We start from the raw sequence: 243,974 nt of genomic DNA, 5'->3' as shown, positions 1-243,974 counted from the left end.
GACATTTTTAAAGAGAAAACTGTTTACCGCTTGCAAGCGGCATTTCTATTTAGAATGTCACTGAATGAATCCACAGTCTGTAGACGATAATCAGTCTCCGTGTGATTTGTTCTCTATAACCTAAGACACGACAGTTGAAACCACCATAACAACATTCTGATTTGTTATAGCCAGAGACGAGTTCGGGTGTCCGAGTAATAAATTGTTTTAGACACGGGGAACTATCACACTTGCCAATGGTGAACTCCTTTATTTGGATGTTACGTTCAGACAGAAATATGCTTGTCCCATGGTGAGACTTGAAAACCCGGTCTTACCCTCCGTGTAAAGCCTCTATGACTTGGCTACTGGGCTTCTGTCTCCTTTTTCGTGGAATTTTCTATCACTGATTTAAAGTTATTATCCATGCAGCGAAACTCGTCTGCTACCAGTACAAATCTGCAATAAAAGGGCAGAAAAAAAGAAAACTGAATCGAAATATTTGTGTCCGTTTCATTTATTTTGCTATGACTTCTCAGTGAAGGTATTTCTCTCTTTCCACAAACCATTAGTCACAAAGGTCTCCCTTCTAAGTCTCTTCTACACAATAGTGCTTTAAGCAGTGGCGTAGGGGGGGGGGGGCAAACTCCCTGCTGACAGTGAACGGCGTTCGCACTCGCACATTACTTAAAAAAGGATGGGGGGGGGGGTACTGCACGCACGCACGTACACAGTGGTAGCATCACAACACGCTGCTTTATTGTTAAAAGGCAAAGCAGCATTAAATAAGAAAAAACAAAACTACCAATATAGGGACTCAGAGTCTTTGCCTTACTTAGGTGAAGTCAAAGCCGTCAATTCGCACTAAACCGTTGGTGTCTAGTAAGATGGAAGTCCTCGTGCTTCGCTAGCTTTTCACAAAGTGTAAGGGTTCCTGTCTGATTGGCAAGACTCACTGGGGTATTGGTATGCAACTAATTCGTTACTGGCTTTCTGTGTTCCCGATGGCCAGTGCGGCCCCTGTGGTTGTAAGCGATAGCAGATAATTTTAGGGTGACAGCGAGTGGGTGGGGGATGTTTTATGTTGTCAAACGAAAACCGCCAAAGAAAAGGCGTCGCATTATGGGGGAGGGGGGAGGGAGACGACACTCGATGTACCGATGTACTGTCCGGCTGCTTTCTTCGCTCAGGCTTCAACACAGCCTGCAATTAGCATGGCAAACAAGACCAACGGACTGTCCCCGATCTGATCGTCAGAGGTGTTACAGCCTCCACTTGCCTCAGGGCCCGCTTTTGTGACGGTGATGACCGTCTCCTCTCTACGTTCCCCTACCTTTCTTCAGTTCTTTGCTCTTTGTGAGGAATTACGTCTCAAATATTGGGGGGGGGGGGCAAAAGGATATTCCTGCCCCCCCCCCCGTATTTTCCTTGGGGAGGGGGGCTGCCCCCGCTGCCCCCCTGGTTCCTACGCCACTGTTAAGCTAATGTTAACCAAACAATGAAATTGCAAGTTTTTTAAACTCTCAGCACATGATGGATAGCACGAAAATAAAGCTGAATTAAAAATTTAAACACAGGTTATTTTTAAATAGAATCGCATTGTCCTCTGTGCAACGGAATGGTTCGGCGAATAGCAATACATCATGTGGGCGACACTGTGTATGGAATCGATGGAGCTTGAATATTAACCGTCGATGTCGTTGACACGGTCAGTGGGAGCACTTAAGTCTGTGTGCATGTGGGTGAGCGAGAGCGTGTGTGTAGGTGTGTGTGTGTAGGTGTGTGTGTGTGATAGAAAAGGGTGCATGCAGTGCGTGCTGTCGTCTGTGTGTGTGTGTGATAGAAAAGGGTGCGTGCAGTGCGTGCTCTCGTCTGTGTGTGTGTGAGGGAATAAGGAGGAGGAAAGATTAAAAAATAAAACACGAAACAGTGAGGTCTGTACAGAGTCACCAGCAGTTTTAAGAGGGGAGGCCACTCGCATGAAGTAACGAGAAACGTTCCACTGCATTAACTCCCTTTAACGAAGCCTGTACTTGTCCACACAAAGCGTTTGTGGGCGACACACTGCAAGCGAACCGAAGCACAAGGCTGGTGAGGAGTGATTCATGGGTGCAGATGTACAGACACAGACTATGTTATCAACAGTCGACAGTTAAATATAATGAGTTCAGCTGTTGGCTTTTTCACCGCCGAGCTAGACCCGAGCAAGCAGCTATGCCTCTCCCCAGTGCGCATGTGCGTATTCAGGTGATGAAGCATACAGGTTGTCTGGAAATCAACGTTTGAGAACCTTTCTTATTCGATATTAATAAAGACCACTTACACAATAAAAAGTGTACTAGACAATTATCTTTGGATTATTTGGACAAAACAAACAAACAAAACAAAAACAGAAGTTTGCATGATGTTTTAATCAATTGCTTTTCCATGTGTCCAACAAAAATAGAAATTCAAGAAACGTATATCAGGACATTTTATTTGTACACAAACAAACAATAGATGGGCCACACATTGTGACCGTAGGATAGGCTACAATCGCCATCGTATCCAATTTTATCCTCCTCACTTTTGCAGTTTTAACCATGTCCTCAGAAATATGTTGGAGCATTGTTATCATGTGAAAGCAGCTTCGCATGTTGTAAATTTGTATTTTTACCGCCCACTCCGCGGGAACCGTCGTTAAAGTGTTCGATTGTTTCTTCTTCCTCTTGCGGACAAATAGGAAGTTTCGTCCCAGGCAGTCCTATTAATATTTTTATTGAACGGGTAGAAATCAATAATGTTGGGAAGATAATGAGCTGATAAATATCTGTGTTACTAGTGTTTCACGAGTGCTATTAAGGTTAAGGTCTGCTTTGGCACTGATCTTGGCGACTGTCCTTCCCTACATGGGTGCAAATAGCAAATCGTGGTTTTCTGCCCAATCATTGTCAAAAAATATGTAGCCATCAGACGCTGACGTGTTGGTTACAAAAGAAAAAGAAGACAAAGCGAAGGTGGTGGCTAAGACCATGACTTAAAAGAAGAGCCAAGCAAGGCGCCTACAATTCTCTAATGCGGGAACTGAGTGCTGAGGATTCAGACTCTTACAGCAACTTTGTGAGAATGGACCCGCAGCACTTTCAGATGCTACTCGCACGTAGAGAGCCGTACATCGCAAAGCAGACAACAAATATGCGCGAGTGCATCTCACCTGGCGAAAGGCTTGCTGTGACGCTGAGATTTCTAGCCACAGGTGAGATTTTTTTTAATCAGTCAGTTTAAAAAAGTGTCTGTATAAGGACTACAAACACTATTACTTTTGGTTAAAATTAAGTCTTCTATTACAAAGAAACCAAGATGCTGTTACAATAATGTTTTAGCTGTATGCAGTACGTGCAAGTCACCCTGCGGAGCCTTTTCAATGTTTCTCACATTTGTGAATAACGACTTGTTTGTGCAGAATGCTTTGTCCTTGATATTTGAATTTAAAGGGTCAGTGTCCTGTGTTGTAATTAGGTGTGTGGCTGAATGCTAGATGAATGCAGGAATGTAAAATTATCCATTGCGCGCAGAGCCCACATTCTGTCCATTACACTCTATGAAAAAAAATCAGACTGGAAGGCATCGAAGCATTGAGCAGACGGATGATAATCCCACACTACATCAGTTCAGACACCAGGAGATTAACATTCGACTCCAGAGTACCTTGGCACTGACAAGTCAACCACGTGCTAATCAACAAAATGAAAATTTACAGCCAACAATTACAGTAAGTCCTTAAAAAAAAAAACAGAGAAGAAATTGAGCAGATGTCAAAATAACTTATTATTTCACAAGTTGTGTGTCTTAACAGCTCTGTTAACAATTTTTACAATTCAAGTTTTCTTTGTTTATCACAGTATCTTTTGTAAAGAACGTAAGGAGTTGTGGATGCCATATTGTGCAGGAGGACTACTCGAAGAGTATGCACCAGTCTCCTAATCGTACATGCATGGCACAACAAATGCATTATAACATCCAACATTTTGACTAAGCGTTCACTTGCCGCCACGCTTACTTCTTTCCCTTATTTCAAAGAATGTTGACTAGTCAGCTACTAAGGTGGAAAAAAAAAGTTCACTGGTGGATTTATGATCTTGAAAAGCTGACTGACCCCTTCGCAGTGAGACAAGGTTGTATGCTGTCGCTGACAATCTTCCTGATCGTCATAGACTGGATCATGAGAAGAACAACCTCTAACAGCAACACGGGCGTTCAGTGGACCTTCGCCAGGCAACTTGAGGATCTCGACTTTGCGGATGACATCAGCCTGTTGTCCCACAAGCAGCAACACGCACAGACAAAGCTCACTCGGCTCGCAGAAGAAGCAGCAATGACTGGCCTGACCATCAACATTGAGAAGACGGAGGTAATTCAGGTCAACAACAAGCAAGAAGCCACACTCCAACTAGGGAATGTATTGCAGAGTCTGACAGCTTTACCTGCCTTGGCAGCATAGTCAGCAAAGATGGAGGTACAGATGAAGATGTAAGAAGCCGAATAAACAAAGCAAGGCTTGCATTTCACACCCTACGACCTATCTGGAACTCCAAGGCATTATTTCTATACACTAAGATGCGCATCTTCAAGGCAAACGTAAAGTAACGTCGACGTGAAGAACGAATAAAGATTATTAAACAACAAAAATTAATTAAAATGTTTAGAATGGGAATTTGTTAGAAACAACATGTCAACACTAAAATGTTTGAGGATGGAGGTGCTGCCTGTGGTTGTTGTAATGTCACAGCTGTAGATGTGTCTGAGTACAGTTGATTGAACCAACACTACACCATCACGTGCCGTAACCTGTTTCTACAAGTTTCTGAGGTTTTTCTTATCACATTTTTCTCCTTCGGACACAGTCTAGTCGACAAGTTGTTTTCCCGTACAACCTAGTCCACAGATTTGTTTTACAGAACAACTCAGTTTAGTTCACATATATTCTTGACGGAATGTCCAGTTCACAATTATATTCTTATAGTACAGTCAGTACACAAATCTTCTGAAATACCTGTAACAAAACAACTTTGTGAGGATGATAGCTCCAAGTACCCGAACAGTCGAAGTAAAATTAAACAGCAAGTTTCAATGTTCTCAAGAAACGTCTGCAGCCGCTCAGTAAAGTGAGATTTTCACAGCATTCTGTGGGTTTAACTTTCAAGCTACAACTACCTTGTCACTGTCCTTTGTCCAGTCCTGTTAAACTGATAGGATTCCCTTTTAAGTGGGATACATTTACCGCTGCCCTTCTCCAACAAGCTACCCAACTTCAGTCCTTGCAATCTTTCTCGCCACTCTTTCTCATCTTACAGACAACTGTCAAGCAACATATTTTGTACAACATTCTAATTTCAGCAAGCTTCCTATCATAGTTTAATTGCATACAGTCTTTTAGGTTATTTGTAAGCCAAAGGCCGAGAATTTTAAATTTTTCTGGATTCCACTGCATCTGTTAATGTGATAAGAACTTAATCAGTGTTTGTTTCACTCCCCAGTCATACTGCACTTGATTTTTTCAGTGTTTAGTATCAATGCGGATATCTTTCCAAATATATCTAAAGTGTTCATAGTTTCTTCAAAAGAGAGTCTATCATCTTCTAAGTTTAGTTCTGTATCATCTGCATGTTGTGTTATTTTACTTTCAGAGTTGTGGAGTTTTATACCTTTTATATATGTGTTTTTCCTGATCATAATAGCTAGAATTTCTGCGCACAAAATGAATGAGAAAAGGTGAGATGGGGTGTCGCTGCCTGCAGGGTCTCTGAGGAGTACTAAATACACTTTCTTCAAAACTTGATTCTTGTTTCCTCTTGTCTTTTTTTCGGAGCCATTGTTTACTATTCTACAGAAGAGGAAAGAAAGAGCACAGCACCAAAAGCACAGTCAAGCCGCGCGGTCGTCCAGCACCAGCTTAATAGGTCTTAATACGTATTATCTCTCATCAACCAACTTCAAATATTCTGTCAACAGAGCATAACAACAAGCTATCCACTCACACTGTATGCAAACAGACGCTCTTTTAGATAATAAAAACTACATCAAAATAAACAAACATTACTATTTGAAAAATAAATTAAGCGTGATACACACACTGAACCGAAAATTTTAAAAAATAAAATAAATTGAAAAATTAATTCAGAAAGTGAAACATTCACGACCATGAGTCACAACAGTACAAAACTACCGGTGTTCAAATCTTAGTCCCCAGTAGTGTCACCGCTGTACACAGCCCTAAGATCAGTGGTTGTCCCTGAACTCAGGTGCAGTGTTTCCTATGAGTAAGTAAGGAACTTCTGGCATGTCCTATCCATCCTTGGGACCCACCCCGACCAGTAAATTCCCCATCCACCACAGACGCCTCTCCACAGCACCTGTTGCCCCTCATTCGACCCATCCTCCCTCTCTACTTGCCGTTTGATGAGCTGATGACTGCTAGTGCGCCCTCAGATGATGAGGTTTTCCTGCAACACATATACTGAGAAACTAGCGTGGTGGTCAACCTACAAGCAGGGAAAAGATGTCCTCCAAATGTCATTCTATAAAACAATTTTCTTAGCATTATTTATTAAAAACCAAAATAAAATAACAGGCCATTTTGCCCCCTCTCCGTGACTGTGCCCTACGTGACTGGCTGTCAATAAAGTATAGGCAGGTGGTTCTCTTGGGTGACTGTGTATGGATATGAATGCAGCCCAGTGTAAACAGATCTCTGTGACTCAACAGGACAACTTGACCATTACTATTAGACGACGAACAATGTAACTACTCATGAAATGTTGAAAGTCTTTGCAAAATGTCACGGTTCACTTTCATCATAGTCTCAAACACTTAGCAACAGAGAGACAACAGGTTTGATTATGATGGTAAGTGTTGACGGCAACACACACATCCATTGTAAATAATAATAATGATGATTGATGATGATTGATTGATGATTGATGATGATTGGTGGTTGATGATGATTGATGATGATGATGATGATGATGATGATGATGATGATGATGATGATGATTTATGTTGGTTGCCACTAGCACAACAAACTACCAGTCACAACTCAGAAGAAGCGCACACCGTCCATGAGGCAGTCATAGTGGAAACAAATGTCTGAGGTGAACTAAATGCGACACCATCACGTCTGCCAAAGTGTGTTTGTCGTCATGTTTATTAGATCTGTGTGAGAACAACATGGCGCAGTGATCTGACATAGTGCAGCGTTCACATCCGCTTGGGTCATCAAGGCCTAGAATGAATTGAAATACAGTAGTTTTGTACCTGACTCAACTCTAATTAGCTTACATTTCTACTGTAACCGTGAAGTGGTCCTCTCTTTTAGCTTATGATTTTGTAGGAATGAATACGTGGACTTATTTGCTGCACTACCAACGGTCACTGCACTTCCGCCGTGCTAACGCTCAGGTCGGCCATTACAGCTGTGGAGCGAGTCTGAACTGTCCTGGCCAACATTCCATCGGCATTGGTCTCAGCCTGTGACAGCCAGTGTCCAACTGATGGCCTGTGTACTCTCCTCAAGCCTTTTCACGCGTGTGTTGGTGATCATCTGCATAGTCAGTGGCGTCATGGCTTCCGAATATGTCATCAAAGACTGTAAACCGATTTTACCTTCTCTTGTGTTTGTATACGTGTACACAATCTGTACAACCTGCTACTCACTCTAACATTTCTTTACCCTCACTGTGCTTTGACTTATAACTTACAACACTGTCTCAGCTTCTTTTTAATAATAATAATGATGATGTTGACTGATCATGAGGTGTTAATCTAACGGTTTAGATCTCATACACGGTCAGACTTTCCGTAGTTAGATTTGGTTACTGAAGTCAATTATTTAGTTGTAACGACTGTAGAAATGATATATTGTTTAGTTTCCTGTATCACTAGATAGCATTGTGTAGCCTGGCCAGGAATATTCACGCACCTAAACTCGGCTATCAACTGACAAGCGGTAGTTGCCTTCTCTTACTAACTGTCAGCACACAGCAAAACTCAAAACACAATAGAAACATCTAGATGTGAGCTCTGTAGTGGTGGGCATGCACCTGTCTGATGTCTGGTGTTTGTGTTTACACTGTCTTCACAACATCAACACATAACCGTCGTAACTGGCGTGTGCAAGGGTCAGGGGAGTGAGAGATATGCGGGTCCTTGAGTATGAGTGTGTGCGTGCATGTGTGTGCATGCGTGCATGTCTTTGTGTGTGTGTGTGTGCGTGCATGTGTGTGCGTACATGTGTGTGTGTGTTATTCTGCGCGCGCGCCATCAACATTGTCGTGAATTATTTGTGGACAGTCGGCATAAAGATGTGACATGCAGGCTGTGGCAAAGTAGTGTAATGGCGGTGTGGGTCTGTGTGACTATGTTCCCCTACTGAGTAAAGTTTTTGCCATATATTCAAGGATGCAACACAGACATGTGTGAATCCTAAAGTCTAAGTCATCCTAGAAGTGGCTTAGCCACAGATATGTCACTACCTTTTATTGTGATTGTTACAGTACGTTTGGTAACCTCCCAGTCATCCGACACGTCACGGGATAGTTAATAAATTAGTCGCGAGCTCTTTGGTTTAGTGTTAGCTTACTAGTCCGGTGGATCTGTGGAAAAAGCACTAAAGACCCAGAACTAACTACAAGCTTTGTACCTCGGCCTTTTCTATAAGTTGGCTGGAATAGATTACGGAAATGAGTTTGCTCCACGTATGCAAAAGAACAATCTTTCCCAGAATTTTGGACAGAAAAAACAAGTTTCATACTAGTCTGTAATTTCATCTAAAGATGGTTTCTGTATAAACAGACCTGAGCTCAAGAAGGACATGCCCAGACGTGAGTCTCATTACATCGAGGCAACCAACAGAGAGGAGGGAATAGGATCAAGCTCACATGATTTGGGGTCCTACTCAGACAAATAAAGACAAAACTAACTCAGTGTAACAGTTGTATTGTATTATAAAATAACTTTGTAAACGCAGTGTAAAGTTTAGGTTAAATGGCAGCCAAGACAGTTTCAACTTAACTTCTGAAAACCATTTTTTTAAATTTCAAGTAATTTAGAAACACTCACCCACACACACACTCACCCACCAACACACACACCACCACACCCCAACCTACAGACACTAACACACACACACCAACACCCACACATACATCCCCACCCCCACCCCCCACACACACAAACACACACACACACCAACACACCCCAGCACCCACACACACACCCCCACCAACACTTACACACAAACACACACCAACACCCCCACACACACTAAAACTCACACACACACACTACACACCCACACACACACACACAGTTTGTTGTTCAGTTTGCCTATTCTTCTCTCACCGTTGGTTGGTTGCTTTTTTTAGTAGGAAAGTGCTTCTAACTTGCGGCGATTTCGCACTATGGTTGGAGAAAACCCCCGACGCCCAACCCTGGGAACAACGTGTCAAATAGAGTGAACCGAGACGAGATCTGAACCCTGAGCCACTGACTGCAGTGGTACCAAGCGAGTGTTCTAACTACCGGGCGCCCCTTGTCTCACCGCTGTCTGTTATCTATTCTATTATCTGTTATCATGACTGGTCTGCGCAGAGAGTGCGGTTTATCTTGGTGTTGATGCTGCGCCTTATAAATTAGCCTTTATTACAATAATATCTGCTATCTTGCCAGGACGGTTACCGCCATAGTGTTTGTAGTGTCTACGAACTTCTAACTAATGACAGTAAGCCCTTACTAATGTAAGAACTGCTAGAGACACCTTTTGTAAGGCTCCTTGCTGCTAGAGTGGTCCACCTGTCATCGCCAGCTTGACAACAATGATGTAAGGACCATGCACACTTACTAAACACTTACACAGTGGACAGGACAGCTCGGTGACTCGATGAAACAACAGGCATCATAACAATAACATTGGGTAGGACAAACTTATGATGGCTTGATAATGTCACTTCAGGAAGTGGCGCCCTCACACCAACTCACATGTACAGCCTTTTTGTCTGCTTTTGTGCCAGTTACTTTTGGGTTCAACCACAGATCCACCCGACTATCGACTGATTGAGATCTCGATATCGATGAAAATATTGCTTGCCCGGGTATTTCTTGCCGTCCGGTGGGAACTTGCACGTCACGTGCCCCGAAAGTTTGAAATTTTAAAAGCATGGTCAGATTCGAACAGAGAAAATTGATTTCTTTCAAAAATTTTGGCCTCCTTTGTCAGATGTAGCCTAAATATCCAATAGAATGCTACGTTTACTGAAACCCTCAATATGTTGCAAGTGAATAAAGTCAGTTAACTACCATTTCTACGATAGCAACATGAAAATGAAAAACGTTGCAGACGATATTGTGATTTAAACTCACGTGACTCCTATAACGTGCGAACGAATAAACCTCCTCCAAAAACTAGAGCAAGTAAACAGCAAATAAAGAGTCGGCCACCTCAATACACACATACAGTGTTGACAAGACTTGTGTGTTTGATATTAGGCCAAGTGTTAGAAATTGTGTTAGTACCTACTAACAAGTAATTACGTAGTACATTATGTTTGCACATCTTATTCCTTTCTTGTCAATTTTGAAATCCACAAGAGAAACTGTTGATGATGATTATTGTTTATCTTATTTTTTTCAGATTTTTATCCCGAGAACTTTACATTTGACTGTGATAACTATTACGTAAGCGAGACACTTCAAAAACGGTCGTGTACTATAGACTTCAGGTTATTTCAACACTATAAATGCATCAACCACAGGTTTTTCCGATTTATTAAAAATAGAGATAAAGATGATCAGGTTTGCCTTCTCTTTCCTAGAGAAGACATAGCTCAATGTGAGAAGGTACAGCCAAGTAAACATGGCGACATTCAATGTAAATCCAGTAATCAAATAGTAACATATACTTGCTATTTCAACACAAGTGAAGAATACAGAGGGCAACAAATCGATTGTATAGCATCATGCAGAGTGAACATTAGCGACACGGGTTATAGATATTTCAGTACCAACGCAACATGTCCATTATACGGTAAGTTGCTATACTATTTTGCAGAGAAGACTCTCTCACACACTAACTCACTCACTCACCTCACTCTTCCCCTTTGTGTGCGAGATCACTGCATTCCTTGTCTGTCGTCAGTAAATGTTGGAGACCAGACACAGACACGACTGTCAGCGACTGTCAGACACTGTACATCGTATGTCATGGCAGCACCTGTCGACACTGCGTTGTCTCTGATTATCACAGTTCAGCTAATATTCTGGAGAATTGAGATGATTGATATTATAGACACGGGACTAGGTCTATGACTGATATTATAGACACGTGACTAGGTCTATGATTGATATTATATATAGACACGTGACTAGGTCTATGATTGATATTATATAGACACGTGACTAGGTCTATGATTGATATTATATAAACAAGGGACGTGGTATAAGATTGGTACTCAGTATTAAGTTGTCTTGAACTTTCACAGTTTTGATGGATGAAGAGCTAGAGGTAAAGTTACATACACAGCTTTAGTACGATGAAAAGCTACTAATCGAGATTAGACATGTAGAAATAAGGTAGAGACATGTAGAAATAAGGTAGAGGCATGTAGAACTAAGGAAGAGACCTGTAGAAATAAGGTAGAGACATGTAGAAATAAGGTAGAGGCATGTAGAACTAAGGAAGAGACCTGTAGAAATAAGGTAGAGACATGTAGAAATAAGGTAGAGGCATGTAGAAATGAGGTAGATACATGTAGAAATAAGGTAGAGGCATGTAGCAATAAGGTAGAGACATGTAGAAATAAGGTAGAGGCATGTAGAAATAAGGTAGTGACATGTACAAATAAGGTAGAGACATGTAGAAATAAGGTAGAGGCATGTAGAAATGAGGTAGATACATGCAGAAATAAGGTATGTAGCAATAAGGTAGAGACATGTAGAAATAAGGTAGAGGCATGTAGAAATAAGGTAGTGACATGTAGAAATGAGGTAGAGGCATGGTGAACTAAGGAAGAGGCCTGTAGAAATAATGTAGAGTCATTCAGGTTTACTACGTTGAAATGCTAGAGGGAAGGTTGCGCACTGTCTTTTGCGAGAGTGAGAAGCGAAAAGCAAGACTGACATACAGTTGAAAGGTCATGTAATGACTGACTACAATCAGACAATTAGCACACGCTCGTTGACTGGCTACATGGTGAAAAGGCTCAAGTCTTAGCTGCTGTTTGGCGACAAAAAACAGACGACAAGTACAGTCGGTTGTGTTACCTTAGAATTGGTAGATACTATTGTGTTTTTACTAAGGTGTAGGCCAGAGGTATAAAAGTGTTGTTTGTAATCAATTGAAACATTCTTTTGAGATTAAGATTTTGTAAATGGAAAAGAGAGAATAATACACGTTAATATGCAGAAAGTAAAAGTGTAACAAATGTTTAATGCTGTTGACTATTAGATATCACTATTGCTAGAATGAACATCTGTCAGAAATCATTTTCTCGATCAAAATGTAAGTGTCCGGAATATCAGCTAATGAAGTTTATTATTAATCTCAATCTTCAAAGCTGGAGTACCTACCTTAGAACCACCTACCACCGCTGCACCAACAACTACCGCAGCACCACCAGAGAAAGAATTCCCCATATGGGCGGCGGTCGTCATTGCACTTGGCATTGGCGGTTTGATTGGTGAGTAATACCATGTCTCTGTTAAATAATGCGTCAACATCACAGGGCACGTGCTGGTTCTGCAATATGTGTGTGTCTTCTTTTCATAATTGAAGGAAGTAATTAAGATGAGACCCTGAGGAAAGAGTATCCACCGCCAGTCAGTTGCTTCTTGTCTCAGTTTTTAAAATGGAGATGGATGCCATTGAATGTTAGCTCCAACGAACGAACGCTCGTACGCACGCACTCCTCGGAGACAACAGAAGGATGAGTGTACGGGCTTACAATGCTCACCACGTGCCTGTCTTAAGTAAGGGTGAGCAGGTCCTACATGGAATGACCAGTCCTGCTAGTTGCTCCTCTGTTCACATCAGGGTCGACCTCTCCATACGCAACCTATGGATCTGATCGCAGGAAGCAGCAGCGAACTGTAAGACCTTACAAGCGGACTGACAGACACGTGTAGAAAACATCAGACCAGCACTGGCAAGACAATGCCGTGGTCAACGGCAAAGACAAAGTAGAAAGTGATCTGTAAAACGACTACATTAAAACAGCAGAAGAAATGTGAATATTAATGATAAATAAAGTTAGACAGAAACCGAATAACTAAAATAATATAGAAAAGGTAGAATAATCTACCATTGTCTCAAGAGTGGCAAACATCGAAACTTGAACTGAATGTTTTACAATGTCTGTATGTCAAATGATATAGATGTATCGCTCACAGGCTGAGCCAATAGTGTAGACACGGATCTACATCAAGAGTTTGTAAGTCCTTGTCTTTAGGTAAGCATCAGTAAAAGAGAGGTAAACAAAATCCACACAACAGCCAATCGGACCCTCAAGTCACACAAAAGTGTAGAACACTTAGAGTGTCCCTCCCCCCACGCTAATGAAGGTTAACAGGACATGTTGTTGCTGCTGCTCATGATGATAATGATGAAGGTGTGAATATTCAAGCTAGCTTGATGATAAAACTTAACAAGAAACTGTGAATCTGAGAACAAAAGTGCCTCAATCTATCAATCATATTTTAAACTTTGGTATCTTGCAGCATTGTTGCTGTTCCTAGTGTGGAGAAAACGTCGGCAGGCCCAACGGTAAATATTTTTGTGATAACTTATCAGTCAGAAAAAAGAGAGAGTGATTTAGATATGTGTAAATAAATTATTACTTTTGTTGAAACATCTGATTATTCTTGAGGAGAACGATGTTCTGAGATGAAGAAAGAAAGATAATTAAATTTGATGAATTTACAAACATTGGGGACATGGGTCAAGACACTCGAGCTCGCCATTTCTCGCAAACACGTCCTCAGGTGTTTCGCATGCTTTCTTCCACACAAACACAAACTAAGCCTGGTTCCGCTCCCAAGCTAAACTGTAGGAATTACTTTTACAGCTTTTAGCAGTTATTACATAAATATCTCCCTTACATAAATATCATTGTCTAAACTTGGCTTACCTTTTCCTACTGCAGTCTCGCACAAGATGCAGAAGGGTAAGTAAATGCTTTCTGAATATCTTAAACAGTTTATGACCACAGACAGACATGCCAACACACTTGATAGTACAGAAGAATTGTAGGACTAATATACCGGACTGACAAAGTGGCAGAGCCAGTGTTACAGAAATGATTTCCCTGGCGACTTAATGTCTTCAGACACTTTTGTCCCATTCCTGAGAGAGTTGTAAAACTTCTAAAATGATTTTCCAACAATAAGACACACTTTTTAATCATATTCATTAACGTTCTGTGACAATGCTTTTACTTTATAACACTACAGAGTATTTAAAGAAATCTTGTCTTACTCCTGGTAAAATGCTTGTAAAGTGACCTGAATATACAAGGCAGATATTATTGTCTAAACCTGACATTAATTTTCCTACTGCAGAGGAAATGCCGAAAATCCAGAGGGGTAAGTAAATATTTACTGTATACATTGAACAGTTTATCTTCTGATATCAGACAAACATGCTTACAAACATGACAGTAGAGAAGTGTTGGAGGACTAATCCACTAAGGTAACAAAGCAACAGAAAGAATACTCCTTGTGTAGGAGAACTGATAATCACTGGCGATTTGATATTTATATGTAAAGATATTATTTTCACACTTCTCAGTTTCTGTGACAGTGCTTTACCTTAAAATGAAATAAATTATCTGCGTATGTTAATCGAGTATCATTTCTTGTAAAATGCTTCGGAAATTACCTTAAGTTAGAATATTGACAATATTGTCTTAACTTGGGATTCCTTTCTTACTGCAGAGAAGAAGCTGAAGGAGGGTAAGTAAATATTGTATACCTTCAACAGTGTACTACATTTTCTGACGACAGATTGAAGTGCTAACAAACTTGAAAGTAGAGAAGAATTGTAGGACTAATACTGTAATACACCTTCCTAACAAAACGACAGTGTAGGAGAAATATAGTTTACCGGTGACTTGATATTTGTGACCCTCCACGACGAAATGAGTCTTAATTAACTCAATCGCTACGGGTTGGGGGGGGTGGTGGGTTTCAACCGTGTGCGGACGTTTTGCCGACCGGCGTTTCGCCGCATTATGTCACACACACACACAGAGAGAGAGACAGAGAGAGACAGAGACAGAGAGAGAGAGAGAGCTTCTCAAAGAATGAAAGTAACTACTAGATTACACAATAATTCTTTATTTCAAACAAATTTTACACACAGACTTCACAGACAGTTCACTTTGATTGTCACAGATTATGCGCAACAGCTTTGAGAAAAAACATTGATACAATGGCGAGAGAAATGTGTGAGCTAACGGTTCACATGAGGAGGGATAGTGAGAGAGAGTTCACTGATACATTGATACAATGGCGAGAGAAATGTGTGAGCTAAGGGGCGTCCCACACTTGACTTCGGCTAAAGGTCCCGTGTGAAATGCCGAAATGAAGTGCCCCGCGCCGAAACGTCCGGCGGCGAAACGTCCGTCGGTGAAACGTCCGTGTACCGGTTCAACGAGGTCAAATTCCCCTCGTCCGCACGGAAATTCACCAATTTCAAAAAATCATAAAAAAATAACTGTAAGAGTTAAAAAAAAATTAAAATAATAATAATAAGAGGTCAAACTGCGTGAAACAAAAATGTTGACATCTGAATCCTGCATGAACAGTCACTTATTAGGTATTCCAAAGAAAATTAGGTAGGTGTAATAGAATTTTTTACAAAAGACAAACATATGAGAAAATTCTAAGAAAATTATATCTTTCGTTAGTCGGGTGCGTCGTCTAATCCTTTACCTCGCGTTGTGATCTTTCTTACCTATCCTTATCCACTACGCACCCGAACTCAGCCGACCTTGGAGTCCACAAAAGACCCAGTGCTTTACTTTCTCTCAGACTAAAGTGTCTTTTCTTCGGTGCATCAACTCCGCCGGACCTTCACGTGTGTTCTTTCTCTGCTGCTGTGTCACGACTACTACATGGACAATACACAGAACTCACTCACGCAAGTGATACGCAGTCACACAACGGAGACCTACGTACGACACACTAGCACTCTTTCGCACTGACACGCTCACACAGGTATTTCAGATTTTGTTACATTATTTACACATACGACCACTGTATCTATCTTAACCTACCTACCAAGCCTGTCAAACCTAGCACCTAACTTCCTGGGGTGGGGAAAAGAGAGACTGAGTGGCACCAGCTGCTATTTGCAGCGGACCAGAGCGCCTTGCGGTACTAAGGTACTTCTCGCGAACTCAGTCTCAAAGCTTTACTTACTGCTATACCAGCAGGACCAGTTTCTGTGCCGAGAAAAAGGTGCGAGCGCTTCTTCTCGCCCGCTGTTTGTACAGGACACATTGGGCACTACGTCACCCGCTGTTGCTGTCCGTCTCGCGCGACCACGCGTGGGGTGGGAGGGGATGCGGCGTGGAGGGACTATTTTCTTCAGAAAGGTTGTTTTGTGACAGTTTTGTGCTCGAGGCCCCCAAAGGCGATAGGCGTCAATTTTGTGCAGTTTGACTTTTCTTTAAAAATGGATTCCTTGGTTATTAAACTATCAGGAAAATACACTGCTATGGTAAAATAAAAGTTAAAAATCGACTTAAAATACGTTTTAATCGAGGTACCCTACTGCAGTCAGTACCGATTTCAGACGAAATTCAAACGCTGTTTCGAGACTGTTTCCCTGTTATTAACCCCATCGTGTTACACCTTGCCAGAAAGACCGGAGTCTTTCTGTTGAACTTATTTAAAGAACGATTCAAATATTAACCGGTCAAAAGATTGGTCTGCACAAGTTTAAGAGTAAACAAACCCGGTCGGCGTCACGACCAACATTCGGACCTGCGCATTCTTTCCAATAACAAAATACGAGATCACTTCAGGATGAGACGTCCACGTAGTTATTATACACGAAAACTTCAAAAATACATAGCAATACATGAAACTTGCAAATAAAGCAGTTTAAACCATACACTTCCCCTCGTACACAACGATATCAGCGTGACAATAGCATACACCAAATATTATTAGACGCAGATACTAAGACCGCACGCAGGCTGGTCTACGGCAGTTTCCACAACTACAGACTTAAATCCACAAAGACTACCTACACACGTCGATTTGAAGGCATTCGTAATGATAAGTCTTATAGAGCACTTTTGTAAGCCACAAGAAAAGTCCACGTGCTCATGAATATTCAGCAACACACTCACACAAAAGTCCTACAAATCCGTGTCAACCATCTTACTGTACCTCTATCGATGACGGTGAAGAGTTACAATGGGGGTACGAAACCTTCCCCCCTACCCCTTCTCTACTGGTGGAACTTAAAAAAAGAAAAGTCTGACTTTGCGTTATGCCGACACCAGCAGAAAATCGTCGGTGTCCTCGACACTCCACTCGCTGGACGGATGAGAAGATAGCGGCGGCCCTCCCCGTAGTCGGTGGGTTGTCGTCACTGACAGGTACGAGGGTTGCTCAACACTCTCCGAGGCTTGGATGGGATGCTTTCCGCCTTATCGCCGGCTCTGGTTGCTCTTTCCCACGAACCTCTCGTCAGCTCGGCGATATCCACCGCTCGCAGTAGCAGAATCGGCGTGGAACCTTCAGCAAACCTACGTCAGCTGCTAACCACAGCAGCAGCAGCAGTTCTACTGAGGTAGCAGTCCCAAACACAGCAGCAGCAGCGGCTCCGCAGCAAAAGCAGCAACAGCGAGTCAGTGACATAAATTCACTGAAATCCACAAAATCCACAAATAACAGCCGACGCTTGATCGATAGCCCCTCGGTAGCTCGATAGATCGATCCTCGTTGGCCGCTACGGTCACCCCAGTCACACTAGACCAGGTGTGAGCACTGCCCGAGCCGCACGTGAAATACACGTGGTGTCCAGAATTCACAATGTTTACACGATGTTTACATGGCAGAGGCTACGCCATCCCCGCCCCCTCCACCCCCTTACCGTCACAGTCGGCCATCTTGACCCTAACCTTTGAACCCGCTTTTCTCAAAATGGCCGCCACACTTCAAACCTTCATGACTCACTCAGTTTTAGGGCTAGAGGAACAACGTTGGTATGAAAAGAAAGTTCAGAACCTGTACTTTTTAAAATATGCAATAGTCTAATCTCAAATTTCCGACTTAAGACTCATTTCGTCGTGGAGGGTCACATTTACTGTATACTTATATGGCATTTATATTTCAAGACATCTGTTCACACTTCTTAGTTTACGTGACAATGCTTTTACATTAAAGTGGAATACATTATCTGCGTATGGAAAGCTAATATCATTTCTTGTAAAATGCTTCTGAAATTACTTTCATTTACCATATTGATAACATTGTCTTAACTTGCGATTTCTTTTCCTACTGCAGAGACAATGACGCAGAAGAGGAGGAAGCCACAAATGCCGAAAGCGCCGAAAAGTAAGTAATTAGTGTAAATCTTGAATAGTTTATGACATCGTCTGACGACAGATCCAACTGCTAACAAAGTTAAAGGTAGAGAAGAATGGTAGGACTAATACAACTTCCTAAGAAAAGACAGAAAGACAGTGTGAGAGAAATGTAGTTCACTGGCGACTTTATTGCTAGTACGTGTAAGACAGGACACACCTGTCAAGGGAAGCTGCTGAAGACAAAGCACATTATTTAGTTGGAAAGTAGCGACATTAACGCTCCCTGTGACAATGGAGCACAGTTTTGATGATCTCAAGAAAATTTATTCAAAGTAAAGTTTGCTTTTAAAAATGTCAGGTGCCCGCAAAACTGAGGTACGAGTATAGATAAGGAAACAAATAAAGCTTCCCATGTCACAGACCATCATAACCCGTCGTCACCATTTCCTAATCCTACCCTCTGGTTGCCAATAGAAACAACTAGTCTCCAAGAAGAAATCTTTCCCCAAGTCTTTTAATCAGTTGCGATGCCACTGAGTGGTTGAGTGTGAGTGTGAGTGTCGTTGTGTGGCTGACTGTTTGACTTTTTTATTTTATCTTTTTAATATATTATTTATGAGAGCTTCCAAGAAAGAGAAATGTCCGTCTTTGTTAAGGAGAGAAACAAAAAATAGAGATGCGTTGTGCTGTTCTTACAGTTTTATCGGAGCTGTCGTAAATTTAAATACCTATTAAAATGTACATCAACTGTGCTGTTCTCTTCTCTTCATGAGAAGCTAAGGCATTTTACTTCATATTTCAACGTTTATGTTTTTGAAGAAAGCGCGAATGTTTATATCTGCTGTTGCAGGTCAGAAGACGCAGAGGGGTAAGTGGACATTACTAGTCAGAAAATATGACTTTCAAACCGACATGTATTTGAAAACAGAGAGATGGAGGGACTGACAGAAGGGTAAAGAGATGGAGGGTCAAACGTCTACATGACCATTTCATGATGTCCATTGGACTGACAGACGGAAAGGCGCACCAAAGACTCGATATCATGTATTTGGGCTTAGCAAACAGATGTGTATACAGAGACAGGGGATATGTCTGGTAGATGTGTATGGAGACACAGAGACACTATCTTACAGAACTGTCTTGTTTTAAATGCAGACTTTTTTAAAAACCTCATCGCAAACGTCTAAAAGTTGGGTAGCTGCTTAAAAGTTTGTGAGTTACAAACCAACGAAGTAGGTTCCCGTGTAGAAGACAACAAAATCCAGGAAAACAAGACACGTTGTCAATTGAAGGCAACATTTGATGTTTTCACTTTCGACTTTACCTGTGCTGCACTGTTTTTACCTTTCTTGTCCTTCTAAGAAATAATTACAATTTAGGTATAATTTATACCTTAGAGCAGTGGTTCTCAAAGTGTGGTCCGCGGACATAGGTCAGGTGGTCCGCGACTGACAGTCGTCATATGTCAGCAAAGTGATGTTTAAAGTGATGCATTCCTCGCAGTAACATTTTAATTACAAATAACGAGGTCTTTTTGTGTCAACTTATTACTATACTACTGTCACAGAAGGACATTTAGCTTTGAATTGTAATGAAACAAATGCGGAAATTTAAATTTGAAATTCATAGTACAGACTGATTTTTAGGCCTTGGTGGTCCGCCATATTTTTTACTTAAGTAAAGTGGTCCGCGGTCCGAAATACTTTGAGAACCACTGCCTTAGAGAACTACTTGAAACCCTGAATTTATTCTTTCCTGCAGTGGAGAAGAAGCGCCAGAGGAGCAGTAAAGAACCGGATTTATAACAAAACATCGCAAAAAAACGCTGTGACCAGAAGTGAGGGAGCAACTCCATCAGCAAACGAACAGAACTTTCATAATTACTGATTTGTTTACACGTACACTTGATTACGAGTTACCAGCATGTCGTAAGAGGATGATAGCACAGGCAACAACAAAATCTAGTATTTAAACATCAAAGGGTATGTCAGCGATGTCTTTATTGTTTATCTTGGTCTCAGTGAAAACATCTGTATTGTTTAGCTAATGCTCCATGATAACATCTGTATTGTTTAGCTAATGCTCCATGATAACATCTGTATTGTTTAGCTAATGCTCCATGATAACATCTGCATTGTTTAACTACATCTCAATGCTAAAGTCTGTATAGTTTAACTCGATCTTAGTGGTGGAGAGCGTAGTCTGTTATTGTAATACATCAATGCCGCAATTAGTGTCAAAGCATCACTAAACTTTAAAAAATGTGACAAGTAAACCTGGATGCGGATGAAAGAAAGTTTTTTTACATAGGGTTGTAAGCAAAACAAAGTAATCCGCAAAAGAATGCCTTTTTTTTAAATTGTGATATGCGTCAAAAATCTACAACCGTACCGCTCTGGCTGTAATCATAGGGAGGGAAACATAACTCCTCTAGAAAGGTGAGACAATATTCTCACTACTGTACCTGTGTATCAGTTGTTCTGTTATACTAATACACTCCTATTTCAGAGATACTTGTATAACTTAAGGTTATACTAACATATTTATTAACTAAAGGTACACTGTATACACATTCCTGGCTTATATAGTCATACACTATATTGTTGATCAACTCCTGTTATGCAATTTACAAATGACTTCTGTATACCACATGGCGCAGGCCAGTGTCAGAGAGCTCAAGAGTCTTTGATATTAAAGTATACAGAAAGTCCACAAATATTCTCAGTGTCATTGATGACTTTCCACAAACGTGTTGCCAGCAGGTGTAGTAGTGTTCAACCAGTAGCACCACGTGACCACCAAGACAAACGTTCTCAAACAGAACACACGTGTGCACTCAGAACACATTATCTTCATAACACGCTTCTCGTATAAGATTCAGGTGTTAAAGGCCAACACCACACTGAGCGACAATCGCTTGAAATAAAGCACAGATATTACAAAACACAGTCCGGGGGATGAGGCTCGTGAACTCCCAGGGTTCAGATCCCGTCTCGCGACACGCTCTGTATGTGTCACCTGTCCGCGGGACTGGCGTCGGGAGATAGCTCCGGGTCTTCTGATTTCCTCATCCCTTCCTGTCCCTCTCTCTAGTTTGAAATTGCCTCAAGGTGGAAGCACTTTCCTGTTGAATGGGGTACTCAAGGCTTGTGAAACGGTCAAACGTTTCAAGAATTTATTTAGTTACATTTACAGAGCACGAGAGCAATACAAGAGAATACAAGAGAGGATTCGTTTCTCACTTAATTACCCCTTACTTCTCACTTAATTACGATGAGTGTAGCAAGGACTATTACAAGCGATGACATAAACATATTGTAAGATCTTGAAGTGAAATAATACCATAGTCTTACCGACAGGACCCTTCAGATAGTTGTTTTGCGTCTTTCCTGTCTGACTACAGTTTCAGCAGAGTGGTTAGCACTTTAGTCGGGAGAAAGCGAACACACTTAACACTTATGCGCTCCTAAACTAATTCTCTCTCAAATATCTGTTTAATATATTTGACATTAATATTTCAATTCTTTAAAATTTCTCGCTTTTGCTCTTGTGTGTATGTGCGTGTGTGTGTGTGTGAGAGAGAGAGAGAGAAGGGGAGAGGGAGAGATAAAGAGGGAGTAGGAAGCAGAAGAGAATAGAACTAAAACTGAACTGTACTCAGTTACAGTACCTATATTCAGAAAAAAATACTTTTTGTTTTAAGAAATTTAAAGTTAAATACTTTTACTTTGAATAACTTGAAAACATTATGAAGACATATTCTCATTCTATTCCTGAGGACAGTTAAAAGTATATACTACATAGGATACAGGTGTCAAGACTGGTTCAAGTTAGTTCAGTAGTATAATTAAACTTCAATCTGAAGCTAGGTTTTTGTTTAGGGTTACGTTTAGAAAGAGACTACGGCATGGCATCGTGAGCTTTACACTCACCACCGGCCTAAACACATGGCTCATCAAGCAGACATAACAAACACACACATGGAACAGTAATCGCTGAATAACTAACGAACTTTGCGATCAGCAATAGGATTGATAAATTTGATTTTATTTCATCCAGCTGTACATGAAGGTGGGAAGGAGGTATCGGCCCTATTTCTAATGCTGTTGGTGCATTAAGGTGGTCATCAATCACCTGTCAATCACTCAAGATCAAACGCTCTTCATTGAAGTCAATCTACTTCGTCTCTATGATGTCAAAGAAATGTCATTGATTGATTAACCAGAGACTTAACGGATCATTCCACTTGTTTTACAAGCTTACATTGTATCCTCATGTCACTTAAACGATCTGTTTCTACATTACCAGTAGGTAAAGCCATGATAAATAAAAGGTAGTTGACAGAGCAGGTACCACACTCACAGCACACACAAGTGATGAATGCTGGGGGTCTCCATGTTCTTTCAAGTCTTTACTGAGCACATTAAAAGTGTTTTACCTACAAAGTTGAGCTTCCTTGGAAAAAGGTTTGCTGCTAAACAGACTGAAGAAACTGCAAGAAATCCTCGGTTGCCTCGGGTGACACACCCAGCAGTGTGAGGACTGGTGTACTGCTGGCTTCGTGTCGCCAACAAACTGTAAGTGAAGCAGTCAACGATTACAAATGAGATGATAGAATTGCAACTTTGTGTTGACTAACAGAACTGTGAGAGGCGTGTGTTTTTCATACATAGATGATAAGAGTTGAGATGAAGAGTTATTTGACTAAGTGTGATTGATGTAGGAAGTGCCCCGGAGAGAAACATTGTATACATCGTTAGCTGTGTGTCGCCGATAGAGTATTGTGTACAGGTGAGCTATTATTTATGCATGTGTTTTGTAATCGGTAAATCCTGAGCCATCCCAGCAACTTATTAACATCTTGTGGACAGCCTCAGGCAATCGTTGTTTTGTGTGTTGAAAGAGCGCGTACGGACCTCGTGTGTGTGTTACTCGTGTGTGTGTGTGTCGGCGTCCGTGACATATGGTATCAAGAATGTGTAAGGGGAGGGTGAAAAAAAAATCTTGAATCTTGTTTGGTTTTTTGTTTTGCTTGTTATATCGTTATCTGCATCAGAAAACTCAACACAGAAAAAAAAATCCTAGTGGAATACATAAGGGCCTTCAAATATTATGCACTTTTAACCTCCAGATTTCTTATCCCCCACACGTGTATACAGGTTATCAGTTTTTGCTTGTTAAACGAATAGTTAAGCTGTTTAATAAATATGATCACATTTTGTATGTTGATTATAAGTTGGTAATGTCTTTTTGCTATATAAAGGCTATAGTCGTTTTAAACATTTTAAAGATTATTGTGTATGTTTATGTCATGAAATGCTATTGTGTGTCCTCAGTAGATTATCCACGTGATATGTCACACATGTCTCCAGGCTGCTACATCGTTCAGTCTCTAAGTTCCCATCCACCAGCTTTATTTGAATCCCGGCTGTTCCGACACAAACCTTATAAACATTGACAATGACACATCACTTACTGGAGTGTTAATAAAATCCACGACAAAATGGGAACAGAAAGGTCCCTCCTGTAGGTGTAGCTTCTGTGAGAAATCGAGCTTACAACGCAAACGCACGGGAGGTAACTGCATCGTCAAGTCACAAGCATTAATCTCCCTTGATTTATCTTTCAGTAATAGTTTAATTTACAGAGATAAAATAAACCTATTCACTCTATCGTTTTCGCTAAACGCTCATTTTCGTGAGGTAAAACTACTCAGTTCTTCACAATCATTTTCTTTGTAAGGGAAGGTTCTCCATTCGTTACTGTTCCTAGAAAACTGTACTTGACCTTGTATGCTGATCGAGTTTATCAAAGTCCAAGAAAGTGATGACTGTGGTTTCCATGTTGAAATATTGCAACAATAAAAATTAGGGCAATTTCACTTGGGACAACCAAGAATTTGTGCTGTACTGGTGCTTTCTCATTGTTTAGTAAACAGCATTGGTCATGTCCCCCTCCTCCCCCCGGTATCCAAACATTGCAAATTGTTTCGACTTTAAAGTTATTCAAACGCATGTGCAACGTTATAATACAGATATATTCTAACAAACAAACTCGTCAATCTCACATCTTATCAATGGCATTTTTAAAATACACGCAAGAACACAAAGAATTACACAGTAAGCGCACGCACACACACACACACACACACACACACACACACACACACACACACACACACAAACACGCGCGCGCGCAAACACACAAACAGGCTAGAACACTTGCAACTCAAACGTATCTTCATGCTCAGAAAGTAGTAACAAGAAAAAAGAATTTAATCATATGCAGAAATTTTAATCGGATAGAAGAGACGAAATGCAAACGTTAAAGTAACAGCTGTAATCACAAAATTTAAGAAAAGAACTTGTAGAATTTAATACAAAAGGTTTAAAAAGCAATTTGTTTATCATTTTTTTTGAAGAATTTGCATATGCAGTATAAGGCTTGAGGATTATAGGTGTTGGTCAATTTTTTTTTCAAGAAGAACTTTAACTTTCACCAAATGCCATAAGCGCTGGTTTATTCCGTGTGCATGAAAGAGAGAAGGAGAGAACGAAGAACAGAAAGGGAGGGAGAAAAGCAGAAGAGAAATGTGCGTGGTACAGAAGGCTATTAAAAATAACTTTTATTAGATTAGGATGACTATGAAGGGCTGAGAGGAGTTTTTAGGGTGGGGCTTTGGAGGGCTGAGGGACTATGAAGGGCTGTGAGTTGTTTTTTTTTTTTTTTTAGGGTGGGTCTTTGAAGGGCTGAGGGACTATAAAGGGCTGAGAGATGTTTTTAGTGTGGGGCTTTGAAGGGCGGAGAGAATTAGTTCTCCCAAAACCCACAAGGGGACGACGCACATTACGCTTACATCCCCCGCCGGGCTGGGAGTGTAACTTCCCTTAACGGCCCCATTTCTCATCCCTTTCGGGGCCGATGAACTCTTGCAGGCTGGGTTCAATGCTCCTAAGGTTATTTATCATGTGTGTAAATGCCATACTTCATAATGCTATGACTAATACACTGGCGATAACACATATTCAATGCATTTACACTAGTTCTTAGTGGGTGTAGGAGGGGGTGCAGGTGCTAGGTAACACTTCTTACAATATGGATTAATTTGATAAAACAGCTGCATCTACTTACCAAACTGAACAGGTACCAGCTAGAATGTCGTACAGTGACTACAGTCTCTATGATTATATTTCCGCGCCACGAATCTGCCAATGGACTGTGAAGTAGTTAGTTCCCCTGAAGTGGCGGGATGAGGGATGGTTAATTGTTTGTTTTTAACTGAAGTTGAAGGGTCGAGTTGAGATCAATTCAACGTCGGAGTTTAATTTGACTACACCAAATTTGGACGTTATTAACTTCATGTTTAATTGTTGTTAATTGCAAACGACAGAGTGTATGCGTGTGTACAGATCTATGCGTGAGCGAGAGGGAGAATAGAGAACGAGTTAAGAGAAAGAGAGCGAGAGAATACCTTAACTTTTTTGTTGTTGTTGTACACGTAGTATAAAATTAAAGTGATAGATTTTCAAGAAATATACTTAAATGCACATAGCTCAGTAAATTGGACCACAAACCACAAAAAATTATGGAGGTAATTTCTGTTATTTGCTTAATACTGCACGTCATTCTTTATCTCTTTATTTTAATCTTATTTATTTCTATTTGTGTGTGTGTGCTTGCATATTCAAGAGAAAGTGGGGTAGTATATGTGTGTACATGCGCATGCAAGAGAGAGAGAGAGAACGTATAATGTGCCCATTCGAAAAAGAGAGTGTGCGTGCACGCGCGAGAGCGAGAGAGAGAGAGGAGAACGAGTGGAGAAAGCGCGCGAGCCATCGAGTGTGTGTGTGTGCGATTGCGTGTGTACGAGCGAGAGGGAGTGTGTGGTGCAAGCACGCGAGAGAGAGAGGAACGAGTCAAGAGTTAAATCCCTTGTTATTGTAGAACTTTGCATATTGAGTATGCGGGGAACAGACTAGTGGAACGTCAGCACATGTTCTGTCGCATGCTGAGTACGGCTTTTAAACACTATCTCTGTATACTCAGTATGGTGCGAACCGGGTGCATTAACAGCTAAAGCAGGATCAAACTTAAAAGCTTAAACGAAAAGGCTACGAATAAGAAATCACGTATAACCTGTAAAGTAAATCGACGAAAAGGTAGACTTGACAAGGTGTATAATAACTGCTTAATAAAACCAGATACCGAGACGTACAAGAAAACACGTGGTTAGAGTTAACAAGTAAAATAGTGAAAGTAAAAAAGTTATAGTAAATCCGCGAAGAAAAGAAAAAAAAATGGCTCTGCAGTTAAAGCAACGATAATGAAACGAGAGACGAAGTGATGACGAAACGAGTCTCAAAAGGCTGTCGTCTGCAAAATTTCAACCAAAAAACCTGCGGACGACAAGTCACGTGCTCATGGAGATCAAGCGCAGTACGCGATGGCAGTGACAAGAACGACCAAAGCCGGACAGTCCTTTTATATAGCGTGGTGACCATCATAAAATGGACAACAAGACGTTTGAGCATACAGGAACTGACCTTTCCAGGCGGAAGTGAAGTTTCCCTTCATGCGCATACGCAGACTATACCCAGAGGTTTAGAACTGCCCGGAGGTTTCGATCCACTACAACGGCTGTGGGATTTAGCAATCTCGTGCCTATTTAAATGAACTTAATCTCAAGCAGCAAGGCAAAAACAAGCTCATCTGTCATGTGTACACGGACATAAGTGCATTTCAAGCTAAGTTGAGACTGTTCGTACAAAAAACTGAAAGAGAAGAGTTGGTGCATTTTCCAACATGCACTGCACTACGACAGGAACAGATTAGTGTTCGTTTCCAGAAAGGAAAAATGGTTCAACCTCTCAAGCTTCTGAGTAAAACTTTTGGAGAACGATTTTCATATTTCCACCACACAAAAGATGCTTGTTTGCTTGAAAATCCGTTTTCAGTAGACGTTATCAGCATTCACAAAATCATAGTAAAGAGAACGTTTCCTCAAAGTGTCAACTAAACAGGCTAGAAGTTTAAGAGTGGCAAGGGGATTCAACAATGCTGAGAAGTCATGTATACAGATTGTATTGTCATAATGCAACATTTGTAGCGAAAGTGTTGGTAAAATGTGATTTGGAGAAATTAAGAACTATTAAAGGCATAACATTCAAAGAGACTAAACCACTAGACTATCCATCTTTTTGTAAAACAAAACTGACCGAACTGCTGACATTGGCCACACAACCCAGCGAACTAACGCGGCAAATAGCAGGAACTTGGGGCGCACGGCACCAAGTGTTTTGAAACATCCGACATTTGATACTAGGCTCAAGGGACGGCGCTATCTGCCCGCCGTGTGGCACTCCGATTAAAGCCTTGCAAAGCCGCCTTCCCTTTGGTAATGTTGACTGAACGCCACCCAAAATGTCCGCCAGCAATCACCGCCACATGCTCGCGCTACTGGCTCGATGACATCGTTACCTGCACACACTTACAGATGGTAGATGACTGTGGTTGCGTGTGTTTGAGTGTCTCGTAGTAGGAAAGACGTCTGTGATTCAGTCTGTAACGGCTTGCTCGACGTCTGGCCAGCTACACCGCCAGGTGGTCAAGATGGGCTGGTCGTTTGTGAGTGGAGTACACCTGATGGTGTGTCTTCTGTTTACAGCAGGCTCTGAACCTCCAGGTACGTTCAAAAGAGATTTCATCCGTAAATAAAATGCTGAGTGAAAGGGGATTTTTTCCATTTGGTAGTTTATCTTCTTGTCCATCGCACTCACGATAACCAAAAGCATGTACTGGACTGATAGGTAATAGATGCACCATGCTAACAGACCACTACTCAATTTAATATTGTCAAGTCAAGTAGGAAAGGAGAAATAAAGTTAAAGCCACTTTTCATGTAAAGATCTCCGCCCTTATTTATCTCCCGGGTATGTGTTTCTGGGCTGGGAAACACAAGCATAGCTATCACCTTCGCAAACACAAAATGTTCATAAAAATAACATACCTAAGTTGTACGAGAATGATGCTATGCATACAGAAGGAGGCTTCCTTCCCTGACTAAAATAGTTTTCCCAAGCTGCTAGTCCTCTATCAACAGATAACATTGAAATGCTATTCTACACACAGTTACTGTGAAAACGCCGTAAAAGTTGGATGTCAGGGGCTTTATTTCTTTCTTTTTTGAGGGCCTCGCTATCTTGAGTTCTTTTTTAATTCTGCCACTTTGTTTAGTAAGCCACCTTCAGTGCACATGCCTAAAACATTGATGTAGCGTCTAAAGTCTGTAAGTCTTGCAATCTGATATTATATATATTATATATTATAATTGTTTAAAGCATTAATTGCTGCAGATGGCGCAATCTTCGCGGAGCGTTTTTTCGAAAATTTTCAAGTCAGGTTTCGTGTTAAAATTCTTACGATAAGCAAGTAACAGACGGACGGACGGAAGGAATAAGAAAATGAACAATTTTAACCACTGTACTTGCAGGTTTGACTCAGGACACCTTGAACTACATGGCAAAATACTTGCAGGTTAAGTACGACATTATTGATAATCTTCAGAGCAAGCGGGCACAGCTTACGTTTTTCAACAGCGGGGCACACACCGTGCCCGGGCAGGGCTGGTCTCTCTACTTCTGCAGCCTTCGCCGACCTGGTTTACTTCAGGATCAAGGGATGCGAATCACACGAATCCAAGTACGTCATAAATAGTCTATCCAGGGCTTCTGCTTACGCAAAAAATTGCGTACAGTACGCATTAAAAGTTCGGAGGACCCCTTCAATTTTCGTCAATGGGGTCCCCTTCAAATTTGGGCGAAGAACAGGGACCCCTTAAAAATCTGAAGAAGGGATCCCTGGGACCCCAAATAATTTAGCCTTAGCAGAAGCCCTGAGTCATAGTACGTAACAGGCAAGTCCTGGGGTCGACATGTTATATAGGTGTGTAACTGGCAAGTCGTGTGACGCAAGCTTAATCCAGATACGTCTTATATACTATGGCAGATCGTAGAGATAAAATATAATTCAGGCATACATATAATAATATAATGATATGTAACAGACAAGTCATATATATATATTAGAATGTCACAGCTAAACACACACACACACACACACACACACACACACACACACACACACACACACACACACACACACACACACACACACACACACACACACACACACACACACACACACACACACACAGAGTATCGTGACACCCTCTGGATGTGATATCTGTTCGCAAGGCTGGCCGTCGGGGAGTTTCTCAGGATGCTCCGATTTCTCCCTCCCTCTCTCCCCCCTCCTCATAATAGGTTTTGTTAAGTAAGCCCGTTGCCGTGCTTGTTTTCCTTCAGAGTTGTTTCCATCGACTGGCTCCAGAAGTCAACTTCAAGGATATCGCTAGTGGTGAGAGCCGTTCTCTCCAGTTTGTGAATGGTGCTTTCTCTGTGGCGAGGACTGACTCCTTCCCGAACTGGTACCTGGCGGCAGATGGACTGGAACCACGGGTGCTGGTTTCCACAGCGGGAGAGGAACTCAGCTTTGTTGGTCCCTTTGACACCCCTAACAAGTGGAAACGATACGACAGACAGACCGAGGACAGGGATTACCGTGACCGCTACAATTCTCTCACGCCAGAGGAAAGGTTCGATCGTTGTAGAAATATTTACTTTATTTAATTCAAATATTTATTACATTTTTTATAGTTCCGACTCGTTATCTTGCCAACATCCATCCAATGTTGGGCTAGATGTGAGGAGACAGAAGTAAAGAGGGCAATTACAAAAGCACACGATCTGCTGTTATTGTCAGTTATATACGTATAACAATAACAATAACAATAACAACCGACTTTATTAATCCCAACGGGCAATTTAGATGGGAGATGTGCCCTGTTTCCAAAATATATGTACATGGGGGAAAAAAAAAACCACACACACACACACACACAACCACACACATGCACACCTACTTATCACACACACACACCGCTGACAGTTCATCTGTGATTGAGTAGCTGGACTGCGGATGGCACAAAAGATTTTAGATACCTATTGCTTTTGCATACTGGCGTGGCATAGCGTTTACCGGAGCTTAATAAAACAAATTCTCCCGCTAGCACATGTTCAGGTATGGACAGAATGCGGGAAGCTTTCCTAATTAGTTGTTGATTACAGAAGGAAGTCAAGTCCCTCTGTTTAATACCAATTATCTTGGAACAGATGTGGACAAAGCTATGCAAACTGTTCCTATCATGGACAGATAGATTACGAAACCAGCATACAAATGAGAAGGATAAAAGACTCTCAATAAAAGACTGGTAGAAACGGCTAAATTTGCTGTGCTAATGGAGAAGCTATTTAACTTCCGCAAAAGGTACATATCGCTTCCTTTCCCATGGTCCTTTCTCTTCTTTCGTTCTTGCTACCTACTCTGGCATTGAAATCTCGCTGTAAATAATTACATCATGGGTAGGGATGTTTTCCTTTGCTACTTGTAAGCAATTGAAGAAATCTTCTTTGTCCTCTTCCTCTGCCTCATCTGTGGATGCATAGCAGGTCGGGATGGAAAGCTTTATGAATCTGGAGTTCTTCCTGCTATACGCCAAGCGTTTAATGGTTGACTTTCATTCTAATAGGGAGTTCTTGTGTTGTTTTGAAATAATCATTTCAGATTCTTACTTGTGTTGGTCGCCGTTCCTTCCAGACCACAAGACAGTGTCTCCATTTGTAATAGTTCTCTTTTATTGGCCTGTCCAACGTGCTTCTGTAATTCCAAAAACATTAAATCGGTATAGATCATTTATTGTAAGGTCTGTGTTCAGTGTTGTCACATTCAAGCAACCAATAATAATGAGTCTTTCCCTTGAAGGTTTGAAGCGAATGCGATGGAGGATTTGGGAGAGGCCGGAAAACGCGTGCTTCCGACGCCAGTGAGTATACATATCAACGAGGAGCAGTACGTGCATCTGAACACAAAGGACTGGGTCGTCGTCTCACCTGCTAAATTCTCGCCACAAGCTGCTTTCTTGGGTGGTAAGCGTGTAATTTTGCTGAGTAAATAACTGTTGCTGGTCGGGTTGTCTTAAGCCGGAGGGAAGGGAAAGGGTTGAATTTTGCAAGAACACGAGCACCTGAACATAAAGAATGTTTCCGCTTCAGTATTTCCCAAATACACTAAGGCTGCATTGTCTTCACCGGCTGGTATGCAGAGACCTGATTTTACAAAACGACTTAAACACTTGACGGGACTAAAATAAGCACTCGCTGATGGCAAGGGTATTTTGTATTATTTTAATTTGGGGTTGTTGTGATTGTTTCCTTTATTTCTGTTATTATTTATTTCTGTAGTTCATTTTATTATTTTTTGAGAATTTTTAAATTTCCCATCATGGAGGCGCAGTATCAAATCTGTTACTTTCAATATGATATGTAGAATAACCGAAAATATGTGTGCATATTATTTTCCATGTGTGTGTGTTTCGTCCTTTCGTGTCTATCTCCTTTCCCCTACTACTTCTTCCATGTCTTCGAGGACAGCAAGTTATTGATTTCATTAAAAATAATGGGTTCCTCCGCAATCATCTTGAACGTGGATTCAATCTGCAGACCGCCTGTCTGTTAGTGTCACACACGTTAAGCCACACAGTCGCTTCATTGTCTTCACGGACGCTGCAGTCACGGCCTCCGTGAGGGGGAGAGAACTCTCAGGGTCTGAAGCTTATGCTCTGAACGTTGACCCGGAAGAGGAAGTAGTGGAGATCAAGGCAAGTTCACCAGCTGGTGCATTCTATGGTGCAGTCACGCTGCTCAGCATCAAAAATGAAAACGACACGGTAAGAAATAAATAATGTTTCAAACAGTTTCATACTTAAGAAGACATTAAGGGTTCAATGAAAATTACACACGTGACCTGTTACTTTAATGAGAATTTACTTTAGTAGTTTAACAAGTTTCTCGTTACTGAGTTAGTGTTTCCTGAAACCCATGCCTGCTTATTTATCTTTATACACATCAGGCATCTAAAGACTGAAAGATTACACGACTTTGTGAGTATGGAAATAAATAAACCAAACAAGACTAAGCACGCCCTGAGAGCTGAGACAGACTGTACTTTTGACCTTATTCATGGGTTACGTCCTTGACCTAGGTTCCTAAGGTCAGCGTTGTGGATTGTCCTCGGTACGCGTACCGCGGTCTCATGCTGGACGTGGCCCGGAACTTCTTCTCGGTGCGCGACGTCATGGCGTTGCTGGAGGTGATGAGTCTGTACAAGCTGAACACGCTTCACCTCCACCTCAGTGACGACGAGGGGTGGCGACTGCAGATACCTGAAATAATGGAACTGACAGAGGTACACATGACCTTTAAACTCTTTGAAAGGGAATGCTGGTGTTGATAAGATGGGTCCAAATGTGCATTTGTCTGTCGCAAATGTGTCCGTCAGGGAAATAAAAGGTGCTTTGTCTTTTAAAAAAAATGTCATTTGATAATTTTTTGTATATTTATATTAGGTAGGAGGCAGACGCTGTCATGACTTACAAGAGAACCAGTGCATTCTGCCTTTCCTGGGGTCAGGGCCGACCCCTGCTCCTCGAGGATCAGGCTTTTACACCGTGGAAGACTATCGCAACATGTTACGCTACGCCGCAGATCGCCACATCCGGGTTATTCCGGAGTTCGACATGCCGGGTCATGGACACGCAGCCATACGGGCCATGGAGGCGAGGAGAAACTTGCAAGCTGCCAACCTGTCCTCTGACACCAGCAGTCGGTCCGTGAATTTCAATCGAATATTGTATATGAGTTATATTCTGTCTAAATCCGCCATGCAGACTCTTGATAACTTACTTCCCCTTGACCGTCACCTTCTCACTAAGTCTGCGATGAAAGACAACAGTAAGGTTTAGCCAAGGCAGTGGTCAGTTATCTGCATGTCAGCTTCATATTATTAATGTTAACTGAGATGAATCAGACAGTAGGTAATTTCATAACTGAAACTCCACTAACCTTTACCTCAGATACAGTTTGGTCGACCATACTGACCCATCATGGGACAAACTGGATGAGTCCAACATGTATACTGACAACGCTGTCAACCCTTGTATCCCATCCACGTACAACTTCGTCAGCACCGTTGTCCAAGCGCTCGTCGACATGCATCGTGACGTCATGCCCCTTACCGCCTACCATTTCGGGGGAGACGAGGTGCCAGCGGGAGCGTGGCGTAACTCCACGGCGTGCGCAGCGCTGCTTCCTGGCCTCGACCTCTCTTCTAACGCCGATCTCAAGAAATACTTTGCTAAGCAGGTCCGAGCAGACACATATAATCCATTCTTGTTATTTTTCGCGAATGTCTTTCAAGTATTCTTTCTACTTTTTGGGCTGTCGTGTGTCGTCTTTCTAGAACCTTCATGACTTCCTGTGCCTTCACTCTTTGCGAGCTGTATGTTTGTAAGGACTTTGAAGAGGTTGGTTGTGGACACGGATAGTCCTTGCTCAGTGCTGTTAAATGTTAGCAAGAGGAAACCAGAGGAAATCTCATTTAACCTGTTTGTGTCTGCAGGTCTCCAACATAACAGCACACTTTGGTCTTGACCTCGCGGTGTGGGAGGACGGTCTGATGGAAGGAAACTTGGTCTTCGAACGAAGCCTGTTGCCGAATGGCCAGGTGTATGCCTACGCCTGGGACAACATTTGGGAATGGGGGAGGGCTGGCAGGGCATACCAGCTGGCTAACGCTGGTTACAAAGTGCGTCTTCGAGCTTTGACATAAAAGAAACCGCCACTTGTATCAAGCCTAGTTTGCTTAGTTTTCGACTCATGCTTCATTCCTGTACATCCAGAATCTGCCAAATTTGCCATTCTTTGTGGTAGTCACAGGAGGAGAAGCAGAAATAAATATTAAATTGTGCTGGTTGAACAGTTAGAAAGGACAATGATAATGGCGTCAGTGGTGGGTGTTAAAGAGTATAAGGGTTTGGTTTGTGGCATAACATTTCAGCCGATCACTGAATAACACGAACCAGCAAATGAACGTAGTAAACCATTTAAGTATACGTATCACTGACTGTGTTTGCTACAGGTGGTAATGGCCCAAGCCACACATTTGTACTTCGACCAACCCTACGAGCCGGACCCTGAAGAGAGAGGGATATATTGGGCTTCGCGGGTGACTAGCACCAAAAAGACTTTCTCTTTTATGCCCTCTGACCTTTATGCCAATGCAGACTTCGCGGTGACGGGCGCGCCTCTAAAGCCGCAGGACCTGTGTGGATTAGATGGCAGTCAGTGCGTTGTATTGAAGAGACCGGAGAACATAATAGGTTAGTTCGTCTGTCTCATCGTACTGAGCTTGAAACACGGGCAAACATTACTAACTTCGAGTAATCGCGGACTAGCCACTTACCCTCGTGGCCCTGTGTACTTATCCCATATGACCCTTGGTGAGTATCTGACCCTATACTTGCTGGGGAAATAATAAAAGGCAGTTAGAGAAAGGAAATGGGCACAGCTTCACCGAAAATTAGGAAAAGTTCACCTTGTTTTATCTAAATCAGGTCACGTGATCCATTAAAGATCCCTACCAAGCACTAACGCGAGAGACTAACCACATTCATTTTCATTAGTGCATGATCTAGGGCTGATTTGCGCAGGGTTAACCGAATTCACCTTGTAAATTGTTTTCGAAAATTTGTTGTCGAAAACGTGTCTTTAAAATTAGTTCCATTTTGGGCAGATTCGCCATTGCACAGGAGCACACTTTAAACAGACTGTAGTCAAAATCGGTGTGTTTAGGTTTTCACCCATGTGTATATGTGTGTGTGTGTGTGAGAGAGAGAGAGAGAGAGAAAGAATTACTAGTTATTAAGAACTTACTAGTTGTGTTGATGTGCAGGTATGCAAGGCGAGCTGTGGAGCGAAGCGGTACGCACGCGACAGCAGGCAGACTTCATGCTGTTCCCCCGGGTCCTGGCGCTGGCTGAGCGTGCGTGGCATGAGGCGGAGTGGGAGGGCACAAGGGATGTGGACAACAACAACACGCGCGCGGTTGAGGAGGAGTTGCAGCAGGACTGGGTCCAATTCGCCAACACCCTGGGATACCGGGAGCTGGACAGGCTGGACAGGCTGGGCATCGAATACAGGGTCCCGCCTCCCGGGGTCAAGTGAGTGGGCGTGGATTACATTTCTTCGCGTCGCCAAAAGAATCAGTCCTCGTGCTTGTCGTCAGCTCCTCTTGTTGTGATATTCTTTCTCCTGCGTCTGCTTCCTTCTGTTTCTTCTCTGCCACTGTGATACAAAAGTGACATAAATTACCCCTACCGACAATTCACCTAGAATGTAATTTCATTATCTCAAAACCTTTAAGTTAACATTTTTATCACATCTTAGATAAATCTATTCACAACTTACTTGTATGTTTCTTGTTTAGTGTGCTTTTCCAGTTTTCCGTGCATTCCCCCCCCAAAAAAAAAGTCTCCGTATTTATAACGCCTCTGTCATGACACTTATTTTATGACATTTTTCATAACACGTCTGCCCTGATCACTATTGCCAGCTTACATTTTATTCTGCTCCTTGCTGGCATGCCTGACCTAGTGGTATGCGCCTGTGACTTGAGTTTTGTCTTTTTCCACAACTTTGTAGAATCTCAAACGGTCGCCTCCTGACAAACGTGGAGTTTCCGGGCCTTCAAGTTCAATACAGTCCAGACAATGGCGCCACCTGGTGTGATGCCAGCAACGTAACCAAGCCATCTTCTCCTAAAATGATCTTTCGAACACGGTCAGTGTGTGCTTTTTCACTTTCTTCTTCTCTTCTCTCAGCTCTTACTTCTCGTCAACTATCGTTGCTAGCAGCCAAAAAGACACATTTTATTCATTTTGTTTTTATTTCCATACAGATCAGCATCGGGAAGCCGATACAGCCGCCACATCATCCTGCTGGTCCAAGAAGATGTCACTTCCGGCTGTGTCATAATTGGAGGACAACTGGCCACGATGCTGCTCGTTCTCGCTGGAGTTATGATTGGCTCAGCAGGAGTAGGTGGTCATCTACATCTCCTCTAGATGGAGAAGACCTAAGCTGGACGATAAAGCGAGTAGTCCTTCTTCGTTCTGAATGACCTGCATTTTTATTTGATCCATATGGAGGATTCTAGAGAAAGTTCCAAGAGTCTGCTAAACGTGTCTTGCTCTTCTGTTGTAGTACTGAAATAAGAGATTTGTGAGAACTGAGAGAAGACTGGGAGCAGACAATTTATTGATGTTCAGAAAGGCAGCAATCGAATACTTGAATAACATGAGAATTTTGATGAAAAGAGTATACTGCTAGTATTTTTTGGTTTCAGTAAAATGTTTTTACTAATTAATCAAAAAGCACAACTCCATTTTCAGAAATATTGATGTTTTGGTAGAATAGTCTGACACATTTTTAAGCAGTAGTTCGCGTGCGTGTGTAAGTGGGAAGGAGGAATGGGAAACAACCACACACACACATATTCACGCCCACAGTGATCGACAGACCTGAACATACAAAAAATGGCATGTAGGTAAAATGTATTAATTTTCTAATATTTGTCACAATTATCAATTATTTGAAATATATGTATATCATCCACATTTGCGCGCACGCACAATCACAGACACAGGTATATGGAAGAAATGGCGTGCGTGTGTGTGTGTGTGCGCATATTCTATGAAGTGGTAAGGAAGTCCTGCAACTTTTCTGAGCCGTATTAAGTAATGCGTACATGTAATACGGAGAATTAAGCTTATTTTAGGAAATATTCTGACAGCATTTCGTATAAACACTTCCACACGCTCCGGATTCTAAACTGGTTATAAAGAAAATTAAATATTCTTTTGCTCAAGCGCGGCAGTGTAATAGTTTTTGTGTTAGAAACAAGTAGTCACAGTCTTCCATAAATACCCAGCGGTCATTCATACAACGACGACGAACATCATGGTATCAAACATATGGTTTGACATCAGATGGAATACGTTATAACTGATCCAGAGGTTAGTCCCTTGTTTTGGTCACCGAACATCGTGGTAACGACTCTTGTTGGGAAGATGGGGAGACGTTCACTTTGCACGTGCACGCGCGAAACTACAGTGAACGGTGTGGTGAACTTTGGATGCAAACATAATGCACACCAACACTGTGGGAGAGATCAATAGACTAACTACATGGGGGGAGCTAAATGGAAGCAAAGAACTAAAACCTGACGTCAATACCTGCCTGATTCTTCAACTCGGTGAATTCAGTTACAGAAATAATCCTGACACTTTGATTTCCGAGCAAATAAAGGAGCTCGTTGAAAGGCTCAAGACTTTTCTTCTTCCTATTCTCTTTTTGACGAGCGCACCGGCTAATTGCGTCAGTATGCTTATATTCTTCAAACAGGGTTTCAGCGATAGAATAAATGTGTGTCTGTTCAGCCTCTCTTTAATCGATCTGACCTATCTCCTGTTTCTAATTACGCTTTACGCCGAGAACATTTACCTGCAGTTCACTACCATGCTTCCGGAAAGGTATGGTCCTATATACAGGTACATGGTAGAAACAATGTCATCGGTCTTTACGGTCTTAGCTACGCTTCAATGTTTTTATCGATGACGATCTCCGCGGACAGGTGTCTGTGCGTTATGATGCCACTACGATCACGTCAGTTGTTGACAGCGAAAACAACGACAGCCATCGTCGGTCCTTGCCTAGTCGTCATCACCAGTCTCCGATTCGTTGTCACTCTTAAGTACAAAATGTTCTGCGTGCTGGACACGGCGCGAAACGTGACTTTCTTCGAAATCTTCGTCAACGACTTCTACGTGAAGCACAAAAATTTCGTCGATGCTTTAGACGGAACGTTTTACGGGCTGGTGATCACCATTGGCACGCCAGCGGTGGTGCTCGTGACGTCATCGATCACGGCCAATCAGCTCCGCCGCTCAGCGGCATGGCGGAACGTGTCTTCTTCGTTCGATTCCAACAGAGATGTTGGTCTAATAAAGATGCTGCTCTTGCTTTCAGTGGAGTTCATGATCTTCTCAGTACCCAATGTGTGCGTCAGAGTTCTTCCTCTTGTCGTCTCGGAACTCAAGCTCGGCGGGCGGAATCTAAATATTTTCGTCGCCATGGTGGGCATTGCTGAAATCTGTTCTTTCGCCGCTTCGTCTGTCAATTTTCTGGTGTATTACACCAGGGGGTCCAAGTACAGGGCGACGTTCCACAACCTGTGCAGCGTAAAGAAAGCGCACTTAAAGTGAACTGGTGGTTTGGGCTGAACTAACAGAATTTTTATATAACTCCCTTCATTATATATAGTCTCCCTCATCCCCTCCTACCTTCATTTTTCTTCCGCCGGCTGGTTGAAATAGTCTGAACGTACGGTGAGTTGTTATCTGACAACCTTGGCAAAAATCGAGTCTCGCTTTACCTTCACTAAAGTCATGATATTAGCCGTGGAAATTGCTGCAGAACAGAATGGATGAAACAGGTAAGGCTGAAAAGAAAGAATGAATAACAGGGTTAATCTGTTTAACTTTGATCTCTTGACGGGTACGACCTAAAATTATACTAGCCACAGAACATTTTAATGAACTTTTTCTTAATTTCAAACAGTTTTTTTTTAACGAGCATTTCTTTAATGAGTGTTTTTGGTTGATTATAGTGTCCAGCTTATACACGACGAAAAGTAAGCGCTTGGTGTTGGTTGTTTAGGAGCGTGAGACTTCTGGTCTTGACATTTGCGGGATTTTTCAAAACATTAACAGTAGTTACCTGGAAATATATATGACTTCTCGGGGTTTTATAATAGTCATGTGCCTCATAATAAGAACAGTCATCATTGACTCACATAAGCCTTGGTTTTTTTCACATTATTCATATTTGTCAGAAGAAAAATAGTAATTAATTTTTCATGAAGTCAGTTCTTATAGTCCGCTGTCATTCACTTAAAATTTGACGCCGGAAGTTCATGGCACAACTTATGGTTTCTGCAGAATTTTCTGTGCAGTAATCAGCTGAAACAAGTCAAAAGTAAGTACTTATTAAATAGATTCCCACGCCAGTTAAACGAAACCTTTGGGAATCATAACGCAATAATAATTCCAGAAACGGCTAATTTATACGTTACATATATTATAAAACAGTGTTTTATGAAAGAGCTCATTCAAGCACGTGATCTCAGAAAGGATATCAAAGAGTTGACAGATTCACCGCTGTAAGTACTACTTCATTAATTAATTACGAATTTCGCCCACGGTGATCAGAAGCTTATGTCTTCGGGTTCTTTATTGTCGTTGCTGTTATTGATTATCACTGACTAATTAAGAATAAGCACAGCCGCAAGTTTACTTCGTTTTCAGGAATAATTATTGTTGAGATGTTTGTTCCACTCGTCGGTTGACAGTGTGTGTTGTATTTACCTTTTGTAAAAATGTGTTGTCCTTACTCCACAGTCAAAAATGTTGTCTTTCACCAAGACTCAGTATTTATTTCTAAACACCTAGGCTATTTAAACGAAAGCTTGTCTTGATTCCTCTACCTCAGTTCTAATAAGGCAAATATAAATGTTCGGCATTCCCTGAATAAATCATGAAAAGATACCGAGAAGACGGACAAGGTATACAGTACAGCAAACGGAAAGTTAGCGTCGCCTTATCTCGACACGACTTTGTAGCAAATGGTTGCCATTCTGTTTTGCTGTTCATTCTTATTGTTTTGGGGACAAGAGTTTCAGCACATTTTCACTACCTTCAGCTGTGAGTAGAGACCATCCTTGCTGCACATCTCGGATGACTTCGTTGTAAGGGAAAAAGAACGGGGTTAGTCTTCATGTCCCACACAAGTCTTGCCGCAAGTTGTAAATAATAATAATGACGACGACGACGATGACGACGACGACGACGACGACGACGATGACGATGCTCCAGGTTTTGACTAGAAGCTATACTCAACACACGCACATAACACCACGCGCGCGCGCCCGCAGACACACACACACACCTGTGGAGTGTTGCTTCTGTTGTAGTTAGGGTGCTTGTTACTCCGTTTTCTCGCCTTCCTACGATTTCACTGCCCATTGTATGTTCTTGAGCAATAAAACCGGTGCGATTTTGGGTCTGCTTTGCCAAAAAGGCTTTGGTCATGGGGCTTATTGAAACACAAAAGGACCAGTCAGATACTGCCTCAACTTCAACCAGGAGATACCGATCTGACCAGTCACAATAATCATCAGAGAAAGTTGAAGAATCTGACATTTATTTAAAGTATATGACTGGCAAGATGATCGTCCAGTCGTGTTCTACTGTAAAATTATGAAGATCCTCTGCTGACTGCTGTTTTAAAAATTCATCTAGCCAGTTTTCAGCAGAAATGGTAAATACTGTTATGCGATTCAACTGCCAACAATAATTTTATTTGAACGCGCGAATCTCAAGATGTATTATGTCATGGAGAATTTAATCAAAGACAGTAAATACTACAAGATCGATCATTCGGGAGTTTGCGGAGCGTCACCAAACGGACACAATGATGGCGGCTAGAGCCAAGCTTCGAACTGATGGCGCCTCATGTAGTGCCATTAATTGCACAAACTCTAGATACAAATCTTCTGGAAAATCCTTCTTCAGATTTCGACTGGATGAAGCAAGGTTAGCACCTGATTATTTTCACAGTACTTTCTTTATAGACACAATTATTGCTTTCTGAATAATATGGATTTTGAAAAATGTTGTCTGAGTTGTCAGAAAGTGGTCATAGCTTTGACCATTTTAGTCGACTGATCCATTTTCTGGTAGGTGAATACTCATGCTCGTAAGGTGCGTGATCTTAGCGCTTGAGACAAGTACGAGACATGAACAACTACTCATGATTCACTGGGTTTGCCAGAATTAAAAATAATAATAATAAGTAATTCAAACAAATAATAATTATATAAAAAGATGAAGATCAATGTAAACATTCTCTTAACACTTACTGGTGTAGTAAGCCTGTTATCTGTTGTCTGTTGTTTGCTAGTGTTTGTGAAGAAAATAAAACAATTAGCATTTACAAGAAAGACTTCAAAGATAATATGTACACACTGAAAAATATCATGATGGTGTGCACATTACTGGACTGTGATTTGCTAGACGACAATAAACGAAATTTCTTCATCGCTTGTACGTAATCGTCTCCTTTGAGGTCGCTGTGCCCAAAGTGGTCATTGCTGTTTACATAGAAGACTTGGAGTGTTACTAATATTTCAAGTTTTCAACAGTCCCGGTTCCTTAATGACGGGAAAATGCTGGACACCAGTTACGCCGGTCTACAAAAACCTACCTGCAGATTTTTCGAGGTCACATGATGCACAGTAAGCAAAGTGTGCAGCCTGTGAAGAACTGCTTCAATAAAATGGATGTTCCATTTTGCCCACACAGTTAAAGGTTATATCAATTTTATTTCACAGATGCCAATTTAACGTGTGCTTGTATTTGGAGATGATATGGCCTGGTTAAACACAGCTGTTAAGGAAAGATTGAAAGAATGGATATTACGGAGTGACAATGCGCAATAAAGTCAGGTCTTGCCGAGGCGAGAGAGAGAGAAATTTTATTCAGAGTAGGCTCGCGCCCATGATGCAAGGTGCATTGGTCCCGCTTGATAGCGACTCACATCACTCAACCCCTCCCCTCCGTGTAGTTGCTTGTAATTAGTGACCACCGGTTGTCTGGGTGCTGCAAAGTGCTGGAAGCGTGTAAACTGAATTATAGGTGCTATATGTATTAGGACAAAATAGAGTTGATATCTATGTGTAAATAACGTAAATAAATTGTTTTTAAATTTACTTACCCTAGTGAGTGTCAGTCTGTACGAATGCTTGCGTGTCCGTCTTCGTCGTATGAAAGAAACTAATAACATTTATCCATTGAGTGAATGAGCGCTGTGTCACCTCGTGCACGGTTAAGTCGCCAACCATGATGATATTGAGAAGCCATCCGATCAGTATTACATGCTTGAACGACGCATGGAAGAAAAGACACTTTTGAAAAAAAAATAGCAAGGTCTTTTGTGGATTCCAAGTTCGGCTAAGTGCGGGAGTGCCGACGTATAGATGGGAGTTGGAGGAAAGAAACGTGAGGTATTCGACTAGAGCAGACCTGGGCAAACGCCGGCCCGCGGGCCGGATCCGGCCCGCCTCCTGTCTCTGACCGGCCCGCCCGCTGGCCGCCCACCAGTAAATATACTATATATACAGTATTGGGTAAAACTGAGTTAATATATTAGTCCGGCCCTCTAGAACCATCCCAGTTTCTCATCCGGCCCTCTAGAACCATTCCAGTTTCTCATCCGGCCCCTTGGGAAAATTAATTGCCCACCTCTGGACTAGATAGTACATCCAACGAGTAAGAGCTAGAATTACTGTGAAGAAAAAAAATCACAACGGGAACTTCCGTCCTCTACGTTGGTTCGCGTCACTCAAACCACCTCTCTAAGTACAGCTTTAGTTCTGTCCACCCTGAGTAAGTGAGAAGTTCTGTCCACCTTGAGTACGAGAGAAGTACCATTCTGCCGCAATTAAGATGCTTTGGTCCCAGTGGAAAGCGGCTCACGTGAGTCACGTCACTCAATTCCCTCTTTCCCCACCCCAGGGAGTTGGGTGCTAGGTTTTAATAGACTAGGTAGGTTACGTAGGTAGGTTAGAATAGATATAATAGTTGTATGTGTAAGTTATGTAAATAAATATATGTCCTTGAACTTATTTACCTGTGTGAGCGTGTTGTACGTATATATATATATCCTCATCGTGTAAATGAGGTGAACGTGTATCACAAGCGCGTGAGAGATATATGTATTGTCCGTGTAGTTGTGACGCAGCAGCAGAGAGAACACACATGAAGATCGGTGGAGTTGACGCACCGAAGAAAAGACAGCCTGGGAAAGAAAAGCAGTCTTTTGAGGATTCCAAGGTCTGCTGAGTGCGGGTGTGTAATGGGTAGGAAAACACATACAACGCCAGGTATAGAGATTAGACAACGCACCCGACGAACGAGAGCTAGAATTAATTTTTAGTGGAAAATTCTCCTTGGAAACTTCGATCCGTTCTCTTCCCTGGAACACCAAAGAGGAAACTTATTGTCCTGGTGGTCTCTCTACTAGCAGGGTGGAAAGACCGCCAAAGTACCCCAGTGACCACAGGGCACTGTATACCCACTATACGTCTAATGTCTGCCACGCTAGGATTCTATCCAATGTGGCGACTAATTGTTTACGAATGAGTCGATCCTACATAGACGTTGCCATTTTTGTTTTGCAAAGTCGTATTCATGTTTTATTGTAATTTTGTATAGGTGGAGACACAAACACAAATTTTGTAAATAAAAATTCATCGATACTAATGCGCTGAAGTCAAACTTCCGGTTTCAAGTGTTCATTCAATCGTTCACGTTCACGATATCGGGATTGTTTATATTTCCCTTTTCTGGTTCTTATATCGGTAAGAAAATTGGTTTCTAATGTCATATCTTTTCGTAGGCATCCACTGTCAAATTATCATTGCAATGTTGCTGTTTCTGTTGTATTTTTAAAATTATACTTTAATTGTTTGGTTAATCATGTGTAGGTACAAAATGCCCATGCGACGTTACAAAAAAGTTCCTCCCGTGAAGAAAGTAAGGGTGATTAACCCCTTGACAGGGCGATTTATTACCCTTAAAGAGAATAAGCGACAGACACAAGACACAGTTTCTGCTGCTCCTGCCATGCAGCCACCGATACCGACGCCACAGGTATCCGACACAGTTCGTGCTTCTTGCTCTCAGCAGTCGATGCCGTCGACATCACGCATGGATGCATCTGAGTTTATGGCCGTAGGTATGCATGGATTTGCCATTAACGAAGTGTCTTTAGTAAACCGGTTACAGTTTGTTTTTTTGTTCGTTTCTTGCATTAGGAGGTCCGCCTACTATACATTTATGTGATGGCTGTTAATCCAAACTCTATTGTAAATCTGTACCAAATAAAAAAAAATGCATACACATGATTGTTTAAAATAAATGTTATTTTTCCACATTCCTAGATTCAGAAAATGGAGCTAGCAATGGAACAAGCTCATACTGGAAGAAAAAAGTAAATGGTTCTGACAAATGGGAAAAGATACGCAAGGAACTGCTGGTTGTCCACACTGAACTGTGTGCTATTGCAGATCAAAGCCAGTGTATCTGTTGTGATTTCAATTTGCCAACAATCCGCTGCTTGGATTGTGGCAGCCATGCACTTTTTTGTGAGAAGGACTTTCTTGAGCGTCACAAGAATGCTGTATTTCATAGCCCAGAAATCTGGAATGTAGGTAACATTTAGTATTTGGGGGTTATGGGGCAACAAAATATTTATGTACATTTCAACTGCTTTGTTGACAACTTCATTTGAACATTGTCTGCTTTTTTCCCCCTAGGGACATTGTTTTGTGCCATATGCAGCCAAATTGCCTGTTCTTGTGCATTGCAACCACAAGATACCAAATTGTGCAAAACGTACAAGGGAAATCTTTGTAATTGGAATGAGAGGTAAAATACAAACTTGTTTACAGTTGGAAAAAAACCAAATAACAGTAAAAATTATGTTCTAGGTATGGTATGGTTTGCTACATCATCAATGAAAATATGCTTGTGTATGTGTAGGTGGTCCACAGCTGTTTACTTTTGAATTCTGCTCATGTGAGAGTGACACCATTACACTACTACGCCATCGCCTTTGGGGTTCTTCCGCAGAAATACCATCTGTGGCATTTAAACTGGATGTTATGGAATGGTTGCGTGCATTAGTGCTTGAATGCCAGGTGTCAGTAGACGGGTTTATCAATGCTTTGGCAACTCGACTTAGCAAGATAGAGAACATGAGCAGCAAGAAGGTTTGTTGTAGCCATTTTTCAACTTTGTTTTCAGTTTTCATCGTTGTTACATATAGTAATTGAGCACTGTTACTGTACTGAGAAATTTGAATCACATAACGTAACATCAGTCGTGGGTCCTTGTTCATATTGACTTAGAATGCCAGTAATAGAAGTTTTTAAGTCTGTAAGTGGACAGCCAATATTGATAGAAATTATTTTTAATTATTAGCTTTGGAGTTTGGTTAAAATATAGCATTATTGTGGGTCTGCCCTTGAATTGCAGCCTCATTTTCATGATGCCATATATATATATAGTTATGTTGTTACCTGTTTCACTTTAGTCGTTTTCATGAGGAGCAGACAGAAACAAAATGAATCATAATGGCTGGTCAAAAATACTAAAGGTGCATGGAATTGTGTTTGAATTTGGTTTTGGGTGATCCTTTGTTTGAGGTTCACTTGCTGAAGTAAAAATATTCATTGGCATGTGCCATCTGATTCACATGTTGGTTGTTCTTTGATAGTACTCCATTTTCCTCCTGGACTGTGTAGTGATTCATGATGCAGCCCACAAAATTGTTCCAAATTTTCTTATTTACACTTTGTAAATTAGCAGCAGCAGGTCCTCTGCATGAATGATTGCATGTGCGATGCTATATGTGTTAGCCTGCTGCACCTACGAGTTCATATAGATGATTCATTTGCTAGTACAGAAATTTGCTTTTGGCATCCTGCTTCATCATTATTTTATATTTTTATTAGTTTGGCCTAACTTCATGTATGCATTGCAGGTTAATGGAGTATATCAGGCCCTAGTAACTGATGCATTTACAATGTACATGCATCATAGTACCAGTTGCAGCACCAGCAGCACATAGATCCAGATCTTGATGATGGAACTGGTTGTCCTGCCTGCCATGTAAGTTTTTATATAAATCAGTAAATGGGGTTAAATTGTTGCAGGGTAGCAGAGGTTGTGAAAGCCAGTTTTGTTTTTATTTTATGCAGCTGGTTGTAATAACAGCAATAATAGAAATGTATAAAGGATGTAATTACCATACAAAAGAAATTTTTATGTCAAATATAGGTGATCAAAGAAGGCATCAAAGTTGATGCAAAAGACTTTGCAGAGGAACGGACTGACTTGGTGCCAAGGGCCACGCGGTGTTGGCCTTAGCGAGTGACATTGTCAGTTTGGCTACACTTTATTTACGAGGATAACAGAATAAACAAAAGTTATGCTTTGTTACAACAAGCACTTGGTCTAATGAAAGGGGGGTGTGGAAAACTACTACAAAAAAATTAAGGTATTGATCTGAAAAGACGCAAGGGCTTTTTGACACGCACACTTCCAAACCTTAAAAGTGATTAATATGAACCATTTTAAAATAAATTTTGTTTCTTGATAATTGTTGCTTTGTCCTTTAAACTGAACAAAAAGTTGCATGTGTTGTGATGCTATCACGGTGTACGCGCGTGTGAGAGCCTGGCTGCACTTACTCTTATTTTTCGTGATGTGGGAGCACGGAGATCGTTCTGTCAGTATGGTGTTTGCTCCCTCCTCCTCCCCCTCCTCCATACCCGACTGTTATAAGGCTAATTATCTTAAGTTTTACGAGATACCCTAAGATGCGATCGCCACTAGCGATGGTAAACGTAGAGCTGCAAGTCAAAATATGTGGTCAACTCTAAAACAATACACACGCGCACAGAGAAAGCGAAGCTAAAAACTTAGCAGCAGGGCCACCAAGAGCTATCATGGGCTCCGGGGCATTCTATTGTGAATTGTGACCGTAAATAAGATTTTGCCAAAACATAGTAAAATAAGTATAATTCGCAAACGCCGTGACTTTCAAATTATACCAATCTTCAAATGGACTACATTCTCATAATATTTGTTAGTCTACAGCTCGTGTAAACAGAACTGTTATAGCTTCTTCTAGGACAGTGTTCTGCTCGCTCTGATCACGAACTTGTATTGCTCTGATTAAAATGAATCAGAAGCGGACCACTAGAGTAAAACTTGCATAGGTACTATTTATTTTCTTTAACTAAGTTGCTGCTTCTCAATACAATTTATTTCCCCGATGTTGTGACCCTATTTCTTTATTCTTAATAATTTGAGCTAATGTTTACCCTATATCTATGCCATGTCCCAGTTGACAAGAAAGACGTTAACCACATCTGTTATTGGTATTAATTACTCAGATTTGCTCGAGACTCCTGCCAGGAGAAAAATTGCCCTTTCATTGCAGCTGTGGGTGTAACATAACCATTAATCGATTGGCCAGTGGTGTTGCGTGTTTATTTTATACTTAATTGATTGAAGTCTGTGCAAGTTTCACCTGGTAATCATTGAAAGAGAACTCAATGATAGTAAACATCTATACGTGTGAAAATCAGTGCTGAGTGATCCATCACAGCTGTTGCCCGAGACGGGCATTGTGCCCGCCTCATATAAACAATAAGCTTTTTATAAGGTGAAACCCAGCAGGTGTGGTATGTACTCATCTGAGTTCTGTGACAAGATGAAAAATGTGATTAGGCTCTTATTCTACCACTACTTTATTGTTTAGCTTGTGTCTCCATTAAATTGTTGCCCTTTTGAACCCAAAGTGTTCACAGAATTATAATGAGCAAATGGGCATGAAAACTTTATGTCATGTTAGTATTTTAAAGTTTTACTTATACTTTTTGATAAACTATGTTTGCATTTTTCTCCTTCCACACTAAAAAAAAATCCCTGTTTTACAGATAAAGTAAAATACATTCCCAACAGAATGAATTTCACAATAAATGACATTAGTGAAGGATTGGAGCACAGGCCTATTCCTTGTGAAGATACATCTGTCAGTGGTACGTTTCCTTTTCAGTTCAGGGTAAGTGATTTTCAACTTTTATTTATTCTGCATGGTGAGAACAGTGTTTACTGAGGTTACGAAATCACACTGATTCTGTCTTTGCTGTCTCAGTTTAGTCCATTTGTATCATGCAATATCTCAGTCAACAGACAAGCATACAGTCCTGTACACATCACTGTGGTTCACAAGACAATCACCATAAATGATGCAAAACAAAGAACAATGCAAAGTACTTGATTTCATTCTTCATTAGTACTGTTGTTTATTCTTTTTTAGTTCATATATTGTTTGTTTTCCTGTCCATCGTATTCTGTCCATGTTTCGTTCTTGTTCTTAGGCGCTAAAGCTTGCTCTTTAGAGTGTGAGTATGTGCTTTAAAAATGTTGCATTTATTAATATTAACAAGGTGAATGTCAAACATTTGACTAAGTGTAGCAAGTTGCATATAAAGATAAGAGATAAATGGTTTTGGGGTGAACTTTGGTCAACATTCTTTAACCCAGACTTATTTGCCAAATAAATGGGATTTTAGGGCCTGATTAAAAACAGCCTTAAGTTTGGGAAGATGAAATAGGAGAAATATTTAATTGACTATAACTTGATAGAACTGAACTTAGATAGCCAGCATTTCTGTCATGCTACATCGAATTCGTGCAGTTACTGGTTATGAGATTTAAAAAAAACCAATAATCTAGCTTTAAAAGTAATCAATGTAATTCTAGGCAATTGCCTATTTCTACAAACATTTTAATTGTGGTTCAATTTTTACCTTTCAGTATGTGACAAGAAGTATTCCTGGTCCAGGGAGTTCACTGAAAGATTTCAAGGAACAGTTTCTGGGATGCAGTTGTCAAAATAAGTGTGATAAAACAAGCTGTGAATGTCTTCTTCAATTTCATGAAAGCTACAACAAAGAGACCAAGCAGCTTTTGCCAGAAGTGATCATGGGTACCCGTCTGAAACCAATAGTTGAGTGCAACAGTAACTGCAGGTGTGACAGTGGTTGTGCCAACAGGTTGGTGCAGCATGGCCCTTTTATTAAACTCAAAGTTTGTAAAGTGGATGAGAAAGGGTATGGCCTTTTCACATCAGAAATCATACCTCAACTAAGTTTTGTTTGTGAATATGCTGGGGAAATCATTGGAATTAAAGAAGCTCAGAAACGACTGAAAGAAGCTGCAAATGATATGAATTATCTCATAGTCCTAAGAGAACATTGTGCATCAGGAATGAGGCTGACTTGTGTTGACCCACGCCATTTTGGCAATGTGGGCCGTTTTTTGAATCACTCGTGTGACCCAAACCTGGTCATGATTCCTGTGAGGGTGGAAAACTCTGTGCCGAGGCTGGCTTTGTTTGCCCGAAAGAATATCCTGGCAGGTGAGGAACTCACCTTTGATTACAGTGGTGAGGCACTTTTCAACAGCACAAGTTCAACTTTTCAAAGCATAAACAGTGCTGCACACACAGAAAACAAAGATGTTCCCCAAGAACTTCAATGTGAAGAGTCTAACCATTTTAATATCACACAAAACAATGTTTATAAATCTTTGAAAGAAAAACCAGTGAACAGTAGAAAGAGGAAAAGGTTGGGCTCTGCAAGAGGTGATGACATTCACTGTTCAGGTCGCAGTAGAATCATTGGTGACTTGGATAAAAGTCAGGTTACTGAAACAGTAGCCTAGACATACCTTTCCAGAGAAAACTTTGTTTGTGTGGCAGCCCAGTGTGTAAAGGATATCTTCCATATTCCGTGAAAATGTTTAGTCAGTAATTCAGTATTTTCAAAATTTATTTTCCGCATATTTTTAATTGACAAAGTCCTAGCTACACGTAAATTCCAAACACGCATATACACATGATATAATGCCTCATTAAATTTTCAATAAGCACACTGCTAAGGCAGAACATGAGCAATACTGAAACAAAAATAACAACACCAGTAACAAAATAAATATAAGGCACTTGTACTGCATATGTTTTGCTATTTTGTTTAAAGAGTTCACAGCTGTTATAAAAGTAACATAAAAAATATGATTACTTCATTTTTATGAGACATTTTTTGTCACAGAATGGATCACAAAATTTAGTGCAGGTTTGTATTATGCTGAACAGATACCCCAATCTATAACTTTATCATGAATAGTCATAATAATCAGAGAACTTGTATAGCACATTTCCTCAACCTCACAGTGCTTTATTAAAGGGACTTCATGCTTCCAAAACTATTTTAACTGGATCTTTCAAGAAATATAAGCGTAGCTCACGACCACAAAAAAAGGAACTATTGTAACAGCTTCGTGAATAAACAATACAGGTAAGAGGCAGCACATTGGATCTTATGCAGCTGCTGCAAAATCTTCAGTTTTTTGTTTATCGAGCCATGACATTTCCCAAGCTCTTAGTTGTTGTGACCCTGGTGACTAAAGTGATCTTGAAAAGTGAAGGTTATGAGATCTATTACCATCTTACCATAGACTATTACCATCTGCTGCGGTGCAGATGGCTTACACTTTACAATTTTTTGTCAACAAAAAATAGGGAGTTGGAGAACATGAGCAAATATGTAAATCAACATGTGAAATCTTTGAGAAGGAATGAGAATCCTCCACATTCTTCTAGGATAAAGCTGTTTAATATTACACTTGTTACTTTTCCCCTTATGTGCTGTTTCCTTCTTTGTTATACCTATATACAGAAAATCTTATTAATATCATCTGCTTATTGTCATTTGGAACAGACCTTTACTGTGACAACAAATGGGCTTGAGTGTATTTTTTTTTCCTAATCCTGCCACTTTGCCAGTATTGGTACATAGCAGATTTGTAGTACCATATAGCCTTGCCAAGAAAGAGAATTTCTATGTAACAAAAGACAGCTATGTAAATAAAATTGCAGGACAAAACTGTTTTATGTACATAACCTGGAAGACATGATTTCCACAACTCACTGGTCTCCAATGCAAAGAAACAACTTTACCCAACCATAACCTCTTGTCAAACTAATTAATCCCATCACCAGAACTTCGGAAATTTAAGCACAATTGCTAAAAGTAAGCTATTCCAGAAGGGGTTTACTGCCCACAAAAATAAAGTCACATTCTCTATCAATCTAAACATATCCTGTAAGACAAAAACAACTACCTGCAAACTTTTCACAGAACTATTAACAGTTTGTAAGAAAGTGTTTTGAAGGAGCAAATGCTTTTTTTGTGAGAACTATGTTTCATGTTAGTAATACCAGGATAGCAGTTTGTGCCAGTTTATGTATTAAAAAATCAACAATAAGGCCTCTTTCTTGGAATGAATTTAAGTTGGACAAATGGAAAGAATACAGCTTAAGAAGTCCAAGAGGATTTGCAATTGAAGTGAAAAAATTGCAAATCACATAGAAGTCTGCAAACATTATTATCAGTTAAAGTTCATCTTTTGTATCTGTTTGAAGATATTTGGGGAGCTCTGATGATGCACACCGAAATCCTAGATTGGAAGAGGAACTGTCTGGTGTATTCTGGCTTCTAGCTCCACACCGATACCTGTAGCAATACAGCTGGAAAAACACGCGCACACACACAATTTTAGCAATAATGTATGGTCCCTCATGAGTTTAAAATATCCAGTAAGAGACCTAAAATTTTGCATCGTTTGGAAAAAAATTGCACAATTTAAACTGTTTTATGTAAATATCAATCACAAGGCTTGTTTCAAACAGATGCTCAGATGTTCAGCTAATGTCAGATCACACACACAGTTTTCTCCCACTTTACTACCCATCCTGACCACCGCTTATGTCTTGAAGACATGTATAACAGCTACTTCTTAATGTTAATACCTTTGTGCACTGGTAAGATCCCCCCTTCTTCACTTTATCTGTGCCACTCGCTGGTCCCTTCTGCAAAAGAAAATTGTGAATATATCACTCTTTAGTCCTTTATATTGATAACCCCATCATAAGCTTTGTCACCCAAGATTTACTGTACCTTAATATATGACAGAATCAAACTTCTATGGTCAGCATAACACTAAAGTACATACTTAAGTGCCTGGTCCACTTCCTTAGCAGAAAAACTAAAATTTTTTTTCAAATCTTCACTTTTCTTCCTTTATTTCTGCTCTACTCCAAGCTTGAGTTTCCTATTTCAATACAATCAGACCATATGAACTCCTTGCAAAGAAAGAGCATAATCCTAACTACATACCCTTGTGCATTATGTTATAATTAAGTGTGTATATTTAGATTACTGTCTTATCGAAAAGTTGTAGCAAATGTGTATACATTGGTGAGAATTCAAGGGTTTATTAACTAAGTAATAACAGCTGCAATAAAAAGGATATTAGTTTTCATCTTGTGGATGTAAACCCTCTTGATCTCCAGCATTTTTGAAGACATCAAGCTAGACTTTAAAATGTTGATGCGCACAATGAATTTCAGTTCAAGCTGATATATTTTTCTTTTAAAGCAGCTGACTTACAGGGTTATCCTTGAAGTCTTTAGTGTGTTTAACCTCCCACCAATCTTGTGTCCATTCCCACACATTGCCAATTATGTTCTTTAGTCCAAATTTGTTCTGTTCAGGAAATGATGTCACCTAAAATTAGAAAGAACAAAAACAGAGTAACGATAAGACCTCTAGAGAATTCCCACAGCATCATCTCACTAAAAGAAAAATGCCAAAAATTCAGGCTGGATCCAACAACGTCTAGGCTGGAAGAATCCAAACAGCAATATCCTTAAAACAAAGAAATGAAATATTTGAATAAAGAATTTATAAAAAAAAAACACTCATTGGGGCTAGTAGATGAGATCACTTGTGAATGTGCTAGAATGTGTGCACAATTAATTTTTTTAAAAAAGCATTGATCGCATTAGGGAGGGTGACATAAGCAGATTGTTATTTAAATTAAAAACTCAATTTCACTAGGAAAAGTGAAAAAAAAAATCACTCTGAAAGTGTTATTGTAATGGTTGTACTTGTGCAAAAAGTGTATAAGTTCTCAGTGTAGACTTGAAGAACATTTAAATAAACATTACCAATATGTGGTGTTAGAAGAAATCTTTCTATTGCACACATTTTCCTGACAATCTTACAAAAGGTACTGCTAGACGAAAAGCTTTCATACTGGGGCTGTTCCCTCGTATCCATCTTCTCCTGTATTCTTTTCTGGAAATGCTCCTTGCCAAATATTCATCCAGTGTTCTCCCCTTGGCATCATATTATTTCCCCATGGAAAAAGTCTGCAAGCAAATGTGCACACATAAAAACACACACACCGCTTTTCAGATTTTTAACCACTAAATACATCACATAACAACACAATACAACTTTATCAATCATCAATGGCGGTAACTGAGTTGCTGGGATAGATGGAAGTCTGAAGCTAGACTGCTAAAACATAAGGTTGCAGGGTGTTAAAGGCAGAAGAGAAATCAGCAAAGAGAAGTCTGGCATTAACTTTAGGCTACCCCAGATGTTTGTACACAATGTTTAGCATTAGTGACTTAGTGTCATTTACACCTCTTCCAGTCCTACAGACAAATTGCAGTGCCTCTAAATAGTTATCAACAGCAGTTACAGCCTCACTCTTAACAATTTTGTTTAAGTGTTTGATGTAAGAGCAACCAGTCTGAAGTCATTGGATTGACTGGGCTTTGTGACTTTTGGGATAGAAACAATGTTTCCTAATTGTTTCCAAATATCAGGAATATGGCCAGAAATCTACAGAGAACTGGAGTAGATGTTGTAAGAATCCACTAAATTTTTTGGCAAAGTAATGTAGCATGCCCCACAAAGCCCATCTGGAACGATGGCATTGTTAATATATATGTGTGTCAGCAGATCTCTGACAAAGGATTAGGACATGATTATCAACATATGCTCAGGAACAAAAGACTGTTTCACTGTGGTAACATTATGAGAGCCATCATAATAACATTGACTGAACAGTACATTTATTTCCCTAGGATAGTTAATGTATAATTTTTAAAGAACCCTTAGTCAACCATTATAGTTAAAAATAACTCCCTCCTATTTTCCTTGTACCATGGGCAAAGCTTCAGGAAGGGATTGCATACTGAATACATTGGAAAACTAATATCATTGTTAATGAAGTGATAATGACAGTCATCAACTTCCCATTAACAAATGCTTGGCCTTTTACCTGTTTTCCAGCCCTCCCCGACATGCATACTCAAATTCTGCCTCTGTAGGAAGTCGTTTTCCTGCCCATTCACAATACTTGACAGCATCATTCCAAGAACAGTGCAAAACTGGATGATCCATTCTGAGAAGTAAAATGCCAAATTTTAGCACCGCTGATTCATTTTAAAGTTATTGATCTACAAAACTGTTTCTAGCCAAAAAAGAAAACTTAAGTCACATTAATGAGAAATTATTGTTTTCTACAGGATAATAATATTATAAACATTCATTTTGAGTATCTTAAACTCCCACATACATGGGGTAAAGAGGTCTGCCATACCTGTCTTTTATACCTGAATCCTTTCCAAATGGGTGCCTCCAGTCTGCTCCCTCAACAGGTAGCCACCAAGGGGCTGCAGCAGCCTGGATAAAGCATTGTGTAAAATTATTTGGATACAAACTCCACCACAAAACCTAGAGCTATTTGATGTCATTTCTTATTTGGTTAGCCAGTTTCTCCCTTTGATTGTTTTGTTCTCTTCATGATCATTTTATTGTACTGCCTAAATTTTGTAAACCGGAGGTCCCATTCGTATGATTACATGTGTTCTCGACTCAGCTCAAACACCTATTCTCCATCTTGATAACCTGCTTAAACTAATGACAATGAGGGTATGATTTATATAGAGCATGATCATGTTCATGAAGGAAAACACTCTCAGTCACACATTACATGGGACAGCTTATTGTTCACACACACACCATGAGAAAAACTGATCAACAAAACAAATATAGTGATAAAAGGCTATGGCCAGAAATCCCAGTAACTCAAACTAGCATCACCAGTTTCCCACATGACAATGCGATAAATATTTCTCTACTAATCTTATCATGCCAATTACTTGCAGGTCAACAGCTCTACAAGATAACAACCCAGGGGGTCTTTAATATCTTGCTTCTGTAACAAAAGAGGACAGATAATCTTCCATCTCAATAACTCCTAACCCTGAAGTTACATAGTGCTAGGAGTTAGTCCCTTGTCTTATTTGGTCGAAGGAAGGACACAACAGATCAGTCATTTGTAGTAGTCTGTTGTTCAGCAGATGACTAGGGTATCTCTATGGGTCCACCGTTCGGTACTTCAGACTAACTTTTGTATCATTTGCCTCCCTTTCTGCCATTTTGCCTCACAAGATAGTTTTGAGAAAAAGATCTCAGTCACAAATGATTATATCAATTCACATGCACTCTTAATGTACTGCAACTGCTGTAGGAGGAAAGTCCTCAATATAGGGGTTTAACATCAATGAGAACAGCACTGCTGGAATCTTTGTAGCATGCTTTGGTGTGTAGCATTCTAAAGACTAAGTTATGTCTTTGTAGAGGGTAGGGATCGAACAGCTCCCAGGACTGTCCCTTGCATATGGAGTTATGTTTTTGTTTGTAGAGGGTAGGGGTCAAACAGCTCCCAGGACTGACCCTTTCTCACACCAGCTGCGTGGGTAATAGCCAGCCTTGAACTGTCCACCTGTGGCTACTGGCTGCTAAGCCTATTGTTACATCGGAAGTTACGAAGCTGCCTGAGCCACTTGGGGAGACAATGACCAGATGGGTCGGGTCGGTGTGTCCACTGGCGCCATGAGAAAAGGGGGGTGGATGGTTCTGGAACGTTCGACGGGGATAGGATAAGTAGCATAGCTTGAGAGTTGTGGGAGGCTTTTTGATTTTGGAAGTGAGAGTGGTGAGATGGCAGGCTAGCCACCGAGTGAAACTGAATAAAATCTATGGTTATGTGGCAGTTACTACCTTTGTTGTGTTCTTGTAAAACTAGCCCACCCCTTCTTAGCCATCAGGGACTGACATGTTGGTTATAGATGATTTGAACGAAGCCCTCCTCTATTAATGATTCCTTCAAATGAGGAGTCTTCATGCAACACTATCAAAGGCCTTTTGAAGTCAGTGAAGTTTTGCAGTAGATCTTTCATGATAAGTATGCTTTTCTGTGATGATTCTACAGTCAAGAATCTGTCCAACTATACTGTATCTGGGTCTCAATTCAGCCTATTCTTTAGTCATCTGTTCTTTGTTTTGAAGGGTCCAGTCCATTTGAAATAACTTTTATGATGATATTACTAGAAAGGTTGATAATACCCACTGTTGTGCAGTTCTGGCATTTTCAGAGAGGCTAAGAGGTGAAAAGATGATATAATAAGGCTCCCAGAGCAAAGGACCCCATTGACGAAAATTGAGGGATGCTACTGTATATATTATCTACTACTTTAAGAGAAACATATACAATATCATATTGCAGCTCATCATTTTTTTTAAATGTTGTGCTATAATGTTTGAAAGCAACAAGTTCTCCAAATGATGCTCTGTTCACAAACAGCATATAAGGCTAAACGGCAGAGAACGATATGGATGTTAGATCTTCAGTTAAACAAATAGTTTGTAATAATCCAACCACATACTAGCATCACATAAGCAAGAATATTTATTTCAAGTATATGCATCCATTGCACTGGTTCCCTTATGACAGCTGGTAACCAAAATAAACTAACACATGGTGATGCTATATTAGCTATTAATAAAACTTGCATCCTGCAACCTGGTCCTATTGTACTTCAAGTGTGTATGTAAATGTACAAAATCTCATAAATCTGGATGTAAGAGAACAATCAATAGCTGACAGCTATGCTAGGCAGCCAATAAATTTGTTTTTTGTAATCCAGTGGACAAATGATTTCTCTTTCTGATAATCTACCTTGTCCTTTCCAGATCAGTGCTCTTCATTTTTTATAGCATGCAACATATTCTGCCAATCAGATCATACCACGAGACTTTCTGCAGCAGCTGCTGCCTCTACCCCAAATACAAGAAATCTACATTTGAAATGACAGTCTACTTGTGGGTAATGAATAAGTACATGCATAAATAAATGAGTTTTTATAATGTTTTTCATGGCGATAATGTAAACTTTGAAAAGATAGCAAAGATCTACATATATATCATAAAAGTTATTAATACAGCTGTGAGGTTAGTATCATGATCAATGTAATGCACGTGTTCAATTAAGTTTTCTTCCTCCTACTGTGAAAAATATATCTTAAAAGAAATATTACTTGTTAGAAAACTTGTACGGTGCAGACTTTAAATAACTAATTCCATGCCTTTACCATCAGGGATAAAAACAAAAAGTGAGATAAAGGTAAAATTACCAAAATCAAATCAGCTGGTTTTACTATGATCCAGTGTTTCCAAATAAATATAATAATGATCAGATATCTCCAGGCTACTTGAACCCTATCATCGGTAATAAAAAATAAGCTAGATAAACAATTAAGTGAAACAGTAAGTGCAAATAATAACAGCTGCATTGAGTAAAATTGAAGGAAAGTATCTTTGTGGCAAGAAAGATCCAGACATCTCATTCATGTAGGCATTAGCAAACAGGCTAAACTTTAGAGTTCAGAGCTATTTAAAGGCACTTGACAAGAGTAAAAGGAAAGATAACTATGTCCACACAACACATTAAAAATATTCACATGTAAATGGTTTTTAGCTAAATGATTAATCTGTGCATTCAAAAAAAAAAATCCATATACTTGCCATAACAGTAACACATTTTAAACAGTTCCTAGTAGGCTCTGTAAAATATCATCTATAAAGATACGGTTACCATATCACCTTCATGAACAGCATTTGATAAAACACCACAGATATTAAGATACTAAAATTCTTAATAAAAAAAAAACTGTTAACATAATTCATCATGAAAGAATAAAAAGGAAAGGAAAGAATAAAGTGGCTTTGATTGAATAAATTTTATCATTTCATGGTTAATGATTCATTTGTCATTTTCAGATGTTGACTTAAATAATTATGTGTACAGTCTAATTCAGATGGATATCAATCTTTTTTACCTTACTCTTTTTTCAGACCAAAAAATAAGTTCAAGTGGGAGCATACTACTTACCATTTGAGTTATTTCCTTTTTAACCTCCTCACTGAGATAGTTTTCCATCACAAAAGAGTTTCCAAAACTTTCTGCCTAAAAAAGAAAACAAACGTACAACTGGCATGAGTCTGAATAATTATATAAAATATCAACTAAGTGATTAATAAATTGGTGTTTTTATTTTTGAAAATAATTTGACTGTAGGTAAACATTATTTACATATTTCATTGTTTTCTGAAGTTTTATGTACACTTGTAAATTAGTCCTGAATGCTCACATGTATGAATTTATAAGGTGAGACTGCTTTTTTTTTAAATGCCGTAATGTTCTGTCGAGTACATGTAAATATTCAATAGCTTTAAAGGATCTCCAGTGTGTCCAAGACTGCGGTCATGGAACAAACTCACCAACACATAATTATATCCTCATTTCTTCAGGTAAGAGCACTATATTCATCTCTAAAATATTATTCCGAACTTTATCTATCTGGAAAAAAAAAAAGAACTTTCACTTACTTCAGTCTTATAACCTGTCTGGTTGACAAAAAGCTCGAACTCGGCATTAGAAACTTCATATTTATCCATATAAAATGAATCCACTTTTACTTGTCGTCCAGGCCCTTCTCCATCTAACACGAAGACTGGTTCATCAGTTCCCATTGTAAATGTTCCACCTGGTATGTAAACCATCTGGTTAGTTCTTGGATAAAGGGTATCGCCAGTTTTCGGCTGATAAAACCTCGTATGAGAGCTGTCGTCTGCTTCACTTTCTGTGACATCGTTTTTCTCTTTGTCTTCTTTGTTGCGACTCTGTTTGCAGCCACATTCTTCTTTATTATCACTACTACCTGAGTCCTGATGTGACTCAGACTCTGATGCTAAAGTGCTATAAAGAATGACCAGACAAAACAGACTGAGAAACACTGCTGTACGCCTACGATCCGTCATCGTCTTGCCCGATGTCCCGAACTGAAGGACTTCTCACAACTTCAGATTCTTATATAGTCTGATCCGAGGCGCGAGCGTGACACGCGAAGCGTTAGGGAGCAACGCGTTCAGCAGTATTATTAACTAATACACTATCTTTAATTTTGTAAGCACGTCTTTAATCTTTTAAAACTAAAAAATTATTGAAAATAAACTTTGTATTTTTCAAGTAGGCCACGAAAAGTTAATGACCAAAAATATTGGCATCACGAATAACAGAAAGATCCCGCGAAATACGACTGAGTCTTCTTCTTCATGGCATTCGCAAGAGCTATTTGCACAATCGTTAGAACCCGTAGAAGAAATGCAAGACGGGTGGCCTGTCGTGATTTTATTATTCTTTCGCTTATTGTTATTGTGGTTCGTTATCACATTTGTTCTAAGAAGAATGAAAAAAAAGCAGACTGGGGACGCCTTAGTAAATTTGAAAAGTTCGGAAGACTTGGAGATGATGAGTTCCTTTGTGTACCGATTGATTTTGACTATGACTTAATTGAATCACAAGATAATCAGTATAAAGAGCACACACATGCGGCACATGGAATGTTGTTTGCAAGAAACGAGATGAGCTGGAAATTTAGGGGTGCTGTTTTGGTAAGAAGAAACCGGCAGTTAACTGTTTCCCAATTTGTTTTTTTAAATGAACAGAACACTCTTGACGGGAATTAATAAAATATAGCACCATCATTTCTTGTCTTTTGCGTAGATGCAAATCCGTTGTGATGGTGTTTATGGATTCCCTGGCGGCTTGGCTGAAAAGGAAGAGAACCCCGTTGATGCTCTGAATCGAAAAATTGTCGAGGAAACAGGTCTTAATGTACGTTTCGCAGATATGTTCTTTTAATTTGCCCATACTGTGGTTTTGAGAAATTTCAAAAACAATCCTTATAATTGTGAAAAAAAATGTCATTGCGTATTCTTGTTTGAAATTGAAATTAGTCCTTTACCACATCAGACTTATTAGGTTGAAGAGCAATATAATGTAGTCACACACTAAAACATCATGCTGTATCTTGACATCATTACTTTGCACCACCTCCACACGCCTCCAACGCAGGTGATAATGCACCTGGTATTCTCAGGTGTATGCATCCTCCCAAAGAAATGTTTTCTCAAGTCTCAAAACTCTTATGCAGAAAAATGTTGTTTTATCATTTAACCCTATGAGCACAGCATAAAATTATAAGTATTACAAAGACTGGCTAGTAACTGAATTTGATGACGACAGTGCATGAAGTTTGTTTTTTATTATTGCTTCTCTCAGGTAAACATTAGACCAAGAAACATACATTTTTGTGTGTGCAAGTAGTTATGATTGTTTTTTTATACCACATACCTAAATAGCATAGCCGGCATATATTTTCTTGGGATCATCACATTCAATCTTATCTACATGCCAAGAAACAACTTGTGCTGCACTTCTTTGTGATGGAAATCACCATGGATGACTTAATGGAAGTAGCGATGAAGAGCTTAGGTGCCAAGGAATTTGGTACAGAGGTGCTGTGTTCTTTTTGTTGCTTTTATAATTTATTACATATGCCAGGGCTTCTGCTAAGGCTACATTTTTTGGGGTCCCAGATTTTTAAGGGGTCCCTGTTCTTCACCCAAATTTGAAGGGGACCCCATTGACAAAAATTGAAGGGGTCCTCCGAACTTTTAATGCGTACTGTACGCAATTTGTTGCGTAAGCAGAAGCCCTGTATGCTTTATTTTACTACACTACGCTTATTGCTTTTTATGTGCTACATCTTAGGTTTGTTAATTTTTCCCTTTATTCCTTTCTTATCGCCTCATCTTTTCCTTAACAAATATTTTTAAAACATCAAGAAATATCACAAGTATCATGAAAGGAATTACAACAAAAAAATTATTGAATCCTTCACCTGTGTGTATCCTTCAGCCTATCTTTCATATTTGTTTTATGGTATAGGTGTTTGGCATTGTACAAGTGCCTTTGTTCACCATGGGAGATGGATTTCCAGGATTGTCAACCTTTCTTTCTAGTCAGTTTTCAGGCAATGCTGCTCAAGAGCTTATTCGGGGGATCAGGCATTCTACACTCCTCTCAGAAGATGAAATGAAAATTGTAATAAACAACTCTAATTAATTCCTGGCTCAATTAGTATTATGCAGTTGGTAGGTTGTAAATTCCCACTAATGTGCCTTTAGTGTAAAATTAATTTATTATACTTCCAAATGTTTATTAAGAGGGAAGAGCCTTTAGCAGACTACACTGTTACTGAGAGAACTAAAGAAAAAAAATTTTTTTTAGTTTTTTTTCACTTAAGCTGTATCAGTTTTTGTTCTCATTCTCTCCAAGAATATCTGTGCTATTCTCCTTTCCACTCATTCTAATTGCTTTTTATGTTAGCACAAGTTTTGGCAATCATTTGGTGCTGCATTCAATGCCTTCTCAGGATGTGTGAATGTGAGACACAGGCTTTCGAGTCCATGACAAATAAGCATAGGCAGCATGCTTATTACCATTGAGGTATATTTAGACTCCACTTCATGACGTGGTAGTGCATGTGAGATGGGGGAGAGGCTTATTAGCTTATTCAGAATCTCACGATTGTTTATTTCCATTGCATGTTTCATTGTGGTAAGTAGACAATTTGTCAACATCAGTCAACAGGACCTTCATTAAGAACATGCTTGGTTATAAGACTGTACAAAATAGAATAAGTCTACTCAAATCCATTTAACGATATTCATTTCCATATGTTTGTTTATTTATGTGTGCAAAAGCTCTGTATGCTCTTCATATAAAAGAACGTACCTTCCCAATGGTTAAAGAGTATGTTAGCACATTTCCATCACTTAAATAAATTAAGTCCCTTGAAAAAAAAATTCTGCCAATAGTGCTCTTAAGAAATTTTGTTTTATTTTCCTAAAACCCATAAGCTGCATTTAACTTCTGGAAGTGTCTTCATTACTTGGCTGTTTGTGAAAAAAATATTTTGTTTTAACATCCACATAGAACTAAAATATTTTATTTTCACCCGCTGAAAGTATTTTTAGTATGCCATTTAAGAAATAAGTCCTGGTTGTAAAAGATTCCTATATGTGAATGATGACGATGGATCCCTTAAATGTCAATAATTTATGGTTATAAAAATAGGATATATGTTAACAGTTCTGAAATTTTATTAAACTTGTGTTGAAGTGTTTAAGTTACAAATTTGTTAATACCATAGCGACAAATAAATATTTTGGATATATAATATGCCACAGTAATCTGTTTGAATTTAATGAGATGAATGATATTGGTACAAGTGAGACATTCATGAACAAAAGAAATTTTTTTTTCTGATGCCCTTTCACTGTCTTAACAAACAATCTCTAAAATTATTTATTGGTTTTAGTCACACTAAGTCTCAACTCATACAACAAATTAGTAGTGTTAGTAAATACAGCTCCTCCTTATGCTGGACACTTTCAACATTAAGCATCAAATACCAAAGATTCCAGCATTCATTCCTTGATTTCAATTACTGATCCACTAACCGGCAAGTTATAATGCCATCACCAACTTACAGTAACACACGGGAAGCACACTATTTTAGTGTTAATTTCACCTGTTTTATTAATTTTTCTACAGTTTGATACTAAATATTGTACGCTTTCCTAAACTAGAACATGTCTTGACAAGAGGGAGGGATGGTGTACCCAAGCGGCTGTGGATGGGGCCTGGCCTTGGAAAGTAAATTTTTTTTGCGAAAAGAAAAAAGTATCAAACAAGGGGAAAAAAATTCTAAAGCTTGACTTCAAAGAACACTATGAAGTTTACGCTTCACCACTACTAGAGTTATTGCCACCTCCAATAATTATACCAAAAACTGACATGCATTAGGTGGACATGCAGTTTGCCAACCTCAAAATTCTAAGCTATGCGGTGGGCCGGTAAAATATCCCAAACGCGCCAGGTGACTACACAACAAGCCTAGTGATAATGTAAGGGCCAACTGAATACATATAAAGGCGTTGATCGCTTTCCGAATCACTGTGTGCAGTACAGCTGTTTAATTTGCTCACAATAAAACCAGCCTTTCTTTTGAAGGCAGCCGCCCCCCATGTTCTCCAACGACTATATCACCCGTGTTATTTATCTTTGTACTTTCCTTGTTAGACTGTTACGGACTGCCGATTTCTAACGTTGTAGTACTTGATATATTTAATCTCAATCCAATTAATGACAAGTGCACGTACTTCACATTGTGGCAGAAGGGCCGGTCCAGTGATGTCCACGGGCCGTAGTTTGCCCACACCTGGTGAAGGAGAACTTGGCAAGAGGCTAAGCGTTGGTCTCGGTAGACAGACAGCAGTCCACCTGTACACCTCCATGGTCGACCTATACACACCTATACCACAGAGGCACAGACGTGTATATTAGTTCGTGACCTATGCACCTCGATCGTGGTTTCTAGGGTAACTGGCGGCTTGTTTTTTTAAACCTAAGGGAAGTCACTCTCATGTGATGACGTTGATCTTGCCAAGCCGATGGCTAGAGTTGTTGCTGCGGTCTTTACAAGGAGGAGTTTTCTTGTTTTTGTTTCATTGTTCCTTGTTATTTTGCTGATTTCTTTCCGTTCACAGATTTGTTTCAACATTCAGGAATTCATTTTCTTTCATAAAATGGAAAATTCAAACTGGGGACAGCTTAGTAAATTTGAAAAATTCGGAAGACCTGGAGACGATGAAATGAGTTTTGTACCAATTGATTATGACTACCTGTCAGCATTGGTAGGCGATCGGTATAAACAGTACACACATGCCGCACACGGAATGTTTATGCAAGGGACGACACAGTTCTTTGGAACTTGTATAAAGCTAGGGGTGCAGTGTTGGTAAGAGTAACCACTGCTGTTGTTTGTTTTTAGTTCTTATTGTATTTACAAAGAAGCCACAGTACATTCCGGATACAAATAACCCAAAGCAAGTCGATCCTAAACATTTTTTTCTATCATTTATTTAGATGCAAGTACGCTTTGATGGCCTTTTTGGATTCCCGGGCGGCTTAGTTGAACCAGAAGAGAATCCCGTTGACGGACTGAATCGAGAAATGGCTGAGGAGATTGGTCTCGATGTAGGAATTGCCGTTTTATTTACGATGTTTATTTGACTGCAGTTATATGAGACTGCCGCTGTAGCAGATCTCGTTTAATATACGTTTCCTGTTGGCCTTGTGTGATATCATTGAATGAGAGATTAAGGAAGGTATAACTCTCTAATCAGATATTTTAAAAGTTTTTATAGCTAATTATTGTCTCTTTTGCATTCTTTTCAATCTTCCCTTATTATAGACATGTACTTATGTGTCTACATACAAAATTTATGCATGTAATCACACATCTTTTGTCATGATCTTATTTTTTATAACTTTCCTAATTAGCTCAGCAGTCACAAGTTCACTTGGGATCATCATGTGCAATCTTTTTTCCATGCCGATAAACAACTTGTACTGCACTTCTTTGTAATGGAGATCACCATGGATCAATTTCATACTATAGAAATGAAGAGTTATTGCCTGAATATGGTGTAGAGGTGCTGTTTTTTTCATTGCCTTTGTAAATTTAGACCACATTTTACACAAAAAAGTGCATCCCTTTAATCATGATTTAACTCTTTGTTTTATTCAACACTTTAAATTTTCTTATAGGAATATGTAAATGAATGCAAGAAATTTTAAAGAATTATGCGTTTTCCTTCTATGTTAATCCTTTCAGCTAATCCATCTTGTTTGATGGTGCAGGTATTTGGCATTGTACGTGTGCCTCTGTTCACCATGGGAGATGGAGTTCGTGGATTTCCAGCCTTTCTATCAGGTCATTTTGCAGGCAGCGCTCGACAGGAACTCATTCTGGGGCTTAGGCATGTTAAGCTTCTGTCAGAAGATGAACTGAATGCTGCAATAGTCAGTTCTAATAAATTTCTGTCCCAGATGATAGTTAAAAAGTAGTTGGTAGTTCAGATAGCATATGGTTGACACATTGTTTCCTATTTTCAGAATATTTTGTTCTACGATGCTGAGAAAACCTGCCTATATTTCAAGCTAATGCTTGGTAGTTATGATCTGTTTTCAACCTGCTCAGTTATTGCTAAATGCTTGTTAAACACGGGGCGTTCTTTTGGTGTCAGATTCACTGCCTGTTCATAGCTTAGTAATTCTTGTTGTGTGAATGTGGGATGAGCATGTAAATTAAGGATGCATGGCATGCTTGCCAGTAACATATGTTGTGGCCCCAACTCTTCATAGCTTTGATGTCATGTATGAAATTGTCCTGCATGCAAATGGTGAAGAGAACAATGGCTTATAGATTGAAGAGTAACTGATCGGTTTCTTTCCATCATATGTACATTGTTTTCTTTTTGATAGGTAGACAATCTGGGAGCAATTTGTTTATATGAGGGATTCAAAGATGGCAAGACTGAAAGATATCTTTCTGGTAATATTTTTTACCATCATTTGTTTATTTGTGGTCTGTACAGTAGTGATCTCATTAAACAGTATTTGAGAGGGACAAGTAAGCCAGAGGTTCAAAGGTTTTTAATACTACATTTTTAATTGTAATAAACTTGTACATGTTCATCATAGTTCTTGAAAATATTTCATGACCTATTAAAAAGCCAAAAACATGATCGATACATTTTATCCCTGAACCATACAGATAATTTTATCACAGCATCAAAGTAATAAGGATTCTAGTTATTTGTGAATGTGATAAAGGCTACCTTAAAAGCAAAGATACATAGTTCATTACATCAAATTAAAAAAAAAAATACCTTTCAAGTTTTTTAAAATTTACTTTTCACTGTTGACAATTGCAAAAACAAAAAACTCTAAATAAATCTGGGGAAAAATGTTGGTAGGCCTGTTTCTTTTTTCATGGATGAATGATGAGTACATAGGTGAGAGAGGTGCAACACTCTCATGAAGAGAAATGCATGGTGGACTCCTATCATGACTGTCTAAATTTTTGTTTCATTGGTAGTCATATAGAAACTTAAAAATGTTTGAATGCATCACTTTTCACTGAATATGATGATACCATTCGCGAGCATTCTTAGCACCATTTCACACTTAAGTCCCAGGCCATGCAAGTACTTTATGATATTGTTTAAGGATCTTATGTATCATAGCACTGTTTCAATTAATGACTAATTAGTAATTTGATAGTTTATTAAGTACCATGCTTGACTAGCTATGCTGACACAGTTGGAGGTCATGTGTTATCCTTCAAGACAAGTTTGCTGACATGTTTGTACTATTGTGGTCTGCATAAATTTCTCCACTAAGTTGATGAGTTTAAAATAAACAAGCCATCTAAAAATGGTCTACTTCAAGTGCCCTGTGCAGTAAAGTCATGTCCACCACTGGGTTTGGCAGAGTCACCTTAAGACTGCTTTCTGCCTCCATTGTGCGGCATATTGTTTCCTTTGCTTTTATGTTGCCAGCCCAGCAGCGACGTGCAACCTAAGCACATCAAAGGTTGCAGCATAAGACATTTTAGAAAAGATTGCAGATAGTGCCTCGGACATGTAATCATGCATTCTTTTTTCATGCAGAATGGGAAATTCAAAGGACACCAGAACAATGAATGTGCCACAAATCTGGCCCTAAATTAAGTCATTATCTTGCAATGTATTGAGAATATGTTTAAGATTTAGAATGGTAGTGTGTAAATCATGAATACCATGCAGAGTGTTTGTTAATCATTCACATTACAGCCCAGAATTTAGACACCTTCACCAGCAAGCATGCAATCATGTGTGAGGCTTGGTCTGAGCTGACAAATTCCTCATAATATTGTCATTAACTTTATCAAGCCATTCAAGAAAAAAACTAGTACATGTATGCATAATACATGCAAGCAATCACATGGCCCATGGTTAATACTCACCCCATTGCTCACATCCCAGATAAGCATTACTTTGGCTCTTTCAGCTGCCTCCTGTTAATCATTAGCACTTTTAAAATTAGACTTTAGATCTTCATCTCTTCTACTTAACTAATATTGCTCAAAGAAGAAAGTGTTTGCTGATATTTTATCATGTTGAATTTCAAAACAATAATTTGCTCAATAGACCACTTTTCTTTGGCAGTATCCTCCCCTCTGCACCCTAACCCCTATTACAGGTTTACACAAAGCATTCTTAGAGACAATAGTCGAGCAATCTTTCAAAAGTTAGTACCATCACAGTATGACTGCACTTTGCAACTGTCAAAACACTTTTTTAAAAAAATCGCCCACCTGAGTTCCATCTAATACAAGACCAAATCCTCCGTTAATAACCTCACCCCTGTAACAGAAGTAAGAAAGAAACGTTATGCTACAATACAACATTTTGCAGGGTTTGACTTAAAAGAGCTCCAGAAGAAGGATGTATGTTTATTATCTAGGCCTGATGTTCCTGTACTTTACCAGACCTGGCAGTGGGACGGGATGGGGTGGGGATGAGGTAGTTTTGATCATTTGACTGCAGTTTTTCTTCTTCAAAGACTTCTGCTGCTACTCATCCATCTCTCTCTGATTTTAACATGTTTTAGTTGCTCGTTTCTTTTCTTTCTCCCTGTAGTCCAAGTATGTTCTTTCAGTTTTTTGGAGTTTTTGAGCATCGGGCTTAGCTGCCGGGAAAAAGTTACCTAACCAACATGCACAGTAGCAAAATACCGAGATGAATGACCTGGGATAAGGGTACCTCTGTAACATATCTGTGTTCATTGAGACCAGCTGTCCTGTACAGAAATTCTTCCCGTTGTGTTGGAACACTTGATAGCAATCTTCATGCATGTGAGAAAAAGGTACATACCAACCGACTCCTCCGCCGTTGTGAATAGCCACCCATGTAGCACCGCGAAAACTGTCGCCGATTACGTTCTGTACTGCCATATCTGAGAAACAAAGGAGTACTGCTGGAGTTCACAGCTGTTGGGCAGTATTCATTAAGCAATGTTAATTCGTCCTGTAAATCAAGCCTAAAATTAATGTCCTGCGTCCAGGGTCTGCGGAGATTGTTTTACTCATGGGACCGCTGTTTACAAAACGGTGACAAAAATGCCTCGGGGTAAACAAAGCAGCATCCTCGGGGCCTGGACAGTGTGTCGTGACACTGGAAATAGATGCTTTTCTTTGATGTTGCACTTTTGCCTTTTTTATTTATTTATTTTTTTTTTAATAAATACGGCCTTAAATACCTATTATGCCCACTCAAAACTACTTTCGCTCTATATCACGAGTGGAAACGTCCGGCCCGCCGGCCGTATACTGACACAACTGACCTGCGCACACAGCCGTCCCGTCGTAAATGTTGGCGGTTTCACGGAAAGGACTGTCCGTTCCACTGACGTCATGGTGGTCACGGCTGATCACCACTGGACCCTTCAGCAAAGATTCAAAGTTGACAGTTGTCAGATGATAATATGCCCAAATAAAGATGTTACTTTGTCTACAGCCCTATCTCCAAACATAAACAGCATAACAGTGTTGCTGAAAAATCACTCTAAGGTGTGACTCATGTCTCCCACTACAAACACCTTTCTATCAATAATTGCGACTTTTGCCAGCCAGTGTTGTTTGATTCCCAGCATATATCAACCGTTGATTTTCCGAGCAACACTATACCAGCTGAAATTCCCCGTTAAACATCGGCAGCCTTAATTGCGGTTAGTGTCCTGCCGCACGCACATGCTGACGCCATTTGACGCCAGTGCAGTATTCTGACGCGATGTGCGTTACCTGCAGCTGCCCGTCAGCGATGGCTTTGTTGAAGGCGGCGGCAATGGCACATCGCCCAACCTGGTCCGAATAGAGGATGCGGGCCTGAGATCCCACCACCTATAGGTATGCAGAATTCAGGTGCATAAAAAATGCTTGTATATAAAAATTAATGTAGTGATTTAGATTGTATTCCTCATTATCACCACCGCCGCTACCACCACCAATTTACAATACTAGGTTGTTATACTAGCATCAGAACACTTGTGGTTTGCAGAGTATGTACCATTTGTCGGTTCTTTTGAAATAACTGACAATTCCCACACCAACCCCGCCTTGCCAGCGACCTCGCATTTTTGAAATGAGGTGTGGAGAAATTGTAACTATACACAATCAACAGTTCACCCATACAAAGTTTGAATACATATACACAGATAAAAAATAAATACAAAACTGTCTTATTTTAGAAAGGAAAGAACAACAACGATACTAATAACAGATAAGATGTTAATAACTTTTGTACTGCATGAGTTAACTAATAACATCATTTAGCAAAGCTATCACAAATACTATTAATAAATTCGATTCGTTTTTTAAGTACTTGCTTTTTTAGTGGTGCAGAACAGATTATTCAATGTCCCCACAACCCTTTTCCCTACTGTCTACACTTTAAATCTTTCCGTCACTCCTCCCTCCCTCACCATATTGTGGGCTCCAGCTTCTTTGATCCATCTTACGTTGTCACTGTACTGCTGCCTGGTGGAATCGGGAACTGCAAACATTAAGCAGCATTACAGGCTATTCGACTATGGGTAGACTGTATCAGCTTATGAAAGACTTTACTCGTGCACGCGCGTCCTTACATGCGCGGATGCACACCTATTCACCGGACTCGCATATCTGCACACACATTTACCAACGCGTTTGCGTATTTTCCCTTGTCGGTGATGTTCCACTCTGATTATCGCACCAGAAGACAGATAACTTATGTCTAGTAGACTAACGAGGTGAGAAAGTATTTAAAAGTTATGACTCTGGATCTTCAGCTAAGAAAACCAGAGGCAAATTTTCAGGCATCATCATGAGACCAGAGACAAATTATACAGACGCCATCATCAGGAAGTCTCGAGAGTCCAACTATTAAGGACTCACAAACCATAAAAAACAAAATCAGAAGCTCTGAGGTTACCATACATCAAGCCTAACTAAGGCAAACTGTCTGGCACCCACCTTCTCCCTTCATGATGTCTTCGAGTACTGCAGCGGCTATTTCGTCGGTTTTCTCCAAGTCCTGCTGCTGACCAGAAGTGCAAACCCACCTACACAAAACATACATCTGCTGTAGTGTGGAGTGCAGTCTAAAGCTGTAACACAAGCCGTTATTTCCTGCCAAACATTACATTACCTCGTAATGTTCATACAAAAATAAGCCATATAACTACAGACAGACCCAGGATACCGAAAACAACGAAAAATCTCTCTGCTGTCTCATTGCATGTCTTTAAAATGGAATAGTTCCATCAATTTAGTAACATTTCGTCCAATACTGAGCTAGAAACAGCAGTTTATAAAAGCATTCTTCAAATTTCTTGCCTGAAAGGTCCGAACCCCAGAGAGAAGATGTCCCCCATGATGTCCTGCACATAGGATGGGTAGCGAAAGCGGGTGCCATGCAGACCATCCACCCGCCCGACCTCTGCACCTGTATTAATATCGCAGCAATGTAAGGTGAGATTGAAGAAATGTCCCCCCCAATTCTTGTCGACCGAAATCTATAGATTTAAACTATTAAACACATTTCCGCCAGCCCCCTCATCTGCAATAAATAAAATAAAAAAATAAACAGGTAAATAAATGCTATAAACGAGTTTATGAAAAATTGTGAAAGGGTTTCTCTTACATTCCGGGTCTGGGGCTAGTGGCAAGGTTTGAGGCTAGGCATGAGCTGTGTAACCTAGCCCTAATCTTAGCTCCAAGTAATCAGCTAACACGTTAATTAATTGAATAATAGTCCTTTATCTGATTGCTTGGTTGGACCCGGATAAACGCTCATATTTTATGAACAGCTTAGCTGAGTGATTTTCCTTTAGCCACACAGCAAGTAATTAGTTGAAAGACAAGCTCCAGACGTGTATCACATGATCCTGACAGTATATGGATTCGCATGAACACACAGACAAACATGAATACACGCGTCCAAGCACACGTACTCACTTACCAGCTCTGCTAGCTTCCAGCAGGAAGGCGTTGCCATAGTCCCAGAAAAACATACCGCGGTCAGCCAGGCGGTTAATGGCGGCCACATGACGCCGAAGACTGTCAACATTTCATCATCATCAGGCATGAATGTTCAAAAGTAACAGCGATCAGGCAAAATTTGTCACAAGCCACATGACCAGATACTTAGGGTCCTGCTACCACAGCTGCTATGTCACACTGGAGCCTCAAGATGAGATTCATAATAGCTAGCAAAAACAAATTGTTTTAAACTTGGATGGTAATCTCCGATTAAAAACAAAAAACTTGCAAATGTGGTAGATAATCGCTTATTACGAGAAGATTGCATTATGTTTAATAAATGCAGAAGCAAACGAAAAAGAAAAGAAATGATTGTCTTCTGTGAACAAAGATTATCCATAAAAGATTATTTTTCTGAGGTATTTCAACTGTGTATCGCTCAGAGTAAGGGTAATCTATCTTTGAACAGATTTGCTTAAGGTTTTTCTTACCTTTCCTGTACAAGATTCTTGAAGCGAACAGGGTCCTCGTGCATCTCACAGCGAGATTCCTCGTAGGTCAGCTGACAAATGTGAATTTAGCGAAAGTAAACACTCAGCTCGATGCTAGAAAGTTCTAGAAATTTCTGTATTAATGTAATGTAACTAAGTATAAGAATTTTAAAGTATGACAGTCAAGTCAAACTTGCTATTTGGCAGTATGCTGCAGTGGTGTAGGAGGTGGGTGGGATCAACCTCCATACTGACAGTGAACCACTTTCACATTCTTGTCCACTTAGTATCTTTTTTTGAGATGGTGATAAAGGTCACGCGGAACAGACTTCCACTTACATCCTACGCTCACGCACCTCATCCTTCATGTCTACGAACATTCGCATGCACGAACTCGCACAAATCTGACCTGAACGGGATAGTAGCCGCCCATAAACGGATTGTGGCAAGAGGTCTGGTCAGAACCCATGTCGACCAGCAGGTCGCCGGTGCGGTCATACTCCTCCACCAACCGTTCCCTACAACAGATGGTTAGGACTATGGTCATTTACCAAAGGGCAGCTTCTCTGCTGGGAATTGAAAAAAAAAAAAAAAACAGAAAGAAAAGAAAAACCAGATCACGCATTACTTGAAAACTTTGTAATGCCCGACACGAGATGTAATGCTGCTTGGTTTACAATGAAGCCTTAACCCTTTTGCTACTGGCATCATTACACTGTAATAAAATCTTGAGGAGTGGGGTGTAACAATAATGTAGGTGTATGAATTTATAAACTTAAAGTAGTTACATCTTGAAATCTTAGTTAAATCTTGTTCAAAGGTGGACGAAACAAACGCACGCCCACACACATGTCCTTTGGTTCTGCAAGTCTGTGGTGCGAGATAGATGAGAAAAAGAGAGAGATAAGGATGAGTTGCTTCCGTAAAAAGGCAGTACCATAGATCCACTACATTTCCGTGGTAACCGATACTCGTAGCATTATTCTCCTTCCTTGCCTGCCGTATTCTGGCCATCAGCGTGTCCAGGTTATTTGTCACTTCGAGCAGCCAACCCTGACTGTGGCGCTTTTCTAGCGCTTCGCCGCTGACCTACAACACGACAAACTGAAGCTCAAGCTTGACCAGTCCATCTAAAAAAATAAAGACTGTGTGTGTTTTCGAGACTTCGACAGTGAACACAAATTTGTCTCCTTGTAGTCGTGTCTGTAAAAGTAATTAATTACAATATGAAGTTTTTATATCGCATAATGACATTTTCTATGTAAAAAGAAAGTGTTCCTACTTAAAATTTATTGTTGACACTTCTAAACTAAAGGATTTTTGAATTTTGCAGAATTATTTTCGTTAGTGCTGTCAGCCCACAGAACTTATTTTTAGTGCGTAGAATCTGTATGCTCTTATACAGAAGTTCTGCCACATCCCTTGTAACCGTAGCAACACTTGCTTCAGCTACGACGCCAACACATCCACAGATAACAGCGGCCTTCGCCTGAGCACCACTCATACCGCCAAGACCTGATGTCACAAAGACCTGTTGGAACAGTAACCAGCCACAGAACTCGCACAATAGTGATTGTAAGGTATATGTATGGGTAAACTAGTACACATAGGCAAACACACACACACACACACGAGCGAGCGCTCACATACGCACAATAACAACTTCTTCGCATGATTTTTTTAAAAAGAAAGTTTTCATTTTTCGTGTGTATGCGTGTATGTATACTTTAGCTACAAGATATAATTTTCGTTGATAATATGATAAGCTGAAGCAACAAAAACTTTGTCAGCACGAAAACCGCAAAAGTCTGCGCTCCACTAGACGAGAGTTCCACTGCTTAGCAGCACAGAGGGAGGACGTCCGTTGTCCGTATGTGTCTGTCTGTGGGAGGATAGAATGCGCAAGTCTGATGAGGAGCCAAGGTTTAGGGCAGGAGTGTGGACAGACAAGATTTCAGTAAAGTAGTGGGGGGAGGACCTTCAAAGAATTCATAACATAGAGTTCAGAGCTTGTTGTCAAGATTTAGCTGGTAGCCAATGAAGAGAGTGAAGAAGTGGTGTGACATGTTCAGAGCAGTCGAGTTATGGACTTTCTTGTGAATGAAGTCCTGTGGACAGCCAGTTACAGATCCGTCAAGCCCACTAGAGAACTGTTCCGTCTGTTGCAAGTTGCGACTTACCTTCCCAGCCAGGTTATCCGTATGAAGGTGTTTGCGGGCAGCATTTAGTATAGTCAGCTGAAACAATATACATATTTTTTTCATTAGCGTTTAGTGATTACTCTGACTTTTTTTCTTGATAAGAGCTTCAGTACCTGATGTCTTGCCATGCGCTATAGAATTTTCTTTTGAGATTTGTTCCTTTAAAGGTTTAGAAGGGTGAAAGATACTATTTCCCCAAACACACGTAAATAACCCTCCTTCCCTTCCCCCTTCTTCTATTCTCGAGACACACGCTTGCGAACATCACTGCATAAAGAGGTGCACAACACGAACATCAAGAACATTGGCAGGTTTACATTGTGATGGATACAGCCAGTGGAAAAGCTGGGTCCGTATGTTAATTAGGCGTACTTTCATTATAATTTAATTTTTGTGTATAATGATGTTTGCAGACGTGCATCGTGAGAATAGAAGGGAGATACTGTTTCACATTTGGACTGAGATTATCCATTACAAAAATATACACACCACTAAGCCTTTAATGTAACCTATGCATGTACCTGCCGTTAGTAGTGTACATTTTATGAATGGCTTTCATGCATACATTGTTCATGATGGCGCATAATGTAGCCCCGGTATTTACAGATCAGTCTGAGCACGTACCGTGGTACCGTGAACAATGCCTTGAGGTCCGATGTAGCAGAAACTTCCAGCAGTCATTTGCCCATACCTGACACAGCACCGCAATCAAATATTCAAATATATATAAAGCATCACACTGACTCACAAAGACACAGAACTGAAACATCCTTAAACATCAACTTTAATGTGAACACAAATACAAACCTGACAATCGCGTATAGATAATATCTACCTGCCGGACTTCGTTTATGAAATGAGATATTTTCTCCATAGTTTATTTAATCCCCAAGAGTTTCTCTTCCAGTGTAGTTCCCTAAGGCTGCACCACAACCAACACTGCAGGCCGACGGAAGAATCATTTTTTCTTTAATCATTCTAACTCTTAAGCAGCTCAGCATGTGATAAAATCCGTTAACTCGACCAGTTCTTTACCTCGAGGGTAGAGTGCATGAAAAGAAGTTACTCACATAGTGGCACCAAGTGCAAATAGCTTTTCGTACATTTCACGAGATGAATAGTTCGGAACCATCTGTAAAATATATTTGTGTCTGTATGTTGATATGTATAACACGTATGCTATACTATTAAATATGCTGTGCGTTGCTGAGTGGTCATAAATTTAACAGATTAAAAAAAATAGAATGCATGAAAAGACATAATCACAAAACTTATCTATGCCTTTTCATGGCAGTGCAAATATAATATTCTCTCTCTCTCTCACACACACACACACGGACGAACAGATATATAAATATGCTATGACACGTGCTGTACATGTCACTGCAGCTAGTCAGAATAAATGCGAATAATTTCTCATTAAATGTGGACGAAATTAAAGAAGAGGCGGCTAACAAATTACACGTGTGCTGCAGTGCCCCCCTAACGTGCCAAAGGTGATAGGACTTCTTACCATGCCGTTGGTGATGACGACACGAGGCGCCCGGGGGGAGCTGGGAAAGAGGCCCAGGGGGTGGCCCGAGTACAGTGCCAGTGTCTGTTCCTCCGTCATTTCACTCAGGTAGTGCATGGTCAAGAGAAACTGCAGGTAAAACGACATTGTCAACAGAATTCTGAAAGATCAATGGTGGCGTTACTTTTGTGAAAGGCCTTGTGCTTTATTTTTATTGTCTTTTCTTTTCTTTTACCTCGCGTACTTTCTCTCTTTTCTTTTTCCTTTCTTATCTCTCTCTCTCTCTCTTTACCTTTCATGCTTGTGGCAAACATGTGTCAAAAATACTTTTCAATGTTACGTCAAAGTTCGCTTGAGATGACTTTGCAATAGCAGAGACAAATATCTTCCCATTTGAGCCAAGTTTATGTCTTTGTACAGCAAACTTCAAAGACAAGGCGAGGAATGTCTCTCCTTGATTTATTTTGGGTTAAAATTTACAAAAAGAGGATGGCTTTCGTAAGGGTACAATAGAAAGACAATGTTTATTAATTGAAAAAATACATAAAAGATACGCACTCCCCACCCACCCCTAGACACACGAACAAGTTTTACCCATAACGCCCTCATCCTCCCTGAAAGGGAGGGTTGCAGCACCACTGACCTGCGCCCAGTTGCTGAAGACCTGTCCGTTTCCCCCATACGTCACAAGTTCATGAGGAAACTGGGCTACATGGGGGTCAAGATTGTTCATGATCATGTGCATGATGGCTGCAGCTTGCCGGCTGCGGGCAGGATAGTAGTCGATAGGGTATGCCCTGGGGAAAAAAATGAAATGTAGTATCATCGAGTCTCTGCCCAACATGCTCTCTCCTGACGTTTAATGCCTGTGGTAACGGAGCACAGCTTTCTGTCGCAAAATCAGAGGCTAGGCAGACACTATACTATTGTAAGACCCCAGATGCCATCGACTTGCTTGTCTGACGATCCTTGCGTCAGTAAACTATAAGTACTTATCCATTCCCATCCCTCCTCTCCCGTTGTCTGTCACATGGGACACACGGCCCCGTTTTAGACATCACCCTCTCCAACAAGTAAAATGTACCCACTACATCAATCGCACAATGACTTTGCACTGACCTCATCTCAACTTCAGGCCGAAACCGATACATGTAGACGTGTCCATACAATCGTAGTTCTTTAGCAAACTCGGGTGCCAAGATGGAATGGAGGTGAGGGGGGAAATATCTCAAGGAATTCTCCAGGGCGAGCTGTAGAGTAAACAAGTGTGACAACAATGCTAGAATGTCTGACTAAAAGTCTAAAAGATCAAATGTGGATAACATATATTATTCTGCTGGCAAATGTTTCAACTGGCTGAGATGTGCTGACAGATTTCTGGATTTTGTGTCCAAGATAGGCTGCAGCAGAGCCTTTATCAGCCCGTTAATTAACTCACCTGCTCTTCCTCAGGAGTCAGCGCTGGGGTCCTAATAGGTGCATGAGCGACACCTTCATCTCGAACAGCGGGTGGGGGCAAGGGGTCCAGTGGCAGGCCCGAACACAGCTCCTTCAAACTCCTCATAGTCCTAGAGCCTCGCGATGTGGTGTTAAAGGACTGGTATTCAGAAACACTTGCCTAACAGAATGAATGATTGAATGCGAAAGTTGTGAATGCAAGAAAATAAATTGCTTGTGTGTAATTTGCGTATTTAATTTTGCTGGAAATTTGTCTTCATTTATGCCATGCTTAAGCAATAATTGTTATTTTTATTAACTGCCGCAATGGAGATACAGATAGAGGAAGGGTGGCATAGAGAAACAAAAATCAAATATCCATCAGTGATCATTCATTACATACCGTACATGTATTACTTTCATTTACCTACAAAAGCAGCGTACCTGCACAGACACCAACTGCAGCTGGTTTACCTGATTTTAATCACTAGAATTTAAAATTGTTTAGCCTTGACAGGACGTCCGTGGACGGTAAACAATCACAGGTGCTCGGAGCTCACTGGAAATAAGGTTAGACTAGGAGATAAACCAGCGTGTAACAAACAGGTGGACTGAGGCAGGTGTTAGAGTCCTCGCGTGTCACTGACAGTCACTTCCCACGCTTATCTGAAACCTCGACTGCAAAACCAGTGACCGTCGGACTTCCTTTGGGATGCACTTGAAAACGATGCATACACGAAAAGACCAACTTGTAAAGTACTTTAGAAAAAAAAATTTCAAAGGAAACTGAAATAATCTATAGTCTCCGGTATCAGATTAATTTATTCTATTGTTAAATTAAAAACAAAATCAAAACAAGGGACTATTAAGTGTATCATTCAATACATGTGTAAGAGAGAGAGCTGCACACGAAATAAAGAAAAATGAATGTCACGCCATTCACCTACCTTAATGAGAAATCACGATTATAAAAAGATTCACAGTGAAGGCATGACTGTTAATGATAAATAATCTTTGTCTTCTTTGTGTGGGGCGCTGCAGACAATGTTTCCCCGAGCTGAGGTGATTTCTAATTCTACTGACCGAAGGATCTCGATTTAATTTTAGGTCACGACGTAGGGTCACGCCAGTAGCTGACTGAATGTCAAGGACCTACCCCTGTCCGTTGGTGATGTAAGAGGGTTATTTGCTGTTGATCGCAGCAAATTGTTGAAACTGAGCGTTTTGGCATGTGTAAGCACAGTGAATATGTGAACATAATTATAAAATACAATACACCAACCGTCCAATCTCACCAGGCAGGAAGTCTATCAAAAGATTATTTTCTGATAACATTTTATTATTAAAGTCTTGCACACCTGTACGAAATTATTATGGCTTTTGTCCATTCCTAAAATCTAAAGCCATACATACACTCTTACTAGATACAATGACCACTCCATTAATAAACAACTTAACAATTTACCTCAAACGATCCAAATCATCTACTGCCATTTCCAAGCAAGGATAGTATTTTTTTTCACAAACCCAAGCTATCACTCAAACACCCACATAGGCTGAATGGAACTGAAGTACACTCAAATCTGAATAGCCAGTAACACCTTCCATCCTACCACAAAATGCAGATATCAGAATACTTGTTAATATTATTATATTGGTGCTAACTTTAAAACCACGTACACACCAAAATACTTTTTTTTTTGCCGAAATACATACACATTCATCAACCAACCTCTACACTGAAAGAAAAATAATGACAACCATGAAATTATTCATGCCTTGGTAACATGATTGTTCCATTTGCAAAAAGCAAAAGAAGTGCACAGTCAAGAAAACAAAAACCAAACTTGTGGTTACAAAATTATTACCATTCTATGACTTTAGGAAAACAGTCAATTAAGCAATGATCCTACATACAGATCTGCCAGAGAGCAGAAAGGATGCAGCTCTAAATTATGGTCATTATTTTAACATTTTCTGCTTCTGAAAGCTGTATCACCATTTTTCAGGAGAATTTAATAAACATTAGGTTCAACCCACTGCTTGTTGTGCCAAACTGAAATGGATCACAAACTGGAAAGATGCTAAAATAGCATAAAAACAATTCTACAATGACTAGGCTAGAAAACTACTTGGTTGAAGATAACATAAGCTGTATGTGCAACCTATAGCTGTTTGTTCTGTCAGGGTGCGAATTAAGGCAGTTGCTAAAAGCACAAGAACTGATGGGGATGCAAAGATGAGAAAAATGTACAAATTTAACTGTAAAGAGGGATACTGCCAAAGCTGTTGTTGATCAGAAGAAATAAAGTTTTTTCTTAATGGGCAATCATTATTTTAGGAGCCACCCAACCCTGATTTCCTACATTGAGTTTTCATTTCCAGCACCATCCTTATCTTTTATCAATGACTTACTCTGATGCCTGGTGTAAAGACAGTCTGTTGTCAGATCTACTTTCCACTTAAGTACCTCCCATTTTGAGACATCACTGGACTGAAAAACACTGACATGCCAGTAAAGCTGAGCAGTAGAACTATTTATCAGACAACAAATGCCAGTTTTAGTGATATACATTCATTCATGATATTAAAAAGACCACTCTGGAAAAATCCATAAAATATAATTAAAAAAAAAAAAAACCCTCACCCACTCTCACAGAATTGCCACTAACTCCACTCATAACATTGCTTTGAAATGTTCCATACTTGTACTGTTTGGCTTACAAACGAGCATACAAGCTCTATTACAAAAGTGCAAAAACTTTTCTACAAAAGCAGCACGATGTTATAACTGCTATATCTATCAATCTTTAAAATAGGTATGTACTCTTAATGGTTATGACCATTGCTCCATTTACAATCTTACACATTAACTCAAAATGATCGTCTGAAAAAACTTTGAAGAACAGAAAACAACTATCTATGTTAATTATTCACTTCTGTCTTATATTCATTAAAATGCAACAATATATTTACTTCCCTCCAGTTGTAGCTTTTCTTACTCTTTAAATCATCATCGTTTCTGGTCAAAAAAAAAAAAAAAAAAAAAAAAGACAGTTCTTGCTGCTATCACTTTTATGCTGACCTTTTTTCCTGATCTTTTCATGTTTACGAGTTCAACTGACTACCCACACAATTCACCAAGCTTCCTCAAACATTATCAACAAGCTATGCAAGCTTCCATTTCCTTCCACTGAATGAGCAGTGATCGTTTGCTTTACTGTTCACATGTCGGGGTTTTTATAACTATGGCTGCTTTCTAATCAGTTTTCACATAAATGTATCTTTTTGTCATTCAGAGGTTGGTAGGTTTGAATATTCTGTTTAGGGGATGAAGGAACATATAAACTAGCTTCTTTCCCAAAATTTCCTTAAAGCTTTCCAATTACAGGAGAAATACTATACTTTCTACTTTCTTTAAAAAGAGGTGAAACCTCATTACAACATGCACAAAGACTTGCTCAAGCAGCAAACTGCAAGTAAGACAATGCCTAAGACATCAGTTTGTCATGATGCTGAAGAAACATCCTTTATTTTGTGACTTTCATCGTCTTCAGCATTAGTAGAGTCTGTCTGGACTTCATCCACTTCTGCACTACCTATGTTGCTAAATTCTTTGCCCTCTTCTTCATCCTCTTTCCCAGGGTATAGTTCAGGATAGCCCGCCATACAGTCTTGCATTTTCCGGAAATGTTCATAGCAGTCTGAGCCTTTTGGTTCTGCTTCACTGTAGTGAAAGCAGGAAAACGCCTCCCGAAACTGCACACCACAAGGTCCGCTAGCCATCCCACCAAGACAGGGACAGTTCCAGTTTATTTCCCCTGATGGTAAGATCAGTCCTGTATAACAACAACAACGCATACAACTTTTAATTTCTGTGTAGGCATTTAAGAATTATGCAATGTGGCAAGCTTTTTATTGACCTAATCATCACAAAACATTGATACATGAACAACTGTTTAATCCAAGTCAACAAGGAAATTAAATTTGAAAAGTTATGAAAACTTTATTTTATAATAAAATGCATGCATCTTATAAGTGAAAAAAAAAAATAGTGAAAATAAATGAAGTGGGTTTATAAGAGAAAAAACCTCAAAGAAACAGTGTTAAAACTGCCAGTGAAACAAAGGTTCTTGTGGGTGTAGAAAGATGCTCCTTCCACCAAAAAACAAAAAAGTTTACCTGGCTCCTCTTGCTCCTCTGCTTCAACATCAACTTTAATAATGGCAGTACTTGGCACTGCGAGGTCTTCTTTTGTAGCAAAGATGATTTCATCTTTACCTAAAGACAGTAAGGTATATGTGAGTAGTTGAAAATTGGATGTTAGCCAAGGTTCATCATATAGTTTAACAGTCAGCTGTTTATGCTTAGTATATGTAACAAATACATATATAAACATAGATTTTCTTGAACTTTCTTTGGCCAGGCCTTCTAAACTAACATAACAGTTTCTTCATCTGTCTTCACTTCAATGACCTCACATCATCGCTTAACAGGCTTGTGCTTTCACATTTCAATGCAGATTCTCTGTGGTGAGATGTTATCATGTGGATACCAGCAACCTGATCATTTAAGCAATGATTATTGATCAATTTATTCTTTGCTTGACAACTGATTGTACAGTCTATAGACCTGAATTGTGACCCAATGAAGGGGGCGGGTGTATGTGTTGGTGGGGAATTGGTGTTTTACGCCGTGCTAGCAACTGAGGCTATATAACGGCAAGGCAGCCAGCCCTGTAAACAGATGCAACGTGCAGAGAAAGAACAGCATGCCCGAGATGAGAAATGAACTCTGGGCAGCTAGCCTTCACTGTATTGGTGACAGGCGCTAACTGTTGAGCCACCGGACCGCTGTGACCCAATGAAATATTGATCTAAGAATAGGATGTCATCTTCCAAACAACGGCTCTGTCATTCCATCAACTTACATGTGTTCTTTGTAAAGTGCCATGAGCTTATGGGATGTGGTGCTATATAGGTTCATTTTTATTATTATTATTATATAAAAACACATTTACTAAATGTTTACATAAGAATGCTGGAATGATGACACATTTGTGAGGAGATAAAACACTATATATTTCAGTGTACATTCATTCTGTTTGTAAATAATGTAGATAACAGTGTTTCAAAAACAAACACCTCAGCACAAGACTCTGAATTCATTTTGTGAAGTCATTATAAGCTATTTTAGACTGCTCTCAGAATCAAGGCTAAAATAAGTCCTTACTGACAGACAATACTTTCTATCCAAATGTAATTTTTGTTTAATAACAAGCTTACACTGATGAATGACATTTTATTACAGTTTTTTTTAAAAATCCAGTGTCATTCATCACACATTATTACGTTACGTTTAACACAAATTTACAAAGCTATCAAGATTTTAGTCGATAATTTGCAAGTTGCCCACTAACTGTGATTTCTCATAACTACTCGAACCCTCTGTATGATGCTTCTGAGCACACACTTTCTAGGCTTTGCATCATTTAATCTCAAGATGAACCTAAGGTGGTAGAGGGGAAATAATGCTTTCGTCGGTACTGAGAATACGAATGTCAGAAGTAAATTTTCAAACTCTCCTTCATAAGGTAAAGTGCTTTCCAAATGCATGACTTTTTTATATATATTATTCATAGTAGGGTATCTCAACAATACCTTCTTTCCTGCAGTATGACATGTCCTTGGCTAATTCTCTTCTTTCAAGACCGTCTATCCAAGCTCACATGGCAAACACTTCGACTGCGCATGCGTACGCCGCCGGATCAGGAAATTCAGTACGTGGCTGATGATTTTATTAAAGTGTGGGTAAACTCATTTTAGCTCTTATTATGAAATCAGATATTTTGACAAGAAGATTATTGTAAGTACATTAGTTAGGCAAATTTATTAGTTTTTAGCCAGCGTTTGAAAAGGGTAATCTGTTCTTGAGTTACTAGCTGTGGTCTTTTTTTTTAATAGATACGTTGAAAAACACGGAATGTCTGGCGCTGTGTATCCAGCTGGCGAGAAATTGCGAGACCTTGGTACTGTCGTCGTCGACAAGCCTTCGGAAATGGGAAACGCCAAAGGCAACGGAAATGTACAAGGTAATATAATAATAAGCTATTTGTGCCTTAATTGGAAACATTTGATTACTAAGAGAGTCTTTTTAAATTTGTTACTTGCTGTAGTGTATGCATGTCGTCTAATGTGGCTCGATCGTACCTGCATGCAGACGACGAAAGTAGCCGCTAACTTTCTCACTTGAGTTAACTTGAGAAATATCTTTTTAGGCTTAGTTTACAGTGATCGAGTGTAGCAATAGAATATTATGGATGGCATTTCACGTGACAGTGGATATTTAAATTTGCTTTAGATTTGGCACAATGTGTTATTATTTAATGATGCTTAGCGTGGACAAGCCCACACTTCGTCACATGCACTTTTACTTCAGAGTGGGTATAAGTGACCTTTCGGCCTTCCTAAAAGATCGATATCCTCGAACGTGGCATAGAATTTTAGTCTCTCTTTTGTGTTTTCTATTTGCTGTTTGTTTGCTGACATATATTCAGCTATGTCCATATGTGTGTTATGTACATTTTTGTCACTCTTACTTTATGTATTATCCTTCCTCTAGGCGCTATATAAATTTCCTTTTTTAATATTATTATACAAACTGTGATGAAAAAAAATTGACAGGCGCTTTCCTTTGTATTGTTATGGAAGAACGATGGCATTGATGGCACTAATTTTATACAACACATCAAAAGACAAGAAATTGCTGCTGCTAATGTATAAATCTTTAAAGCTCATTATAAATGTATCAGTGTTTTTATGTTTGTCTTTAAATCTGTTTTAGTTTTGAAGACCCCCGAATTTCTCAAGTATGTAAGCTTGGTTTTGCTGACACTACAGAATGCCCTGCTTATTCTGATAATGAGATATGTACGAACACGAAAGGGAGACATGTTTTTTGCAACCTCAGCAGTAGTGTGGTCAGAGCTGATTAAGGCAGTCACATCTCTTTTCATTATCCTGTATGAGGTGAGATTTTCATATTTTATTTTTTTCTCTTGAAGATAAGAACAGAATATTTATATGAGACAATAAAATTTTAATATAAATTGCAAGGTCTAACTTACAACATTGTTTTATTGGAAGTGAAAAATTGGATTGATGCTTTAGGCTGAAAGATCTAGAAGAAGGAATTGGTAGAATGACATAAACAGCTTACGCTTTATTAAATGGGCTGTATTAGTATAAAATAATTTTTAGATCAAAATGTAAATGTGTATTTCTATGGAACTTCGACTAGCAAGTAACTAATTGACGAAATATTCTGCACTTACAGATGCTGCTGTAGGTTATGTATTATATTCAATGTCAGGTAGAAAAATCTGTTATTCAATAAGTAATAGACGTCTTCATGTTAGAGGAGGGGGAAGAAAGGGAGATTGGTGTTTTACGTCGAGCCAGCATCTAAGGCTATATCACGGCAAGGCAGCCAGCCTGTAAACAGACGCCACATGCAGAGAAAGTTCAGCATGCCCGAGACGAGAGCTGAACCCAGGACAGCCAACCCTCACTGTATTAATGACAGGCACTAACCATTACGCCACCGGGCGGGCCATCGTGTTAGAGGAGGCCTAGAGAAAAACAAACAGGAAACAGCAAGATATGAGTGGGGTAGGGTCACAAATACATTGATGGCTGCTGTTTTATTCTAGTGGTCAGATAAGCTGCATGATTAAATTATTGAAATGATTTTATATCATATAATTGTCTTCTTGCTCTTTCAGGAAAGGAGTGTTTGGAAGTGGCTGAGACATCTTTATGAAAACATAATTCTGCAGCCAGTTGACTGCCTGAAAGTATCAGTTCCTTCATTTATATATGTGCTGCAGAATAATCTCCTCTACATAGCAGTTTCAAACTTAGAAGCAGCAACTTTTCAGGTAATGAGTCTCTTATGTCTAGATGCTGTTGAGTAATAGCTGTACTACTTCAGAATAAACCAGTAGAGAGAATTTTTTTCCATTTTTTCTTGTCCACCCCTTTCCTTTTTTCCACACACATAAAATCTTCATTTTGGATTCTGCTTACATTGATTCAGAAGAAAACATTTATATGGGAAGGTGCAAAAGTTTGGGGAATTTTAGTGTGGGTTTGTGATTCTGTGAAGCTCTATGTTTCAACAACAGTAATGATAATAAAGTGTCAGATTGTTCTTAAAATATTTAGATCACTTATATTTGATTAAAAGGCACTGGGAAAGAGGATGGGCTCGATATAACTTTTGATTAAACAATATTTGTGTCAAACCAGTGATGTATATTCATTTTGGAGCCACCTTTTTTGCAGGTGACATACCAGTTGAAGATCTTGACCACAGCTGTTTTCTCTGTCATAATGCTTCGTAAGCAGTTGGCCAGTCTGCAGTGGGTTTCTTTGGTTATACTTTTTGTTGGCGTGTCTGTTGTTCAGCTACAAGCCTCTGGTGATGATGACAAGAAACACACAGATGAGGCAAAGGCTACAATACAGAAGGAAGGAGCTGTTGAACAGAATCCAGTCAAGGGCTTTATTGCTGTGTGTGTGTCCTGTGTGCTTTCTGGCTTTGCTGGTGTCTACTTTGAGAAGATTCTTAAAGGAACAAGTCAGTCAGTTTGGCTGCGTAACGTGCAGCTAGGTGTGCTGGGTGTGTTAATTGGTGTGATCACAATGTTTATCAAGAATGGTCAAGAGGTTCAAGAGAAAGGAATGCTGTATGGCTTTGACTATGCCGTTTGGATTGTTGTGTTTCTTCAGTCCTTCGGAGGCCTGGTGGTTGCTGTTGTTGTGAAATATGCTGATAACATTTTAAAAGGCTTTGCCACATCTGCAGCAATAATTTTGTCATGCATAGCTTCAATGTACTTTTTTGATTTTCACCTCACCATTTTGTTTTCTGTTGGCGCCTCTCTTGTCATCCTAGCTGTGTATATGTACAGCAAATTTGTACCACAACCTGTAATAACATTGAAGATACCTGCCCCAACAACTCGTCAGGTTTGATCATATATTCCATCACTAATGCCTTTGTGTTTCATCCAGTTTGGTGATTTTTGTGTATACATGTTATGTGTTTATTATATATATATTTGTGTATATTTTACGTGTACAAATCTAGTGTTCTTCTCCTTAAACTGAAAAATAACTAGGACTAGGAAAACAAATGGTTCTTTTTTAGTGACAGGCAGGGTCAAGAAAAGGGTCAGGTGAAAGAAAAGAAAGGTCTTGCTTTTAGTTTATTTTTAAATTTACATTTTTAGTGCATAAATTTGGGGTTTACTTTTTTTTAAAATGAAGATTATATTGAGTAACAGTTATTGTATTTGTGTAACTCAGAGTCTGAAAATGGACACAACTTTGATTTCAGTATCTTAGAAAAAAAATAAGGTAAAATAACTTTCAGTGTGGATATTGTTAAGGGTATAAAGAGTGGAATTTTGTTTTGCTGAGTTTAGTTCATTCAAAGATACAAATGTTCCTTATGCTGAATCACAGTAGATTATTATGTCTGTCTCTGAAGTGTTTGTCTCAGTACTTTAGGAATATATTTTTGTTTTCTGTTTAAAATTTTTTGCTAATGACATTCTGCATGAGTAGAATTTCAGATTGAAAATTTGCTGTGAAATTTATTGTATGGATATTTCATGACTTAAGAATTATCCCTCAATATTATTCTTAGTACTTGCACTTTGATCATATATTTGACATATGTGAAAGTGTTATGTTTTTACATTATCAGTTAAATTATGCACCAGAACTGCCATGAAAAGCAAAACCAGTCCAGAGTTTATCTTAATTCTGGAGAAGTCTTTGCATGCATTATATTAGTAATTTCCTTCTCAACCTTGCATCTGTAGCTTTTGGCCATTTTTTCATATATTCATTTGCTTGTAGTCAATACCTTTGTTTTTACGTTTAGGCAGCCTACTAGAAGGCAGACAGCTGTATCATATTTAGATAGAATTTAGTATAACATTCCTATATTTCTTTTATGATTTTAGAAAGAAAGGACATAAGAGTAAGGTTCATGTTCAAGTATTTGTACATGCATGCACAACAGCTCTGAAAAGGAAAACATTCTCAGGGGAATGCATGTACATATATTTAGAATTAGCCATTCTTATGGTACAGTGTCACTTGCTGAAAGTGTTTAAGTTGGGGAAAAATTCTTTTTTTTTTCCAGTTTTGATGCACGAGAATAACAATTTCAAGGAGTTAGTGAACCTTTAATGATATGAATGTGCCTGCTATTTTCTAGATACTTTTTCCTATTAAACAGTTTGGAGCTGTGTATCTTTCAGATAATAGAATTCATCTTTAAACAAGCAACTGTTCGTTTCTTAAAATTTTTGAAAGGGCACACTCTCAATACCCTGTCAAAACTAATAACTAACGTGCCCATAGACGTGTATCATGATCTGTTTTTGTATATATTAAACTGAGGTGACTGAATCACCACCCTTACTAAACACCTTTTATAAGTGTTCTCACCTTTTAAAATGTTACAGAGAAAGTAGGAAACAGGCAACTTTTTTTTTTTAACATTTACAAAAAGGGTTAAAACATAAACCTTTTAAGACATAGGTTATAAAAGATGTGTACATGTCCATGTTGCAGCCCTATACTCCTCGAGGATTGTTAGTTTATTTCTTGTTACTCCTTGAGGAGCATAGGGCCACAACAACACTTTGCCAGTCGACCCAGTTTTGGGCAGTCCCCCTCAGTTGGGCCCATGTGGTTCTGACATCCTTTGCCTCGCTCTACTGTTCTTTTCCAAGTCTGCTTTGGTCTCCCAACTCTCGTCTTCCCCTGAGGGTTCCAGTCATGTGCATGCCTGGAAATGGTGCCTGCTGGTTTGCACAGGGTGTCTTATCCAGCCCCATTTTTGCTTTGTGATGTCTTGGCTAGTGGCATTCTGGTTGGTTCTTTTCCAAAAGCTGCTGTTGGAGATCTTTTCAGGCCATCTTATTCCCAGAATATGGCGTATCTGTCGGTTGGTAAAGGTCTGGAGCTTGTTGTTGAGGATGTTTGTCACTCTCCAGGTTTTAGAACCATACAGTAGAACTGCCTTCACATTGGTGTTGAAGATGCAGGTCTTACTGCGGAAGGATAATGCTTGGGAGTTCCAGATGGGGTGTAGGCTGTTGAAAGCATGCCTGATGTTGTTGATGCGGCTTTTGATATCATCATCTGCTCCATCTTGTTGACAGTGCTTCCCAGATACATGAAACAGTCTGTTTCCTGGATGTTATCTCCCAGAAGTTGGATTGGGAGTTTCTGCTTGTTTTTGATTCACTTCTGTCTTCTTTCTGTTGATCTTAAGGCCAGACTTCGTCACTTCCTCTGTTAGCTTACTCAGTTTGGTTTGTGCATGCTTCTGAAGAGATAGGAACCTCAAGGAGTAACAAGGAATAAACAAAACTAACGTGTCCATGATTATGAGATAAGCTGATAAATCCTGTTTCAGTTATCCAGGTGTACTTATGCATAAATGCCAGTTATTGACACCAAAGTACTTACAATATGATGGTTCTAAAAGAAGTGCTTTCAAAAACCAGAATACTTCTTTCAAAAGTAATTGTGTGAGTGTTCATTTATGTTAAATGAAGGATGCAAAATTGTGAGAGCATATTCCCTAATGAATCTCATAAGTATTTATTCACCAACCATTTTTAAAAATCTTTTTGTAATTGCAAGTTTTAAAAAAATAATTAGTTATTTCAGGTATATTTCAGTTCTTTCATTTTTAACAAACAGAGCTAATGAACTTTCTGTAAACATTCATGAATAACATCAAAAATTAATATTATATTTACAAGTATGTGAGATGAGATTCATTTTCTCTCTTACTAGTTTTAGCAAAAGAAGGTGGACCATTGCTGTATTAATGGGCTCCCTCTCTGCTCTTAGCGGTCCGGTGGCGCAACAGTTAGCGCCTGTCACTACTACAGTGAAGGTTGGCTGCCCTGAGTTCATTTCTCGTCTCGGGCACGCTGTTCTTTCTCTGCACGTGGCATCTGTTTACAGGGCTGGCTGCTTGCCGTAATATAGCCTTAGTTGCTGACACGGCGTAAAACACCAGTTCCCCCCCCCCCTCTTCTCTTTCATTCTGTTGATATGCATATAAGTCTTTCAATAACATCTATTTTTAATAACAATAAATTTTTAAGGTTGTAGATTATCAAGAACACCCTTAAACATCTGTTATCTTTTTAGTTAGTTGTTTTTGTAATCAATCATTGATCCAATTAAAGTCATACCTTTTTTTTTTTTGACTACACCACACATTAATTCACTTCCAGATATAGTTCCAAAGGCTACAGCACTTCAGTGGTCTATTTTTTTTAATTTTTGTAATCAGGTATTTGATTTCATCAAAACGTAGAAACATATAATTATGATATGTGTAATTTATTTATTATTTATAATTATGTGCTGTGAAGAATAAAGTATGCAAAATATGTAACATTCAGGAAAGAAAAATGTCAACACTGTTTAAGAAGTCAGTGCCAATGTTCTCTTCATGGATTCTGTTTTAAATAAAAATATACAGATGTTTACATATAATATACAGGGTTCCTTCTGATTTTAGATAGAACTCAATGCACTTTGTTTTAGACATGATTTTGTTTCAGTGCTGCATCAACAAACAAAACTTGGCATTGGATAATTTGCCTTTGTATTTGATAGAGTAGTGTGAGACTGTGGCTTTTTTTTTATTATCTCCTCAGCCTGCTACACTGGCATTTATTGAACTTCTTTATCAATAAAAAGATGGTGCTTGTATGTTAGATCCTGCAAAATTTTGTAGAATCTCAGACACATGCAGCTGTCAAGCTGATCTGCTTTTGCCACGTGTGTATATTCCACATTCATTAAACCAGAAATATTAAAAATACTGAAGGTTTAAGTTTTACTAGTATTTCATTTTGGCACTGAATATTTAGAACAACATTATTTTACTAGTTCTAGGTATTACATAAAGCAGTGACTATCCACTATTGTTTGAGTGGCCTATCTTCATTCTGTAAAAGTGGATTTTGAGTATTATGCTTGTATTAAGGTCATGAGGGTAAGAAACAATAATGAAGAGAATATACCACATATTGTTTCTGGTTTTTAACAGTTTTTCTCTTTCTTTCTTTTTTTTTTTTTTTTTTTGATCAAGCTGTCTTAAAAGTGATTTTAATGTTACATTTGTTAAAGTGTTATGGGCAGTCATTGAGGTTATAGTTCTAAAATGTTTGTAAAGAGGTTTATTTCAGTATGAAACTATTGCCTACGCTATCTGTACGGGTCCAGTTCCTACGTGTAACACAGACATGTATAGGTGGATTGTTGTCTATCTGCCAAGACCAGTGCTTAGCTGCTTGCAAAGTTCTCTGCTGTTTCGGCGAGCCTAAACAATGCATGTGACTAAACAGGAAGCTTTGTACATCACTGCCTCATTTTAATAGTTAACTGGAAAAAAAATTGTCTGCCAGCAGTCCTGTAGTACAAGTTTGTGGCCAAAGTAACTATGTACACACCATGATCTGCGTGTTTAAATAAAAGATGTTATCAATGAATTAACATATATTTTCATTAAAATGCAGTATTTCATAAGAGGTTTGTGAGTTATGTCTAAGCAACATCAGAAAAATTAACGGCTGCATTTGCAAGGCCACATTAGTATTTCTTTACAGTTGCATAGTCAAATGATTTTCTGATGTGAAGAAATATTACGAGTAGAGGCTAGCTCGCATTGATGGCACAAATATAACCAGATATCTGTTCTCAAACAATGAATGGTCTATAAATTAGACTAACAAATGTCTGTTAACAGAAACTTTGTTGTAGCACTTTGGTTGCTTTTGAGAGTTGTGGGAAGGACAAGATGGAAACTGATTTGAAAGATCGCTTGTCTTGGAGGCTAGTGATTACCATGTACAAATATTTGTTGTTGCGCTATTTTGATTGCTTTTGAATTAGTGTATGTGTGATGTATGGACAATCGCTCTATGAGAGAGCCAGGACTGGATTTTTAAAAATTTTGTGGAGTGTATATAGTTAATGGATATTGTGATTGTGAATGTGTGTTTGCATGTGCTGTGATTTCAAGTGGGTGAAGGTGTAAAGAAATATATCTCACAAGTTTAGGCTTTGTACAGTAACAATAAAGTATTAATTGCATTGTAACAGAGGTATTACACATTTATTGGAATAAATAAAAGCTACTTTCTCTCCTATTGATCATGTACTTAAGTTTATTTTTTATATATATAATTTTGATTATTGTTGACCTGCTATATCATGGGATATGGCACTTATAAGGGATTTTGTCAAAATTATTTGGAACTGCTGTTTTTAATGCTGATATCTTTACAGTGAATACCAATAAAAAGATTGCAAAGATGTTAAAATGTTCTGAAAGGGAACATAGTTGAGGGGGTTCAATTGTGGTCTTAGCATTGATCCTGAAGAACATTTTTGATGTTGGTTGAAGGACCAGGAAGTAAGATTAATGTCTTGGACATTTAATAAAAATTATGAAGTACAAGGCACTCTACTAGAGATTTTTTTATTTTTTTACAGAATATTAATGTTAACTTCTTTCCTTTAATTTGGTCTTTGTAATTATTTGTGGATAGCTATAGGCAGTCATTATTATTCCTGCTTGTACTCAATAGATACTGCACATCAAGAGAATGCTATTGTGAAATGAATTGTCAGTCTGTCAATCATATTAATGACCACCTTTTTTGCTGTTTCTGTGCAGCGTTTTGGTGATGTTGATATGATTTTAAGACTGTTTTAAAAATTTCATATATGTATATTTCTTTTGTGGGGGAACTTTTGTTGTATATATATATATAGAGAGAGATATATACATATCTGATTTTGATATAATTAGCTCCTAAAAACAAGGTCTTCTGGGGAATGATTAATTGTGTAGTTCACAGTCCTTGAAATATCCCTTGAAACATCATATTATCATAAAACAACAGCCTTGCATAATTATGTCTATGCACATTATTCACCTTGGTACATTTTAATGTGGACAATATCTGAATGTTTTCAGCTAACTTGGAAAGAAATTAAAAATACCTATGGGAAATTCCAGATGTTGTTTCGTAGCATATATGTGAAGGAGAGAGGGGAGACTATTATGTTTAGTGTATACAGAAATAGCTACATATGTTAATAAGGGGGCCAGGTCTCTGCGTTGTTTTCTTTTTGTTCTTGTGGTGCCTATTGCACCGAGCTGCACTTTTTTTCTGATGTCATAGGCATTGTGTTTGTGTACTTTCCTGTGGCTTTTTATTTATTCCTCTGCTAATATCAACACTTTCGTCGCCATTAATCCTTTTTGGCTAACGTCATCACAGTTTCTTGATTTTATGTCAGTACCAAAACAGTCATACATTTCAACATTGTACTGCAGTTTCTGCTTTGTAATCATCAGAATATTCTCTCAACGATTTGATCTACATTTTTGATTATTGATCTACTCTGCCCCAGTCCAATAACTGTATATCTGTTAGATTGATATCTTAATCTATAAATGTTCTTTGGCAGAAGAACAACTCATGGCTTTCCCATTAACTTTATCGAACCACAGGAATTTTGTCTGTCTTGGCGTTTTTTTGTGTGTTTGTAATGCAGGGAGAGTTTGGCTTTGGCTGGGATACCACACTATAAAAGCTCACACCATTATGGCTTAATATCAGTGGAGAGGGTAGTGACTATCACCTAAACAGTGTTTATCCTATCCTGGCATGTATGATCCCACGTTTGTGTTCAGTTGCCTGCATAATAATAAATGTTACTGTTAACTTGATAATAGATGCCATAAATGAATGGATAGTTAAAAACTCAATGATGAAATTAATAATGTAGTGATTGCTAATGTAAGTATAGTGTTGCAGTATTTATAAAATAAATTGTAGTATTGATTACTTAGGTGCTAGAGGTATCAGGTATGGACTCGCTGAACAGAAAAGCTCGGAAATAAGCAAACTGAACATAGCGGAGTCGGGAGTGAGGTTGCGTGCCATTAATAGACCGGGTCATTGGGATATTTGATTTTTTTTTTTTAATTGTTAAAGTCAGGCCTGAGCCATTTCAAAGATACAGATATCTCATGGTATAAGTCTTGTCCATCGATAATTGTGATAACCGAATCTTGCCTACATTGCTCCATGCTTTCAGCAGGTAAAGCTTACGGCAGTGTGCGCCTCCTCAAGTACTAAATTTGTTCCAAAAATGCATCATGAAATTTACCAGATGGCTTGGCGTCACAGATTTATATTCTGTTTCTGTAAACCTCCAATCGATGTCTCACATTTAAAAAAAAAAAGTAATTGCTATAGATCTTTGAAATCGACATATATCAACAACAAAGACATCGAGATTTTGCTCGAATACATTTACATTGTGAAAACCTCTGCCAAAAAATAGGCAGTGATCGTATATATATGTTACTCTGGTGGATTTGTGTATAAACGTGATAGGTAAATTCTGACCTCTTGATGCTTGCATGTGTGTATCATGAGAACAAAAGGGGTATAATTACCCTGATTTTCGGAAATACTATACAGTATATATATCTTGTAGTAGTAGAAACGCGTTGATTTCATGCCTAGGCCTCAGGGTCTTTTGTTGTCCCTCTCATTTAAAACTCTCCAATTATAAGTATGTTGTTCATTGCAGTCCAGCTATCTCAATTTTCAAATTAAGTCAAAGCGATTTCAGGGATGGCACTTCGTCTCCAACTTCGTTTTCAGGTTACCTGTGATATGAACTTGCTTTGGCCTTAATTGCTGACGATGTATGGGACAGTCAACCACAAGCAGTAGCAAGTCTGATGAATTAGTGGCAAACATAAAGTGGATGAACACGCGCAGTATATACAGAGAGCTTAGATCTAAGCTCTCTGGTATATATTCACTTGATCATAAAAGATATTTCTCTATTCTAACGAGAGGGGTTTTTGAAGTCGGGTATGAAAGATGGATAACGAAGAAGCACAGAGAATTTTAAACGATGACGATGCAGACAGTGACTGTCGAAATTCTTTCGTCTGATCACGAACATGTATTACCTGTCCTATATAACTAATATATATATAAACTGTCCGTGGTCTGATACGTGGAATCGACAAACATTGATGAAATGAACGTAGATAACGCACGAAGATTGTAAACTGATAATAAACGTTGTTTCAGAATATGATGAAATCTTCAAATGATTTAGTTCTATTATCAAGGTATAGGCAAATTTATTGTTTTTATGTCTGTCAAGAAAGGAAGCCATTGCTGGTTACCAAGGCGACGAAGTCACGCGTGGTTTCGCGTGACGACCCAGAGCTATGGCTGCCAGTGACGATTTGGATGTTCTTCTCGTCTCAAATCTTGAGTTCGAACACGAATCGGTAGAAGTTACTTTAACGTCAAGATATATTGCCATTAAAAAACGTAAGCAAGAAGATTGATATTGAATATATATGCTTAACTAACAAAGATTTAATAGGAAGCAACAATTATAAGGCTTACTAAATAAAAATTACATAATGAAAGTTACTACCGATGCATTTGTAGGAGGCTATTAAATCACTGAGACAACACTTATTCGATTAACGACAAATATCATTACTTTGCTTGGACTAATGAAAATTATTTAGAGAGGCATCGGGTAGACGTTTTTTTACTGACGTTCGACCAAAAAAAAAAAAAAATTGCACACCCCATCGACGAAGTCAAAAATGTTTCGACATATATGTCAACAACAAAGACATCAAGACTTTACATGAATGCGTTTACGTTGTGAAAACCTCAGCCAAAGGATGCAAGAAAATAAATCAATGCGTTTATTACTACTACAGTTAGGAAAAACAATTCCATTGCATCTCATCACGTACACTGTTATTGGCTTTAAAAAGGTTTTATGCTTTATTTTTTTAATTAAATATAACACATCAGTGTAATTTATCATACCAACAATAGTTGAAAATTGAAATATATTTTTGGATTTCTATTTTTTTCTATTTCAAGATTGCTTTATTTTTTTATCTTTCTGTTTTTTTGTGAAGCCACCAGTCAGTTCTGTATTGCACTAGAAGATATTTTGGCAGCTTCTTCACACACTGGACCACCAGCAAAAGACAAAATATGTAAATTCAATGGTGACTATAAAGCAATTGAAATGCAGCCTCTTCATAGTTTAGCCTTTAAGGTCTGTGTGGTGAAACATGCTAAAAAGCACAAATGGAGAACAAAGGAACTTATTTTTACTTGCAAGGATCATGCCACCAGTTCACAGTGGATTGAAAAAATCAAGGAAGTTTTGTATGGCCCAGGTAAAATAAATTTTTCTACAAAAATGGGGGATGAATCTATATCTGTGTGCATTTCTATAAAATAAAGAAAGTTTAAAAGTTATAAAAAAGAAGTGAATAAATAATCAAAATATTACCTAAAATGCAAGATCCTTATTTTTAAGTCATTATTCTGTACAGCATCTTCATGGTTCTTAATATCATCAATGTAAGTCTTCATGTATAATTCTTAATATCATGAAAGTATGTCTTTTTTTATTCATTTCTTATGTTGTTATTAAACTCATTTATTTATTGTAATAGGTATGGTTTTTGGACTGTTATATCCAAAATCCTTTGTAAAAACCACCTCATGTCAGTTTGCTTTATCAGGTTTCAGTAGACCTCGACATTTATTGGTGTTCATCAATCCCTTTGGAGGAAAGCGCAGAGCTCCCAAAGTCTTTGAAAAAGTTCTGCCATATTTTGAATTGGCAGGCATTACTACTGATGTTATTGGTAAGTGCTTCTGTACTTTATAAATATTTTTATGTTGGTACCCATCATTTTTGGATTATTTTATTACATTACATCTGCTTACATCATTTCAGTTGTGTAATTTATATAATATATAATTATTTTAAATTTGTTAAAAGCTTTTCCTTTGATATGCAACTTTTTTTCCAACAGAAACTGAGCGCCAGTATCATGCTCGGGACACCATCATGGAATATGATCTGAGTACTATTGATGGGTGAGTTTGCATTGTTTATTTAAGGAAATTTTTTCTTGTGAGTCATTATTTATATGTTATAAATGACATCGTACATCATAAACACAGAGACTGGTACTTACAGTGCATAATAACTTTGTGCAAGGTGGCATTGACTTAATGGTTTTAGAAATTTTATGGTTTTATGTTTCATAAATCAAATTATTTAGATGCCTCATCTTTTTATAATATAAATATTATGTTTATGAAAACATCAAAAGGCATTTATTTTGTGAGGTGAAGAATGTATACTTTGTGTAACAGTGTTGTGAGCGTTGGGGGTGATGGGACATTTTCTGAGGTTCTAAATGGGCTGATGGAGAGAACCAATAAAGACAAAGGGGTGGAGCAGAATTTCCGACATAAGCCTGCCAGACCAGGAGTTCGCATTGGCATCATTCCAGCAGGTAGACTTTAAGTGTGTGTGGGTGGGAACCACCACTGATTACATTTTTTTTCTCTGGATATGTCAATATATTTTTTCCCCCCTCATTCAAAATGTGAATAGTTTGTCCTTTTTTAATACCATGTTAATTACCTCATCAACATTGATTTTGAAGAATGGGGAGATTATGGGTTAAATTAGAAAATAGCTGAATACATTTAGCGTTATTACTGATATAAGATCTGAAGAATCAGAAAGCAATTACATTATTAAATTTAGCTGACTTAGGTTTAGGGTACATGCATATTCTGCTTATTATATTTTTGTTTAATTTACGTATGGTAATTAAGACATACTTGCAAAGGAGAGATCAGTTTCACTGCCATTAATTTTAAATTTGAATTAAAAAGCAAGTTCAAAGGGAAAAATATAGAATTAAAATATTTCAGATCTCTAGAACCAGGCAGATGTGAAATTATATTATTCATGTATAAGATGGTTTATTTTTGGTTTACGGTTGAATTTCTGACAGGGTCTACGGATTGCATTGTGTACTCCACAGTGGGCACAAATGACCCAATCACATCTGCTTTGCATATCATAGTAGGTAAGTATCACATATAAAAATAATACAGATAATGATATTAACGTAAGAAAAACCTTCAGAGAAATGTGTAAAAGAAACTTTTTTTTTTCAAACTCTTAAACTCTTAAACAGGAGTCTGATGGTTATTTTGGTTGACTTTTGAGACAAACTCTTCGTTTTGTTGCTATTTTATCTTCATTATTGTTTTCTGGAGAGGTTAAGTCTTTTACTTGTGTTGTAGTGTTAACAGATCCTTTCATTTTGACAGGTGACAGGGTTGGAGTTGATGTAAATGCATTGTACAAGCAGCAGGACTTTGTCAAATACTCTGTTACTATGACAAGTTATGGTTACTATGGAGATCTGCTGGCAGACAGTGAAAAGCTGCGCTGGATGGGACCAAAGCGGTACAACTGGAGTGGTAATTTTTTTTTTTAATTTGACTTTCTTGCTAAAAATTTGTTCACCTTTTATTTTTTTAAATGATTATTGATTATTTTCCTTCAGCATGTAAAATATGCACAAAAGATGAAGACAAAGCAAAAAAGAAAAAAGGAAAGGTTCATCATCCAGTATTCTTTTAGCAATAATATACACGTACATAAACTTATGAACATAAAATTTGTTTTTAGGTTTCAAAAAGTTTGTGTCAAACAAGTCATATGAAGGTGTGGTATCTTTTTTACCTGTGGAACGAAGCAGGAGCCACCCACAGGATAGAACAAGATGCTTTTCTGGGTATGTACAAAAGAGTAGAGGTGCAAAATAGTGAAAATATAATTGAATGTACATGCTACTGTAGCTTCATGGATAAAGTTTCCTCAATATACTACATGTGTCATTACCTTACTAAATTTGTGCAGTGAAAACGGAAACCAAAAACAACAACAAAAACTTTTCTCTTCTATGGGCATTTAATTCTGATCAGCTTTTTGTACGTCAGATACTCTCTACAGTTTTTTTAATCAAGACAACTCCATGGATTTCAGATTAAAGAGAAAAAATTTTATGCTTATGTGTGTGCATGTTTATAAGATGATACAAAATCTGATGAACCAGAATTGTGTTCTGATTATTGCAGGTGTAAAATATGCCTGAGAGCTCGCCTTGAGTCAGAAACATCTGAAAGTGCTAGAGACAATAACTCAGGTATTTACTCCCTGCATATGCATCCTTTGCCATGATTGTTATTTTGAAGATTCCAGGTTAGCCGAGAATTTTTTGTGTGCATACAACAGGAACATAATAATAAAACTTGGCTTAGAAGAGCTCAGATACAAATAGTACAGTGATTTGTTTTTTATGCTTCTAAAATTTAATACATTTTTTATGACAGAATGTTTTGTTGCATGTGCAGGTGTGGATTGTTGGCAGAGTGTAGAAGGAAGGTTTGTGGCCATCAACTGTGTCACTGTCTCCTGTCGATGTGGTCTGTCCCCTGAAGGCATGTCTCCTTCTGCTCATCTAGGGGATGGTTGTATGGATCTCATCCTCGTTTCTGACTGCTCCCGCATAGATTATCTGCGGCATCTGATTCGCATCCCAAAGCAGAATGCTGATCAGGTCTGGCCCTGGGTGTGGTCCATGCTGACCCAATGCACAGTCTATTAAAAAGTTGCGTCATTAAATTAATTTTGCAAAAAGGAGAAATTTGAAAAAAGATTATCCACCTTCCCCATTGCTACCTAGGAAATTTATCTGTTTTTCACCACCAGGACCGCATATTATAAACTATGGGCTAAAACTGGTTTTTCTCTGGATTCAGAAAAATTAGTAAATGAGAAGAACTTATTGATTTTTTTAAAAAATAATTTGTAGTTCTGTCTCCACCCAAGGAGAATTTACAGCTGTCCATGACGAAAAAGTGAGGGTATTACACTTTTCGGTTTTGCTATTCATTTTGTGTGTGTGTGTGTGGTTTTTTTTAGGGGTTTTTTTTTGTTTGTTTGTTTAATCAGACTTACAGAAAGGGAGCTTAGTCTTTTTTTTTTTCTCTTTCTCACCATTGTTCCAGTTTGACTTCGAATTTATTCAAGTTCATCGGGTGAGAGAGTTTTCCTTCCAGCCTGCTAGCAAGCAAGAAGAGAAAATCTTTGAAGATTCTGAATCAAGTGGAGCTGGCAGTAGTCTTCAAATCTCTGGGGAGAGCAACCATAGTACCAGCAGCAACCCAACACTAAGACATAGTCCTTCTGCAAACAGTGTCTGGAACTGTGATGGCGAAATTATCAGTCACCCTAACCTTCATATCCAGTGAGTATTTCTCAAAATTGATTTTATTACAAGTGTTCTTAGTTGTATCATATGTTAAAACTGGAGTAGAAATATATTCCATGTTAAATGTTTTTAAAATCTGAATTGGAATGTAGACTTGAACAGTATTGCCTCATCTGTTTACAGGAAGAAATAATTGTAAACATAGTTTATGAATGGTTGCATTATGAATGAAATATAAAACAGGGCTACTGTCGAAAGGGAAATACTTGTGATTGTACCTGATATTTGGACACAAAAAATGTAGAAGGCTCGAGTATAAGTGTTCAGTAATTTTCTTTTTTCAGTGACTTAATACTTGCCTTCTTACTTTGCAGTGTCATCTTTCCTTACTTTCTAAAAGTATCATTTGTTTATCTTTTCCTGTGTCAGGTTATTATTATTTTTATTATTTAATATAACACTGTCCATTTTTGTTTCTTAAGGGTTCACTGTCAGCTGGTTGATCTTTTTGCCAGAGGAGTGGAGAACAAAGCAAACTTGGAATCAGAACAGCCTGTATGTTGCAGTCCTTCCAGTGGCATCTAAAAGGCATAATGCCACATACAAAGAACAATAGCCATTTTAGGAGCTTCATCGGGACCATCTTCTTTCATACACATGGACAAGCTCCAGTGTACTGCACTGATCTCATCTGCCACAAAAGTGTTGTCTGCTCATTGTCTTTCATTATGACAGTTTTCTTGTCTGTGTATGTGGTACCATTTTGTAGTCATAATTATGCCTTGAAATACTTTTTATCCTCTACATAAATAACAAACCAACTATGAAGAAAACTGAAGCAGGGATAAAGAAAATTTTTAGGAGAGTTATGGAAGCTTGAAGTAGCTTTATCCCATATTTCTAGGAACAAGTTTATTAGCAGTTGATGTTGGATGTAAAGTAATTTGTTTCATTTGGTGTATGGAGCATGTACTTTTTTATATGTGGCATGTTTTTTGAAAACTGTAAAATAAGGCAAAACTTTAGTGTAAACAGGATGTAGAATTTGGGACCTTATGAAACATTACAGCTTAAAGGGTACTAAGCTAGAACAAAAGGGCCATAAAGTTACTTCAGATCATCATTGTATTTAGTGTGCTCAATTTAGAAAGTAGTAGGTGTTTATTATTCTGCAGTTGTCCACAGGGTTTTTTTCACAAGAGTTGGAGAATAAGTTATGACCAGCCACACAACATTTTATTTTTCTATTGTTATTGTTGTTTTGGATTTTACTTTTGTTTAAATTTCTCTTTTTTAAGCTTTACAGAACACATTTCGTTTGTGTAGTGTTGACAGTGTTTTTACTGCTATTGCAGAACTTTTACTTCACAATCGATTGGAATGAAATTTGACAGGATGTGTATTTTGATTGCAGTTTATTTAAAACATTAGTTTACTGAATAAGTTATGTGGCCATGTTTATAACCTTGGTTTAAAAATGAGCTGGTAAACATTCTGTGTGATGCTGCACCGGCACATGATGCGTCATAAATTTAATAATAATTTAGTAATCAGAACATCTACAAGCTGGAGAAGAAGAGAAATACAGCTATTGGTCAGTTGTCTTGCTACAACCATGACCAGCTCCTAACAGTAATTTTAAACAACACAGTTTCTTGTGATAGATATAATGGTTTAAGGCTATGCATCAACTTAGAAAGTGGATGCTGCGGAATGTGTGCTTTGCAACAAGTGCAGGTGACTGTAAAATAGTTTTGATTCTCATGAGATTGGATAATCTTATTAGAAATGTCAAGAAAACTGAGGGCACATGTGCAACCATTGAACATGATGAATATGTGGATGGAAAGGACAGATGCATATATTTATTTTACTACTTGGGAAAGGGGAGATAATTATTATTTTATTCATAAAATACTTTTTTTGAAGTGTCGCTCAAAGATTTGAGGTGATTGGCTTGTTTGCACCCGCAATAAGAGTTGGTAAAGAAAAAAGTGGTAAAAGTATGAACAACATCCCCGTTGAGGCAAGTGGCATATTAAAATATCGTTTTAAAACATTTGTTTTAAAAGCAACATTCTGACAATAGATATGTGGAATTCAGTCTTGCAAGTATATTTCTTTGCCATTTTTGAGTCCTTGGCATGATTGATTTGATTGCCGAGTACAATTTACATTGTACTATCATTTGATGGTGCTTTGGTACTATTTTAGTCCAGTATATGTGAATATGTGAAGCAGACTGTGTAATCTAGAATATAACTTATGTTTTGTGGTTTTAGAGGTTTCTTTGTATAAACTTTAAAGTTCAGAAATCAGGTAGAAGATTAATTTCAAAAGAAATGTGATATTTTAACTCCATTGATCATTTTGATCTTAGTGATCACCATTTTGATTATAGTGATCTCGATAGAGAGGTGTGTGTGTGAGGGGTAGGGGGGAGTCATGAGAGAATATTGCATGTATGTACCTGCATGAATATACATGTTCAGAGGTGTTGATGTTGAATAATTACTATATATGCACATAAATGTGACCTTTCAAAAAACATTTTATACAGATAATTATCATTTTATGCTTCATGTGAATTTGTAAATGCTGTGATGTAATATCAATAGTTTACAATCTCTGGATCGCTAACAAATTTGACTTTTTTATTTCATCTATACTAAAACTTGACCATGATTACGTTTGTTTTTGTTAAAGATTTTTACAGTAAGATGATATTTGCTATAATTTAGAATTATTTATAAGGATAAATGAATGAAGTACAAAATACAACTGTGATATGGTCATGCTTTTGTTGGGAACCTGTCAGCAGGCTCTCCAGTAGACTGAGCCCCAGGACTGCAAACATGAAGCAAATCTTTCATATCAGATACAAATGAGATTTGAAGTGGCTGTCAGATGTGTTGCACAGCCGTCTTCTATCTGTCACTTGTAGCATGCGGATTTTGGAGATAAATACACTGACTTTCAGGAACCAGAAATTATCGACATGCATGAATAATAGAACCACTGTAATAACATACAATGTGTATGTTTTATTATTCAGACTTTATTGTGTTTGCAAGTCAAAAGGCCGGAACGTAACTTTGCTTTGGCTCATAAAAATTAAGACGATATATAAATGGTGGACTAAATAGAACTTGACAACACACATTACACTTCATACCTTAACATTTTGCAACTATTCGTTATAATGAGGTACACATTCTCTGACGCGCACGCAACCAGTCCGTACAAAAAACGGTAATTACTTTTTGTGCTCACGGGTTTGTGCATGCTCGTGTGTGTGCGCGTCTTTCATGTCCCATCCACCCTCTCTGTCAACCACCTTGTTTCTCCCTCCATCTCTAACATTTCTTGAAGAGAGGAAAGGCTGAAGAAGAGCAAGAGTAGTGCTCCTTGCTTTTGGATTTACCTGTCACATTCGGGAACAGACTCGTACAAATGTTTACAAATTGGTTTTTGTTTCACCTATCTCTTCACTCCATCCTAAAAGACAAAGCACTACGTGCCCGTTTCCTGCATGCCTTTGCTGTTCCCATTACAATAACAAGGGTGTGGCTAAACCAGCAGACAGCTTCCTCTCGAAATTCACTGACTTCTGCGCCTTCGCGATAAACACAATTATTGTCTGCTAAAATAAAGCTTCACAGAGCCGTGACGAGGGTGTTACAAGTAGTATGAGTGACATAAATTGAGAAGAACACTTAATACAGATTACTTTAAAGTCTTACTTTAAATTTAAACCCGTGAGCTCTTCAGTTCCTTCGCTCATAAACTTCGTGGTTTCGTGCTGGGGATGATGGTGGTGGTAGCGCTCGCGTTGGTGGGGTGGGGTGAGGTGATGGGTCTGTGCGCACACTATAGTTTGACTTGTGGGGCTTCATTTGCAGAGAAGCAGATCAGGAGTCTTGGAGAGGAGCGGAACCTGCAAGCACATCAGGAAGTCAGGAGTCAGAAAAAGTTTCAGCGAGAAACTGAACGATAAAGTTGACCATCACGTGACGCAACCTGCTGGGCTAGCTAGGGCATGTATATCTGGAGGTTCCCACCATACATTCTTTTCTCACTTTATTTATTTCTTTTTATACACACTCTCTCTTTTTCTCACAATCTCTCGCTCTCACTCATTGTCTCTGTCGTGATCTTTTTGTCTCTTATATTCTCTCTTCCCGCCCACTCCTCTCTCTCTCGTGTCATATCTGTCTTCTGTCCTCCCTGACATGATCGTTGTCACGTGAGTGCCAGCAAGTAGCAAATGTCACCAGTTTCCGAGGCAAACGAGCGACCTGAACGACCATGAGCGTGCGAAAATGGAGTTTTTGGATATCACCTCTCGTTGCCTTGTTCGTCTTCGTGGATGTAGTAGGTAGGTGCGTAAAGACCAGTTGGTACATTAGAAAGGACACATCATTGACAGTATTTTCAGACAATGTACACTTAGTGGATACTCGGATAAAAGCTTTTTAAGAAGTACGTGCTGAGAGGACAATGAACACCTGTCACAAACCTCTTATTGAAATCGTCATAATTTTTTTTTTCATCGTCTCTGCTAATGGCTTACAGTTTGCAAGATTAAATGAGATTTGTGATGAGGTAGACGCCATTTTAATGTGGAACGGTAGATAAAGATATTCTTTTGTCGTTTGAGCAAGAACTACTTATGTACTGTCCTCGCAAAACCATGATTTGTTTTTATTTACTTGCCTTGTATGACCTCTTACTTGATTACACTGTGATGAGAATAGTTAGAACTTTTTTTCTCCGTTACTTCTGTTTCTCTCTCTCTCTTTCTTTCTCTCGTGGCAGTTTTAGGCCTCTGACCTGCGTTGTACTATACGCACACCGTATATTAAAAGCAAGGTGAGAATAAAAATTAGTCATACCTTTCTTTTTTAAGGGCAGTGTAAATGTCTGTATTGTCGTCTGCACAAGACAGCAAATTGAGGTGACATCGTGTCACACATGAGGAAGACCCGATAGAGGGAACTTTATATTGTGGACAGTTGTTTTAGGGGAGGGATGAGTGCGGGTAGGGAAGACAGAGAGAGAGATGTTGAAGCACGCGAAGGTTGACAGCCGACAAGATTTGCGCTTTTCTTACATGATGGAGGAACCATCACGTACTTCGGCATCACTGGTTTCTTTTCTATTTTATTTTAACGGATTTTGTTTTAGTTAACGTATTTTAGCCGTTGATATTCCCCCTGCCAGATGTTCCCATCATCTCATTGTCCTGGTTAACTCTTTGTTTTCCGCTCCTCCGTTTGTCCGGTGTCAGCAGTGCCATTGCGTTCTCACAAGATGCGCGCAGTGTCTTTGCGTCTTTTCTGTTCAATGGACGCCTACACTATGTCCCTCACATCTTCAACCATTCAACAGCTACCATTGTCGAAACTCTGTCACAGGTACTGGCGGAGCTCTGGCAGCATCGGTGGTCATGGGTGACGGGCTACCGAGCACAAACACCAGGTTCGTCCCTGTTGTCACGATCGACGCTGCAGCATCCTCCAGCAACATGGAGACAGGAAGCACCAACATCACTAAGATAGGAAGCACAAGTACTACGGAGACCGGAAGAGTCAGCACATTTGAGACAGCAAATACCAGCATCACTGAAACAGGAAGTATCAGCACCTTTGACACAGTAAGTGCTAGCACCACTGAGGCAAGAAACACCACTGAGACAGAAAGTACAACTAGGACAGTAAGTACCAACACTTTTGAGACAGGAAGTACCAGCACATTTGGGACAGGAAATACAAACACCATTGAGACAGAAACTACCAGCACCTTTGACACTGGAAGAACCAGCACCTTTAAGGCAAGAAACACCACTGCTACAGAAAGTACAACTGGGACAGTAAGTACCAACACTTTTGAGACAGGAAGTACAAGCACATTTGGGACAGGAAATACAAACACCATTGAGACAGAAACTACCAGCACCTTTGACACTGGAAGAACCAGCACCTTTAAGGCAAGAAACACCACTGCTACAGAAAGTACAACTGGGACAGTAAGTACCAACACTTTTGAGACAGGAAGTACAAGCACATTTGGGACAGGAAATACGAACACCCTTGAGACAAGAAAAACTTCTGAGACAGAAAGCACCAGCACCTTTGACACAGGAAGTACCAGCACCTTTAAGGCAAGAAACACCACTGCGACAGAAAGTACAACTGGGACAGTAAGTACCAACAATTTTGAGACAGGAAGTACCAGTATCTTTGACACAGGAAGTACCAGCACCTTTGACACAGGAAGTACCAGCACCTTTGACACAGGAAGTACCAGCACCTTTGACACAGGAAGTACCAGTACCTTCGAGACGGAAAGTACAACTGGAACAGGAAGTGAGACACGAAGCAGTTTTCCAGGTGTTACGGGTAATCCATTGTCTGTGATCGAATTAGTTTTACACAATTAATTCTAAAAGACATAAGCTCCTTAAAAATTCGTCAACATCTTGAGACTTTATTTCTTCAAAACAATTCCCCGAATAATTCCTTAAGACTCTTATTTTTTAAAACAAAACAAGCCATATTTTTATTTTCTATATAAATCACTTAAGCCTAAAAATCAATTGCTTTTTGAGTGAAAAGATAAGTAAATTCCAGTTTAGTGTCTATAACAAAATATGACAAATAGTGTATTTTTACGATCTTTTATATTTCTAGAGCCTTGTCAGCAGCAACAACTTTGCTTGGCAGGCGTCTGTGTACCTGGATGTAGCAGTCCGTCGTACAGTGTTCAGGTGTTATTCTTTTATCGGCGAAATTCTATGGCTTTGTGTCCTGTAACTGCTTTTTTGGTTGACCTCTAAACTTTGTAAACTTTTAGTTTTCAGATTTTGAGAGATTGAATAATTGGTTGTGTAGGTTTACATTTGTGTGGCATTACTGCATAAACAGTTACATATCTAAATGCTAAATTTACCACAAAAATACTTGATCGTGTGCATCTCTCGATTGCTATTGGGTGTCAGAAGAAGGGGTGAGGTCTTCCGCTTTATTTAGTATAAGCAGATAAATGAGGAACTCCCAAGTCGTCAACACTTGCATTTCTGTTTGTACGTGTTTTAAACGCACCTGTTGGGTCCTTCAGTGTGGAGCTTATGTTCCAGACAAGCCCAGGGACACGTGACACAGGAAGTGGCAGCACAGCGAGAAACAGTTTGCTGCATTTCGTCACGACGGTTATCTACCGTGGTGGTCTCAGCGCTCGCTTGGCACAACCTCTTAGCAAAGGAAGTGACGTAGATGAGACGTCGACCATGGTCAGCACACTGGCGCCACCTAGCACTCAGACCCATTCGGTGACATCACGCAACACGAGCAGAGGTGAAAGTAGAGATGTCTTTCTGAGCAGCATCATGGACACATTGAGAGAGTTCAACTCCGTGGTTCAGACCACCGGAGAACATTCGCCTCTAGATGGGACTGGTCACACCACTGGTCCAGCAGAAGGCTGGGAAGGTATTGGGGTAAGAACGGACGTCACTGCTCCAACTGTAGCGACAAGCGGGTCCACGGAAACAATGACAGAGTCCACACAAGGGATGACACCACCCACAAAGTCATATTCAGAGTCCACTCCCACAGCTGGACCCACGCTGCCGACGGAACAGTCTTCGCTGACATCTGCATGGCCCACAAAGACAACAGAGAATTCCACGCCTGTAGAAACATCATCAACGCCCACAATGATACCAGCGAGAGATAAATGGGCAAGAGAAGAGCCCACACAAACCTTTTCAGAACCGACGAGGACAACACCAGGATTCAAAGGGGAAGAGTATACAACAATCTTTTCAGAGTCGACAGGGGATCCAAACCAGATAGGGGTTGACACGACGTCCAGGTCTAGTCCAGCTTTGTACGGTACAACGCAGTACAACTACTGGGAGGAAATCATGGGGGAGCGGGCCGTTTTCGTCGACAGCACCCCTTCCTACACAGGCCCCGGACTCGTCCCTCACGGCAACAATTCTCAAGGCTTTTTTGATTTTGGTTTTCTCCTGCCGGAAGAAGATTCTTTTACCTTGTCGCAGACGACTTTTCCGTCGACGACAAAAACATCGACTTCGGTCGATGCTCAATCCGCCAGCGACTCCACGACTACAACGACATCGCATCTCAGCACGACTTCCGGCACACTGGACTACGTCAGCACCAGTCATGTGGCTGTACTTCCTGATGAACGTGAGGCGCATGACCTTCTCGACCGGAAGTCCTCGAGCATCGGTCCCGAAAAGCTTCCGGAGGATGCAATCATCGCAGGTGTCAGATCCACCAGCTGGCCCCGAGATGTAAGAAGCACGAGTCCTGCTCCTGGGCCGGTCGCTCCGCCAACCACCCACACGTCCAACGTTAACGACATCCATGCAAATACAGAAAATAAACTGAACTCGGAAGATCCAGAAACGATAGCGAAGAAATATTTACCTCCTCTTCCCGAGGACGAAGCTCCTCCGCATGTAGGACAACATCAAGAAGAGTCGCAATGTAAGTAGCCTTCTTCTTCACCTTCATTCGCTTTTCGGTTTTCTAGTTGTTCGACTTGTTTTCTTAGTCTCGGAGATGACAAGAACTTTGAGGAGTATAAAAATTTGAATGGGTATGTCATTCAGAACTAATATACTAGCATATGATATTTTTCACTATCACGAAAAAGCCCGCGCATGCCCTCTCTCCCTCTCTCTATGTGTCAGTGAGAGTGAGTGAGAGAATGAGAGAGAAAGTTCGCTCGTGCCATTGTGAGCTTGCGTGCGTTTGTTTCTATCCGAAGAGGTTAAGCAAACTTAGCACTGGACACGTCTTTCCAGTTTTCCTATTAAGCAAAAATAATTGTATGATGTCTGCTAATGGGTCCTATCAGCTAAGATTACTGGTGTTGCACTTCTAGGAATTGCCAGACTACTGACCGCTGTGTACACGCAGGGCAATCAAGGTTTTGTGTGTGTGCGTGCGTGCGCGTTGATCCTCCTTCAGACCTTTAAACAGATATATGAGAGGGCGAATGAAGAAGTGTGCGTGTGTGTGTGTGTCTGCTGAATGTAAAGTTTCTGTTTGCATGCGTGTATGCGTACTTGCAAGTGGGTGTGCCTGTGAGTTAATGCTGCGTGCACTAAGGTGCCTACGTGTGTGCGTGCTGGCAGATCTCCAGATCCTCCTGGTGGCCGCCCCCAGTGCCGTGGCCTTCCTCAGTTTACTGGGGCTGACGTGTCTCACGTGCTGCATGTGCAAACATCGTTATCGCAGATGGATGGCCGTCAGGAGAGCCAAGCGACGAATGCAGGTGACTACGTGTCTCCTAGAGCAAGGCAAAGGATTTTCTTAGAATTGATTGAGTGCGGCGTGGGACTTGGTAGAGTAAGAGATTTCACCTGTAACCTTTGCTAAGAGACTGGCCATCGCACGTTTACCAATAACTCATGTCATATTATGATAGGTGGTTATCAGTATAACAAATATAAGATTGTGTCGTCTTTCCATCATTTGATAATACAAGTGCATCCGTGTCCTATTTATCCAGGAAAAAATGTAAATCCCCGATAATCCCCGAACAAAACTTTAGTACGATCTTTGGTATACATAATGCTACATTCTCACCTTTCAGCAACATTTACAGATGTATTGAGAACGTTTTTCATGTCTTATTTCAAAACAGTTTTCTTGACTAAGTCAAAATCCCATGGTAGTCATGCAGTTAGAGAGATAAATGGTGGATCAAAGTAATCATTTGCTTCAAATTATAAAGAGATAATACCTTCTCCTCTTCCATCTTCCTTATTTTCAATATGAATGTGAGGAGAGGTTGTCAAATACATTTCTTTTATTAGTCTGTGTTTGAAATATGTCCGCTCTGCCACTGAACAGAAAGAACGGAAGAAAGCACAGAGAAAGAAACAAAATGTCAAGGCGCATGTAGAAAGTGAGACGCGCCAGGGAAATCGGGAAACGGCCGGCAAGAAACACAACCGACATCATCGCCCTCAGGACAGTGACCTGACCCAGAACAGTGACCTGACCCACAAACAGACCCCCAACGGGCGGCCACCCGAGTCAGCAGTCGCCCCCGAGACGACGCAAGCGAGGCCGAGCAAAAAGTCCTCCGACCTCGTAGTCATCCACAAACAGCATCCAGTTCCAGATAAAAACTAAATGACTATTTGTTTTATTTTATCCCCATTTTTCCGAGGTAGATTTAATTCACACACACACACAAAAAAAGAAAAAAAAAAAGAAAAAAAAGAAAAAATAACTGAGATTTTTTCATTTCTTCTTTCTTTCTATTTTTTTTTTTTTTTTTTTTGCTTTTTCTTTCTTCCTCTCTCCTTATTGTTGATTTTTTTGAACTCCCAGTGAGACCTTAAGTATTATACTGTATTAATTATATATCAATGCGTATTTACAGTATTTATATATACAAATGGAACAGTTAAAAAAATTTTTTTGCACTTATTAAAGGTACAAATATGTGTAAATCTTTTCTTACAGTTTCATGTTACCGTCTTTACAAGTATGGTATACACGTCTTTTTTCTTTGAATTTTGTTTTTCATTTTTATTCGTTTGTTTTGGTTTTTTTTTTTTTGTTTTTGTTTTTGTTTTTGTTTTTTGTTGTTGTTGTTTTTCAAGCTTGTGGGCAATCTGAGTTTAACCCTTATAAACGGCTTTGAAATTCGGATGTAATCATCTGAAAGGTTTTAGATACAAAACTTAGAGGAGAATATAGTCATTTGTTGTAATGTCAGTACTTAAGTAACATGATATGGAGAGCGTGCTATGATATGAATAAAACTGTACAAGAACATCACACGTGTAAAAGATAATGCTACATTCTGCATTTTGTGTCTTTTAGTGCAGCGAAGGTCACATGTGCATGCCTTTACGTAATCGTCACATTCTTTATGTACTTCCAGTGTCCAGCCTACATACATACAGCATGAAAAACAACTTTTAGAGGTTTGCTTGTATAACTTGTACAAAATGAAACCAAGCATCGCTGGTAAAATGTATTAATACATTGCGCGTGCTTCGCATTCCAGCAGTCACAAAGATGTTTTTACATTGTAAAGCTGGAGAACACTGGCCAGCAGCTGCCGCATCACCAGCCCCACCTCAGATTCCAGCTGCACAAGCTACAGGCACGTGGTGGTTCGAACCTGACATGGCGCTAGACCCGTTATGGCCACACTTTAGCGCCGTGTTTACTGTGTCATCCATTAGTTCACTGGCTGGCAGATGGGGTTGCTGTGGATGATGGTTCCCTCAATTTCGATGACCTCCTCCCCTCGGCAGTGAAGTCCCGACGAGCAGGGGCAGTAGTCGTACAAGGCGCCGCGCCGACCGTTTGCGGACCGCTCGTGCCAGTCTCGACACGTCTGACTGCGCATGCGCAGTGGCCGGCAGGACCCTGAATCAAAGAGCGAATCCACGATGGAACGTTTTCCACGGGTGTATGACCATCGTGCGCAGCACAGACCCCGAGCACACTGGTTAGTAGCCAGGCAGGGATGCCCCTCTCCAAATCGCTCACCTGTCGACCTTGCGAGCTGCAGGAAACACCCGAGATACAAAAAAAAAAAAAAAAAAAAAAATGCGGAGAACAATTAAGTGTATCTATCTATATATATATATGCTAAACCACATAGTAAAGCATGTGTTTATTTTTTCAAATATCAGCAGGGCTATTATCAATCACAGCCACAGCTATGATGAATTTTTATTGCCTTAAATTTAATCTCACTTACAGGTATCATATATTTTTGTATTGATGTGTTTTGGTCTATGTATGTATGCTGTGTTCATTTGAAGTGTATATTTGTGCATGTTACTTTGTTTTGTGCTTGCAACAAGCATTGTGCTTACTTTAAAGTAAGGAAATGCGCTTTATAATCAATAATATCAAAGAAATATAAAATTATTGTCACGAGGAAAATCAACACAAGATTTCTGCTTAAATAAAAGAGTGTGATGGGAAAAAAAGTGTCATTACTATCGAATAAACTACAACTGTAATCACTAAGTGTAGAAAATCTTGTCATTTTTATAGAAAAATACTAGACACGGAGATCAAAGACTTATGTTGGAGCTCATTTCACTCGATCCTTTTTCCTCTCTTCTGTTTTTTTTTTTCTCTCTTTCTTGTGACACCTTTAATTTGACTGACTTTGTGATTATGAGATGAAGAAGGTTCAAGAGAAATATTAACAAAATAAAGCAGCATATAACATTTAGGGACTCAGGTTTGCGCCCCTGACTGAAAGGAGGTAAAAGACAAAAATCCCTCCACCAGTCAATGAGCCTCCTGTTGGCTGTTAAAACAGAGCTGACATGACACGAGCAAACAGCTACATCTCATAAAAATACAGTATATGCTGCCAAAATATGTACATAAACAAGTTCATACACAGATAATGAAAATGTTAACGAATGCACTTACAACCATCTGCCAACCTTCATCCAAATACCCTATTTCCGTACCTCTTGCACACAGCTGCTCATGCATAAATATTCACTTAGACAATGAGGGTGTCTAATGCAAATGAAGCAACTTTACAACTTTTTCTCTCAAATCTGATGCTCTCTAGAGAAATGTGGCTTTGCTGGTGGTTATCTGACCTCATGTGTGTATGTTTTATTTGTGCAAGAAAACTAGTCTGTCAGATTTAAAGCAGTTGCACTCGAGCTGACTTGACTGCCAATCTTGGTGAAAACAATCCGTCAATCTTGATGATGATGTTGATGATGATTGATGATTGATGATGATTATCATTATCATTTTTTTTTTTTGCCTCCTCCACTCTTCCAAACAAAACCAAGCTCGTATTTGTAAAGAAAAATTCTTACATAATGTATCAATGTAACTTTTTTTTTCGTGGTGCATATGATCCAGTTCATAAATGTGCCGTTAAGCTGCAATACTTTGAACCAAAATGCAATAAATCTTCCAAGAGGAAAAAAGAGAGTCGACATACAAATATATATATAATTATATATGAAACAAGCTAAAGAAAATATGAATCAGTGAATGAATGAACAAACTTACTCACCATTAAACTGATAGCACATGTTAGTAGTACCAGCTTAACACCTTGGAAACATTTCTTCATTTTTCAAGTGTCTTCGATCTTGGTCGTCTTGGAAACCGCGAGCTTCCTGCCCTCGTCCAAAAAGAAGCTGCTGCAGTCGGCACAACTGGTCCGGCACCGTGGGAGACACTGCCAGTCTCCAAGCCTCATTGTAATTATACAGCTGTGGGTCCACGTGCTGACCACGTGACCAACTACCAGCCTCCCAGCCCAGGTTAACGTGGACTTCGCCGCCATGTCTAGTCGTGATGGCGAGCTACAACAACACACGGGTAGACGTGCTTGGCTGCTGCACTTGCTGCGCTGCAGCAACATCCGCTGCACACCCGTAAAACATGCAGCGATTATTTCTGCTGCAGAAAAGTTCGTGCACTGCGACATTTGCACATCACGAAGCTTTGTGCGATTTTTTTATTCTTCATCTTCATCCTGCTGCTTAAGAAACCCACTTTCATTTTTACTTTGGAGGTACAGCAAAGGATTGAATTTCAGTGTGAATGTGATAACAACACACAAGCGTACAATTAGAGTAGATGTGTATGTAAATGTGTAACTTATGTACTCATATCACAGTAAAGCATCTTCAACGCAGAAGTGGAAAGGCGAGAAATAGAAATTATTCACTATACCTGTAGATGTCAGCTAAAAAAAGAAATAAATACTAGAAGTTGCTGAACCATGGATATAGATATTTTATGATGCTTTAGTCAACCTCCTTTCCTCCCACACAATTACTCGATCTCGTGTGCGCATGCGCATGCGCATCTATTTCCAATTTGATTATTGACACAAGTACTAAAGTGGCAAACACACACAGTTATTCCTTGAATGTGTAGAGTGAATAATTCTCTATGTATATGCTGTAGGGAACCTAAAACTATTATCTTTTACCACACAATTACCTTGTGGCTCCCACCCTCACCATGGAGACTGAGGATGTCACCTGCTTCAGGGATAACAACGGTCCACTTTTTTCATCACCGAAATAGCCGCAAAGCTGATTAGGTTGATGCTAGTTTTAAAACCAATACACCGCATGGGTGGTTTGTTCAATTTGCTAGCCGATAACATTTTTATTTCCAGCTAACCAGCTGCCTTCCATTGATAGAAACGTTTAAAAACTCGCAAAACAATCTGCAAAGCCGATGAGAATAAGCCACTGAAGCAAACTATAGAAGTAAAAGCAATGTTAAAGAATTATTATGATATAATATTTTGGAAATAAAATAACTGTATCTATACCAGCCGCCAGAATCACTTACCATCCATCTGAATATAAATGCCGACTTCTTTTCGTGTTTATAACTAGCTTCTCCTATTGTTCATAATGTATTATTTTCAACGAAAATTTGAAAAATCTAAACATCATCTTTTCAGTAGTAAAAAAGGAATTTTATCCGTTATAATTGGTACGCATTTTATAAAAGGTAAAAGTTGATGGCAACAGTGAAAGAAATTGGTATAAAAGACTAACCTTCTTGATTATATAGTTTGTTCTGGGCTAACTCCTCTATTAGCAATATGTTTTTCAGGCTTTGTAATAAACTGTTGCATTCTGAAGGATGGGACAGAGTTCTTTTCTTTGGTGATCGTTTATTTGTTTACATGTTGGTTGATGAGTGATCACGTTTAGGTAATAAGGTCAAAAGTCAAAGGAAACCTCCGTAAAAAAATGTTAGATAAGTGCTCGAAGAATTTTTTTTTAAAACAAGACTGGAGAAAATATTCTCTTATTTAGAATAAACACCTGTTTAAAAAAGTAATAAAGTGGATTATAAAACATTTCAAAGGTGAAAACCACCATAACCACACTTTCCTTGATTTCTTGCTGATATATCCGGTTATCACCCGCTCTCATGATGCAAAGTCAATAAACAAGAAAGTTCTAAGTTTGTGATGAGAGCACAATTGCCGGAACACATGACACCTGGAATTCTAAAGATAGTTCTAATGAAAGTGCCATATTGATGTCCACAAATACAAAGCGCTTCACAATCATATCGACCTGCGGATGCTGCCTTTGTTCACAGCTCGTCAATCAATCAAACTCCTACGACCACAAAATAAATGGAGAGTGGGCGGTCGTAAACGAGGAGGAAAAAACACTTACACGCAATGAGATCGCTATTACTGTAATCTCCCATGTACGATGTCCACTGTAAACAGTGGTACCTTTCACAACAACATCTGTCAACAGGAAGGTTATCCGTCCCGACAGAATATTTCCTGACAGAGAAACATGCCTGGAGACAACCAAAACAAGAACAAGGTTTGCATGGGCTTGCGTGCATATGTGTACATTCCTTGATCTTTAGACATTTTCATATTTATGTGCTCGAAAGATATGGGTGAAAGTAATATTGTTTATTTTTAAGACACTTCCGGTTTAAGTAAGGTCCTTGCTGTCGGCATGGCTGAAACACAAACATCGCACACCTACTCTGAAGATTAATGATTTTTATAGCCTGTCCTGAATATTTCGTGTTCGAGATAAGAAGCCATCTATTTTCAAAACGTGCTTAAGCCGAGGCAAACCCGAACGTTGACACGGTGCAAGTATATTTAATAAAGATAAAAACTTGATATTATCAAAATACTCGACAGCGCTCCCACCGTCGAGTTGAGCAAAGCCGATCAAATGAAATAAAGATAAATAAAAATCAGGAGCACTAAAAAGATCTCAAGAGTGCAAGGAATGAACATCTTGCATATAAACAAAACTAAGCAATTAGGGAAGTCAACAAAGGAGCTCGCCATTGTTATCTGTTAACATATACATTTATGTGCTTTACAGTTGGGGGGGGGGGAGAATGGGAGGGGGGAATGAATCACGAAAATTGGGGCACGCATTCCTTATTCACGATGGAAAGTTATGTTTGATTTTCCATTTCTTATCCCTCTTACAGATAACCTATGAAAATCGTCTTATTTCAGAAGTTTGACTGTTGATACAATGTGAATATCTTTATCAGTTTTCGTATTCCATAAGAACACTCTTGCATTATCTTCCCTTTACGGAACTCTTCTAGTTTGTCCTTTTTTGGGCCGACAGAGAGACATACTGGCGAATATAAGAGAATGATTTGAACTAGTCATTACTGTGGAGAGCCTAGTCCATGGACGTAGATTAGTTCGTGCCTTGTCAGTGCTGCACGGGCACTTCCCAAACGGGAAGTACAGGTCAATAAATAGAATGAACAACTAGTTTTTGGCGGACATGACCTGTTGACCCTGCGCCTGCGCACTGTGAGAAGACAGATGCTGACCCCTCAGCAAAATACGAAAGACAACCCTCATTCCCCCATCTTAGCCCCACCCCCTCCAAAAAACTCCAAGTTAACCAGTGATTAAACCTTCGGCAACTATTTTAAATGTTTTGGTAATCAAATTAAGGCGCAAAACACTGCTTTCCTTGTTTTTTGCTGTGCATCATCATCATCATCATCCATCATCATCATTCCATTGCTGTTGTTGTTGTTGCTGCTGCTGCTGCTGCTATCAAATGTGTACATCGACCTCCACGTTATCAGCTCTCGTGGGAAGAGAAGAGATCCCCATCTAGATGTCGGCCATGCCCTGGACAGCCCTGCGGACATCAATAACAATTTCCGGCCGCTAGGCGTCGCTGTGAGAAGCCGTTGTATGTGGGAGATGGAGTGTCTACCGTTTAATACAGCCACTTTTGCCATGATTTAACGGGTTGTCGGAAGTTCTAGCATGCGCTCTAAAGGATTTTTGCGGCAGCTTTGAAGAACTGATCGCCATACTTAGAGACTGGGACAGACTAATGGGGACCGGGTAAATCGTTTCCTGAACGCCGTAAGTGAACAGGTTTGTGTTACCACCACAGTGCAAAGAAGCTAGCATGTCTGAATGATTTACGAGCGACTGCTTGCGTGGGGATGTCGCATTAAATGGGTTGACTTCCCCATTGTGTTCATGTGTTTTCGCAATATGGCATGACCTGTGTCAGAGTGAGAGAGAGTTGAAGTCACAGAAATGGGCGGGGGGAGCTAGAGAGAGAGAGAAAGAGAGAAAGAAAAAGAGAAAGACAGCAAAAAACTTGCGTGCGTGCGGCTCAGTGACAGAAACATGTGCACACAACTGTGTGCGTGGATGTGTGCGAGCGTGGGAGTCTGAATGATATGAAGATGGAGGGAGTGAAGGAGTGGACAGTTTGAGAGAGAAATGTGTGTCTGTGTACGCGTGCGTGTGTGTATGCTTGTCTGAATGAGAAACAATCAGCCTGACAGACAGGGTTGCTGAAAAAAAGACTTTTCTGCCTTAAGGTGTTATGACAGAGAACACTTAAAATGTAAAACATCGATAAAGTCGTAAGTCACACACATCAACCTCAACACTTTCTTTCTTTTGTTCTCTTCCGAGACATTTTAATGTGCAGCTGAAAAAAACGTAGTTAACTTCTCGATGTCTGAAGGGAAATACTCGTAAAAAAAAAAAATCAGAATCATTATCACAGATTTATCTGAAGTTTAGAGACAATATCCAGCTGAGGCGGCTGTTTTTATGAAGTGTCATTTAACGCCCATTTTTGTATATTCAGTTTTCACTGGGGAGAAATTAAATGTCACCTAGAAAACTCATGAAAATGTAACCATGATGGATGTCTGCAAACAATGGGTCCCAGCCCTTTGCAGTGATTGTAGCATGGAAATAGCCTTCTTTCTCTGCCAGATCAGACCAAATGAAGCCAAGACGACGACGACCACCACCACCACCATTACTACCGCCAGCATAATGACTTAATTCTTTTTTTCATATCATGAAAGTTAATTGTTGGGGAAAATCTTTAGAATGCCTGAAATACAAGATGATATAAAGAATGCACAAAGCATTAATACCAGCTGGAAACATCTGATGCCCTGTTTTGGTGATTTCCGAAGGAGAGGAGCAGGGAATTTGACAAAAAGACAACAACATATAGCAATGGAGAATTTATATGTCCTCACAAGTATACCAGCTTTTATGAGCCGCGAAAAGGCTTTCGTTTAAATGGTGAAATAAAACTTTCCTACCTGAATAATTCCCAACCAGCCAGCCCACCTTCAGTTTTCTCTCTCCTGCACCTAGACCTTTTTCCGATTCGTCATCGCCTTCCTCCCGCTGTCATCACTGCATGGGATGCTATAAAGACTTTTCCCGCCCCACGCACTAGCTTGTGTCGCCATACAACACGTGCATCGACCGTTCGTTCAGTTTCCATGCCTTCTATCTGGACTGTGACATTTTCATAAATATACATATTAAAGACTCATCTATGAAACCTAGTCAAAGAGGGCTATAAGACTAATTTAAAGTGTTTTTAATGAGCTTTCAAACACGTGGAACATGAAAATCCTTGAACTTGGAGGCAGGCACGACCTTCACCTTAAGGTGATGGCACACGGAGGAGTAGGCCCTATAGCAGGCCCCTGTCTCGTCTGCATCTCCCTGCTTCTCTGTCATCGACAACCTTTCCGTATGTTGGGCCTCGCTCATATCGCCAAGCGCGGCTTCTGCTCGACACAGGTAAGAACAATAACTGCGATTTTTCTTTTCTTTTTTTTCTCCCCATTTGGCAAGCGGGAGGGTAGTTGAGGAAAGTTTGCTGATAAGTTTTCCGAATGAGTCGTCTTATCATATTTTATTAATAGGTGACAGTTGTGAGAAAAGAATCATTATCTGCTTTCCCTCTTGGCCATCTGTTGTTTTACCTGAGTGGGCAAACTTTATTGTTACACGTGGAATGTGTTGTCTCGCTGTAAGTGACTGGTGCAGGAGTCTTTGTCGGTTGTAACCCACATTCGTATCCCGAGCGTTTAGCAAATTCCCTTGACAACGAGGGAGCAGATACAACGCTCGTTGTCCCCCACAACTGTCATTAATTACTCCCCAGTACGCTGTCCATTAGTATACACAGACTTCTGTCTGAGGTGTAGGTTAGTATTCTGGAGCTGACATATTTATGTTGGCGAAAGCCGTGTAACGGCCCACATATGCTGACACAGACGCCAGCAACACACAGCCACGTGAACACGCTGCCTCCTGATGCAATCCCAATGAGAAATTGCAGTTGCAATCCCAATGCTAAATTGCAGTTTTTCCCCGGCTGTGTGTTAGTTTCAGATACTGCATGATATTTGATCTTATTGATAGTCATATAGTTCTGCACAGTAATGTAAACTAAGAGGGAGAAGGATTTATGTCTGCAGACCATGGTTTTCAGGCTGAAAAGGACAATTCAGGGAAAGGTGTTTTTTCATACCTGCCTAAACAACAATCCATTCAGCAGAGCAGTTGAAAGGAGAGTGTGTGTGTGGGTGGGGGGGTGGGGGTGGGTGGGTAGGGGATGCTGAAAGTAAAACTTGATTCCAAATAATATATAATTAATGGAAACTGTTTTTGGAGAATGCTAACTTGAACAAGAAAAATTGCTAGTACATGCTTTAATGAATCCATACAATAGAAACATTATATTAAGAACGTTTAAAACATTAAAACAAATATCTCTCTACAAATATAATATACATGTGGTATTTGTGAGGATTATGGAGTGCAGTACCCCCATGAAAAAGGAAAATCTAACCTCTTCCAAACCTTTTAATAATGTTGACTTAAAAATGTAACCTTTTGATAACAAATTTATGTGTTTATGGTTGTAAATAATAAAATAAATTAATAATGCTGTCCATATATTTTATGCATTTATGGCTTACTAATCCTTTTTTCAGTTTAAATTGTCTAGTCTACATACATTGTAATTTTCCAGAGTTGGCAATACAACTTGAAAAAAATGACATCTTTTTCACTGATCACAAACCTGTGAATAATCAAACCTGCAAAAGTGAAACCTGGAGATCCTGAGACCCAAGTATAGATTACTTGTAGCATAAGGGTTATAAAGTCAAATAAATATTTAAGACATGCCAGTAACAACCATTCAATTGTGAGTGCTGGCAAACACATACTCATAGCAGTTCAATATAATTTTATAAAAATGGAGTGTTCACAATTTTAAAGAAAATTCAATTCAGTAAGTTATCACAGATGACATGTGCATGTACGTGCACTCACACTACTATCTAGTCACCAGCATCTTTACGATCCTTGACCTACAGAAGCAAACTGTTCACTATTTTCGGTAACCTTGTACAGTTAGCAATTTATTGGTCAAAATGCTGAAGGTGTTTCAGCTGATCATCAATTGTCCATGAAGGTTACCTTGAAGGGTTTAAAATTTCAGACATCACTGATGCACAAGATTTAGTGTGGTAGGAAAGAATGGGAAGGAAGTTGTGACTATACTGAGAAAAAGAAAAGGATTTTTTTTTTTTAAAGAAGTGAGTCCATTGTGATGTAATTTTTGTATGTTTTATTTTAACTTACTATCTTAGTAACTGAGCTACATTGGCATCATTTTCAAGTAATGCACTTTAGAATATAATTTTGAAAAAAAAATCAATAAGATTTCTGACCAGAAAGCATACAAACAAAACATTTATAAGACTGGAAATCTGTGTGATAGTAAATGCGAGATTAAAAGAAAAAAACAAAAACAAATGGTGGGTGGGTAAAAACACTTAATTCATTCTAATCTGCAATGAGATGAAAATTTTGTTGCATGTATATCTGATATCCTTACAGATTACATAGGTGTCTTACCTTCATTCTGTATTTTCTGCTAAAATTACATGACCCAAGACTTAAGGCTATTTAATTGTTTCCCTATTGGATTTATTTTGTCCTTCTAAGCACATACTTGAAATGAGGCCTGTTTTCTTATGTTTCTCTGGTCATGTGGCCTGAGAGATGAATCCATATTTTTTCCGTTTTTAGTACTCTTTTCAGTTTATGAAGACCTATACTTTCAGTACTGATTACTGGTACAGTATATAATTTCTCTCAGCATAAAATAATCCATTTCATCATCTGCATAGAGAATACACTAGCATTACATTTACATTTGAAATATATATATAACTAGAAATGAAAATCTTTGCCTGTCAAATCTGTACAGATACAAATTATAAACTAAATCTAAACACGTTCTTTTGTAAGTGACTGTGCTTTAACCCCTAGCAAGCAACTTAAGGTCATCCCTTGGCAAGAATAAAACTGGGAGAGGCTAAATCTGTAGGTTAATACTGCAGCATCTGTGAAACAATTCATGGTGAATAAATTTATTCAGATGATGGTGCTTTTTTCTAATTTACACTCACCTGTCGCGACAGCAAATGAAGTTTGCGACCGGGCAGGTATATTTGGCAACATTGCCCTTGTAACGCAGAGACAAAAACACAGTATACTGGAGGCGGGGTGGCAAACGCTGGATCTCAGTACTCGAGGCTTTATATCGTCTATTTAAAAAAAAAATTCTTTTTTAAGTTTTGTACAGGTTCGGTCTCTGTGTGTCAATGAGATCAAGTGACTATCAGACACTTGTGCCCAGTAAAGCACGAACCAAGGGCGTGCTTCGTCACCTGAACTTGGAGTTTAATTGTCCTCTGAGGACATCTTGACACAGAGTACATGCATCTGTTATCGTCTTGCTGAGCAGGAAACGCTTTTAAGGGTCGAAAACTGTAGCGATTGGTTGTTCCATCGTGTCAATTAGCTTATCATCGCAGTTGTGTGATTTTTGTTTGCAAGGCTGATATAATTAATGATAAGAGCATGGCCGGATCGGAGGAAAAAAGTGAGGCAGCGAACTGAAAAGAAAGAATTGTGTCGTTATAAGCGTTGTTGAGGGTTTTGCAGAAGAAAATCTTAGTTTCTGCTTCTGTCGATTTGAGCAGAAAAAAGTTTCAGTTACGCCACAATAAAATAGCTGTGATTAGAAATAGGCACAACGAAGGGTATAACACGTTCTGTGCCCAGACTCACTTGACTGCACGTGCAATGCGACAACTCTTTGATCATCAGCGATAACTCTTGTCTGATCCGTGATTTGACGCCATAGCGTGAAAAACAATTAATCAGAAAAAGATTACTCATTTAATTTAGTGATGTATCACCGCGTAGTGTTGCATGGTCTCGTGCAGACTTGCTTGCGTGTATCTAATCTCTCAAGTAGATATTTGTAAATATGAACTGTACATAAAGTGTAAAACAAAAAGTTGACATTTTGTATCTGATGTATCACCCCCTCCCCTATATTTTTGTTTTATTAAAGCGATCGATCCTGCTGATTGGTCATTTTAGAAGGTGTGTCGTCTAGGACGAGTCCATCAGTTACCCTCAGGTAAGGACTGAGGCGAAACATCCAACTTTTGAGTTCGACACAAAACATTATTTCAGTATCTATGGTGGCTTCTGATGGCAAAACAAATGCGGAGGAATTTCATTTTTGACTGATACACTATCCTGAAAATACCAGCATTTTTTTTTTTCAATTTACGATTGGCAAACCTGCAACTAATCTCTTTGCGCGTCTGTCTTTCACTTCATTGCGGTGTGCACTCGATCTTGATAACTAACTCACCTGCGCAGGTGTTCAGAGTATGTAGTGTTCTTATCGACTGCGCTACTCGTGTGTGTGTGTGTTATATAAATGGTGCAACTATAATATATATATCGAAGAGAGAGAGACGGTCAACCCAAGTAAGTGAATGAGGCTGTCCTAGACACAACCTACATTCCTGACCTTGACATTAGGAGAGAAGACCTGTGTACCTGGGGAGCAGAGGCTTTGACATCTCGTGGCTGATAGGTGCACAGGGACTACAAAGTACCGCCGTGTTAAATCAGTGTGACTTTTAGAGGTAACATTTTACTCAAATACTTCGGGCTAATGTCTCTCCTGCTGTAGATTAAAACTCTCTTAAAGACTTGTTTTTAAAAAGTTGCTAGACATGAAGAGAAAAGTGAAAAATCGGCAGTCTTGGATCGAGTAAGCTGAAAGGGTGGAATTTGAAACATGCATTAGCAAAAAAAGGGAAACACATGAGTATAACAGGCAAGTGCTTTTCTCCTTTTTTCAGTTTACCTTATCTTTCAGACTATTCCATCTGTAGCTGGACTGTTGTAATTCTCGAACAGCACCTGCTGCTTCAATCAGCATTTTCAAGTCGGCCTGGCGGGGTTCTGTCATCGCCACTTGTATGCTGCATATAAAAAGTACATGTCTCGGTGTCTTACCGATACTGATAATCCCAACAAAATCGGGCGCCAAAGAGATTAAGATTGAACTGTAGTACAAGAGAGGGTTGACAGACATATAAGGATCAGGCTCTATAGCATCTGGAGTTACAACCCTGCAGCTTTATCAAGGTAGGGTGGGAGGACTGCTGATCGTCCGAACCTGGAGGTGCCGGTTCAGTATTCGTGTGTGGCACAATCAACTTCTCCCGGTCGAATCAGTTGTCAGAAATAGGTACTGTATGACTCCAACCAGTATTGGGGGAAAGTAAGGCAGCGAGGAAGAGGCGAAAGGGGCACTGCTGATTGTCTCCGAGTAATGTGTGGTCACTAACACCCAACTCCCCAATGACTGAAAGTTTAGAGGTCTACCTTAATTTGCTGCTTATAAGTCATGTGATAAATAGAATATGGCATTTTGAACACACAGATGCGTGCACACTTGTCAGTGTTCTGTTAGATAAGATTAACATAGTCTCTTTATCCTTTCTAGACATTACGACTGGCATCCTTATAGATGAGATAAGGATTTGTAAAAGACAAAGCCTGGGGTAAAAAAGCATGTATTTGAAAGGATAAGAAATATCTCCATAATGTGATGACACGAAGAAGTGTCATAGTATTTTATTTTGGCTGATTATTCATTTAATAGTTGACTTTGATTAGCTCTAGAATGTATAGGAGCATATTTTGATCAGTTTTTAAAAAAATTAAAGGTTCTATATAGTAATCTTGTGTCACTGTCACACATTCAACAACCTACACAGGATTGAACTAGATAATGCAGGAAGTGAGCTGCTTTTAGGAGGCTGAAGGTTGCACAATTTGCAAACATTCAGTACAACATTTAATTTTTTTAATGTTACAAAGTTACATTCTAAGACATCATCATCTGAACTTAGCCCGAGGACTGGTGGGTTCTGTAACAGGTATTCTGGAGCAGAATGCGGATTGCTGTGATTGGACAGAGTCTTTTTGGGGCGGAGGTATTCCGCCTACTCAGAAAGAATGGACATGATGTTGTGGGTGTGTTCACTATTCCAGACATCAATGGCAAATCTGATCCACTGGGTATGTATAAATATTTTTTTTAAAATGCAAAAATTGCAAATGACACAAACATTTGATCACCATATGACACAGATCATAATTATTATTCCTATCAACTAGTTAAACAAGAGCCATGCTAATGCTGCGGCTTTCTGAAAATTAGCTTTGTGCATTTTCGACACCTTCAGCAAATTAAGAGATGAACATACCATAAATTATTAACAAAGTGTGCTACTAAAGGCACAAATCTTTTAACAAGCAACAGCTGTTTCCAACTGCCTAATGCTGATAAGTCCACTGCCAAGGTTCATGTTATGCCTAACCTCTACAGTTGACAAAGCAGGAGCAAAGTGTCAATTTTTTTTTTTTTTGTATGGTTGCACTATAGTTATCATGGTTGCTTGACCTGAAAGCTTGACCCTTATGGTGCAGAGCAAACAAGACAAAATTATAATCAAGGCCAGCAAGTTAAGAAAGCTTATGATATACACTGTTCAGGATGCAGCACTTACAAAAAATAAGACATTCAGAATTGGCATTACTTTTCATTATATCACACTTATTTTTTATTTTTCGCTGAGAAGTACACTGTATTTATCATGGAATGTATCTCACAATTTAAAATCTCGATTGCAAAACCATAAAATTATTTAGCGTAAGAATTACTACTATCTATATTTTTCTTTCTGGTTTAAGTAAGCTTAAAAATTTTATGGTTGTTTTTTTTCATTTAAAGTATACAGTTTTTTTTAAGTCTGTTTTTTTTGTGTGCTAGTTTTGAGCGATATTTTACTATTGCCACAGCACAAGCAGCAGCAGCAGAGGGCATCCCAGTGTTCAAGTACCAGAGGTGGCAGGTGAAAAAAGTAGTAGTACCTGAAGTACTGGAGGAGTATAAATCATTGAAAGTGGACCTCAACGTCTTGCCTTTCTGTTCCCAGTTCATTCCAAACGAGGTTATAAACCTTCCCAAGTACCAGACAATAATCTACCACCCATCTCTTTTGCCACGTCATCGTGGTGCTTCTGCCATCAACTGGTGAGTATTGTTTGTCCAGCATTTTTGTTCCTTCTACAAGATGCATGTCTCCACATGCTGCTGATTGCACTGTGCTGCATGTCAATATGTGTGTGCATGCATTCTTAACTGTAAAAATATCACCATGGTCATTACTGTTATTGGATAGCAAGACTATGTAAAGCATAACAGCAATCTGAAATAGCTTGGATCATTGTACTTCATAGAAAGACTGATGGGTAAAATGTGGTTGATATGTCTGATACAGAACCTTTCATTTATTTTAAATCTATTGTCAGGACTTTAATGTGTGGTGACAAAACAGCCGGTTTTACAATTTTCTGGGCTGATGATGGATTGGATACAGGTCCAATACTGCTACAGAGGAAAACTTATGTTTCTCCTGATGATACAGTCGACTCACTGTATAACCGTTTTCTTTTTCCAGAGGGCATTAAAGCTATGGTAGGTATAAACAGATTATACTGTCATAACAACTAATTATTAACATCCTTGTTGTCGTTCATGTTAAACTGCATCATTTGGTAAAATGAAGATTTAGCTAACATTTTTAAGAAGTCTTAAAAGAAGACTAAAATCTGAACACTTTCATCTTAAAATCGAGAATGCTTGACTGGTCCTCAAAGTGATCATATTGACATATCAGAGTTAATGCCTTTTACACTTAATATTCTAAGACGAAGCTTTTATGGCCAGCAAAATTTACTTTTCATACGTTCATATGATCTATGAACTCAGGCAGAAGCAGTACAAATGATTGAAGATGGAAAGGCCCCTCGCATTACACAGCCAGAAGAGGGAGCCACATATGATCCTCTTCTTAAGAAAGACAAGGTAGAGGTGAGTGTCAGTATACTGCTTTGTCAGATGATTCTTGTGATCCAAAAACTGGAAACTACAATAAATTTTGCATGCATACAACATCCATCTAGTGGTGTTAACCAAATCCATGTGATTGTTGTTATGTGGTCTCACACAAGACACCCCATGTGCTCATGGAAAACTGTTGTTTGTGCTCATGTTCTGTTCTTTTGAAAAAAGGTTAAAATTTTAAGCACGAGAATGCCTAATAATTTGTAGCACAGTGCTTCAGTACAAAATGCTGCTCCAGACAGGGTTAATAAGTAAGAAAAAAAAAATCGCATAAATTCTTCACTGGTTAATTAATGCTTCAGTGGGAGGGAAGTGTTTCTATTCCTTTATGTACAGCTTATCAAAATTATTACACATCCACTTTGATCCACTCTCATCTCACCTCACCTCCGAAAAAATCCTGTTGTGGAGCTTATGACGAGCAAAATCAAAATTTCTGGGCACTTTCTCCACAGTTCTTTTTCGCTTTTTGGCAATGCACTCATAAAACAAGAAACCGCTTTGCTAGAGGACAACAATTTTGTCAACCCTTACCTTACATTTAGAAAGTCCCTTAATTTGTTATGTCTTTGAACTTTCATATCTTCGGTCTTACGCATTATACATAAAGAGATTTTGTAAATGATGAGAGTCGCTGCTGTCTGCTATGCCCTAAGGATCAAAGCAGAACAAAGATTTATTTTCATTGGCCCAAGGATCTGATTTAAACCAATCATAAAGCACCTTTAATAAGCACTGTGGCAGGCCATCGTGACTAAACATGGCGACGTTCTATCGTGAACTATCTCCTGTAAATAAGTCCGTGGTTCTGTCGATGTTTGTGGATGATTTTCACAAACAACGCGTTATGCAGCTAATTCTGAATGACCAAAGAAAAGAGTTTAAAGAGAAAGAAATGTACAAGGAAACATGAAGAGGCTTAAGATTCCAAGGTATACACTTTTATACAAAATTTACCAGCTGCAGTCAAATGACGAACGACACACACACACTGCGTAAAAAAAAATTAATCGCTAAAAATCTAAAAATAACTTCGAAGTAATGAAAATTAAGTAAGGAGGAGTATTGATCGTGATTGTACATTAAAAAAAATGTAGCCGTTATGCATGTTATGAGCCTCTCTGTACCCAGTTTGTCATCTGTAATTAGGATATGTCAATATGCTTATTAGATTAACTGGAATCAGACAGCAGAAGAGATCCATAATTTCATCCGTGGAAATGACAAAGTACCCGGAGCTTGGACTACTGTGAATGGAGAGGTAAGCTGGATAGAAAAATGTGCATTCTAAACCACGTGCTCGATTGGCAATTATGGGGACATAATTATAAACAATTTTGGGGAGGAGGGATTTTTAAAATTGGGAAACTGTGAAGCTTCTGAATTGTCTTTTTTTTTTAGAAAATTTATGTTTTTGTGCAAGATAGTTTGCTCTGAAAGTCATCCTCAATATGCCTCCTGCCAAAAAGAAGATGCAGAAAAAAGTACCCTTAACACTTACCTTCTCTTGAAGTATAAAAACAGAAGCATTATGATGTACAAGCACAAACAGGTGCATATCACCTGTTCCAGTGAGGGAAGACATTTTTTATCTCTGTTCTGTTGGAAAGTTTGATTTGTAATATCAGAATGTGAACCGTTACATAATTTCAGAATGAGTTTTATAACTCAGAGAATGTTTATTTTGAACTAGTATCTGACTGAAGTCTTTATCTCGTGCAGCGAGTTACATTCTTTGGATCCAAGCTGTGGGAGCGACTTCCGCCACGTGGGCTTGAAGTCCAAATTCCTGGTGCCATCAAACCTGCCATTGTGCATCGGCGTGGCATGGTACTTTTTGGAAATGATGAGAAAATGGTTTGTACTTTTTCTTTCCATGATTTCTGAGACTTTTGCTAGAAAAGACTAAAGTATGACTGCATTTGTTTATAAAGACAAGTTTATTGTAATCAGTTTGTACTTAATCCAACCTGCATCATATGCTATAGGTCAATGTAAGTCAGGTCCAGTTTGCCAGTGGGAAAATGATCCCTGCATCCAAGTTTGGAAAAACTGATTCCTCAGCAGAAGAACTGACCTTGACACCAGAAGAAGAAGCTATGGCAACCACCCTTAAGGTTTGTAAACTTTGGCCTTTACAAAAGAAAAATCCTTACTAGACCTTTCTTATGAAGAATCAGAATCATTATGATTATTTTGTCATCACCACCATTTTCTTCATTTGGTTTTTTCCCCTCTATCCTTGTCTGTATTTTTTTTTTTACCTATAGTGTGCTTGAAATACCAAGAAAATCTAGATCAGCGGTTCTCAACCTTTTACTAGTGACGCCCCCTGACGAACAAAGGTACGTCCGCGCGCCCCCCTTAGCCACACAATGTAAGCTAATTGCACTAATACCAGTATAAGAAACTTTTAAAAAATGACCACCTTCGCACCCCCCATGTAAGCACGTCGCGCCCCCCTAGGGTTGAGAACCGCTGATCTAGATCCATGTTGATGTTAGCTTGGTTTTTGTTTTCATGAACTCAGGCTTGAAATATGAAATATATAATCAAGTGAACCGTAAAGTTAGATTAACTGATGTGAGAAATCTGTCAGACCAAGACAGTTTTTAATATGTAAAGTGTTGCAAGTTGTCATGATGCTCACTCCCACCCATTTGCATCAGGTGTTACTTACCACATGCATTCAAGAAACACTAAACACCACTTCATATTTTCAATTTTTCATTCCAAAAAAAGAATAACAATATGCATGAAAATAGGAGAGAACAAGGCGATGAAGATGAAATGAGTATGACAATACAGGGCAATATTTTCACAACTGCTGGTCAGTCATCTTCCTGGTCAGGCACACAATAAACAGTGTTTACATCAAATCTAATAGAGCCTCGTCTTTTATGCCAGATGACAGATTCATTACCCAGAATCATGTCATAGTAGTACTGAAGGAAACTTAAATGGTGTAATGCACAGAATTCACTTCTTGTCTTCTGTACGTTGACACAAGTTATCATGGTGTTTCTTATTGGATTTCTGTTTGCTTTTCATGAGCAGGGAGTATGGCAAGGGATTTTGAACATTGGTGTCGATGAAACGACAGACTTCTTCAAGGCAGGAGCTGGCTCCATGGATGTTGTGAGGTGTGTTGAAGAAAAGTTCTGAAACGTTCTTTCCAAATTTCTGGTTTTGAAAAGATTACACTTTTTTAAAGAATTGTAATTTGTGTAAATGCAAATACTATACAGGATTTAATTGCACTATGTGCAAAGTTTGTTTTAATAGTTGGTTGAATTGCTAGCTGTCTGCTTTGTTTTATGGTTCAGACTTGTTGAGGAGGTTCGGGAAAAATGCAATGACATTCGCCTTCAGAATGAAGATGTTTACATGAACACAACCTTTGAAGACTTTCTAAACTGCGTTATTCGTCGTGGACGTGGCATTGAAGATAAAGAGCCTTTTGAATTTGATGCAGTAAGTTGCTTTCTATATGAACATCGGTAAGGACTCATGAGAATGATTTTGCATTTTTTTGTCGCTCTAAGTACTTCATAGCGTCTAGAAAATAAAACTCTGTAATGTTTGTAGTTTGATAGATCTGTGTAAAATAAAATGCTTTTGTGCTAGAATTTGATGAAAAAAACCCGTATATTTAAAATAAGTGTGTATTTACATATCCCTGAAAAAAATTAAGTGCTTTACTTACTCAGGTGAAACTGCATGTGAACAACAGGGATATCAGTTTTCCCCATCAGTTGTTTATTGACAACGAATTTGTGGATGCATCTAGTGGTGCCACATACAACACCATCAATCCAACAGATGAATCGGTAAACACAAATACTTTTTAAGTACTTCAACAGTAAAGTGTGCAATACTATTATGCGTTACATCTGTTCAGAATAGCATATTTGTTGAATTACAGATTTATCAGTTACAAATTTACAAATGTTAGACCGAATCTTTGGTATTTGACTGACCTTTGTGATTTAGCAGGTAGGTTTTATTCAAATTGATAACGTAATTAAGCGATCCTTTTCTTTTTAATTATTTCTCTCCTTTCTTCTAATGATTTATCTTTCTTCCAGGTGATTTGTAAAGTTGCCTTTGCAAACAAAGATGATGTTAACAGAGCTGTGGAGGCAGCCAAGGTAAGAAAACAATATTTTTCAGATTAAGTGGCAAACACAAGTTTAGTTTAGTTAGTTTATTCCCTGTTACTCCTCGAGGAGCATAGGGCCGCAGCAACACCTTGCAGTGGACCTGGTTTTGAGCACTCCCCCTTGTTGGGCCCATGGAACCACATGGACAATCACAAAGTTAATGGAAATGTTATGTGGCCGTGTAACGGGTATAACCTGTAGCAGAATTTTGAGTCATAGTTTTTTACTGAATACAAATCTGATTTTTTAATCATCACATTGTATTGACTTTTTTTTAACTTAATCTTCCTATTCCTGTTTTGTATGATTTTTCCATCACTGATTTTTAAAAAGGGTCTGTAAAGAAGGGATCGAGGTATATGAGAATCCATCATCTCTAGTGTGATATCAATGTTTACCCATAGGACACTGCAGTACTACTTTGAGATCCATTTTTAATTTTATAAATTGTCACTACCAAAAGTTAGCTACCTTTACTGCTTTATTTTTACTGTTTATTTTTAAAGATACAAGAGGAATGTTTCTGAATATTTGAATATTAAGGGGAAAATACTGTACAATGTTACTTCTTTTTTATTCATACCTGAAAATATGTTTAAATTGTAGGAAGCATTTGAGGACGGAGAGTGGGGTAGGATGAATGCTCGAGACAGAGGTGCCCTGATGTTCAGGTGAGCTTGACCTACTGCAAAATATTGGCTGAAATAGTGATAGGCATGGAGCTATCATTTTATTTTGAGGGATTTGATGCTATAGTCATTCTCTTTTGCTTTCTAAATACTTTCATATATGTCAATAAAACAATATTGCTTCCAGGCTTGCGGATCTTATGGAAGAACATGCTGAAGAACTGGCAACCATTGAAAGCATAGACTCTGGTGCTGTCTACACCCTGGCTTTAAAAACCCATGTTGGCATGTCTATCCAGACATTCCGATACTTTGCTGGGTGGTGTGACAAAATACAGGTATGTTTATATAGGTGCATGCCTATCTTTGTGTGTGTGTGTGTGAGAGAGAGAACGCGCTTTGTTTTGCTGTCCAACACAGACACTGGAAAATGTGCGGTCAGTGTTTTGCTCAGGCTGGCACTTGCTACCATAAAGAGACAAGTAGAAAGCTCATACCATGGTTACATTATTTTTAAAGGGTTGTATAAGAGAGAGTACTGTTTTGTGTCTTACTTTTTTAGGAGTCAGTAGACTGCATATGTTTCTTTATAGAATTCATGTCTTTGTTTTTCATTTGAAGGGTCTGACCATTCCCATCAACAATGCAAGACCCAGCAGGAATCTGACCTATACAAAGCGTGAGCCCATTGGGTGGGTATAATATTTTATTCTGATTGTGCAATGTCTTCACTGTTCACTTAATTGTAGAGAATAACATTGCTGAATTTAAAATGAAAAAAATTGTTCCCTATCCTTAATAGTTAAAGTATCATTTCACAGCTTTTTTTTTTTTGTTGTTCTTTTGTCTTTTTCTAAATTGTTAAAATGTAAAAGAGAGAACATGGTTTGCTGTATAACTGACTTTGTATCAAGCTGCCAGTTCAGTCCTTATACATGGTCTTTGCAGCAGCATTTAACATAAAGCTAAAATGTTCTTGAAAGGGTTCAGTTCTCTTTTTTAAGTTTGTCATTTATCCATTCTCAAGAGAAGCTTCATTAGCTTTCCCCCCCCCCCTTTACATTGTGCAGTGTTTGTGGAATCATTGTGCCTTGGAACTACCCTCTTATGATGCTGTCTTGGAAGATGGCTGCCTGCCTCGCTGCTGGTAACACTGTGGTACTTAAACCAGCGCAAGTAACCCCTCTTACTGCCTTGAAGTTTGCAGAGCTCAGTGTGAAGGCAGGCTTTCCACCTGGTGTTATCAACATTTTGCCTGGTCCAGGTTAGTTGAGTAAGCAATACCCTATTTAGACAGAATTGCAGTTGCAATGGATGATCTTCAATCCTACAGTTTGGTCTAGTTGTGACTGCAACATTATTGCAGTGTTACAGCAGGCTCCTGCACTGAATAAAAATGTACTGCCCACAGGCCATTCATTGCTTGACCAGAAGTAATGGAATACCTGTTACATCACACTTCTCATTTCCAAACTGTTGATATTTTGATGTTTTGAGAACTTGAAAAAAAATGAGATCCTATTTCATTTCATGCAAGTTTGTGGCAATGGCTTTAGCTTTAGTACTAAACTGCATCTGGGGAGTGAGAAGATGGAACTAGTGGTTGCAGACTTATCTCCTCTTAAAGCAGAAAGGGCAAATGAGAGAGACAAAAGAACTGACGCTCCACATCTTAAGAAAAATACAACTATTTCTTCTCCCTTTTTAAACTTGTAAACAGTAATTGATATTTCATTCAAGGATCTGTAAAGGTTTTAGGAACATTATTTTTTGCTAGAATCGCTGAACAGGGAGTAGGAGAAGCCTGCCTGCTTAAGCAAAGGAGCTATAATAGGGAAAAACAGTAAAGGGAGTATTTAAGCGATTGAGAAGAATCTTGTTTATTGTTTGACAGAGTGCCCCTCCATTAGGGGATGACCATTTTGAGTTATGGTCAGCTTGGGTTTGGAGGCACAGCATATAATGGCCTGGAATGGTGTCTGCCTCAAAGTTACAGTTGTACTTTAAGGCATTTGCCAGGTCATAACAAATTTTACCAATATGAGGTTATAAAGGTAGGGTAGAGTGACCTGTGGCATAAGTATGGTCGGCAACAGAACAGCCTTTGTGTGCAGAAATATTGTTTAAAAGTATGATTGTTTTGATTATTTTTCTGTTTCATCTTTTTTGCTTTATTTTATTTCTTTGAAGTCACAACATGTGCTACTTCTTAAGGACAAATAGCTCCTGAAGTATGGCGTAACACTGAGTTAATGAATTTAAGCAACCATTTTTATCTGCAGGTAGTGTTGCAGGACAAGCATTTTCTGAACACCCTACAATTCGTAAATTGGGATTTACAGGCTCCACACCTATTGGCAAAACTATTATGTCAAGGTTAGTTGGGTTCATTGGAATGGAAGGGTGCTTTGCGTTCGACTTTTGTGATTTAGAATGACAGTGTGAATACAGTGAACAAGATCTGATCCCCAAGACAAGTGGTTACATGAGTTTGAAAGAGGGGATTCAGAAATAAAGAGAAAATCTGAAATGGAAAATAAGTTTAACACTTGTAATAAAGAAAACGATCCAGAAATGGTGTATATTTGTATTAATATTAACAATCTTACATCACAGTTGTGCCAAAGTCAACTTGAAAAAAGTGTCCCTTGAGCTTGGGGGGAAGTCACCTCTTATCATTTTCAGCGACTGTGACCTTGACAAGGCTGTGAGAATGGTAAGTATCGTAGCCTGCCTGCATAATACTATGAAATCAAAAAAGTGGAAGACGAATTTAGATGCTCTTTTCTGTTTTTATTAAATATCAGTGGAGTAAATAGTAGATATTCTTGAATTTTATTTGAAGCTTTGGTGCTTTACAAAATATTTTGGTGAAAAAATTTCACTTTAAAGCATGTGTAGCTTGAGCTTTCAACTGTTGGAATAAAATAGATCTACACAAATTGTGTTATTTGCACAGTCATTAATGTTGTGTATTTTTTAAAAACTGTTGTTCATCTGTTTTGCTATGATGTTTGCTTTTATTTGTAGATTAGTGCTAATAATTTACATTTAAAGAGATAATACCCATCTTATTTTAATAAATAGAACCTATAACACATGTAGTACGTTGCTGGACATTATAAGTCAAGAGTTAACTGAGAAGGGAGTATTTTGCAAGGGCTTATTTTAGATGGGTATATTTTATGCTGAGGTTTAATAGGCTTTACAGAAACAAGACACTAAGCATAGAGCTTCAGTAGGATAAATTATTCCTTTTGTTCCATTTCTCTAAACTCCTACCTATTGAACATAAGCACTTTTGCAAGCTTCCTTCTTAATCACAGGTCAAGTTTGCATTTCACATACAGATTTTTAAAATATATACATGTATTAAAATATATACATGTGGTTAAATGACAGCAGATTGAAATTAATTGTACGTTGCCCTCTTCCCCCTGTATCCACCTTCCACTCATAGGGGTGTAGTGCTGTGTTTTTTAACAAAGGAGAGAACTGCATTGCTGCGGGTCGACTGTTTGTAGAAGAGTCTATACATGATGAGTTTGTGCAACGAGTGGTAAGTTTTTGTTGTTACCTTCCTGATGTAGATGTTAGTTTAAAAAAAAGTGACGGATCTAAAAGGAGTGTGCTTTGCTATATAAAACAGAAATGCATGTTTTGATGGTGAAATACAGTTGGGGGGCTTAAGTACAATTTTCTTGCTTTTTTCCTGTAAATGGTCACTTAATGGCCCTTTACTTGATGTGACTTTCATTGTGCTTTCATTAGAAGCCTTGTTTAGACAGTGTCAAGTGGAGCTTATTGCTCAAGGACAGTTGTTGTCATGAGCTTCTCATGTTCTCATCAACACACAGGTTGCAGAGATCCAGAAATGAAGATTGGTGATCCTCTCAACAGATCTACAGACCATGGTCCTCAGAATCATCGTGCCCACTTGGAAAAACTTATAAAATACTGTGAAATTGGCATCCAGCAAGGTGCAACATTAGTCTGTGGTGGCAAACAGGTGGACATGCCAGGTATATTAAAAGACAGTCTGCAACAGTTTGTGTAAAGAATCTAGCAAATTTTTCATTTAATGAGCATAAAATTATTGAGCGTGAAAGAGGCGATCTTGCAATGATAGCCATTTAAAATTTTATTCCTGCTTGAACAGTCGTGTTACCCAATTCATGAAAATTTTTAGTCTAGCGTTGTAAAATGTTTTGCTTGGATTATCTGTCTTGGCCACATGAGATTTTCTTATATGTACAGGCTTGTTCTTTGCTCCAACTGTATTCACTAACGTTGAAGACAACAACATGATTGCTATTGAGGAATCATTTGGGCCAGTCATGATCATCTCCAAGTTTACTGATGGGTACAGTATTACTTAAACTATGAACATTGAGTTCACACTATTATTACAAAGTGCAAGCATGTTTTTACTGGGGGACCATGTTTGCTTGCTGGATAAGAGTTGCTGAATCATCCTGTTTGGAAAGCAGCTACAAATAGCAACATGAAAAGGATAAAACAGTAAAGGGCCCATATGGTAGTGAACTGTCACGTGAAAGCTATGCCCCAGCACTCTCCTTCGATTTCCTTTACCTTCCCTAGCTTTCTAGTTAATGGTCTGAGTAATGCTTTAACCTGCGATTTTTTTTTTTTACTTCATGTTTGTACTTGAAATTTAGCACACTAGTCAGAAGGCTAGAGTTTTTATGTAAAATGTGTAGGCAAACACACGTACACATTGTGGCTACTAAACTTCCACCTCCACTGATTGTACAGGGTGATGGTGGGGTGGGGGACAGGATTCCCAGAACTATCAGTTCATTTTGGTTTGTAAATAATAGAACAAGTGTGTGAAGATGCTGCAAGCACTAATTTAGTATTTCTTTCTACAGTGATGTGGAAGGTGTCTTGAAACGAGCCAACAATACAGAGTTTGGGCTTGCATCAGGTGTATTCACTAAAGACATCAACAAGGCTCTATATGTGGCTGACAACCTGCAGGCAGGAACTGTTTTTATCAACACCTACAACAAGACTGACGTGGCTGCTCCTTTTGGTGGTTTCAAACAGTCAGGCTTTGGCAAGGATCTTGGTATGCTTTTATTTGGTTTTAGCTGTATGTTAACTGTATGCAGTATAGAGGCTTGGTAAATATTGCAGTGCTTATGGTCTAGTCATAAGATTTGTTCATGCCTTCATTAAAGAGCAGATAGCTGAGTTTAAGATGGCAAAACAGTTTGATCTTCAGTAATGTCATTGTTTTAATCAAAGGCAAAAAAGTTTTTATAAACAGCGGATGTGTAGCTCTTTTCTTTTTTTAATAGTAATAACAGTGTGGTTCATTTATATAGCGCAGGTTTGTTAAGTATACAGATTGCACTTTACTATGCAAAATCTGACATGAAATTATATACATAGTCAAACAGCATTCAAAAATGGAATACTAGGTACATCACATGCCTGCATAGGACATGATGAGGATGTCTATTTGTAATGCACAGGTATCCATTCAGAAGAATGCTCATTGCGCAGCAAAAAAAAAACCCAAAAAAAACAAAAAAACAAAAAAAGACGAAAAAGATAAAGTGAACAAATATATATCATACAAGCTTTAAGAATGTAACATTGTAACAGCCCATATAATCAAAAAAATATATTACAACCATAGCGTACAGCCTGTAAATCTTGTACACACACACACACATTCTCTCTTTTTTTGTTTTTTGTTAATCAGCATGGTAAAGTTTTCGGGGACAATCCTGATCAAAAGATCAGTTTTCAGGACTGTAATATTACTAAGACTTATATTGCTGTCCAAACGGTTGCTGCAGCAAGAGAGAATAAATGCCCCCTAAAGGATTTAGCACTGATGCATGTTAGGGTTTAAAAAAGAGTTTGTCATTACCTAAAATGCAGCTCCTTTCCTCCTTTTTTTGTGTTAATGAGGAGTGTTGGAGGTATAGTAATCACATCTTGGTTGACTTTAGGGAATAGGAAATTATGATCATGATATGTACACACAGAAAACATCTGTTCAGTAAATTGCTTTAAAAAATCTTGGGTTTTTAATTCTACTATTCAGTTGTTTGTGTGTATATATATAGTTAAAAAGCCCTTGCTTACCTGGGAAATAAGTAAGAAATGCCCAGCTCTAAAATTTCTTGCATTTTCATTCTGCTGTAGGTGAGGAAGCACTACTAGAGTATCTCAAAACAAAGGCTGTCACAGTAGAGTACAGTTAATAGCACAGTCCAAGCTGAAAGCGGTGAGTACAGCTCATTTTACAATGTAGAATGAGAACAGATGAGATAGCTGCTTTAAGACAAGCATAATAAAAATGCTGGAACAGCTCTGTAAGATAAAGGCCCGTTTAAAGATATAATTAAGATGATAAGACTTATAAATAAAATGGCTTCTGTAGAAATGAAATGCAGAGAATTTCAATAGTCGAAGTTTTGTTAAAATATTTAGCTGTTGACCTAGCACTCTGTGATGATATAACAAAAGACAAGCATATATCTGATTATCAGTGCAGACATAAATGACCTGAGAGTGCTCTTTGGTTATACATGACAGATATATCTGATGTGCACATATTAACAACTTATCACAACAGCATTGACAGTTGATAATTGTAGCAATGGTGGAGAAAAAAAATGGATAAATTAAAGAGAGAAAAATAATAACCATTACTTTCTGTGCATTGAGAAAAACATTTGAGAAAGCACATATTCAAATGAAAAGATCTTCATTCTGAAATGTTGATGTGCTCCATAAACCTTATATTAAAGAGTGTATTGAAGTGTAACTCAGGACAGTGATGAGTCTGTAGACAGGTGGTTTCAGTACTTCTTGAGCAGATGTTTTCTTCTTCTAGACCCCATTTGGGTCAAAAACCCATACCAAAGAAAAAGTGAGAACCTCATTACCAAAATGGTAAAAATGATGGAAGTAGAAAGGCTAAGCTCTCCCTTTCACATGCCATGCCCTAGATATGGCTGACCATTGCCATTCTGTCCTGTAGCTGATGGGACTGTTTACCTTGACTGGACATAGATGCAGGCCTGAAACTTTATTTGAGCATAAAACCCTTTTCCTGAATTGTCCGATAGTGACCAGTAGATTTTAGAGGATTCGCAGTTCTGTGGTGATAGGCATGCCTGATTAATAATTTTTTTTGCTCTTTCTTTGAATTCAGGTCTTTCCAAGTCATCTTTATGCTAGTTTTTGAAACTACTTGAGCTGGAAGGAATGAAGAAAGATCCTATTAATGTGACATTATAAACAGTGGTGCACAAACGAAGAAACTTATTGCTATGCTATTTATGTTTACTGTTGTATTTTGGAAAAAATGAAATTGTATCTCTTCTCTTTCATTTTGTGTGCTATGATGTGATCTCTTTACAAGACAGTGCAAGCTTGCTGCTTTTTAAAGGTAATGGTTATATAGCCTTTGTTGCATACCAAAGCAAGGAAGAACATTTTCCTCTTTATGCAGTTTTAAAAAAAAAAGTCTTTGGTTGTATTTTAGTGGGCTCTGGTTTTTTTTACTTTTTGTATTTCTTTATGTTCAGCAAATGAATATGTTTACAATGTAAGAATTATGCAATTAGATGTGCCAGTATGATGCATTTTTATGATCACAATTCAGGAACGATGTCTTTAAAACTGTTGTTGACTGTGAAATATGGTGAAGCAGATATATAACATGCATTTTATTCGACCTCAAACTTGTATTACTGGACTGCTGGCAGACGATATTTTCCAGTTAACTACTAAAACGAGTCAGGAGTGTACAAAGCTTCCGGTTTAGTCACATTCTTTGTTTAGGCTCACCAAAACTAACAGCGAAGAACTTCGCAAGAGGCTAAGCATTAGTCTTGGCAGACAGACAGCAATCCACCTATACACATCCATGATTTGACTAAAATTATCATGATTTTTGGGACTTGCAGTCATCTTCAGCTTTAACAGCAGTGCTAAACATTAACCCACCAACTAGTATTCTGCAGGAGATTCTAAATGCACACCCTGTGTTCATGAATAGCTTTGAGAAGCCAAGGCAGGAATGATGTGGACACTAAAGAGTCAGGAAGAAGAGATAAATCAAGGGGGGTTAAATAATCTGTGATGCTGAAGATGTTAACATACTGCTAAAAAAAAAGCTGGCAATCTGAACAATAAATCTTTACAGTTTGTTTAAACATGGTGCTTGAAGCTCTATCATGGCAAGGCAGCCAGCCCAGTAAACAGATGCCACATGCAGAGAAAGAACAGCATGCCTGAGACAAGAGCTGAAGCCAACCCTCACAGTATTAGTGACAGGTGATAACTTGTGCCACCGGACTGCCCCAACATGGTGCTCAAGTCCTTTTCTGAAAGTGGTTACCAGGTATAAAACATTTCATGGAGGCTAAGGTTTGGTATAATGTTTTAGTTGTTTTAACATGAAAATAATAGAAGTCCGTTATTCTGTTGTAACAAGTTTGGCAAGCCATGTTAGTTTTAGGGAGTGGATAGCTAGCTGAGTAGTTTGAGGACTGGTGTCTAAACCTGAAGGCATGCTGATTCCATACCCATGAACTTTTAAACTTGTGCCATGTGTGACAAAGTTAAGACTGATATATTTTAACAGGGTTTTCCAACATTTCTAAAGAAGTAACTAAAAAAAATATAAATACAATATCAAAAGCCCGAATCAGTTGCTTATACTTATTGTTCCATAAAATGAATCAAGGACAGCTAAGGAAAGGGAAAGAATTTGAAACATGGAACCTTAAAAGGGAGCATAAAGAACATTCTACGAATGCACATTTAACATTAACAATAGCAACTGACAGAATAAGCTGCAATGATGGGAGAAGGGACCAAATGTCGGCATTACCCATGAAAATAAATGGGACGGAACTGGACTTAGTGAAGATTGGAATGAATGCTACACGACTGTCCTGCATTTTTTTTGGATGGGTAACTTATTTTGAAATGTTTTACAAGCGTGTATGTTTGAAACTTGTCAAAATCTTAGCCAATCCGCCCTTCTACCTACTGAACATCTGCTTGTAATGGGCCTTATGGTCTGGTCTTTCATAAATTTCTGCAAAGTATGACAAGTAGCCCAGCCCTTGGCAACTGATTTTTTTTTAAAATGTGTTTTCATGACAGCTGTGATACACTACAGCAAAGGGGCTATCTTTCAGCAGTGTCATTCACTAGAGGTTATTACCAGAATGTGCCATTTATATGTACTTAAGTTTGTGAGTAGAACTATAAAACTTAGAACAATATGTATGGCCAGGACACGTTTGATGATTAAGTCTGGGTATTTTGTGAAAGTTACTACACAATACAAAATGGCAACAGATGATATGGCTTTAAAAAGCACTTTGTTTAGGTATTGAAATGCTGATCCGGTCTTAAAGATTATGTTATAGGCAATGCATTTCTACGAATTTTCCTTCACAACGTTTAATGTCTAATGCCATTTGTTTTTATCATTCATTATGCCACTGAAGAAAATTGAATGGTCTGTATCTATGCTTTTATCATCTGCTAGCTAAGCTTCTGAATAAAAAGATTTATTTACACATATCACAGCGATTCCTTCTACTTAAAAGGGTAATGCACAAGATATTTTACTATTTATCTCTGTCAGTATTTGTGGCATTTGATTTGTAATGTAATTTTAAGACTATTTCAGAAGTATTTTTCGTGGCTTTGCAATTTTTGTGCACATCTGGGGGAAAGTGTTCTGTCAGAGACTGCAGACTATTCAGATTTTATTTTTTGTTTCTATTTGCTGTTGAACTGTTTATATTCTAGTGAAAAAGAAGGCAAAGGGTTTAAATATCTGTGATGCTCGAACATCTATTAAATGAATTTTTATAAAAAAAAGTGTATGTGCTGACTGTCATAAGAGTAACAGGAGAAAGTTAAATCTTATGCTACAGAACTGATAAGTGATGAGTCAAAAAACGATGTGGACAGCACCTTTTCAGGCATAAGAAATGGATTTCTAGATCATTTAACTTCTAGTAATGGCACGCATTAACATGCAGCATAACCCAAACAAAAGTTTTCAAAAACTTGCTTTACTGCACGATGAAGTTTATTTGCACAAGAATGTCCATATTTTCCTGACAACATATGAAGCACAAATGAGCTGTTTACAGCTACAATTAAATTATACTTGACCTATGTGATGTAACTGTGTCCATATACTTTTACAGTCAACATATTCACAAAGTCTAAAAGTCTGACACAGAAGTCCTGCTCACCATACAAACATAATTCTGAACATAAAAAACCATTAAGAGAAACTAAATGTTGATAACTCGACTCAGTTTTTGTATTCTGTTTAGCAAGATGTCTCCATGTTTGATGGTGGACTGAAATGGAAAAAAATGGAAAAACCATGAGAAAACAAAACAGTAAAACCTCCATATTGAGACTCGCTAAAATCCACCAAAATCAGGTTTCAACAGAGCGGTTGCAGCAGGAAAATCAACCAGCCTGCTTTCATTTCACAAACCATGTCTTCAAGCATCTATAAATTTAAGTTCATTTATTAAAATAATGCTCTTAAAAACCAAATGCTTTTCTTTTTATTTTCACTTGCACTCAGTCGTTCTTATTCTGCCACTGTAGCCCTTGACTTGAGATTGATAAGGGAACTAACTTTCCAGGTGGAAGCAATTGATCAGAGGTTGTATCTAAGAGGGGGTTGCAATTTGGAAGATCTTAATGAGGAAGTTTTACTGTAGTAGTTAGATTTTCTATCTGGAGACAGATGTAGCGCAAACTGCCTTAACTAGAAGTACATCTATTTATATTGGTTCATGCCCATAAATGCATACTTGAGAAGTCATTTACCTGATACTGCCAGTTCTTGCTGTCTGGCCTGTTTGTTTCCACAATGCCGCCAACTTTGTCTATCTTGCAATGAAGACGCCCAGCAGCTATGAATCGGGCCAGCTCCCTACAAAGAATATTAAAATTAAATAAATATGACAAAAGATCAAAAAACCTATTTGGGCCAGGGATTACTGATTTAAAACATGAGCATTCAATTTTTGGAAACTTACTGATCGATGAAGTCGACAGTGACACCAAATGAATCAGCCATGTAATCCAGTGTGAGACTGCGATAGGACTCCAGCAGTTGGGCATAGGCCATGATGCGCATCTCCCGCACATAATACCGGCAGTGTGCCGCAAGCAGTCGATCGTTTTTCATTATCTCTTCAACGTCAGCTGCCATCGTAAGAACAAGCACACAGCCATGTCACAAGGCCAAGAAAGTCATTTCTATTTATGCATAAATGAACTTTAATGCAAATCAGATAAAAATTCACAATACTGTAAGTTCCAAATTTGAAGAGTTAAAGCAACTTGCTTCTCTCTTTAGTGGTCTGGTGGTACAACGAATTGTGCCTGTCACCAATGCACCTAGGACTAGCTGCCAGTGGTTCAGATCTTGGCTCGGGCACAATGTTCTTTCTTCACATGTGGCATCTGTTTATTGGGCTGGCTGCTTTGCCATTATATAGCCTTAGTTGCTGGATCAGCATAAAACACCAATTCCTGCCCACCCCTCCCCCAACCTGTTTCTCTTCCTTTATAAATACGCAGTTCTAATGAGATTAAAATGAAGCATATTTTTGATAGACTGCATAAATAGTGCAAAATATGCTGTCCACAGATTATCTCACAAAAAAGATGACAAAGACCTACCAAGTGCTTGGAAGAAATCTCTGTAATGGCAGTCATACAGGGAAAACAGGTAGCGTCGGATTTTTGGCAGCCCATGAAGTACCTCCAGAATTTCAGAACCTTTCACCACCTTTACAAATTAACAACACAAAAAAATAAATCAGATACCTCTGAACATAGGTGAAAATGCCAGCTCCAGGCTTACCACACTACTCGAATAGACTCGATTGCCAAAGTACCCAGTTGTAAAAATTCTTAAAAAAACAAAAACCAAAAAAAAACAGTCAAATACTGAGACAAAATTGCCAATGGTTTTAAAGGAAGATGGAAGCACATTCCTTTCCCTTTAAGATGCAATACCTTTTCTCGCAGCTGAGGACGTTCCAGTGCAATAACACTGCAAAGTACAGTGTATGTAACAAATGTTGGATAGGTCATCAGTTCATAGGAAGTGAAAGTGGCAATGGTGTCCAAGAAGAGAGCAGCAGCTTCCTTGAACTGACGAATAGACATGCAGTAAACACCTTTGTACACCTTCAGCCGGTTGCGCCGATCCCAGTCACCCCCTTCATCTATCAATCTGCAGCAAAAAAGAAAATACCTCATTCCCCAGTCCAAGATTACTGATAACCAGGCTGCGCGAAAAAATAGTTTTGACAATAATTACAAAAATACCAAAGAAACAATGTACACTGAGCTGGTGATGTAGGTAGGGATGAATCAGTGTGAAGACACCAAGTGGACATTTAGTGATGTAGGCAGGCATCAGTTAGATGTTTAGTGCCTTAACTGAAGTGTCCTGAGCTTTGCAAGATGGGACATAGCAATGGACTGAGGTAATAGAAAAATTAATGAATTAAGTAGAAATGCAGAAAGAACATAAAATCTAGGCATAAAGATAGGTATTACAGACAAAAAAACATTTAGAATTGTTACAAAACCCCATCTAGTCCCCAACCCGACAAAAAAATCTGCCTATGGTTGTATTAATCATAAACTTATTTGTCAATAGTGATTGCTTCATAATAATCTGTTAACCTATTACCCTCAAAAACTTTGAAATGCAATGAATGAATGCTTACGTCTGTGCCTTTTCTAGATTTTTGTTGATAAGATCATGATCCATGTAGAACAAACCCAAACGGATCAGCTGAAACACAAGGTCAAGTCGGTAGCCCAAAGCTACTGTTTTGTCATATGTTTTCCGGAACTGTGAAAGGGCAGCTGCCTGGAATACAAAATAAATTCCATAATACTAGAAAAGTTTGTTCTTTTACACAAGTATCTTTTAAAAAACTAAATTGTCAGTCTGACACGGTATTTTAACTTGCAAAACTAGTTGTAGAGTCTTAGCAAAAGCTCAGTAAATTTGGGCATTGTAGCATACAATCATGTTCCTGTATCTAGCAAGTTTTTTATGATTTAACACACCCTCTTCCCCCCAAGATATGAAAATTAAAGAAAAAAATGGTTTCATAGCTAAGCAAGAAAGGGCCATAACACGGTGAAACCCACAGCCCAGATGTGCCCAATACCTGACTCTTCTTTTGTCCCTGTATATGCTTATTTATCATTAAATTTGCCCCCATTCTGCTTCTAGCATTCTTGCTGTTCACATGAGCTGCTACTACATATAGCATTTGATTTCACATAACTTCAGTAGGTCTTGGTATGCATTGCCATACCAGGAGATACAGGAGAAATACTGTACTAGCCTTTGCTTCCTTGCAGAGCTACTTAATAAGTGCCCTCTAGAATAAATAAAGTTGTATTATATCTTATTAATAATATGTAATTTTCAAGATGCCATAGAATCATTAACTACCAAATGTTCTACATAATATTCTTACATGAAATGTGAAAATAGTTTACATTATACCTTGTCTCCAATTCTGCACAAGTATTCAGCCTTTGACAGGAGGGAATCTCTTATTTCGGTCTCGCCTAGGTTCTTCTCAGCATCCTCAATGGCTTCATCTAGTTGCTTTAGCTTTTCTTCATTAGCTGCTTTCATTGTTTGCTGCAATTTCTCGTCAACTTTCCAGGAAAGGTCTCTGCATACTTCTTCATAAAATGGAGCCATATCTGATTAAAAAAAAAACAAAAACAAGGCAAAATGATTCAGCACTTCAGGCCTTCTTAAGTTGCAATGCTGGTCTCACTTATGTCTCCACCCACCCTCTACCTCTACACACACATACACTTGAAGCATAAACTGAAATATATCAACCATAGGCTTCCAGACCTGTCATCAATTCTTGCTACAGTACTATAAAATCTCCTGGTCTTTTAACCACATTTATTCTAAGCATGGTTCATTCTTCTGTTTATCTGACCATAGCTCAGTGAAGCTAGTATGAGGGTGACAACATTTCTACACCTACCATCAATAATATCTACCTCATTTTTAAATGTCTTTAGAAATGAAGCCTCCACAACATGAGCTAGTCACGAGAAAATTGTTTCCATCTGATGCTACTACATCAAGGATTTGGGCACAAGCTTATGTGCTGTTGCTTAGGGGAAAGGACTTATTTGATACAATTTCTTTCATTGGATTGTTGGATCTATCTGTTGTGCTACATTCCTCTTAAATAGACACCTTTGTGTCCCTCATTGCATGGTTGCTGAAGCCATGCTTACATCAACTACTAGCATAATGCTCTAACAAGATGGAGTGATATATCTGTCAATGAACATTAGGTCATTGAACCAAAGCTGAGCTTCAGTACAAACATCATAATAACTTTCAGCTACTTTCTGGAGCAGAAGACAATCTTCACTAATCTGAGGTATTTTTCGAATTCATTTGTGCTTGTTCATTAAAAGCAGTCATACATGTCATATAAGATCCAAGTTTGAAAATGGAACATCATATCAAGGAAATGGCTCAAAAAACATTAATTCATCGCGTTTTTGTCTGGCATTATTTACTACTTCAAAAGTCAAAAGCTTGCGATGTGAATGTGAAGGACCTTCTCCCATTACATTAGATGCAATTTAAATTCATTTAGACAGAGATCCAGTTTCTGACTAACGATTTTTTTCCACTGAACGAACATTTAAGTTTCAAAATAGCAGAAAGGTCTTTCTCTGCCATTATTTTAGTCTAAGGTGAAAGGTAACTTACTGTCAGCTTTGATTGCCTCCAAAAGTTTCGATCGAGAAGCTTCGTCATTTTTATAAAATTCTGTTCCAAGTCGAAATTTGAGCTGAGCAAGCTCCAAATTAGGGTTTTTGGGCAACCCTTCTTCTTCTAAATTCTCCACAGGCATGTTGTCTGTCGGCGGAAGTTACTAGGCAGAAATTTACGCATGCGCGGCTAAGGGAGAGCATCCAGACACATAGAGTGCTTTCCTCCTGTTTCTATTGCACGCGGATTGAATTGGGTGCGCGCTGAAACGCATACATCGAAGAAGAAGAAGAAAATTGTTTTCAAAATGAAACATCCTCTGAATTATCTGGAGGAGAAAGAGCAAGAAAAGCATCAACTAAAAGACGCTGAACCATTGCAAAAGAGGTGGGGTTATTTTGTTTCAGTTTCCACATTTCCTTCCACATCCCTGGCACGTGAGTGTGATATACAGTGAGCTGAGTAAAGCCGAAGGTTCAATGAAATTACCGTAAATTTTGGTCTACTGAACGTACCTGTTTGTAAGCCGCATCCACTAATTTATTTTAAGATCTTGATTTTTTTCACAAACAAGCTGCACTTGAAAGCTGGATCGTAGGCTTTTCGTCTCATTTTCGGCATGATAAGAGTGTGTGCTTCAGCAACTGACCCGAAGGCTTTAATTGTATGTTGCTTTGATTTAAAAATGCGAACAGTTAACCGTGTAACAACGTTAACAGTCAGCACTTTAGCACAAAGCTCATTGAAAAATTAACTGGAATAGAAAAAAAAAAAAAATCCGCAAGCAAGCCCCTTATCGCTGCTTAAGCCGCAGTGTTTAAAGCGGGGTTAAAAAAAAGTCTTACAGTCCTAAATTTACGGTAAGTGCTTTGTGATGCATTCAACTGTTCTTTCCGATTTCTTCACAAAAATGTGGCGATTAATAGACCAGTTACAAACTAATGTTTATGCCTATGAGACTATGGCCATTGACAATCTTGTACATTTTTTATTTTATTTTTTGCCTTCTGTATTTTTTAGATTCCCCCCAACTGAAAAATATTTTTGAAATAGTTTTTACACTTTTAAAGCTTAAACGTCGTTGGATTTTGATAGAATATCTATGACGCAGCTTTGAAATTGTGTGATATTGTGAACCATTTCGATTTTTGAAGATTGCATTGAGCTGCAGTAGAGATGAAGCATGCAGGAACTTAGTTTTTGCATTCACCTATTAGCATCAGAGATGCAATTGCACCACTTGAGGGCATGCACACGTCTTCTGACAATGGAAGCATAAGCAGATTAACAGAAGAGAATGAGGTGTGGAGTTGTGTGCTCTTAATTAATGAGCTTTAATGAAGTCATGATAAAAATATTTTAGTTTTTTTGCATAGGTTAAAATTATTCCTGGGCCATCCTGAAAGGGCAAGCAGATAGCTGAGTGTGCGATAAAATTCCAGAGCACTGGAATCTGAAGCCAAAGGCATGACAGTTCAAAACCTGTGTAGAACAGCAAACATTTCCTAGCTGATTGGTATGGGTACCTAACCATAGAGAGCTGGGTAAGGTAAGGGAGTGAGGGAAAAGAGGAAGGCACTGCCCTCATAGGAAGTTGGTCCAGATAAAAGTGCAGTTTCTAACACCCCAGTGATCAAACAAGTTAGGTTCAACATTTATCATTACCTTCATAAAATGGAGTGGTACTTGACTTACCTTATGTTATGCATTGTCCATTGCTGACAACCAAACCTTACCTACCTTGTGGGCTCTACCCTACTTCCACCAGGTAAGGTTTGTTGTCTTGCATACTTATGAGTATGACCTCTGTTCATAGTGCTGCAGCTGCATATACAAACATGCTCATTAGTGACCTCCATAGTTACTGGTTGGTAAATAAACTTTTAAAAACAAACACACTCTGGAACAAATTTCATCGGCTAAATATATACGACCCCATAAATGTCAAAAGCATTCCTGCCAGATTTTATGAGGATTGGACAGGTAGTGTAGATTTGTATAGATCTAAATCAAAAGTATACATAGGCTTAGTTTTATTTATAAAATGATCATCCTATTGGCACTGATGGAATTTTTTTGCATGCGTGTCTCTGTTTTTTGAACATACTGAGTTTAGAAAGGGGATAAGTAGCAGGAATGAAGGAGGCTCTACAATGCTTTGTTTAGCACTGGGATGGGATAATCCTGTAGGTGACAAACTCCTTGATTCACCAGTGTAGCCATGTAGTGGTTGATCTGCAAGCTAGTTTGTGCCTTCAGTTCTTGACAGTTTACTCAAAGGTGTAGCATAAAAAAATGAAAAATTTTGTCAGTGGGCAAGCAAGAGTTCAAAGGTTACATGATTATTATCTCTGCTGAGTGTGTTGTGGGCACCAAATTTTAGCCATAGTCTATATAGCTCAAAAAAAAAATGTATGGCAAATACCTGAAAAGGTTTGGGTAAATTGTAAAGTGTTATAATATAACTTTGTTTCTGTTTCTGAAAAAAAAAAACAAGTGGGATATTTAGTTATGAGCCGAATTTAGGTAATTTTTGGTGGTCAAATCTCTGACATGGTTGAAAGTCCCCCTGTATTGGGAAACAAGTTTATACTTGGAATGGTGACCAAAATAATAGAGCCCAAAACATTTAACTTTGCATATAAATATTTACATATAACGTTTGCCAAACCTGGTCAAAAGTTTGACTTATTTATTTAGTTAATAAGATTCCTCTGCTGGTTGACTTGTCAGCTTTTGATTTGGAGTGGCGTCCCTTCGTGTGGCAGGCGGCTCTCCGCGATTTTTGTATTTTTATCAGTTTATTGTGTACGCCGGTGCTTTTTTCGTTGCTGTGCAGGACTGTCTGAGTTTTGTTTTCTTTACGATTTTCGGATTTACCGTCAACTGCCGGTCTTTTATGCCTGATTGTTTCTTTTGAGGATCTTGAAGATCACACAGTCAGTCCTTTGCTTTAAACATTTTCACGCAGTTTCCTCAGGTTTGTGATTGCATCGACACCAGCAGACTTCTGAGGATTTCAGCTCCGTTGACCCGAGTCTCTGTTGATGTATTCTGCCTTCCTATTGACGACTCAATGGCTTTCCGAGCTGTAGATCTGAGCTGAGGGCCGTTGAGAGCCAGCACGGGCCCCGGGACAGACGACTTGCTAAAACAAGTTGCTGGTAAAGATTCAAGAGTGACAAGAAGCTAAAGACAGACAAAAGTTATGTCAGTCAAATCAGTAACAAAGCATTGTGGTTGTTCCCAGTCTCAGCTGTCTGATTGTTCACCCGCAAGTCAGCCTTACGATATCACCTCCCCACCATTGGCAGACAACAAGGTGATGGTCACTTTAAACATCATGAGTCGTGGTCATCGTGCAGTTTGACAGGCGGGCTGTGTCTATCAGCTATACATAGGAGTAGACAAAGGTCCAGAAGATAAAACCACAGTGCATCAAGCTCAGCTCTCGTCAACAGGACTGCAGGTGGCAGTGGATTGATGTAGAAAACTTAAATCGCGAGTTCTCTTATGTACAGAAAGAAGTTGTATTAACCAGACAGTTACAATATGCGACTATTCTCGCACATTATCGAAGTTTCGTCCATCGCGATGAACTGTGGACAGTCTTGCGCTTTGAACCTAGCCTTTAACGATGGGGGAAAACTCTATACAAACCAACATATTATCATTATTTAGTGTCGATTGTGCCCAGTAAGAAATGTATTGTCAACTTTTGAGTTACTGCTTTATTGGGGAAATAGCGAAACACTCTTGGTGTCCCTTTACTAAGGCACATATTCAGCTACTGGTGCACAAAGCTTTTTAGTGGAGGGGGAGATAAATGGTTGTTGTGGCATCAGCTACGCAACTCTCTCACTTGCTTTTCTTTTCTTTTCTCCGCTTTGTCGCTTTCTTTCTCTCACATTCTTCCCTCTAAACGCCCGTCGCTCCCTTGCTCTCCCTTCCTCTCTCTTCAATACCATCTCAAATTATAGCGTTGTCTACGTTTAATTTGTGTATTACAGCTATCAGTCAATGACTAGACCATGACCGAAAGGACTATCCCTGCCAACTTCGGTGGAAATCAAACAAACAACTGTAAATTTGTGGAGGTTTCAGTCGCCGCCCGCCACACACACATCGCTATCACACTCTGCTTTATTTGTAACCTAGATGGTTGTTTTACGCTGATCACTCTCTTCCAGCACCTTGGCAACGTTTTTGTGCCTGTTCAACCATGTTCATGATGCGAGAGAGTTGATGAAGTAAAACCTTTACAGGTCTACACTCAATCGCACGTTATTGATTCTCCACTGGGGCAAGATTTTTTTTTAAAGTTTAGTTTAAAATAGCAGAAGACTCAAAAGAAATCTGACTATCGAAGACGAAATTCCGATAGTTAAGTAGTGGTTTAAATGGGGCCTTCAGACAGCTGAACGAAAAACAAAAATAAACGATCCTTAAACGCGTGAAGAGGATTTCATTAACTGCAAGTCGGTATGAGCTCTGGAAAAATGAAGGGGAGGAAAAATGAAAGCCGCAGGGAAAAAGGAGGACAATTGGGTGCATAGCCAGCATGGATCACTCAGGACACGCACACAACACAGCAGCAACAGCGTTCGGACCCCAGTAAACACACCACTCGGGGATGTGTGCCACAGGCAAGAACAGGAAGTTGCAGAAAGTAGCTTCCACTGGCATACACGTCGGACCTCCCGACTCCTCCTTCTCTTGCACGTGCTTTTATACCCCTCGCAGCGCCGCACCGCATTCAGCGCAGGTGCCTTGGCAACCCCTTTCCTTCTCTCTCGGCGCTGAAGTGCTACGTATTTCTCGCTTTTTTCCCCCGAAAAGAGGTGATTGAGACAATCGAGAAGGGTTGTTGACCATCAGCATGACCATCTTCTGCAAACTTATAAAATTTGCAACAGGATAGGTCAGCTCTGCGGGACTTGGAACCGCAGTTCGTGAGGAGAACGTTTCACCTGTCGCTCTTGCGCTCCCAGCATGCTGCGCGGTACACCTTACATCAGCGTGCAGCATCAGTCAACCGCAACGGAGTAGCCTATCTTTTCACCCTACTTTGTTTTTTATGGCATCGGTTTCGCCCACGCACGACTGCTTTTTCGAGAACTTGCGGAATGCCTCAGTGCAAGCACACTGCATTCTAACCTTCAGCTTGTTGCCCATGTTCGCACTCTTTTCTTTCTCCGAGTGGCGGCATTGTCCGCTAATCTGTGGCTTTAAGTGCCATCTAAGCCTCACCTTCTACAGAATATAGAATGTCTTTTGAGCTCAACGTTTTTATAGCCGATCAAGTCCGGTTTATTTTCCACTGTGTAAGTCTGTAGGGGATTCAACTGCCGCTTGTCATTAAGAAATTATAAAGGATATTTTTTTTCTGTACGGGGGGGGGTGGGTGGGTATTTTTCCTGTTCACACCTCGTTAGCTTTTTGAAGAATGAATGCATGACATCATCACTCTAGATTTTGTGATGCTGAACACTGGGGTGTGTCTTTAACGTGTCATAGTCCCAAACACTTTGGTGGACGGGGTATGGCATACAAGACAAGTGTACACCACAGCCCACACTCTGTTGAAACTTCGTTAAAAATTACTCTTTTTCCCCCTGTCAATTTAAAATAAAAGGTAAAAACTGTACGTGCATTGAGAGTGAATAGCAGAGGGGTGGGAGAGGAACTGAACCGCACTTTATTGTTTAGACCGTCAGCCCATCACACGGGGCGTCAAAAAACGAGTTAATTAACAGCAAAGAAATTGGAAAACGAACGAATCAGCAACATTACCTGAGGGACAGAAGTAGCTCATTCAGCTTACATCTCTCTCTTTTCTTAGTCTCTAACCCCTGTTTCTGCTAGTGGCTACATTTCCACGTTTATTTAGCGAATTTCTGATTTGATCCTTGATTATGGATTGCTCGTATTTCATACCTCCCTTATAAAAATACAGTTATCCGCCAAAGAAAGTTCTTTCTCTTTCTATAAAATCTCTCTTCTGGCGTATCGTTAGTGTTTGCATCAGGAGGAAGGTTTGTGTTGTTGCTTGCAGCTAGCACGCGCTGTTCTCAAACTTCTCCTTGTTTTATTACAGCTCCTTTCTTTCCTCCCTACTTTTGGACCATTTCCAAGATATTTTTAGTGTCGTTCTCTGCAACTCTCGCCAACTTCATCGTTGGAGGGTATCCCCACTGGCTAAATATTGCTCCAAACAGACTCTTCAGCAACGAGCACACATTTCTCAAATCTTCCTTCTTAAATGCATTTTGACGAGATAGTTTTCTTCCACGAGTTTGTTGCACGTTTTGTGCTGACTTTTCCGGTATTTATCTGATCGTAAACTCACTACCGGCAAGTTTGAAACTTGAACATTGTTCGCATACCCGTTTCTTTCTTAGTCGGCTGCGAGTGGGGTTTATGGGTAAGGGTGGGAGGAAGAGATATCGGGAGGTCCGCCGCCACTGGCTATTCGCAATGCTGTCTTGCATCAGTGCAAATTTCTCTTAATTCCTACACTTCGTAAGAAAAAAGAAAAATAGTCGCCATCATTGGTCTCACTAAGCAATGCTGCCAGTGGAGTTTATTGTCCTCCTTTTTTTATACCCCTCTATTGACAGATTTCCTTTTCTTTACATCCTGTAATTTGTTTTCACTTTCCAATAGAAGCCAATAAGTCAATACTTAATGGAGTCGTGGTGGAATGCATTTCTGAATGAAAGTCAGTTCCATGGTGTTCTTTGGAAGTAATTTGTTTTTTTGGAGTCAGTTTAGCGAACTACTTGATTCCGTGTTGCTATTGAATGGTGAACAGCTCAGAGCATTAGCATCCAAATCCTGGAACCGCTCCGGTTCGATACCCATGTTGATTAGCGAAACTCTCCAGTTGACCTTATTTCGGGAATGGGAACCTTACTCCATATAGGATTGAAGAAAGTAAAGCAGTGGGGGAGAGAGGGGAACCGACCTTGCAAAATAATACTGGTCTCGACAATAGTTGAGTCTCTCAACACCTCACCCACTGTCCTCCACCCCCACCGTCGACATACTAAACGAGAGGACGACACTTAGTTTACAGGATATTGATGTACAGCCACCTTTTGTTTGTTGCGCTGAATGCTGTCTACGCCTCATTACACACATAAGATCAAGCGGCTTGCTTTTCTGGCCTTTTGACACAAGAGAAGACCGATACTAGACACTGCCATGAAAAAATAACAACAGGTTAGAGAATTATCTTTACTTTTTAAGACTTTTACGTGATGAAAAGTGATGTTTCCTAATTATTTTTCAAGACAAGATTATCCGTTTTTGTAACACAACTTATTATCGTGGAGCTTGCTACTGTTTGTTTCACACAACACAAACAAAAAGTGAATCTCTTGTGATAGTAATAGAAGGACATCATCTTCATACACATAGAAAGAAATTACTAAAGCACTCTCCATTACAAGACGAAAACATTCATGCGCGTCAGTTTGGTATTTTGAAATTTCAGTTTTAAAACTTTATGCACGTTTTACTCACTTTTTGTTCCCCCATTACTTTCCTTAACTGCAGCCCCCTCTCCATCCTCATCCTGTAATTCTTTTAAAACCTTGCAGATGGTAGAAGAGTAGAATCGTTATAAATAACAAATAGCACGGCTGACATGTCTGGTGGAGTTGTTCGGAGAATATCTGGGGGCGGAAAGGCTGGTTTGAAAGTGTTATTGTGATCGAGTTCAAACAGCTTCACTTTACACCAATGAATTCGGTAAGTGAACTCCATTACTTACTTATTTGCTGTCCATTCAATTATCATTAAGTTTGCTGTGTAGTCAACTGGCGTGAAATTTTGGTGCTTTACCGGTTAGAATTTTGAGACCCCCCCAGAACAAAAACAAAACAACAACAACAACAACAACAACAACAACAACAACAACAACAAACCAAACTTGTCCCACCCCTGCCGGGCTGGTTTCGATGTTCTCAGCGGAAGAATTCTATCGGCATATATCTATCAACCGATTCGTTTGATCTTAATAAGACCCGCCATGCAAAGTTGTTATCATTTGAGAAAAGGATTTTTGAGCTTGCTTGCCCGCAATGCCACAGAGTGCTGTGTGAATGTGAACTAATGAGCACAGTAAAGTTGTTGGAGGAGTTTTTGACCGTGTTTATCAATACCATATTTTAATATTTATATTTTTAGATATTAAATAACCAGGCTCTCACCTTTTTGCGCTCGCTCACTGCACGCTCCAGTAATGTGGATACCCACGTGACCTACCTGGCGGCAACGACCTTACTCCAGATAGGATTGAGGAAGGTAACGCAGCGGAAGGGGAGGGAGGGGAGAGTGGAGTCGTCCTTGCAAAAGAAAGCTGATCTCCGACTAAAGTGTAGTTTCTAACACCTCACCCTCTGTCCTCCACCCCCACCGCCAACAAAAGACGGGGCGACACTTTGTTTACTCTGTGTGAAGGTTGTAACTAATCTTTCTTTACTGCGCTGAATGCTTTCCACGTCTCATTAAACAAGATCAAGGTGCTTGGTTTTCCGCCTCTTTTGACACGAGAGAAGACCGATACTAGACACTGCCGTTAAAAATTGACAACTGGTCAGAGGATTATCTTTACTTTTTAAGACTTTTACGTGATGAAAAGTGATATTAATTATTTTCAGGATAAGATTAATCGTGCTTAGAGCTAGGAAACCGGACCACGCCACCCCTCTCCGTTTTCTACACTGGCTTCCCATCCGTTCTGGCATCCAATACAAATTGTCCGTGCTGTGTTCTAATTTCTTTACTGGCTCCTGCCCTGATTATTTCTCTCAACTGCTCCTCCCTTACATCCCAGCTAGACAACTCCGCCCCTCGTCTGATGATCGTCTCCTTACTCTTCCTGTCACCACACAACAACATATGGACACAAGATGTTTAGGTATTGGCAGCGAAACAGTGAAACTCACTCTCTCTTTCCATATCCGCCACCTATCCCGCTATTGAATCCTTTAAATGTGACTGAAAACACACCTCTTCTGTAAACATTACTCATAACACCCTTTCCCATAATGCTAGTCGTTTTTCACACCCTTCCTTTTGCTATATCATGTTACTCTCTTGTTCTTGTCGTCGGCGTTGTTTTTATTGCATTGAGAGGAGCAAAATGAGAGCTCCACGTGGAAAAACTAGATAAGAAGGAAGAAAACTAATGTTTTCACAAGTGTTAGATGAGAACTTCCACGTCATTGGTGGATGTACAATGTGCCAATAGTTTATTTCCGCTGCATAGCTTTTAAATAAGTGTATTTCATGGAAGTCATGTCCGTTTTAAGATACAAAAATGCTGAAGAAAATAATAAAAAGAGGTTTCGAAAGTAGCTTAATCAGTTGTGTTGTTGAGGTACCAGCTGTAAAACTGTTATCTTTTTCTCAATATTTACAATACCGAAACCTGTTCGCCGTATTCACCGCATATCAGACACTTCCAGCAAAAAGTGTAGGGGACGGTGCAGACACGTCTGTGTGTCGGTCACATTATTATTATGTCAGTGGGAAGACAGATTGACAAAGTCTATTTACCCCTGACAGTTCAGTCGACATTATTCACTTGTAAGATACGAGCACACCAGGGTGAAGGATACAGCTCTACCAATGCAAATGAAAGCGAACGTGTCCGTCCTCATTGAAAATGTGATCCCCGAGCCATCTCGTTGACTACTTTCTTTTGCAGTATAAACTCATTTTTTTTTTCAAGTCTCTCTTGCTCTCGGCTGTGATCAGTCGTTGAAATGATATTCGGAACAGTCTCCGGAAGCATTTCATCTCGAATGCCAGCATCTTTCTATCTCCGTTACGGTCAGCAGAGTCCACGCTTCACTGCCGTATAGCATGATGGGAGCGACCAGGGACTTGTATTAGCATGAATTTCGTTTCGAAGCTCTTACTCCTGCTGTTCCATATGTTATTCAGCCTCGCCATTGTTGTCACTTCTGTGATTCTCTAGCAAATGTCCGCCACACAACTGCCGTCACTCCTAGGAACTTGAAACTTTGCTCGTCGTTCAGATGGATCTCTTCTTTTCCTGTCCCACGGTGTTGACCATTCCTTTGCCGTTGTCCGTGCTGATGTTCATCACATATGCGCTGGCACTGGTGACGAGTCTCTCAGTAAGAGTCTTCAACATTGTTGCTGCCTGCCATCAGATGATGTCGTCGAAGCTAAGCGGTGTTCCCCTCATGGAGACGGAGGTGTGTGGTGCTCATGAGGCAATCCTTTCATGGTTCTTTCCACTTAACTGTTGAACAGCACTGGGAACAAAGGGTGGCCTGTTATAGGAAAGCGCTCTCCTACTTTGCCATTGAACAGCACCGAGCTCCCAGAACTGGTGTACAACGACTGAAAGGTTCGGTGTATGTTGGGCTCAGTGTTGGTGGTTGTGTACAACTGTGCACCCAAAGTATAAAACCAAGGTGACCAAACCGCTGCACCGACATGCTATGGCGCTTGTAACGATTTCTTCTTTCAAGTCCAAGTTCATAAGTTTCTGTGAATACTGACACAACTTTGGGTGTTTGTGGACAGCTGTGAACTCAGACCGCCTATATTAATACGTAAATTAAATATTGAAAGCGAGAAATGGTGGCTAGAGCATAGGAATTCAAGGTTGGGGGAGTGGTGTAGTGGTGGTTTTTAATAACTTCTTCTTTCAAGATTGGGTCAATGGTTTTCGAGAATAACAACTTAATCTCGCTTCATTCTGGAATGATACATTGCAAGTTACATCTATAATGTTTCCGGAGGGCAAAAGAAGAAGACCTCTGGACGGTTTGTCAACGGGTGTTTTCTTATCAAACAAGCGTATCCTTCAGACGACGAGACTAAAATGAAAGGCTGGGTGTACGTATTCTTTTCAAGCGAATATTGTGCGTTTCAATAAACCTGAAGAGGTTTAAGCAAAAGTATTTCATGGTGCGTTATCTTTTTTTTTTTTCTTTTTTACCAGCATTCAGCATTTGTCAATACTGGCGGTATGCTGTTTGTATAATTTGCTTTGGAAGGTGGGGGAGGGGTTAAAGGGGCCTTCATGTGTTTGTGTGAGTTCCTATGATTGGACCAAATAGGTGCCAAGACCACAATCCATGGCTTTTTAAGTGAGCCAACGGTGACTAGACACTTCAGACGTTCCGGAGGGTCTTTTCATAAACATGAGCATGCCGCTTCCTCAGCCTTACTGCAATTCGTCCACTAATTTCGAAATGTCTGCTAGAGCGGACAACGACAAAGAGACACAAAAGTAAGTTGTTTTTTTTAAAAATCCAAATAGTCAAACCTGACAACGATGAGGACAACATTAATTTTATCTTTTGTGGAGAGCGACAAGTAAATGAAAGTTTGTTTTTTTAAACAAAAATTCGCGAGATACTGCGTTCAAAGCGAATGACAGTACACATCGGACATAGGTCACTATTTAAGTAACGACCCATTAATAATATCTGTATCTGCTCGATGAAAAGATCATTCTGTTTTACTGGTTATGGACTTTGAAACATGACTTTTACTCGGTCACGTTCGTTGCAACATACTCATACTCAAAAGATTTTCTAGGTGCAAGCCTATGACGACCAGAGCGTTTTGGAAAAAGCTAACCACCTCGTTTTCACGATGCCGCTAGTCGCCATCCTCTTGTTTGTATGAAACAGCATGTCACCTATGACCTTAATTTGCTTTTGGTCATTTTTTAAAAACAGGAAAAATGTCGTTTTTTATAGATAAAAATTTTTGTCAGAGACTTGTTAGAACTTTTTGAATTTCTTTTCGTTTTCTGCATACAATAGGAGAGAGCGGAGTGTGTACAATGTGTGTTTCAAGGGGTTTATCACATTTACTAGAATTATGGAAAAAAGGGAATTGCGGGGAAGGGGTTGATTGCCCAAACAGTTCAAGAAAGAATATGCAAGGTCGATACAGTTTTTCTTCGAGTAATTAAAAAAAAACAACCGAGGAATATGGAGTGGTTCTAATGAGGGTTCAAATGGTTTTGAGGGGGAGAAGAACCACGCGTCACTGTTCTCAGTTTATATATTTGTAGTTATTTTATTTTCTCCATATTTGTGACCACTGTTTCTTCTTCAATAATTACCATTCAAGGATGACAAACTTTCAAATGGGTGTATGATGACCTACTGATTTTTATAAGAGTTTGTCTCTGCGGACAGCAGGGCGTCGTGCGTCACAGTGTTGTAAAAAGACAAGACACTACTGTTTAACATTCGTGTGCCCTACTGACCTACAGGGTAGGTTCTTCTGATGACGTGGACTGCATCGACGGGACCTCCTTAAGCAACCGTTACGCTGTGTGCTTTGCCTCGGCAACGAGTGTTGCTGTCATAAAGCAGGGCGGTTTATGAACTTAAAACCGACCTTAACTTGGTTAGGGAACCAGTGGACAAAGGTAACCCCACAGACAAACGATCACCTGATTCTGAAGCCACTCGGTAGGTGAAGATAACAACTGGCACACAAAGCGTATTTCATCTGAAACAGTAATGAACAATCAGAGCGAAAAACAAGAAAGAAACAGCAAAAAGTACAATTTATTCACTCGTTATTAAAATGATTATTGACAACAATATTGATTGCTTTGCACACAACCGGATTTTTATGAAACTGTAGTCAAACAAAGGTTTAAAAAAATTATATATATATATATATTTAAAAAAAATTGTCTTCGGAAAGTGGTTTACGTTGATACCAAGAACTGCAAACCATTCAGCTTTTGTTCAAAACGGAGAGGGTGGGTGGTGGTGCTTACGCCGAGCCAGCAGCTAAGGCAAAAATAATACTAATTAATAATAATGCTGCATTTTCCATAGTGCATTCCTCTATTGTACTGTAGACTCAATGCAGTTTGCAAACACTTTTTAAATACAAAACACTGAAAGCACATATTCAACTGATAGAAAATGTATATAACACACGTACTGACTACACAAACACAAAACGTAGAAACCGGATAGAGACAACAGTCAGCGCACGAAGAATGCCTGGGGTTTGGCATTGGAAAAGACTGGTAGACTGCGAACGGGAAAAGATGAATTTGAGAATGCATCACGTCAAGCCAGCCATCCATCCAGCCAGCCAGCCAGCCCTGTAAACAGATGCCACACGCAGAGAAAAAACATCGTTCTCGAGACGAGAACTGAACCCAGGACAGTCAACCTTCACTGTATTGGAGCGGCTGCACAACGGAGAACAACGGCCGTCGCGAATCGTCTGCTATGCGATCGTCTGCTGTATTAAATTAGGAGACTAGATTTCATTGGAGAGTTCTCAGTTCCTGACATGCTCTGAGTTCCAGAAATCCGCCCATCGTAAATTCCTGCCCCCCCCCCCCCCCCCAAAAAAAAAAAATTGTACCCCATCTTATTTGCACGGTTTATTATCAGTTCTTGTTATTTGGCTCCTCTTTGTGTTTTCTGTATTTGATTTTATTGTTCGTTAGTACTTTGTTTATTCTTTTATAGTTTGTATGTTATTTGTTTTTTTTGTCCCTCGTATGCTGTCCGTGTCTCACTCTTGTTCTTAGGCGCTAAGAGCATGTTCCTTATGCGCTTTACAAATTTTGCATTTATTGTTATTACTATAATTTGTTTAAAGCGTTCTATTCTGTTTGGTTTTATCAAACACGATCTTCGCCATTTTTTTTTTATGAATATCTATTTTGTTATAAACGAGATCTGTTTTATCGGCAGGAGTCGCATCCAATTAATTGCCTGCTAAAAAGGTTTGGGTAGGGGACGACCGACAGTATAATGGTTCAGAGGTCCTGTGTTCAGATGCGACTAGAGACACTCTGTATGTCACGCATGCTTGGAGGTCTGGCCATCGGCGATTTTCTCCGAATACTCCGATTTCTTCCCCTATCAGTGCAAAATCACCTCAAGGTAGAAGCACTTTCTTGCGAAACCCACCCAAGGTTTGGGTAGTCGGGCAGCAGATTTACCTAGCGCAGGTATGGATGTCGTACAGAGCACACAACGAAGCTCGGTTGCCACACTCTTAGGACACTAAGACTATCCTGCAAACTACCTCGAAGTTACCCAATACCAAGAAGAAGAACTGTCTTAAGAACGTCAAGGAGCGGACTGATTGTCACGGCGGGACCTGCTCACTATCGCCAAGACAGTACTTCCCACAACGACCAGTACCGGCCAAGGGACGAATTAATGAATGAATGATGGCAGCCTGGGTAAACGTTTTTCGAACCCTTATGCATTTCTGCCAGTTATCCCCTTCGTTTTTTATTTTTTTATTTTTTTTTGTTCTCCCTTCATTACTGCCCCGCAATCACCAGGAGGCGGCCAAACTTTCATATCACCAAGCAAGCATCTTGTTATACAAGGTCCGTGAACAGTTTGCCGCAGTGTCGCAAGGTTTCGCTGCTGGTAGCAGCTTTCCTGAACGCCGGTCTAATTAACCCATCGATGATCGCTTCTATGATGATGGCCATTATCTTCTTACAGGCAGAGGAGGGAGGAATGCAATGGAGTGCAGGGCAAGGCCGAGCATCTCAACGGAGCAGCGGTCACTGCAGCAGGCACGGCGGCCCTTGTCAGCCTCAAGGCTGATGCCGACTATTTCAGGTAGGGCATGCCGCGTGAGCAGGGTGAATCAGATGTTTATAGGTTGTAGCACTTTCAGCACCATGTGTACAAACTATAAATATCATTGTATTGCGCCTGGAACTTTGTTCTGAGAAAAGGCATTATCATTGTGGAAAGTGTGTCCAGCATTCTTTCTAGCCCCCCCTCCTCATTCTTGCTTTTGTAAAAGCTTAAAGCAAAACAATAACAAAAAAGTAAAAAAAAAAAGAAAAAGAAAATCAAAACTAAGAACAAAACAAAAAACCACAAAACAAATAGCAAAACAGCCCTTCTCAGTCCCTTTTTTCTCTCAGTTTACCCCTTAGTATGCGTGCTCCTGTGTGTGTGTGTCCCAGAATGCAGGTATCACAAAAACACATCACACATGATCAGAAGGGTGTGCTGATGTGTATAATATAGTGCCACATGACCAAAAGTTGTCAGATTATGCTGACCCAGTCAGTCACTGACCTTCTACAGCCTAGTAAATAAAGCTAATGGGCATACAATTATTTTAAATAAGTTGAGGATTAAGGGAAGGCTGGAGAAAGCCTGACCTTGGCATCTGACTCAAATATTACTACATTAGCACTAGGCACTCAGCACCCTCCCCCAACCCCCACTTACCAATGCTGAATGGTCAACTGTGGACATCCAGTGTCTTTCGTTCCGCAAGACTATGCCACCGTTATTTTTCCATGTTCACATTTTCATGTTTTTCAGTAAGCTAGAACTGTTATGTTTAAAACAATTACCATAATAGAGTCATTGAATAATGCTTTCAATAAGAAGTTTTAAGTCTCACCAGCAAAAGTGTTCTTACAAGTCTGATATTGTGTTTGATTTGATGGCATATTTTTTGACGAAAACCTGTTTATCTTTTGTTTTGCTAGGGGCTACAGTACCATACACATTCATGAAGAAATGCTAACTGATCAGATCCGAACCAATGCATACAAGTAAGGTAGTAAGGGGAAATAAAAGGATGAGAGAGAGAGTCTGTTCTTATAAGTAAGGTAGAAGGGAAGATAAAAGGATAGTGTGCCTGCATGTACAAAGTGTGTACTGTTTTATGTGAGCCTATCAGTGTTGTTCGCAGAAAATCCTGGAATGTGAAATGTGACATTTGCTAAACACTTATTGCTACTATTTCTTGCTTCAAAAAAAATTCTGTTAATTTGTTATATTGCTAATATAAAAATCATATCCTGTGTACTTTTTGTAGAAGCATTTATATTCATCTATGAAACAAATTTTTGTCTATTTTCATATTTTCTCAATTGCCATTATTGCCACTTATTTGTAGAATTTCTGTATTTTTTTAAAGGCTGCATTTTTGTTTTTTAAGGCATGCACTTTATGAAAATGCCAAACATCTTCGAGGATCTACTGTGATGGATGTTGGGGCAGGCACTGGTATACTCAGTATCTTTGCTGTGCAGGCAGGTGTTAATAAAGGTGAGATGTTCTGAGCTAACTGTTTCACAGAAACATACAAAGCTAACTGAATGGACCATGAATTACATTTATTGAACAAAGTTATCAAACATGTTTGTCTGTATCTGTAGGGGCCATATTTACTGTGAATGATGTTTGAGTGCACATTTCTTACCTGTGATGTAAGACTCAGATTTGTGCTGGGAAACGAAACCAGTTTATAATGCAGTTTTTCACTGTGAATCTGAAAATTCATGGGAGAACAGAATTTTTAAGATGCATTAAAATGAAAAAGTGGAACAGAATGATTCCTTTAACAAAGAGAAATTTGTGTATAAAGACGTAATGGCACTTTCAGAAGTTCTAAAACATTAAAGGGATTTTTTTTAAGGCAACATTTTTGTGATTAAATGCACTCTTCTGATATAGACCAGCTGTGTGATCTGTAATAATCAAATATGCTGGCATATGACCAACATTTCATGCAGTCACTTGATGATAAGACATATCTTGAGAGAGTTATTGCATTCTGTTTCAGCTCTTGCAGTTGAGGCTTGTGAAATAGCAGAACAAGCCAGGTTGATAGTAAAGGAAAACAAGATGGAGGATAAAATAGACATCATTAAGAAAACTGTTGAGGTATAGTACATCAGATGCTTCTGAAATGAGTAATTTTTTTTGCTCTTGTGAAATACTTGAAACATGTTTGGCGCTTGTTTTTTTAAAATTTAAATTATCTTGTTTGTGCAAAAAACTGCAGCAGAACTTTTTATCATAAATTTAAAAAAAAATATTTTCTATGGAAAATGAGTTAAAATGCAGATTTTAAAAAATTTTGAATATGATTCTTGTGGATAGATAATATGTCTGTCATGGTTCACATCATTACTAACTTCAGCTAGATGCTCTTGGCAGTTGACACATTAGGCCTAAACTCTAATATTGCAGAAAATTCCAAAACAAGTCACCTTTCTTTATAAAAGAGCTGGCTTTCTCAAATACACTTGCTAGATAAATTTTCAATGATAATAATAATTTCCAAAGATTTGCTGATAGCGCTTAACATAAATTAAAAATTTTTAAGAAATGTTTCCTTGTCTTTCTTATTGTTTCTTTTATTTCAGATATGTCCACTTAAATACATTGTTTAATGAAACATTCTAAGTCTTTTTTCTTTTTTTGCTGCAGGAGTTTGAATTGACAGAAAAGGTTGATGCCATCATCAGTGAGTGGATGGTGTGTATTGTTCAGTGTGTTCTAAAGATAGTAATTTGACAGCATTAGCATATTTTCACACCCTATGCCTTTTTTTTTTTTTTTAATTATAGATTTACTCTCCTTTGACTTTGGCTATCAACTGTAGGCCATCATATGACGTTTGTTCACTGCCTTTTAACACTGCAGTGAGCAGAACTATAAAGTGTTGGGTGTGTTCAGGATGTGCTACATGCAGCTAGTAAATTTGTAAAGCTGAATGGCTTCTTATTGAAGGCCATATTATGACTGTTGGTCATAGATCAAGGTGAAAGACTGCTGTTTGCTGACAATAAATCTCTGAAACCAAAGTTTGAATCCTGTTTTAATAGGTGGAAGGTTTTAATAGGACTGCTCATTAAATCCAGATTGAAGGTAAACATCTACACATTTGATGAACATAGATTTGGCAGGAAAAGTAGAGCTGTTACTTAATTGTGGAGTTATTTATATTTTTCTTGAGCTAATTTTACAGACTAAATTGGTGGTTGCTTAATTAAGTTTAAATCATGTCTAGGGCTACTGTTTGCTGTATGAAACCATGCTTCCTTCTGTACTTCGAGCTCGAGACAAGTTTCTCAAGGAGGTATCTTGTCAAATCTTTTTTGTTTAATAATAATAACAACTTATTAGCCACCTAAACAACCTTAGCACATTCATTGGGTTCTACATGCCACTCAGAAAGCACAAAAAGTAACTCACCATTCATGCATGAAAACAAATACTGAGGCAAGTTCAGTCAAACAAGAACGAAACGAATAAAGACAAGTTACAAAGAGTACCTTCTGAACAAATGCGTTTTCAAATGTACTTTGAAAGATTAGAAAAAAGATGGAGTGTCTAACACTGAAAGACAGAGAATTCCATACCTGAGATTAGTAGTACAATAAGGATTGGAGTCCTTGGGAGTGATGCTTTAAAGCAGCCTAGACAAGAAAGATGGCTGTCGTGGAAGAAGGGAGAGAATGAGGTGGAAAGTTGCGCCAGTAGTGATGATAGTAGTATAGCAGACACAAGGAACTATGTTCTTGATGTGCTCAGAGATAGGAAGCCAGGGCAACTTCATTACTAAAGGAGTGTGTATGCTTGTGGTTATTCTTTGCTTTGTTTCCTTCAAGTCATTTTCTGAATAGAAATACATCACTTTATATAGACACCATATATATATATTGTCACATGCTCTTCATGATTCATACATTTTACTGACTGGTAGATCATAAAAATGTATTTAAGAAACTCAAACTGCTTTCTAAAATATATGTGTAGGTCTAACATAGTTTTATTTGTTCTGTCAAGTATTCTAGCCTTTTAGTTGAGATATTTCATTATAAATTTTGCCTGTTGCTATAACAGGGTGGTCTGATGTTTCCCAGTAAAGCGACACTTTACCTAGCACCAGTTCATGATGAAGATTTACTGAAGAGGTAAAAGCACTTTTAAGTCTTGAAAAAGTTTTCTTGTGTTGAATTTGATTGACGCTGCAGATCCTGTAATTTTGAATGGAAATTCAAGGACATTTTTACTTTTTTTTTTTTTTTAAAACTTAACATAGTTTGGTAGATACATTTTACAGCTTTAAAATCATGATGAATTTTCTGCATAAGAGTATTCACACCCACACTTTCTTTCACTCTGCGTCTGTGGGACAACAGAAACTGACCAGTCATTCTATTTCTTCATCTCTTTCTCCTGTATTTATTTATAACAATAACAACAATGTTTACTTAGATAAGGGAATATATTTCTAGGTAAGAATTTATGGAAGTTCTTTTGCAATGTTTATTCATATTTTCTAATATAAAAATTAAACAAATATGACAGTAGTTGAGGTAGTAGCTATAAGAAGGATTACTAAGCATTCCTTGCTAGAGAGTTGCAGTTAGGACCACTTACATGCATCAGTTTCCAGTGCTCAGACTTAGCAAGTCAAAAGAACTATTACGTGGTAGTTATCCATGTTTATTGTAACTGACCTTGATCACCTAAAACCCATTATTTAAATTTGCAGACTTGGCATATTTGCTAATGCACTTTCTAAAGCATATCAGAAACACTGTCAACTTATTTTTCCTCAGGGTGAATTTCTGGAATGAAATTGAAAACAAGTACCAGGTGTCCATGAAGTGCATGAAATCTATAGCTGAGGCAACCTTTACAGGTTTGTTGTGAGCTATATTATTGGGTAAAATAGTTTTCTTCTCTCTCTTTTTACCACACAGATCCTAAACGGCACATAAATCTAAATATACAGCATGCAAAGCTATACAAACAACATGCAAAGCTAAATAGCAAATAAAAAGCAAATATAAACAGGACACTTAAATTAGCAGTCAAGTAGTCTGTTTAGGTATGTGAAGTGTCACTGCACTGGTGGGCTTGCAAAGAATCAGGAAAAATAGCAAAAGCAGCAACGGTAAAAGATAATTGACAGCTAGATCACTGGTAAGATGTAAGGCTGTCAAAATTTATTCGTGAGCGAGAAGAGGTAAATGATGTGCCGTGCTGAAATTATGCATAGTAATGCATGCAAGGGTGTTGACTCCTTTCTTCTGCTCATCCTTTGCCTTACAGCAGATGCAGACATAAGAGTAATCCCCCCTGAGGCTGTGCAAGCCCATGCTGCTGACCTGTGTTCCCTCGACCTCATGACAGCCACTCCAGAGGATGTGCAGTCAGTAAAGGTATTCTATCGTCTGCCAAGGTTATAAACAGGTTCCCTTCTTGTCTTTGGTGTAGTTAACCAAGGTAATAAAGATCAGTTCCATCACCCATGTTTTGGCCATTAGTATTCATTGCTCAGTTACTTTGGAAGCTTTCTACAGTTTTATTCTCTCCTGGTGGTTTGTTGCATGTTCTTCAAAAGCTTCTCATCACTGTAAGGTAATTCATCTTTTTGTTTTCTGTGTAGAGCTCTTTCCAGTTTAAGTGTTTTGGACACACCATCATCAATGGCTTTATCAGCTGGTTTACAGTGGAGTTTCCAGGTGGAAGAATTTTAAGTACATCTCCATACAAAGAGTAGGTGATCTGGATACTGGTTTCCTTATCAGATAGGATAAATAATTCTTTGGTTCTGTTAGCTGTAGATTTTCTTTGCTATAAAATATTAGTATTTAAATGTTAATACCTGTAGAGAGAATGAATTCATTGGGGTATACACACATAGAATAGTGTTATTTATTGCGGAGCCAAAATTTCACTCTTTTTGATGATGTTTATTTAAACATGTTTTGCTTCATTTGTTGTTGACTTGGTTGATTTGGTTTGGTTGACATTGGCTCTAACAGGGCAACCCACTGGGCACATACAGTTTTCAGTCTGCAGAAGCCATTTCCTGTCAGACAGGACACTGAGATTAATGGAATCTTTTCCCTAAAACCACATCCTCGGAATCACAGGTAAGTGCTGTGATCCGCATCTAATGTTGATGCACATCCATTATGCGCATTTCTTGGAGTGCTGCATCTCAGGTTTTACAAGCATGCTTTGTTGCAGTTATACATGCATATGTTGATAATAAAAAAAACAAAGCTAGGCACAGGTATTTAACAGTGTAAAAAGAGGACAGTCTTACCTTTCCAGAAAAGGACCTGCTCTGAAGACATCTTTGATGTAGGATTAGGGTGATGCACAGAAACAATAACAAAAAAACTGTTAGTAAAATTGTTTGTGAAGACAACAGTCTGTTTTTCCTGGTGGAGAGGTGTGACATGTTTAGCTAATGGTCAAGCACTTTTTCTGTGAAGTGAAAAATATGTTTAAATATGCAACTGCTAAAAAAAATTTGCTATCTTGTAAAGCAAAAGAAATTAAGAATTTAGCTTTTGAAACATCTACTTCATTATTGTTATCATCTTTATTTTTCTGTAGATGTGTTGAGGTGGAAATTGCATTTACAGTAGACAACCAAGAGAGTCAGAGACAAACATTCAGTCTCCATAACACCTGCCCAGGACGACAGCTGCACAATGAAGACAGATTGATTCCAGATTTGCCAAGGAAAACACTTGATTGCACAAAGTCATCCTTGGAGAATGGTGGTTCAAGTCCTATACAGGAAAGATCTTCAAAATATGGAAAGAAAAACTCCAATGCTATGAAGATATATTAGAGACAGTAACAGAATTATAACTGCTGGACTACGAAGAGCTGCTGTCTTTTAGAAACATGGAAGGATTTACCTATAATAGAGATTTTCTTCATTATGTTCTTATTTTTGTTGCATTAAGAAAAATTTCTGTGGAAGAATCCGAGGTTTATGAAGTCCTGACAAGACTTTACAGATTTCTGTTGTGGCTGTCTTGTTATGCATTTAAGGATTTATTCTGCACACTCCATCAATGCGTTTCTTCGTGCTCTTATATTGCATACCGGTGAGTGTTCGTTTTATGTTGTGCTTGTTTGTACTCACTTGTGACGACTACATCACACGGTCTCTTTCCCCACTGCCCCTGGTTTCTTGTGAAGCATATTGAGCTTACCTACATGTGGGAAAATGCGCTGTATAAATCCTACTATTATTTGATGGACATGTAAAGTACTCGCATTACAAAGCTGGTAGGCCTATACAGCTTAAAAGCTTCTAGTTTAACCAATATTGAGCTTCGTTCTATAGGTATTTTATACTTGTAAAGCTGCAGCACAATTTTAACCTCTCTCATGTTGATAGTTACTTTAGAATGTCAATATATCGTGAGGGTATGGATAAATTGAAATGAATTCAAAGCACACTCATGTTGATAGTAAGTTTGGAATATCAATATATCGTGAGGGTATGGATAAATTGAAACAAATTCAAAGCACACAGCCGTCAAACTATACTAATAGTACATACAATTTTAAAGATATTTTACAAAATGTTTATTCAGCATAAAGCTTTTTCTTTGTTTTCCTCCAGAATCTGTGATTATGATATTGGCGTAAATATGTTACAATGTATGAATTTTAAAATAAATTCACACTTATTATCGAGAAACAAAATTATTTCAACACTATTTAAGAATGAACTTCATGTGCTGTCGGTTTTGTAGCATATATTCATGTAAAAATGAGCAGCTGTCAATTGCCTCTATTATTGTGCTCAGCTGACAAAAAGATTTTTTTTTTAAAATATAAATTTCTAAAGGGGAGAATTAGTGGCACAGTCCTTGATGTGACCAAATGAGTTTTTTCCCTTTACCTCTTGATTAGGTGCACACTAGGCCATTGACTTTGCCTTGGAAGACAATTTGCATTACTTTTATTGCAAAGTTCAAATTTTCTCTTTTCCAAAAATGTTTAGGTTTCTTGGTCTATGTTTACCTGAGAGCAGTAATAGTAAAAAAAAAACAAACTTCACCCACTGTCGTCTTCACTTATTATAAGGTCTTTGTAATACTTATACTTTTGTCATGCTCAGAGGGTTAAACAATTCATATCCAGACCAGTTAATTAAATGTCATATTAACAATAATTCCAATGAAAACCTATTACAGAAGAATAAGCTTCATAGGCAGTGCAAATTTAAGTAATACTAGAAAGATTTCCTGTACATGTATTTACACTAATTATATGATAAACTACTAATAATCATAACAAAAAACTTGTATGAAATATATTAACATGGAATTCTACATTAGAGGCTGCTGATTACACTCACTCTCTCTCTCTATATATATATCACATATATATGTACACAAACTGTATTTTTTAAAAATGATATCAATGCCAGAACTCGTTGAGATTAGGTCCTCATTTATTATTTCAGTGTACAGAAGACTGGTTTCTTGTCTTATCTGTGACCAGAGAATGTAAACTGCTACATGTGGGCCTATGTAATATGGATATAAAAGTGTACATCACTGGATGTAATGTTCAGTAATGGCTAAATTCACTTGAGAGATTTCACCACACATTTTTAATAAAGATTTTCTTTAAAAAATTTAGATGTAATTCACGAATGTCTTTCTTTCTACAGGTCAATAGATGGCAGCTAAAAGTAATAAATCTTTATAATGCATTGGCGAGTATAAAATTCTGTTTTATAGTGCTACATGCATAAAACACGACTTACAACAAAACACACCATTTTAAAATTTATTATTACAACCACGTGAATAAAAAATCTGACCCTCAAAATGAATATACAATACCAGTATTTGCTGGTTTTTCTCCCTGGTTCCACCAACTATATTTATACACCCACACTTTAAACTGGTTTGTAACGAGCAAAGAATCAGTGTCACATATCCAGATTTGCAACACTTCATGGTGTTTTGAAACCCTGTGAATCAGGACAGCAGCACATGCTTATGTTCTTAAAGTTCATAAATAAGTACTAGTACTAGATTCAAACCGTATGACAACAATCTTTTTAAGACAGAATAATGTTGCTATGGTCCTGGTTTTATGGAACTTGCGAATGTTGAAGATGCATTCTTCTGAGCACAGAAAAAATTATTTAATTAAACAAAATTGTGATTTGATTAATATGTTAGATGAGCACTAAAAGAGCAGAAACTGACATGGAACAACATATCTAAACTTGATGGAAAAAAAATGGTGGATGCCTTATGTACCACACACGGACAAAGAGGACCAAGTAATATGTTAGATATAAGTGCCCAACGTCAGTACCTGTGGATTGCATATGTGCCTGTATGCCTACGCTGAAAATAAATAAAATAAATCTTGCACGATAAAAGTACAGACTGAACTATCAAACTGGTAATTTGCATGATAAAGAGATCAGTTTTCTCTCCAAAACTCCAAGAGGTAAATGTACACGACTTCACTAAAATCCCAAGCAGCAAAGATTTTTTCTGTGAACTCTCTCACTCTTACACATGTATACACAAAGCATTTTATATAATGTATACACACTCAAAATGTCCTTACAGAACATGCTTAGTGTACATGCACAAATGGTATTATACGTCCTTTCACACGTCCATGCATCCACAGTGAAAGGGCAGATTTGTATTTATTCAGCCCTGGATTTGCAATTTTGTTATCTGTTCTTTTAAGATGATTCAGTGATATAACGGCTGCCCAGACTAAATTACAGAACTTATGTTGAACAAATGATGAAGGCCATGAATGTGGGCATTTACCTGAATGGCTGTAGATAATATATTCTGCAAAATAAATGACAGATTTATGATCCCTCCATATGTAGACAATCTATTAAATAATGTTTTTGAAACAACTCACCCAGCAGCATATTGGTTATGCAGAATGCAAAGCATGCAGCTCATCACAGATAGGGAAATGGCATTTCATATTTCACTCATTCTTGTTAGTTCATGACATGAACCAACATAACATGCTCACATTTTTTGTTAAAGAAGTCTTCCCAAGAGATATATACAAAAGTATAGCCTTTCTTGAACACAAAATCAGGAAAAAAAGGAGACAACCCAGTGGCAATTACATCCATCACAATGTCAAACAAAGTAATTGATCATATATAAAAGCCAAACAATTACGTTTCTGCTGAGAAAGTGTAAGATAGGTCACCTTCAAACATTGTCAAAAATGGTTTCTTCTGTATATCTGCTCCTATAGTATAGTATATCCGTGTGTATAAGCAAGCATTGAATGAACATTACTTTCATCACTTTCTTCTTAAAAAAAGTAGCTTGATTGTCTCTTATCCTGATTTGCACCCTCAAGGGTAAAGCCTGCCCTTTCAGAAGGTTAGTCAACTCACTGGTACTATGAAACAACAAAAAGCAAACAAATGAAAAAAAGAAAAAAAAAATTTGCAGATTACCTAGTCATAAATCATGCACACTCAGTTTTATATGAATGTAAAGAATGTAACTCATGAAATCTTAGTATAGCTTATTGCATCCTCAAACTACAAGACTGGTTGTTACTGAGTGTGTACGACACAAATCTTTTACATTAAAAAAAAAAATCTAGCACAAAAATGCTTGAAGCAATTTTTAGCAACAAGTACCTCAATTTAATGTTAATTTTTAAAAAGAATTTCTATGCTGTTAGGATCTGTGCAAGAATGGTATTCTAAAAACCTGAACCCACTTCCACTTCCCAGGAGACTAAACAAACCTTATAAGAAGAGGAGTAAAAAAAAAAGTCAAGTAAAAAAAGGTTTGCAGTGGAATGTGTGACACAATACACTCTTTCATAAACTTGTTAACAATTACACAAAACAATATGTGCTTTCAAGACCAACATCTCTTTCCAGCTATGTTAATAAAATGTCTTTCAGACCAAAAAGAAAAAAAAAAAAAAATATTCAGGCACATATGTATGCGTTCTCCCACATCATCTTTAGTTATCAATAGCAGTAGAAAAGTAATGAAATTTTGTATTATGTGATCTGACTTAACCTGTACTATACTTACACACTCTTCAAACCCATAACCCTACCTGCCCAAAGTTCCAAAGATAAAAGTAAAGTGTGTGGTCTGATCAAGGCCACTTTCATTCCTGAAACTTTTCTAAAACTTTATAGGTTGTTTATTACTTTTAAATGTATGCCAGTCCTATTTTTATATTTTGGCCTAGTGAATTATTTCCCTTGAATGTGAATTCTCCTCCCAAGAGACTGATAACCTTTTATGGCACAATTCATGATTTGTTCATCATGTATAACCCACAGTAACAGTGAAATAGATATCTAGTGCAAGTGTAAAGTACAGCTATCACAGCTAAACATAATGCTTCTTCTTCCAACGATGATTTGCATGAGCCTGTTGTAAGTGCAAGGGTTTCCCCAGTTGACATAGTCCATAGAGTACTGCGTATTTTTGCCCATATGATAAGTAGAATCTACTTCCTGAAAAGGTGAACTATACAACAGAGCGCTTCTCCTCAGCACTGTTAACTTTGATCTCGTTCTCTTTTTCACTGTCTCGTGTTGCTTCTAGCACCTTCTGCTGCACTGTCATCTCTCGACGTCTAACCTCTGTGTATCCAGCTGAACCCAGAAGCACCACGACGTTTGATACCCACCACAGGACTGGCTTGATTTCCGTGTAATAAATGCATGCAATGACTGTTTGTGCACACGCCTTGGCAGTACCTGAGATGTTATGTGTCAATGGTGACGTCACCTGCATTGGAAAAAAAATACTATTGGCTATAAAAAATATGTTGTGGAAGCAAGGTATGTACATGTAACTGCCTGCTAAGCAAATGGTAGCAATTTGTCAAGAATGGCACACCACAATTACTGATTTTATAGAAAAATGCACTTCTGTCACTGTAGACTAAAAAAGAGAAATTAAGCAGTTCACATTAACCCCCCAAAAAAGCTTATACTGATCTGCCCTCAAGAATTTAATTCCCACTCCTCCTCTTGAATTTTTAAAGCATGTTTAAGATATCTAAAATTAATGAAATCTGGAACTTCCTTCATGAGATTTTCAAACCATGTTCTAAACAGCAACCCTTTAACACAATGAGAATGTCATACTATATAAGCCTTGCCTGTTAAAAGGAAAAGTATAAATTGTATAGTTATATTTATATATCTTCAAAGTTTTGTGCTTGCAGGGCTGATGTCACACTTTACTACCTTATCTTTATATGCTAAAACAAGTAGAACGTACTTCCTTTTCAGATGACTTTTGAGCATTTGCATAAGCAAGTAAAAGACAATGAGAGAATGAAAGTCAGCACATAGGCCTTTTTGTTTACTGCTTGGCACCAACCTGAATCTGAAGCCCAGTCACATAGCCTATGGCAAATCCAAAGAGTCCGCTGACCAGCATCATGTTCCAGAAAACCAGGCTGGACAGCTTGGGAAAGTGAATAACTTCTCCCACTTCACCAAAAATCACCATCATTGGCAGGAACAGGACTGATGCATTGATGTTGTTATAAAGTGTTAGGCGCCAAACATTGTTATCAACAAGTGGCAAGACCTTCTTGGTGAAAATGGCATTGAGGGCAACACTGGCACTTGCTGCCACTCCAAACACAACACCAACCAGAGACAGCGACCCTGAGCGTTTTAAACAGAAAACCCAGGTTTTTCTTTAAGGTGGATTATGAAGTCATTGACTATTCAATAAATGCAACAGCAAAGGATATCATTGTATGTATAAGATTCTCATAAGCTGTGTGCAATAATGGAATGTTTTTAACTGCATTAATGAACTGAAAGCTTGTTGGAAAAAACACATAGAAAACAAAAGGCATAGAACCCTAACACACTAGAGGTGACACAAAGAACCTACAGTAAAGACAATCATCGATGACACACTATTTTAAAGACCATTTCTTAAGCATTAAAATAATACACAAAAAACTGAGTAACCAGCAAGTCTCAAACATGGCTTTAGACCAACTAACTCACTGCCTACTTTCAGATATAACAAAATACATGACTGGCTGTTTATTTGACCTTTAGTAATTCATAGTAAAACAATTCTTGAAGAAGCCAACGGTTCTGGCACAGAATGTTTTGTGACCTAGGATGCATGACAGTGCATAAAGCAGTCACTGTGTTTGTCAAAATGTCCATTTTTGTGTGAAGAAAATATTATGTCACCTGCAGCTCCTTCCTGGTCCACCCCCAGAAAGAATCCACCGATGATGACGAGACAGCAAAGGATGGCCTGGAAAGAGGTGGTTTGACCCAGCAGCAGGTATGTAAAGATCTGCACACCACAGATATGTAAAAGTGGCACATCACTGAATTCCTCAATCTTTTTACTTTTTTAGTTTAGTTCTACATAATATAAAAGACCAGCATTTTCAGTGCACATTTAAAAGATTCAATAGTGAGTAGGTGGAGGGAGTTCCATTATTTTGCTGCACAGTAGCTAAAAATCATATGACCATATATTTTTGTTTCTGAAATGGCCAGAAGACAAGCAGGAGATAAGAGAATGCTGCCTTATTAGCATGCACACAGTAATAAGAAGATACATGAGATTATATCAGAATGCCAGTATACTTGATGTGTTGTGGTGCTCTGCATCCTTGTTAAGTACTACAGGTAATGAGTCTTACTACATTAATGTTATAACTGATATCTGTATACTAACCACATTGAAGACTGTTGTCAGTGAGCGTCCAACATAGTAAAATGACACTCCAACGTACTTCAGACAAAGGTTGTTGAAAGAGATCATGCACACGAAAATGATGGAAAGTGGCAAGGTCTGAAATCAAAGACAAAGAGAGAGAAACATGATTAAATTTTACGCAGAATTACCACTCGAACAATCTGTGCACAACATAACAAGGAAAATATATGTTACATCTAGACATGGTTTTGATAGGGTAATGTTTAAGATTTACCCCCCATGAAATAATTAACATGCTAATATTTTTATCATGGTTGCTTTGTACTGGGATATGTTTTTCGGTGTTGCAACCTACAGCCAACACCTAACAATAGGTCCTAAGTAGTTGTTATGTGACCTCTGATCACTTTACTTTAAAGCAACAGTTGTCAGATTTACACAGTAAATAGCTTGGGTGTGGTAAATCAACCTAAGATTTAATGGACCATATTGTTACCATCATGATTAAATTCAATCACAATGAAACAAAAATACAGTGAGAAAGATGGTTATGCCTCTAGCAAAAGATCTACAGTGTTACGAACAAACAGAAGGCTGCACGGTTAGGTTTTCCACTGTGCTAGGAGCGAAGTGTATATGAGTATATTAACCAAGCTGGTTAAAATACCACAGAGAGAATAATAATGATGATAATGAACACAACAATAGATATACAAAAAGATAAGAACATCAATATTCTTTTTTAAGGAATCAAAATATCAAAACATGATACCCACAGCTCTGCACAGGCGGAGATCGATCTTGGCTGGTGGAAAGTGGACTAAACTTGGAACCAGATGACTGCCAAAACTAAGTGCTATACATAGACCCACTGTCATTACACATTGAAACCATGTGATGAACAGTGGGGCATTAAGCTGAAATGAGAAAAAAGAACCAAATTATAATTGAAATATGTTGTCAAAAATGTGTTATCTTAATGAAGCACCAAAACCAATCTCTTGCTCCTAATGAGGTATTGTAACTCAACACTCAATGTGTGACTTACAGTGACACTTGCATAACTATAAACAAATCAGTACAACAGTAACTCTATGTACTATCACCACCATCATTATACAGAACAACTCATTGCACAACAACTATGTTGGTAGATGCATAAATTAATAACAGCTGATATGGAATCCTTTAAATAATACTTTTTAGAAAGTTCTGGTTCTATAATGTACTTGACATTAAAGAGTAACCAGTCTAGCACATAGAAAATTGTTCATATTCATTCCTCCACACAAACTGGTGCCTAAAACTGTCTTGTCTCACTCCACTCTACTGGAATAATCTCTACAAAATGTATCGACCTGAAACTAGCAAACGCATTTCATATGATTTGACAAGAATACAATCTTTATTTATCATTGTTTTTATAACTAAAGACCTAAAAGTACCTTCAGATCATCACTGCTGAGGAGGTATTTATTCACAAACACCATAGAAATTGATATAAACCTGGAAAAAAAACAAGAAAAATATTTACAGTACATTAGTATTCTGTGATATGAGAATTGTTTAACGTATTTCCCTGAAAACGAGCCCTAGAAAAGATCATCAGCCAGATTTACAAATTTTTTTCAACCATTGAAACACACGGCAGACACACTGAATTATAAAGCAATAATAATATTATATATATATATAATGTTATGAGTTATGATGATGTTCCAGAAGAAGATGACATGACTGTATTAGAATAAATGTAGATTTTTGTGCATGAAAAACACAGGAGATTCCTCTGAAAATAAGGTCTAATACCTCTTTTTGGCCAAAAATTAATGAGGCCCAGTCTTGTTTTTGGAGAAACATGGTTTATCCAAAAGATGAATAAAGAGATCTTTATCATGACAATGGGCAGTTTAGACTAAGCCAAGGTATGAATCTCTGCCATGAGTAACAGATATAATGGCTGTTGGGACAGGTTGCAGATATGCTGTGAAGGAGGGAAGGAGTGAGGTCTGTATGGAGAAGTGGAATGATCCCTTTTTCAATAATGAAAACTATTTTATGCACCTCAAATATTTAACAGAGGATTTAGCTTTTTGCATACTGATAGGCCGACAGAAGAAGCACAAGAGGATGTCTGGACTTTTGATCTTATTAATTTTTGTAAGCTCCTGACTTCCTCCTTTTGTTGTAAACTATTCATAGACTCATCACTGAAAGTTGTAAAAACTGTCTTACACAAGACCGCAGCAATGAGTGTACAATTTTACTAGATTGCAGGGTGAAAAAAATCAAATGAGACTTAGACAGGAAACCCACCCCACCCCCAAAACAAGCCGTTCTATACATCAAGTAAAAAAGCTACATATTTCAACAGACCTCACTTATTTCAAAAGCTAAAAGATTGTCATTTTTCAAGATTTTATCAGCTGAAGTCACTTGAGCAGGTTCTGGGAAACACTCACTGAAGAGATGATGCTTAAGTCTAATAAAATGGCAAGTGTAAGCAGAAAGTTACAAACGGAAGTGATTTTTTTCCCAAAAGCCTAAGCACTGTCTCTAATAATGGCATCACAAACTAATCATTCCTCCACCAAGAATGAATGATAAACACTTTCTAACACTTACTGCAAAAGCAGTTTGCTAACAAGTAATCAGAATAGTGATTTCTTTCATATATCAAGTTACACCTGTTGAGAAAACTTTTTAACCTTGGTATCTGTATACACAGAAATGCAAATAAAAAGTCTCATATAAAAACATATCCAAAGTCTTTTCTTTAATTATATCTTACAGTCTGTTTTTGTAGGGTGCAATCAAAACCTACAGGAACAGGTCATTCAAAATAAGTGCACATCTGACAGGTTAGCTTCATCAGTTGTTCAAACAGAAAGAAAGTTGCACTTGTCTGAAATGACTTTCACCCAACTTAGCAAGTGCTGTCAGTCTGATTTGTTAGTTATAGTTGACAAAATGGTGCACCACCATATATCACTGTGGAAACATACCAGGTGGCAAGAACCAACATTTAATATGTACTTTACAAGTCCTGTCATTCTAAAATTCTGATTTCAGTTGGTGGTTCACTCTGTGGGAACACCACAGATGGTAGAGAACAGCATTTTAAGAATACCTATTGTATGCTGTTCACTATCGTTAGTGAAGTTTTTTATCGTGCTCATGATGTATATATAAGAAGACACTTCAGACAGTAACTGAAAGACTAGTGGATTATGTCAGATCCTGAGGGATATGCTAATGTGGATTCTGTAACTAAATGACCACTTAGTTCCTGGAAACGTCAGTTAAAGCTACGGGTATTTTAATCAAATGCTAATACGCCTTGTATGTTTAGAGGATTTAAAGAAGTGCCTCAATCCATGACAAGATGACAAGTTTTTTTCCAAACGAATTTTGCATTGTTAGTGGTTATATTATTGTATCCAACATGTTCTACGTCAGGCTATCCTTTATGGCCAAGAAAAATGTAAGGGCCTCCCTCCCCTTTGCCCCTACCCAAAAGTCGCGAGAATAGCCTGCAGGCTCGATTTACGGGCCCGTAGACAAGAACAATAGAATTCACCAACTGGAACTTCCTGTAAATTTATAGGCACAACAGTACTACCGTTACTTTTCCTAATGCTGACCTCGGTTAAACTCTGTCTTACCAGTATGCCAAAACGACAGCGGCAATCTTAATATACTTGTCCAGGTGCGACTCCATCTTGACACGTTTCTGCTTCGAAAAATCGTTGCTATAAAAACCCATCAGCGTTTAGGTGGGGTCCGTTTCAACCTGCAACTGTAGCGGTCGCTGTCTAACGCCACGCTTGCCGACTATCGATCTGAATGCAGCATATTGCCACATTTCTTTGTTTGCTTCATAGTTTGAGTCCAATTAAACAAAACTGCAGGTTGACAATGCTTTTTATATTTGAATACAAAACACATTTTAAAATTGATTTAAATGTCGTAAATACGTAACGTGTCAAAGCGTCACTAACAACTCGAAAGCGTCAAGTACCAGCAAACGACTTTGTTAGATATCGGCAAAAAAAGTTCATATCTACCTACATATTTTCAAAGTATTTAAACGTTTTGCCTTCATATTAATTTCTAAACATTTGCAGTAAATGTTTTTCGGCTATGTTCCACTACAGTGACGACTTCCCGGAAACTTCTTGCGATCGCTTCGTCTGCTAGTGCTGATTATCACGCATGTGGGCTTTATGTCACAACAAAACTTAGGTTTATTGGTCATTGAAATACTATGGCAGTAAGTAGCTATTTCTTAAATTAGTATACACTTCTTTACAGATGTATATGTAAGAAATTATATATTAATGCAAGTGGAAAGAACATTTCAAAACGATTATAACGCAGTTATTCACCACGTTGACATGATCATGTCAGATATTGTGAGGCTCATGAAACGTCAACGTCAAACGTATTTTGCAAATGAATTTTTTATTGTCATGTATGATTAACAAGAAGAGCTGTAGTATGAATTCTGAAAGGGCTTTTTTATATTAAAACTGTTATATATTATTGCTGTTACTTTTGAGTGATGGGAAAGCTTGATGTGGGAACCCCTTTATTATGAACCTTCAATAAGGTATCAGCAATACCATTCATATGAATGAGGGAGGAGGATAAAACTGTAGTTTTTGGCGTGTAATTTAATTATTTTTTGACAAATTTGGATAGGCATCGGTTCCCCATCCTCGTCTGTCATTTGCTAAATGTACCAATTTTGCAGTAAATGTATTTTCATTTCGACAGAGGTATAGTTTTTATATTATAAACAATATTTAAGATGTACAGTGCTTGTTCATAAGTGAGTGAACAATGATTGTTGTCTGTAAATCAGTGGAAATATAAAGAAAATGAATGTTTGTGAATACAAAGTTGACCTAATTGAAAAAAAAAAGTTTGACTTTTGGCAAACAGATGTTTCAAACAAATTATGGTTGTTTGCATCAGGTCAAACAGAAATTAATGTGCAGATAGTTCTTTTTTCATTGAACATTCATAACATATGAGTGAATTGCTGTTTTTTGGTGAAAAATCATCGGTTATTTTTCAATATCTTTGTATCTAAATTTCAACTCTTTTATCAAACGCTGTACAAAAAATGGGAAATGTCTAAGTGTGGCTAGCTTTTGAAGTGTCTTGTTATACACACATATATGACAGACAGTTGGTAATTTTCCCTTATTCATTACGACAGTAAAAGAAAGATTCAAGCATTGTTTTTGTCAAAAATGGCACGATTCAGTATCTACTTCTGAGTATTGTAACTACCATCCAGACCTAATTAGAGCAACATACATAAACCATGTAACATGATGTAAACACAGACGTGTCCTGTGTTTGTTAAGAAGCAACTGTTTTTCACTTGATTGGATCACTTGTCACCAAACCAGCAACAAACCTGAGTGTAAACAATGTGATAGTCAAAGTGTAGAAGACCTATACCATTTTTTGCTAATATGCCCTAAATATATACTCCTATGTAATAGATATATCCCACTCTTTTATCATAAATTCCCCTTACCCTGTAAGGTTCACCTTTTGTGTAAGAGCTTTAAGGGAAAAGTAGCTATTAATGTTGCCCTCTACGTAACAGACTGCCTGAAAATGGGGACTCCATGAGAGTGTACATATATAATTGCTTAATGTTGAATGCCATTATACCATTAAGTTGAAACCTCAAACATAATTGAAATGTTGATCTTGTACAACCACCCACTACTGACATGCATGTAACCAGCTGTATGTGATGTTGATATGGGCCATATGGCCTCCCAAAAACTGAATAAATATTATTATTACACACATATATGTTGTGTGCAAAATACCTGTCCATGTATATGTAAGCTGCTGATTCCTGAGAAAAAAGTACTGATACAGAGTCTGATAAATCCTAACCACAGTATTTTGAAATTGTAAGAATTTGTGAAGAATACTTCAAATGTCTTTTTCTTGACCTTACAGTTGTAAGCAATATACCTTAGCACTATAAATATTTATAGATTATGTTGAGCTTCCATTAGGTAGATTTATTACTATTTTTATAGATGTCTCTAAAGCTGGGTGTACTTAGTAATATTTTTTGGAATACTAAATCTTGTGACAAAATTGTTCTGCAGATTCCTAGACTGTTTCGGTTCTTGGCTGCGATAACATTGTTCCTATCGGTATGGTTATCCTATATGACAGGCATCATTCCCATACGCCTTTCACAAAGCTTCAGTGAAGTTGTCACTATAGTAAGTTTTCTTTAAATTTTTGCTTTTGTTGAAGTCCAGTAATGATGAACACAAATAGCAGAGCAGACTGAAACTGTGTGTGTTAGTGAGAGAGAGATGGAAAAGAAATTGAATATACATCTTAACATGTTATGGTGCACTTGGCAAGAATATTAGGACCCTTCATACTTCTGATATTTTGAAATATATTAATTTAATATTGATTAAATTTATTTAAAATTAACAATATCTGTCTGTATCTCTCTACAGCTGCCATTGTATCTACTGATATCATTTGCTGTAAGTCTTGATGATACTTATCACATATAACTTATTTGGATGTAAAATATGAATGAGACCCAATTATGGGGATCAGTATTAATTCTTGTAAATAGGTAGAGAAGAGTTTGAATCTTATTTTTGAATTATCTGGAGATTTGTCCAGTTTGTGTTTTAAATTATAATTAGTATTAGGGGATAAATGATCTGTAAGATAACACATGCACATGAATGTTTCAGTGCTTTTCACTTGCTGTGGTGGGCTACCGAGTAGCTACATTCAATGATTGTGTTGAGGCATCAGCTGAGCTGAGGAGGGTATGAAAACCCAGTTTATTTTATAAAGCTAATTTTGTATTCTTTTGAAAATATCATAATGTTATAGTTCAGGCATGTTTAATTTAATCTTGATCCACTGACATGTTTAAATATAAAATGTTTCCTGAATCCTTTGTTAGTTGTTACATGGCTGTACTCACTCGAGAGTTGAAAATAAGGAATCTAGAGCATGTCTTCTTCCATGTTATTGTAAGTTTGATTTTATTTGCAGTACATGATAAAGTAATTGCATGACATCATTGAGTAAAACTGAATCATGCATTTTTTTCAGCAAATGGAAGAAGCCAAAGCGGATTTGAGGAAGAAGGGATTTAAATATGCCAATGAATGGAGCTGACTTCCAGCATATCACATGCTGCTGACCATCAGATAACATTTGTGTTCATTGTGCACCCTTTCCATCATGATATAAAATAGTAAAGACATTGAGCAAGTCATCAATTGAAATCTTGTAATCATTTATTATAATTTGGAGCACTTGTCTAGCAGTAATAAAATATGCCTAGCTGCTTATTTTCATGACAATCACGTTTGCATTAGTATTGGATGCAGCGCTTGTTAATGTCAAAAGACTTTATTTAGCATTCCTGAAAACAGAGTATGAGAACAACAGCAGAGACAAAACCCAAACATTTATACAATAGGTTTGACATAAGGTTTTTTGGATTTCATCCTTCTGTCTTTGCTCATTTGTAGGAATTTTTCCTTTTATGCATTTACCTGGGAATGCCAACACATTATAGCAATTTTGAAAATGGATAATTTTGCTTGCATAACACTGATCTGTGCTGCTCAGGAAATGTAAATGAAAATGCAGATCTTCTGATACTTGTTCACAATTTTGATTCTGCATTTCCAAAGGGAAAACAGATGTGGTAACTGTTTTAAGTTTTGTGAGTGAACATAGCATAGTTAGCATGCAGCATATTTCTGTGTAGCCATTATGTATCCAGAGAATGTAGGCATGCATGCATGCCACACGCTAATCACACAAGTTTCTCATCAAGCTTTTCAAAAGTCAACTATATTTTTATTGTTGCTTTATTATTTGCAAGCTGATGTGTCACAACCATCGGCAGACTTATGAAAGTCATAATACTGAAAAATTAGAACTTGACATTAAATGGGCATTTCATGGAATGAAAATACAGGTGGAATGCAAACTACAATAATTACAGACATCATTTTAGTACAGCAATAAATTGCATTATGACAAATACAGGAAATATGGCCTTAATCACTAATGATAAGATACTTGTAGTCATAATGTAAGCACAAAGCCTTGCAGCTATGTGCAAACAGCTATTCTGTATATAATCAGGGAACAAAAGCTGTTAAAAAAATATGGGTGCCTTAATAAAAATTTACTTATTTATCATAGCCAACTTCATTTTGAGACTAGTTGTCATATAAAAGTACAGATAGAGCTCAAAAACGCTAAATATTTGAAGAATATTGTGGGTCTGCAAAATGACTGGGTGTTGCCATACATCAATACTTTCTTTGACTTATCACAATATACATAAGGAAAATAATCCCCTTTAACACCTAGACGCCACACAAATACCCCACTAATAACATGCATTTTCTGACAGCATATGAGTGTTACTTTCATGGCCATTATTTCAGAGGCAACGATTTAAAAAAAAAATTTCCTTTTCTTTTTGCAATCTGCTTTTTGATGCAGTAAAGACCTTTCAAAGCTGATATTTTATTATTGTTTCTCGCTGCACTTTTGCATTTCTTAAATCACAAGTGCTGCGGCTATTAAGTGAAAAAATAGACACTTGGACATGCTTTGAAGCATACAGGTAATAAAAAAGATCGACTTGTTACAATTTACTTGAATATGTATAGCTGAAAAACCACATCTACTTGGCAGACAAGCAAGAAATTGAACTGTAAAGATTTAAATTTTATGCCACATGAGATGCAGAAAGTTCAAACAAATATACCACAAGATTGCAAGAGACGGACAATAAAACAGTTGAGCAAATCATATTTCGTTTTGTATATTTGGAGGACAACATTTTATTGCACAGTGTTAAAAGGCAGCAAAATTGTGAATGAGAAAGACACATTAATAAATTATAAAGCTGCTATTGAACACTCACAGAAAAAAGACAATGGTTTAAATAACCAGAAACTATGCTCCCTAAAGAGGCCAGGCTAAGAAATTTTAAAATTGAATTTCATTTGAAAAGCACTATGTACACATACTCAATACTAAACAATTTTTACACCACTTATAAAGCCTAGCAGATGACCATAAGACAAAATGCACAGTCAGCAAAATATTGAAATACCCCTCATTAAATTCTCCCTGACCATAGGTGTGAAAATGTATAAATCAACCTACCGTTAATTTGACCACAGAAAATTGAGAAATATGAACAGTATGAAGTATCTTAACTTACCAAAGTTGTGTGCTCTAAGTATAATCTTTTTTTTTAGGTCACATTTTCATTATTTAAAAAAAAATCATGGAAGATACAACTATAGTTTTTGTTTTCCTACATACAGTAGAATTTAAATTTTCTGACGTGAATTTGCTTCTTGCCTTTTTTTTCCCACAGGTAGGTAAGGGGATAAAAAAAAAACTGCCATGAAGTAGACTGATACACAAAACTTGGCTCATCATCACAAATCTTGCTGAAAATCTGGCTTAGATCTCAAAAACAGCATATAGGATAATAAAGAATTACATGTTTCTTCATTAGAAAATAAGTGCTTTTAAGTTTTTGTAACACATCTGATCTTTGACACTAGTGAAAGGAAGTAAATAAGGCAAGAAAATTTGAAATTACCAGCCAAAAGCAAACCCCAGGCATTGTCAAAGGTAACAGGAAAATTACTTCAGTATTATCTGCAGTCATCCCTTAGTCTACCAGTAGAAATGGAATGACAAGAAAATTATTGAATATCCCCTGTCCATCTGCCTATAAGAACAATCTCTGTGTTCATGTGCTTCCAAAACTGCAGTTTCACTAAACTACAATAAATTAAGTATCTATGATTTATGATACAATCAATATAGAAATAACACTCCAAAATTTAGCAAAGCATTTAAATGCTTAAAGAAGCCTTAAAGCAACCAATGGCAGTGTCACTAAACTTTCCCTAAAACTACGAGTGACATAATTGCACCTGCAATTTTCACAGGGAAAGGAGGTCTTTATGCTCATCAAGTATTTTTCTGGCAATTCGTTTGTCTTCTGTGTCAGCCTCTTCTTCCTGAATTGCCTCAAGACAGCAGAACAGTTCCTTCAAGCGGTGCTTATGCTCAGTGTAGGATGAATTTCGTAAAACAAGGTAGCATAATTCAAGGAATGATGTTCTTGTCTGAGAAAAGGACAGAAAACAAAAAAATTAACACACCTACTAAAACAAGCAGTCAATCAGCAAACACAGTCATGTGTTAGGAGGAATATTTGTATACTTGATTAACTATATTTAAACACATGCACATGCTGTTGTTTAAAAGTCACTAGCTTGTAAGGTAATAGGGTGAAACTGTAAATAACAGATGCTCCTCACTTAACCACGTTCTGTTCCTACAACTAGGTACACAATAAAGTACAGGTTTATAGAGGAACACTAGCATAGTGGACACCTATTGTCTGTGGAAACAAGACTAAAATGACCAAGTCAGGAGATGTGAGATGGTATGTTTCTAGCTGAGCTTCTGTACTGCAGCCAAAGTTAATATACAGCAAACACGACTGACTATTCAGAAAGCTGGCTGCAGTTCTGTGTTGTTGCTAAACAAGTAGGTTGCTATGTGAGGAGTGTCTGTACAGTCATAGTCTTTCTCTTTCACTTTGTACATCTCACCTCTTCTCTCTCTCTTACACACATTTCTACATGCATGGAATGGTGAACAAAAGCACAATGCTGCACATACTATGTTGCAATCACATGCGCTGGAAAGATTTCCCAAAACTTACTGCATCACCAGGAGAGAGATTCAACAGTCGGCCTACTATAACATCGATGAGAACTTTGGCATCATTGGTGTACAGCAAGTCGGATGTTGCAGGGTTGCTGTACAGATTATGGAATAGCTTCAGAACTGAATTCTGTGGTTGTGGCATGTAGTCAAACATTCTGACAGGGTCACCTGCAACAAAAATATCACGTGTTCCTCTTCTGTCTTTAGGCTGATATAAAATCTGAAAATCTCTTTGGTTTTCCCAAACAGAAGCAATACTGCCCATTTACAGGTTACTTGATTTTGTGTGTCAGTTTTTATTACCTGTGTTTATCAGCAAAATCTACAATGTAGGGAAGGCAGGAATTTAGTTTTTATCACAGTCGTAAGTAACAAAGATTGAATGTGTTTAATTAAAACAGTTGTGCAGCCAAGTTTCGAGATGATAGGGAAGGTCATGTCTGTTGCCAAAACACTTGGGCCAAAAACAAATACACTTATTTTTGGAATGAAGAAATTTAACAATTCTACTTTAAACGACTTTATAACCATGATGATTTACTTTATAGAAACTTTCTAGTTTTGTGGTAAGCAAGATAAATGGTGGTGATAGGCAGAGACCTAGAATGGGGAGTGGGGGGGGGGATCAAAAATGATTGCAGAACATTCTTTAGAGTTAGTTACATTAACTGGGATTGTCTCTGTGTTCTCTAGACTTCTGAAGACACAACAACCAGCTCATCTGTATCTTGTGTTTGGTACATTTTACATTAACAGCAAACAGTAAAAATCTGACAATATATTTGGTTTGTTAAACAGGGCCCAAAAATCTAGTTGATTTACTGACATAAAAAAAAAAAAAAACCGAACGAAATCCTGAACTTACCTCCTCTGTTGATTAGAACCATCATATGTTCTGTAAAGACCTTGGGTGTACTATAGCTGGAAAGCGCTTGAAGTATGGCATTTTTGTTGTTGTCATAATGATGCAGGTTGAATGACAGCATGAAGGACACCAGCTGGTCCACTACTTTGTCTTCGAACTGCACTGAGGGAGGCTCCTCTATCAAGTGCAAAATCTGCTGGAAGAATTCCTTGTTTAGTTGGTCTGAAAAGCAAATTTATTTTGGGAAAGGGACATCATGGCAAGATGTGATGATGCATCTTAACACAAATCAACAAACAATATATTATTCCTGAAAACAACATAAAAGGTAACAGCAAGAATGTAAATAATAATAACAGCAAAACAATAATAATCAAGAGACTTGCTGAGTGCAAAAGCTAGACTCACTGCCTTTTACAAAGATTAGATAAAAGTAAGTAAAAACAAAAAAGAAATCTACAATGAACACTGAGATATCCACAATCTCTACTGAAAAAAGTAAAATAAAAAAATGAAAATAAGACACACATAATGAAGTGTGTAGGCAATCGATATCAAGAAAAGCTTTAGCCCAGAAAGTGAGAAACAAAATTGTCAAAAAGAGTTAATAAATGAACTCTTGAACAGGTATGTCTCCAAAGCATTTCAAAAATGCTTTGGAGAGTCAATGTAATGGATACTATATGAAAAGAAATTCCAGAGCTTTAAAAGAGCATAAAAAAAGACCCACTCACTAAAACATTTAGTACCTATCTTGAGGATGCTGAGAAAAATAAAGTTGCTGAAAAGGTGTGTGTGCAGTCAAAATCTCAGAGATATACAAAGAAGAAATTTGTAAGAAAACAGTTGTGACAGATCAGTGACAGTTTGTACTTTATATGCACTTGTAAGGGCAGCCAAAGTGGCGCATTAAAGTCATGCTTCCTTGGCCTAAGAACAAATGCAGCAACTGAATTCTGGTCTCTGAAGTTTGTGAGTTTTGTGTCACTTGACATTTCCTTAATGTATCTTGCTTTCTGTACTGTTTAGTTGCTGTTTACTCTCTTCTTGGCCTCTACATTGCCCCCTGGTTTAGGCAAATCATGAGGCCGAAAATCACAAAGTTTATGTGAAAAAAAAGTGAATCAACATACCAGTTGTAGCTGTTGTGGGCTGTTCTCCTGTAGAAAAAAGCATTGTCATGAGCAATGCTGTATAGCTCATGCGCTGCACATCTGTGAAGAAATTATTTCTCAGGTATGCACAACCCTTTAAGATACTTGCATAACAAATAATAAAATAAATAAATGTAAATTTTTTTAAAGATCTCTTATTGAAATTTTACAGTTTGCTAAACTGAAACAAGATGATATTTTGTTTTTCAGTAAATGTCAACTTTTCAGTTTTCTGATGGTAGAAAGATGGGCTGGAAAGTGTTTATGTAGTTTGCATGCTAAGCAATAAACATTCTACAAAATCGAAACAATTTTTATAATAATAACAACTTTCTTTTGAAAACCCTTATTAACCCAAATCTGTACACATATATAAAAAAACCATGTCACTTCTTTAAGTTATAAATTTATGATGTTAATAAAGTATAAATCACAAGTAATGTGGATGAGGCAAACCAAGTAACAAGTTTCAGTAGCACTACAAGTAGGAACAGGATAGTTTTTGAGTCATGGACTTTAAGAGATAAATGTTTTGTTTGAGTAACATTTCATTGCGCTAATGACTGAGTGTGTAAGTGGAATGAACAGAAGAACCCTAGCTGCTTGGTAATGTTTGACACATTGCTAGTGAGAAACACTATGTCATCTCAGCACGTACTTTTAAGATTGCTGAAAGGTACTGAGCAAAACAAAGATATATAAAGAATGCTTTTCATGAGAACTGTCTAACCATAAGTGTACTGTAGCATTTCCTGGGCAAGTTCTAGAGGTAAGACAGAATACAAGAGCTGTCTCAGAGCCTCCTGATGCAGACCACACACAGCCCCAAAAACCTTCAGCAGGGATCGACAAAGAACTGCACGGGTTTCCTGTTAACAGAGTTTCACAGCTCCTTAAAGGGCTAGCATGATGCAAATCTTTTTTGACATCACTGCACAATGGATAAATATTTCCCCTGCATTCTCAAGGTGACCATTTACAATTATCATCATGCACAGAAAAAGATTAACCATGTGACATCATGATTGTCCACAGATATACCTAATTAACATACTATTCCAGCTCTGACAACATAAATTTATCTATTGACAGTCCAAATGTCTGTGTTCTGTCCTGTACTGAGAATGGAAAAGTGTTATTCACTCCCATTTGGGGAAACAGTATTTTGTATTGAGCTTTGCAAAAAGATGATATTATCTCCACGAGTCAACATAGCTGGTAAAGAGCTGGACTGGCTATTTTGAAACAAAAAACAGTCATACACAATACACAAGCAAAATTTCACTTTAAAAATGTGCCTAGTATATATTCCATGCAGAAAGACAGGGTAAATGGGAACAAAAAGGTCATCTCCTAATCTTTCAGTCGTTGGGGAGTGAGGTTCGAGACTACACTTTTTCTCAAGGCTAGCCTTTTTAGCAAGGGCAGCGCTCATTTCCTCTCCCTCATTGCATAGAGTCAGGTACCCATTCAAAATAACTGGATTGACTGGAGAGAGTTTGCTGAATCACAAGGTCATTGAATCTCATACAAAAAAAAACAACAAAAACAAAATAAAGAAATACATGCTTACCATTTGGTAGTACTGAACAAGGCTGTGGAGAATATCATAGTTGTCTCTGGCAATAACCTTTCGGCATATTGATGGTTTGGCATTTTCCTACATGGAAACAAAAGATTTACAGCTCTTAAATTATTCAGTTTTGCAATATATGGATATTTACACACAAACCTCAATACTTGAGTATCTCAGTGCTTGTGGGAAGGTTGAGTAACACAAATGCATAGCATGCAAGCATGAACAGACACTTATGAACTTACAAAAACAAAAATCTACATTTAATCTGATACAGTCATGTCTTCTTCTGGAACATCATCATAACTCTCCAAACTCTGAATTCCAGACTGAATTTCATGTGACTCCATTTCCCATTGACTGTTATAATTTGTATCATCATTTACTTTAAGCATTAAAGTAATAATGTTATTTACTAATATAATTACTTAAAAATTTAATCCATCGTGTTTGACTGAGGGGGTTTATACTAAGGGTTTATACTAAGGGTAGGGCTTATACCATGAGATATACTAGAGTTTATTTTTGGGTTAGGTCTTATTTTGGGGGAAACTATAAACTTTCCACTCTGACCTATTCTGTAGTTTCTGGCACTGGTCCTTGGTACCTCTCCGAACTCGCTCCCATCTACACATCCACACGACTTCTTATCCTCTGACACCAAGCTTTTTCATCACACTAAGACAAAGATGTATGACCAGAGGTCTTTCCACTACCAAGCCCCATCAACTTGAAACAGATCCCTTATCAGGCTTCGTCACTCTGATTCTCTTACCATCATTAAGTCCAAACTTAAGATGCATCTTTTCACTGTGAACAATAACTTGCATAGCATGTGTCTGCATTTACCTTGTATATGGGGAATTGTGTCTGTTTGTTATTAGTGATTCCCTTTATGTGGACAGATCTGTCTGTAAAGCACTCTGAACAAATCACTGGAAAAGTGCTATAATATGTTTATTATTATTATTATTAATGGTAAGATTTATGAAAAACTATCAGCTGGATTAAAAACAAACAAAACCTAAAGAAATAGTGATCATAATCCTGAAATTTGTAACAGAACTTCCCAATTCTATATTACTACCATTGTATTGATATTATATTACTTCATTTTCTTACTAGAATGGATAGCAGTTCTTCCAGATACTCATAAATAACAGCCTCATCTTCATGCAAAGCCCAGCTGCGCTGTTGTGAGTCTTCTTTGCAGGCAGTGAGCTCCTCAAAGATTACAGTTAGTCGCTGGGCATCGTGGCTTTTAATGTCTTCATCAGAGATGTCTCTCTGATTCACAATAATATCACAGGTGAATTATAATTAGCTATAGGCAAGACAACTTGAAGAAATGTACTCCTTAACAGCATGACTGGTTTACTTAAAATAATGATTTTATGTTGATGTGCAACTCAAATACTTTAAAGATCCCACTAAAACAAATCATTTTGTGACAAAAGTCTTTACTAATGCATAAGTTGTCTATAAACAATACAATAGTAACTCTATTAAATTTGGCATGGCATATACAACAAAAAAAACAATCAACAACAAAAAATAAGAAAATGTATCAGTGTATTTTAATGCTTATGAAAAACATGACTGATCTTGCAACATACCTCAATCCGAAATGTTGTCAGAATACGATCCATTACCATTTCTAGCTCTGGAATTTGGAATCCAACATATCCTAATACTGTTTCAAGTGCTATCTTTGATTTCTCATAGCTAAGTCCAGTGTTTCTGCGAACTTCTTCAAGAAGTTCTGGTCCTATCTTCTCTGGCACTGAAAAGACATCCAGAGGTTTTGATGCAGACTTCAGTAAGTCACCTTCAGAAGTTACCTGTGTTACTGATTGTGATGTTTTATATGGTGAGTCAGTATTCGATTGATTAAGAATGTCCTCTTTAACACTGGATTCCTGGATGGCATCCTTGCCTACTTGGGCTGAATGGTAGCTGAAGTCAGCAGCCTCACTTGTTGGAGATGGTGGGGGAGGAAATTCAGGAGATTCATTTCTGTCAGACACAGGACTTGTCTTTTCATCCTGTAAACCCTCTTTGGAGGCTGACTCAGCAATTGTTTGGATTTCTGATAACTGTCTGAGTGCTACCATGAAAAAAATCATGAGCTCATTAGTAATTTTAAAAACCCGATGGTCAATGTAAAATAAAATAAAACAATCAACTAACAACTGAGAGACCTATATTATTATTTTACAATTTCTTAATTCTTTCCTCCTCAAAAAGAGTAGTTTTTAATGTCTGGATTTCAAATGCAATGATAATTTAACAAAAATACAATAGTTTTTGTAATATTTATTTTTAAAGGCTAGTATTGTTTGAACACAGTTTCAACGATAAGACTCTAAATAATGTGTACCTCCTGAAAGAGGTGGAGCTGGGGCAGCTCTTTTTGGTGAAGTTGGAAAAGTACAACCCATAGACTGTGATTTTTCCAAGGGTGGTCTTGACTGGAAGTAAAAGGCCAGGTCACTTCTATGTTTAATCATCTTCCTGGAAAACCAAAGTTTAGTGTTTACTGGTTCTTACAACAGCTAATAAAAGGAAAGCAGAAAAATTGCTAGTAATCATCTAGACATAATCTAATTAGTAGTTAGCTAATTTCATTATTTAACAAATATTTATGAATACATTTGAATTCTAACACTAATGGTATTTAAGGCACAAAGCAATTTTAATTTAAAGTATGAAATAAAGAAATACTCAAGACCTGGTATATGATGCAGGATACCTTAATGTTTTACTCCCATTACAAGTGCTTTGCATTTGAGATTTAGTGTATACAGGCAGACTTGGACATATTCCAATTTGCAAGATGTGTTTACTTTTGTTACCGTAACAGTGACTGATGAAAGAGATACACATACTTTGGTGGTAGGAAAAAATTCCCTGAAGCCTGTCCTTTTACATTATATTGATGACTAGGTTTTAAAACTCCTTCTCTGATATGAATTGCACTGCTGAAATCACTTTGTGTTTTGTGTAATAAAATAATTATGTCCTACATGTACTTTATTATTACATCTTTATATATAAAGCTTATAGACATATTAACTAATGATATCTGCTGAGACATTCATTTGGTTCTGTTAGAGAAATGAATGCATATATCAATGACATATTAGTGAATGACTATCTCACTGGAGATTGTCACGTTGATCATGGGTGTAGTGGCCCCCTTCACTTGCTGCTTGAAGGTGAATTGCTTCAATTGAACCATCAACGAATTTTAGCACAGCTGCGGACTTTTCCTGTTCACACAATTTTCAGCAATAAGTTATGTAAATTCTTAAGCAGTTATTGTTATTTCTTCTCTCTCTCTCTCTCTCTCTCTCTCTCTCTCTCCCCCTCTCTGTAGATATTTGTGTTGTTTAACAAATTTATCTTTTTTCGGTCGAGGGAGAGACAAAAACGCACACTGCTTGGCTATCACTCAAACTGTCTTTGTTATTGTCTCTTTCTTCTGTCACACACCCACTGTAGTATACTTGTAGTAGTGGTGAACATTAAAAAGAAACAAAAAAAAAAAAAAAAAAGAGAACAAGCAGAAGGGTTTGTATCTGTTTGCCTTACCTTTGTCCCACAAACATAATTGTGAGGTACAAATCCCACTTGTCCAATTCCATTTTGTGCCAGAAGCCAGTCATCATTTGTCTTTTCGATGACCGTAAACTGGTCACCGGCTTTGAACGATAAATAACCAGGCAAACTGCTCTGGTAATCATACAATGCACGATACATTTTGCAAAATTGGCGAAAACACAGTTCTTCCTTTTGATTAGATAATATTTGTTGCTTCGTTATTCCGTTTGTGAAATCTCCGAAATTTGCGAGCAGGTATTGCTAGAGAATCAAAGGTAGTCGCCATATTTGACTGCGTCGCAGGAAAATGTAAATCCACTAAACATAATGTAGAAATATTCAAGAGTGTGAGAAGCAGTACCTTTGATCACAATTTATTTTTACTATTAATAACACTTAAAATACATAATATTACTGATCTCAGTCATTTTGATTTATTTTGATGCTTTATTTCACTTATATTTTGAAATAAGACTGAGAAATCGAGACCTCCCTTTTGCGGCCTTTCAGGCATCTCATTTATCTTTTGTTTTCAAAATACAAAGAGACAGCAGTTAATCGTTGTCATATTTGTTGACCAATAGATGTATCTATACTAAGGTGTTATTTGTGTTTTGTTGCATCTACTGTGCTTGCCGAATTCCTTTAGTTCGAGCTGACAAAATCCTGTCGTCTGCTACATTTTTCCTACTCTTTAGGTCCGTTCTTAACCTGTTCACTGACAACCTGTTGCTCTTACTCGATCTTTCTAGACTTCTACACTGCGTAATATTAGTGGTTTACATTTATTCTGCATTTCAACTATAAGTTATATACACAAATGAGCACTCTAAATCGAAGAAAAACTAATCTGTAATTTTATTTCGTGTAGACGATGGCGAAGTGCGGCAACTAGCAACATAGAGGTTAAATTATTGTACTCAGGGGTTTCTTGACCCCATGACCACCAATAATTAACGAGGTTAAGGTGAAGGACGTCACTGACATTTGTGGGGGGAGGGGGAAATCAACTTCCGGTCGTCTGCTTTGCTTGTAATTTCATCTACAACGTTTTGTAAATATTCTGTAGTTGTTTATAATGAATAACGTTTTAGAGTATTAGTTTTTTTTTAAAACTTTGTTTTATTTGATTGAAATTTAATTTATCAAATACGATTTGGTAACACTCGACAGTCCCTACCATTCGAACACAAAGTACAACGATAACAAATAACACGGCTGGTAGAGTCGTTAGAGAGCAACGAGGGCGGCTGACTTCGAAAGGAAGGCTAGTGAATTAAGGTTTATGGGAACGTTATTTTCTCCTAACATTTTTTTCCTCTTTTGTGTTCAGCCCTCAGCTGCTTACGACCAGCTGGTAACCATGATTCCTCTCCGAGCTGTCCACCAGAATTTTGAAATGTTTCTTGTCCCTTGTTGACAACTTCACAAGTTGTTCCTACAAATTAAAAATGAATACCTTTTTATGAGTGAATATCGACTTTTCTCCTGTTCCATAAAAGATTGGTTTATTCATGTGATCATTTATATTTACCAAAATCATATCAATGTCTTTTCTTTATATTTGTATCCTTCCTTTTTTTCATTATTTCTGTTTACCTCGGATTAAAATTTAATTCTTTTAGAGCTTTCTTTCTTATTTGGCACATGAAAAATGTTATTAACACCTCAATGGTTACCTCAAAGGTGAACGAGGACTTACGAATTCATGTTTCTCATCCCCCACTTTACATACCCCACCCCCACACCCTGTTTCTCACTTTGATTAACTAACTCTTTTTTCCTCCGTCTATTTCGCTCTTCATCCACTTTTTACCCACCAGTATACACACACAAGGAAATATATACATATATAGACAGCTAATTGGGTGAGAAGTGGTTGCTAGCGTGGACATGTATATGTGACAACACCCGCACTACACTCTTCTTCTTTAAAAAAAAGACAACTAAAAGGATCGACCAACGATTAACACATTTAATTTCTAAAAACAAGAAGAAAAAAAACTAAACGCAGATGATGATGATAATGAATGTTTTAGGACAGTGTCCTGCGGGAAGCGACCTGGGTCAAGGAGACTCGGGTCATTGTCATTATTCTGGGTTCCTCCTGACCGTGAGGTTGTTGTAGCAGGTGACTGATGTCTTGACGAGTGATGGATGTTGGTGTTGAAACTCAAAAGTCAAAAGTCAAGCTCATGTGTCGGTGGCCACGAATGCGAAGCAACAGGCTGTCAGGATGGTTCTTGGGATGATTGAAGTGGTAGATGGGTTAATGATCGTTGAGTCAGTAGTTGAGCAGATGACTGAGCCGATGGTTGTGGCTGCTCGCAAACAATCCTGATTGTGGATCACTAGGCAGATCGCTGAATAGACAGCTGAAGACACAGGTGGACAAATCGCTGGATGAATAGCTGGGTGGATATATAGATGCTTAAGCCACAACACTGTCAATGTTAAAATAATATTATTTCTTGTAGGAGTAGTCAGAAAATTGTACTCTGGACTTCTCTTCGATAGCTTAATTTTCTTTTGAAGACTAAAACAGCAGTAAAAATTTTAATCTAATATCACAATAATAACTAGATTGAAAAAGACAGCATCCAAAATTGTTTCTTTTCCCAAATGCCAGTAACACTAGTTAAGTTTCTCCTCTAACCAGACTAGCATGTTTTTCTTTTTTTACATGTCATCTCTTCGTTCGCCAGCGTACTTGTCCTTTTTTTCTGTAAATGTAACTAAATGAAAATACCTCTGTCAGAAGTTTGTGAATTTAAGAAATTTAATAAATTTGTCTGAGGGTAGAGTGATGTTAAAAAAATATATCTCAACAGCTGTGATATATTAGCTGTCATCTTTTTAATGCTACTATTCATCTGCAAAATCATTATTAAAGAAGGAACAGATAACAAACACTGTGAAGCTTTGTTCCGACACAGTGTGTGTGGATTTAAGAAGAAGAGGAAAGGCCGATGGGGTGGTTAACAGTAAATTCATGTTTATAACGGCTGGGAGTTTGCTGACCTCAGAAAGGGCCTTTTATCAATGTCCCCACAGGTATTTTCTACACGATGTATAAAACCTAAACCCACTTATTTAAACCTCAATAACCTTGCCTTTACTAGAATTACGAGGTCTGTATATGAGACCACTGAAGCACGACGAACTTGGACGAAGGTTTCTCAGATTACCCAGCATGCCGAGCTGGGTATCAAACGACCCGTGGCATCTCGAGTCTTCCGCTGAAACGTCAATAATCATATCAAAACCTTCGTCGTCGTTTCCGTTTGACGTTGCCTCGTTGGACATGTGAACGTCGATGAAATCTTCTCCCTCGCTGGATACAGATTCTATATCGGGTAGCACGTGCGGGTCATGGTTTGACCTGGTGACCTCTTGCGTGCTGTTGCGGACGATGATGTCCGCGAGGCTTATTTCACGGAACTGGGTGGGGATGAGGTCGTACACGGGCCAGTTCTGTGCGTAGCGATTGATGGCCTGATGGAACTGTGATTGAAACTGCACGCTGTCCGTTCGCAAGGACGGGGGGTCCGGGGACTTGAAGACGTAGCGGAAGAGGAAAGGAACGAAGCCTCCGGCAGCTGTAGCCAGAAGCTGGTTGGTGGAGGACACGCTGTAGGCGTCGCCGAAGGCCATGACGACGACAAAGACAAAGAGGAGAAAGAGGAGGATGTAACCAAAGCTCCAGGCAGCGGCCGTGAAGGTGACGTAGAGAGGACCCGGCGCCCCGCAGTAGTCCAGGCAGATGGTGTCGTAGAAGAACTTTTCGGGGGTGAAAGGGGTGTCACGCTTGTCTAGGAACAAAAGCAGACTCGAAGTCTGCCACTGAGGAATCCCTGCTTTTACAGCAACTCTGTGGCCAGAAAAAAAAATGCAAATATGAATGGGAACATGATCTCGAGCGCGTTGATATCTGTGGTTATTTGTGGAAACATTTAGTGATGACTAGGTACAGAGGGTTTTCACTCGATCCAGTAAATGAATAAATCAATCAAGAAGACACGTAACAAACAAAACAGCCTAAAACTCAGCTGATCATCGGGTATCCGCCCACCCATCCAAACAATCAAACTACCCGCGAAAACACGCAAAAGTAATGAATGCTGTTAGGAATAAAGAGAATAATTGAAGGAATAAAGGAGGAAGAAAAGCCAAATAGAGAGATAAAAATTAATAAACGAGGGAAAAATGGTAAAAAGAAAAAATAAGTGAATGTGAGAACGTACATAGAAAGGGAGGAAGGGAGAAAGAAATGAAGGAATACCTTATTTCAGGGATGCACAACCTACGGCCCGCGGGCCATATTCGGCCCGCGAAACTTCTGCCCACAGTGCAGGAAATCGGCATGTTAGTAATAAAAGAAGACCGAAAAAAAAAACGAAAAAAAAAAAAAAAGGAAGAAGAAGTATTTATCCCCATGTTCGATGGACGAACATTTCGATTCAGTGCTCCGACTTGTTGTCTCTACGATGAGGCCGGACATTCAGAAGTTGGTTTCGGGAAAACAACTTCAAATATCCCACTAATTACTACATAATTAATGGTAAGTACAACTTGTTTCTAATAAAAATGGTATCTGCTCTATTTTTTTTTCCTTTTTGTATTTTTGCGGTGAAGTGGCCCGCGACACGGCTGTCCGAAATGGATATGGCCCGCAGGCCGAAAAAGGTTGGGCATCACTGGTCTAAGTTGATTCAATATACTTAACATAAAACACTCAATACAAAATACTCAATACTCAGACTTTTGTGCAGAAGTAAGTGTAAAACATAATAAGAGAAACAAGTACCTGACTGCTGCTTCCAAACCCCCCTTCTTGTTGTCACTGTTGCCAGGGCCGCCGAGAGCCAGCCCGGGCCCCGGGACAGACGATCTCTCCGGGCCCCTTGTACTTTTACAATCTGAGTCTCAGACTGACCAAAGCCTGGCCCCCTTGACAGCCGCGGGCCTGGGTACACCAGACCCCTCCCCCCCTCTCGTCAGGCCTGACTGTTGCTGTCAGCATCCTCCACACAATCAGAAGATGGTTTCCCTGATTGACTTTTTTCACTTTTCTTCAAGGAGCTCATCCTGTCCGAATGTCTTATGTCCTTCTTAAGAACATTTTTTGTAGCCTTCACCTTTGCTTCATCATCTACAGACTTCTCATCCTTCCTTTTAGAATGCCGACTTCGTTTTTCTTCCCTCCATGATCTTCTGGTGCCATCTTGGTCAGAGTCTTGATCACTGTCACTGTGCCTGTGAAAATCTGGTGACCGGCTGTCCACAAGCCTGCCAGTGTTGCCTCTAGGAGCATCTTGATCAATGTAGCCATGCTTGTTCCTTCGGCTGCTAACAGAATCATCTTGCTCATAGTGTCTATAGTCCGCCTCATAGTTTCCGCAACGTATGTTATCCCACTGGCCATCATAATCTACATAATCAGGACAACGGTGTTCAATATCATACTCGGAAGGTAGCAACCTGCGTTCCCCACCACTTTTACGTGTGTGGCTCTCCAAGTGCCTAGTGTCTCTGTCATGCACCCGGAAACCTGCTTGCACCTCTGCACCACTCTCACTTTGACTCCTGTACTCTGACCTAGACCTATCATCAAATTCTGCATCAGTAAAGTGTCCATGCTTATCTCCATGGGAAGTACTGCTGTAGTTTGGCTGGACATCTGCAGGACCCTTTTCCAAGTTTCTTGCCGAGATAGATGGTGGGAATTCTAAATCCATCAATGATGGGATTTTTCCCTTCTGACCAAGTTTCAACCCTGTAACTTGTGCATTATTTGACATAGAGGTATTTTGTTTTTTCTCCTTCCCTTTAAAATTTTTTCTAGATTTGGTTTTTTTCTTGGGAACCTGGCTTGATATTAAATGTTTTTCTCCTTCTGAGTCAGGTTCTTCACTTTTTCTGACAGCAGAGGATCCACAGCTCATGTCTTGCTTCCAGACCTTAGAAGAGCGTGAAGGGCCTGGAGAGTCATGCCTGTTACTTCCCTTCAGTTTTCTCTTACGCATTTTCTCTTAATTGTTCTTTTCCAAACTGTATCTATCAGGTGACCAACTCTTATCATCCTCTTCTGAAAAATATGGATGGGCGAGTTTCTTACGCCTTAAACTTTCATGAAGCAGTTCTTCATCAGAATCAGAATACTGATCTGAATTCCACTGTCGGCTTCTCTCTTGACGAACATCAACCACCAAGTAGTTCTCCTCTTGGACTGTTCTGTGATGATCACTTCTTCTTACATCTCCATAACCCTCTTCTTTACATTGGCTGCTGTGGTTTCTCTCCAACTTATCTCTGCCTGGATACTGACTACGATTGCAGCTGTCACTGTTTTCACTGCTGTGCGGCATGGTTTTTGTGGATCTCTTAGAGTTATGTTCTAGCAATCACTCTCTTCCTTCACTGTAACTGGTGGTCATATTAAGAAAGTGGCTGTCACTACCTCCTTCTTGATTTCTGTGACCTCTCAGTCTCTATCTTTCGTAGTCATCATGCAGCAGTCTATCACTACTCAGACTTCTCTCGCTGCTTGAGAATCATAACTGCTGGATCTTGCTCTATAATTAGAACTTCTGTAAGATCAAGTTTGCCTGCATTTTCTTTGTTCTTCCCTCGGAACTTGGAATGCAGAAACTTTTCCCGGTCTTTTAAATGACATTTTGTTTCTTTAAAAAATTGTGGCACCTACTTTAATTAGTACACTTAGAAAAAAATGTAAAAAAAAAATTTAAGAAAAATGAACGCAAAAGGGGAAAAATGTAAAGGTATTAAATTACAAATTGGGCATATATGGGCGGACAAAGTTGAATGCTGTATCAATTAACAGCTTCTGCAATTCCATCTTTGGCGTGGAACTTAAATATTCCATCCACCCATTAATTGTAACTAAAGTGCTGTCCAATGGAGGCCCGGCTGGTTCGGGCCTTGAGGGGCCCGGCTGGTCCGGCCCGGCTGGTTGGGGTCCGGGCTGGCTGGTTGAGGGGCCCGGCTGGTCCGGCCCGGCTGGTTGGGGTCCGGGCCGGCTGGTTGAGGGGCCGGGCTGGCTGGTTGAGGGGCCCGGCTGGTCCGGCCCGGCTGGTTGGGGTCCGGGCCGGCTGGTTGAGGGGCCGGGCTGGCTGGTTGAGGGGCCCGGCTGGTCCGGCCCGGCTGGTTGGGGTCCGGGCCGGCTGGTTGAGGGGCCGGGCTGGCTGGTTGAGGGCCCGGCTGGTCCGGCCCGGCTGGTTGGGGTCCGGGCCGGCTGGTTGAGGGCCGGGAAGATCCTCTTCCGGCCTGGCTGTGGGCTGTGGGATGTGTGGGATGGCCCTTACTGTTGCGGGGGCTGCGGCTGCAACATCCCCCACACCATCTCCCGCTGTTGCTGAATCCCCAGCCGTGTCTCGCCGTATCTGAGGAACGACGTAGGGGCCTCGGCGTTGCTGCTGGGGGGACTCCTGCTGGGGGGATGCCTGCTGGGGGGAAGCCTGCTGGGGGGACGCCTGCTGAAAATAATAATTAAAAAAACTTCATTAATGCATATATGTGGGTGTTAGTGTACATTGGAAACAATCATTAAATTTAGATCAGAGATTTGTGGAACAGGGGATCAGAGAAGAGACATGGCAGAAGATAGACGAGAGAAAGTCAGCCAAACAAAAAATCAACAGCACTAGATCCGAACGCCTGAAGGAACAACACAGACAAAGATATACAAAACTAAACAAAGAGGTAGAGAAGATGACAAAGTCTGACAAAAGAGACTACACCGAGAAACTGGCAGATGAAGCTGAAAAAGCAGCAAGGAAAAATGAGCTGAAGACTGTAACCTTACATGGTTTTAATAAGGTTTCAGGTATACCCTTATAATCTGCTTTTCTGCATTAGATTGGCACAATGCCTCAGCAGATCCCGCCACAACTGGCAACAACGCCGGACTACCGGCCCTCTACAATTATATAAGGGTGATATGATAGTTTGAATGTTGTTATCTACAGAGAGATATAACCGTATTTTCGTGTATTTTGTGCATCATTTAAAGTGCGAATTATAACTGTGTCGCGTAACTCTGGGGAAGAGCCCGTGGAGATGGTACAGGTTGTGATTCCGTCCTTCGGCCTATCACACTCTCGATACCTCTACCAAATCACGTCGACATTTACCGCGTGCTCTCACACTAAACTGCTTATAAATTAACACCTTTAATTAGCTCGAGCCCCCAATCACTCCGTGGCTAACGCATGATAGACAGGTGGTCACTGTGGCTTATCCCCCTTTTTTAAACAGTTGGGATAGTGCTGGTGTCTTGTTTTCGCTTGTCAAGAACTGTGCATTTTGTAACAAAAGATAATCATTAATTAAATGGTAGGTGTAGAGTGCTCGTCGCTGCTGATCAGTGAATTAGAAATGAAGCATATGTGTGTTCATTGACATAGATTGAATACATTTTGAAAGTATAATGCAACGGAAATTTTCTCAGGAGATCCTGCCACAAGCACATAACTACATCATCTGTAGCTGTAAAGGAAATGAGACAGAGTTTGACATTACGTTTCTGTGCGCACCAACTTGGAGGCATTTTTCAACATCTTTTTCAGCGCTCTATGGATTCACTCTCCATCCCAGCTGCTTGGAAATTATCTACCATTGTTCCAGTTCCAAAGATAGTTTCAGCTCGGCATCTCAATGACTTTAGACCGGTGGCCTTAACATCGTTGGTCATGAAAGTATTTGAGACAATCATCAAAGCATTGATTCTTAATGCCGCTAACAATCGTCTTGATCCCTTGCAATTTGCATACCAGTCCAAGCGAGGTGTTGATGATGCTAAACTGTTCATCTTCCACACTTTAATCAAACACCTGGAGAATCCTCAAGCCCATGCTCGACTCTTATTCGCTGATTTCTCTTCGGCCTTTAACACTATCCAGCCACATATCCTAGCTCGAAGACTCCTCGACGAGTTTTCCCTTGATCATCAGCTAGTGTCATGGATAATTCACTTTTTGGTCGACAGGCAGCGACGAGTTCTTGTCAATGGTACTTTTTCCGACTTAACCACCACATGCACCGGCTCACCTCAGGGATGTGTTCTATCCTCGCTTCTGTTTATCCTGTATACCAACAGTTGTCGCAGTAGTCATGAGGGTCACTATCTTGTCAAATTCTCTGATGACACTGCACTGCTGTCTCTCCTTAGCGGGCCGGTGCACACTCACGGTGTTGCTTTGGAAGAATTCATTGTTTGGTGCGATGACAACTTTCTAGAACTTAATGTGAGTAAAACGAAGGAGATTGTCTTTGATTTCCGTCGGAATTCTCCACCGTGTCCCGTCTGTGTCATCCATGACAAGGAGGTGGAAATTGTTTCTGCTTTTAAATACCTGGGCACTATCTTCGATAGGCGACTTTGCTGGGATGTCAACACTCAATCTGTCGTGAAGAAGGCTCAACAATGCCTCTTCCTCCTACGGAAGCTGAAGTCTTTCTCTGTCTCCCCCCAATTTCTTCAGCTTTTTTACAGATCACATATAGAGAGCGTGCTGTCCTTCTCGTTCATCTGTTTCTATAATAGTTTATCGGTGAAGGACAAGAGCAGCCTACATCGTGTGGTATCCACCTGCTCCAAAGTCGTTGGATCCACCCAGAGTTCTCTTCAGGATCTGTATAACAGGAGGACTCTTCTGAAAGTGTCTGCCATCCTTCGTGATGACAGGCATGCTCTGTCGGGTGAACTTGTCCAGCTCCCATCAGGTCGCCGATATAGTGTGCCTGCATGCAGGACAAACCGACTGCGGCTGTCTTTTGTTGCTTCAGCCGTCAGACTTTTGAATGGATTATGAATGTGATGTGCATGCGATCATGTATGACTTTAATCGAGCTGGTATGATTGACTGCAACACGACTGCCTGTGGGTTTAATATACATAATCGAGCTGCAACTGAATTGCCCTCTAGGGATCAATAAAGTATTCTCTTATCTTATCTTATCTTATCTTATCTTATGTACTTAAAACATTGTCATATTAGGAAGTCTTGTTAAGAAAATACCTCCTTTCTAAAGTTGACTACAGTCTACAAATGTATCCATATTTCAGCATTTACATAGTAGTCAATCATCATCAGATTCTTTTCTTACTTTTTATGGTATTTTATTAGTTTATTTCATTTATCTGTTTATATATGTTCATTTTTAGATGGATACTTATTCTGATATTTTAGATGGAAAACCAAAGATCCACAACGTCTGGAGCACCCTACCAAGATATACCTTTTATTCCACCACAACCACCCAATTCATGCTGCCTCAGCACTGAAGCACAGGGATGTGTCAAAAGAAACACAGACCGAGATAGACCAGCTGCTTTTGAATGGGTATGCTTCTGCTGCTGCTCTTGAGAAATTTAAGTTTGACTTGCAGCTGGAGGATCCAGTTAACTATATTACCATCAGTGGTGATCGTGCTTTGTGTCCAGATCTCAGCTGGGTGTACAGGTAAGATGGATCTACTTTCTTAATCTTTACATTTTCTAAATTGTCATTGATACTGTTTGGTTCCCCCACCCCCCACCACCCTGACATAAAATTCCTATACATCTGATTGTATTTTACTCGTTTACATCCTGAAAAAACCAAGTAACATCTTAAAAACTAGAAAGGAGTTCTTTACTAGAATCTTTACTAGACTGATGACAGAGTTCAGAGTTAAAAATATTAAGATTTAATTAAATTTAAAATCGAGTCTGGAGTGGAGGCTTTAGAATGTTTTGGATCAGGCCTTCATTGCAAGAACATATAGGTCTTTTGTATAGCCAGGAATATTTTACAATGACAATATTTCTAACAGAACAGAAATTTTTGACAGCCCTCTTGTCACACGAGAAACTGATGTTTATGCATCTTTCCTGATGATGATACATATATTTATAATAAAGTGAAATTATATGCTTGCAGTTAGGCAGAAGGCATAAGAATTCATTTTTCGCAGTTTCATGTCTTTTATGGCATTTACAACTTCAATGAATGTAACTTTCAGGCGGAGTTATGCACTGGGACAGGAGAGATATGGAAGAAATTACTCTACTGATTCTTTGAAGGTCTTCATACAGAGTATAAACTCAAATTTTCCACAACAGACAATCACCTGTCAGGAAGATTCAACCACCAAAGATGCTACTGTGGATTTTGCAAAGATGGACATGACTGAAGAGGGCCAAATGATTGTCATTTGTACCCCACTGATGCGTAGGGTGCATCACACCTTAAAACACAGTGGGGAAATAGTGTTCATAGATTCTACAGGAAATGTAGACCGCACTGGTGTTCGTGTGTTCCTTCTGGTAACTCACAGCTGTTTGGGTGGATTACCACTTGGTGTGATAATCACATCCAGTGAATCCACAAGCACCATTAAAGCAAGCCTAAAGTTGCTCTGTTCTGTAATTGGCCCCTCTGGGTTTTTTGGCCGAGGTCAGAAGGGACCTCTTATCTTTATGACTGATGACTCTAGGGCAGAGAGAGCAGCTCTTGCGGAAATTTTCCCTGAGTCAGGGCAGCTTTTGTGTGCATTCCATTTACTACAAGCCTTTTGGCGTTATATATGGGATCAAAAGACCCAGGTACACAGGGATCAACGGCAACATATATTTCATCTGGTAAAAGATATTATGTATGCAGATAATAAAGAAATGATGGACAGAATTATTGAAAAGGTACTAACTGATGAAGTACTAAGTAAGTATATTCATGTTCAAGATTATATCAAGAAAAATCTTTTAGACAGGAAAAGTGTATGGGCCATATGTCTTAGGGAAGGCTACCCATACGTGGTAACAACACAAATTAGTACTACTAGTTATCACATGACAAACTGCAACATGAGGGATTTACCTGCGCACCACGTCCACGCCCCCGTCCCCTTCCCCTTCCACGTCCCCGTCCACGGCCACTACTGAGGACTCGATCAAACTTTGCTGCTTTCGGCATTTTCTGCAGATCAAGAAAAAAGTCATTTTAAATTTGTTTTGACAAACGATAAGTTTTGCAGAAATTCTGTAAATTTTTCTTTTTTGGGGTGGTGGGAAGCAAGGCTAGTTCTTGATTACATTTGCAGGGGTCCTAAATAATGATGGACCACGAACGTGTCCTTAGAGCAATTTCTTCTGATGCGTCTCCATTTTGATATGATGATGATGATGATGATGATGGAGTTTTGTAGCGCGCTAGTATCCGCATCACAAAGATGCGCTCAATGCGCGGTGATCCCAGCAGCCACCAAACTGCAGGTCAAATGAAAACTTCAAAAAAGTTTAAACAAGTGAGTCTTAAGATTTTTCCTGAAAGATGCAATACTATCAGACTCCTTGGTCAAGAGGGGAAGCGAGTTCCACAAAAGCGGGGCTACATTGGAGAAGGATCTAAAACCCGCAGTCTTCTTGTTAGCATTCCCTGACTGAACACTCGGTCGTTCAAGTCTGAAGTGTGCTGCTGAACGAAGGCTCCGCTGAGGTTGGTAACAGCGAATGAGTTCTTGTAGATATGCAGGCGCAAGGTCGTGAAGACAGCCATAGGTTAAGGTTAACACTTTGTGCTCAATTCTCTTCTCCACAGGAAGCCAATGTAGGTCACGAAGTACAGGAGTAATGTGGTCAGTTGTTTTCTTTCCTGCAACTATCCTCGCCGCCGTATTTTGCACTCGCTGAAGCCTCGACAACTCGCTCTTTGAAATACCCCAGAGGCAGCTGTTGGCATAGTCTAATGTAGAACCGATGAGGGACACAGCAACTGCATTTGCAGTCTTCTTATTAAGACTGGGTCGGAGTCGTCCAAGAGTGCGGATGTGGAAATAACATGCCTTGACTACAGAACTGACATGATCAGACATAGTTAGAAGATTGTCGACATAGAGTCCAAGGTTCCGTACGGAGCTGGAGAGGGGGATTCTAGCTTGACCCACTTGGATGGAGTCTAGAGAGACTTTGCTAAGGCTAAGCTTGGAACCACATAGCATCGCCTCTGTCTTCTCATCATTAAGCTTGAGTTTATTCCTCAGCATCCATGACTTGACCTCTAAGCAACAATCTTCTACAGCACAAGCTGCCGCACGCACCGACTCACTGTCAGTACTAAATGAAAAATAGAGTTCAGTGTCATCTGCAAACATCTTACGGTTCACATTATGCTTCTCAATGAGAGGACCAAGCTGAGATGTGTAAATAGAAAATAGAACCGGGCCCAAAACAGAGCCCTGCGGAACACCGCACAGCAATGGAACTGTCACTGAAGAAGCTTGATTGACCATCACCCTTTGTGTGCGGTCACTGAGGTAGGAATGGAACCACTGCAAGGCGGAACCACCAATGCCCACCTCCATCTGGAGATGAGTTAGTAGAGTGGTGTGATCAATGACATCGAAGGCCGCACTCAGATCAAGGAGGACCACAAGAGTCACTTTCCCTGCATCCGCACTGCACAGAAGATCGTTCATAAGACGCAGAAGGGCTGTCTCACAGCTGTGCTTAGGTCTGTAGTTAGAGAGAGGCGTGCCACAAAACAAGTCACTGGTTTGCTCCACAGTATCAACCGAGTCACTGAAGCTGTCTATTATGGTCTTTATCTTGTCTTCAAAGTAAGCACAATGTACTGGCAGCGGTCTGGTCATCCATCTCTGGAAGAACAGGCTGAGTCACATCTTTACCCAGGAGACCATTCACAACTGCGAACATCTTGCGGGAATCAGAAACTGCAGAGCTTAGAATGTTCATAACATACCGCGACCTAGCTTTGACAATGATGGCTGAACACTGGCTCCGTGTATGGCGATAAATCTGACGATCCACCTCCAGTCTACTCTTGCGCCATTTGCGCTCCGCCTGATGCCTGACCTTCTTGGCTTGGCGTACCTCTGGAGTAAACCACGCGGTATCAGGACGCTCAGTAATGCATCTCTTTTTCACAGGCGCAAACTTGTCAAGAAGAGCAGTCAGGGTGCTGTTGTACAGAGCCACAAGCTCATCCACATTGTCAGGAGGGGAGACCAGGAGAGCAGAACGCTGAAGTTCAGTACGAAAAGAATCAGAGTCCATGCCCCGCACATTTCTAGTGTACACAGTCTTTCTCGGTAAGCCAGGCCTTGACATGCTGGTAGTAAACAACAGAAGAAAATGATCCGAAAGCTGCAAGTCTTCCACAACAAGAGACCTAACAGTGTGATGGCCGGGTCTCGCAATAACCCAGTCCAAGGTGTGACCCTTACAGTGGGTAGAGGAGTTGACATGCTGAACAAGATCAAGGGAATCCAACAGCTGACAAAGTCTCTTAGTGTCAGGGTCAGATGGCACATCAAAATGAAGATTCACATCTCCAAGAATTAACAAGTATTTGTTGGCAGCAGCTAGGTTGGAGACCAGGGGAATAAACTCCTCACAGAACGCTGAATTAGTCACTTTGTTGTTTCTAGAGTAAGGAGGGCGATATAGAAGCAAGACATGAAACGTCAGTGAACCACGAGTGAGGGCAAAACTGAGTGACTCAAAAGTCTTGAACGTTTCTGACACCAAAGGCCTCAGAAGCACGGATTTCTTATATACAGCAGCAATCCCACCACCACATCTATCTCCCGACCTGGGATTGTGAATGAACGAGTATCCCACGGGAGTGATTTGCTTGATAACAAGTTCATCTCCAGCCTCCCTAAGCCACGTCTCAGTGAGCAACAGCAAATCCAGTGACTTGTCAATAATCATATCGTGAATGTCCACGGCCTTCCTGACGACCGACTGGGCGTTGAGGAGGCCACATAACAGTTGAGTCTGAACTATCTGACTCTCAGACGAACTTGTAATATCTAGCGTTTCTGATGTAAGGGGGTCAACACTAGACCCATCTTCATTCACAATAGACGTACAGTGAGGGGACAGGTCTGTGAACTGGAAAGGGAATGCCGGAGTAGGGGAGGTGGGCGGAGGAACAGCAGGAACACTGGTGTCACAAGAAATTAATGAGATGTCAATAGGCACAGGGTTGGCATCAGTCACCAACACAGTGGTGAAGGGGCCATCAAGGACAGATGCACTGGAGCATGAAGAATTACAGAAACAGGGCCGTAGCCCCAAAGACAAACTTTCCACAGAGGCAGTAAGTCCTAGAGGCTCACTGGTGCCAGAGCTTGGTGCCAACACTTGCACTAAGTCTGAACGGGAATGAGCAAGTCTACATGCACGCACTTTCCTCCCACCACGTACTCCACGCACAGTTTTCTTATTAATTAGACCAAGTTTTCTGCAATAGGACAGCAAGTTAATATCCAATACACCAGACACATTTTTGGCAAGGACTTTTAAGACAGAAGCAGAGTAGTGTAATTGACTCATGAAAGGTGGCTAAAAGGAACACAATTGTGAGAGAGACAAAAACTGCTGTGTGTGGCACAGGCAATCCAGACGATGCACAGATCTAAAATACGGCAAGATGGCGCAGACGTTATAATGGAAATAAAATGCTCCAGATAATTGATAGAAGTCGCAAAGACAGCAACCAATCCAGAGAGATAGAAAATGATATCACAAAGTCACTGAGCACTGGTACACAAAATCTGACGCAGATAAACGGGCAAAGACGAATATTACCAAAGAGCTGACACTAGGCAGGTAGTTAAAATAAAGGGACATCAATCTCACCAAGTAGTCGTAAGATAAGTAGGAATCGCTCATCTTTCAGATGCTGGTCGTTTAATATATTAAAAATTTTTAATCTGGGTACTTTAATTTTTACCTTGCAACCACAGGAACAGTTCTTGAGCAGTCCAAGTTCTTCAACAGTTTGCAGAAACGAAACTTCTCTATTCTGTCGTTTTGCCAAGATGGCTGACCAGACTGGACTGATTGCGTGACGTATGGTCTTTCGTCTCATACGATGTTTTCGTCATCAATACGTCACGCATTCTGAAAACTTCGTCATTCACGTTCTTATTCACGCACGTCCACATTGTTGTGGAAATCAAATGGTGCAGTGGTCCAATCGGCAATTATAAATGGTCTAATCCAGTGATTCTCAAAGTGGTCCGCGGATGCAGTTCCTTCATTGCGTGGGATCCCCACGCTGGCAGACAGGCGAGGGAAAGAAAGAAGGAACTGTACAGGTTGACAGTAAATAAAGGATTCGCTTGTTTCCCTGTGTTTCCATCCTGTCAAACATCTGTCAGCCTCTAACATTCATTGTTTGGGGTCGCTAGCGTCTGGATGGGTAGAAAGGAGACAGTGTTGCACCCAATATGAACTTCGAGAGATAATTAAAATTGTCATAATATTAATAATTTTACAGTACATTCTTGTTCAGAGAACTTTCTGATGTGAACTTCAGTCAGCTGCTATGCCACTAAGACGACCAAAAGTGCAGACTGAGGTAGACGGGTGCTAGATGATGGAGATGATGTAGGCGTCACCGTTGGCGAGAAAACGATCACCTGCCTGACACTCACCTGTTCTCCCCGTCTCCCTCACAGGTAACCCGTTCAGAGGGGATTAGACACACCTGAGTCTTGCCGTCTGCACAGCTGTCAAGTCGGGTGCTGAGTCAGGTTACTGACAATTACTTAGCAGTCGGGTGAGACAAACACCATGACGCCTGTAGCTGGGTGCAGTCTACCCGTAACTGATACCTACACACCTAATACCAAAGCAGGTGCAATTTACGGGCGACAGCAGTTAGCTGCCTTTCTGTGATGGCGATAATGAGTCTTTTTTTTTAATTTTTTGTTTTCGCAGACAATTTATTTCTCATTAAGCACGAAAGTTGTTCAGATACCGCACACGTATAGCAAGTAGTCCACATCAACACCGGAAGTGGTCTACACAACACATCGGAGTGAAGGTCACATGCATGCATAATTCTCCGAAATCATCCATACCTCCACGTAATACCTACAAGCCCTCTGTAGCTACAGCTCACACTGTAAGGCCATTATCAGCCGAACTGCTAGGTCTAGCATTTTTATAATTACAGGTAACTCTGAAGTAACCTAGCTCTGGTATACACCTACGGTCCCAGGTTACGGCGCCTCTCCAACTCCAGGAGAGCACTTCATTAACCACGTGACATAAGCTTCTCGTCCTCTCTCACATGAGGGGCACCACGGCCTCGACGATAGATTAACGTGCGCGATAATTAGTTGTCCTGAACCTGAGGAAGTTTAAGTGCACGAGTACGAACTAGAATAGAAAGCCTAGACATGATAACACACTGACAAGAAGCCCTCTGTCTGACTCGGATGACCTGACAGTAGGTAGGAGTTGTTTCTACTTAATGTACTTCATTATTTGGGGGAAGAGGGTTGAGGTGGTGAGTGAGTGAATGAATGTAGCAATGTGGGAAGCTATTCACAACACTAGTTTTCAAAACTAAAAGTGGATTCTCTCACTGGCACCGTACCTGTGGGTAGACTACATCGCTGTGTCCACTTTTGAAGTGAAAGCCGCGAGAAAATCTGAGGCGGTGAGATCAAACGATACATCAGAAGAAAAGAGTGTGAAGGTAAAATAACACATTGCGATAAAATCGCAGCAGAAGCAAAGGCTGAAGCTGCTTTTCTGACACATATAATCATATTTATATATGTACAGTTATATAGTTATAGCCAATGGAAAATACAGGAAATGTGCTGGGTAATAGAACCATGTAGGGATCAGTTCTTGTATAATGACCTTTGACAACTAATCTCGTTTGTGACATTAAGCAGTTTGAAGAGCTGATTAAGTGATGAGACTCCGTGCGGTTTCTGTAGCAGGGGTTGTTTTACAGGGGTTGCTAGCCCCACGCCCGACCCTCCTCCTTCCTCCGAGCTTGTTCATCCGGCAGGTTCCCCGGGGAGTTTCCAGGAGGAGTTAGGAGACTCCATGGTCTGGGTTAATATGCATGAACAGACTTTATAGAAAGATATGAACACGTACAGTTACTCTAACAGGACCAGCTCAAGTCAGCGAGCGCAAGGTGCGCTACTAGCCAATGACCTACAGGTGAGCCGCTAGGAACGTTTGCTTACCCAGACGTTCCTGAAGACATGGGGTGGCAGCCAGGATGCTCTGGAGGATGCCCTCGTTGTTCTCAGACCCCAGGGCATCCAGCATCCTCTCGTAGTCACCTTGGTACTGCGCACCTGCCACAAAGAGAGCCAGGCAGCCCTATAGTCACAAGACTCCTCGCGGACTAGCCAAAGTGAGGGAGGGACAATACGGGGCGTCACACAATACAAATAAAGATACGAGTCCCAACGGATGTCCACATGTAGCGTTCACACGATGACAGAAATGGGGAAATGAACGCTCAGAACGCTACCTTTGGTCACGTGTCAGTAGACAGAGGATAAACACACTCTCTCCCCCTCCGCATGTGAGGATGGGGGTGCGTGCGTGTCTTTGTATGTGTGTCAACGTGTGTGTGTCTCGCGCTGGGAGAGAATAATGTGTGTGTGTTAGTGTTAGTATGTGTGTTTGTGTGTCTGTTTGTGCGTGTTTAGCGTATGTTTTAAACTATGATGAGTTGCTGTTCTTGCTGCTAGCGACTAGTTTCCGGCGGAAGCAGAAACTCACTCTCAGGCCCATCGCGGGCTACGCACGGCTTGACGCTGGAGAACTGTCTGGCCACATCGGAGATGATGAGGGCGTCACATGCCACCTTCTTCAGGACCCGCTGGTGCTCCGGGGCCACCAGGTAGGCCGCCTCCTGTCCCTCCTGTACCCTCCGCAAGCTGCACCAACCCTGATGATGTCAGGGCTCCCAGCATCTCACGTACGTAACTGCACACCACAGAACACAGCGCACGTCACTAAACATGACATGACACCGCGCACGTCACTGCACACGACAGAACACAGAGGGAGTAATGATAATGTAATAAGTAATGATGATATAAGGGAGCAATGATAAGGAGTATTGATGGGAGTAATTGTGATAAATGGCGTCGCCACGCTTGACAGAACACAGAATGTCACTGACACATGACTGAACACAGCACGTGACTGCACACGACACACTTCAGTGACTGTAGGATGACCCCACACAAAACAAGCCAGACACGAAGAAGTGGGTAGACACTGGTAGACATGACCTAGCCCTGGCTGAACAGCGATTTCTGGCAGCCACCCGACCTACAGAAGCTTCTCGCTCTTGCTAACAGATGGACCAGCCGTGAAGCCCGGATGAACAAGGAAAACAAACATCTCAGTGTAGATTTCCATATGCCCACTCCTCTCCCTTCCCCCTCTCACCTAGAGGGCGCCGTGTACATGTCTTCAGTTCCTCCTGCCACTATAGACCTGTGCAGGTCGAAGGAATGTCCTCCGTCTACTTACCGCTTATCTTTCAGTCAAAGCAGATACATTAGAGACTGCATTCTTCTCACAGCCATTTCTTCTAAAACTTTACCAGACCCAACCACAGGAGTTAACAATTGCTCTTTGAAACAACTGAATGGATTCCTGCCCCTGGTTTGGTTAAAGAGCAGTTGTAGCCCTTAAACTCCCATGATCGGGTTGTCTGGTAGCTATGGAAGAAATACAATTAACAAAAATCATTTTATTTCTTAATGTTTACAACTTTTTTTCATTTGCCATTTATAAGAGGTCTGGTACTCATTCAACAACTGGCTTGACTGGGTGAAGTAGTATGCACCACACGTGATGCCACATAGAGGCACACAAAAAACACTTTTAAGATCTGGTACTTTTATCTAGCTTTATGTTTTTTTTCATCAAAAACAAATAACTTGACAAAAAGATCAGCACAATGTACATTATGCACCCCTTTTTATTGCTCTTTTAAGTTAAAAAAAAAATGGTATTGCAGAAAGCACCTAGGCCACAACTGCTGAAGGTAAATGGATCCTTAATGCAATACAATGCTTGCCAATGACCATCCAAAACTAGGAGCATGTGTTCTGAGTTATTGTAGCATCAAATATTATGAGCTGACCTTCAGTAGAAACATCACAGTACCTTTCAGCTACTTTTAGCAGCCGAACGTACTATGGGCATGTTAAAGATTCCATGTAACAAGGCTGTAGACTGCATCTATGCTGTTGGCATTCACATTCTTCTCAATGTGAGTGGCTACACTAGACAGGCATGCTACACTAGACAGTTCTAAGCTTTTGTGGCCAGTTCCAATTACTGTTATGCCTGTGTTCATATGTTTGTGTTTTGGTAAGTTAGAAAACAAACGTGGATTGCAATACGAACGTGATATCTGGTGGATCCAACACATCCGTTTTTGCTTGAATGATTTGTAAACAAGTTTAATAATATGACAACTGTGTTGATGTGCAGAGAAGGTTCAAGGTCCTGACCTTGTCCTCCTTCTCATATACGGAAGGAGACTGAGTGACGACGAACCGGACGTGCAGGTCACGTGCAGGCCGGAAGATGTACTCGTTAGCTACGTACTTGAGACGATACAGGTACCCATTCAAAATAACTGGGTTGACTGGAGAGAGTTTGCTGAGTCACAAGGTCATTGAATCATTGAACCTCATACAAAAAAAACAAAACAAAAAACAAAATAAAGAAATACATGCTTACCATTTGGTAGTACTGAACAAGGCTGTGGAGAATATCATAGTTGTCTCTAGCAATAGCCTTTCGGCATATTGATGGTTTGGCATTTTCCTACGTGGAAACAAAAGATTTACAGCTCTGAAATTATTCAGTTTTGCAATATATGGATATTTACACACAAACCCCAATACTTGAGTATCTCAGTGATTGTGGGAAGGTTGAGTAACACAAATGCATAGCATGCAAGCATGAACAGACACTTATGAACTTACAAAAACAAAAATCTACATTTATTCTGATACAGTCATGTCTTCTTCTGGAACATCATCATAACTCTCCAAACTCTGAATTCCAGACTGAATTTCATGTGACTCCATTTCCCATTGACTGTTATAATTTGTATCATCATTTACTTTAAGCATTAAAGTAATAATGTTATTTACTAATATAATTACTTAAAAATTTAATCCATCGTGTTTGACTGAGGGGGTTTATACTAAGGGTTTATACTAAGGGTAGGGCTTATACCATGAGCTATACTAGAGTTTATTTTTGGGTTAGGTCTTATTTTGGGGGAAACTATAAACTTTCCACTCTGACCTATTCTGTAGTTTCTGGCACTGGTCCTTGGTACCTCTCCGAACTCGCTCCCATCTACACATCCACACGACTTCTTATCCTCTGACACCAAGCTTTTTCATCTAACTAAGACAAAGATGTATGACCAGAGGTCTTTCCACTACCAAGCCCCATCAACTTGAAACAGATCCCCTATCAGGCTTCGTCACTCTGATTCTCTTACCATCATTGTCCAAACTTAAGATGCATCTTTTCACTGTGACCAATAACTTGCATAGCATGTGTCTGCATTTACCTTGTATATGGGGAATTGTGTCTGTTTGTTATTAGTGATTCCCTTTATGTGGACAGATCTGTCTGTAAAGCACTCTGAACAAATCACTGGAAAAGTGCTATAATATGTTTATTATTATTATTATTAATGGTAAGATTTATGAAAAACTATCAGCTGGATTAAAAACAAACAAAACCTAAAGAAATAGTGATCATAATCCTGAAATTTGTAACAGAACTTCCCAATTCTATATTACTACCATTGTATTGATATTATATTACTTCATTTTCTTACTAGAATGGATAGCAGTTCTTCCAGATACTCATAAATAACAGCCTCATCTTCATGCAAAGCCAAGCTGCGCTGTTGTGAGTCTTCTTTGCAGGCAGTGAGCTCCTCAAAGATTACAGTTAGTTGCTGGGCATCGTGGCTTTTAATGTCTTCATCAGAGATGTCTCTCTGATTCACAATAATATCACAGGTGAATTATAATTAGCTATAGGCAAGACAACTTGAAGAAATGTACTCCTTAACAGCATGACTGGTAATGATTTTATGTTGATGTGCAACTCAAATACTTTAAAGATCCCACTAAAACAAATCATTTTGTGACAAAAGTCTTTACTAATGCATAAGTTGTCTGTAAACAATACAATAGTAACTCTATTAAATTTGGCATGGCATATACAACAAAAAAAATAATCAAAAACAAAAAATAAGAAAATGTATCAGTGTATTTTAATGCTTATGAAAAACATGACTGATCTTGCAACATACCTCAATCCGAAATGTTGTCAGAATACGATCCATTACCATTTCTAGCTCTGGAATTTGGAATCCAACATATCCTAATACTGTTTCAAGTGCTATCTTTGATTTCTCATAGCTAAGTCCAGTATTTCTACGAACTTCTTCAAGAAGTTCTGGTCCTATCTTCTCTGGCACTGAAAAGACATCCAGAGGTTTTGATGCAGACTTCAGTAAGTCACCTTCAGAAGTTACCTGTGTTACTGATTGTGATGTTTTATACGGTGAATCAGTATTCGATTGATTAAGAATGTCCTCTTTAACACTGGATTCCTGGATGGCATCCTTGCCTACTTGGGCTGAATGGTAGCTGAAGTCAGCAGCCTCACTTGTTGGAGATGGTGGGGGAGGAAATTCAGGAGATTCATTTCTGTCAGACACAGGACTTGTCTTTTCATCCTGTAAACCCTCTTTGGAGGCTGATTCAGCAATTGTTTGGATTTCTGATAACTGTCTGAGTGCTACCATGAAAGAAATCATGAGCTCATTAGTAATTTTAAAAACCCGATGGTCAATGTAAAATAAAATAAAACAATCAACTAACAACTGAAAGACCTATATTATTATTTTACAATTTCTTAATTCTTTCCTCATCAAAAAGAGTAGTTTTTAATGTCTGGATTCCAAATGCAATGATAATTTAACAAAAATACAATAGTTTTTGTAATATTTATTTTTAAAGGCTAGTATTGTTTGAACACAGTTTCAACGATAAGACTCTAAATAATGTGTACCTCCTGAAAGAGGTGGAGCTGGGGCAGCTCTTTTTGGTGAAGTTGGAAAAGTACAACCCATAGACTGTGATTTTTCCAAGGGTGGTCTTGACTGGAAGTAAAAGGCCAGGTCACTTCTATGTTTAATCATCTTCCTGGAAAACCAAAGTTTAGTGTTTACTGGTTCTTACAACAGCTAATAAAAGGAAAGCAGAAAAATTGCTAGTAATCATCTAGACATAATCTAATTAGTATTAGCTAATTTCATTATTTAACAAATATTTATGAATACATTTGAATTCTAACACTAATGGTATTTAAGGCACAAAGCAATTTTAATTTAAAGTATGAAATAAAGAAATACTCAAGACCTGGTATATGATGCAGCATACCTTAATGTTTTACTCCCATTACAAGTGCTTTGCATTTGAGATTTAGTGTATACAGGCAGACTTGGACATATTCCAATTTGCAAGATGTGTTTACTTTTGTTACCGTAACAGTGACTGATGAAAGAGATACACATACTTTGGTGGTAGGAAAAAATTCCCTGAAGCCTACCCTTTTACATTTTATTGATGACTAGGTTTTAAAACTCCTTCTCTGATATGAATTGCACTGCTGAAATCACTTTGTATTTTGTGTAATAAAATAATTATGTTCTACATGTACTTTATTATTACATCTTTATATATAAAGCTTATAGACATGTTAACTAATGTTATCTGCTGAGACATTCATTTGGTTCTGTTAGAGAAATGAATGCATATCAATGACATATTAGTGAATGACTATCTCACTGGAGATTGTCACGTTGATCATGGGTGTAGTGGCCCCCTTCACTTGCTGCTTGAAGGTGAATTGCCTCAATTGAACCATCAACGAATTTTAGCACAGCTGCGGACTTTTCCTGTTCACACAATTTTCAGCAATAAGTTATGTAAATTCTTAAGCAGTTATTGTTATTTTCTCTCTCTCTCTCTCTCTCTCTCTCTCTCTGTAGATATTTGTGTTGTTTTACAAATTTATCTTTTTTCGGGCGAGGGAGAGAAAAAAACGCACACTGCTTGGCTATCACTCAAACTGTCTTTGTTATTGTCTCTTTCTTCTGTCACACACCCACTGTAGTATACTTGTAGTAGTGGTGAACATTAAAAAGAAACAAAACAAAAAAAGAGAACAAGCAGAAGGGTTTGTATCTGTTTGCCTTACCTTTGTCCCAGAAATATAATTGTGAGGTACAAATCCCACTTGTCCAATTCCATTTTGTGCCAGAAGCCAGTCATCATTTGTCTTTTCGATGACCGTAAACTGGTCACCGGCTTTGAACGATAAATAACCAGGCAAACTGCTCTGGTAATCATACAATGCACGATACATTTTGCAAAATTGGCGAAAACACAGTTCTTCCTTTTGATTAGATAATATTTGTTGCTTCGTTATTCCGTTTGTGAAATCTCCGAAATTTGCGAGCAGGTATTGCTAGAGAATCAATGGTAGTCGCCATATTTGACTGCGTCGCCGGAAAATGTAAATCCACTAAACATAATGTAGAAATATTCAAGAGTGTGAGAAGCAGTACCTTTGATCACAATTTATTTTTACTATTAATAACACTTAAAATACATAATATTACTGATCTCAGTCATTTTGATTTATTTTGATGCTTTATTTCACTTATATTTTGAAATAAGACTGAGAAATCGAGACCTCCCTTTTGCGGCCTTTCAGGCATCTCATTTATCTTTTGTTTTCAAAATACAAAGAGACAGCAGTTAATCGTTGTCATATTTGTTAACCAATAGATGTATCTATACTAAGGTGTTATTTGTGTTTTGTTGCATCTACTGTGCTTGCCGAATTCCTTTAGTGCGAGCTGACAAAATCCTGTCGTCTGCTACATTTTTCCTACTCTATAGGTCCGTTCTTAACCTGTTCACTGACAACCTGTTGCTCTTACTCGATCTTTCTAGACTTCTACACTGCGTAATATTAGTGGTTTACATTTTGTTGACGCCATCTGCATTTCAACTATAAGTTATATACACAAATGAGCACTCTAAATCGAAGAAAAACTAATCTGTAATTTTATTTCGTGTAGACGATGGCGAAGTGCGGCAACTAGCAACATAGAGGTTAAATTATTGTACTCAGGGGTTTCTTGACCCCATGACCACCAATAATTAACGAGGTTAAGGTGAAGGACGTCACTGACATATGTGTGTGTGTGGGGGGGGGAATCAACTTCCGGTCGTCTGCTTCGCTTGTAATTTCATCTACAGCGTTTTGTAAACATTCTGTAGTTGTTTATAACGAATAACGTTTTAGAGTATTAGTTTTTTTTAAAATTTTGTTTTATTTGATTGAAATTTAATTTATCAAATACGATTTGGTAACACTCGACAGTCCCTACCATTCGAACACAAAGTACAACGATAACAAATAACACGGCTGGTAGAGTCGTTAGAGAGCATCGAGGGCGGCTGACTTCGAAAGGAAGGCTAGTGAATTAAGGTTTATGGGTAGGTTATTTTCTCCTAACATTTTTTTCCTCTTTTGTGTTCAGCCCTGAGCTGCTTACGACCAGCTGGTAACCATGATTCCTCTCCGAGCTGTCAACCAGAATTTTGAAATGTTTCTTTTCCCTTGTTGACAACTTCACAAGTTGTTCCTACAAATTAAAAAGGAATACCTTTTTATGAGTGAATATCGACTTTTCTCCTGTTCCATAAAAGATTGGTTTATTTATGTGATCATTTATATTTACCAAAATCATATCAAGGTCTTTTCTTTATATTTGTATCCTTCCTTTTTTTCATTATTTCTGTTTACCTCGGATTAACATTTAATTCTTTTAGAGCTTTCTTTCTTATTTGGCACATGAAAAATGTTATTAACACCTCAATGGTTACCTCAAAGGTGAACGAGGACTTACGAATTCATGTTTCTCATCCCCCACTTTACATACCCCACCCCCACACCCTGTTTCTCACTTTGATTAACTAACTCTTTTTTCCTCCGTCTATTTCGCTCTCCATCCACTTTTTACCCACCAGTATACACACACAAGGAAATATATACATATATAGACAGCTAATTGGGTGAGAAGTGTTAAGTGGTTGCTAGCGTGGACATGTATATGCGACAACACCCGCACTACACTTCTCTTCTTTAAAAAAAGACAACTAAAAGGATCGACCAACGATTAACACATTTAATTTCTAAAAACAAGAGCGAAAAAAAAAAAAAACTAAACGCAGGTGATGATGATAATGAATGTTTTAGGACAGTGTCCTGCGGGAAGCGACCTGGGTCAAGGAGACTCGGGTCATTGTCATTATTCTGGGTTCCTCCTGACCGCGAGGTTGTTGTAGCAGGTGACTGATGTCTTGACGAGTGATGGATGTTGGTGTTGAAACTCAAAAGTCAAAAGTCAAGCTCATGTGTCTGTGGCCACGAATGCGAAGCAACAGGCTGTCAGGATGGTTCTTGGGATGATTGAAGTGGTAGATGGGTTAATGATCGTTGAGTCAGTAGTTGAGCAGATGACTGAGCCGATGGTTGTGGCTGCTCGCAAACAATCCTGATTGTGGATCACTAGGCAGATCGCTGAATAGACAGCTGAAGACACAGGTGGATCGCTGGATGAATAGCTGGGTGGATATATAGATGCTTAAACCACAACACTGTCCACGTTAAAATAATATTATTTCTTGTAGGAGTAGTCAGAAAATTGTACTCTGGACTTCTCTTCGATAGCTTAATTTTCTTTTGAAGACTAAAACAGCAGTAAAAGTTTTAATCTAATATCACAATAATAACTAGATTGAAAAAGACAGCATCCAAAATTGTTTCTTTTCCCAAATGCCAGTAACACTAGTTAAGTTTCTCCTCTAACCAGACTATCATGTTTTTCTGTTTTACATGTCATCTTTTCGTTCGCCAGTGTACTTGTCCTTTTTGCTGTAAATGTAACTAAATAAAAAATGCCTCTGTCAGAAGTTTGTGAATTCAAGAAATTTAATAAATTTGTCTGAGGTTAGAGTAATGTTAAAAAATATATCTCAACAGCTGTGATATATTAGCTGTCATCATTTTAATGCTACTATTCATCTGCAAAATCATTATTAAAGAAGAAACAGGTAACTAACACTGTGAAGCTTTGTTCCGACACAGTGTGTGTGGATTTAAGAAGAAGAGGAAAGACCGATGGTGAAGCCTGATTCTTGGGGTAGTTAACAGTAAATTAATGTTTATAACGGCTGGGAGTTTGCTTTCCTCAGAAAGGGCCTTTTATCAATGTCCCCTCAGGTATTTTCTACACGATTTATAAAACCTAAACCCACTTATTTAAACCTCAATAACCTTTCCTTTACTAGAATTACGAGGTCTGTATATGTGACCACTGAAGCGCGACGAACTTGGACGAAGGTTTCTCAGATTACCCAGCATGCCGAGCTGGGTATCAAACGACCCGTGGCATCTCGAGTCTTCCGCTGAAACGTCAATAATCATATCAAAACCTTCGTCGTCATTTCCGTTTGCCGTTGCCTCGTTGGACATGTGAACGTCGATGAAATCTTCTCCCTCGCTGGATACAGATTCTATATCGGGTAGCACGTGCGGGTCATGGTTTGACCTGGTGACCTCTTGCGTGCTGTTGCGGACGATGATGTCCGCGAGGCTTATTTCGCGGAACTGGGTGGGGATGAGGTCGTACACGGGCCAGTTCTGTGCGTAGCGATTGATAGCCTGATGGAACTGTGATTGAAACTGCACGCTGTCCGTCCGCAAGGACGGGGGGTCGGGGGACTTGAAGACGTAGCGGAAGAGGAAAGGAACGAAGCCTCCGGCAGCTGTAGCCAGAAGCTGGTTGGTGGAGGACACGCTGTAGGCGTCGCCGAAGGCCATGACGACGACAAAGAGGAGAAAGAGGAGGATGTAACCAAAGCTCCAGGCAGCGGCCGTGAAGGTGACGTAGAGAGGACCCGGCGCCCCGCAGTAGTCCAGGCAGATGGTGTCGTAGAAGAACTTTTCGGGGGTGAAAGGGGTGTCACGCTTGTCTAGGAACAAAAGCAGACTCGAAGTCTGCCACTGAGGAATCCCTGCTTTTACAGCAACTCTGTGGCCAGAAAAAAAAATGCAAATATGAATGGGAACATGATCTCGAGCGCGGCACGCACTCATGCGCATTGATATCTGTGGTTATTTGTGGAAATATTTAGTGATGACTAGGTACAGAGGGTTTTCACTCGATCCAGTAAATGAATAAATCAATCAAGAAGACACGTAACAAACAAAACAGCCTAAAACTCAGCTGATCATCGGGTATCCGCCCACCCATCCAAACAATCAAACTACCCGCGAAAACACGCAAAAGTAATGAATGCTGTTAGGAATAAAGAGAATAATTGAAGGAATAAAGGAGGAAGAAAAGCCAAATAGAGAGATAAAAATTAATAAACGAGGGAAAAATGGTAAAAAGAAAAAATAAGTGAATGTGAGAACGTACATAGAAAGGGAGGAAGGGAGAAAGAAATGAAGGAATACCTTATTTCAGGGATGCACAACCTACGGCCCGCGGGCCATATCCGGCCCGCGAAACTTCTGCCCACAGTGCAGGAAATCGGCATGTTAGTAATAAAAGAAGACCGAAAAAACACGAAAAAAAAAAAAAGGAAGAAGAAGTATTTATCCCGACGTAGGGGCGTTTCCCAATCTTTTTTTTCGATGGACGAACATTTCGATTCAGTGCTCCGACTTGGTGTCTCTACGATGAGGCCGGACATTCAGAAGTTGGTTTCGGGAAAACAACTTCAAATATCCCACTAATTACTACATAATTAATGGTAAGTACAACTTGTTTCTAATAAAAATGGTATCTGCTCTATTTTTTTTTTCCTTTTTGTATTTTTGCGGTGAAGTGGCCCGCGACACGGCTGTCCGAAATGGATATGGCCCGCAGGCCGAAAAAGGTTGGGCATCACTGGTCTAAGTTGATTCAATATACTTAACATAAAACACTCAATACAAAATACTCAATACTCAGACTTTTGTGCAGAAGTAAGTGTAAAACATAATAAGAGAAACAAGTACCTGACTGCTGCTTCCAAACCCCCTTCTTGTTGTCACTGTTGCCAGGGCCGCGAGAGCCATCCCGGGCCCGGGACAGACGATCTCTCCGGCCCCTTGTACTTTTACAATCTGAGTCTCAGACTGACCAAAGCCGGGCCCCCTTGACAGCCGCGGGCCTGGGTACACCAGACCCCTCCCCCTCTCGTCAGGCCTGACTGTTGCTGTCAGCATCCTCCACACAATCAGAAGATGGTTTCCCTGATTGACTTTTTTCACTTTTCTTCAAGGAGCTCATCCTGTCCGAATGTCTTATGTCCTTCTTAAGAACATTTTTTGTAGCCTTCACCTTTGCTTCATCATCTACAGACTTCTCATTCTTCCTTTTAGAATGCCGACTTCGTTTTTCTTCCCTCCATGATCTTCTGGTGCCATCTTGGTCAGAGTCTTGATCACTGTCACTGTGCCTGTGAAAATCTGGTGACCGGCTGTCCACAAGCCTGCCAGTGTTGCCTCTAGGAGCATCTTGATCAATGTAGCCATGCTTGTTCCTTCGGCTGCTAACAGAATCATCTTGCTCATAGTGTCTATAGTCCGCCTCATAGTTTCCGCAACGTATGTTATCCCTGTGGCCATCATAATCTACATAATCAGGACAACGGTGTTCAATATCATACTCGGAAGGTAGCAACCTGCGGTCCCCACCACTTTTACGTGTGTGGCTCTCCAAGTGCCTAGTGTCTCTGTCATGCACCCGGAAACCTGCTTGCACCTCTGCACCACTCTCACTTTGACTCCTGTACTCTGACCTAGACCTATCATCAAATTCTGCATCAGTAAAACGTCCATGCTTATCTCCATGGGAAGTACTGCTGTAGTTTGGCTGGACATCTGCAGGACCCTTTTCCAAGTTTCTTGCCGAGATAGATGGTGGGAATTCTAAATCCATCAATGATGGGATTTTTCCCTTCTGACCAAGTTTCAACCCTGTAACTTGTGCATTATTTGACATAGAGGTATTTTTGTTTTTCTCCTTCCCTTTAAAATTTTTTCTAGATTTGGTTTTTTTCTTGGAACCTGGCTTGATATTAAATGTTTTCTCCTTCTGAGTCAGGTTCTTCACTTTTTCTGACAGCAGAGGATCCACAGCTCATGTCTTGCTTCCAGACCTTAGAAGAGCGTGAAGGGCCTGGAGAGTCATGCCTGTTACTTCCCTTCAGTTTTCTCTTACGCATTTTCTCTTGATTGTTCTTTTCCAACTGTATCTATCAGGTGACCAACTCTTATCATCCTCTTCTGACAAATATGGATGGGCGTGTTTCTTACGCCTTAAACTTTCATGAAGCAGTTCTTCATCAGAATCAGAATACTGATCTGAATTCCACTGTCGGCTTCTCTCTTGACGAACATCAACCACCAAGTAGTTCTCCTCTTGGACTGTTCTGTGATGATCACTTCTTCTTACATCTCCATAACCCTCTTCTTTACATTGGCTGCTGTGGTTTCTCTCCAACTTATCTCTGCCTGGATACTGACTACGATTGCAGCTGTCACTGTTTTCACTGCTGTGCGGCATGGTTTTTGTGGATCTCTTAGAGTTATGTTGTAGCAATGACTCTCTTCCTTCACTGTAGCTGGTGGTCATATCAAGAAAGTGGCTGTCACTACCTCCTTCTTGATTTCTGTGACCTCTCAGTCTCTGTCTTTCGTAGTCATCATGCAGCAGTCTATCACTACTCAGACTTCTCTCGCTGCTTCGAGAAGGAGAATCATAACTGCTGGATCTTGCTCTATAATTAGAACTTCTGTAAGATCAAATTTGCCTGCATTTTCTTTGTTCTTCCCTCTGAACTTGGAATGCAGAAACTTTTCCCGGTCTTTTAAATGACATTTTGTTTCTTAAAAAATTGTGGCACCTACTTTAATTTGTACACTTAGAAAAAAATGTAAAAAAAAATGTAAGAAAAATGAACGCAAAAGTGGCAAAATGTAAAGGTATTAAATTAAATATTGGGCATATATGGGCGGACGAAGGTGTATGCTGTATCAACTAACAGCTTTTGCAGCTCCATCTTTTGAGTGGCACTTAGATGATCCTTCCACCCACTAATCGTAACTAAAGAGCTGTCCAATGGAGGACAGGCTGGTTGGGGCCTTGAGGGGCCCTGCCTTTCCTGGTCCTGGGGTCTAGAGGGCTGTGGGATGATGTGTGGGATGGCCCTTACCGCTGCCGCGGCACCATCCCCAACACCTCCCGAGGTTGCTGAATCCCCAGCAACTTCTTGTCGTACTTGCTGTAGGACGTATGGTCCTCGACGTTGCTGGGGGGACGCCTGCTGGGGGGACGCCTGCTGGGGGGGCGCCTGCTGGGGGGACGCCTGCTGGGGGACGCCTGCTGAAAATAATAATTAAAAAGACTTCATTAATGCATATGTGTGTTAGTGTACATTGGAAACAATCATTAAATTTAGATCAGAGATTTGTGGAACAGGGATCAGAGAAGAGACATGCAGAAGATAGACGAGAGAAAGTCAGCCAAACAAAAAATCAACAGCACTAGATCCGAACGCCTGAAGGAACAATACAGACAAAGATATACAAAACTAAACAAAGAGGTAGAGAAGATGACAAAGTCTGACAAAAGAGACTACCCGAGAAACTGGCAGATGAAGCTGAAAAGCAGGAAGGAAAAATGAGCTGAAGACTGTAACCTACATGGTTTTAATAAGGTTCAGGTATACCCTTATAATCTGCTTTCTGCATTAGATTGGTACAATGCCTCAGCAGATCCCGCCAAAACTAGCAACAACGCCGGACTACCGGCCCTCTACAATTATATAAGGGTGATATGATAGTTTGAATGTTGTTATCTACAGAGAGATATAACCGTATTTTCGTGTATTTTGTACATCATTTAAAGTGCGAATTATAACTGTGTCGCGTAACTCTGGGAAGAGCCCGTGGAGATGGTACAGGTTGTGATTCCGTCCTTCGGCCTATCACACTCTCGATACCTCTACCAAATCACGTCGACATTTACCGCGTACTCTCACACTAAACTGCTTATAAATTAACACCTTTAATTAGCTCGAGCCCCCAATCACTCCGTGGCTAACGCATGATAGACAGGTGGTCACTGTGGCTTATCCCAGCCCACACTACAGCCCCTCTTTACCCCCATCCACTAGTGATGCGGTCTGGCTTCCCATTCACTCCTGTGTCCAGCGGGTGACAATAAAAGGTAGCGTTGTTGTCCTGTTTCATTTGCGTCGCGGACTTCTATAATTAACGGGCGTAGGCTGATTGATGCTCTCCCCTTCTCTGAGAGATCCCCTGTACCGACAACTACCACCCTGCATTCCAACCTGACTTTGATCTATGTCATGATGTAAGCGGTCCGCAGTCACGGGCTTACTGATTGCAGGGGAGATAAACAGTGGTGAGACTTCCGCTGGCCGCGACTATTTCTTTCCCACTGACTTTTCTACGCATGCGCGAACTCGTTGCTACGATGATAATCCTTGACCTCGTCCCTGCGAAAACGGAAAGCGCGCACGAAGAAATTAACACAAACGTGTACCATGGCAGTCTCTGTTTGCAAAAATAAATCCTGCCTTTCTCTTGTACTGGGTGAAAGAGTGATTGAAGAAAGAGTATTGGTTACACTAAAGGTAAGTGTTTACTCTTCGCTCTTGATGATTTTTAACTTTGCACTTTTTAAACTTTTTTAAACAGTTGGGATAGTGCTGGTGTCTTGTTTTCGCTTGTCAAGAACTGTGCATTTTGTAACAAAAGATAATCATTAATTAAATGGTAGGTGTAGAGTGCTCGTCGCTGCTGATCAGTGAATTAGAAATGAAGCATATGTGTGTTCATTGACATAGATTGAATACATTTTGAAAGTATAATGCAACGGAAATTTTCTCAGGAGATCCTGCCACAAGCACATAACTACATCATCTGTAGCTGTAAAGGAAATGAGACAGAGTTTGATGCAGTGATAAGGGCAGACATAACGGAGTTTCTTCGTCACTGTCGTATTCCTGACAATTCTGTGTCTCCGGCAGTTGACTGTCCTCTAACTGCGGAGACGGCTTCGCTGCTTTGATGTCGTTACTGCGGGCACGTGCAGGGCCGTCAACAAGGGGCCTGACTGTGTACACAGCACTGTCATCAACTGGCTGGCTGGTGATATTACAGGTACTCCGGCCGCTCCGCTCATGGAATCTGTCCCGCTGCACTTCTGCTTGGCTCTGCCGTCGTTGTGGTTGCCGCTGTTGTAGTTGCACCGGCTTGTCTTGAAACTTTTCTCTTGAAATCGGCCGGCGATCAATGCCTCGGCATTTCACTCCTCCGATACTACAGACGAACGTGGCTTCAACGCCCTTGTATGACAGTCTGGGTTCAAATTCCAATTCACCTTTGCCTAGGCTGCGAAAGCCTGCCTTGTGAATAACTGAATGGTGGACAAAGACATCTTGACCGCCATTATCAGGTGTGATGAATCCCCATCCTTTTGCCACGTTGAACCACCTGCAGAAACCTCGCCTTCTGCCCCCTCCACCATCGCTGTCATGGGAAGGTGCTGGTCGCTGGCCGCCCCGTTGTCTTGTCTGCTGTCGTCGCATACATTTCTGTTTGTGCTGACGATCAGCCTCGAAGGGGAAATCACTTTGCTGTGTCGTGTGAAGCCGGGAGGCCGCCTCCATCTCCAGCTGTGTTACTCGTGCAGTCAGACGATGTATCTCATCCTCCCTGTCATTACACATCTCCTCTCTCTCTACCCGTCGGGCCATCTTAAGGAGATCGACAAAAGAAGACCCATGGTCGGCCAGGTGTCTGGACGTTTCACGTCGGACCTGGCTGTGTTTAAGTCCTTTCACAAAGCGTGTCGCCAGGTGTGTACTGGATATGGCGTCGCTCAGCAGGCGGTTTGCTTTCGCCTGTAAATTTCGCAGTGTCGCAGCATATTCGATGACCGCCTCCTCACTCTGCTGTCGGCGGTTATAAAAACTGGCAACAATGTCTATAACATCTCTCCGCTCGCCGTATGCCTCTCTCAACACATCCAAAATCTTTTCCGGCGTGTCTATCATGTCATGAGGGAACATCAGCACTCGCCGTCTAGCAGGTCCCTCCAGCGCGTTGAGAACATAGACACACGCGGCACTCTCCGGCATCGGGCTTAGGGCAAGAGCTATCTCCACCTCTCTTTCAAACTCGTCGACACTTGGCCCTCCGGCAAACTTCTGAAGGCGGACTAAATGACACGTTCGTACAGCCTCTGCTGTACTGTCACCATCTGCAGCCATTGTGTACACCTGCTGACTCTGATCCTGCTCGCAGCGCCAAAGATGTAACCGAGTGGTAAGGTGGGGTTGTATGGTGACAACAACAGTTCAACACTCGAACCAAAAAGGCAGGAACAGTCAGCAGGTGTGCGACCCTTTATTTCTTGTACGATGGTCACGGCTGCGTCTTATATATGGGATCAAAAGACCCAGGTACACAGGGATCAACGGCAACATATATTTCATCTGGTAAAAGATATTATGTATGCAGATAATAAAGAAATGATGGAAAGAATTATTGAAAAGTTACTAACTGATGAAGTACTAAGTAAGTATATTCATGTTCAAGATTATATCAAGAAAAATCTTTTAGACAGGAAAAGTGTATGGGCCATATGTCTTAGGGAAGGCTACCCATACGTGGTAACAACACAAATTAGTACTACTAGTTATCACATGACAAAATGCAACATGAGGGATTTACCTGCGCACCACGTCCACGTCCACGTCCCCGTCCCCTTCCCCGTGCACGACCGCGACTGAGGTCTCTATCAAAATTTACTTCTTTCGGCATTGTCTGCAGACTGGACTGATTGCGTGACGTATGGTCTTTCGTCTCATACGATGTTTTCGTCATCAATACGTCACGCATTCTGAAAACCTTCGTCATTCACGTTCTTATTCACGCACTTCCACATTGTTGTGGAAATCAAATAGTGCAGTGGTCCAATCGGCAATTATAAATGGTCTAATCCAGTGATTCTCAAAGTGGTCCGCGGATGCAGTTCCTTCATTGCGTGGGATCCCCACGCTGGCAGACAGGCGAGGGAAAGAAAGAAGGAACTGTACAGGTTGACAGTAAATAAAGGATTCGCTTGTTTCCCTGTGTTTCCATCCTGTCAAACATCTGTCAGCCTCTAACATTCATTGTTTGGGGTCGCTAGCGTCTGGATGGGTAGAAAGGAGACAGTGTTGCACCCATATGAACTTCGAGAGATAATTAAAATTGTCATAATATTAATAATTTTACAGTACATTCTTGTTCAGAGAACTTTCTGATGTGAACTTCAGTCAGCTGCTATGCCACTAAGACGACCAAAAGTGCAGACTGAGGTAGACGGGTGCTAGATGATGGAGATGATGTAGGCGTCACCGTTGGCGAGAAAACGATCACCTGCCTGACACTCACCTGTTCTCCCCGTCTCCCTCACAGGTAACCCGTTCAGAGGGGATTAGACACACCTGAGTCTTGCCGTCTGCACAGCTGTCAAGTCGGGTGCTGAGTCAGGTTACTGACAATTACTTAGCAGTCGGGTGAGACAAACACCATGACGCCTGTAGCTGGGTGCAGTCTACCGTAACTGATACCTACACACCTAATACCAAAGCAGGTGCAATTTACGGGCGACAGCAGTTAGCTGCCTTTCTGTGATGGCCATAATCAGTCTTTTTTTTTAATTTTTGTTTTCGCAGACAATTTATTTCTCATTAAGCACGAAAGTTGTTCAGATACGCACACGTATAGCAAGTAGTCCACATCAACACCGGAAGTGGTCTACACAACACATCGGAGTGAAGGTCACATGCATGCATAATTCTCCGAAATCATCCATACCTCCACGTAATACCTACAAGCTCTCTGTAGCTACAGCTCACACTGTAAGGCCATTATCAGCCGAACTGCTAGGTCTAGCATTTTTATAATTACAGGTAACTCTGAAGTAACCTAGCTCTGGTATACACCTACGGTCCCAGGTTACGGCGCCTCTCCAACTCCAGGAGAGCACTTCATTAACCACGTGACATAAGCTTCTCGTCCTCTCTCACATGAGGGGCACCACGGCCTCGACGATAGATTAACGTGCGCGATAATTAGTTGTCCTGAACCTGAGGAAGTTTAAGTGCACGAGTACGAACTAGAACAGAAAGCCTAGACATGATAGCACACTGACAAGAAGCCCTCTGTCTGACTCGGATGACCTGACAGTAGGTAGGAGTTGTTTCTACTTAATGTACTTCATTATTTGGGGGAAGAGGGTTGAGGTGGTGAGTGAGTGAATGAATGTAGCAATGTGGGAAGCTATTCACAACACTAGTTTTCAAAACTAAAAGTGGATTCTCTCACTGGCACCGTACCTGTGGGTAGACTACATCGCTGTGTCCACTTTTGAAGTGAAAGCCGCGAGAAAATCTGAGGCGGTGAGATCAAACGATACATCAGAAGAAAAGAGTGTGAAGGTAAAATAACACATTGCGATAAAATCGCAGCAGAAGCAAAGGCTGAAGCTGCTTTTCTGACACATATAATCATATTTATATATGTACAGTTATATAGTTATAGCCAATGGAAAATACAGGAAATGTGCTGGGTAATAGAACCATGTAGGGATCAGTTCTTGTATAATGACCTTTGACAACTAATCTCGTTTGTGACATTAAGCAGTTTGAAGAGCTGATTAAGTGATGAGACTCCGTGCGGTTTCTGTAGCAGGGGTTGTTTTACAGGGTGGGGTTGCTAGCCCCACGCCCGACCCTCCTCCTTCCTCCGAGCTTGTTCATCCGGCAGGTTCCCCGGGGAGTTTCCAGGAGGAGTTAGGAGACTCCATGGTCTGGGTTAATATGCATGAACAGACTTTATAGAAAGATATGAACACGTACAGTTACTCTAACAGGACCAGCTCAAGTCAGCGAGCGCAAGGTGCGCTACTAGCCAATGACCTACAGGTGAGCCGCTAGGAACGTTTGCTTACCCAGACGTTCCTGAAGACATGGGGTGGCAGCCAGGATGCTCTGGAGGATGCCCTCGTTGTTCTCAGACCCCAGGGCATCCAGCATCCTCTCGTAGTCACCTTGGTACTGCGCACCTGCCACAAAGAGAGCCAGGCAGCCCTATAGTCACAAGACTCCTCGCGGACTAGCCACAGAGAGGGAGGGACAATGCGTGGCGTCACACAATACAAATAAAGATACGAGTCCCAACGGATGTCCACATGTAGCGTTCACACGATGAGAGAAATGGGGAAATGAACGCTCAGAACGCTACCTTTGGTCACGTGTCAGTAGAGTAGACAGAGGATAAACACACTCTCTCCCCCTCCGCATCACCGCATGTGAGGATGGGGGTGCGTGCGTGTCTTTGTATGTGTGTCAACGTGTGTGTGTGTCTCGCGCTGGGAGAGAATAATGTGTGTGTGTTAGTGTTAGTATGTGTGTTTGTGTGTCTGTTTGTGCGTGTTTAGCGTATGTTTTAAACTATGATGAGTTGCTGTTCTTGCTGCTAGCGACTAGTTTCCGGCGGAAGCAGAAACTCACTGTCAGGCCCATCGCGGGCTACGCACGGCTTGACGCTGGAGAACTGTCTGGCCACATCGGAGATGATGAGGGCGTCACATGCCACCTTCTTCAGGACCCGCTGGTGCTCCGGGGCCACCAGGTAGGCCGCCTCCTGTCCCTCCTGTACCCTCCGCAAGCTGCACCAACCCTGACGATGTCAGGGCTCCCAGCATCTCACGTACGTAACTGCACACCACAGAACACAGCGCACGTCACTAAAACATGACATGACACCGCGCACGTCACTGCACACGACAGAACACAGAGGGAGTAATGATAATGTAATAAGTAATGATGATATAAGGGAGCAATGATAAGGAGTATTGATGGGAGTAATTGTGATAAATGGCGTCGCCACGCTTGACAGAACACAGAATGTCACTGAACACATCACATGACTGAACACAGCACGTGACTGCACACGACACACTTCAGTGACTGTATGATAACCCCACACAAAACAAACCAGACACGAAGCAGTGGGTAGACACGGGTAGACATGTCCTAACCCTGGCTGAACAGCGATTTCTGGCAGCCACCCGACCTACAGAAGCTTCTCGCTCTTGCTAACAGATGGACCAGCCGTGAAGCCCGGATGAACAAGGAAAACAAACATCTCAGTGTAGATTTCCATATGCCCACTCCTCTCCCCTCCCCCTCTCACCTAGAGGGCGCCGTGTACATGTCTTCAGTTCCTCCTGCCACTATAGACCTGTGCAGGTCGAAGGAATGTCCTCCGTCTACTTACCGCTCCTTCAGCTTGGCTTTGTCGGCCCATGCTGCCTCTCTACAGCCCTGCTATCAAAACCTGGCATGTTACTTTAGTTACACCAACAAAACAGAAAATGTTTTTCAAATAATTTTATTTAGATATTTAAAGACTTTTTCCTAAACCATTTATGAGTTATTTTTTTCCACAACCGTTACAAAATTATTACAATATGAACAAAATTGATTAAAATGTTGCCAAAGCATGCCCAATTTGTTCCATTTTTTTTTCCATACACACCAAGCTTTTTTCCCTATGCAACACCTTTACTAGAAACAGGAATTAAGTGATGACCATTAGTAGATGACACCTTTCAGGATGCTTCCAGTGAGTGATAAAGTCACAACCCAAAGCTCAAGTCAAATGCTGTGGAGCACTGCACAGCAATATCATATAAATATGGTATCTTGTACAGCTCAAAGTTAGCAAATACCCTTTCACACATATACATTCTCCTGACAATTTTGAAAGTCACTTTTCCCCCTCTGTCATACTCTTCAGCTAAATAAAAGATTCTATAGAATCAATCTTTAGCAAAATAACTATCATGCCATCAATCTGCATGATGAAGCTGTTGTTTTAGCCCTGCTTCCAAAATTCTTTGTACAAAGGTGAAACACCATGACCCTACTTATCACTTCATCTTAACATGTGTTGGAAGCATTCCTAACAGCATTCATCCTTAAGCAAAACTTTTGTCAGCAAGCAGCAATATGTCATTACACTGTGTTGTTACCCTGTTAACATCTTTAATTTCATGACTAGGCTTAGCTTTTAATAATCCCCCACCCCCCCAAAAAAAAAAATTCAAACAAGTCTTCTAGCACATTCAAGTTTAATTGCTTATGTGACTCTCTCACAGACACACATGTAAACAAGTAAAAATGAAATATGAACCACTGAATTTCTTTAAGACATGAATGAAAATTACAGAATTTTCCTCCATACACTGCACAAATACAACCATATTACAGATCTCAACTGATGCGGAGTGGCTGCATCATCACAAACTACGAGGTCAGGAAAGAGGTTAACCCCATAAACATGGAGAAGACAATGCGAAAGAGTGGTCAAGCATCAAACATTTGCCAAAATCAGCAAACATTTCGATGTTTTCATACAGGAGACTTTCAAAAGCTTCTCCTTTCTATGTTCAGCAGCAACATGTGTTAATCATTGTTTGTTGTCAACACAGTCCAGCATATTTTTCACCAACACTTTCTGAATCGTAAGGGAAGACCTATAAGGGTGGGATGGGTGTACAGACTGGCCAACATTTAGTACTATCCTAAGACTTCACAAGGATAGATTGTACAGACGTAGAGAGTCTAGAAAATTCAAAGATCTTTTTTTTTCCTTGAGAAAAACAAATCTTGTGGGTACGTGCTTATTATGTTGAGTCTGTATGAAAAAGCAGGTGCAGATGCAACGTACATAGTTTGTGTCACTGACTCCAACTGAAAGTATTGTATTACTGTGTGCAAGCAGTACTGGGTGTTTGGACTGCATCAACAGAGGGAAAAGTATCTTTTTACTATGTGCATTTCTAAATATGTAGAAAGTTGTACAGTCAAGGAACATAGGGCATGTAGGTCCATCCTGAACATAGCCACGTATGCTAAACATACTGCAAATTTATAACCTAAATGTCACACAGTGTGACCCAAGTCAGCTGTCCAAAGTCAAAGCATAAGCTAACTTGTTGAACCATTACATGTATTAATGGCAGGCACTCAAAAGTCAAGAATATGGAGTGTGACGAGGTTAAGGTGAAGGACGTCACTGACATGTGGGGGGGGGGATCAACTTCCGGTCGTCTGCTTCGCTTGTAATTTCATCTACAGCGTTTTGTAAATATTCTGTAGTTGTTTATAATGAATAACGTTTTAGAGTATTAGTTTTTTTCAAAACTTTGTTTTATTTGATTGAAATTTAATTTATCAAATACGATTTGGTAACACTCGACAGTCCCTACCATTCGAACACAAAGTACAACGATAACAAATAACACGGCTGGTAGAGTCGTTAGAGAGCAACGAGGGCGGCTGACTTCGAAAGGAAGGCTAGTGAATTAAGGTTTATGGGAACGTTATTTTCTCCTAACATTTTTTCCTCTTTTGTGTTCAGCCCTGAGCTGCTTACGACCAGCTGGTAACCACGATTCCTCTCCGAGCTGTCCACCAGAATTTTGAAATGTTTCTTGTCCCTTGTTGACAACTTCACAAGTTGTTCCTACAAATTAAAAATGAATACCTTTTTATGAGTGAATATCGACTTTTCTCCTGTTCCATAAAAGATTGGTTTATTCATGTGATCATTTATATTTACCAAAATCATATCAAGGTCTTTTCTTTATATTTGTATCCTTCCTTTTTTTCATTATTTCTGTTTACCTCGGATTAAAATTTAATTCTTTTAGAGCTTTCTTTCTTATTTGGCACATGAAAAATGTTATTAACACCTCAATGGTTACCTCAAAGGTGAACGAGGACTTACGAATTCATGTTCTCATCCCCCACTTTCATACCCCACCCCCACACCCTGTTTCCTCACTTTGATTAACTAACTCTTTTTTCCTCGTCTATTTCGCTCTTCATCCACTTTTTACCCACCAGTATACACACACAAGGAAATATATGCTTATATAGACAGCTAATTGGGTGAGAAGTGTTAAGTGGTTGCTAGCGTGGACATGTATATGTGACAACACCCGCACTACACTCTTCTTCTTTAAAAAAAAGACAACTAAAAGGATCGACCAACGATTAACACATTTAATTTCTAAAAACAAGAAGAAAGAAAAAAAAAAAAACCTAAACGCAGGTGATGATGATAATGAATGTTTTAGGACAGTGTCCTGATGTCTTGACGAGTGATGGATGTTGGTGTTGAAACTCAAAAGTCAAAAGTCAAGCTCATGTGTCGGTGGCCACGAATGCGAAGCAACAGGCTGTCAGGATGGTTCTTGGGATGATTGAAGTGGTAGATGGGTTAATGATCGTTGAGTCAGTAGTTGAGCAGATGACTGCGCCGATGGTTGTGGCTGCTCGCAAACAATCCTGAATTATTACAGGTGATTGTGGATCACTAGGCAGATCGCTGAATAGACAGCTGAAGACACAGGTGGATCGCTGGATGAATAGCTGGGTGGATATATAGATGCTTAAGCCACAACACTGTCAATGTTAAAATAATATTATTTCTTGCAGGAGTAGTCAGAAAATTGTACTCTGGACTTCTCTTCGATAGCTTAATTTTCTTTTGAAGACTAAAACAGCAGTAAAAATTTTAATCTTATATCACAATAATAACTAGATTGAAAAAAAAAGCATCCAAAATTGTTTCTTTTCCCAAATGCCAGTAACACTAGTTAAGTTTCTCCTCTAACCAGACTAGCATGTTTTTCTTTTTTTACATGTCATCTCTTCGTTCGCCAGCGTACTTGTCCTTTTTGCTGTAAATGTAACTAAATAAAAAATACCTCTGTCAGAAGTTTGTGAATTCAAGAAATTTAATAAATTTGTCTGAGGGTAGAGTAATGTTTAAAAAATATATATCTCAACAGCTGTGATATATTAACTGTCATCTTTTTAATGCTACTATTCATCTGCAAAATCATTATTAAAGAAGGAACAGGTAACTAACCCTGTGAAGCTTTGTTCCAACACAGTGTGTGTGGATTTAAGAAGAAGAGGAAAGACCGATGGTGAAGCCTGATTCTTGGGGTAGTTAACAGTAAATTAATGTTTATAACGGCTGGGAGTTTGCTTTCCTCAGAAAGGGCCTTTTATCAATGTCCCCGCAGGTATTTTCTACACGATTTATAAAACCTAAACCCACTTATTTAAACCTCAATAACCTTGCCTTTACTAGAATTACGAGGTCTGTATATGTGACCACTGAAGCGCGACGAACTTGGACGAAGGTTTCTCAGATTACCCAGCATGCCGAGCTGGGTATCAAACGACCCGTGGCATCTCGAGTCTTCCGCTGAAACGTCAATAATCATATCAAAACCTTCGTCGTCGTTTCCGTTTGCCGTTGCCTCGTTGGACATGTGAACGTCGATGAAATCTTCTCCCTCGCTGGATACAGATTCTATATCGGGTAGCACGTGCGGGTCATGGTTTGACCTGGTGACCTCTTGCGTGCTGTTGCGGACGATGATGTCCGCGAGGCTTATTTCGCGGAACTGGGTGGGGATGAGGTCGTACACGGGCCAGTTCTGTGCGTAGCGATTGATGGCCTGATGGAACTGTGATTGAAACTGCACGCTGTCCGTCCGCAAGGACGGGGGGTCGGGGGACTTGAAGACGTAGCGGAAGAGGAAAGGAACGAAGCCTCCGGCAGCTGTAGCCAGAAGCTGGTTGGTGGAGGACACGCTGTAGGCGTCGCCGAAGGCCATGACGACGACAAAGACAAAGAGGAGAAAGAGGAGGATGTAACCAAAGCTCCAGGCAGCGGCCGTGAAGGTGACGTAGAGAGGACCCGGCGCCCCGCAGTAGTCCAGGCAGATGGTGTCGTAGAAGAACTTTTCGGGGGTGAAAGGGGTGTCACGCTTGTCTAGGAACAAAAGCAGACTCGAAGTCTGCCACTGAGGAATCCCTGCTTTTACAGCAACTCTGTGGCCAGAAAAAAAAAGCAAATATGAATGGGAACATGATCTCGAGCGCGGCACGCACTCATGCGCATTGATATCTGTGGTTATTTGTGGAAACATTTAGTGATGACTAGGTACAGAGGGTTTTCACTCGATCCAGTAAATGAATAAATCAATCAAGAAGACACGTAACAAACAAAACAGCCTAAAACTCAGCTGATCATCGGGTATCCGCCCACCCATCCAAACAATCAAACTACCCGCGAAAACACGCAAAAGTAATGAATGCTGTTAGGAATAAAGAGAATAATTGAAGGAATAAAGGAGGAAGAAAAGCCAAATAGAGAGATAAAAATTAATAAACGAGGGAAAAATGGTAAAAAGAAAAAATAAGTGAATGTGAGAACGTACATAGAAAGGGAGGAAGGGAGAAAGAAATGAAAGAATACCTTATTTCAGGTCGTTCTGAAGACGCTGCCATCGCCCCCTGTACTCGCAAGGCGGTGTTCTCCTGGTCCAGTTCCTCCGTTTTAGCGATGGTTTCGATTTCTTCCCTCTTGAGAGCCAGGAGCTGCTTGTGGATCTGCTGGTGGTAGGCCAGGTACCTGTCCTGAACGCTGTTGAACGTCGAGCGGCCGTACATGATGACCATTAGAAGCACTGCAGCAGTCAGTGAGTGATGGAAGGAGTTATAAAAATGATGATGACAATGATAATAATGATAGCGAGGATAATATGATGATGATTTCCCAGACGGGAACAATCTCAATACGTTTTAGCATAAACAATCGGTTTAAGAGTATCTCTCATACACATACGTATACACAGCATGCGCGCGAACACACACACCCACACAAACACTACAAAGAATAAAAGGAATGACAAGAGAAGATAGAAAACCACCAACTACTTGAAGCATTCAAGAAGAACACTCAATGCAATCTTGACAGTTGAGAGACATCAATTCTGGTTTATCCTGCGAAGTACAATCAGACAGTTTATTCCTATGATGCACTGCAGGAATGTTTAAAATCACCTGTGATGTACCTCATGGTGATTTCTCACCTGTGATGTACTGCAGGACAGTCCCAGCGTTGACGATGATGCCCATAAGCGTGTACACACCCATCTCCACGAAGAAGGAAATGACCTCCATGAGGAGGAAGGTGACGGACCAGAAGGAGACGAGGCACATGACGAGGATGACGATCTGGAAGAATTGGTCTTTGCGCTTCAGCTGCTGCCATCGCTCAAAGTTCTCGTCTGCTGCAATTTTGTCCACCTCTAGCTGTTCTCGCACTGTCGCCAGTCGAGATGCGAACCGCTGCCACTTTTCCATGATCTGTATCACATAGACTCAATGTAAACATTAACAGGGATGGTAACAGATGACAGAAGAAAAAAAAATACCCACAAGCAGTTTAATCACAAACGTACTAACTCAAGTTCTAAGAGCTCTACCAACAACACACACACTCACAAAACACGAAAATAGTTTCGGGAAAGAGTCTCCAGTTAAAGACTATCTGGCTGCTGGTACAGTTAACTGGTAATTCTGATGGCATCGATGGACGGGTAGTCGGACCTACCCTGGTTGGGCACATGAAGATAACGACATGAATAAGGAGGCGGATGCTAAGGTTGAGGCCAGGGAAGAGATAAAAGGCGAGGACTGGCAATGTGACTGGCAGGAGGAGGACGAGGTAGGGCAGGAACAGCAGCAGGCCCAACACTCCCAGCTTCCGGAACGGCATCACTAACAGACTCATGCTCCAAGCGCACACCTCGATGCGTGAGCGCTCGCGCATGTCACGTAGGCACTTCCGCAGCAAGTATCTGAACTTCTTCTTCATCTCCTTGGATATGACCCTGTACAGGACAGCATCGACGACGAAGATGAAGTAAATGAGGATAAAGAGTGCATGTAGGGGAGTTAGGTACAGAGTGACGTTCCCTTGAAAGTGGGTTTCCAGGCCCAACCTTCTCGCGGTTTCTCGTTTGGCGGCCTCGGTTTCGTCCTCGTATCTGTAAAACATCCACAGACGGATGAACCATGGGAACAGAAGCAGGAGAACTAAGAGAGTCTTGGCGAAGATGCGACCACATTTGTACCACTTGATGATTCTTATGTCGGGGTTCAACGACCCTAGCAGGCTGGTGTTGCAACAATCTGTTAAGGGAGACAAACGCCGGAGTCGACACCGGAAGAGGTTGTTGTAAATCAGTCGCCCCAGTCCCACAGGTACGAAGTTTTCTCCCAACATCCTTCTGCTTTTTATTCTCAGGCGTGCGCGGTCCAAGGTAAGCTGGTAAACACGATCCATCTTCGTTTGGGTGTCCACAAAAGTCTTGAAATATTCCATGTTTGGCACTGTGGACAGCTTCACCACCTGAACATGAAAACCACCCGTTAGAACTTTTTTTTTCTCTTTTTGTTATAAGTAAATAATTTCATACTGTTTCGTAATGATCAAACGTTTTAGGGTTTCATTATGAATAAATCTCTTTAAGTTTGTCTTCTACCAAAAATGCAAGGAAAATAATAATTATAATTTATGGTTGACCGTTTACTTTAGAGTATTATCAGTTTTTGGTAAGTTAGAAAACAAACGTGGATTGCAATACGAACGTGATATCTGGTGGATCCAACACATCCGTTTTTGCTTGAATGATTTGTAAACAAGTTTAATAATATGACAACTGTGTTGATGTGCAGAGAAGGTTCAAGGTCCTGACCTTGTCCTCCTTCTCATATACGGAAGGAGACTGAGTGACGACGAACCGGACGTGCAGGTCACGTGCAGGCCGGAAGATGTACTCGTTAGCTACGTACTTGAGACGATACAGGTTCCCTGGGATGAAAGAGGGACTGAAAAGAACGACGATGACTTTGCTGATGGCAATAAATACCATCAGCGTCTCAATCCACACGTCTCTCTCCACATCCTTACAGATGATGTCACCATCCGGGCTCTTGTAGCAGCAGACGTACACAAACTCTGCATACCTGGCGACATCCAAAACACGTTAACATCAGCTTCAGATGAAAATAATTTTTAAAACGACAAAAGAAATTGCAGTCGAATCTAAATATCTGGATGTCACTTCATTCCAGAAAATTGCTTTGATAACGAATATTTCCCGCAATATTTCCATTATTCTTTTCGGAGGATTCAATTTTTCAAATTTATTTTCGGACACTCGTTCCTGTCACAGCGGGACCTAGTAGCGGTAGGGTATTAAAACTTTCCTAAAGCGGAATTTTCAGATTGGGTCCTCCGATAACGAGGCTCGACTGTCCAGTTAGTGATAAAACTAAATTTTGTGATCCTGTCAGCAATTTGGACTCGAGTTGGACTTGAAAGAGTGCGAGCTGCTTACAGAGCAAGACTCCAGAACAATAACAGACAGTTGTAGAAAAATTCACCCGTCGTTATCCTTCACTCGGATATTACAAACGTGGTCTTCCACACTGAAACTCCTGTCATCTTCCTGTTTGAAGTCGTTGAGCAGAAGCTTCCTTAGAGACTCTAGAATGCCATCAGGGGTCAAGGACAGCAGGCAGTGTGCAGGTAGGTCAGCTAAGGTAGCGTTCAGTCTGTAGACACCCACGCTTAAAAAAGAGAGGGACATGAACTGGTAGCTATCCTCCAGGATCAGGAGGCTTCGACCTTGCCGGCCGGTTGAGCGAACCCAGAGGTAGGGGTTGTGGTAGTCGGGAAGTCGGTCAACGAGGTAGGCCGGAGGAGCGTTCAGGAGGGTGATGTCCATCTCGATCAGTTTGGCGTTCGAGGCGAGAAGGCGCTGAAGCTGGTCTTGGATGGGGTAGACGGGGTAGAGAGAGCAGTGTGTGCTGACAGATAAACCATCTAGGCAAGAAAAAATGATGGAATGTCAAATAAATATTATAGATCCGTATTTAATTTTCCCTGATTAGAATAATAATAAAAAACCCCAAGAAAATTAGCGAGAACAACAAGATAGTCAAAACCGTTTCTTACACAGGACATTAACCAAGTGGGCAGACTTGTAACCTAGCGAATCCCAAAGAATGGCAATGAACCTAGAGAGATGGGGGCAGCCATTGGAAAGATTTTCAAGGTGCCCTCACGTCCAGCAGGCCAAGTGATGTTTAAGATATTTATTCGATGGTGGCCTTTTGTTAACCTGTAGTTAAATATTAACACGTGTGGAAAATTTTCTTCAAAGGAGCTGGTTAGATTGATGACAAAATATTCATTCTCAAATCTCGAGGAAAATGTTTTGTTCACAAGACTTACACAAGAGATACACAAGGAGAAGAAAAAGATGGAAGAAGAGAGGAGGAGAAAAAAATATTGTCATCACATACTTGTGAGGTTACCCGCAGGGTCAGATGCCACGTCCACTGCGGGTAGTCTACCCGGATTGATGCCGTACGTCACGTCAGACGTGTTCGACGCCAGACTGATGTTCCTGCAAAGGCCGAGGAGCAAGATGGCGAGACACGCCCGCTGCATTCTGGGATGACGATTGACCTGGAAACAAACTGCACTGTGGGGAGTGTTGTCACAACATACGGAGATGGGTGGTGCAAAAAAAAAAAAAAAAAACTGCATTTTTTTAATTACTGCTCGCTTTGAAGTATATTTCTAAAGCATTTCTATGGAGAAATAAAATCACTTGTAACAAAAATGTATTGGTCTCATGGGGAAGTATATATCCATGAAAGCAATGGGGTATTTTTTATTTGCCGTCGGTTAACTAGAAATATTTTACAACAAAGCTGTAGGGATGCATGAATGCGAGCGATTGTATGAATGAACGAATGCATGAGTGAATGAAGGAATAAGTGAGTGATATAAATCATAGTCAATCAATCAATCAATAAATCAATACAAACCCCCTTTAAGCTAGGTTCTCCTGCTTGTCAAATGATAAAACCTACCGACGATTACTTCCAGACTCAAACTAATGCAGGCGATGGTTAGCGCATCTACACGCTGAGAACCATGGGATGTCTACTCAAAATAACAACAATAATACTAATAACAGGACCGACATGTTTTATACCAGGACACAACATTTGAGCTCACAGCTTTTACGAAATTAAGTCACGAGAAAAAGCTGGAAGCCTGGGAAAATCAATGTTTTAATTGCGATTGCACTCGCTTGATCCTCGCTAGTTTCCTGGTCTGATGGCTGGTCTGCTGGCCGCACGACAGGATCTATCATTAGCCACATTTTTCTTTATGTACAATATGGGCGGAAAAGCTCAGGACACCAAGAACCATTGTATTATTTGTCCACCTCACAGTACACAATGCCGGGGCCTTGATAACTGTCTCTGAAGAATCGAATGTAATTGTAACTTCCATTTCACCTATAAACCTATCCCCCACTCCCAACTTTTTCCCCCATAAAAATATGTAATGATCTATTGTGACCTAGAGGACAATGAACGTTCCTCAGTATGAAGTTCGTTTATCCGTTACCTCACCCACAAGTCAAAGAGGCTTCCCGTGATTTGTTTTTGTCTCCAGAGAAGTCATTTGTTTATGATCAGTAATTTCCAAACGGCAGGCCTTATCAGTGTAATTTCTGAAACACCAGGATTATTTGCTCTTGTCGGGGACTTTTCAATTAATCATTGCAGGGCGTTTCTGAATTAAGAAAGACAACAGCTGGATCGGGGATCGAGTCTATACACTCAAGTCAACGCCCGGTGTTTTGCACACGGCACTCTGCAAACTGGACGACTTCGAGAAAATGTTTACATCTCAGGGTAATGGGGGCTAAACATCAACACTGTAAAGCTTGAGTATCTGTAAAATAACATCATTAAAACCATTTGATATTTTGTGTGTGTGTGTGTGTGTGTGTATTTTCACGTGTACAGCAGGGAAGGAGGTTCATCCTTTGGTAGTCATCTGTCTCTTGGCTAAAAAGCAAACTCTACAAACTTCGCCATCAGTGACAGCAGCAAGTATCCAACAAAAGGTGCATTAATCTTTCGATGGCGAGTTAAGTGCTGGGTAAACTCCGGGCTGAGTATATGAAATGTAGGGTGGGATAGTGTAAGAAAGCCCGGGGATATTTTCCCGCTCAGCTCAGCTTTCTACAGGTCAACGTAACTTGAACATCAACTATTTACAAAATTAGTAGGTCAGCCATCTCGAGAAATAAATCTGTGAAAAGTCAACAAAGTAAGATCTCATTAATTATAGGTAACAGGGTAACAGTCAACGACTACTAGGAAGTAAATACGTACAGGAATTTTGTACCTCAATGATTTCGAGAACGTTTATATTTAAAGGTATTTGGTACCTAGGTGATTTTTAGTAAGTTAATGAGTAAATATATTTTAAATCTTAACGATTTTTAATGTTTTTAAGCAAACGAAATGATTTGCCTAAATAGTAAGTCAACACGGCTGTACTTTACTTATCCTATGACACATTTAGACATACTGTTATAGGTTTAAAGACATCACAGAAAGACAATCACTGGGGTTAGTATCTATTTTCATGTAAACAAGAGGACTAGAGGGATATGAAGTAAGAAGCCCTTATCTAATTCCCTTCTATACAAATCCTAATTATTTAGACAGACAGCTTTCTATAAAGAAACCTATTTTTAATCAATACATCAAATGATACAAACATTAAATAAAACCACAATAATTGATTAAATTTAAAACTTTTTAAGTCCTTAATTTTACTTATCAGTATTTATTTATTTTGTCAGAAAAAGAATGAAAAATGAATGCATTCTCTTTTTGTTCTCATTTCTTTTTGTTCGTTTCTCACAGCTGACATATATATATATAGAGAGAGACTAGAGGAGTGAGCAGACAGACCAACACAGTAACTGTAGAATGTGTAACTGCCACTCGACTTTTCTTATCACACGTTTTAGGGAGTAAAGCGATCTGTGTATGCAAGAAAAGCATTGCCTTCAAATTTTAACTCTTCTGCTTCCTCAAAGGCTTTTCCCACATTATTTCAGCAAGAAAAAATCTCTAGAAATCCTTTGTTCTGCCTATTTTCTTTCGTTAAGTCATCAGTGTCGATAACAAAAGTACTTGAAGTAGAACAATGATTCCGTTATCGATGTAAACGCAGAATGTAAATAAACAAACCAATTGAAAAATTTAAAAAAAAAAAAATTAGAAGCATTTGGGAAGAGTTACTGATAAGAAAGCACACTTCAGCAAGTGCATGCATCTACAACAACATCGATGCTTGCCTGGATCGATTCCCAGGTCAACATTTGCAGCATCAACAAGAGGATGCCGGTAGAAATCAAGACTCGATTACTGAACGTTTGCATTAAAGTATCGATGTTTATGCGTGTCAGAGATGTTCATACTTGAGGTTCAAAGGTGACAGAGGGCGCATGTCACGCGCTATCCATGTCACGTGACCAGCCACGTCAGTAATCGGGTGCTGAAAACTAAGGGCGACAGACTTACCGTCGTGGTGTCTCCAGACGCCGGACGAGCTGAAACGCCAGCAGAAAGCAGCACAGCACCTGCAGCACTCTGCGGACGCGGCACCAGCGGAGCGGCACGATGCAGGTGCGCGGGAGAAGCTTTGCTGCAGGCGCGAGCTGCGACAATCGCTGCGTTCGTGCGGCCGTCACGCAAGACCTGTCACCGCAGCGCGTGCGTGAGGGGCGAGCGTGCAGGGTCCGTGGCTCTTTATCAAACGATTTTTTTTTTTTGGTGGCGATCGACCGGAGCGTAGGGACTAACCTACAGAAGGACTGGTTCACATCTTAGTGGGACATCACAGAGACGTGTTATTTTTTTTCTGATACAGATCTTTACACCTACGGTAGACTGGCGACCTTTTCAACAGCTGGTTCTGCTGGAAAGAAGTGCGTTGCGCCACACGGGTTGCGAACTCGTCCTTATGCTGTTTACAGGGCCCTTTGCTTTGCCTTGATATAACCATAGCTGCTGGTTCGGCGGAAGACATTAATTGTTTGTCCGTTTTCCGTTGCTTCTATGATAACATAATATATTATATGTTGCATATTATTCCCACTACCACTCCTATTCAGCTCTCGTCTTGGGTTTGCTGTTCTTTCTCTGCACGTGGCGCCTGTTTACAGGGCTGGCTGCCTTGCCGTAGATGCTTCCCTCCATCCCACTACAACTACAACTACCACTACTGCCGCTGCTGATAAACAATAATGAGTTATCCAATGGACAAGATTTTAAAACAAAAATGTTTAAGTAACATTCTCGGGAACTGTGACATACAGGTCAAACAGCTATTTCTTTTCTTGCTGACCCGCTCACCATCTGATGATCTGAGGTCATCCAACGGGATGAAGTGAAGTTAGGATGCGTTTTACACAAAAATAAACAAAAGGAACTGCTTCAAAAAATTGAGTTTATTATTTTTTTTAACTCGGATAATTTCATCTGAATTTTAATCTTACGCATGTGTTGCTCGATAATCATGGACAAAATGGATAAACTGACGACCAGTTTTGATTGCCTTAGTAATTAACATTTTATTATTGTTGAGGCAGGAAGTATCACAGCTATATAATTATTGATACGATCGATTTTGCATCCTAATGCGCTACAGTCTGCTATTTTTTACATGAATAGAAGCGTAATAGATGCCACGACCCGACTGAGGGCTGCAGGGGTTAATGGTGTGTTTGTTTGTTTTTGAAAAGTGTGTCCGCATGGCTGGTCTACTGACTAAATTGTTGAATTGATCAGCAATTGTTCTCTACAATGTCGCTCCACATGGAGATTGTCATCATGAGACTGTAGTCGGAGTGCACTGCCCGGGCTCATCAAGCTGATGGTTTACACACCCGTGACATTGATCGCGACGGGTAGACTGTCACAGAGACAACAAATAACCCAAAGCGACGATGAGGAAATAATAGTTTGCTCGAAAACAAAAAGCTTTTATGCGCCGAAATGGACACATTACCGAGTACCAAGCTGAAACTTTGACAATATATAATATAAGAAGAATATTACAGAAAGGAGAGCACTCATAGTACAAGGGCTACACACAGATTAATCTAGAGGACAACAACAACAACAACAACAACAACAACAACAATAATAATAATAAGTGGAGAAACCAGCATGACAGACTACCAACGAACCGGTAGTTAATGGCACAGCTTGGGGGAGGAGGAGGGGCGGTTGACACGGAGTCATCATCTCAATTACATGAGGTTACAGCATGTGGGATTCAAAGGCCACGACAACATACATTGCAGAGTTTCTTTGTGATGCCCAACATCTACATCTGTCTGAAGTTCCGGTAGGCTGATCGTGCGTGGAGCGCTGCGTGCATTTCCCATGATACCCGCTGTCACAAGATGCGGTACAGAGGCAGGCGAGGTTGTGTCCATGACAGACACCTTGGTGTTACTTGGGACTACGACATCCTGCAACCTAACAGTGTGCTTTTGATTTTGCTCAAAAGGCCTGATATTGCAGCTAACTAAAGTCGAGTGACTTGTATCTTTAACACTAAACATACATATATCTTAACTGCATCTAATTTACTTCCATAAGATGAATTTTTTATTTTTTAGTGTGCGC

General features: G+C 39.5%; 22 protein-coding genes and 4 long non-coding RNA genes across 45 annotated transcripts; 13 read left to right on the top strand and 13 right to left on the bottom strand.

Annotated features, from left to right (window-relative positions):
* The first annotated feature begins 7,355 nt into the window (after positions 1-7,355).
* Positions 7,356-21,267, top strand: LOC112572533. Its single transcript, XM_025252256.1, has 10 exons — positions 7,356-7,605; positions 10,646-11,038; positions 12,567-12,689; positions 13,726-13,771; positions 14,151-14,171; positions 14,566-14,589; positions 14,941-14,958; positions 18,529-18,579; positions 19,402-19,419; positions 20,313-21,267. The coding sequence occupies exons 1-10, from the start codon at positions 7,509-7,511 to the stop codon at positions 20,338-20,340; spliced, it is 819 nt and encodes a 272-aa protein (XP_025108041.1). The 5' UTR covers positions 7,356-7,508; the 3' UTR covers positions 20,341-21,267.
* Positions 21,268-27,921: 6,654 nt separating this feature from the next.
* Positions 27,922-37,885, top strand: LOC112572779 (N,N'-diacetylchitobiase-like). 2 transcript variants are annotated; one of them, XM_025252651.1, is made up of 13 exons: positions 27,922-28,233; positions 29,041-29,249; positions 29,915-30,204; positions 31,431-31,594; positions 32,168-32,394; positions 32,709-32,912; positions 33,073-33,332; positions 33,580-33,868; positions 34,125-34,310; positions 34,644-34,884; positions 35,457-35,724; positions 36,206-36,343; positions 36,462-37,885. In XM_025252651.1, the coding sequence occupies exons 1-13, from the start codon at positions 28,161-28,163 to the stop codon at positions 36,625-36,627; spliced, it is 2,715 nt and encodes a 904-aa protein (XP_025108436.1). In that variant the 5' UTR covers positions 27,922-28,160; the 3' UTR covers positions 36,628-37,885. The 2 variants fall into 2 exon arrangements, with proteins under 2 accessions (XP_025108436.1, XP_025108437.1); XM_025252652.1 differs by lacking the exon at positions 27,922-28,233 and adding an exon at positions 28,736-28,836.
* Positions 37,886-43,366: 5,481 nt separating this feature from the next.
* LOC112571936 lies at positions 43,367-46,829 on the top strand. Of its 4 annotated transcripts, none has more exons than XM_025251347.1 (7): positions 43,367-43,527; positions 44,166-44,416; positions 44,622-44,887; positions 44,997-45,108; positions 45,223-45,452; positions 46,226-46,353; positions 46,522-46,827. In XM_025251347.1, exons 2-6 carry the CDS (start codon positions 44,173-44,175, stop codon positions 46,310-46,312), a joined length of 939 nt encoding a protein of 312 aa, XP_025107132.1. In that variant the 5' UTR covers positions 43,367-43,527; positions 44,166-44,172; the 3' UTR covers positions 46,313-46,353; positions 46,522-46,827. The 4 variants fall into 4 exon arrangements, with proteins under 4 accessions (XP_025107132.1, XP_025107134.1, XP_025107131.1 ...); XM_025251349.1 differs by lacking the exon at positions 43,367-43,527 and adding an exon at positions 43,552-44,039 and having other exon boundaries at positions 45,223-45,449; positions 46,522-46,829; XM_025251346.1 differs by lacking the exon at positions 43,367-43,527 and adding an exon at positions 43,554-44,039 and having other exon boundaries at positions 44,160-44,416.
* Positions 46,830-47,324: 495 nt separating this feature from the next.
* LOC112571935 (probable histone-lysine N-methyltransferase set-23) lies at positions 47,325-51,582 on the top strand. The gene is made up of 3 exons (XM_025251344.1): positions 47,325-47,465; positions 48,189-48,313; positions 49,072-51,582. Exons 2-3 carry the CDS (start codon positions 48,215-48,217, stop codon positions 49,978-49,980), a joined length of 1,008 nt encoding a protein of 335 aa, XP_025107129.1. The 5' UTR covers positions 47,325-47,465; positions 48,189-48,214; the 3' UTR covers positions 49,981-51,582.
* On the bottom strand, positions 50,070-59,476 carry LOC112571934 (sulfatase-modifying factor 1-like). Its single transcript, XM_025251343.1, has 8 exons — positions 58,908-59,476; positions 58,411-58,485; positions 54,775-54,857; positions 54,454-54,576; positions 53,416-53,530; positions 52,767-52,883; positions 52,127-52,186; positions 50,070-51,844 (listed from the first exon to the last, which is right to left on the bottom strand). The coding sequence occupies exons 1-8, from the start codon at positions 59,337-59,339 to the stop codon at positions 51,710-51,712; spliced, it is 1,140 nt and encodes a 379-aa protein (XP_025107128.1). The 5' UTR covers positions 59,340-59,476; the 3' UTR covers positions 50,070-51,709.
* Positions 59,477-59,539: 63 nt separating this feature from the next.
* Positions 59,540-63,568, top strand: LOC112571937 (U8 snoRNA-decapping enzyme-like). Of its 3 annotated transcripts, none has more exons than XM_025251352.1 (4): positions 59,540-59,796; positions 60,085-60,195; positions 60,723-60,878; positions 61,312-63,568. In XM_025251352.1, the coding sequence occupies exons 1-4, from the start codon at positions 59,566-59,568 to the stop codon at positions 61,486-61,488; spliced, it is 675 nt and encodes a 224-aa protein (XP_025107137.1). In that variant the 5' UTR covers positions 59,540-59,565; the 3' UTR covers positions 61,489-63,568. The 3 variants fall into 3 exon arrangements, with proteins under 3 accessions (XP_025107137.1, XP_025107136.1, XP_025107135.1); XM_025251351.1 differs by having other exon boundaries at positions 59,610-59,972; positions 61,386-63,568; XM_025251350.1 differs by having other exon boundaries at positions 59,610-59,972.
* Positions 63,569-63,864: 296 nt separating this feature from the next.
* LOC112572589 (U8 snoRNA-decapping enzyme-like) lies at positions 63,865-66,246 on the top strand. Its single transcript, XM_025252330.1, is given in 6 exon segments — positions 63,865-64,167; positions 64,170-64,228; positions 64,357-64,467; positions 64,774-64,900; positions 64,903-64,925; positions 65,134-66,246. Coding segments are annotated over 6 exon segments (813 nt in total). The 5' UTR covers positions 63,865-63,881; the 3' UTR covers positions 65,341-66,246.
* Positions 66,247-66,432: 186 nt separating this feature from the next.
* LOC112572011 (urocanate hydratase-like) lies at positions 66,433-78,080 on the bottom strand. 5 transcript variants are annotated; one of them, XM_025251490.1, is made up of 22 exons: positions 77,925-78,080; positions 76,979-77,158; positions 76,660-76,790; positions 76,184-76,337; positions 75,541-75,669; positions 75,098-75,159; positions 74,652-74,718; positions 74,007-74,063; positions 73,271-73,357; positions 72,764-72,915; positions 72,236-72,344; positions 71,827-71,897; positions 71,316-71,413; positions 70,691-70,799; positions 70,328-70,416; positions 69,799-69,869; positions 69,119-69,217; positions 68,662-68,761; positions 68,193-68,274; positions 67,634-67,682; positions 67,283-67,333; positions 66,433-66,855 (listed from the first exon to the last, which is right to left on the bottom strand). In XM_025251490.1, exons 2-22 carry the CDS (start codon positions 77,102-77,104, stop codon positions 66,706-66,708), a joined length of 2,043 nt encoding a protein of 680 aa, XP_025107275.1. In that variant the 5' UTR covers positions 77,105-77,158; positions 77,925-78,080; the 3' UTR covers positions 66,433-66,705. The 5 variants fall into 5 exon arrangements, with proteins under 5 accessions (XP_025107275.1, XP_025107277.1, XP_025107279.1 ...); XM_025251492.1 differs by lacking the exon at positions 77,925-78,080 and adding an exon at positions 77,405-77,654; XM_025251494.1 differs by lacking the exon at positions 77,925-78,080 and adding an exon at positions 77,452-77,654.
* A 215-nt stretch (positions 78,081-78,295) lies between these two features.
* LOC112572013 (mitochondrial intermembrane space import and assembly protein 40-A-like) lies at positions 78,296-82,742 on the bottom strand. The gene is made up of 3 exons (XM_025251499.1): positions 82,638-82,742; positions 81,160-81,258; positions 78,296-80,816 (listed from the first exon to the last, which is right to left on the bottom strand). The coding sequence occupies exons 1-3, from the start codon at positions 82,657-82,659 to the stop codon at positions 80,485-80,487; spliced, it is 453 nt and encodes a 150-aa protein (XP_025107284.1). The 5' UTR covers positions 82,660-82,742; the 3' UTR covers positions 78,296-80,484.
* Position 82,743: 1 nt separating this feature from the next.
* On the top strand, positions 82,744-87,989 carry LOC112572012 (UDP-galactose translocator-like). 3 transcript variants are annotated; one of them, XM_025251496.1, is made up of 5 exons: positions 82,744-82,783; positions 82,941-83,068; positions 83,821-84,005; positions 84,761-84,916; positions 85,323-87,989. In XM_025251496.1, the coding sequence occupies exons 2-5, from the start codon at positions 82,960-82,962 to the stop codon at positions 86,013-86,015; spliced, it is 1,143 nt and encodes a 380-aa protein (XP_025107281.1). In that variant the 5' UTR covers positions 82,744-82,783; positions 82,941-82,959; the 3' UTR covers positions 86,016-87,989. The 3 variants fall into 3 exon arrangements, with proteins under 3 accessions (XP_025107281.1, XP_025107282.1, XP_025107280.1); XM_025251497.1 differs by having other exon boundaries at positions 82,777-82,787; XM_025251495.1 differs by having other exon boundaries at positions 82,782-82,842.
* A 6,363-nt stretch (positions 87,990-94,352) lies between these two features.
* LOC112572538 (ceramide kinase-like) lies at positions 94,353-102,296 on the top strand. 2 transcript variants are annotated; one of them, XM_025252265.1, is made up of 12 exons: positions 94,353-94,468; positions 95,083-95,349; positions 95,701-95,826; positions 95,998-96,061; positions 96,344-96,486; positions 96,997-97,071; positions 97,319-97,471; positions 97,683-97,788; positions 98,132-98,199; positions 98,408-98,613; positions 99,065-99,303; positions 99,750-102,296. In XM_025252265.1, the coding sequence occupies exons 1-12, from the start codon at positions 94,363-94,365 to the stop codon at positions 99,850-99,852; spliced, it is 1,656 nt and encodes a 551-aa protein (XP_025108050.1). In that variant the 5' UTR covers positions 94,353-94,362; the 3' UTR covers positions 99,853-102,296. The 2 variants fall into 2 exon arrangements, with proteins under 2 accessions (XP_025108050.1, XP_025108051.1); XM_025252266.1 differs by lacking the exon at positions 99,750-102,296 and having other exon boundaries at positions 98,408-98,664; positions 99,065-99,203.
* On the bottom strand, positions 102,297-104,629 carry LOC112572544. Its single transcript, XR_003101025.1, has 2 exons — positions 104,163-104,629; positions 102,297-103,204 (listed from the first exon to the last, which is right to left on the bottom strand). It is a non-coding gene; the product is annotated as an uncharacterized LOC112572544 (long non-coding RNA).
* Positions 103,196-111,311, top strand: LOC112572534 (serine-rich adhesin for platelets-like). 3 transcript variants are annotated; one of them, XM_025252258.1, is made up of 7 exons: positions 103,499-103,645; positions 104,685-105,177; positions 105,334-105,668; positions 105,960-106,036; positions 106,406-107,786; positions 108,440-108,579; positions 109,161-111,311. In XM_025252258.1, the coding sequence occupies exons 1-7, from the start codon at positions 103,576-103,578 to the stop codon at positions 109,443-109,445; spliced, it is 2,781 nt and encodes a 926-aa protein (XP_025108043.1). In that variant the 5' UTR covers positions 103,499-103,575; the 3' UTR covers positions 109,446-111,311. The 3 variants fall into 3 exon arrangements, with proteins under 3 accessions (XP_025108044.1, XP_025108043.1, XP_025108042.1); XM_025252259.1 differs by having other exon boundaries at positions 103,196-103,645; positions 104,685-105,668; positions 108,440-108,604; positions 109,161-109,365; XM_025252257.1 differs by having other exon boundaries at positions 104,685-105,668.
* LOC112572543 lies at positions 109,577-113,036 on the bottom strand. The gene is made up of 2 exons (XR_003101024.1): positions 112,339-113,036; positions 109,577-110,838 (listed from the first exon to the last, which is right to left on the bottom strand). It is a non-coding gene; the product is annotated as an uncharacterized LOC112572543 (long non-coding RNA).
* Positions 113,037-117,187: 4,151 nt separating this feature from the next.
* On the top strand, positions 117,188-140,159 carry LOC112572536 (cytosolic 10-formyltetrahydrofolate dehydrogenase-like). 2 transcript variants are annotated; one of them, XM_025252261.1, is made up of 24 exons: positions 117,188-117,906; positions 123,444-123,585; positions 124,369-124,603; positions 124,882-125,047; positions 125,342-125,443; positions 126,648-126,737; positions 127,199-127,333; positions 127,465-127,593; positions 128,534-128,619; positions 128,803-128,950; positions 129,187-129,306; positions 129,565-129,627; positions 130,246-130,310; positions 130,456-130,606; positions 130,890-130,960; positions 131,339-131,532; positions 132,551-132,644; positions 132,885-132,984; positions 133,729-133,837; positions 134,135-134,290; positions 134,526-134,631; positions 135,161-135,360; positions 136,452-136,533; positions 137,467-140,159. In XM_025252261.1, the coding sequence occupies exons 1-23, from the start codon at positions 117,727-117,729 to the stop codon at positions 136,508-136,510; spliced, it is 2,901 nt and encodes a 966-aa protein (XP_025108046.1). In that variant the 5' UTR covers positions 117,188-117,726; the 3' UTR covers positions 136,511-136,533; positions 137,467-140,159. The 2 variants fall into 2 exon arrangements, with proteins under 2 accessions (XP_025108046.1, XP_025108045.1); XM_025252260.1 differs by lacking the exons at positions 134,526-134,631; positions 135,161-135,360; positions 136,452-136,533; positions 137,467-140,159 and having other exon boundaries at positions 133,729-133,827; positions 134,126-134,215.
* A 181-nt stretch (positions 140,160-140,340) lies between these two features.
* Positions 140,341-145,252, bottom strand: LOC112572540 (26S proteasome non-ATPase regulatory subunit 6-like). The gene is made up of 8 exons (XM_025252269.1): positions 145,108-145,252; positions 143,857-144,062; positions 143,060-143,205; positions 142,338-142,557; positions 141,999-142,107; positions 141,350-141,518; positions 141,138-141,243; positions 140,341-140,653 (listed from the first exon to the last, which is right to left on the bottom strand). The coding sequence occupies exons 1-8, from the start codon at positions 145,250-145,252 to the stop codon at positions 140,585-140,587; spliced, it is 1,170 nt and encodes a 389-aa protein (XP_025108054.1). The 3' UTR covers positions 140,341-140,584.
* Positions 145,253-145,320: 68 nt separating this feature from the next.
* Positions 145,321-168,353, top strand: LOC112572539 (protein arginine N-methyltransferase 6-like). Of its 2 annotated transcripts, none has more exons than XM_025252268.1 (13): positions 145,321-145,497; positions 159,621-159,740; positions 160,634-160,699; positions 161,089-161,198; positions 161,716-161,816; positions 162,366-162,413; positions 162,949-163,017; positions 163,785-163,855; positions 164,507-164,589; positions 165,003-165,112; positions 165,340-165,449; positions 165,719-165,829; positions 166,302-168,353. In XM_025252268.1, exons 1-13 carry the CDS (start codon positions 145,418-145,420, stop codon positions 166,540-166,542), a joined length of 1,320 nt encoding a protein of 439 aa, XP_025108053.1. In that variant the 5' UTR covers positions 145,321-145,417; the 3' UTR covers positions 166,543-168,353. The 2 variants fall into 2 exon arrangements, with proteins under 2 accessions (XP_025108053.1, XP_025108052.1); XM_025252267.1 differs by lacking the exon at positions 145,321-145,497 and adding an exon at positions 155,811-156,391.
* Positions 168,148-177,269, bottom strand: LOC112572541 (GDP-fucose transporter 1-like). Its single transcript, XM_025252270.1, has 7 exons — positions 177,082-177,269; positions 174,862-174,922; positions 174,193-174,333; positions 173,435-173,551; positions 172,936-173,044; positions 172,094-172,386; positions 168,148-171,493 (listed from the first exon to the last, which is right to left on the bottom strand). Exons 1-7 carry the CDS (start codon positions 177,180-177,182, stop codon positions 171,230-171,232), a joined length of 1,086 nt encoding a protein of 361 aa, XP_025108055.1. The 5' UTR covers positions 177,183-177,269; the 3' UTR covers positions 168,148-171,229.
* Positions 177,270-177,397: 128 nt separating this feature from the next.
* Positions 177,398-180,795, top strand: LOC112572542 (dolichol-phosphate mannosyltransferase subunit 3-like). Its single transcript, XM_025252273.1, has 5 exons — positions 177,398-177,689; positions 179,566-179,685; positions 179,935-179,964; positions 180,184-180,261; positions 180,554-180,795. Exons 1-5 carry the CDS (start codon positions 177,684-177,686, stop codon positions 180,617-180,619), a joined length of 300 nt encoding a protein of 99 aa, XP_025108058.1. The 5' UTR covers positions 177,398-177,683; the 3' UTR covers positions 180,620-180,795.
* An 810-nt stretch (positions 180,796-181,605) lies between these two features.
* On the bottom strand, positions 181,606-191,750 carry LOC112572537 (NCK-interacting protein with SH3 domain-like). 2 transcript variants are annotated; one of them, XM_025252264.1, is made up of 12 exons: positions 191,424-191,750; positions 190,992-191,101; positions 190,210-190,343; positions 189,446-189,936; positions 188,952-189,116; positions 187,827-187,913; positions 186,984-187,122; positions 186,233-186,313; positions 185,100-185,321; positions 184,230-184,402; positions 183,430-183,624; positions 181,606-183,170 (listed from the first exon to the last, which is right to left on the bottom strand). In XM_025252264.1, exons 1-11 carry the CDS (start codon positions 191,589-191,591, stop codon positions 183,439-183,441), a joined length of 1,956 nt encoding a protein of 651 aa, XP_025108049.1. In that variant the 5' UTR covers positions 191,592-191,750; the 3' UTR covers positions 181,606-183,170; positions 183,430-183,438. The 2 variants fall into 2 exon arrangements, with proteins under 2 accessions (XP_025108049.1, XP_025108048.1); XM_025252263.1 differs by having other exon boundaries at positions 181,606-183,624.
* A 1,643-nt stretch (positions 191,751-193,393) lies between these two features.
* LOC112571813 (NCK-interacting protein with SH3 domain-like) lies at positions 193,394-216,083 on the bottom strand. Of its 2 annotated transcripts, XM_025251118.1 has the most exons (11): positions 215,554-216,083; positions 215,142-215,251; positions 214,363-214,496; positions 213,599-214,089; positions 213,116-213,280; positions 211,993-212,079; positions 210,007-210,213; positions 209,460-209,573; positions 203,312-203,410; positions 196,240-198,928; positions 193,394-195,303 (listed from the first exon to the last, which is right to left on the bottom strand). In XM_025251118.1, the coding sequence occupies exons 1-7, from the start codon at positions 215,719-215,721 to the stop codon at positions 210,202-210,204; spliced, it is 1,167 nt and encodes a 388-aa protein (XP_025106903.1). In that variant the 5' UTR covers positions 215,722-216,083; the 3' UTR covers positions 193,394-195,303; positions 196,240-198,928; positions 203,312-203,410; positions 209,460-209,573; positions 210,007-210,201. The 2 variants fall into 2 exon arrangements, with proteins under 2 accessions (XP_025106903.1, XP_025106904.1); XM_025251119.1 differs by lacking the exon at positions 209,460-209,573.
* LOC112571817 lies at positions 210,067-216,974 on the top strand. Its single transcript, XR_003100891.1, has 4 exons — positions 210,067-210,205; positions 211,741-211,871; positions 213,119-213,302; positions 216,908-216,974. It is a non-coding gene; the product is annotated as an uncharacterized LOC112571817 (long non-coding RNA).
* A 1,097-nt stretch (positions 216,975-218,071) lies between these two features.
* Positions 218,072-220,476, bottom strand: LOC112571814. The gene is made up of 2 exons (XM_025251120.1): positions 220,438-220,476; positions 218,072-219,463 (listed from the first exon to the last, which is right to left on the bottom strand). The coding sequence occupies exon 2, from the start codon at positions 219,250-219,252 to the stop codon at positions 218,692-218,694; it is 561 nt and encodes a 186-aa protein (XP_025106905.1). The 5' UTR covers positions 219,253-219,463; positions 220,438-220,476; the 3' UTR covers positions 218,072-218,691.
* A 145-nt stretch (positions 220,477-220,621) lies between these two features.
* LOC112572101 (protein starmaker-like) lies at positions 220,622-221,989 on the bottom strand. The gene is made up of 2 exons (XM_025251632.1): positions 221,740-221,989; positions 220,622-221,400 (listed from the first exon to the last, which is right to left on the bottom strand). Exons 1-2 carry the CDS (start codon positions 221,987-221,989, stop codon positions 220,622-220,624), a joined length of 1,029 nt encoding a protein of 342 aa, XP_025107417.1.
* Positions 221,990-227,682: 5,693 nt separating this feature from the next.
* On the bottom strand, positions 227,683-229,811 carry LOC112571816. The gene is made up of 3 exons (XR_003100890.1): positions 229,786-229,811; positions 229,017-229,223; positions 227,683-228,568 (listed from the first exon to the last, which is right to left on the bottom strand). It is a non-coding gene; the product is annotated as an uncharacterized LOC112571816 (long non-coding RNA).
* A 2,857-nt stretch (positions 229,812-232,668) lies between these two features.
* Positions 232,669-242,014, bottom strand: LOC112571812. The gene is made up of 8 exons (XM_025251117.1): positions 241,860-242,014; positions 238,758-238,923; positions 237,834-238,275; positions 237,143-237,413; positions 235,996-236,796; positions 235,472-235,748; positions 234,856-235,066; positions 232,669-234,428 (listed from the first exon to the last, which is right to left on the bottom strand). The coding sequence occupies exons 2-8, from the start codon at positions 238,903-238,905 to the stop codon at positions 233,651-233,653; spliced, it is 2,928 nt and encodes a 975-aa protein (XP_025106902.1). The 5' UTR covers positions 238,906-238,923; positions 241,860-242,014; the 3' UTR covers positions 232,669-233,650.
* Positions 242,015-243,974: the final 1,960 nt, after the last annotated feature.

Source organism: Pomacea canaliculata, linkage group LG9 (genome assembly GCF_003073045.1).
Source record: "Pomacea canaliculata isolate SZHN2017 linkage group LG9, ASM307304v1, whole genome shotgun sequence".
Taxonomy (NCBI): Eukaryota; Metazoa; Mollusca; class Gastropoda; order Architaenioglossa; family Ampullariidae; genus Pomacea; species Pomacea canaliculata.
Note: the sequence above shows the minus strand (reverse complement) of the source record. Positions and strands in the feature narration are given on the sequence as shown.

What these genes read in the sequence shown, in the direction of transcription:
- LOC112572533 (XM_025252256.1), top strand. Translation starts at nt 7,509, where the DNA reads ATGGCCTGTGTACTCTCCTCAAGCCTTTTCACGCGTGTGTTGGTGATC. An exon ending in CGCAACATGTCCATTATACG is followed by an intron (nt 11,039 to 12,566) that starts GTAAGTTGCTAT and finishes CAATCTTCAAAG; the next exon opens with CTGGAGTACCTACCTTAGAA. An exon ending in AAACGTCGGCAGGCCCAACG is followed by an intron (nt 13,772 to 14,150) that starts GTAAATATTTTT and finishes TTCCTACTGCAG; the next exon opens with TCTCGCACAAGATGCAGAAG.
- LOC112572779 (XM_025252651.1), top strand. Translation starts at nt 28,161, where the DNA reads ATGGGCTGGTCGTTTGTGAGTGGAGTACACCTGATGGTGTGTCTTCTG. An exon ending in GAGACCGGAGAACATAATAG is followed by an intron (nt 34,885 to 35,456) that starts GTTAGTTCGTCT and finishes GTTGATGTGCAG; the next exon opens with GTATGCAAGGCGAGCTGTGG. An exon ending in AAAATGATCTTTCGAACACG is followed by an intron (nt 36,344 to 36,461) that starts GTCAGTGTGTGC and finishes ATTTCCATACAG; the next exon opens with ATCAGCATCGGGAAGCCGAT.
- LOC112571936 (XM_025251347.1), top strand. Translation starts at nt 44,173, where the DNA reads ATGCCCATGCGACGTTACAAAAAAGTTCCTCCCGTGAAGAAAGTAAGG. An exon ending in ATCTGAGTTTATGGCCGTAG is followed by an intron (nt 44,417 to 44,621) that starts GTATGCATGGAT and finishes CCACATTCCTAG; the next exon opens with ATTCAGAAAATGGAGCTAGC. An exon ending in AGAACATGAGCAGCAAGAAG is followed by an intron (nt 45,453 to 46,225) that starts GTTTGTTGTAGC and finishes TATGCATTGCAG; the next exon opens with GTTAATGGAGTATATCAGGC.
- LOC112571935 (XM_025251344.1), top strand. Translation starts at nt 48,215, where the DNA reads ATGAATTTCACAATAAATGACATTAGTGAAGGATTGGAGCACAGGCCT. An exon ending in CGTTTCCTTTTCAGTTCAGG is followed by an intron (nt 48,314 to 49,071) that starts GTAAGTGATTTT and finishes TTTACCTTTCAG; the next exon opens with TATGTGACAAGAAGTATTCC.
- LOC112571934 (XM_025251343.1), bottom strand. Translation starts at nt 59,339, where the DNA reads ATGACGGATCGTAGGCGTACAGCAGTGTTTCTCAGTCTGTTTTGTCTG. An exon ending in AGACAGGTTATAAGACTGAA is followed by an intron (nt 58,486 to 58,907) that starts GTAAGTGAAAGT and finishes TTTCTTTTTTAG; the next exon opens with GCAGAAAGTTTTGGAAACTC. An exon ending in GATACGAGGGAACAGCCCCA is followed by an intron (nt 52,884 to 53,415) that starts GTATGAAAGCTT and finishes TTCTAATTTTAG; the next exon opens with GTGACATCATTTCCTGAACA.
- LOC112571937 (XM_025251350.1), top strand. Translation starts at nt 59,634, where the DNA reads ATGGCATTCGCAAGAGCTATTTGCACAATCGTTAGAACCCGTAGAAGA. An exon ending in AATTTAGGGGTGCTGTTTTG is followed by an intron (nt 59,973 to 60,084) that starts GTAAGAAGAAAC and finishes TCTTTTGCGTAG; the next exon opens with ATGCAAATCCGTTGTGATGG. An exon ending in TCGAGGAAACAGGTCTTAAT is followed by an intron (nt 60,196 to 60,722) that starts GTACGTTTCGCA and finishes ATACCTAAATAG; the next exon opens with CATAGCCGGCATATATTTTC.
- LOC112572011 (XM_025251490.1), bottom strand. Translation starts at nt 77,104, where the DNA reads ATGAGGAGTTTGAAGGAGCTGTGTTCGGGCCTGCCACTGGACCCCTTG. An exon ending in GCATTGTTCACGGTACCACG is followed by an intron (nt 74,064 to 74,651) that starts GTACGTGCTCAG and finishes ATATTGTTTCAG; the next exon opens with CTGACTATACTAAATGCTGC. An exon ending in GTGTTGGCGTCGTAGCTGAA is followed by an intron (nt 72,916 to 73,270) that starts GCAAGTGTTGCT and finishes GTCGTGTTGTAG; the next exon opens with GTCAGCGGCGAAGCGCTAGA.
- LOC112572013 (XM_025251499.1), bottom strand. Translation starts at nt 82,659, where the DNA reads ATGTCATACTGCAGGAAAGAAG. An exon ending in GTCATACTGCAGGAAAGAAG is followed by an intron (nt 81,259 to 82,637) that starts GTATTGTTGAGA and finishes TACTGTCTTTAG; the next exon opens with GTAAAGATGAAATCATCTTT. An exon ending in AGAGGAGCAAGAGGAGCCAG is followed by an intron (nt 80,817 to 81,159) that starts GTAAACTTTTTT and finishes GTTGTTATACAG; the next exon opens with GACTGATCTTACCATCAGGG.
- LOC112572012 (XM_025251495.1), top strand. Translation starts at nt 82,811, where the DNA reads ATGAAATCAGATATTTTGACAAGAAGATTATT. An exon ending in AGGCAACGGAAATGTACAAG is followed by an intron (nt 83,069 to 83,820) that starts GTAATATAATAA and finishes AATCTGTTTTAG; the next exon opens with TTTTGAAGACCCCCGAATTT. An exon ending in TAGAAGCAGCAACTTTTCAG is followed by an intron (nt 84,917 to 85,322) that starts GTAATGAGTCTC and finishes CCTTTTTTGCAG; the next exon opens with GTGACATACCAGTTGAAGAT.
- LOC112572538 (XM_025252265.1), top strand. Translation starts at nt 94,363, where the DNA reads ATGGCTGCCAGTGACGATTTGGATGTTCTTCTCGTCTCAAATCTTGAG. An exon ending in AAAGCGGTACAACTGGAGTG is followed by an intron (nt 97,472 to 97,682) that starts GTAATTTTTTTT and finishes ATTTGTTTTTAG; the next exon opens with GTTTCAAAAAGTTTGTGTCA. An exon ending in CAAAGCAGAATGCTGATCAG is followed by an intron (nt 98,614 to 99,064) that starts GTCTGGCCCTGG and finishes CCATTGTTCCAG; the next exon opens with TTTGACTTCGAATTTATTCA.
- LOC112572534 (XM_025252257.1), top strand. Translation starts at nt 103,576, where the DNA reads ATGAGCGTGCGAAAATGGAGTTTTTGGATATCACCTCTCGTTGCCTTG. An exon ending in CGTCTTCGTGGATGTAGTAG is followed by an intron (nt 103,646 to 104,684) that starts GTAGGTGCGTAA and finishes ACTCTGTCACAG; the next exon opens with GTACTGGCGGAGCTCTGGCA. An exon ending in GTCCGTCGTACAGTGTTCAG is followed by an intron (nt 106,037 to 106,405) that starts GTGTTATTCTTT and finishes CTTATGTTCCAG; the next exon opens with ACAAGCCCAGGGACACGTGA.
- LOC112572536 (XM_025252261.1), top strand. Translation starts at nt 117,727, where the DNA reads ATGAAAATCCTTGAACTTGGAGGCAGGCACGACCTTCACCTTAAGGTG. An exon ending in CTATGGCAACCACCCTTAAG is followed by an intron (nt 127,594 to 128,533) that starts GTTTGTAAACTT and finishes TTTCATGAGCAG; the next exon opens with GGAGTATGGCAAGGGATTTT. An exon ending in AGCCTTTTGAATTTGATGCA is followed by an intron (nt 128,951 to 129,186) that starts GTAAGTTGCTTT and finishes TTACTTACTCAG; the next exon opens with GTGAAACTGCATGTGAACAA.
- LOC112572540 (XM_025252269.1), bottom strand. Translation starts at nt 145,252, where the DNA reads ATGCCTGTGGAGAATTTAGAAGAAGAAGGGTTGCCCAAAAACCCTAAT. An exon ending in AATCTAGAAAAGGCACAGAC is followed by an intron (nt 142,558 to 143,059) that starts GTAAGCATTCAT and finishes TTTTTGCTGCAG; the next exon opens with ATTGATAGATGAAGGGGGTG. An exon ending in ACTGTCGACTTCATCGATCA is followed by an intron (nt 141,244 to 141,349) that starts GTAAGTTTCCAA and finishes TATTCTTTGTAG; the next exon opens with GGAGCTGGCCCGATTCATAG.
- LOC112572539 (XM_025252267.1), top strand. Translation starts at nt 156,303, where the DNA reads ATGAGCATGCCGCTTCCTCAGCCTTACTGCAATTCGTCCACTAATTTC. An exon ending in AACGACAAAGAGACACAAAA is followed by an intron (nt 156,392 to 159,620) that starts GTAAGTTGTTTT and finishes ATCTTCTTACAG; the next exon opens with GCAGAGGAGGGAGGAATGCA. An exon ending in GAGACAAGTTTCTCAAGGAG is followed by an intron (nt 163,018 to 163,784) that starts GTATCTTGTCAA and finishes TTGCTATAACAG; the next exon opens with GGTGGTCTGATGTTTCCCAG.
- LOC112572541 (XM_025252270.1), bottom strand. Translation starts at nt 177,182, where the DNA reads ATGGGTTTTTATAGCAACGATTTTTCGAAGCAGAAACGTGTCAAGATG. An exon ending in TCAGCAGTGATGATCTGAAG is followed by an intron (nt 174,334 to 174,861) that starts GTACTTTTAGGT and finishes TTCTCATTTCAG; the next exon opens with CTTAATGCCCCACTGTTCAT. An exon ending in TGACTGGGCTTCAGATTCAG is followed by an intron (nt 171,494 to 172,093) that starts GTTGGTGCCAAG and finishes TTTCCAATGCAG; the next exon opens with GTGACGTCACCATTGACACA.
- LOC112572542 (XM_025252273.1), top strand. An exon ending in TCAGTGAAGTTGTCACTATA is followed by an intron (nt 179,686 to 179,934) that starts GTAAGTTTTCTT and finishes ATCTCTCTACAG; the next exon opens with CTGCCATTGTATCTACTGAT. An exon ending in CATCAGCTGAGCTGAGGAGG is followed by an intron (nt 180,262 to 180,553) that starts GTATGAAAACCC and finishes CATTTTTTTCAG; the next exon opens with CAAATGGAAGAAGCCAAAGC.
- LOC112572537 (XM_025252263.1), bottom strand. Translation starts at nt 191,591, where the DNA reads ATGTATCGTGCATTGTATGATTACCAGAGCAGTTTGCCTGGTTATTTA. An exon ending in AGCTCCACCTCTTTCAGGAG is followed by an intron (nt 189,937 to 190,209) that starts GTACACATTATT and finishes TTTTCATGGTAG; the next exon opens with CACTCAGACAGTTATCAGAA. An exon ending in AATGCTACAGTACACTTATG is followed by an intron (nt 186,314 to 186,983) that starts GTTAGACAGTTC and finishes ATTTCTTCACAG; the next exon opens with ATGTGCAGCGCATGAGCTAT.
- LOC112571813 (XM_025251118.1), bottom strand. Translation starts at nt 215,721, where the DNA reads ATGTATCGTGCATTGTATGATTACCAGAGCAGTTTGCCTGGTTATTTA. An exon ending in ATTATATTTCTGGGACAAAG is followed by an intron (nt 215,252 to 215,553) that starts GTAAGGCAAACA and finishes TTGTGTGAACAG; the next exon opens with GAAAAGTCCGCAGCTGTGCT. An exon ending in GATCAACGTGACAATCTCCA is followed by an intron (nt 214,497 to 215,141) that starts GTGAGATAGTCA and finishes TTGGTTTTCCAG; the next exon opens with GAAGATGATTAAACATAGAA.
- LOC112571814 (XM_025251120.1), bottom strand. Translation starts at nt 219,252, where the DNA reads ATGGCCTTCGGCGACGCCTACAGCGTGTCCTCCACCAACCAGCTTCTG.
- LOC112572101 (XM_025251632.1), bottom strand. Translation starts at nt 221,989, where the DNA reads ATGCCGCACAGCAGTGAAAACAGTGACAGCTGCAATCGTAGTCAGTAT. An exon ending in GCTTCATGAAAGTTTAAGGC is followed by an intron (nt 221,401 to 221,739) that starts GTAAGAAACACG and finishes CACAAGTTACAG; the next exon opens with GGTTGAAACTTGGTCAGAAG.
- LOC112571812 (XM_025251117.1), bottom strand. Translation starts at nt 238,905, where the DNA reads ATGCAGCGGGCGTGTCTCGCCATCTTGCTCCTCGGCCTTTGCAGGAAC. An exon ending in TCTTCATGTGCCCAACCAGG is followed by an intron (nt 235,749 to 235,995) that starts GTAGGTCCGACT and finishes TATGTGATACAG; the next exon opens with ATCATGGAAAAGTGGCAGCG. An exon ending in TGTCCTGCAGTACATCACAG is followed by an intron (nt 235,067 to 235,471) that starts GTGAGAAATCAC and finishes TGACTGCTGCAG; the next exon opens with TGCTTCTAATGGTCATCATG.